Source organism: Chelmon rostratus, chromosome 11, assembly GCF_017976325.1.
Source record: "Chelmon rostratus isolate fCheRos1 chromosome 11, fCheRos1.pri, whole genome shotgun sequence".
Taxonomy (NCBI): Eukaryota; Metazoa; Chordata; class Actinopteri; order Chaetodontiformes; family Chaetodontidae; genus Chelmon; species Chelmon rostratus.
This window is the reverse complement of record NC_055668.1, coordinates 15112002-15384186: the sequence shown is the minus strand read 5'-3', so window position 1 is coordinate 15384186 and position 272185 is coordinate 15112002. Positions and strand designations below refer to the sequence as shown.

The window sequence follows — 272185 nt, the reverse complement described above, 5'->3', positions numbered from 1 at the left end:
CACAGTCATCCTGATGTTGTCTGAAGCGTGGTGTGGGAACTGCAGGCCGCGTAAGTGATCTGTCTAGAACGAGATAAAAAGCAGACGGTCCACCCAAGGACAGCAGGACAGATTGATGTCATCACCAAAGCAGCGCACGGTGACACGCTCGCCTCAAAATGTTGCAGGCAATGATAAGAAAATAAAAGCAGCCAGCACGGGGCTCTCTTTTAATAGATCGCCGCCCAGTCGATCACGATATCGACCATTGGGAATACGCCAGGGTGCTGCTCTCTGTTGAAAAGTTCCCCTGCTGGAGTGCTCTGCATGACTAACCAGCCAAACGTGTACTGTAGAATGATAATTTGTCACCTGGAGTTGCTATAATTAACCAAAGGTAAGCAAACAAAGCAGATCATTAGAGCCATTGTTTGTACTGGGAACAGCCATGTTGAGCTCTGGCTATAATGTGCGTTTCCTCTACTAATTTCACAATAACTCCTGTCCTTTGGCTGCTAGCATGAATGTAACTGGTACCACCCTAATGATTTAATCACATTTGTAACTGATGGCTGACGCCTCTTAAATAATGAGTTGCTTCCTAATAAGGTGTCAAGATGAATTAAAGAGCTACAAAAAAAAAAAAAAAAGCAAGAATATGCACCAACCATAAGGATTTGGCAACCTGGAAACATGAATGTTGTCCTTTGGCTTTCTGTTGATCAATAAAGAATAAATGCAATTAAAAAAAAAACAACAACAAACCATTAGCTAGAATTTATGGATTATTAGAAGCAAAATGGAATGCAAATTCTTTTCCCAAATATCTACCAATAATAATATGCAATACACTAACGGGACTGCCATATCACTTCAACTTTTTTTTTTTTTTTTTTTGCTTCAAGGCCAGGTGAGAATGCTCGGCTCCATCATAATTCACAGACCCAGATTTCACAAAGTTTATATGCCAGGTGTAAATGAGAGAATGTGTGGATTTCCTTGTGTTTCCACCCCAGCGCCTGTCTCTGCTGTGAGTCTTTGATAGCTGTTACACTGTGAGACAGACAGGCCTGTGCCAAGACGATGGCATCAAAAAGCCCACGATTGACAGCTACTGACAGCCATCTTCCTCCTAAACACACTTCAGGTCCCCTGCGCGCCCCCCCCTCCTCTCCGCCTTTTCTCTCTCTGTCGGGGGAAATTGAGGAGACTCGGAGATAAAGAGAGGGATGTCGTAAACTGGCACCTGTCATCATGTTTTGTTTTGGTCAGGGCACAGAGAACATTCGTAAAGTTTTAAAAGACATTTTGAAGGATTTTGTACTTTCACAGCTCCAATTTGAATCTCCAGGTGATGCACTCAGTCCCTCCCACTGGTTCACGCCGCTTTTGGCCGTCAGGTGACGGTTAAGTGGAAATGTTTGTGTGCGGGAATTCTCACGAGCACCCGGGCTGACATTTTTCCATGCGAACAAATCAAACAGTAATTAATTTTTGACGTGAATTTGGCTAAATATGCTGAGACAAAGTATTTACTCGAGATATTTAGCCTCCTTAGTTTTGTTTTCCAAGACATGCCACCTCGATGTGAAATGCTGTCACCGAGACTGAGACGCCTGACGTGAAACACAAAGAAAGCGAGGTCTTTGGCAGGCAGATATGCACAAGCACACACCACTCTAACACACACACACAAAAAAAAACTGCATTCACGTGCACAATTCAGATTCGCACAAATGGCACGCCGCGTTCGAGCACGCGGATAAACACGAAGGCACCTGGATTTCTCAGGTTGTTGCCGTGTTTCATCAGCTTCAGTCGGAGCCAGTGTTTCCTCACCGCGCTCAACCTGTAGAGCCATTATCTCCTGACACACTTATCCTCCTCTAAATGATTTCTCTTCATCTTCCGCAAGTCCCCTAATCAAAGTTGAAAGCTTAATGCCATTCAGAGATCCCACTGCTTTCAGCTGCATTCACTGTCATTATGAAAATGAATGGCGGCAGCTGAGAACTCAGATGTTCTTTCACATCATGACGCAGAGTCTCTTAATGTGTCTTGTGATCTCTGCCGTTGCCGCCTTTGACTGAAGGCCTTGGTCGGGGACTCGACTAATCATGTTACACATCTCGCACGTTACGTTTGGTTTCTATATCTGCTCCGCGTCTCCCTCGCTCACCCGCTCTCCGTCTCACGAGCGTACGTGTTGCTCATCGAGATCATTAGTGTATGTTGAAAAGAGCGCAGACAGAAAGGAAATCTAAAATTTCACTCAACTTGAAGCCGGTGGTCTCTTCGTCTAATGACAGAACACTGGCTCCGAGGAGTCTAATAAGACGGGAATTGTCACGTTCCTCATTGGACGGAGGAGGGGGAGGACTTGAGGTAAATGTCTCTCTGCTCTGGAAACCTGGCATGGATGTTCACAAATGTTGCTGCACGTCGGCACCGCCAAGACAAAAACAATCTCCAGTCGCTGAAAAAAGTGAAGCGACTGACTTATCTCGAGCTGTTATCTTCAAGGTATTTACTCGTTTCTGAAGTGTTCTGCAAATAAGATCATATTGCACTGAAGCAGCTAAAATGATCTCAATGTAAGCTCAGCGTGACACGTAATTAGTTTCTGACGTCGTGTTTTTTTTTCCAGCGGAGGTGTTGATGTTTCTCTGCAGCACTCTGTGAGTTTGTCTTTGGGTTGTCACTCCTGGAGAAACTTCTGCACGGTGGAAATTTATTTAGGGAGACTTTTTATTGAAAGAACCTATCACCAGCTGTATTTTTCAGAGTTATCTCCCAGATGTGCCATCGTGAGGACGGGGTGACATCTCCATCTCACCCCTAATCCGCAGCCGTCTGCTGGGCGCGTTTGCTTTAGGTTTTATACGTGTTTACAGAGAAGGTAATTACCTCTTTTAGACATGCAGCTGTTAGAAAAACTGATTTTATGGATCACGGCCATTGCCAAAAAATGCAAGCACCCTGGGCTTAATTTGTCCATTATTAAATCATAATTACATTTTCTTTGAAGCCATTAGCTACAGGGGGTTTAGCAATCATTTTGTGTTAGGCTTCTAACTTTTTCTGTGTTTTTCCACAGAGAAAAAAAATAATAATTTAAATCTCAATGATGTGTCTGGATTCTTTCCCCCAATTTAGCTAACAAAGTGCAGAAATGATTCATGGCAGATGAAGGCATTCTTCATAATTAGATTACAGCTTGATGGACTAGAATTTATTATGAAGACACATACACAGAGCCTCTGATGCAGTTTTTCTCCACACTTCCTCTCTTCCCTCCGACTTCATCGGCACATTGCTCACTCGTCTGTAGTCAGCTGCTGGGTCAGGTTACCAAGTCGCGCTAAGACATTGTTGCAGCAAATTAATGCACGAGCACAGATGGGCCAGCCTCTAAGTGATGGCCACAATATGCATTTGCCTTTAAAACTTAAAGGGGGAGTTTAATTTATCGAGGGTGTCACATGGCAGGAGTGAGTAATTATTCCCAACACCCCTGTGGACCACAGTGGTTAATGTATTCCAGGGCCCTAGGGGGAGCTGTCAGGAAGAGGGCACCCTCGCTGCCGCTCTGCTCACTGGCCATGTTGGATGGTTCAAGATTCAAGATTCTCAACACACAACTGCAAATCACTCTCCGAGGGTATGTCATTGGGCTTTTTTTCCCCTAAATCTATCGCCTGGTTTTCAATTTTTGCAGCTCTGCATCACCAGTAAGATGCAGTTTTTATGTTGAATGTCTTAAGCAGAGGAAAGTAACTGGCCCGGCATTTGGTTTTTAAGGCAACAGCAGATTAATACTGAACAGTTAAATATTATGTTGGATTATAATGAGAGTAGCGTGAAATGATATGCTTATTTACTGCACGTTTTAATGATGACACATAAAATTTGGTTCAGTCAGTATGAATTAATTGTGACCCAACAATGCAGAATGTCATTTACAAGAATGGCAAAATATGCTAAGGTCGCGTAGTCTCACCCCACTATTAAACCTTACAATTCATGCACAAACAGTCTGAGGCTTAAGTCAGTTATTAGTACAAAACAAAACCACTAAAACGGCGACATTGTGGCAGTTGCGTGAGCACCATTTACAGCACTACACATCAAACAAGCAAGACTATGACAGTGTGCAGCCCAGGGGATATTTTATTCACCCTTTCCTCTCATATCTATTACTTGATATTGGCAGACACACCCTGAAACCCAATATTTTTAACCACCTAAAAGCTGGAGGACAATTTAGGAAAACAACCAACAGAAAAATGATACGACCAATATGATTGTGGCCTGCTTACTACACTTCAGTGGCTCGGGCTAGGCCTAATAAAGCTGTGGCCGGCATTTCTCAGATAACCGGAATCTCCTCAGTAAACTGTCTTTCAACTCTGTCTTGCGTTTCTTGGTAAGATCCTTCTTAAGAGCAAGTTGAATTCAATGAGCAGAAGTGGAAAACTATCCTGGAGCACCTGTTTGGGTTTATCCACCCCGTGCAAGGTCATCTGGAATTACACCGCTTAATTCTCCAAGATGAGGGTCGGGAGAAGGGCTGCTAACAGATGCACATCCGCCGTCCAGTTCAGGGGGTAGCTGACGGTGGCGAAAATGTCAGCGCGGGCCCTGTTAGTGGTAGGGATGGTGGATGAGGAGGCACAATGGCTGCTGGCTTGGTGGTAACGCTACCGCTTGCTCCTGCTTGATTGCCAGAATCTACAAACTGCTAACTGTGGCTACTCCTGCTGCGTGACCATCCTCATTAGGGAGCTTTTCCTGTTGCTGAACCACTTTCTTATGTCCATTTCCGCAGAGAAATGAGATTGCTAATACTTCAACCAAGCAGACACTGGCTGAAGTGAGGCATCATACTGAGCCAGATCTGCTCAAGGCGTGTTTTCATTAAACACTTTCAGCACAGTACCCTTGAAACCGGTTCTTACGTGCACCTTAACCCTTGATCTGCTTTGCGTATCCACCACAGACAGTAAGCGGTGCTGTTGCCCGGTCTTCTGGGTTAAATCCTGCCTCAGCTTGAACATAACCATTCTAATGAAGTGAACTCACCCGGACTGCCTGGTGGAAATGCAGATACTTATCCCTGCTTGACAAGCACCACCAACAGTTGCTAGATGGTTCTCAAACGCAGAAGAGACGATCAGAGAGGTTTTTAGCAGGCTTGTTTTTGCACACCTGCTTTTTCACACAGGGAAGCGATTAGAGATTTGCTGTTGGTTTTGAAGTCTGAGCCATCAAACATTCGTGTTTATCACTTGAGAAGACCATTGTTTTGTTGACTTCCTGTCTGCCGTTCAGTGTGAGCTTCTGACAAAAAGTCATTTCTTGTCTGAGCAGCTGTTGACAATAACTTATCAAGCAGGAGAATACAAGCGCTCCGTTTGATGTCAGCATTGTTTGGGGGAGAAGGTCAGTAACTGGGTCAAACTGTGTTTACAAATAGGTCTGCTTCTCTTGTAACACGCTTAGAGTGCCAAAAAGGTGGATTTTAGTGCTCGATATAGAGGTTCAGCATTTTTGATAGATTTACCATGTTTGCTTGGCCATAGCACCTATTGTTTAGAATTGTTATGCAATTATCTTTTCACAAGGTTAAAGTTGCATCATCACTGCTGTTTTTCTTTTATTTATTAGTAAATCAAATGTGAATGAGTGCTGAAAACCTGCTCATAGACATGCATTCACAGATATTGCTGTTGGCTTCAGGGTTCACGGCGTTACCGTGCTGGTTCTCTCTCTCACAGACAAAGTTAGCAACTAGCCGGTGAACAGCATTTAGCATCTTGAGAGCCAGATATTTCCCTCAGGAGTTGGCGGAGAGCAACACAGAGCTAAAAGGAGAGTGAATATTAGACTTACATTCATCACAATGTCAACGAATGGTGATGTTGCTCCGTATCAGCTGGATGTGAAAATTGGCGACTGCTTGCATCCCGTATCAGCTTTAAAGGTGATGATATGTCTGCGTAGTGTTGACAGAGGGTGTTCCACTGCCTCAAAGCAGTCAAAAACACCACCCACAAGACTGCACAATCATCATCGAGATGAGCGTTAACATGCAGACTGCATAGATGGTGATGGACCAAGTTATTCATTCATTAATTAACTTTTTGATTAATAGCGGATGGGTTGCAGGTGAGTGAAATAATATATCATTAATGAGGAAAATATTAATTACATTACCTGCTGTGATCCCTCACAGCAGAAACAATAGATGCGTCGGCACAGCAGTGTAACTTCATTGATTATTTAAATCTCTCGGCGCGTCGGCAGGTCCAGTCAGGATCTGATCTCACACACACACACACGCACACACACACACATACACAAAGTTCGGGTTCCTACAGCAAAATTGTTTGGAATAAAGCATCCTGATAAATACTGAGCTTGATTATATTCAGTTAAATTAAAAGTGTATTCCTGTTTAGTAACTTAGTTTCCAAAAGTTGTGAATCACCAAAACCAGAGTGGTCCTTGAACAGAGAGTGATAAATGTATCAAAAAATATTAAGCTAATGGGTCACCTAAAAAAAATGTAGGTGAACAACACCCTCAAGTGAGAACAGCAACTCCCAAAAAGCAGCAAAAAATTTGGGGACTTGTTGACTTTGTTGTCATAAATGCAGAAACATGGCGGACGACAGTAAGTGTTTGATTGATGGTAAGAAACTTTTTATTGATTCACATAGTGCATATCAATTTCTTTGATCTTGTGTAATTTATGATACGTCTGGTCTTCGGTTGTAACCATTGGTCGCTGTCCATGCAGATTAGACAGAAAAGTCAAAATACAACACATCTTCTTTGTTGTTTCCACATTACGACTTTAAAGCTCGTGAGCAGAGCGAAGTCGTAAAAGCAGCTTCTCAACTCCTGGAATGGGACCATCCGAGGAGCATGTGAACGCACTCGTAATCACCAAATAAATCAAGAGTCGACATGAACGGCTTTTTTCTGTTCCACGGCGTAATTGTAAGGTTTTGTACATTAACTAATTCAGCCGCTGAACGTCAGTCAGTCATGAGGTGACATGACAGCGTTGGGGGCGTTTGTCTGGAGATGCTTCACATCGCTTTCACAGGGTTAAAACAAAGTGTGGATTTTATTTCTAGCCTCGCACTGCCCATGTCTGTAGCTCCAAGACAAATAAGAGGCCGTGCTCTTTTAAACACCACTGATAATATAACCCGCCTTTTGCATCCATGAGAAATCTCCCATTATCTATTGACTCCGTCTCACCCTGTGTCTCGGTGACTTACGCCTCCCTCTAATTCCCATTACCAGGAACACTGTACCCTTATCACGGGAAACAATAAGCCACTTGTCAGCGCAGCTAGAAAATATGAGGAAGCGTCTGCCTGGTCCAGAGGAACTCATGACTCTGTGGTGAAAAAGCGCTCCGCCTCCCTCCTTCTGTCTGCCCTCCCTCGCTTCAGCCCTCCCCCTTTGCCAGTCCTCCCTGTGACCTCTGGGAAGGCGCAGTGGCAGCGGTGGCGTGGAGGCAACAGAGCAGCAGGGAAAATCTGATCATCAGGGGATGAGTCAGAAATTGAACGCCGCTTCGTCCATGGGGGGCACGTGCTGCAGTTTGGGGATGCACAGGTGGAAGAGAAGGGAGGGCTGCTCGGGTGGAGCGAGACACCGGCGCTTTCTCATCTTCCACCCCCAAATAGAAGCCCTGCTCCTGAGCCGTAAACCTGTCACAGAGATATGTCTATGTCGATGATGGCATCCGACTTTTTTTTTTTTCTTTCTCCCAGCCGCCCCTGTGCTGGGCTGTTATCTCCTTCCTCCCTGCTATGTCTCCCTGCTCTTTAAGACAAAGGGTAATAAAGCTATAAATTGTGTGGTCTGCGGAAGGTATGGACATTCTGTCTGGGAGACGCTGTAAGAACTGCCATAAAGCACCCTCAAAGTCATAGCTGAAGATTTACAGTTATTTAACATCCTCCTCTTCCCCTAAATCACAGTGATAAGAGAATTAAGTGATGGCTATAGGTTCTTTGTCCTTAGTCTATTGATTTTCTTCGCCCCTCAGAAGGATCCTGAACATTATAATTATTGAGCCCTGCAGTTTGATGCAGGTTTACAGAGTAGGAGAGGCGCCCTCGGTTCGATTCTAACACAGTTAAAACAAAAGGCACCCGTTTTTCAATTTAGTAATGGGCTTCCAATTATGCTTCATTTACCTTGTTTGGCCAGAAAATGGTTTTTCCAGGCCTCTGTGCTATAAACAGCTTCTTTGTGTGGTGACAGGACTGCAGTAACAGCTCCATTTACGTTGAATGCAGGGCCCCGCTTCTTCGACAATGATTCGCCCGCGCAGACAGAAGGGTTTTTTTGTCACGCGTTTTTACCATTAACAACGTATCTCCCGTTGTTTTCTCGATGCAGCGATCACCAAAGCATCTCCGCTGGATAAAAATCAAGATCAACTGACGAGCGTGGCTGTTTATCCCCGCTTTATGAAAGCTTTGCCCTCACTATAAACCCTGGGCCTGAAGACAGAGCACGATCTTCTGTCTGCGTGTGTTTTCAGATACGATACTTGAACAAGGCTCCTGAAACAGCAGGGCATCAATATGTATCATCCACAGCAGACTTCTAGACTGATCGAGAGGACAAGAATTCAGATTTATTCCTCCCGGAGTGATAAATAAACAAATCACTTGCACCTGTGATATGTCTCCATCTCAGAACAGGCGTGAGTCTGTTCAGAGGTTTGTGTGTGGGGGCATGTATGTATGTGCATGTGTGTATTTGAACATATGGTATGGCATATATGTCATTTTTGGGATCCTGGATCTGCCCACTTCAAACTGATATTTTATTTGTAACATGTACTCTTGTAAAATGCGATGTTAAACCAAGCCTAAAACTCCACACTGCACAGGGTAATGCAGTCTCCACATTTAAGAAGTCATGTCAACTTCGGCACTGTGAGCAAACAAAGCAGAGAAACAGAGGAGGTTTTATGTTTACTGTGATGGACTGTCTAGCCTGAGTATTTATTTTTTCAGGAAGAAAGAAAGAAAAGCAGCAAATGGCTCCTTCTTAAGGTAAGAAAATGTCATGTTTGTTGTGTGCAACGCCTCTGAAAATATGTATAAAAAGGGCAAACTAGATAACAGGTTTTCTCATGTTCCTCCAACTTGAGTGTGGCTATTAAAAAACCAGCATGATAAAATATGATGGTCAAAAAAATATGAAATTAAATGAAACTTCTTCCCCAAAGTGACACCTGGCCTCACCACAGATAACATTGTTTGTCACCTTAAAGAGCTTCAACATTTACAAATGTTGATCTTTGTGGTTTTCATTTCTCAGGTTTGTGGCAGTGGCAGCCTATTAGAAATAAAGGAAAACACCCGTGTTCAGTGTTTTTTGTATTTGGTTTGGCTGAGCAGATAAATAACAAGCCCTCATACCTCAAAGATAGAATACTGTGCTTCTCACTGCTTTCCAAAAACCTCCATTTGACCATGACAAAAAAACATTCATATGTCCGTTTTCAGATCAAAACTGCACTAATCAGTATATTAATGATGGATAATGTGAAAAAGTGTCAGGATTATACAGGTGTTTTACTGTTTTGGTTCAATCTTTACCTGATCAATCTTCTTCAAGCAACAGGAAGCTGTTTTCAGCAAAAAGTCTCTGATAAACTGACCGTACACTACCTGCTCAACACAAGACAGACAGAGTTAGCAACAAGCCAGTGAACATGATGCATTTAGCAACTGAGGAGCCTGATGTTTCCCTCAGGAGTTGGTGGAGACCAAAAACAGAGTTAAAAGTTGAGTAAATATTGGATTTCCAGAGACCTGAATTCTAATGTTGCTCCATATCACTTGGTTGTGTAAATAGACATGTGCACCATATTAACCTTGTAAAATCATAATATGTAAAGTTGCATTTGTAGCTTGATATGCTACTTGTTGCTTATGTCACTTGACACAGGTTTAAGGTCTGGCTAAGTTTAGGCTACTAATGTTAGGGAGGGATTGTGGTCATGGATATAAGAAAGCAGTGTTGATTGCTGGTATGAGGTGAGATGTGCAGCCTCTGGTGTCATAGTCAGACACTTTGTACGCCCAAACTCCATTTAAGAGGTATAGTGCTGGAACTATGTTGCGCTTCTTCTGTCTTTTCATCCTGACAGAGAGAAGTCTGTGTGACTACAGGAGGTCATTTAACAGGAAACATAAACACAGGTCGTTTGAAGTGTTTGAAGAAGTGACAAATTCTGTAGATTTTATGGCAAAGACAGTCTCAAACTAGCAAATTCTGTAACACATGCAAGAGTGTGTATAAAGTACACACACATACACACTCTCCCTCTCTTTTTTGATTTTCTTTCTTTCACAGAAACACAAACACACGCACACACACACACCCACGCACCCCTCAAGCGCCACAGAGGTCCACAGCCCCACTTACCACTGCCTGACAGTTGGCTTCTTAACAAAGATGCAGGGAATATAATTAAATCATTTACCTTTGATACCCAGCCAGCTTTGTAATTAATTAATTCACCCAGGGCGTGCAGGAGTTGCATTCACCAAGAGACGCGGGAGGAAGAAAAAAGTCATTCTGCATACTTCGGGGACATAACCCGACACCGTGCCCTCCCTTTCTTTTGCACCTCGTCCACCGTGCTGCAGCAGCGTCCTCAGAGACGGGGAGTAAGGAAGTTAAGTGCTTCTCTAGTTGAAATAATGACCCTTTGCTGATGTTTAGGCCTCATCAGCTGGAGTGCCTGAGGCATGATCCTGTTGCAGGAGGACAGGCCTTGCTTGCACATCCCTTTCATTTGGCCTGACCTTTGCGGCGGCTGTGATGTGGGAAGGTGATTGCTGTCAACATCATCAGTGTCACATGGCACCAGAAATAGCCTCCGTGGAGATCAGCAGTACCTTTTGGAAGAGCAGGGGCATAATGAGCACATACAGGTCATGATGCAAAATCCAAATATCATGTCGAATGTTGCAAAGCCTTAGGAAACAGACACAAACATTAGTGACATTATGTCTATATGGCACTGCAATGAGTCACACATAATTATCATTAATACTATCATTAAGTTGTTTCGACTATCGCAAATCATTGTGTGCAGTGTCTGCCAGTGTGTTTTGTGTGCAGGTAGATTAAGCAAACAGACCTTGGTGGTGGGAATAAGAAAGGTTTTTGTGGTGTGTTCTTTGGGCTGTCTGTTAGTTGTTTGCCTTGGGTGTGTTTCTGCTGAAATCATTATCACATTTTTGCATTGGATCTGAGTCAGAGTACCTCTGTGGCACTCTGTGGCTGCAAGACGCTCAGAAGGCAGCCTGGAGCAAATTCTTCATTGTCATCATTGTGCCTTTCCAAGAACATCAAGCATTTGAATCAATGAGCCTTCATCAGCCATCTAATTTTTTACCCCTCCATATCGCTTAGCTACTGCACTGCCAGTCAAACAGAAAAAATACAGCGGCGTTGTTTTCATTATTTTTTTCTCTCTCTCGGTTTGTAAATTACTGCCGCGGCAAAGTTAAAAGCATCTGAAAACCACTTCTGTAAATTATTGTCGATAAATTGTAATGAATCATATGGACGTGCGAGAAGTTTGATTTATAATTTGAGGCTGACGGCTTGAGGATATATTGCCCCGAGAGCTGCCGGGAGGATTCGGTGGGCGCTGTAGGCACATTCATCATTCCATACTGAAGCCATTTTTTAGTTTGTACCACTATTAGGTCTTGTACTATTCTACCTATAATCGGAGTGTATACTGCCTCGTGACTGTCAGCCTTTCTGTTAGCTATAGTTTCTATAGTTTATATAATGTGGTTTCTTTTGAATCTGTTCTCTCAGGGTTTTTCTTTTCAAATGCACGGTGTGCCTAAAGCTGCCTTATATTATGCATTTTTCCATTCTGTTATTGTTTCTCATCAATTGAAGATGTGTATGGCTGGTTGAGGCGATACTAGTTTTTAACAACTTTGCACACAGTTACTGTAGTATTTTAGCTTAGTGGGTCAAAATCCAGGGTTCGGGCCCCCTTCAGTGGGTGACATGATAAATCTGAAGGATCATGAGATGATGGGTCTAAGACAGTTTTAAAACGAAACTGTCATGACCCATGCTGTGCACGCTGGCTTTTTGTTAAGTTTCCCCTTGTGTGTTGTCTTTGTCTGTTTTTTGTCACATCCTGTTTTATTTTGAAGGTTTATGTAATGTTTCTTTGTTTACTTCCTGTGTATTCCTTGTGATGGTCTGATGTGTTTCATCTGTGTGTCATTAGCGTTCCTGCCCTGTGTATATAAGTCTGTCTTCCCCCCAGTCTTTGTCGGGTTGTTGTCTTGTCACCTTGCTGTCTGCGTTTCCCTTGCCATAGCCATAGCCATAGTCCCTCAGTGAGTGTTATTTTGTTGCGTTATCATTGTTCATGTCTGCGTCTCTGTTAATGTCTGTGTTAACCCTCAGTTTGTCTGTGTTCATGTCTGTGCCGTGTTCCCTGTGAGTTTTCCTTTTATTGTAATTTCTATAGTCTAGCTTTGTTGTTTTGTTACTGCTAGTTATAGCTGATTGTCAGTTCTTTTAGATTCTTTGGTTTTGTTTTTGTTTTTTCAGGAGTGATTTTTGTTTCTGTTGTTTCGTTAAGGTTAAAGTTTCTTAAGGTCTTTGATAGCCGTTTGTTTCTTCCTCCTTCGGTAGTGTTTTCTGTTCTTTATTTTATACATTGATAGTTGTTCTTAGTCCTGTCTTTGTCTATAGTCCTGCCACGTTTTGTGTTAGTTTCTTGTGTTGTCTTAGTCTTTTCCCCTGCTCCGTTGAGTTTGCGTGTTTTGTGTTTATTCATTGTTTCCCGGTGTTGTCTTCGTTCTCTGTGCGAACCCATTTACCCTAGTGTATCTTTATTCATAGTTCCCTGAGTTTTGGTTTAGTCTGGTTTTCTTTGTGTTAAATAAATTCAACCCATAGTTCCCCTAAATTCCCACCTTCCCCGATAGAAACCATATTAGCTGTTTGGACGTGAAAACAGCTCCTTATTGAAGTTGCTAACACCTCATAGACATCTGAAACATGACAAGGAGCCTCAACTTCACACTGCTCTTTGTAGTAACAAACCAAAAGGGTTTAACAAAGACCTGTATAAGATTATCATAGTATAATGGTCTTTAATGGAAAATTTGAATCTAAAAAATAAACTATATCTGACAGATGAATGTAGTAGAACAAAAAGTAACATTTTCTCTGAAATGTTTTGGAGTAGAAGTATAAAGTAGGTTCAAATGGAAATACTTGAGTAAAGCACCTCAGAATTGTATTACAGCAAGTGCAGCACTTAAGTAAATGTACTTAGTTACTTTCCACCTCTGATAATCACATATATGGATATATTTCAAGTTCTTCGCAATCTGTGAACCACTTCAAACCGATTGAGCCGTGAATAATTAGCAGCACCATGTGATGGAACCCTGCTAGCGTGACAGCTATCGACCCCGAGAACCCTACAAAAGACGCTGTTTTAAAGATCTTTGACTTTATTTTCTCTGTTTGATTACAGTTGAACTGTGAGAGCTACAAGCATTTGTCTTTTAGAAGAGTACACGCTCCTCCACACAAGCCTCCAGGTCATGATATTGCATGACGGTTAAGAACAAGGACTTTAATGTCCTGTGGCCATGAGTGGACCAAGGACAGTGATATGGTGACAGTATTTACATCCCTCTGAGATCTAAAGAGCATTTACCCAAACCATATGTTGCCTTCATAATGGTTAGTGATATTTGTGTGAACGCACCCAACAATTAACGAGGGAGAAATGGGGCTGCCGTTAACCCCCGGGTGTTCCTTGGATGTTAACACCCCTCTCCCTGAACCTCCATCCCTCCCTACTCCCCTCATGTAACTCTCCATCCTCTCATCCCCCACCTCCATCCCTCTCCTTCCCCGTGCTTGGGGTCCAGTGGAAGTGATTTATCTTAGCGTGAAAAGACTTGTGATGACGCTGAGACAGGAGGCCTCGGGCCCTTGGCATTGAATGCTTCGATGGCGTTTGCATGAAGTTCACGGCCCCGGAGCCACGATAAATGTCAAGTGCAACAAACGTCCTGTAAATAAGACAGAGCACTGCCAGAGCCGCAGCCTGCTTATTGACTGCTCGAGCAGAAGCTGGTGTCTATGGGTCTGTGCGTGTGTGTGTGTGTCAGTATATAAACCCAACCTTATTCTCTCTCAGAATAAAAAGCAACAAATCTTGGATTTCATAGACACAGGCAATACTCTCAGAGCGGTTATGAGCTTTCCTCTGCAGGGGTTTTATTCGACAGCTATGTAAAAGTGAGGAAATGTTGAAGGTGAAGACCATAAATGTGTCATTAAAGAGTGTGTGTTCTGCGCATTGTTCAACACAAAATCTGCCTTGCTCCAATGTACATCCACAGGATGGCATTTGATTTTGATTGACATACGACAGAAAGCCGCTTGACATGTTTTTGCCTCTTTTTTCGAGCTAGTGGCTACTTCAAATCAAAATGTGCGCCCTTTCACACTTGATTTGTGACTATAATACAGCTCTATTCATCAATATGTTTCACAGATACACCTCCACTTTTAGGTCATGCTCAGTGCTGCCATCCAATGGATCCCAATTGGATTAAATGTAACTAAGAAGGTGCACTAAACTAAGAAAAAGACCCCTGATTTTCTCTGAACTCACCCAAACATACATCAGATCACAGTATTATAGGGATATAAATAAAGAAGCTTCTCAGGTGTGATAATTGTTGAACATTGTATGAAATTTCCAGTCCAGAGCATGGTGCATACAGTAGGAACTGCATCAGCCTCAGTGTAGTAGAGGACACACATACTTCTGCCATGTGCTCAACCTTTCTACACAAGCCCTCATGGCCTCAGGCCAAAAGACACATGTTGACCTTGGCTATAACACACACCATTGCTGTTCTTTTATTAAGCAACAGTCTCAGATAACGTCAGTCCACACTTCCCCTGCCTGTGTGTGCGTGTGAGTGTGTGTGTGTGCGGTACACCTTCAATTATAAAACTATGACATGAAAAAACATCTAAAAATTGCTCTTCAAAAGAAGACACCGAGCAGAGATAGAGGCTGCACCCCCCCCCCCTTTTTTTTTTTTTACCGTGATGACAAGGTGCCTTTATTTAATTCTGAGATGTCATTTGAGGACTTGGCGAAGTCATCGTGGGACTCAAGCGCATACTTCAAAGTATCATTTCATTTGATCAACCTCTCCTACTTCAGGAATTTCCCTGTTGGTTGAAAATGAGGAACAGAGCAGGAACAGGGCTTCACGCTATTAGAGTTATCTGGGGAAGTACAGTCCTGCATATATCACCTCCGCCGGTGTCATCCCCAGTTGATAAACTGCGCTTCCTGTCAGCGGAGGACACTGAAGGTTACGGCTGAGATTAAAAAGAACAAAACAACCTCCCAGCTGGAGTGGTGACACATTTTACCCGCTCATTTTGATAATTCGGAGGAGCAGGAGTATATGAACCCTTGATGAATCCTCCAGCGGTCCCCAAATATGGATGTAATGACAGCTTTTAACATATTTGAGACTTTCCACATGAGTGAGAGCATCCAAGCACGGGGACATGTGCTCACGCACTTACATCTGACATAAAACAGGCAGCAGTATGCAAACATTTGCCTACATGCACTCAGCTGATTAAACAGGCGCATAAATTATTGTTGCTTGTCATTTTTTTGATATAAATGCACTGAGTTGTTCCTCCCTCTATTGAATTGACTCACAAACATCACCGGCAGCACTCAAGAGTTGGTTCTGCCCAGAGAGCGTGGCCTGCTGTATATCCAACGCTCAACAGTGACCATAAGCTGCGTTTGTTCCCCAGCTCCAGACACACTGAGGCAATTTATGAGCCTCTGGCTGCAAGCTGATTAGAGCACTGCTTGTAAAATGTATTTTGGCATGTATGCAGGGTTTTACTGGCGCTCTCCCTGTCACACATCACCCATACATCAGCACTGAAAGAGAGAGGTAAAACAAGAGCCGCAGAGGGAGGGTGGCGGTGTCAGTGCCGAGGGAGGGCATTGTTTCATCCTCAAAAGCCTCCATTTTGGAAATGGTTTCCCTCAAACTGTCAGCGCCTCATATTTTTTAGGGACGAACACTAGATGAGGCCTGGAAAATTATCTTTTACCTTCACTGTCCTTCATGTTCAGCTTTAAACACTGCAGTGTTTGTTGTTAACATGGGTTCTGATGTGTGGATCGGAAAATTCTGAAATGTGTCCTTTGAAGGCCCAGTGTGCAGGATTTAGTGGAATCTAGTGGTTGGGTTGCAGATTGCAACCACCAGATTCTCCCTCGCCTCACCCCTTCCTTTCCAAGTGGGTAGGAGGAGGTGGCAAAACTCTGGACTACTATAGAAACATGGCGGACTCCATTAAGACATGAGGAGCATGTCATACACACATATTCTGTTCCACTTCTGCCATATTCTGCCAATATCCATATCCATCCATATCTTACACAATGGTCCTTTAAAACATCCCAGATTACTTTACAGCCCTCCACAAAATCAGTGTTTCCCATTCTCAGTAAAATCCTCTCGTCTTCCTCAACAAGTATTCTGCTGTTCTTGATTTTCAACCAGACAACACAAAGGCATGTGCAGCCATTCCCTGGCCTCTATCCAAAACCTGCCTGAGCGTCTCAGGAAGTGTCCATGAGCTCTGCTACCTGTCACCCAACTTTCAGCATGATTTGTGACAGCACCGTCTGACCAGAACAATTGCATTAACAAGCGCCGGAAGGCCCTGGCTGTCAGACGCCGCCGATGCCATGTGAGATCTTTATTAAATTACAATTACGAGACGACAAATCCTCTCATTGTTCCACCTTATGGACCGCGCTTGGACACGTGCCACTGTCACATGAGCACAGACTGAGTCATTTCTCAGGAGCGGGTCTTTACCCCTCTGGCGTCCTGTCCTCCATAGCAACAAACCTACTGGGAGAAATATGAAGTAAGCGCATGCTATGTCAAAGACAATTAGATTTGTAAGAGAAGCAAATTCATTTCCTCGGACATATTTCTGTGGTACCATTGTTCTTGTAGGCTACTTATTTTTGGTTTAACTTTCAAGTCAATTAGGTGAAGTATTTCCAGTCGTGGCTCACAGGCTTACTGGGACACTTGATTAGCAGTATTAGTAACACCTGTGCTTCTCCTGCTGCCAGGTCTAAATGTCTGCTGTGAAAAAGGTTTGTTTCGCAAGGCTTTCTAAAGCGTAAAACTGTGTGCGTGGCACAAACGAAAGGAGGACGAATGTTAACCGGTGTTGGGCCAAAACCAATCAAACGTGGGGAAATGCATCCTTTAAGAAAGGGGATGGTAAGAGGCTGTCTGCATGTTTTAAAGCTAGCTACAGCTAATTAGCTTCTTTAGCCAATTAATTAATTACCACACACCTTTCAGACACGAGACGGACGCTAGTTTATTGCTTAATATGTTGTTTTGCTCTGTATGACAGGTAAAGTTTGCCATGTGCTCTTTTAGCAACAAACTAAAACCTGAACTGCAAACATTGGAGGCCAGACAGCCTTTCTCACCACCGGCCTTGGAAGACATGGCGTTGCAGGGGTGAGTCCAGTCCAACAGCGATGGGTGAGTCAAATGTGTTCCCCCGTGGTCAAGCAAGGACACACTCATGGGGGACAACCAGGATTGTCCCATCAAGGTTACAGGCACGTTAAGTGGAGGTTAGACCATGTTTTCATGTTTCCAACAGCGTGACGTCTTACCGTGTTACATAAGTGTAAATACTTTAGTTGCAAACTTTACTTTTCAGGCTAAAGAAGCTAGTTGGCTAGCTAACATATAGCGAGCTCAAAGTTTCAATACGCTAGACCTGACTCTTTAAAATCTGATGAACTCACTCTGATGAAATTCAAAGCTAGACACTGAGATGTTCATTAGCAATATTGTCAAGCACGTCCGCTAGGTAGCATATAAACAATTACTCTGACCAAACCGCCTCGGTGCATTAGCGTTATTTACGACCCTCGTGTAAATATAAATTGAGGTGAATAGGAAATGAAGTCCTCTCTGGGGTGTCATTCAAGTCATGCTTGGGAGCAGTAATTCTAAGATGCAGAAAACAGTGCGTTCTGCATATGATAATGCTTCTGTGGCATGAAATATGCCTGATGCTTGGCGTGTGTGTGGGCCGAGGCAATCACATATGCAGAGAAGCAGCAAGCGCTGCGGCAGGATCAATAAAGTGCGAAGGATTTGGGATTTATGATGACGTCCTATCGATCAATTAGGTGCTGACTGTTTGAGGCACTCAGAGGTGCCAATGGGTATTATGACTAAATCAGAGCTTAGACAGAATTACTGTATAACAGAAGATAAACTACAGCATTTCACTCTGACAATTACTGTCGCACCTTTTCAGAGGCTTATGGGTGGAGACAAAGACAAAGTGAGTGTGATCCAGCACTGTCTGCTGATGGAGAAAGTCACTTTGTTGCGTCTCCATAAGTCAAATTTTTAAGCTGAGTCAAACTGGTTTAAATGTTGTGAGTCAAAGCTGAATCTAAAGGTAAGACTAGCCCATCAAACCAGGAAAGAAAACTCTTGGAGATCTCTTAAACATCACACATGCATGTCAAATATATGAAAACAGGCCTATGTTGCATAATATGCATACCTTGATATCTGTCACAGTATTTCCACTCATCTCCAAAAACACACCTACAAATGTTTGAGAGAGGGCCAGATTGAGATAGACAGAGATAAAAACCCTCCTCCTGTGACTTCTCAGGGGGAATGGAGTCATTTAGTAGATTTCTCTCCATGTGCCTTTCACTCAAAGCGAGCTGCTTTCACCACACAGCTGATAATCATACATATTCTATGCGCCGGAGCGCCATAAATCTCTGTCCCTGTTTCATCCCTCCGTCATTCATCAATCACGCAGGGAGCAGGATGAAACACCGCCTGCTGGAAAATATATCATATTAGTACCAGGGATGTTTACCAAGATAATGTGAGACAACAGCAGAGGGTGAAATATAGCACCACTGCATTCCTTAAATTAAAACCACTCCTCTTCCCCTTCAGACCACCCTCTCCTGTGGGAGTCTGAGTCTCACGTCTGCAAGGCGTCCCGACGACTCTGCCCATGTGTCCTTACCCTTCTCTCACCTTGATTTGTAACTAACTTCGGAGAGGAGATGAGATGTTTAAACAAAAAAGAAAACATGTGGTGCGTGGTTGAACACAGGTGCACATTATGTGCGTTGTGTTGAATGTGCAGTGATACACAAATCTTGCATATGCTGAACATGAAGATGAAATGAAGTCAAGTCAAAATCTATATTTTCAAATAACAGGAACCATTATGGTGGTAGATGCACAACTTTTGTTTAAGATTACATTTAAATTCAAAATACTTGAATTAATATCACAGTGAAGTCATCTCTAACCATTTTGTGGCCTCTTGCCAACGGGCTACAATAAACTAAGGATCAGTAGTGAATTGGGCTTTATAGAGCCAATACTGATTAATGATCGAAAAGCTTGACTAGCTCAGATTGTGATCAGCAGACATCCCTCCTCGACACCCCAGCAATTAGTCATCAGCGTTTGAATAGGCCTTTGATACTGTACGTCTATATTTCACTCTTCTTTCCTTTCTTCCATTTTCTTTATTGCTCCCTTGATGATGATTATTTTTCGTGATCAAATATCTTCAATCTACAGTTTCATAGAGCTTTGACTTGCCGCCATGTTATTATTGAAATTGTCAATGCTGATCTGCAGTTGAGTTACCTGCCCATGTGCATCCTGGAGCTCCAATGGCCACATTATGTGTGTTACTGTTATGGATGTATTAAAGGATAACTTTCGTTTTTTACAACCTGGATCTCATTTCTAGCATTAAATATGACCATTTACTCACCCAGACAACTTTGGTGGCATTTGGATTCGTTTTGAAGAAATTAGCCCCAGAGGAGCGGCGCATATATCCGTATAATGCGAGTAATCGGGGCATCCATGCGCAGCCTCTATATAACGCATAATCTGCGGCGAAACTCATTCATATTCCAATATTTTGTTATGATATGCTGCTGCTGTTCCCCTCTGAGCCGGCGGTCGGCTAGTTTAGCTGTAGTTTGGCACAGCTATGGTTCATTACTGCGTATTCGTAGCCGACCGCCGCAGAGTCAGCCGTGTTGTGGCTGGCTGCTCGCAGCGCGCGGCGTTCGGTAATGACATCATCCACGTCAGAGATAGTTGTCTAGAGACGCTGGATATTGATAACATGCCACTAAGAGCTCAGAGGGGAATAGCACCAGCATATCATAACAAAATATTGGAATATGAACGAGTTTCGCCGCAGATTATGCGTTTATAGAGGCTGCGCATGGATGCCCCGAGTACTCGCATTATACGGACATATGCACCCCTCCTCTGGGGCTAATTTCTTCAAAACGAATCCAAATGCCACCATGTCTGGGTGAGTAAATGGGCGTATTTAATGCTACAAGTAAGGTCCAGGTTGTAAAAAACAAAAATTATCCTTTAAGAGACCTGGATGCAGTGTATTAGAGACAAGTTTGGTCTAATTTTTCCCAGTGGCTAAGTGTGGTACTGCAGCACGCTGTGCCATAGATTTCTGCTATAAAGTGTCAATCTGTAAAGCTGTAGACACCAAACCTTGATTCACTCACTTAGACAAATACTTATAGTTTTTGAATGTCCAAAGCATGAACATCAATATTTGTAAACCTTCCTCAGAGCCCAGGAGCTAGATATGATAATGGTTTAGAGATTGAGTAAATGGCCTCAACCTTTAGGCAGTTTTTTCTGGAAGGCATTTATGGTGTTGCATACAGAAATGTTCCAGAAATACTAAAAAATGAAAGAGAACTTGACAGGTAAGTTCAAACCCTGCTTAGTTACTCACCTCAGCACACCTGGCCAATCGCTGCATGAAGAAGAAGAACAGATTCAACCATGGAGCACTTCAGATGGAGCACTGCTTTAAGTGTTTCTGTAATCTGTAACACAACATTTGTATAGTGCGGAAAGTGTAATGAGCTTACATTATTTGCTGTGCTTATTGAATATGACTAATGTTGTCCGCTGAGTTTGCCGTTGAGGCCTTTTCAAGTATTTATATGCTGGTACATACTGTACATGCAGGCACTGTGAGCAGCCAGCATTTCTGGCAACATGATATCGAACATATTGATATCGAGTAATTATATTTTAATGGACTACACTGACTCTCAGGACGTATTCATTATCCCACCAGGACTTTCTCCATGTATATGTGTTAGGGCCTGTGCGAGCACCATGTGAGCAGTAGTTTTCTATCCACTTCAGTTGACAAATAAGTCAATGAAACTTGCAATACACTGTATATTATCTCGCATTAACAACACTTATGCTATTGAATTTCCATTGGCACACTCTGAAAGCGTGTATCATTCTGAAAATCATTAGCAAGTACCATATCGCTTGGATGTTATTCACCAATGAGGAAGAGTCCAACATCCTTTTGGGTCTCAGTACAAATGTAAAACAGGCTACATATTTACCAAACGTTCAATATAAGTGTTATCAATTTTATATAATTTCTGTATTTAGCTTCTAAATACATTACACAGTGCCTTGCTTCATGGCTCCTGTGTATTTTGGAGAATGCTGGATTCTTTGGATATTTGTGTTACCCAGGACAGTAAGCCACAGGCTGTGTGCAGTACTCCGCTCACCCTGAAGGTTTTTTCCCTCCCTCGTATATCCCCCTTTAGATTAGAAATGTAATTTGGGGAGATGAATGCATTCTATTCCAGTTTGCTGTGATCAGGAGTACTGCTGCACGGAAAACAGCATTGCTTCCCGATTATTGAATTTTTATGGCCAGGTAATTAATTGCAGATTCCCTGTTTTGTTCTATTTCTTCCTCTCTGACATTTTAATTTCGACAAAAAGCCACGGTCTCCACACGGCCCTTCTCTGGAGATCCTAATGGTCTATAAAACATGATGACTTATAGATATGGCAAAGACTTCACTTCGCCAATGATTGTTTGAAACCTTGCTGATCACACAGAATTTAGTCCCCCTCTTGCTTCCTCCCTCCCGCCATCTCATCCCTGCCTTTCCTTCCCAGCCCCCTGAATTCATTTCTTGTCAATTAAACTGCAGCTACAGTGTCCCATTTGAAGAATAGGAATCTATCAATGTGTCATCGACCGGGAGTTCATTATTGGATGCGGCCTGGTAACTTTTCAAAAGCAGCATTCAGGCCATTATTCCTTAAAGACGATTGTCATTACTTGACCAGGCAGGCGAGTGTCCTTGGCTTGCATTGCAAGCACTGCATTTAAGGGCAAGGGAGAATCAATCGTAGCGGAGGGTGACAGACGCCATATCTCAAGGCAGACAGGTTTGAATGCTTATATCAAATCAGAATCCTTTGCTGGCACAGGGAACATTAGTTACCCTGGTGTCAGGAGCACATGTAGGCCACAGCCAGCCATCCAGGAAGGAAGAGGGGGAGGGTGGTTTGTTATTTTATGCAGGTCTGCTAAAATGTCCTGAGATATTGATGAGCTACTGTAAAACATCATTCTCCTCTTTGCATAATAAAAGCATATTTAATGCCTTGGCTTTTGCAAATTGTGTTTCATTTTATTCTTAAATAAAAAAAAAGATGTGGTTTTGTTTTTTTTATAAATGTAGTGGCTGGAGCCGGATTGCAAATTACAAAAATCTTTCATAATAAATTGGTAAAATACTGCACATTATAATGCAAATTCAGCAAAATGATGCTAAGGCTATGGCTCATTACATTAGGTACTGAACAGACCATATTAGCATTTAACAATGGACTCCCTATTACAGTAAGATGCAGAAGAAAGGTTGGTATGAATGACTCTCGTCCTTGGCCGAAACACTAATCTTTCTTGTGTTCCCCGCTCCTCTAATATATGTCCACAGGATATCTATCCAGGAGTGTTTATTTATCATCCCCCCTTTTTGCTTCTTGCTTCTTTCTGCTGTCCCCTCGTCATGGTGCTTTTTTCTGCTGTGTAAGCATAAGTCCACACAACATATCACCCCTGAAGCGTACCCCCTCCTAACCTTCAAGAGTTCCCCCAGCACAATCTCTACGGCTCTGTAATGGCTGATGCAGTTACCATATTTCAGCCCTAATTGGGTCGAAGCTACAGAGCCAATTTGAGAGGGTAGTTTGGAGGAGAGTTCCTCTGCGACATTGTTAGGCATTGGGATGTCTTCTGTGTTGCCAGGTGCGGATTGTAATTGCCACTGAATGGAAAGAGCACCCCAGAAGTAGAGGGCCGTTGTGGTTTGTTGAGGTTATGTGGGTGCTTTATCCACAGCAGTGTTTTCCTCTGTTTCGGCTCAGTAAGTCAATACAGACAAGATGAGATTGGGTGACTTGTCTTGTTTACATCTTTTAGGTTTGTTTTTGAGGAGTTCTGTTGCTCTGAGAGGACAGCGTTTGTTCTATGCAACCAACTTGCGCACTCATCAAAATGACGTATTACTTCCCAAGCACTCACTGTATTCTATTTTCTGCCCACATCTTATTTTCTTCTGTGTAGCAAATGCGCTATCTCGTCCATGAAGCATTGCTCAGAGATGAAGATGCGTCTCACTGTCTGACCTTACATGCTGCTCCTCAGAGCCAGGATCTATGGCAGCCATTTTCTCTCTAGCCAGTCATGAAGAAGCAAGAGATGTAAATGTCAGTCTGTGTCTCCTTAACACTCAATAAAGGGCTGGGATTGGGCCCTCCGCTCCGCCAGTCGATTGGCCATCTAATGAGGAGAGGCCTTACCATAACTCTACAAGATTCACTACTGTTTGTGTTTCACCAGAGGCCCTAGCACAGTAATAATTCCAAGTGGATAAATGTTTTCCCGATAACAAGCTGAAATAACCTGTCGGGCTGAAGTTGATGTAGAAAAGAAGAATCACACAATTAGCGATCAGTGGGGATTTATCCTGGTAGAAGGAGACAGAAGGCAGGAGGAGCTTAGTCCTTTTCTCTGTCTGGCAAATATCAAGGCTACCTCGCTCAGATGTGCTCTTTCTTCTGTATTTCCTCAACCTGCGTGTCATCAGTCACCGCCTTTGCCTTTGTAGCAGCCCTCTGTGTTTTCACCTACAGTAAATGCCCCCTCACACTAGCATTTAACTTGCTAATGTAATTGAAGTCACTCCGAGGGAAGGCGTTATGGATGATGCTCTTGCAATGAGACAATGCTCCCTAATCTCCGTTTATCTAGAGGCTACTTCCCACCTTGAAAAAGGGAGCTAGCGTGGAAATCCATTTAGATTTGTTGAAAAGATAATGATAAAGTAGGTTTTAAATTAAAGACATCAGTTATTTCAAATTATGCCGACGGTTCGATCTACAACCACCTTTAGCTGCACTGATTAAGCAAAAGCAGACAAAACTGTCTTCTACGGCAGCTTATTTGAAATTTTGATTTCGTTTGTTAATTGGCACTTTCTCTGCAATAATTTTCAAATAAAGGGCTTATTTAAGTATCCTAAAAAGACAGAGATTACATTGTGTCAGACCATTATGCCTTTCCACACCTTATAATGTTACAAGGCACTCTAAAGTTGATTAATAGCAACCAATTTCGTCATAAAGAGGTAGGACTACTGTAGCTATTGTAATTAACCTTTAAATGTGATGGACTTTACCGTATATTGCCCATTTCTATTACTGACCCACATATATCACAGCAGAATATGCAGCCTTTCCTTGCGTCCGAGGCCTCCCGGGAGCCTCGGCATACACTATTGTGTCCGATGACATCATATCCCCGCGGGAGTGTGAATTATCTTGTTTTCGCCAGATCTCTCATATGTATTTTCTCTGCTGTTCTTGCACAAATGTATCATTTAAACCATTAGCAGCATCTAGCTCTTTCATTAGAATGAACTATATCATCCTCTCCCCAGAGGCACCCGCAAGCCACCGGACTGTGAGAATACATTTCACACAGAAGGGATATTGAAGGCGGCAACATGCCTACGTAAAGTATTACTTAATTTATACTGCTAATGTATAACATTGATTCTCTGTGGGGAAAATAAAGGACAACATATTTCCAGAGCCCACATCATTAAGGTTTAATAATTTAGACCCAGTTAGCGTGATAATAAATATACTAGGGGAACTTAAGTGAGGGTTTTGGTGATGAATGCAATTAGAAAACGTTGCACTTACATAGAAGAGTAATATGAATGGGGTGTAGAAATTAATTGGAGTTGGAGCAATGGTGTTGCCCGCGGTGTTTCACAGGAGGGATAAAAAACAGCCTATTATTCCAAAAGCCCTATCCAGAATACTAACTATCCTCTGCACGCTGAGTTTCCTTATCGATATCTACATAACTAACAAATGGCTGGCCTAAAAAATGGCCTCCCGCCTCCCCTCTTTTCCAAATGCAGGTTTGCACTCTGAAATTAAAAGATGGTGATAATGTGCATTAGGAATCCTTGTGAAGTGTTTCATTTTATTGCTGTTTGGACCCACAGCTCTATACATCACCCATCGTGGTTTTAGTACGTCATTAGCTGGGGAATAATGGGATAACAGTCACTGCTGCAAACGCAGATTCATCCGCTTCATACAGTATGTATCATCAGGACTAGCTCTACAAAACTATTTGTTATAATACACAATTCCAACTCCCTATAATGAAGGTGCATAAAAAATGGAGAGCAATGATTTAAGTCAAAGGCGAAATTGAAAGCAAAGGGTTTAACTCCTGTCCTCTTTGAAAAATGGTCAATACCATCCTTCTGTCTTTTAAACGAGTCATTAGAGTTCCGTCCATAGAATTACAGCTAATATCTGCTTCCTATAATGTACACTTAAAACAAACATTACGTTAAACAGGGCTTTAAATTAATCACTGTCTTGGGTGGTAATACAGAAATGTGATAAAGTTTGTAAAGTGACATGTTTTCCTGATAAAAGTGCAAAAATACTCATTACAATTACACAATGTGGTCCAAACTGTGCCATTTGATGTCACATCTGACAGCAAAACAAACACTACACTATTTGTTGTTGTCATCCTGAAACCACTTATTTTTTTATTCCAAACAGACCTCTGATGTCGCAACCGGAAACATAAAAAGACGTCATATTCAAAGGGGTTTTTAAGTGTGTCTAAAGATAAGAAGTCTTATCTCATCCAAAGCTCTTTGGATGAGATAATTTTGATTATTTTACATTTTGCAAATAGAGCTATTTATCAAGGTCTCCGTGTGATTGCCAGCTAAAATGTAGAATAAAAGGATAAAGTCATCGCCAAAAAGTAATGCTAATCTAATTGTGATAAGGTCATTGTTCAGACTTCAGCTGGTTGTGGTCGCCGCCATCAAGTAGCAATGTTTATCTACAAAGTTCATGGTATGACTTTCTAACAAGGCATACTTTATAAAGGGCTGAAAAGTTTTATCTAATAAACTTATTGATTGTACGTAATTATTAATCATTGATTTGCAAATGAGCTCTTAAAATGGACATATTGTGCGCTGCCAGGTTGTGAGGAATTTTGGTTGGTGTGTATCCTCCTATCTGTTTTGACTTTTTGGCCACAGTAATAAGTAATCAGTAAGGATCAGCTTAGAGGCCTTTTTGTCATAGTGTGAAAAGTAGCAATGTTGGCATTTAGCTGCATGGAGCTGCATTCCTGCCCCTGAACTTATTTGTTTGCTCGCTGAATAGTTCATACCAAACAAGCCCTTCCAAGGAGACTGAGGTATGAGGAGCAGCATGCATTTTGTACCACTGATAATGCTCCAGTCAGAGACCTTGTTCTTCAGTGGAGAGCTTGCAGGTTTTTGAAGAGCTTTCCCAGAGCTAGTTTTTACATCCCACCGAAAGATTAATAGTACGCTGCCCTTGAAAAATGAAAATCAAAGGTATCAAAAAGCTCCCAGGGATTAGAGCCGGGGAGTCTGATATCAAGCCCAGTTTACTCTTTATGATGTCATTTTCTTTTTATGGAGGAAGCAGGGGGTGAAAGCTCAAGGCAGATATGGGATTCGGGTTTGGGGGTTATCTCCCGTATACCACAGTGCATAAATCTGCTCCATTGATCTCTAGAATCATGCTGCTATTGACAAGAGCGAGTCTCTCTTTTTGAAAAGTGATAACTGTGCGGGGCAGTCCCACTAAACATTTATGGATGTCATTCCTGCCTTGGTCTGGGCCCCTGCTCTGTAATAGCTTTTAGCGTCATGTAACACTCCTACGTGTGAGTGAATGCGCAAATGTGTCTGAGACCCTGCTGAGCAAGTTTACGCTAGCCGTTAATCATTGTCTGGGCCAGCTGGCTGTAGCCACTGGGCAGGTGGGCCTGTCAGGTTGGCAGCCTCAGTCATGCTGCACTGAAACTGGAGCCCTGGAGCCCTGGAGCCCTCAGGGACGGCCATGCCCTCAGTGTCTCTGAAGTCCCACGTCAACTGGTGCTCACCAATTGCTGTTTTGACTGATAGTTTAGATTACAGACCAGTGTGTTGAACCTGCCCAAAAGCAGTAATTAAATCCCAATAAACAGACAAAAAAAATGAAAAGGGAGACATGATGTTTTCATTATGTCTCTGGCTTCGTAACAGTGAAACATTAGTTGGATTAATTCAGCCTGTGGAACTGGATATCTTTCCCCTATACTGTAACTTTAAAGAGAAGCTGGCTATTACTCTCATGTAATTTGTCTATCATGACTGCCGGTCACAATAAGATTTACTCCATTGTAAAGGTTTAGAAAAAGACTGACTTCAACAACAATCCTGATCAGCTCTGAGCTTCCTACAGCTTTCTGCAAAATTCAGCTTAGCAGGAGTCATCTCAAGCGCTTGTCTTAGAGTCTGACTGAAAGCAGAGAACAGGAAACACAGGAAAATCCTGTAGCTGTTGTAGCGACTGCAGGCCTACTTCCTGGTCAACTTGCCAACTGATTCACCTGCCGATTTCATGCGTGCGTTCCTGTGCGACTGTGTTTGTCCGCATTCAAATAGAGACGCTCCCAGCAAGCATGAGGCAATGGTTTGTATCCGCATTGCAGAAGTAAATCACAAGGAAAACACAGCGTTCACTGACTGCTGCTTAGCAGTGAAGTTGTGGTTACCTTCTTTACTGTACAACTGTTGTGCAGTCTGCTACAAGTGCTACAGGGATTTCAGGGACTATCTTTATGTTCTCACTTTTACTCAAAGTGTCTGAAATCAAAAGCTGCAGGAAGCTTGAGCTCAGCATTGTTCTTGCCAAAGTCAGCATTTCCCAAATCTCTAAAATGAAGGTAGTAGTAAAATGTCATCAATAATCATAATGGGTGAAAAAAAAAGGCTACATTTCCTGTTAAGATAGAAGGCTGCCAATTGGTTTGTTCAGTAGATTAACCTGCAAAGACTTAACTTTACATAATGCCACATTTGCTTTAAGTTATTTATTTAAAATATGAATGTTAATCCCCATGGCTCTACTTTAAACCATCAACCCATCACACACCTAAAGATCCTCATCTAAAGGTCTTGTTCCCAATCCTCCCCTGACACCTAACTAGCTCACTGATAGACAAGGGGTCAGAGGCGTCGAGCATTTTCCACTGTAAGTTAACACTGAACGGAGGGAGAGCACCGTGCGACCTGTTCCTCCATCCATCGCCCTGAAGTGGCTCTGACAGGCAAGCATCTGTGCCCCCAGGAGCTGACAAGTGTCCTGTGAACCAAACAGGAATGCCGGGACCCCAGATTAGCACTGTGGGCCACAATGAGGACGCTCTGTGGGCTGTGAGCTTGAGGACAGCTTGGAGCACTGGGGGTTAAAAAAGGCGAGGGCTGGGTTCAGTGACTGTCTGTCCAGTCGAGGACTTTGATTCACATCAGAGTCAAACTGATAACGTTTTGTTCTTGACCTGGATTGGATACTGTTTGCGTGGATGCTGATTTACTTTTTTCCCAAAGCTCAGGACAGTGCTACATAAAGGTCTTTGTCTTGTAGCTCTTTAGTAGCAGTTATTATTTGTTATTTCTTCCTATTTAATGGCAAGGATTATCTGGGCTGTGCCATTTTACTAGACATCAAATCAGCCATTAGCGGCTGTGTGAAATCAAGCCAATGAGTAGAAGGAGCAAGAGCCAAAGTCCATGGACCACATGTCTTAAAATCTGTTTAGATTCAGGCCTAAAACTCTGTTTGAGTCAGAAATATTTATTTTCATCAGATTCACAAACCTGCTCGTATGTCTGGTCCTGCTCTCTAAATGTCAGTCAACGTGGAACTGGTTCATGCAAAAGCCTCATTTCCACTCCCACAGTGAGCCATAAATAGACGAAGAAACACCCGTAATTATCAGTTTTCATACTGATACTCGTGCCACTCATTAGACCTGTCAGTGAGTAGAAGGCCAAAGAAGAAATTTGCGTGATTGTGCCGCACTGGTGAGATTGTCCAACACCTGTCAATGTGTAACTCATGCCCGTTAAAGTGCCCATACCACTAACTCATCACATGTACACATAATCCATCATCGTTCTGATTTCTGATATTGGTGGTGTGTTTCTGTACGCTGTTCTGCTTCCTCACGCATGTGCTGTGAAATTGGTGATGTTTTGTCTGCTTGCATGTGTTTTCTTAGCAGTGCATTGAGCCTTCAGGGCCACCGTACAGTCGTCATTGTTCAGCATCAGATGGATGATCAGTGAGCTCATACTGAAACAGACGTTAAAAAATATTTGAAAGTTTATTTCGTCAGTTTTTAACTTGGAGCAGAACCAGGATGTCTAATCCCCCTGCATGTGGGCTTTATGCTAAGCTATGCTAATTGTTTCTTAGCTCTATTTTAATATTCAGCAGACAAGTTTGAGAGTAGTATCGACCTTCTCGTGTAATTCTTGGCAAGAAAGCTAATTAGTGTGTTTCCCAAAATGTCCAGCTGTTCCTTGAAACCACCCACGTGAGCACTTTGCAGCATTTGTGCGCCACCTTTCACAGTCCCACTCGACACCTTCAGCAGATATGTGCATGCACAAGTGCACAAAGCCTCTTGGGAGCGATCACAAGATGAGTGACCAAAGTCAGCAATGAATTAGCAGCTCCAGTGTGCAGGGAGCATGTTGGTGGAGTTTATAAACGGCTTGAAAACAAACCAGCTTGGCCTTTCTTGAGTTTCACACGACCATCAAACTGTCAGGTCCAGGAACAGGCATCTACCCTTTAGTGTCTCCTCATCCCTCGCTGTGCCAGTAAATTCTCTAAAGAGCAAAGACTTCTTTACTGCAGTCTTTTAGTGTTACACTGACAGCTATCACAGCCCTCCTCCTTCTATCAGCTTACATGCATATAATAGCTTCTCTTGTAAATCTTTAAGAGACATATTAATTAAAGAGTCAGGGATGAGGTGACAGTTATGTTCGGTGTAATTTTGGTTGAGAACATTCGAAAAGAGATGGAAACGTGGTTGTGTATATTCCTCCGCACAGAGTTTGTTGCTTCACCCTCGTTTCAGCATGAATGCTCTGCAGCTCACAGCGGTGATAACTCACCCGGGTCTTGATATCGTCTCCTGAGCCCAGTTTTTCTGCAAAAGTTGCGGAGAAATTTGTGATCCTGTGTAATGAGAGTTGAGGGTGCCGAAAGAAATCAAAGCCATAAAGCTAGGGGCTGTAGATGATAGAGACAACGTACACACATGCACACTGCACACATATTCACGTCACTCACAGCTTTCCAGTCTTTTGTTTAGAGCTGCGTTCCTGCGGGCAGGATTTATAAAAACACCCGTGACAACACGTCCTGCTTGGCCTTTAAGACCTACATAAGTGGTGCTGTGCCGAGGCCAGCTGCTATTAATAGTTGGCATGGGAAAACATAAATTATTGCTCTCTTACCAAAAATGTCATTCAAGCCCTACCTCTACTTGTCAGGCTTGTCCTCTTGAACTGCTCTGTAAATCAAACCATATGTTCGACCCCAGGAAATAGTCCAAATCTACCCACTCAGCAATTGCCAAATCAACTTATCAATCAAACCCTGTGCCTGTCAATTTGAGTCGGAGAGCAACTGTTTCTCTAAAGGGGTCTGTGTCCTCCACGCTGACCCCTGTTCTGTAACTGGCATCCACTTTTCCAACTGTTTAATTAAGACACTTTATGTCTCTATGCTAAGGCATTCATTAGCTGCCACATCCTGTTGTCCAGCCTGTCACAACATGAGAGTTGAAAACAGGCATCCGGGGTCTATTCTGAGTTGGGATGACCTGGGGGTCAGTTGAGGATGATGGCAAAGTGTGACGGAAAGGACTGGCATTGTGTGAACACCAGATCACCATGCGAATAGCATGGCCTCATGTGGCTGCAGCTCACACAGTCAGAACTTCAGAGATTACAGTGACCAAAATCTGAAAGTTGAAGGAATATTTTAACTTACATCAGCCAGTTACAATACATAATGTATCTTTTTATAAAGACAAACTGCAAGCAGATAGCTTGTAAGGAGTGGGAGACAGTAAACCATGTAGTTATGCAATTAACCATTAATCTCATTTGGTTGATACTGCTGGCATTATGTAGCCCATAAATCACATTGACCTACTTTACATTTTTTTTCAATTATTATGACATACATAGAGTTTGTAACAGCTGTTTTTCACGATTTACTAATTTCTTGATATTTTCAAAAGGTTGTTTGTTTCAAAAGACATCAAAAAGATGTATTTTCTCACCTACCTCTAGTTGTCATCCGCTGTTTAACAGAGTACACGGTTTTCTTTTGTAGGAACTGATTGACTTAAAGTACAGTGATTTAACTTTTTTTGATTGTTCATTAAGTTTTTAGAGATCATTTATGTGCAAATAATTCCTTTTGCTTATGTGGGCGACGTATCAGGGGACAGCAATCACAGTATTTATAGCACACAGTTACATAGGAACAATCAAATCAGACACATTTGGACAAACTAGTTCATTTTAATGTTTACTCTAGTGGGAGAAGATGCAAGAACAGCAGCAATTTACTATTATGTTGCATTATCAGCATTATCTATAAGTAAAACTATATCTTAAACAAGGCATAAAACACGTTTCTGAACTTTAAAATAAAAAGTTTAACACATATGGAACACATAGTCTTTGATATCCTCATTTTGATCTTTTTGCAGGTTGTTGCACTCTTAAAACCATCAAGGTCAACTGTTGTAAAAGAGCCAAGCATGATCTTTTCTATGGGAAATGAGGGGTCATTTTAAATGCAGTGAGCACTGATGACACCCCGTGGAATTGTTTACCTAAATATGATTTAGTGATAAATGAACTCAAATGTGTCGGCGTCCTCCACTCCGTGTGTAAATCCTCTCGGCATCGCTGCCGAAGCGGTCACGAGGATAGGAACGGATTCCCTCGCTGGCCTGCGAACATCTGCTGGGCCATTTAGCCAGCTAATAGATCAGCCTGGAAAGAGAGAGGGAGAGGCAGAGCAGAGGAGGTGCAGGTGTTGCAGGCCAGAGCCAGAAGACATCAAACCAAAAACCTGGGCCAAATCCGCCAGAGCACAAGCTGAATGACTCACAGCCTCTCGCAGATCATAAAACAAGCATAAAGTTTGCTTAAGGTACAGGTGGGGGTATTTTGCACCATGCTCAAGAGAGACCAGGCACCGGCCCGGTACAGGGAGAGAGATAATTGGATGCATATGGGAGGAGGTAAATGAAAGAATTTTGAAAATATCTCCGTGGAATACCTAATGGGGATAGGACAGAAAGGGAAATTAAAAATTATTCGCAGCAGATGGACTGTTCTTTGAGTTTTTCAGGGAAATTTATTAGCGCCGTGAAAGAAATGTGTCTGTTTATTTTGCGCTGCCATGAAATGAATGACCTGCTGAGTTGTGCTTGTGTTAGTTTATGACTGCCTGGCCATTATTCATAATATAGAATGCATTTGTTATCGATTCATGATTTAGTGTGATTTATTGGTGCTTGTCAGGTTTCATTCAGAACTCCACCAGTTTTATTTCAGCAGCAGGCCCGGAGTTTATGAAAAATCTAAACAAAGTTGGGCGATGTGTGGATACAGTTTCATTTGTACATTATTACATAACAGCCTTGGCTGGATTCAAACGGTGCCTCGCTGTAATTCATTTGTTCCTGTTATTTCCTCATTGCCAACAACAATAAAATGAAATGTTCTAGAATACAATATCAGTCAAGAAACACTTTGTAATGGAAAGGCTGATGGGAGAACGTCAAAATCCCTCCAAGTTCAGACAGTGTTTAAAGTTCAGTGTGGTCAGGTAGGAACATTATATTAACATATGATCAGGAACAGCAGTTATGGATTATGCGCCTCTCTCAGGAGGATTTGTTAGGAAGCTGTTTTGTTCCTGCAGCAAACATCATTAAATCTACTGCCTCTGGACGTCTGGGAACATAAAGGTTAGCACTGATATTAGCCCAACATATGGTTCACATTTGGAAGAGAAATCTCAAGATTAAAAGTCTCACAATATAAAAGGGTCAGCTCAAACTGTTGCGGTCGTATACGTTCTCTTTGTGAGTTGACTTTCCATAACATGGCTGTTAGAGCGAGATATTTATCGTTTCCACTGTCACATCAGTTCTGCTTTTCTTCTCATGAAGATGAACAAACACTGTCACTGATGCAAAGCAGCTGATATCAGGCTCAGCCAATATCATCAAATTGCACTTTCCGACTTCAACCTGCACCAGCTATTGGCAAGAAAAGTAAAAGCAGCAGCAGTTTAGAGCCGTAGCTGTACAGTAGATGTTTTTTTCTTTCAACGGCTGCTGTTTTTCTGAGCCTGTGCTTTTGGGATTGTACGTTTTACATTTTGAACCTGCAGAATGTTTTGTTAACTGGGCCACTTTGTCTGCCTCTGAGCTCCATGCTAATCCCAGGTCGAAGAAGTTAAGAAATGTTTTTTAAAAAATGCTATATCTATTTATAAAGTCTCACATTTCAAGTTAAATGAATGTTAAATGTATTGCCCTTTGCACAGTTCACAGCCCTGCACACCCACGAGCCTCTCACACAGGTGTTTTCACTCATTTAGCCTGATTAGGGACTACATTTACAAAAGATGCTATTGTAAAAGTAAAACCTCTTAAAACCACACAAAAGATGTTATGGTGCCACTTGCTTGCAGGTCGCTTCTTTCCTGTTGGTGGCACAGGTTGTCATGTGTCGGAGTGCTTTGACAACAGGTCTCTTTCGCAGCAGAAGTTCTGACTTGCCATAGCAGGAGAAGCACAGGTGTTACTAATAACATTAACGATGGCTCTGTTCTATTCGGGGTCCCAGTAAGTCATGACAGTGAGCCAACATGCTCGATACCAGAAACCTGACGCTGAAGCAGCTACAGTAAATGGAATTCAGTCATCACTCACTTTATTATTTACACCTGTGCTTTGGCTGCTGTGACATGTCAAACATGTCTTCAATTAAAAAGGGTGTATGACTGAACGGCTCCCATAATGCAACCTGCTAAATGCGAGTGAGCCGGTTCTTTGAGGCGCGCTGCGCCTTAAACCAAATCAAAGGATAAGCAGCACAGCCTCACTTTAACATCCTCCAACAGTACATTGTGTTACAAGTTATGATAGAGTTTGTATTGTGCTGCTCTTAATGTTATATAACAAAGGCATCCTCTTAGGTAAACAGCATAGCTGGAATTGAGTGATGAGCCAAAAGCAAACTATATACCTTTGTTAGGACCAGATGTACTATTGGACGTAAGAGACCCTGAAAGACTTTTCATGTCTTCACAGATAAAAAAAACAATGCACACATAAAAAACAAGAGACAGACAGAGAATCATCTGAATCATTCGCCTCCTCTTCATATGTGCCCCTCGGAGCTGCAGGCCAAGACGGGAGATACGTTGTGAGAATTGCGAGAACAAAAACAATTCTCACCTTGAGATAAACAAGAGGCATCACCGAGGCCTGCTCCCTTCCTGCTGCGCTCAGCGAACAGTTCCATCCAGGACAACGAGGAATTCAACCAGCGCTGGAGTTCACCCACTGTCAGCATAAATAAAAAACTAGATCCAATGAGTTCTGACAAAGCAGCGCGTAATGGGATTTGATGTCTGTGGGCGTAGATGAGGAGACAAAGTTGGAATCGATAGAACAAATAAAACAGATACTTGAAGCAAAAATCAAAGACAGAAAGAAGGCATAAACTTGTTTGCATAGTTGAAGAAAGACTTTGTTCTCTCGCAACACAACACAATCAAGTATGATTTTGTTTGGTGAAGCTCTGAACGCCATGCAGAATAAAACACTGCTTGCTCTGAATGCTCTTAGGGACAATTAACATTTCACTTAACTTGAAATTGTATCAAAACCAGAATTAATTTAGGCAAGCCTAAGAGCGGGCGCAGGCCGGCGGTTTGACTCATGCGAGCGTCTCTCGAGCGGCGAGCAGACACGCCCTCACATCACTGGACTCTGCCTGTTTCATCTGGATCTAAACCGAGCTGTACCTTTCAAGTCTCAGATCGGCACAGCTGACGGAAACAAACAAAACCCCTCCTGACAGCTCAAAAGCCTTTCTGTGTCTGTCTGAGATTAGCGACGCGCCGCGAGCTGACACACGGCGCAGGAAACAATTGCTTCATTAGTAAGAGGTGAAATAGTTTCAAAAGGACCTCGTATGCGCGCTGAGAGGAAATTAATAGGCTCCAGATTGCTGCTTCTAGGGAAGTAAATTAAGCTCATGGCTGACAAAATCATTCAGTGATGGAGCTGCTTCTCCGTATTTTATAGGTCTTTGGCATTCCTGGTGAAAAGGGCAGCGACTGTTATGTGTGGATTGACCTCCATTAGAATGTGAAATGATGAAAATTAGATTAATTGAGGGTAAAGCACCGGGGAGGTGTCACATCAAAAAGTATAAATCTGATCAAATAGGCCACATATTACTCTGCTGACCCTTACAGCGGAACAATTATAATAATGTTGCATTTACTACAGTCAGTTACTAATGCCAAGAGAGGTTCAGATATGGATTAATACGTGTATTAATAGATGTAGATGTAGATAGTAGATGTAGATAATAGATAATAGATAATATGATATATAATATAATAATATGTATTAAAAACAGCTGGTGCATACACACAGGTGATCACTTTGGTTTAGGTTTTGATTTGGTTCGGTCATGAATCCTCTCAGGCCACAGTTTGTTTGGATGCACTGTAATCAGATACACGAGCTGCTCTTTTTCTGTTGCGTGTCTGACGGAGCAGCTGCTCAAGGCGTGGTCAAGACCCCCGGGAGGTGGATTAATGAACTTGTTGTTACCACCCGTAACCACAAGTGGTGGACTGACGTTCTGCGGGTGGAAAAATGTGCCATAAAAACTCACCAAGGCAAAAACACGCGGATGTCGTGGTCACGGCTTGTTGTGCTACTCCTAAGCATCCAAAAAAAATCTGTTAATGCAGGTTTATGGATTCTAACTTCATTGTAGCCTTCTCGACAATACATCTTCCTGTCGGTCTATAATTTCATAGGTCACTTTACAATAACGTTGCTCATATCTTAAACCTGGCAACTGTCCACACCTGAGCTAATGCAGATGTAAAAACTTACATGTACAGGCACAACCATCATTACCCAACCCTCACACTATCCCATAATGAAAGAGAGGCCCGCTTGAACTGAATTGGCGTGTCAGCGGGAGAGCAGGGCTTTGTCGTCGTAGCGGATGCCAGCATACTTAACCCCACCATTTTAGACATTAGCTTCCACCACTGGGACTCCTGAGAAGGCTGCTTCTGGAAACACTTTTCGTTCCCGGTCCGCTTATAGCCTCTCTCTCCTCCTCCTCCTCCCCTCTAACACTTGGCAGAGAGGGTGATCTTATGATTATACCAGCTTTTGTTTTCATCCTCGCCGTGCCTGCATGGGTTTGGATTTCTAAGAAGTTCAAGATGTGGCAGACAGACGGGGAGATAGAGAGACAGAGATAAGGTGCGAGGAAAAAGAGATACAGATACTCCATACTTTATTTGTCCCTGTGGGGAAATTGACTTGCAGCACAATCACATGGTATTTCATCACGACATCACAAAAGTCACCACTAGTCGCACTCGCACACACACACACACACACACACACACACACACACAGCAGAGAGAGTCGAGAACGAGCCTGTTTGAACTGAAAGTGTAATGTAGTCAGGCTGGAATCTGTCACTCAGCTTATTGCATGTTGATGACTCAGGGTAGTTTCAGCTGTAAGCAGCCCCTGATTTATGGACAGTCAGTGAACTCCTGCGGGCAGCAAGGTAGGGAGGAGAGGGAGATCATAGCCCTGCAACCGCAACAGGGCCTCCTCTTTTCAGCAGAGAGAGAGAGAGAGAGGGAGAGAGAGAGAGAGGGAGGGAGGGAGAGAGGGAGGGAGGGAGCCAGGGCCTGCATTTTTCCCCATCATGCCAGACTGCTTTGCACGGCAATTAGCTGTGTCCTCATTTAGTTTGCCCCGTCCCAAAGGGTAATGAAAGTCATACATCATCTTCAGGGCCTGCTAATTATCCAGCTCAGTTGCAGGTAAGCTTTGTAACCATGAGAAGGCCCTGTCGCCCAGATATTTATTGCTCTTCCAATAAGCGTGTAAAAAAATACTCTCTTGAAAGGTTGCCTGTACCAGGCACCTCACATCCTTGACATACCTTTTCGCAAATGTGCTAGTCAAAGGGGAAATGTCTTCATTCCACATAAATCATCTCTTCTGGTGTGGCAACAAAATGTTCGGCCAGAGCAGTGCGCAAGTGCTGGAAACCGGAGAACATAAACATTTTGGGGGTCAGCTTGTCTGTGCTGATTTACATGCGGACGGCTAATGGAGGAAACACAAGTGAAATACTGTACTCGGTAAGGGTACAGCTGGGGGACTGGCCTGCTCCTGCTGTTTCAGTACCTATTATTGGGGATACATGCGTGTTTGGATTGTGCTGCTCAGCTATGACATGCATTACTTTCATTGTCACACTAAATACACTTATATGGATAGCAAACCCAAATATTTGCAGGTAATCTGCTACTAATGAAGATGAACTACTGCAGAATATGTTTAATCCTATACACTTCAGTTAAGCTTGAAGAAATGACAAATATAAATGCCACATTGTGTTTGATTTCTTTTATAAAGTTTTGCTTAAAAGCAAACTGAATTGTTCTCACTGTATGATTAGCTCAAAATTAGCCACAATTAGCCATCACATAAAAAAGTAAATGTTTTAAATAAAATAGAATATTTTGAGTGACTTTATTAGGCTGATGTTGCAACCTATTTCCAAACAAAACAAAATGATCGTACATGCATGTTGTACAGTCTCAAAATGTAGTGTTATTTGTGAAAATGAGGGCTGGTAGGACTAAAATGACAGGCGGGAGACACAGTGAACACAAGGTGAATGAAAAGTGAGCAGAAGGCAGAGTATTCACTGCCATCCTGGCTACGATGACACTATAAATCCAACGTGATGCCCTGACATGTTTGGATGTTTGGGCCCACATCCGCTGTCACCTACACAGATATGGAATCTGTCTTGGTCCGCCGATTGCGGCCCTCATTCTTTTCTTCCTTCCTGCTGTCATCCTCACCCTGCCATCCCTATCCGCCTTGAGCCTGGCAGCCAGTGCAGTCTGGGTATTGGAGTCTGGAGAGCGCGGGGTGAGAGCTGGAGGCAGAGAGGAGACTAATTGTCAAGGTTATGCCTCGGAAGATGATTGATGCCAGGCTGGGCTTTCCTGTCAGCCTGTCAGGAGGCAGGAATGTTTAATGTTCTCATTATTGGTTACGCTGTTGTGTATATTTCTCTGTCAGCGCCGCCGAGCCATCTGAACTGCCAAAGCACTTCAAAGGCCTGCAGGTCATTTATCTTCCCCTGACGCTCCCAATGCTCAGCCTCAGCTGAGTGCCAGTGATTTGTTATGACTTGAGAGCTGGCTGACAGACAGGTCCTCTGTAAGGAGGGAGAAAAAAGGAATCCTTTTTGTCACACTGTGAAAACATCAATGTTCCCGTAATGGGCTACAACTGTCAGCGGAGGCCAGCACCTGACAGTTGTGTGGCCTCACTAATTTGCAGTCCCGGTGACTTGCACTCTTCCCGGTTTAGATTTGGTTGCGGTGTCACATACAAACAGGCCGCCATCTGTTGTTCGCCGCCACAGGGAGGGCAGAGGAGAAGAGGGAAGGCTATGCTAATTGAAGACGCCTCGTCATCTCGTATTAATCATCGAACCTCACGTATCCCCTCTTTTGAAGTCAGGGCTGAGCGATGAAGAGAAAAATAACTCTGTCTCACATGACGACAGGGAGGAAGATATGGCTCAGGAACGCTGTCCAGAACACGGGTGAAAATAGAGCGAAGGGGAGGCAGAGGATAAGAGATACAGGAAGGGGGTGGGGAGGAGGGAGGTCTTAGACGAGGCTAGAGGGGAAGAAAAGGAAGAGGTGAGGAAAGGGGAGGGGCGTGGGTGCAGCACGAGCGAGGGAAGAGAGGAAAATCAGATCTTTGTTTCCTTTCCCAGGCCATGACATGATTAATCGTTTTCTTCTGATCTAATTTTGGAACATGAAAAACAGCACATTTGTCTTGAAGAAAAATGATGTGCCGCACAGTGCAGATGGAAATTTCAAGCCCTGAAAAAGATTAAAGTGAAATTCCACTCCTTAGACCTAATCATGAGTTGTAGATTATACTGTCGTCTTAACCAGATGGTGGGTTTGATTCCCCGGACCCTTCCTCATATTAATGAATGCTAGACTGTTATATTTGACTTTGGTAAGTGAAATGTCTATCAGGCCTAATGGACTGCCAGCCAAACTAACACACGCTGCACCTCTTTCTGCTCTTCCTGCATTTTTCATGCCTTAGACTGGTGCTCTATGTAGAACATTGCGCTTCCCCTTCCATTTCTCACCGTGTTGTCGCCCGCCCTGACTGCTAAATATTTTCACACACTCGGGTGGAGAACAAGAACAAACTTGTGTCCACAGCTAATTTCCTCCCATAGGTTAAGGCCATAACTCTGGACTTACAAGCGTCACCTGGGGCAAGCTGGGACGGGAACTCAATACTAATATGATTAAGCTTCCAGTCAATATGACTGCATACACGGCAGTATGTTAACCAACCTAATTATGAGAGGGGTGATAAAAGGAGAGGAGTGGGTGGCCGGGCATTTCATCTCAGCACACACACGGTTGCCCCGTGGCACTGTCCTTTCCCTACCAGAGACCCTCACACACACGCACACACATCCAGTCCCGTTTTTCATCTCGAGGACAGCCCATTCCTCACTTGCCACAGACAAATTGGGTTGCACGATTAGTTGCAGCAAACGATCCACTGCAGAACTGGCTTCTGTCTCTAATGCTACGTTTTCACAGGAGAAATGGATACATCTGCTGTATAACATCTTGTTATGACATTATATTCCCATCAGAGCGGGATGATGACAGTGCACTGTATTTATTAAGTAACACTGATGCTAATTTCAGTGTCTGCGGGGCTCTCTAAGCTCAACTGCAAAACAACTGACATCAGCTTTATTTAATGTTGCTATCCATTATTCTTTTCCTCCATCTGTTTACTTTAGGGGAATAGTCCCACCTCATGAAAATCCAGAGACAAGGCTTTGGACAGTTGTGTGGGTCGTTTTGGCTGCTGCTGGAGTACTTGGAGGCCCTTTCACCCTTTTCATGCCTAAGCTAACTCTGCTTACGTTTTGTCTCATAAGGTAAATCCAGTGTAATGCTGTCCACTTTCTGGCCCAGCGTTAGTTCTCCTGTCTGTTTCTGGACAGCCAGAACAGTAAAATCTGGAGGCTGACGAACTCTCGTGGCAGCCTGCCACTCTCCTTGTTCGCTAATACAGAAAATGCAAATGTTTGGAGGAAAATCTATGAACAGGGAAAAGACCTGGGGGAGCAAAGGGAGGCAGCCAGCACAAAACTTTATTCATGAATGTGCCAGGCGCAGACTCAAAACAACAGCCCCCTGAAACTTGGACGCCGTCGCAAACCGCGAACATGAACGGAGGGAGACAGAGAGAGCACAATGCCAATATGTCACACGCTAAATAGTTTTAAATTAGAGCCTGTATACGCCTGTTGGAGACTACATTCATCATACTCAATGTTGGTCTGTTTCTTGCAACCCTGGCAGTAAGAGCTTCCACATGCCAGTGTCGGCGCTGGGGAGAAACAGAATCGGGTTATCAGCAGAAGTTTACTTGTCTTTAATCAGCCTGTAGCTAATTACCAGGTTTCCACACAGCATGGCCATAAGTCATTAATCATACAGGGCGTCTGGGAGCGCTCAGCTTTGTCCCGGACCGCTGCAGCAGACAGGAGCTCCCTTTTCCATGATGGAGCTCTTTCCCTCGCTCTCCTTCTCTCCCTGACTCCCTCAGAGCAGCGATGCCTCTAGTGGCGACAGCGTCGTGTTAGGGTGTGAGTTACAGGCCTCGTCATAGATACCCAAACAAAAGCCGTCTGTTGTACTTCCTGTTCCTCTTCCCAGCGGCCTTCCCCGTGCCTCTTATACAAAAGATGACCTCAGCCTTGCTTAGACAAAACTCACAGTGAGATGCATGTGCCACGTTTGTCTGCACATTCACTGTCACTCAACAAATCAGCGCTACAGGATGATGTCAGCATTTTAGCGGCAAACTCACTGGCTAGTTAGCTCGACTGACGTTAGGTTCAGTCGAAAGTTGCCATGGAGAAAAGTGCACTGGTAATATTTTGCAGTGAAAGTGGAGGTGAGAAATAAAATTGTCATTTATCTGGACCAGGTGATACATCATTCTGTCTGCGCTGCAACGCCCTCACTCACCAGTGACTAAATGGGCCCGGGCTGTTTTCAAATTACAACACAGAGGTGCTGAGGTCTCCGCAAGGATCCATCCATGGTGCCCTGACGGCAACATTTTTAATCTGCCGTCCGTGCAGCTAAAAGGTTCATCTACGTGACAGTCAGAGACAGATTGTTCTGTTGAAGTGTTTCCAATGGGTGCACGCAACCAGTCAACGCCATGTGCAAAATAACAGGACAGTGAGAATGAGAGGGAGAAGTAGACGAAGGACAGCAGAAAGGATGTCTTCTTCCATCAGTCTGATCCCTCGGACAGCTCCATTCACTGTCCTCCATCACTCTTTGACAGGGGATATTTCCAGCGACCCAACTCTGTTTCCGTGCTACTGAAATTCCGTGCTCAAATGTACACGTACGAGCATCATTCCAAAGAAAAAAAAAGAAGCTGGAAAGACGCTGGCAACTGCAAAGTGAAGCTTTCAGCTGCTTTTCATGCTACTGCACGGCAAACTCCCATGGTTGGCTGAACGTCTCCATCGACCAGGTCGAACAAAACATCCCTTTGTGCACCGCGGAGGTCAACCTGTTTCCCGTCACGGATAACACATACATGTAGCGCAGAAAATATGCGGTGTTAAGTGAAAGCCTTTCTGTTGGATGTGCAGACTTTTGTCATGAAACAAGCAAGGTTGCCATTTCCTCCTTAACTCTTCAACAATTTGAGCACAAGGTTGTGAAGACAGACGGTGCGTCATGTAAAGGTAAAAGACTGGCATCGAATGAAAGATTGTTTAAAGTCAGAACTGCCAAAGCTTTATGCCCATCATTTATCTTGTTACCAATAGATCAAATTCACTTCATGGCAGAGTCATAAAAATGTATGAGAATGTAAATGGCTGAGTGACCCATTCATCTTGTTTAAAGTGGCAAATGTAACATGCTTCTCATCCTGGGTGATAAACTCATACTTCACTCTTTTATGAAGGATTCATTGTTGATGGTGAAACGTCCTGAATTTCATTACGGTGGCAGGTAGAGGAGCTCTGCCAAGGTACTCCTGCTGCAGCAGTGTGTGTAAATCACTCAAGCTGTCTTTCTCTGAGGACAGACCAGAATGCTGGGTTTTGGGGGTTTTTGTTTTTCTGGTTGTTTTTTTGTTTTTTGTTTTTTGGAACAAGCTAAAATCAGCCCTCAACGTTTTTCAGCCTTTTTGTTAAAGCTCACAGTGTTTTATCCAAAAGTCAAACTGAACACTCGCTATTTTAAAAGCCGGTTCACCCCTTTAAAAAAACACCATAGTATGTGACATTTTCACTTCATGTGTTTTTCTTTGATGTTGTTTCCTGAAAAATAACATCAATCATTCTGACTTCCTCTCCAGAAGAAAAAGTGCATGCGAGTGACACCCATTTGGCTTCCCGGGCCTGAAAAGTTGTGTTTTAAAAATCTCAGCGGGCAAAAAAAAAAATGCAATCGTGCCACTAAAACTCGATATTTCTGCTGGACACAGTGAGTGGTGAGTGAATCAAAGGGCAGGTTTTTCCCTCACACCAACCCACCCACACGCACACATTCAAGGCGCTCGCATACACACATGCTCAGACAGAAACATACACACATTAGTTGACAGGGCAGTACACTGAGGTGGTTTATGCTTCTTGTCAGTTGGAGGGCGTGATGAAGTAATGATTAATATGGGGGATGTTTGGAAATGTAAATCTGTGCTGCAGCACAAATAAACCAGGGGGGTTTCTGGGGATGATTAAATGGACATTTCACAGTTGATTGAGCATGCAAAAAGTCATCCATTTCCCCCTAACTCTGTAAACAGCAACGGCTACCCCCTTTCCTGTGAAGTATATGATGGTCGTTGTGGTTTTATATGCACACACAGGCCATTGAAGACGAATGAGTGGCTCAATTTATATAACCACTGGGATCTCCTGATTAGGTAATTTATATGGAGGACAGGTTTATAACTGCTAACTCACCGTCATGTCCCGCAACAATTACTCCTGAAATCCGGCTGTAAAAGCAGACAGTAAATTCTGCATTTTTCTTTTGCTGTCATCAGGGCCCATAACCTGAGATCTGATTTTCAATAAATCTTTTTTTTTCTTCTGAAATGGAGGGCAATTACATCAAGAGAGAGAGACTTTCAGAATTGATCCAAGTAGTGAAGAGTGGCATGTATAGTGTCTAAGATTGCCCTCAGTGGCTTCTGGTGAATCTAAAAAGCTTCCAATTTACAGTATGTGCCCCACATATTTAAGAAAATGGACTATCATCTCTTAATGGGTCAGGAGCTCATCTACTAAGGGTGAAAGTAACAAAGCATGTCCACACGGAATAACATGGATTCACATTAGTGCTGGCTGATGACCAAAGCCTCAGTAATCTGATCAATATATGACAAACAGAGTGAAAGAATGACAAACAGCTCAAACAGGAGTAAAGAAAACCAAGACTGAGCTGCCATCACACGTAAACTCCTGCCACCTCAGTTTGCATACACCAATAAACATGCATTACAGATGTTGGCTACAACACCGATCACAAAGCCAAATGTAATCACTGTAAGTGTTCACAACTGCAGGGCAGTTGATTCAAGAGATTCAAGATGTCTCTAATGTCAGTGTCTCCAAAAAGGAAAATGCAGTTGCAAATCCAATCGAGAGATACAAATGTAATTGTAAATAATTAAAAGAAGACAATAGCATTAAGATGTAAACAGCAGTACAGTGGAAGATGAATATAATGAGGTGTGGAATACATACGACTGACACAGAATAACAGAAAACTGACACGGTCAAAAGGTCATCCATGACTCTGCTGTTCTTTCAGTTAGAAAATGCTTTTGACATTTGACTGTAAGTAAACGGTGAAGTGAGCTCTCCTGGACCAGTTTCTTGAAGACAGAGGAGCGTTTGGCTGAAGCACATAGTAAGATTTCCTGGACTTAAAAAATAGTGTTTTTGGCACGCTGGTCAGCTTGGTCAGCATGGACCCACCGGAGTGTTTTTCAAATTGACATATATATTGAAACACATATGATGAATATGTCCAAAAGCTACCGTGTGCTATTTTGTATGTTTTTTGGTAAATTACATATTGTTTACAGTGTTAAGGTCTGATCAACATTTAAATTCAATTATATTTTTTTGCATTATTTTAGATGTCATGAGAAATTGGATAATTGGAAAGTCTTTGATTATTCATCTGCACCAAATGTACAAAGTTTCAAACATAATATATCATCTGTCTGACAAATTACATATTTGCAATAAGGTAAGGTAATAACATGGTGTAATTCTCTTGTTTGTCTTTAAACTGCTAAATAATTGCATGAAAGTAATTTGAAAGTAGGCGAAAATTACGGCGCCAGATGAAAAAAGGCAAAGAAAACACGCAAGTTACATTAAAACTCCTTAAAAGTTTAACACTGTGGTCCAGCATTCATTGAAAATTGGTTTCGACGTCTCTCTCAGTATATGTTGGTTTGTTCTGGACAGCATCTGGTGAGAAGTGGATGTGTGCTATTAACAAGTCCTCCGGTTGGGGTCCCACCCCAGCATGGCTGCTTGTAAATGGCACTCTCTTATGGAGACAAATCACCCACTGGTTAGGATTTCAATGAAAGGGGATACAGTTAGAGTACATAAATATAGCCGTAGGAAACACCACTAACCATGTGATACTCAAACGATAGACTTTTTGTGGCCAAGAGCCAGGTTTCACTCCAAAGAGACTCAGCTACCAGAACAGCTAAAAGCTCACAGCACAGAGTGTGTATGGAAATTAAATCTGCAGCAGAGCCCGGGCTCAGATAGTTTTCAACAAGCACATTTAGCTGAACAGATGAGGTGGATGAACCATTAAATAGCACACAGAAAATACAGGGACAACTGTGTGTTGACTGTGTGCAAAGTCTGCAGCTTTCACTTGGATTTTAATGTGTTTTTCAGCCAAATATAGTCAAAGAGATGTCTGTAGAGGAACTAGAAAGTAATGAGGAGAGATAGGACAGGAGAGATATACCCCTGTGAGTGCTTATTAAAAAACCTGACATACAGAATCGTGTGTGTGTGAGAGAGAGAGAGAGAGAGAGAGAGGAGAGTGTCGAGTGTGAACATGCAAAACATGTAGAAATAATAACTGGTACAGCAACAAAAAACAAAATTAGGAGGATTGCAGGTAGTTGCATCTCTTTTGCCTGCACGATACAGTACAGAGAGATTTAACTCACAGTTAACAGCAAAATGTCACACACACAGTTACTGCATGTTGGTATTAATGCTACACACAAGTACAGTTTGTTTCCCCATTAGCAGCATGTGATGCATGTATGATTAAATGGATGATTGAGTGTTGTCATGACAATTGTTATTAATTAAAAAGAGTTTTCTGACTCTGAGAAGATGCCTGCTATGAAGTCAGCACGATGCATGACGCAGTCGCTGTACTGAAATGTTGAACTCAACACACTGACAGACAGCAGAGCACTTTACCATGCGACACCGTACCGCACAGCTCATGGATCAAATTAGTAGTAACAGCTTCGAAGTTCATGAGATTTAAAGGGGAAAAAAGCATTTTGCATCTCACATGGCTGACTTCCCCGTCATCTTCGTATTTGTTCACAGCTGTCACGTTGATTCTCTTTCTTTCTCGCTCAGGAACAAGGGGATATTGTTCTATCGCTTCAGAGTGAAAGCATGCAGGCACTCAACCTGTCGAAACCATGCTGGTCTGTGTTGAGCTCTGAACTGGAAAATGCTGGCTGCCTCCCTGCAGTTTTGGACTGTCTGAAGCAGTGGTACTCAAACATTTTCATGTCACAGAACCCCGGATAGACACACATTAGGCCACAGAACGTGCAGCCAGTAAGATTTCATCCCCTCGCCTCCTATATGGTAAAATCTTTGCCGCTGATTTAATACTGAATTGTATAACTGTCCGCAGTCCGTGTGCTACAAGTGTGAGATGATTTCTTCACCAGCCCTGCAAAAAAATCCTAGAACTTGCTTTTAAGCAAGCCAATGGTCTAAAGGTAAACGAGATTAATGCCATTAGCAATAATGAGTCAAACAACGTTCATCAAAAGAATGGGTGGCTCAGGTTTTATCAGAGGGCATAATCAACAGGTGCTCGACAGCAAACACTTGGATGATTAATCGTCTGCATATCAGGTCTGCTTTTCCAAAAGAGCATGCACAAAATTCAATGCACTGCCAGAGACATTAAACATTAACAGAGAATAATGTTCAAAAGAACAATGCCTTTTGATTGGCGGCATCCATGAAATGGAGTCTGAATGACATAGTAGTGAATAATATTCTTTGGCTTTGTTTGCAGACCGGCCTCCCACAAAGAACCGACGGTGTTTCTTTGAACTCGCGTTTAGACCAACAAACACGAGCATTTGCCAAAAAAAAAAAGAAAAGAAAAACAGATGCATTCATATTTCATAATAGGGCTCCCATGTGAGCACTGAGGGTAAACCACACATCAAAATTTAAAACTGATCTATTTTTTATACGCACAACATCAGATCGCTCGTATTACCTGTGGAGCTCTGGACTGAGGCCTATTCACAAATGCATGTAAAGCACACAAGGCATTGAGCTTCGCCTCGGCTGCTTCTGGTTATGCAGTGTTTCACGACACCCTGTTTGCACTGAAGTACCGAACAGCTTATTAATCAGTGCTGAGAGGTCTCCCATCCATCCAGGCATATGGCTGCTTGCCTGTGGAACATTTTAAAGGCAAGCAGGTCTATACAACAACCATTAAAAGCACAGAGAGCCATATCCCTGTAAATTATTTAGCTGGGAGAGGGTAGTAAATCAGTGTGAGTGTCATATACTGAACATGGCACATGCTGGAGTGAAAAATGCATACAGAGCCACTATTCACACATGGCGCTGAGCGTGGCATTTAAAACCCTGTGTCGTCCGCCATCTCTCCACAGCCCTGTCAACTTCAGTCACAACTAATTCATTGAAGTTGATTATGAATGATCCATTTCGGGAATTTGTACAATTGCACTCTGCTGAGTATCGAGCTTATGCACACAGAAAGCGGTGGCTCATGTTATGTTTCAAATCATTGCTTTTCCGCATTGTTATTTCAAAGAACGAGACAGGCAGAAAAGCTCTCCAGTGCATCATAAAGGGAAAAATACACGACGAACAGATTTCTGACTTGAAGCATTTCGTGGCATTAATGGCCATGTGAGGAAAGCCTTGCTGAAATTTGTGTTTTCATAAATGCTCAGGCCTCAACACCCCAAAACTAAACATTTTGTAGTTCAGCCACAATCAAGTCTGCCTTCACACAGCTATTCAAATATTCCATTTGTAATTTTTGAGGCAAGAGTTATTCCTGAACGTCAGTGCTTGAGATCTGGCTTGTCGACAGGCTTCACTGTGACTGACACACTCATCAAAATGAGAATCCTTGTTGCCTGGGGGAACTGTGATACCTGTCAAATGGTGGATATCTTTTAATGTTCCTGTCTCAAATGCATGTCAGAGCAAATGCCAAGTCCTAACATCAGTTATTACCTGGATGTTCAACGCCTGATTCCTCTTATTTACCTAAGGTTTCAAAAGATCCCTTCACTTGTCTTTGCCGGTTTCTTTGTGGTGAGAATCATCCTCGTGACAGTTTTTCTATCTTCAAATTTTCAGTAGATTTCATCTGTTTATTTTTTGATTGACTCCTCGGGTGTGTGCCGTGCATGCATGTGTAAATGTGTGCTCCCTCTCTTGTAATATTCAAAGCCTTAAAGGTTGATAGCTTGCATTTGCCAGCTTCCATCTTAAAGAAAATTAACAATTACCTCCTCATCAGAAACACTCTGCAGGCTCCTTCATATACTGCGTGTCTATAGGGGGAGCAGTTCAGCACATGACTGTCACAACACTTTCAAAACGCTCTGCAACCTCAAGTCACACATTATAGGGAGAAAAGCCAGTTTCTTGTCACATAAAACAGCTGCAGTTAATCCAAACTCTGGGGGATGTCAAGCATCACAGATAAATCTCGCTGTTTAAACACTGTTCATCATGTGAGTGACTTTTTGCTTTTAGCTTGTTGTTTTGCGTGCCTTCTCTACAGTCAGTTAAAACCAAATAAAACCAAATATAAATAATTGAAACTAGTAAAGAGGAGTCATCCTGACATGCTACTGCAACAGCTTCGCTCTCATCAAACTCACTGCATGAAGTGTTCTCTGTCCACCGCCTCAGACAACAGAGGCGACGTCTTACAGGCCGCCGCTGCACCATGTGGCCTGCAGCCGAGACGGACGCTCTGTCTGACTGTCAGAACATCTGTTTGACTGGCCGCAGGAAATGAAGACAGACAGCATAGGTCTCCTTTATCTGTCACATGACGTGGCACATTTGGACAGATGCACTGTAGATGGCCCTCTCACAAGGAGATTTTTCCACGCACAGCCTTGTCACCAACATGAGACCCCGTAGCGTGGGGCTCAGGTGTGTGCCCACATGGTTTAACTTGTACAGTGCGGCACTACCTGCAAACGTTAAGGAGCAACACATTTTATTGGCAAGATCGGTTGGATTCTAAATAAACCACGAGATCCCTAACCGGAACTCGAGCTAAATTAAAACATGATTTATAGCTACTTTCCATTATTTTTTTCTCGTTCTTGTTTGTTTTCTTGTGAATGTAATCACCTAAAAACACGGGTGGTTTTATTGTTTAATCTGCAACATTTCTCCTTTTCCTTATGACATAATGTCTATATAATCATATTTACTTGCAAGGTAATACAAAAGAGTCTTTCTTGATTTTCCTAGTCTTGAATGTTTTGCTACTAGTCTACTAGTTTGAATAAGCAACTTATTCCACAACAGAGAAACTTGCTTGTTCAGCATACGGCCTATAATATTTTCACTACACCTTCTGCGGGACACAAGACAACAACAAAAAAAGGAAAAAACAAATGGATTGTAGGTAATTTGAGGTTCAATTTCTCAGTTAACACTAAAATGCATTAAAGCAATAAAAGTGATGCGAGCCCCCATATTTCCTGGGGCTGTGTTGCTGTATGTCTGGCCTAATTTGTCTCCCAGTCAGGCCCATTAGTCTACTGCGCTCCTTTCTTAATACGCTCGGCTCCCCCAAATGCCTCAGATCAATGTGTGATACATCGCAGCATCATCACTTATTGCATGTGGATGAGTTGAGAAATGTCCCCCTCTCCTCTTATTTCCTTGGAGAAGTCTCTATTGAAAGTCATGTGGGCACCGGCAGAGAGAAGTAGTTTGGTTTGCGGTTGGTGGTGTAGAGGGGAGGGAATTGTTTGGGCCACTGACATGAATGAATTGCTGGAGTAATATGGAGGCTGGTAATAGTTGAATAGTTTATATCAAAGTGATAAATATAGCTCTCATAAATCACATAAGTGTTATATATTACTGTTTTTCACACTTGGCTCCGACCAGGAAACTCTGGAGAATATCATAGTGGAGTGTGCACTTCCTTTTTTTCCGTATACAGAAAGTTCTGGGTCTTCAGCAGTTCCTTAAAGTGGATAATGGTCCTATGGAGTACCGCCATTATACAGAGAACTATTAATGCCCCCATACGGTTCTTTACAGGTTGATGACTGATTCTGCTTCTCTAAAACAGCTGCTGAGGTCGGAAATGGAGGCAAACACAAAGGCAGATGTGTGTGATTACTCATTTTTAACTGTTAGCAGAGAACTCGCTTGATAAAAACAGGTTTTAATGTTAGTATCATAATCGTGTTACTTGGTTACAATTAGTCATATTTTGAATAAACAAAGTGTCCTAATAGCAGCGCTAGTGTTAGCTGTGTCAGAGAAGGTGGTGTTATCTAGAAAATATGCTAACCTTAGCTGAGAGAAGGAGAAACTCGTCATGTTAGAATGACGCTTGTTTGTGACAGTCTAACGGTGATAATTGGTCGTGTACAGAAGCCGCACTGTGTCAGTCACTTTAGGTTCAGTTTCTTCTTGGTACATTTCAATGCATGAACAAAACACTAGACTACACTTCTGTGAGAACCCATCGGGCTCAAGTTGGGCAGCAAAACTGTCAAAACAACACCTACAACGACTTTAACTTACAGGCAAAACATTGTTTTTTGGTTGGACTATTTTGTTTCCATAAAATTTCTGTTCTGACGTTGTATGCAAACTACTATATTTAATCAGATAATACCTTATTTGCATATTCAAGCAGTCAATTTCAGGAAACTTGTAATGCAAAAAATAATTGTCTTGATGTAAGTAATTAGTTGGGGAAGTTCCGTGGTGATATCTATTCGTTAAAATTATTAGCCTATTCTTCTGTAGTGTTCCTTAGAGCATTTTGAAAACAGGAAAAGGTCAGGGGAAGTTAGCCATCCCTTGCCACTGACAACTAATCCCCCCATTCGCTGAACCTCATGGTTGCCACTGCCAAAAATGTGATGTTTTATAATGCAACTTTTGGCTGAATCCAGTTTCCTTCATCTTGACTCGATCTACGCCCACGTCAGTGTGTGACTCTCTTTTGAAAATCCCTTTGAGAATGTGCCTGAGCTCGCTGCATCCAGCCATTAGTTTTTATGCGTAGGTGGATCAAGAAATGACGACTTCCATGACTGTCCACTAATGAAAAAGTCATGACGCCATACAGTCAAATCCAACACAGGTTGTGGCGATATAGCACTGTTTTTCACTGCTGATGGTGCAAACGGCGTCCACGATGTATTTCTCACCGGAGAAAATCCTCCATCCAAAAATGCACCCAGCAGTATGGTGCATCTTCGATAGTATAATATTGTATGTGGACATTGAGTGTTGGGTAGAAATCACACACACCAACATGAATCTGCATTTGTTTACAGTGAAACCTCCACAGGGTACCTTTAAGTAGCTTTCATGTGGAGTTCAGTCACTAAGATGCTTGTTTTGTCCTCAAGCTGACTGCTATTCAGCTAGTGTGCAAAGATTTTGAGATTTGCTCAGGGCCTGTATTTTTCAGGTGTTTGAGTGGTTTCTGCTTGGATGTGAAAGCAAAGTCCTGCCAGGCCAACCTGAACATGTTTGATATATTGTATCCTAACTGTTACTTAAAAAAACTTGAAGATGGCTGAAAAAAAAGCTCCTGTAAAACATGGATTGCATTGTTTCAAGTCTTTGTTGCAGCCATCTCTGTACTGATTATTTATTAAACATTATTCAGAATTTCTTCCATACAATAGCTCTTATCTTTTACTGTATGTTCATTGTAATTTCCATTATTTGATTTGCTTATTTTTATAGTCCTGTGTGCTAGTGCATATACTCCTGTTATCAGCATTTCTGTTTGTTATTTATTTACTGTTGACTGCATGACCTTGATATTTTATACGGTCAAATGGGATAATGTCTGGTTTTTTCCATCTTGGCTGTTGTCAGTTAACAAAAATAAAGATAAAGTTTGAGAGACCTTTTCATTCTTCAGCATTTGGTTTGTACTTTTGAGTCATTTTAGCAATCACTTGGTATGAAATTTGAACATATGCACGAGTGTATAATACAAACCTGTAGGGTTGGTAGCCATATAACACCAAGAGTAATGCCCCCAAAATTACAAATCACAGATGAGCCAGTTCTAGGAACCTTTTGTTGTTGTAGATAATATATGCGCATGTCTATGAACATAATACTGTAACAATAAAATGTATGCCTAACCTGCACACAGTCATCCAATAACATAGCTTTGTGTTTGCATAAAGTTATTAATCATTTAAATAAATGTGTTGGTTTTTTTGTAAATTGGGAACATTCCCTGGATATTAAGTATTGACCAACCATTTTATCTTCATCCACTACGACAGAGGACCTGGGTTTATGTAGTTAGTAAGCATGTGAGTCATGGTAATTGGCGGTCCACACCCATGGAAATGACATCATGTGCTCATACTGTCATGTAAGGCCGGTGACACACCATCAGGATTTAGTCAAAGAAGGGAGAGAACAGCACAAGACAGCAATTATGTGGTAGACTGAAACCTCAACCTGTCAAGAAAAAAAAAAATTTTGGAAAGCAGATGCCTTTATCTCAAATTAAGCTGGATGACTGTCCACTTGGTGGCTGCACAAAGACAGATGCTGCTGTAAGACGTGTTGTATTCGATTCGCACAGCTTCAAACAATTAGAATAACCTTGTGATTGTGTGCCGTAACGGCCTGAAGATACAGCGCTTAGGCATTGCTGATTTCAAATGAAGGCAAAAAGCCCTTTGGAGCCGAGCCCATCGCTGACATTTTCTCTGCTTTTTGCATTTATCAGTGACAGACAACAACCTCATCAGCTCGCACACTACTCCAACATACTCCATTAAGGTGCCTGGAATAAGGGTGCATTTCCATAAAATATTCTTTGTCAGAATCAGAAAATGGGCAAATTATCTGAACACTAAAACACCCCATCGCACCGTAGATCCCTAAAGCAGACAGAAATGACCTCATTTAGGCTGTCTAAGCACAAGAAAGTGTCTCACTGGTTCGAGATGTGAGTGGCACGGATAGATCAACACAGCCACTTCTCTCACATCACCCGGATGAGCACTTTACATTTGTAAATCAATGAGGAGGGTAACCACATGTAGAGGAGCTGGGAGGGACTCCTGTCTGCCTTGGTGCAGATTTTGAGAAGCAAATTACGTCTAGTGCGGCTCTGCATTCTAGGATCAATCTGTCAGAAAAAGGTGCTTTAGCGCTGATGGATATGACATGTGACCAACAACAATGTTGATTTTTTTTAATCTCCCGGATAATAGGCAGATTTAGTGCAGATTTGCCTGAACCGGTGGATCTGGTTACGACCACTGAGTCCCTGCTTTGTTTCACGCTGCTTACTTTATGGCTTCATTACTACAATCACAAAGCCGTGGACACCTCAACAGCCCGTATCACCATAAATCACACACTGAGATAATGGCAGCCGGGTGTTCCAGCTAAGATGACACCTTTTACTGCAATTGGAGAGCACAGGCGTAGTGGAGATAAAGGTACATGTGACGCACGGCAGTGGACGCACACAGAGACCATCTTCTGCGGTGTATAAGTATGTGTATAATCAAAATGTATTTGAAAAGTAGCAATCTATACTTGTAAAACATAATTGCAAGTAAGAAAATATCAAGTGCCCATAAAGTAAACAGTGCAAACAAAGCCAGTATTGATAGGCCCCTTTTTCCCATCACTGAGAGCTTTCATATTGTAATTGCAGCCTGATAAAACAACTACACATACATAAAAGATAATAATCGCTCTTTGACTTATGTCTGGCATGGGGTTGAACATCATAGCAGCTTCCCCTTATTGACACAGCTGTTACCCAAACTATAGACTTGCCACTGCAGACGATGGCATGTCTTTATATTGTGCCACACACCCACTAATGACAGCTTTAGTGGTGGTAATTCAGGAGGGTTGAATACGGGGTTAGGTGTGTGAGTCACGTCCTGGGCTCCCCCCTCTCGCCAGATGTCCTGCCAGGTTTCCTGCAGTGTCTCTCTCTCTCTCCCCCCGAGAATGCGAGTATGTCCAAAGCATCTAAAATGGCTGCTTTAGGTCTAAAGAAGCACAGTAGATTTGGTTAGGCGGTGGAACAAGCGGCTGTCTTCATTAAAGAATGGAAAACTTCAAGAATCTTTAGGAAATCTGGAACTATGCCTTCTTCATTGAGACCTTCTTTAAACCATCGTGCGTCAACTCCCGAAAGGCCTGAAATTGGCCAGTAAAGTTGCGGCTCACACTGCTGCACCGTGCAGTGTTTGCAGTTTTCATGCTGAACTGCTCCGATCCCGTCTAAAAACCCTTGACCAAACACTGTGAATGTTTACTGGGCCTGATTAGGCACCGCGCCTCCATTAAACTGAACTCCATAAAAATCATATCAAGCAGGCTTAAGTATCAACCACCAAAATCCACTTAATTTCAGTTTGAGAGCATTTCTTTCTGATTATTATAGTCAAATGATTGAATCTCTACTTTTAGTGTTATGGTGTGGGCTGATGCCTACTTTTGCACACTTACGCACTTTGAGGCCTTGATGGCCAAAGTGAACATGCACTTTCATTCTCTTGCATACTCTAATCCCCCATGTTCCCTCTCCTCTGTGTCAAATCTGCACAGTGAGGGAGGGAGGGAGGGCTGGGTAGGTGGGAGGGTTGGTAATTCATGCACACATGTGCCTGCCTGTTCCTCCAGTGACAGGGCCAGGGGGAGGGGCACATGATAAATTGCCTTCCACCGGGACCCTCCGAGCACAGCCACCATGATGTGGGTAGAAATGGAAATTGCTCCCTTTCACCGTCATTACATCAGTTTAGGACGCGTGTGGGCCTGATACACACTACGAGAGGAGTTTGTTTCATCTGACTAACCGCTGTGCGCCAGACGAGGGACAGCACATCTGAGGCGTTATTCTGCATAAATAAAAATAAGTGTAATAACGCTGGGTCAACAGTCGGTCCAAAAGAGCTGAAAGGCAAAGTTAATGTTGTTATGAGTCGACGGCAGCATTTTTTCCTGCACACACATTCATGCAAAATATGCAGGGCCTTTTTACTGACGTGCGGATTTAAAGCCACACATATTCAGACACTTAAGATCATGAATTGTGTCTGAACGCAGTTATCTGCAGGTGCACCGATTCTGATTTGAGAAGTTTTCTATATATTAAAAAGACTAGAAATCTCAAACATGTGTCTGATTTTGCAAGAGCTATCAAGAAATCCGGCTGTGTCCACACATGTTCAGCCCCGATATCCGTGCAAGAAAAACTGAGAAGCGACGACAGAACAGGAAAATTGAAATTGCTGATGTGGGATGTCATTTGAAAAATATAAATATGCGCAATCAATATGCGCCTGATCTTTTTCCAACTACGATTTGTGAGCGTTTGTACCTGCAAGAAAATCCCACAACTTCGCACAATTCACGTTTGTTTTTTTCTTTTTCCTTCTTTTTTTTGTTTTTAATAAAAAGTTAGTGCTGTGTACATAAGATTTACAGGTGGATGAGATTATCAAATGCAAATTAAATAGGAGCACCCGCTTAATGATCATCCAATCAAAAGTAACCCAGTCAGTTTTATATATAAACCAGTTAATGGCCTCCACGTCGAAATGTCACCCTGGTGGAGCATTAGTGCTGCTCTTAGCCCACAGCTTCATCATAAATTTACCAAAGGAAAAAAAAGACACAGTCGAAGACGCTTGTAAAATTTCTAGTGCATTAAAACCTGAAAGCCAGCAAATTATTCAATTCAACGTCCGTCTTTCTCTTAAGGTTGTAAAATTGATTTTTTTTTTTTTTTTTTTTTACATTTTAATGTAGCAGTTTATATCAGGCTACATAGCCGTGCTCATGATTTAAAACCCACAGAAAAAAAGCTGTCCTCCTCCAACGCTTCTTTTTTTCTTTCTTTTTTAATTTTCTGGCGTATTTCACAAACGTCCTCCCTTTTACGCAGGTAATGTAACGAGTACGTCTACAACACCTGGAAAAAAAGACCCTTCTCCAACTTATTGACAAAATTCAGCCACCAGCAACCTCTCTCGTACAGATTCACTTTGTAAAGCCCGTTTAACTCTGAGTGTACACACACACACACACACACACACACACACACACACACACACACACACACACACACACACACACACACACTCACACACACACAGAGCAAACTCCCACTCTCATTCAGGTTGCATTTAATTTAACCTTTATAACACGTGTGCTCTGATGAAGGGTTAAAGCTTTTCAGTTAATTGGCTTATAAACTAATGTTGAAAGAAAGAAAGAAAGAAAGAAAGAAAGAAAGCTATAAATTATTTGAGACGGAAATGAATCGTTTAAAAAAGTATGACAGCGTAGAAAACCTATAGGCCTGTATGCCGCGGAAATGTTAATTTAACAGACCAATTTCACAAACTGTCAGTGGAATAAAACTTAAACTGTTATTTCAAGCTGAACAATGTTCAGACTTCAGAAAATGAGGCACACGGAGATATGGAACAGAATCGTTTCTTATTTTTTCCAGAATACATACAAAAAAATACCAATTCTCTTTCCAAGGTGTACACCTGAAAAATAACGGCAATTTAAAATGTGGACAATTTCTGAAATTTAAGAAACAAACATGCATGTAAATTATTTTCTTCTCCATGAGACATTAAATAAGAACAAATACAATCATAGCAATTTCAAATTAACATCGAAATGAAGACCCCTACTTTAATTAGTACTCTAACATGTGTGTGTTTTCACTTTACCTATAGAGTTCAGTTTCAACATAATGCACTTTTTGAGTTGCTCAAATATTTTCATTTGCAGCTAATCGCCTGCTTTTAAGCCGACATATAAATAAATACAGTTGAAGTCCACGGTTCCCGCCCATAAGTTTAGCGCTGTTAATATAAAAGTCTTTATATTTGCATTCTTAGTACTATAAACTTTTCAAAGTCTTTTTTTTTCCTCACTGGTATCCAAGCGCTGATGCTGTGGTGAGTCTCTGACCGTACAGTGCATAAGGGGAGTAGTAAGGGCCGGTGGCAGCGGGGACGGGGACAGGGGCCCCGGGGGTTGGCAGGGGGCTTTTGGAGTAGGGGTGGTAGCGGCTGCTGAGTCCTAACGCGTGATGCGGGCTCCTTAAAGCCAAAGTTCCGGGGCTCCCGGGTGCTCCTGACGGTGGCATGTGCATATGGCAGGCCATGGCCGCTGCTGCGGCGCTGGCCAGTGACGAAGACCCGGGATAACCAGATATCAACTTCTCCGCCCCGGTAAAAGCAGTGTGTGTCCTCAGGTGGTTCAGGAGCTCTTCTGAGCTGGAGAAGCGCTTGTCGCACGGTCCATTTGCCGACACCCAATTACAAACGTGAGGGAGAGGGTCGTTGGGGAGCATGAAACCGTAAGGATAGAGGGGGTGTCCGCTAAATGACGGCGCCGAGGAATGCACGCCGTGGATGGGGTGTGTCGGGTACATTAGTGGGTAGCTGGATTTGAGGGCGTTCGCGGCCGCTGCAGCTGCAGAGTCGTGCGTGCAGGAAGCGCTGGCTGCGCCCGCTAAGTGGCTGGCACAATGGTAACTGAGGCAGTAAGGGTCTCTGCACAGGCTGGCTGACATGATGGACGGTGGAGAAGCCCCGGCCAAAGGGCTGGATCCAGCCTTACTGCAGCCCAGAGAACTAGCCAGCTGTGCGTTTACCAAGCTCCCTCCGTGGGGCAGGAAGTGTTGAGGGTAACCAGCATAGGCCCCAGCCAAGCTGCCTGGGTATGACATGCCAGCAGGAGGCAAAGGGAAAACTGTCTGCCCGGGTTTGTAAGGAGAAACCGGCGCCACAAGTCCTGACCCGAGAACGGACGCGGAGGATACAGAAGTTACTGATGGGGACTCCGAGGAGGAGGTGGTTTTAGTGCCAGGCGTCGTCTCCTGGTGCTGGTTGACCTCCACGTTAATCCCACCGCAACTCACGCTTATCCTGCTGTGGCTCGTGGTGCCAGACCCGTCCGTAGTGCCATTTTTACTGCAATCAGACTCTTTCTTTTCATCCCTGTCCCCACATTTCCCATCTGATGGCATGGGAGAGGCTGAAGTGCTGGAGTGGGGGCTGCCTGTCCGCGGCGTAAACGGCTGGCAGGTGGCGCTCGGCACTCGGAAACCAGACTTCTCTCCGCTTGAGACGCCCGAAGACGAGTCCTTCTTATCTGAAGGTTTAGAATAAGGTTTGAAGCTAGATTTGTCATCCACACCGATGTCGCTCAATTTCAAAGGACCCGACTTAGATTCCTTCTCACTAGATCCATTTGTTGTTACGGAGGATAATTTGGAGGAGGGCGGTGGGTCCGGTTTGCCGATCTGAGAGCAGGTCTGCGCCAGCAGAGCCAGCGGACTTTTCTTGGCATCTAGCTGCAAAAAAAGATGAAATAGATGTTGATGAATGCCATTAAAACGCACATATTGTGATTAGAAAATGTACACGTTGAGAATAAGGCATTTAAAAGTGCCATTCACTGACATTTCCAAACGGAAATGTATATGTAGCTCAGTAATTAAGCACGGCACTTACGTGAACAAAACTATAACCGTGTTGATTGTTACAAACAAATTAACAAACTGTTCTGAACACCGGGATCAATTTGCGGGACAGATTACGGGATCATAAACACCCAAAACGCTGTCACGCGAAACACCGAAAACTAAAATATCAAACACTGTAATTAAACCGACATTAAATGTTGAAAATCTCCTTACCTCTATGGGACTAACCGGAGTAGAAGGCAAAGGCTGCAGATACTCCGGGTGCAAAATGTGTCCCGACCGTGCGGTAAGCATTTTCAAGACCTTGATGGGAAGTCGGTTTGCTTGCCGTAGTGGATCAGACGGAGGTGCGGAGTGGAGAAAAGGCTTGTTGATGCTCGCTGAGCTGCTATTCCGAGAACTGCTGCTTTCCCAGGCTACACAAATATCACTATTTTTCAGGGCAGAAGCCGAGGGCGACGTGATCATGTCCCACTTGTCAGGAAATTAAACGGCGATGCTTTCGTCAGATTCATTAAGAAAATCAAAACAGCATCGAGCTTCTCTCTCGGGGGCAAAAAAAGAATCGTAAAATGTTTCAATAATGTGTAATCCTGGTGGTGAAGGAGCAAGGCGCGGCAGCTGGAAGCAGACTGTGCGAGGTTATCGCGGATCCGTGGCTGCGCGTTGCACCATGAGCGCTGCGCCTTGTGTGCGTCTGTCTGCCGGTCCTCGCTCTGTACTCCCGAAGTACGAACTGGTAGAAATTTTCACTTCAAAAGCAGCTGAATTAGTCCGAGATTAAAGCCTTTGCCGCCTTCCAATCAAATGGGACCCTGAGGTGATTGGAGGGTCAAGGGGATGTGACGTTCTCCTCTTTGTAAGCGCCTCTATTTCGACAGCTCGGGGGAGGAGATAGGCTTCAGTGTTTTGGTTGCCGGGAACGCTTGCGCTATTTTAGATGCGGGGCTGTGGGCTCTGTGCACGAGTAGTGTGTGAATAATGAACAATCACTCCACTCTTAGCTTTTTAAAACAGTATTCACTCACTTTAACTTCTTCAATATGTCATTCTAGTATGAAAGATGCCATCGAGGTTTGAGTATGAGCGTTAAATGGAGCATAGTTTATTCACACTGTATGATGAGTAGAGCTAAATCGTATTTCTAACATTTATTTTCATCTTAGTCTAGTTTTAAACGAATGTAGCTAAGTTGTGATGGCACGGTGTGGGAACTGAGACGTTACCGACATTTCACTGCTGTGTTATCATGAAATTTGCTACGAAAATACTCATTCATAAAGTTTCTATGTGAAAATACATTTTTACAGAACTCTGCCGCTATCTTAAGAAGTGCTTTGTTTGTGTGTTTGCTCATTTGAAACGTTTATTCGCTCCAACGGTCTGTAAACCGGGAGACGCACAAAGTGTGCGCATTTTACGCGCGTCCACCTGCGAGACTTCTTTCCGCCGGCAAACATAAAACCAACCACTCCAGCTTGAAGTCCCTAAACAGACAAGCGTTGACAGGAATAGACCAATGTAGTGATGGAGGGATGTGAATGTCACATGTTTTCAGTATAATATACACCGCCCTTCTATTTCTATCTCCACCCCTCCGTCAAGTGTCAATTCTGCTCCACCGCAATCAATCAGTTATTTGTCAGACGCTGTCAATCCGCCGCTTGATTTATGTCAGCTATTGTGGCTGATTACATGCCAGCGCGACTGCGGGAAAAGAACAAATGGGGAGAGAGACATTCCGCAAGAGACACCTAGTTTTCACAGGAAATAAATCGATCCTCGAGTTAAGATTTAATTTTTAGACGCATCGACAAATAGCCGACACAGACAGTCCAGACAGCGCGAGGAGTGAGTGGCAAAAGCTGCGGACTGAAGCACATTATGCCGGTTTTTCCACAAAGTCTGTAACTTTCGGCGTTCTTCATCACACCTCGGAGGTTGCACACATGATGAAACTTTAATAACTTGCAGACAGTCCAGCTCACATGTTCTATGGAGAAGCTGTTGCTGTGCTTTAAGGCGCTTAAGTGCTTTAATCGGCCGATTAGAGTGTGAACAAGAAGCCTTAGGAAAAACACCGTTACCACGAAAATAAAATAACCCGCCTGTGGTTAAGAAATGAAAAAGAAAAACATTTTGAATAATAAACAACAAAATACCACATGATTAACAAAATTTAAAAAAAGTTAATAGGGACACATTAATAATTTATGTTTTCATTATCTAAAATATTTAATGTCGCTCATCCGTCTGAAATAAGTTAGTTCAAACAATGTGCAGGAGTAAACGTTCATTCAGAGGTGATAATGTGTAACAACCCGGTGAAACATCACGGTCTCTCAAAACAGAGCGCTGTCCATTTTGGCTGAACGCATCTGCTATTGTGTTGTTAAAACCTGTCATCTGCCTCGGGCACACTGTCATCTGCAACAAGAATAACAAAGCCGGGGAACAAAAAGAGAAATCCAGACATTTTATATTGATGTCAGCTCGATTTTATTTACATACAATGAAAATGATTTATTTTCTTTAAGAGGTAGAAAAGCGGACAGGGAGAAAGAAAAGAAGAGAAATGGTCTGTCAGGCCGTTGAGAAAAGAAGTTTAAAACGCCTTGAACTATTCACCGCTGAGATGGCTAATCAGTATTGAGGCTCCAGGGCAATCGGGCAGCTTTTCAATGCGGTTTTCCTTTCATCTCAATCGGGATGGAGGCGCTCAATTAAAAGCCTATCAGTTTGTAAGTAAATCAACGCCTATCAAAGTTGTCACATCAAACAAAACGATTATTATTGCAACCCGCCTCTGCCATTAATCTCTTTCTGTGGTAATCTGCTTGACAGGTCAACTTGGAGAGCAAGAAAACCTGGAGTGGACAGTCAAGGGGCAAAATATGTTTTTGGGTGGAAAACTACAACGTGTAGGCTACCTGATATAAACAAAACGCACATAAAATCTATTTGACTTCATAATCTGCCGAAAATGTAATTTGGGATGAAGGGTACAATGAGTAAAATAAAATAAAACAGACATTTTATCCATGTGGTAAAAAGAAATATAATCTACAGCAACGATTTAGAAATTTATGTCATGAGGGGAAAAGGCGTTTTTCAGCAACCATCTGAAAAAGATTGACTTCACTTTATGGGCCTGCTGCTCTGCATGACTGACTACAGCTTTGTAAACTGTATATGAATAAATAAAAACAAGCAGTAATTGTCTTCTCTATGGACACTTTGGTCATAATTTGGAGATCATGTGTAATATAAATAACCCGCTGCAAAAAAGGCCAACAGTTCTTCTCAATTTAATGGGAGTTTGTAACAGGGGGAAAAGTCCAAATGAGCGCAGCTCTCCTCCTTCAAATGTTTTCAGTGTTTTTGTCTGGCAGAAAAAAAAGGAGGTGGGGGGTGGGGGGGACGTTTCACAATATGCAAAGATGTGTGATTGATAACAGGCTTGCTGTTTTCTGCAAGGGCTGTCAGTCCGTGACACAATATGTGAGTTATTAGGGCAAAGAAGGGCAACCATAAATTTTCACTGTCAGGCGAAAACCCTCTTTATTGTCCGTATGACGAATGGGCTTCTGCACCAGACACCAAAATACTCGGCATTCCCCTTAAATGGGAACACATTTTTGCGACCATAATTCATGATATTTAAATAGAAAGTTTTAATATCCCCGTATATTTCATAACAGTGACATGTTTATGAATCACTCTCCGCATGCAAATACAACTATTTACGTCTCGTGAGGAAATATGTTGGACTTGCAGGATTACTGAGATGCTGGGCCGACTTCTTGCTATGTAGCGAGGAAGAGCACATTTCACTCTTGATTTACATATATATAAAGGTAAGGACACGTAAAATAGAAAAATCTAAACGGCTCAAGTGATTGCAGATCATCAAATCTTACATATTTTTATAATTTAAAAAGTTTTTTTCTTGTTGGCTCTGACTGTTTTGGAGCTCTGCGCGAAATTAAAGTTATTCTTATTATTTTGTCCCGATCCGCTTTCACGCTATTAATTCGGCCACTTTAGGACAATATCCTAGCTAAAAGCCTGCGTTTTAAAGAGAGCACATATTCTCCAAATAGCCAGCAACAGATAAAAGAAAATATCGGCTGCACGGGTGAGGATTAAACCCGCTAAAACGCGAGCATGAAGCAGAAATGAATTTTTCTTAAACTCCAAGGAGGAAGGACGGGTTTACAGGAAAGTCCGTGACACATTACCTGGAATCATTGGCTACTAAGCTCCGATGTAAAACGTCAGAGAGGTAAAAGGGTAAAAATAAAAAATAAAAAAATAACACAGTTACAACATTCAGTAGTCCTCTTGTCTAAACGGAACAGTTTGGCATCACACAAACACAGCAAACATTACACTTTGTCAAATGTGCAGCACCGCAAGGCGCGCGCGCTGGAGACTGAAGCCATGCAGGCTCTCGCGCTCTCTCCGGGCGGGCAGCAGGAAGAAAGTGAGCTTTTCCGCGTATGGGAGGTCCCGCGTGACGTCACACACTACACACATACACACTAAAGTGCAGGAACAACGTGATGTCCCCAAACTTTGTGCTTCCATTAGCCCAGTGCTACTGTGAACCCCAAAATGCGCACATTTGCCCCCCACCCCATACTGTATCAAAGCACTGTTTTCACTCTTTAGCATAGCTTCAGTCAGAGGGGAATAAACGTGGTGAAGTAAGCTCCTTTGGTCGAATGGTTGCAATGTCTGCTCAGATGCATGCTCTCAGGGTACAGTGGCACATGATAAATGAATGAATGATAATCTGGTGACTAAAGTAAACTGAAAACCTCAAGCTACTATGAAGTAGTAATATATTTTTAGCTTTTCAACATGGCAGTAGTTTGGTGGGACTGTCATAATTTTATATCTGTGACAGGACTGCATAATCCTCTGTTATGGGTGGGGACAGTAATCCCCAATACCATAACAATGACAACTTTAATTTCAATAATGAAAGTAAAATTAAAGTTGACGGGCAGAATGTTATACAGTATATTAAGTTTGAGAAAGAATCAAGTGAACAAACATATACGAAACAAGATCAAACTGATGTCAAGTCATTTAATGTCCACACAAAGTTATTATTCAAAGTGCTCTTTTTGTGTCTGACAAGGTTAGCAGGTAAGAGAAAAGTGCTCCATAGCAACTAATGTTATCGGATATCCTCTGGCAGCGGGGTCCAAATATGAGTCGAAAGATAAGTGAGGGTCAAATAGATGTGATAATATTTCAATTACAATTTCACCATTGCTCTAAGACCCATATGGGTAATTTAATGATCACCCAATACAATTTTACCTTTATCCAGTTATCTCCACAGTCAGGAATTTAGAGATGCATAATCCATTTGAACTCAGCTCCTTTAGGATCAAATGTTTTATGTTCAGATACATGGAATCATAGCAAAATTAACTTTCAAGGCTGCACTCTAAACCCCAGTTTAAACTAACAATGGCTATGCATTTAATCTGATAATTTGACTAAGACATGCAAGTTGGGGGAAAATTGCAAATAGTGCAAATGGTATCAGTAAGTTTGCTTGAATATTAGCTCAATACACAAGCTCCAGGCTCTTTAGTCATTATTATTTTCTTTACTTTTCTTTAACTTCTAGAACATGCTCTGTTATACAACAGCAATGCCAGAAACACAATGTGATTGGGTTCGGGGATAGTTTATTTTGAAAAATATAAGTCATATGCACAAATGATTAATGACACCAAGAGGTCAGTGTGTACAAAGTTTACCTGCAGCATTTGCAAGGTATCTATCTATCTATCAATTAAAGATTAAAGTAGGCCAAATGCACCTGTTGCACATGCATGACAGTGACATAAAACCATGATTATTGTGCAGCTGAGGGCAAAGCTCATGTCACACCTCTAATTTATTTTCACCACGTCATGAGGAAGTTTGTGTCCCTCTGGGTGTTTCTATCCTATGCTCGGTCATTTAATTTTGCTTTCCTTTTAAACAACCTCTTAGAGACAATTAAAAGCTTAAATCTCACATTCCTAAACTCAGCATGGGTGTGTAATCAGTCACTGAATACAGTCAGTGTTTTTCTCCACTTCTGTACTGACAACTTTGCAGATATTGTTTTGTCCAGATCATTGCATTGTAACACTAAAACGAAAACTCTTGCATTCATTGGGTTTGTGAGGTGGTCTGGGTCACAAACCTTTGGAATAATGTTTAGTCTAAGGACCAATAAGAGAGATACCTAGACACCTACTTATAAATTGCCTATTTATTATGATATGCTAAACCCTCTGACTACAGCTGCTACTGCCAGGTTTGACTATCATAGGTAAATGGCATATGATTTATCAATAATTAAGGTCATAAAACTACTTGTCAACATAGCATCCTTGTATAAAACCACTGCAGGATCCAGTTAATGTACTTTATTGGTGTAAATAAATTTGAAATTCATGACATTTCTGGGACTTTTGGTGCTCTTTATACCCCAGGCTAGTAGGCAAGCTAGCATGTTAGCACTGAGAAATTTTGGCTGCATTTTCTCTGAAATTGGTTATGTGACTAGCTCACTAAACCTTGAGCCCCGTAGAAGACTCCATTGGCATGTGGGAAGGCAGGCACATATGTGGGCAGACAGGTGGTCATCCAATCATCTCATTCAGGCCAAAAAATGATTGGATGGGCTTATTACAAGCCCGCCACAGCCACAAAGACTGAAGGTTTGTCTTCTTTTGTCAGGAAATTTTAATTAATGGATTGCTGTCTGGTTGTAAAGAGTCATTCACCTTAATTACAAAAACAAACAGAAAAACAAAAAAACAAACATACAAGCAAATCCCCCCCTCAAAAAAATAAAAAGTTCATAGCCAACAACAACAAACTAACATATTTTCTTATCTACCCAAAGCAGTAAGTGAGAATATTAGCTTTCCGTTTATCTGCTCAAATTCTGAGATATTTGTCTCTGAGATCTACGTCTACGTCTGAGATCTACGTCTCAACCTCAAGCATTTGTGTGTTCTGCTAACATTAGACTTCTCATTGATTATATAAAACAAAACACTCACCTCAATGTGGGCCATCTTTTCAGAAATAACATCCCAGTTACAGTCAATAACCTACAGAACATGTCAACAGAACTACAGTATTTATTTGATAGAAAGTAGTTCCAGTGAGAACTGAAAACCTGAGCTAATAAACCCAAAACTAACCAAAACTTCATGGCTAGCTAAAGGACAAGGCCAAGTGAAATATGTTTTAATTTGTATAACTTAGTTAATGGAACATTTGAACTGAACTTATTTTACGGCCACAGGGGGCAGTAATGAGCCCACCATGTCATGTCTCTATAATAAAAAGAGGAGATGAAGATGTTATCTCAGCAAATATAACGTTAGCCAGGCCTATATGGACAAGCCACACAAAAGGAGATATATGCTTTATTGTAAGTATTTCCAAGCAATGTGTTTGGGGTTTTACAAGTCCAAATCACTCAAGAATGGGGACTAACAAATGAGTTTTGCAAGTATATCTCAGGTAAACCACCGACAAAAGAGCAGTGCTCAAACTATCATAACAGAGCTAAAGTAGCTTCTTAAGCTAACATAGGTAAAACGAAGGCATTGAATTCATTTTAATTTACTCTTGATTTATACTAAGAGTGGTGGAGTATGCTAGATATTTTTAACGTCTCAGTCCTGTGGATATTGTCACTGAAAACAGGTGTATTACAGGTGCTTTTCAACAGGTGCTGATGGTCTTATCTGGCTATGAAGTGTTTGTTGTACAAAAATTAATTTCCTGTTTTTGTGCTTTATTTGAAACGTGAAAGTGTTTTAATTTTATGCAGCTTTTTTTTTTTTATTTGTAATGTACGGGGGAATGTGTGTTTTCATGGGGCAACAGTGAGCACAGCCCTACCCCAACCCATCAGCACTGAGATTTCATGAGTGTCAGACAGCGTCCGCGTGCTTCCGCACAACAGCCGGTCAGCTGATTGAAACGGCACGCGGAAACTGTAAAGTCGAATGGAAAGCGCCAGCAGAAGTCTAAAGTAGCCGGGCTTATTCCACGAACATTAACGTTGCCATTTAATGGTGACAGCAGCGGGGTCCTTACGTGAGCAGGACTTCAGATATCAACTCAGATAGCTTATCTAAAAACACAGAGTCGCTGTGTTGTCATCCTCAGCAAAAAGTTATGGCACATAACGAGTCGTTGGTCGCTTTGAATGGAACTCAAGTAAGTTTGTTTTGGAAACTGTTTCTGTCTGACTTTGCCACCCTGCGTGTTTAGACGGTAGTATGCAAGTGACCGTTTTTTAAAGGTTTACGTGTTCGCCGGTGCTAAATATATACAGTTTTTTTCATTCATCGACATGTCATGTGACACACTGTTGCTAACGTTACAGTCATGACTTTCAGTTTTGTAGTTCCTCCTACAGCTTCAGTGGAAGGAAGCATGCCTCCAAGTTGCACCAATATCATGTCGTAAACACAATGTTTTCTTAATATTGTACGGTGGTACGTTAAAACTGTTAAAGTATTATGTTGTATGTACAATTATCACTACAAAACATATAGAAAATGATTATATTTTTGCAAAATTACTCGCATGGCCAGAGGTGGACTGTAACCAAGTATATTCACTCAAACACTTTTCTTTTGTACAGTCTTGAGGTACTTGTATTTCCATTTTCTAAATTTTAAAGGCAAATATTGTTCTTTTTACTCCACTACATTAATCTGACAGTTTAGTTACTAGTTACTTTTCATATTCAGATAATCCATACAAAATATAGTCATTTTGTAAATTATGACTATTATAGATGAAGATATCCAGGCATACATAAAGCAGCTGAAAATAGGTTTCCCTTTGCCACCTGCAACATAGTAACACTTATAAATAAATGCAGTACTAATTGTAATCCAGCAATATTCTGAAATAGGCCATTCTGCATGAGTACGTTTTACTTTTAGTGCTTTAAGTATATTTAACGTTAATGATAAGTATTAGTGTTTCTACACTGTGGTATTGATACTTAAGCAAAATCTCTGACTATTTCTTCCACTACCGAGCGTGGCTTCAGTTACAAACTTCTACTCTTCTGGGTGTTGACAGTGAAACGCCCTGACTGTAGTGTTAACTGCTGCTTTATGTAGCATCCAATATTATTCAAAATGAATTCAAATGGTGGTCCCAAGTCATTATGGTTTTAAAGGTGAAGTATCCTGAAACAGTATTATTTTGCTGTGCTCTTGTCATGGATGCTATTGTAATATTGCTTCTTATCTCATAGTTATCTCTCTGTTTCCTCTTAATCCTCTTTAATACTTAAAGATTTCCTACATTGGACATGACTGTAAGGACATTCCTGACTTCCTTGGAGACACATATGGCCAGTTTGCAAGAAGGCTGGATCTCAGCTTCAATCAGCTCAGGTAAATGACTGATGCACAGTCCACAAACATGTACTCACCTGGATGCATACATATATTGTCTGTCTCCCTCTGTCTCCTTCTCTGTCTGTTACTGGGAGATGTGCATCTTTACATCAGGTGCAATTGAATTTGTGCCCTCAGTCTAGAGGTGGTCAGGGTGTCATCAGAACATCAAAGAGCTGAATGAGTGTCAGAGCTGGGCTGATGTCACGCTGGAGCAGGATAAAAGGCACAATCGATAAATGTGACATGCTAATTCAGGGGCAAATAGAAGAAAAGATTCCTCTGACAGGACATGAAGGAACACCTCGTGGCAGCAGCTTCTGAGGGGGCCGCCATTTCAACAGCAGGACTAGCATAGTTGATCTGGCAAGCAATAGAATGGAGATGATGGTTATGAGGTGCTTTTGTTTCTGAACCCTTTTCATGACTGTCATGCCATGAAGCCGTCTGAATAGAGGCAATTTTTTGTTGAAAATTGTTGTCTTGAGGCAGTTGTCTGTACTGGAAATGTGAAGTCCTCAATTTAACCGATTGACGTTGTGTCACATTGCAGAATCCGCCATTTGTATACAGAGTTCAGACCAAGTGGAAAAATCTGTTTGAGGTAAATGTATAAATGAATGAATTAAGGCATTGTTGAAGTGCATGTGAGCAAGGCACTGTGAATGTGTGACTGCGATGCATTATTCACAGGAAATATATGACCTCTGACCTACTGACCTAATATGAACTATATTCATGTGTGTGCACAGTTTTGCTTAGTATGAGGCTCACCTTTATACAAGGTGTTCAATCATTGTAAATGTGCTAAAATGGGGCATTATTCAGATGATAAAAAGATTGTTGAGTTTGAGGGCTGCCCTTGGTAATTCGAACCTGAATACACAGAAACCAAATTGCATGCATAGGCATAAATATGGCTATGGCTAAAGCTGCTGCAATGGAATGTTAGAGCATTTTCTATTTTTTCTGTGGGTATATAAGTAACTGTTGTGATGCTTGTTCATATACCTGATGAAAGTTGTGGGAGCAGTTAGAGAGATGATGTGTGCTTTTGTTTGTATTAGTCATGCTGTACTCTGACGCACCTGTCACACATTCAGGTCTGCAACTGGAAAGAGTAATTTACTGAAATTGTAGAATATTTTTCACTTAAGTGACGAACACAGGTAACGATATTTCAATCAGGAGAGACAAGTGAATGAAGTAAAGATCGCTGCCTATTATGACAGATGACATGTGATAATTAAGTCTATTCAGAAGGTCTTGGAAACTTAGACTCCACAGGGAGATTTTGTAATCGAGGGGCTTTGCCCTGAACAACAGCAAAATGCACCCCCTATGGAGTCCGGTGGTGGTGGGGGTGGTGGTGGGGGTGGTGGTTGATGGTCCTGTTGACTTACAGGATGATGAGTATGATGAAATGATGGCGGAAGTGGGTGGTGATGGGGAAGTGGAACGGTGCACATAATAGCAGCGTGAAAGAACTAATGCAGCGAGAGAATCAGATTTAAAAAGACAGCGGCGAGATCATAGGTTGACTGTGAGGGTGTCACTGTGCTATTGGATAGATGTGACCAGCTGATGAGAACAGCTGATATCTCAATTGACAGCCACAGACAATGACAGCAAAGAAATTGTGAGTGAGCTTGCGTGAGGAGAGCGAATGCAGGATGGTGTGAGAAATAAGCTACAGGCCTTAGCATGCAAAAAATAGTCCTTCTCATTGAACTCATAGATCTTCATTGGTGTTGTTGGGTGTGTGTGTGTGTGTGTGCACACGTCAAACAGCTAACAGTAAGCAAGATGCTCATGTCAATGTTAACTTGCAGTAACTGCTTGAAATATAAAAACTAAAATATCTAAACATGTGCTTTAGTAAATCTTTATTCTTTGCACAGAATGATGCAATCAGGTCATGATTGCTATATGCACCGAACAACATACTCGGACAGTCAAGTAGTAGACGTTACCTCAGAGGAAGTGAAAGCCTCTTATGTCTCACAAACAGCTTTATGAAAGCAGACTGAAACAACCCTTGTGTGTGTTACTTTCAGGGAGATCAAGGCTGACATTATGTTTCTCTCGCTTGAACCTGTCACATTAAGGACTTGATGTTTAGAATCAAATATTTATGACTCAGATATTACTAATTCATTATTAATTTTCAGTTTGGCTAATCTCACATGTCAGATATCATTACTAAACTTCAAAGGGTGGTGTGGGCAGAGAAGCAGTGCAGAGGTAATGGAGTGGTACTCGTAACATTTGGGGCTCATATCGGAGGACTATTGATTGATGGTTTGGTAGTGGGCAAAGTGATCTGTTATATTGCTTCATCTTTTTCTCCTAGAGACAGTGTGTTGGAATGGTTCACATTGAAAATCTGTAAACAAACTAACATAAAACACGTCTAGAGAGATAATTTTCCTTTTTGCTGTAAATGTTTCATCTCCTGCATACTTTTAAAATCTTCTGCATGTTGTGAAGATGTTTTAAAACTGATTCCCCCAGATGACTCGTCTTGATAAAATAACTCCCAATGTAAGATGTCTAAACATTGTATCTCAATCCATATTATAAAGTATACATGACTGACCTAATAGTGAAGTTATATCTACAGTATATATCACTACTCTCTCATAGACTTGTTCTCTGATGCGACTGGTGTCTGTAGGTGCTCACATGACAACGCTGGAAGGTTATGGGTGGGTGGAGCTGTGAAATTCAATGAGCGGGTCAGCATGTGATAAAGTTATATGCTAACTAAGGAATAGCCATCCCCTCAGTAGTTCCGATCCCTATTAGAATGCACCAAAGAGGTGACTCACAGGTTAATGGTGGAAAGTTTCTCCTGTAAAAGAAATTGAAATGTGAAAAGTGAAATTTCTGTCAATATCCAATAACCAGTAATTTCCATTGTAAAGTCCGTCTATACAGAGGTGTAACAGATATCATTTCATTATGAAACCACCATGTGTTTGGTGTAGTTTTCACCTGTGGAGGTGATCTCTCTTGGTGCAGATTCAGTTTGAAAAAAAATATTGCTTTACAAGTGCCGGTCCTGATATAATGTAATGCTGAACACTTCTCTGTCAAGTATGTGCGATCGCTCGAGGAAATGAGCACAAATAAACTTGGCTTTAAAACATTCAATCTTTATGTTGCATAACATTTTTTGGGCTGCTTTTCTAACTAACTGGTGGGCTTTCATGCATGATGACCCTCGTACAGAAAACAGTTAATTGTAAATCATAATTTTAAGGAATATACAGAAAGCTGGATATTAGCTTTATCAATTCAAAACTGGGTATTAATCGTCATGTTTAAAGAGACAGATGGAACAAATTATCGCTAACATGAATGGAAGACACACCTGATACTGTTTTTCTAAGCAATTATTGCCAGACACTGTTAAGATGACCACCAGTGTATAATGCTCCCTATAATGGAGCCTTAAATATCAAGCAAAAGCAATGTTTAAGTTTCAGCACAATATTACAGAGTACAAAATCACAGATTATCTGAAGCCTTATACCCCAAGATCCTGTAATTATTTATCTCCTAGCCTCAACATTCAGGAATCTACAATCTGACGTTACATGTCAGACAGTAGAGACATTTGTGTATTGACACGATGACCTCGTTTCAGTGTCAGCTCAAGCAAACCAGGTGTAAACAGATGCACATGTTTGTGAAACTCGGTGGACTGCCTTCAGCACCCAGCACTTCTGCACTTCACGCTGCTTGACTCAAATCGCAAGAGAGACATTGCCAGAGTTTGTTGTAGCTAATATGCTTATTTCTGTCAGCTCAATTGACAACACTCATCCAGCAACCTGACAATGAGTCACTGCGGGAAGCAATGCACCACCTTTAACTGAGTTCTGTGTGTTTTGGTGTGTGTTGCACATATGTTTATGTTTGTGTATGTTTTCCTTGCATGCAGTGTTTGGGCATCTGTCTCTGTGAGCATAACTGTGAGTGGCTGGGCAGGTAATGGCAGGATGAAATTACGGTAGTGGGCTGTCACACCCACACCTCTCCCTCTGTGTGCTGCAGTGTCAACCTGTCTCATCAATGTGTTGAAGAGTGTGGCTCACAGTGAGATTTCTGTCTCAGGACGGCCTTGGATGGTATTGTGTCGTCCACTTTGTTCCAGGTCAGGTGTGTACACAATGCAGTGAGTGGGCATGTGCTGTCATGACATGATTCTGCTCTGCGACTTGGGGTGCACTTTGGGTGCCTGCATCTGTTACGTGCAGTGTTACTGCCTAGGACACATGAGGTTTTGAGGAGGAAACATGTCTGTGAGTCACAGGAAGACATCCTAAAAGTGTTAGATCACTGATGACATTTCTTCTCAGATGGCATCTTGATAAGCAAGTTACATTTGCAAAATGACAGCGTTTGTGAAGCCTTGAACCATACCTGAAAATTAGTTTTAGCTAGTTAGATCTTCCCATCACTTGCCCAGTGTTAGATACTCATTAGATAACTCCATGTAAAAAAGTTGCAAGCTACTGTTTACTATAGTTGAGCATAATGTTTGTCATTCCAGTTGATCTGTGTTTTTACCACGTCGACTGTTACACACATGCTATCTACACCAGAGCTTTATTAAAGTATGGTGCTTAAAATGTTGAACACCTGTACAAACTATTACAATACAACAGCCTTGCGGTGGTTTGTGATAGTTCTGTACTGAATTATATGTTAAAGGTATTTCTGATATTAGTAGATGTGAAAGGTCCAAATTGATCCTTTGCGAATGTTTTGAGACTAGGGCTGCAGATAAGTATTATTTTCATTATCAATTAATCTGCTTATTATTTTCATGATTATTCAATTGTGTCTTTAAAACACAGTCACAATCACAATTTCCCAGAGTCCAAAGTGACCTCTTAAAGTCACTTTTTCTGTCCAACCAGCAGTCCATAACCCAAAGACTTTACTTACTATCATAGATGACAAAGAAAAGCAGCAAACCCTGATATTTAAGAAGCTGGAACAAGCAAATGTTTGACATTTTTGCTTGAAAAATGACTGAAATTGTAAATCGCTTATCAAAATAGTTGGCAATTAACTTTGTTAACTTTGCTAATCGATTAGTCAAGAGACTGGCCACAGACAGGCGCCTGTGTGACCTGTTCGACTTGATATTCACTGTATGCTCATTCTGTGTGCACACCTAAAATGGAAAGGAATTTGGTGTTGGAGTGGATGAATTATTTGATTAGAAATTAATTTCTGACCACATAGATCTTTAATTCATTAATACTGAGGATTATGTGCATCAGATGAACTCCAAACCCTGACATTAGACTTTTAAGTCAACATTCAGCCTTCCATTTAGAAAAAGTGGACTTTTGCATTGCAGATGAATCTCAGCTACCCGTGTATGTGTGTGCATGTACAGTATGTGTGTCTGAGGGGGTATGTGCTCACCCGGGCTATGTTGGTGATGGCAGGCGTTTTGCATTTTAATGACAAATCAAGTATGCTAACTCGCATTTTAAAACGAAAGTGCTCTAAATGTCGCCCGGCTGTCAAAATGAGATGTAAGCGGTCTGATGAAAAGAGAACAAAGAAGACAAAGTAGGGAGGCCTGGTACACTGAGAAATGAAATAAAACCTTGTATGGCCTGTCAGCTGTGTCATTTTATATTCATATCTAAAGAACATTATAGTATTACTCCACTGCGCACGCCTCACTCATCTGTCTCTCTTAATTCATCACAGGCACTGCTGTGTCTTTCAAGTCGCTGTGTGTCAACACGGGAAGAGGCCTGCTAATTGACAAATGAATGTCACAGGCATCAAGTGCTCCTTTTCTATCCAAGCTAGGTAGACTGGTTGTTTGATGGTGAGGGGAGTAGGAGGAGGATGGGGATGAGGATGGGGGCGGGGGTGGGGGTGGGGGGCTCTGTTATTGGCAGAAGCCCAGTAAGAGGCATTAGACTGGTCCTAGAATGAGAAGTGACAACGGCAAGAGAGCCTGTCATTGTCTTGCCTAAGTGTTCAATCTTCAGAGATGCCGGTATGCAGATAAAGTGTCAGTTAGGAGGCGAGGATATGAAACATTGGCAGTATGAAGTCCTCAAATCACTTAACAGGGAGCATAGAGTGTCTCTGTGTCTGGTAATAGTGGTGGCGGACTCTGTCCTGCTGAGGAAATATATTCCATATCCGATCTATCAGGCCTGTTTAGGTCCATATACTAGGATAACCTGATCTGTGTCTGATAAATTAAGGAGGATGCAGAGCTCTCCCAGCCCTAAGAGATTTAAACCAGATAGATGAGAGGGACAAGGTCTGGCAGCAAATAACTTATTCATATCAAGGACATTGATATTTTGTATCATTCTGTGGTTTTGAAAAGGAAAACAACCTTTTTAATTTTCACAGGGATGTTTTTTTTTTAAATGATGTACTACTCCTGGGGAAATGATGGGCTAACATAGAGCTAAGGATGTTATGCATAATGGATGCCTTGTCTTGTTCCTCCATCTCTCCAATTTGAGGTTATATCAGACTTTTCCTTTATGTGATTGCTGCAAGCACTTTTCTCAATGTTGAGGACAGTTAAAACTGCCAACAGAGAGCCCGAGTCACTGACTGCAGCAGTGAAGATGTAAAGAGTAATTTGTTCTATTTATCAAAATAGTTTGTGATGACTCAAGTCATTTAAAGATGAGCTTATATTGTGGACAAGTTGGACAGTTTCAATTGTAATGTCTTTGGATAGCTGTATTAAAGGTGACAGTACAGGCATCTGACACAAAACCTCTCACTGCATCGAGTCAGTGAAGACAACGGTCTTCCAATGTAACCAAAAGCCAAAAGCCAGCTAAAATCTGTTTTTTTTTCGTTGGCAGAAATAGACAAGTTGTACATGATTAAAAACTATCCCACAAATCACAACTACACCACAACAACGTGGCCTTCAGTGTCTAGCAATGCATTTTCACTTAAGATACATTTGCTTTATTATAAATATGCCTGAAGGACAGATAATGTTTGCTGATAAACTGCATATTTCATCCTCACCAATAGATCTCATTAAATCTGGCACATACACTTCTACTTTGTAAATAAGTACATACTTAACATACAGTTATGAAAACCAGAAATTACTTTATGTTTCCATAGTCACTAGGGCTGTTAGTAACTGTCATAAATTGTATAATTGAATTTTAAAAAAGAGAAACAGACATTCGATTGTGAAAATAAATATTTGATTGCGAAAAATAGCATTACTGCGGCGCCTGTTCTTGTGTGGGCCTGGGCTATTCTATACACTGAAGGTACAGCATGACATACCTGACCCAAGATTTCCCCTGAGCGCATGATAGCGCATATGCAATGCATATTTGCACCGTCCTCAACGCGTCTCCAATCCCCACCGGTCACGTTTCAGAAGCAGAGGGTTTTGCCAGCCAAACTGTGTTGACTTGCTCAGATCGTGTTTATTTGGTCATTCCCTCAGTTTTTGTGCTTCTACCATGAGTAAGTACGCTTTGTAGTTAAATTGTTACTTTTGTCTGTTTTAAGTAAGTTTATTGTTGAGGTATGATCAGAAGTCTGCACAGGATGTTTTATTTTGAAAAATACCGGAAACTCTACATTGTTCCTGTGTCTGACTTCCTGTCTGGTTCGATCTGCTCTGTGCAGATTGACCTGTTGTCAATCAAAAATAGAGTCTGTGCATATTCTGTGCGGAGCAGAGCATACATGGGCTTCTGGGACACTTCAGAAATGGAGATGCCACATACACAGTGGAAATACACTAATTAAATAGAATGGCAGCAATCAGCTCTGTCATCTGTCCAGTGGAAATTGGGGATGAGTCACACAACCAGAGTTTCCATTATCCAGTAATTATCATTTTGAATAATCAATTGAAGTCCAAGAAATTTCAACCTCTCGAATCATAATCATCCAGAGTTAGATGAGAAAATATTCTGGGTCTTCATGCTGTTTTTCCTTACTGCTTCTCTGATGCCCATCCCATCCGCTCCTGATTTGGTAAATTAAAGATTTATTTCGACCAAACCAGAGTTGGTGGTGAGAGTTGGTACAGTGAAAGACAAACCAAGTTTTTGGTGAGTATTTTTGTTTTTATTGAGTTTGAATCAAGTGTGTTTTATGATGATAAAATTACTATTTGTGTAAATGGAGTCTGGTGGCTTTGGCGAGAGCTGATATAGTGGCTTTTTCTACTTAAACAAAAAACGGTCTTACTCTTTAACAAAAAGATCTGTCCCTGAATGGATCCTTTTCATAATGTTCTCAGACACTTCAAATAATAATCTGAGTCTGTCAGTGGAAAAACATACACTTTTATTGGATTTACACTGGATGGTGCATCCTTAATAGTCACACCATAGTGGGGGAAAAAAAGAGCCACTGTTGCAGTTGTGTCGATATTACAGTTGTTCAGGGCTCCCATGAAACTACTGTCCCAGAGTGCTCCATGATAATCTGTATAAAGTTTGAGCAACACCAGTATTTCTACAATTTGCTGTGTTTTGTCACTGCTGAACTTACTGAACACTCCTACCTTCCACTGGACTTTAAGATGTATAGCATTTATTCCCCTAATGCCAAATGCCCTGTCTCACAATGCTGAAGTGGAAGTGAAAAATAATTTTGTATATCCCCCTGTATATCCTATCTGTACACATATCTGTATACCCTTTTAAAGGATATTATACCACACAAGCATATATATACATCAGTATATTGCCTTGTTTAGGGAAGTGACAAGTATGACCATGGCAACAAACCATACAGTGACATTGCAGAATAGTCCTTGATGTTGCCCACAGGATTGCATAAGTGTCCTACATGTATGCAAGTGAGTTGTACATCCATTTTTTTTCAGGAGACAGCTGTCAAGAGTGTCGTGCAAAGAAGAATAAAACATTTTTGGGTTTGCAGATATTTTCTTAAGTGACCAATTTCTGTGAAATAGCGTGATGCGCAACCTGTTTAGGGTGAATTTTCCTTTCTGAATCATAGGACTGGCTTTATTTTAGATTTTTCTAATTATCAACAAATTTAATGAAAAGACTGTAACCAACAATGCCTGAGTCCATCTTTCAGTGCTTCCCTTCTATCTGTGACAGCCCCAAATTTACTATAACAGCTTGGCACTGTAGCTTTAAGCAAACACTATTAAAACAGGAGCAATAAGGACACTTGTTAGGGACTATTTTCACTGGTGGATTAACACATATGTGGTGCTCTGAGTATTTACAGGAGCAGGTCAATGTGCGGGGATTGATTCAAATTGAACTGCAGTGCCCATGTTCATGGCAATGTAGGAACATGTCAACGAGTGCAACAGTGTTGTTCACTGATGTGTTTTTAATAGTTTTTGGATGACAATGGAAGCCTGTGGCCCAGAGGAGTAAGCCAATCAGGCTTTGGCTACACAGCCAATATGTGCTAGTAGGATTAATTCATTGCTGATGAGTTAGTCTTTTCACAGCGTTTGTTGACAATGAAAATATAGATTATTGTCAGCCTTATCCGTTTCAGCCAGTGGAGTAGCCAGTCTATCGGCTTTCCGCTGCACAGTTCCTTTACCCTCAGTGTAACATAGTATAAATCTTTATCTCTTTGTTAAAACACAACAAAAGCCCAGTGATGGCAGGGGAACCATCTGTTAATCACTGTCAGGAGCTGCCATCAGCCTTCTCGTGCATTCCTCCTCTCTTCTTCAATATAAGGCCATCTTGTGGTTTTGGATTGTGAATGGAAAGGAACATCTTTATGTTCCTTTTGTTCACATTATATATACTGGGCAGTGATGCCATTCCTTTTATGACTGCGTCACATTTTTTATTGTATATCCCAAGACGGATGGCGTGCCACTGACACAGAGATTTACAGGCCTTCAGCTTGCAGTGGCAGAGCTTTAGAAGGGTCTGCTGACATCTAGCCAACACTTTGGAGGAGGAGAATAAAAGCTGACATTTTATTGGCTCTAAGAGAGAGAGAGAGAGAGAGAGGAGTTGGGGGGGCGGGGGGGACAGAGGAAAGAAAGGAAAAGAGATTCTGTTTCTCTGCTTTATATTTTTCAGCACTGCCAGCTGTCATGGGGACCTTGCTAAAAAGAGGGGATTTATTGGGTATTATTTAGAAACTTGTCAGTGGTAATGACTACAGCTATGATTTCAATTATCACCCACTAAATATAGCTTAATTCACTGCCTTGCTGGCCATAATGAGCCCTGACATCATTTTTCAAAAATTCGATACCATGCTATTTTAATATTTTATGTTGACCACCGATTTAAATTTCCTCCCTGGTGCTTGGCATGTGGCAAGGTCCCACTCCCTCATGTGCAGTTGGATAGTCAGAGCTATTGAGTTCAAAGCCGTCCCAGGGATATATTTTTTTCCATTGACAGAAATCCAATTAGTTTTAGTACACAGTCTGGCTGAATAAAAAGGGTCTTAAAATCTACAATATGTTTCCTTGGCGTTTTAGCAGAGTGCAAAGCCAGTGATGGATCTTTATGATTTGACCTGATGGGGCCCAAGTGGACATACTCCCTTTTCTATTCTGGCAAGTGAAAAACAAACCATCCATATGTCTTACTCGTTTTGATAGACATAGCAGAGTCTTTTGATATTGCGTAAACATCTACTGTACAGTGCACGGCCTGGCAAAGATCTCGACTCTCGTACATATTTGAATACTTATTAAATACTTAACAACTACTACACAAATTCTGCCGAAACACCATGTAAATATGAGAGAGGGGAAAAAGTCAGATGTATAATTCATTAGTGACATGTTTAGTAAGTAGACCATTTGGGGAGCGTTAATGTGTACTCAGGTTTTGACATGAGGGTGTGCATTTTTAAGCAAGCATTAAAAGGGAGATGATTAGGACTGGCACTCGGCTGTCAATAACAAGCTTGCTGCTTGAAGTTGATGATGTGGGTGAATTTCAATATTGTAAGGCTGCTTCCTTTTCAAGCCTCTCCCTCTGCAGCACTGGTTTTAAAGCACATAACACATGCAAAGCCATTTGGGATGCCCGCCAGCGATTAGGACCTTTCTGTATGAGCATTTTCTCATAAAAAAAAAAAAAGGGAAGAGGGCGCCGACTTATGTTTGAGACACAACCTGTGTCTCTTTTAGCCCATAACTCAAGGACTGTTTATGTTCACCCCATCACACTTAGCCATCTCCCAGATTGATGATGTAAGCAACTGGAAGGCATGGAACATATTAGAACAGAGCATGGAGAGGGGCAGCCATACTTCTACTTCCCTCGGCTGGGTCCCAAATGGAAAAAAAAAAGGAAGAAAAAAAGGTTTGGAGCCTGTTTTGGACGAGGAACAAAGGAGCTTCCTTTGGTATGGTCTAGGCAGTTTTGGTCGCTTCATGGCTTTCAATCTCCCACAGTCTTTCCTAGAGGGCCCAGGGGTGAAAAGTGAAGACAGATACATGGGTGAATCATGCCAAGATTTTAGAGGATGATTGCAGTTTTTGCCATGTTTTGAGTTTTAGGGGATGATTTTTTAAGAGGGCTGCATGATAAATGTTGACAGTAGATGAATAAATCCTATGACCATAAAATGCAGTTGGAAACTGTTATTAGAGATAGCAGCTCTTGAAGGTCTCACGATTTCGAAAGGAATTTGCTGTTACATCTTGAAGACGAGGGACTAATATGATAATCTTTTAACCTCTCTGACTTGAGTCAGGTTTAATCATGGTTTGCCACTCACAAAGTGATGAACTACAGAACATGCAGGTCATTTTTATTTGCTTGCTCTGCAATTTCAGGCCCCTAACAGCCTTTGTGGGTGAGTCCACTTTTGTGTGTGTGTGTGTGAGTGTGCGTGTTTTTTTTCCTGTACTCCTGTAGAATGCTTAAACCATCTCTGGCCCTGGACAGCTGTGCCACATTCTCAGCACAGCTGTAACTCATTTCCTGTTTCCATTTCAGATAAACTTACTCACATCTTTCACAGCTTTTACTTATAAAAACCACTGACTGTCCTTCCAAGCCGCCGTCCCAAGAACTTGATATTGGTCAGACAGGAAGATTTGTGGGAGATAACGGCCCCTGTGCTCTCACCCGGCTGCACTCTTGTTCTCCCCTTTCCTCTATTATTTTAGCTTGTTTATAGTCTACATTTGCTCGTTCCATTTGTGAATCATGAAGAATAAGTTTAGAAAACTGTAGTTGGGAATGAGCTCAAAAATCAAGGGCAAACTATGTTTTTTTTTTTTTTTTTAGTCTACATCTGACATCCATCAGCATGGAAATATGTTTTAATGGTCAGGCAGGCTGCAAGACATCAGTAAGCTGTTGCCTCACTTTTCCACCCAGGGACATATTGAGATAAGAAACAGTGATGGCATGTTTCATGTCCATGCAGCTGACACGTCTGTGCTGGAAAACTACAAGGAGCAACCCTTCCATTTTGGGGCCAGCAGTCCGTATAGTACAGTGCTCTTATTCTCTGTTTTCCCTCATAAAACACTGTCTATCCATTAGGATAAATGCATTGACTCCCATCATAGTGGTTCCACTGTGAGCTGCCGAGTGCACCATTAGCTGACAGTACGATTATGTGAACAACAAACCAAACAGTCTTCTGATCTTCTCTGTCTGTCCAGACGTTTGGTGATGTTTAAGAGTTTCTCCCCAGTGGTAATGGTGAGATAGCTTTTGCACCGTGGGCACTGTAGAGTTTCTTTATTTTCTCCCTCTGTCTGGATCTCGGGCCCCTGGGTGCTCCAAAGCTCAGAACATGTCTGTACTCAGATGTTTCAAAACACCAAACAGCGGAGGAAGAGGAGCAGAAGGAGGAGGTAGAGGAGGAGGAAGAAGAAGGGATAAAGGAAAGACGAAGGGAAATGGGAGGAGGGTAAGGAATCCTCATAGGGACGAAGTGTACATGTACAAGCAGACCAGGCAGAGAGGCCCAACAGGGTCTGTAGACTTGTGATCTGAGGGCCGTTTGTCTGTCAGTCAGATCAAAGTCTTTTGAAGAGAAGGAGAAATCCCTTTACCTTCTCTGACTATGGCAACCCTTATTGGCAGCAAGGTAAAAGGAGGGGGGAGGATAACAGAGGGCTACAGTGAAATGCTTCAAGTTGTGATGGTTTTCATTGTTTTTGTTTCACTTGAAGTGAAACACACATCTGTCCTAAGACATTTTTATTCACACAGCTTTAGGCTTGTTGTTTTGGTTAGTATTAAATGTATACACCAGCTTTTTAATGTCAATAAATGTTACAACATTAATTTTATTTAAGGCATTGAATACATAAATATACCAACTGTAAACAAACAAGACCATTGCCAAGGAGTCTATGCTTTATTGCAGCTGTAATTATACAGCATATAGTATTGTTCCTTGTCTAAGCTAACTATGCTAATATGTGAACATGCAATTGCTACATGGCAAAATACACAAGGAGATTGGTTCAGACTGATTTTTAACTGAGTTTTATGTTCTCATGCTCTAAAAGAGATTCAGCTCAGAATATGAAGATATAAAGAATTTTTTGTATCTGTATTTGGGATAAAGAAAGGCTCTTATTTTGTAGCAGTGCAATGTTTTCATTGTATTTTTTTCTCAGGTGTGGTGCTGATAGCTACCCTCACCTGTTGTCTGTGTTCTACATCTTTTAGCTGTTTGATAGCTGTTGTGCGATTGACCTAAAGGGAAACTGCTTCATTTGTGGAGACATTTTTGCTGTTTTTGGTATTTTATAGCCTATTAATTTGGGCATTTTCTAGTTCAGATCTCTCATATTGTAGTATTAGTTTAAGGCCCTCGTACACTTTTCTTCTCTGTATGTTGTGACTTGCAGTATATTGTATGAAAAAATCAATTAATTAGTAGGTGACACTGTTAATACACAGTCACCTTGGAGTTTCTAAATTGCCTTTGTTTGAAATTAGATTATCCGTCCTGTTGTCCTCACACAGCCTGGCCAGCAACAGCGTGTTTGCTGTCTTTTGCAGACATTCATGGCTGTTTTTGAGTGCATACTGTATCTTTATGACCTTTTGTTGTGATTTCAGAATGGTGTGCGTGTACAGTAGGAGCACGTTTTCTTGTCAGCTTGATCTTATCAACTAAACGCCTCCCTGTCAATCTTTATAGGAGTTCATACAACAATTTAAGTCTTTCTGCCAAGGCAAATGGTTAATTAACGCTCCATATTAATCTGGAGCAAGAGCTTTTAAAGATGTGAAGTGGTGGTCATTGGGTGCAACTATAAAGGTAATCATCAGAACCAAGTTGAACATACAGTAGTCATATATATATGTATACAGCTGTTCTTTTCAGGGAGTGCCAGACAGTCTGTCACTCATACTCACCCCCTCATGCTGGGAACGTGTAGTGAGTGTATCCTTCCATGGGCCTTACTGTTTAAATTAATTATTAGTTTTATAGCGAACCCTGAGGCCTTGCACAGGCAGCTAATCCCTGTAGAGGGCTAATCCGACCCCACGTTACAGAAAATCAATGCTGGTCTTTGGTGTTGGCATGCCATCAGGGCACAGGGACACATGTCAGACAGGCCTCCTGATTTTTTCATGAGGTGTGTTTTTGAAGTGGTAGATCCAGTGGAGGATGCTCGAGGTACCCAGAATTGAAAAGAATATCCGGAAGCGAGAAAAGGCTTGTATGACCAAATTTCTTATGGGGTGTTGGTGATGCAAGTGTGTGGTTTTTGTGTATTATTTTAATGGAAAATAGGTGAGATCTTGGAGAGAACTCATGCTATCACAAATGAGTTGAATACATTTGTGCATGGTGCACAAGTGCATGAAGAAAGCTTGGAATTATAATATCTGTCGTAGTAATAAGAATAGGCCTGAATTAAAACATCCTGTAACTGTGTGTTTGTATGTTTTTCAAAGCATGGTGTCACTGCTGGATGTTTATCTGTTATATTAGATCCATCAATGACCTTCTGGCAACCTCTGTGATGATGGATGTGTGTGGATGTGCGTGTCCTGCAGTCATCAAGGATTTAAAGGGATTTTGTTTGCAGTGACTGACTGCAGATCAAGTAGTTTGAGTTATGTCATGCTTGCTATTTTAACTGGTTTGGTGGCTGAGGATCGGTGCTCGTTGAGTCTTGCTTTAAACATTTGCCTGATAATTGGATGAAAGGGAGGGATTGAAACAGTCATTTTGAAAATGTCAATTTGTGTCTTTTTAGTAATGAATCTTTTTTTTTTCTGAAAGATGAGAACATCCTATTTTGCCTTGGCAATGATACAGACAGTCTGTGTTTTGAGATCAGTTTAATATCTTGTCAGTTTCGATACATTGTCAAAATTGAAACCACCCTCCATTTCCTTCTACTTTGTCAGGGTTTAATACCATTCAGAGAAAATCTGAATATTTCTCATTCCACAGTCTCATTTCATATTCTCAACTGTCTGTCAGTAATTGGAGGAGAGAGAGAGAGAGAGTGGATCTGACCCAGTCCCCTACTTTTTTGCACCTCTCATTCTGCCTATTAGTTTTGGATTACCAGCTTTCCCTCTCCCTCACAGAGACTGGCAGCTGAAGATAATAGCTTTCATAATGTGTGGAGTTTTCATTCCAAGCTCTTCTGTGTTTCTCTTTATGAGAGAACAAAAAGTGTTGAGCGCAGTCAGTCTATTCATTTCCTTATTGGGAGATTAATGAGAGGAACAGTGCTGTCTCAAGCCTTTTGTGACAGGCTTCAAAGTCCCTGTGCAGGAGGACTCGTGCCTGTTCGTCTGTGGAGTTCACACAGGCAGGCAGCCGTTCACACTGTGGCAGTTCATTAGAGAGGCGAGTGCATGATCAAAACTATATGCTACAATTATTTAAACATTTGTGGCCAATTTTGTTTAACCCAGTGATCAGCTGATACTGTAGATAAAAGTTTATTCGGAATTGAACTCGCTGAGCTGATTTTCGTGTTCACAACAGCTGACCTAAATGCTAAATGTTGTTTGATGTCAATTTGTTGCCATGAAGTGAAACCTTTGTGGTCTGACTGTTGCTCTGGTGAGTGGTGCCATTAATAACGACATTACGTAGTTGGACAAGTCTTGTGCTTAGTCATGAGACCTTTGGGTTTGACCGTCTGCTTCCACTTCTTATCTAGAGCACAAGGAGACATTCACCGTCCAGAGAATTTAATATTCTGACTCCTGTCACACAGGCGTCGGATATACTGTCAGTCCATCCAACCCTTTCCAATACTGTCGATCGCTTCAACATTTAAATGATATTTTACATGTTAAAATATGGGACGGATGGTCTTTAGAGACCAGAAATATTTTCACATGTAGACTGAATTGAATTACGTTGATTCCATATTGTACACATCTATTCTACATTATGGTAAGACCTATGCTGCATTGTGGGAAAAAAGTGATATGTAATATGTGTCCTGAAAAAAATGGGAGTGGAGTGAAGATAGATAATGCAGCCTCAGCCTCTCTGTTCTGTATCATGAAGCCCCGTAACTATAAATTTAACTGCATATGAAATCTTGAAATGGAACAGAACAGAGTTGTGCAGTTGTTCATCTGCTGCTACAACTCCATGCAGTCTATTAAATACCAGTAAAGGCTCTCGTGTGACAGTAAGAACTGTGCCAATTTCTTATCATATGGCCAACACAGCAAACAAAATGAAACAGTCATCCGAACTGTCAGAGTTTCCCCTGAGATTTCCCTTCAGTGAAAGGTTGACTATGCAAGCGACATCTACATTTCAGAATGTTGGTCTGTAAGTCTCTAAAATTGCTGGAATTAATTGAAGATAAAGACTTAAATATTAATTGTATTCTTGCCTTCTTTTGCTAACTGCGTTCCTCCATTACTGTGATTAAAATCAGGTTACCGTAGAAAGCCGACAGGAAACCTGGTTTAAGTGCATGTCAGTGCGCAGACTGTCACTGTAGGCTGGCTGAGAGTTATCCAGATATAACCGCTGTACATTCCACCACTCATTCATGCTCATAACTCATTTGCTCATTCTTAGCAGTTCATGCAAGTTGTCAGACATGTTGTAACAGACTTTCTGACTTTATGTCTGGACCTCTCCCACAATGAGACAGTTGAGGCGAATATGGATGTGAACCAAACATCCCTTGTTTGTTAAACTGGTAACTTGCCACATTTTCAAGAAAGGACCCAGTGTGTTGTAATTTCCAGGCACATTATCATATCGTTTTTTAGAGTTTCACTGATTGTGGCCTATGCCCATCAGTCAGAAATTAAAATGTCCTTAACCATTATAGATGTAAACAATTATTCAAAATCTCTTCTCAATTGAAAATAATAGCCTTTTTAATTTTTGTTTTGTTGTTCATAGTTCATAGTTATCAGCAAACTAACAAAACAAAGCTCATTTTCTGGGGGAAAGACAAAAAAGCTGTTTTGTGACTATGAAAACTTAGGAGAAAAAAAGTAGTAGAAGAATGTTTGTAAAACTTTTCCTTTTTTGCTGTACACAGCTGACAGAATGGTATATTTTTGCTTTACATGGCTTTGATTAAAGGTTTTGAGAGAGAGGAGACATTTCTTTTCCTTTATGGCTCTCTTTGCCAGCTTGGCAGCAGCACTAGCATTTAAATGCCCATTAACAACCTTCTCTCTTCTCCTAATCTCTTGAAATATGGATGTTTGCTTTCCTCGCTGCTTCAGAGCCACCAAAATTACTTTTAATAACACAAGTGTTGGTATTAATACGTTCCTTCATGAGCAGTAGGCTAGCCGCATGTCATTCTAGTGCAAAGGAGGTTGCAAGTGATGTCTGATTAGGAGTGCAAGGGGAGATTAATAGATGTTTCTTCCCCTCATTTGTTATCACTCTTTTAGTGCATTGACTGACTACAGCATGTGATAAATAGAGGGAAGCCTCTGCATTTCCTGAGAGTGACACTATCTATCTACTCGTCAGCCCAGCTCCGTGTTGATGCGATGTCTCCTCTGACAGCACATCCAAAGTCAGCTGCCTAGTCCCGTGCAATTTCAGCAGCAGAGGGGAAGGTGTTTGGGATCTGCATTTTAATCCTGGCCTGTTTAATGTTTGCCCCCTGACAATCTGGGCCAGACATCATTTTAATGGTATGTACAGTGATAAAGCCAATAAAATGTCAGAATGATTGATAATCTGAGCATTATAGCAATATGACTTTCCAGTTCTCCTCTGCGCTCCAATGATGGTTTCCAAATTGAATTCTTTGTGTGCGTGCTCGTGTATGTATGCACGCACACTCACAAAGCATGCATGTGTGCGCGTCTTTGCTAAACCTTAGGTGAGAAGAAAACAGAGGAAATCTTGTTAGTTTCTAGTGAATCAGTTTTTAGTGCTTATGCAATACATTATTTCCAAAGTAACAAGCCATATCGGCTGAATAGATTATCTCAGAATTTTTGGCCTGCTTGCTGTATTCATGTGGAAAATATGGATTGGAGTGGGGACAATTATAAGGAAGATTACCATATTTCTTCTGTTAAATATATGATAGGAAATCTTGCTTTCCTCTGGGTGTCAGAAAATGGTGTGTATGAGCCAGGCCTCCGTTGCCGGTGTGTGTTTCATATCAGTGCTGGCTTATTTCGTCGACAAGGGATGGATGGGAGGTGGGGGAGAGGATGCCGTTCATATCTCATGACTTATGAACTCGTCCAAACACAGGTGGACATTGACATGCCGCAGATGCCGGTTAAGCAATCAAATGGCACAGTTGAATTTTACCATCAGGACTTAGTGTTGATTGTTATGAATTTAACATTCTCTCATTATGGATTTTTTTAAGTAACATTTTAACAGTAATTTTCCAATTGGTGCTATTGTCATCCATTTAAACACTAACCTGTCTGTTCATTTAGAGATGTCCTTTAATGCTGTAGGCTCACCCCAAGTCCTATGGATGAGATCAAATGGCTCTGGTTCACTGATTTATTGCTTGCTATTTGCAAACCAATAGCAATTGGTCTGAGATTGACAACACATGTAGACCTGTAGTGCAGTCAGTGTCTCCACGGACCTATGAAACAGCTCCTTTTATCTTCAGCAAAGTCAGAGCCGTCCTGCATCTGACTGGCAGTCATAGAAAGCTCTTTGTTTTATGTAAATGGTGATTGATGACATGTCTGGCGCAGCCTGCAGTTTTTGACAAAAAGTATTGATGGCTGCTCTCAGTAAAGTGTTAGTCCAGGTGACAGAGCAATCCATTTTAAGATGAATGAGAGAGCGAGTGAAAGAGAGAGAGGCAGAGAGAGAGAGGGAGAGAGAGAGAAACTGAAACAGGAAAGTCATCAGCACTTTCAGGAACGAGTTACACATTTGTAACTCTGGTTTCGTGATCACAGGCTTTCAAGTGGAATACACACACATTGCCTTCCTGCTTTAGGTAATGTGGGTCATGTGACAATTTTAGCACCAGTACCAAGCACCATGGTGCTGGGCAAGAACAGAAACCATTGAATGTCTCCTCTTGTAGTTGGACATTTTTGAGTTGGCAATAAGATCCCAATGGGCATTGTCATTTCCCACTCCTTTTTGCTTTCTAATAGTGGGACTGTGGAGGTCCGTGCGTATCACAACAGAGAGTCTGCCCTCATTCAGTGCCACGCCTACTGTAGAAGGCCAGAGACGACGTTGACCTGTCACTGATTAGAAAACTGTGGCACGGAAAACGGAATGTGCTACATAGGGAACAAAGCATGAACCATGGTACTGCAATTAAGCTACATAGTTTGCATTGACTACGCTGACATGCAAAACGACTGATTATAAACACATTTCACCGGTCACATTGACGCACACTGATCTGTGCTCTTGCCTTGTATTTGTTAATGAGGCATCATCTGGTTACGAGAGCTGAAGCCATGACAGTGAGAAAATTCTGCTGTCAGATTTTTTTTTGGAAACAAATTACAGGTGCAGTGTGCAATATTTTCTGCTCTGTCTGTGCTGAAACTGTTGGTTAAGGTATATGTTCATGCTCAATTTAGTTGAAGCATCTAGTGGTGACTGTATGCGATAACCTGTGTTTTTAAAATATACACAACCATGCCTTACAGGTGGTGCAGGCTTTTTGTTATTGTTGCTCAACATCATTGCTTACTTATATTTTTTTCATATCACCCAGCCCTTATTCTCACTTTGTAGTTTTGCTGAACTAAATGCTACAACTCACTTTTTGGTTTTTAAAAATAAAGAATATAGGTTGATTTGGACGTTTTGGACGTCCAAATCAACTTTGGACAATTTTGGACAAAAAGTCAGCACTTTTTTCTTGTGTATTCCAGGCCTATGTGTGTGTATAATAACAATAATAATGGAGTGAAATGCTTTAATTTCCCCCAAGAGGATTAATAAATTACATTATCTTCTTGTTCTCTGTCGTTGCCGTTGTCGTCGTCTTCAGCCCTGCACTCCCAGTACTGATGCTTTAATGTTGATGACGAAACTAGACCCCTAAGAATGTACTCTATGAATGTAAGTAGTAAATGAAAAAGCTCTCATGCCTTGTCAAAATATACCTGTCTGTCAGTTAAGGCTCATTTAGTGCCTGTGGGACATTACAGCCACTGGCTTTGTTTAGGTTGGGTAATGGGTCCATGATCCACAGGGGCAACTCACTCCCCTGTACTCCATCTCCTCTCTGACTTTGGGATGATGAATGTGAATTTACATTTGCTTATTATGCTTTTACACTCTACAGTAATGTAATTTCTCTAATGGAGCCACTATCAAAGTTTACTTTTGGAGCGACGTAGTGAGGAGTGTTCAAAGGACAAGCCAGCCACAAACGGCGGATAGCGGACCAGTCTGATTAAAAACAACAAGTCTGCATATGTAAAGAAGCCCCATAACCAAAACGACTCCAAAAAACGGACCAGGTGCTGATCTGTGTCTGACAGAACCAGATTTAAGAGATGCTTCAAGGGGACCTTAACCCATGAAATCACGCTGTCCTGCATCCAGAGCCCCACCCTCTAACTGCTGTATAAATAGATTCTCGTGACAGGGTAATTCATCTCTGGCCATGAAAACATCAGCTTTAAAAGACAGCTCGCTGAGACCCTGCGCTTGTTAGGGGCCAGATCAGCAGCCCAGATGCCTGGGATGTAAACTCATGAAGAGAAGATTAATTTATCTGTCATCCCTGACTTTGACAGTTGTTGTAAATTTGACTCTGGCCTCAACACACGGAAGGGAAGGGAGGGGTAGAGGGGGGGAGAAAGGAGAGACGAGCAAAGATATGGAGAGGAGTGTGAAGAGGGAGGACTGCATTAACGAGGGAGGGGTAAGGTAGGGGTGAGTGTGAGTCAGAAATTTCAAACGTACAAATTTGACAAGAGAACTCATTCACTCACTGCTGGTGTGCACCTGGACCGCATCTCCAGCCCACCTCTCCAGATGATGTGTTTGGAAACATATTGTTAGGAGAATATTTGGCAGTGATTTTCAGCCAACCTTCCCTGCCCCTTTCTTCAAAAAGCACCCTTCCTCCTCACCAATTTTCCCCCCGCTGCTTTTTTTCAAGATGGTGGCCACATAAGGCACACTGGAAAATGAGTAGTGGTGGTGTCAGGGAAGCCATTTGGGGTCTGATTGATGGTAGCAGGCGAACCACAGCGGCCATGTTCTCTGATCTCCCTATGTGCAAGCCATGCCTGGCGCTCTCTGAGAAACAGGAGAAGTTTTTTTTAAAAGTTAATGCTGCTGCCAGACACATTGCATTATATTTCTCATCATATCTGTGTCAGTGTTTCAGAAAATAGATGATGAATTGGGATGCATGAAATGTTTATCATTTGAGAAGAAGATGAGCTGGCTTTGGAAGAAAAGTGGAAAAAAAAAACTATTGATGCGACCATCAAAATCTCGGTTACTGTAGCACAGATAATGTACTATATATCTATTTTTGACTTGACTTAATAATTGCACTCATAATTCAGCTGGCATACATGGATGAATAAGCATCAGGTTTTATTTTCATGTCAGGGTGTGTAGATATAAGCTGAATGATTTATAAGATATAGCCCAAATCACATAATTGCATGTTTCGTACATCATGCAGTTCCACTGAATAGCAACTGCTTTTTTCCACAGATCTTGATGCCAGTGAAGCTGGCCTTTTTTAAGATTTATAGCGCTACAGATGTGAATGTGGTTACGGCCTTCAGCGTAGATACAAGGCTGGTGCTGTCAATAAAGAGCCCCCCTGGGCTTTGGGTCTGCATTAGAACCACGATGTCTCCTCTTGGCTCCAGTTGACCCTTCCCTCTTTCCGTAGGCCTGCCATTAAAGTCACTGTATTTCTAGCAACCATCCTTTCATCTGACACATACACACAGTACATTACTAATTTATTTTCTCTAAGCATTTGAGGAGCTTTTGCTTTTAAATAGTCCACCTCTTTATTGGATTTGTTATGTGTTTGAGCACCATAAGCTTATATGCAGAGTGTAGCGTTAAAGCAAATCAGTTAAATTTGGTACAAGTTATCAACACCTCCTTATATGTCTGATTGGACCTAGGGGAAGTGACAAATATAACCCAGGAGATCTTGAGCTTTTATTGTGGATTAGCATGCTAATAGGCTTTCGACTTGATTTGACAGACCTTGCTTCCCCCCGGAGAGGGACAGCCTCGAGCCAGGGAGAGGGGTTCTGTATGGGGGTAAGCAGGGGAAAGGAGGGGGAGAAGAGAAAGGGAAAGCGGGTTAAAAAAGGGGCGTATTGCAGGGTGCATAGTGGAGGGGGTGTGGAAGATATTGCCAATTAGCATGTGGAAGAAAAAAGGTTCTGACAGCAGAGGTAACCCAGTCATGATAAATATGGTGACTTAACAGTCTCCTCCTCCCCTTTTGACTGTCAGACCCCACAGCTGTGGACTTAAGAACTCTTTTTACCTAAAGGAAATCAAAAGATAATCCCAAGTTTGATGTTTGGAGAAACTTTTGAGTCGGAGGGGAAAAGGGGGTCACCAATGTATAGGGCAACGGTTTTAAGCTGTAAACCCTTGACAAAAGGTTGTGACAGAGTGAGTTCTTCCCAATCTCTCTGAGTGCATTTGGAAAGTTCTGAGCACCTTTTGCGTGCATGACTAAACCTACTGAAGAATAGAGAGATAAGGGAAGTCTGTGGCTTAAAAGCAAAAGTTTAATTTCACGACGAAAACAAATATCTGGTATCAATCAGCGAGGTGGAATTTAATCCTCTCACCTGTTCCATGTTTGTCAAAATCCCCCTGGATGAAGTAAATAGCTACCTGAGTGTGACTGACACTCCTCTCTTATAGTTTTGTCAACATTAATTGTTGCTAGTGTTTGGGGCTTTTTGGCATCTTATTCCAAGAGGATGATGAAATTGCCTGATGTTTTGTCTGCATATGCTGTGGAAAGACTTGATTCAGCTCATTTTACTTCTTATATATACAGAGTTGTTCTTGGGTGGAGGTAAGGCAGGAGACTTTCATAAGAGAATTGGGGCATATCACTTTGCTGTGGTATACAGTTTCATTGTCTCATTGACAAAGATGAGGGGAACAATGGAGCTGATCAGCCGTTTAAGCTGTTAAGCACCTTGTAGGCCTAGACAATTTTCCATTTCCATTGTCTCTATATCTCAAAGGCTGGTAACATATTAACATTTAGGCAACACATTAAAATTCTTTTCTTATACTATCAAGATCTCTCTGGTTGATCTTACATTCACGATTCCAAAATTGTTGGAGCGTTGTGTAAACGTAAACAAAAATAATTTCAATCAATCAAACGAAATGTGATTATACAGTTTTACGAAGTGTTCCAGAGCCCGTGCAGTAACATCCTTTATACAATCATGTGTTTCACAAAATGAAGAAGCTCGTTCCGTCATCACCTGGTACCATTGAACATGTTTACCTGTAGAATGTTCCAAACAGGTGTTTTTTGAGCATTTCACAGTTTCAGTTAAGTTTATGTCAAAAAGGATTAGCAAATGAGCACATTCTGTTTCTAACAAGTTTTACACAACAAACTTAGTTGGAATCCTGGTTGTAGGATGTACATAGAATTCAATTTTCCTTTATTTCAAACTATGTAAGATGCATATGTAAAAGTCATCAGCCCTGTTTCATCTCAGCAAAGCAAATAAAAAATGGCTTCACCGTCTCTTGACCGCCTTTCGTTTCAAGGACAAAGCTGCAGTACATTAGCTGTCTGTGTGAGGAGATAATACCTGTGCTGATGATGGCAGCTGACCTTGAGGAGCTTAGATGACAGTAACCTTGCTATATCATCCCTTGAACCCCAGTTCTTCGAGCTAGGTGCACGTGTATGCACACACACACAAACACACCCACACACACGCGCACACACACTGTATGTGCCATATTTTACTTGCTGAAACCCACACAGCAAATGACCTTTCTCCCCTTCCCTGACAGTTTCATGCAACTGGCAACTGCAGTATTGCTTTAGAGCACATTTGCTTACCATAAGAATGTAATTTTCAGTGATAAGGTCCTGGAACTTGGCAGGGGCTGTGGGGGGGAATCTGTCGTTCTGTGCCAAAGCCTTGGTCCTGGATGATCCAGGGGCTTGCCCTGGGGGACAGCTCAGGGCTGAGTGGGCCAAAGTAATGTCATCCTGCGGAAAAATGATTAATCTATCCCTGTCTATCCTTTATTCCACAAGGAAAGAAGGATGCACAACAACATGCAGCAGGATAAGTGGCTCAATGGTGCATATGTAAATTTCATTTACATCACATTAGGCTAATGCTAAATTGCCTCATCATTATAATTTAGGGGTAATGGAAAATTGAGCCAAGGGAAATAAACATATTATATATATTAGTTTTGTGAAATAATGTGAAATTAACACATTTATTTTTATGTGTGTGTGTGTTGAGTCACATATTTTTGGACACAGTTTGGTCAGCATATCAGTTACCATGGAAATGTTCAGCTGGGCACAGGGGATCTGAGTCTCTCCCCTTTGAGGGGCTGTGTGCACTACACATAAAGCACCCAGGGTGAATATCAGAGTCGAAGACCTCACCGTAAATACCCAGGTCAGAGCTGTCAGCCAGAACACTTCTCTTCGTGCTCCGTCTCCTCTTTTAAGTTTTAATCCACTCATCGTGGGGTGAGTGTGAGAGCACAGCAGACACAGACAGAGACGGCATGGTATAGTACAGTAAAAGATCGGAAAGAGCAAGACGCATAGGAGAAAAACATACTCTGAAGTGTGTGTGAATCTGTAATAGTGCCACTTAATGACACACACTATCTTCCCTTGCTGTTGAAAAGAGGCTAGGCTTCCTCCGAGCCTCAGAGGGCCCTCTGTTACAAAACAGAAGACAGTAGGGCTTTGACAGCTCCAAGTGTCTAGGGCCAGGGAAATAATTGATAGCAGGCTGCCTGCATCCAAGGTCCTTTAGCAGTAATTGCAAGCAGAATCTGACTCTCTGATCTCACCAGTGGTATTGGCTATGCCAGAACAGCCTGGCTTTGACAGATTGCCTTCCTGCAGTAATAACTTAGGCATGTTCACTGTTTTCTCACACAAGGCCGTACAGCGCTGTCTCCACCACAGAACCAGCCCAGAATCATCAGTGATTATTTTATATGTGTATTTTTCTTTTAGCTCTTGGCAGATTTTTCTGACAGGACACTCTTCAAGTAATGGTTTAGCCTACAGCCAAGTGCCCTGTACATTGTTTTCCACTGTGATTTATTTCTTTATTTTATTTTTTTCTAAGTGGAATGAAATGATTGGTAATAAAATTAGTATTGTAGCATGCATTTGCAAGACAGAAAGCATTCAGTGGAGCTTGTGAAAAAACCAATAGATGTAACCGAGTTCTTTTTATTTCTAATTGCCTCGTGAAGTCAGACATTTATTAGCCTTAAAAGGAATGTAGTTACTGTGACCGATCAACTGTGTTCAGAAAATCTTTCAGCTAAAAGAAAAAAAGAAAAAAGGAATTTCCAAACACTCTCTGTTGCCATGGCTCATGCCCTGAATGACAGCCTGAAGGGTTTATGGCCTTTTGAGGGATAGTCCTCTTCCCCCTTCCCTCCCCTCATCTCCTTGTCTCCTCTCCCTCCTCCCCACTCGCTCTCAGTGGCACTCTTCCATGCTCACTGTCTGCACTGTAAAGCACTCAGGGATTTATTGTCAGCTGGAGTTTCCTTGATGGGGTGTAATAATACTGTGCCTTTCTCACCCGCTAAGGTGGTAGAATCCCCTCCCTCTGCCGATGAGAGGACCCCTGCGGGCTGCCCTGTTTGCGCCTGTGTTCTGTGGCAGACTTATAAGCCTGGCAGCTCCACCCCATGGCTGTCCAAACAAGGTTTCTCAACAGGCGCTCAAATCAAAAAGAGCAGTGTATGGGGGCTGCAGGAAAGTGAAACGGCAGGATGTTGCCTTTAGTTATTTATTTATCTTGCTTTTCAAAAAACGGAAGAAAAGAGTTAAAAGCATGTGAGCTCCTTTGGCGTGGTAAGGTTCTGTTTTTTTTTGTTTTTTTGTTTTTTTTTTGTTTAGTGTTTTGGCAGTAAAACGGTGAATTCTTGCTACTGCTAATTGCGGTTGAGTAGTTTTGCGTTCAAAGTTGCCAGAAATCATTCTAGTCAGGACTGATGAGAGTAAACACTAAACTGATTTCTGAATGAAAATCATTAAAGGAATTGAAGTGTAAATAGACACGATCCCCATGACACCCCACACTACGAAATGTGATTCTGTGGTTAGTACTTTACTGCCAATGTCTCCCAGTTAATCTAATTTAATCTTTAAGTGACGGCTTAAATCAATGCAAATAAACATTGGTAAATGACTCTAGGAATAACATGTGGGAAAGATATCAAACACAATATGAAGAAGGTTAAAAGTCCATAAATGCCTCAAAGCATACTCACAGCTCAGGAGGCGAGCTGTAAAGGCAGCTGCCGGATATTATAAATAGAAACTCCCGACACAAACCCGCAATTAATAAAAGATCCTTTGAGCGATCTTTGAACAGGGGAGGATATGAGCAGACAGTCAGGTCACGGTGGGATAAACTGGTCCCAGCTCCCTGTCCTCTGTGAGAGCTCGGTGGCAAGATAGATGGGCGCGTCACGCTGCTTTGAAATGTCTAAACATAGACGCTTTAGAGGTGGACGCAATGTGAAAATGTAAATAAACTTTATAGGAACTTGGGGTCAGGCTGAGGTTGGATTTATGGTTTTGGCATTCACCCCTAGGCCCATCCGTCATCCCTTTGCCCCTACCAAGCCCCTTGGTCCCAACTCCTCCCGCTTGGGCCAAATCCCTCCCCCACTGCGGATCACAAGACCCTCAGCTGAACTACAGCCGACCTGCTGGATCCAAGGCCAGCTGGGCTTCAGATGCCATAATAAGAACCATTCAGGACCTTTAATGATTGTCTGGCTATGGGGCAGGCGTCTCTTTCACACGTTCTCTTTATCTTTCCGGTTATCATTTGAGCAATCTTTCTTTATCTCATTTGCTTTTAATTTCTTTGCTGTTCCCTCCTTCCTCTCCACCCCTTTGCTGTCTCTGATGTTTTGGGGTGCTGAGGGAAGAGCCAGCGTTATTTGGAAGATCTTGAGGGACATGTAGAATTTAGGCTGTCTTCCCGCTGGAGCGGTGTCACACCAGAGTCTGTGTTCACTTATTTACGGCACTGATGCTTACCATGCCAATGTTCCCAAATTATCAAGACATAACAGGACTCTCGTCAACTGTGATCTCATAGTAAAGACATCTGACTGTTGCTCTACTGCTGTTCTGTTTTGGGTAAATAACAGCTGTCAAAAACATGTTAAAGCACTAATTCTTTACAATTTTGTCATTATGTATTGATGTAAATTCTACATAATGAGTGTCCATTTATATAAAGGGACACTTAATTCTCATTTTGTAATACAAATAAAAGTTCAAGTTTCATGGTGTTACTTTAAGAATAGTCATTGTTACAGACTGTTGTGATGTACTTGATATTTGAAATAAATTACTCAACAAAGGCACATGTACGTACATATTATGCGTCCTGCTGATAAATGTACAATAGATTAATGAGGGATAAATAACGATCCGATTCAGCTTCACACATTACAATTCATTCAGCATGACTTACTAGAAACAAATCCTCAGATGATGTACGGCAGCGATTTCGATTATGGCAGGCAAGCAATCCTGCCGTACTTTTTCAATAGCTGAGTTCGTGCACTTGTCACCGCATTAGAATATGAGAGGACACCTGCCTTAAATGACTGAGGGTCAGCTGGGAACCGCTTTGATCTGTGTGACAGTTTGACTGCCTTGATGGGAGTGGCACTGATAATCCCTTTGCTTAACTCGTGCTTTTTGGCCCAGCCGGGGTCCTGTCCAGGGATAAAGCAGTGGGCTAAGTCTTAATCAAACAGCAGGGTCGGTGGCTGCATGAAGGGAAGGGTCTTTGAGGGTTAGAGTGCGGAAGGGCACATTTAGGACAGGGATGAATACACACAAATGGAGGATTAGAGTGTTTTGCCTACTTGCAAATAGGAGAGGTTTAGCAGGCTTTTCTGCAATACTGAAAGAGTAAGTCATGGAGTTTAGGAAAGCAGGGAGTTGTTCTCTTCCACACAGGTCTGAGTTCATGCAGCCACTTAGAGAGCCATTTGTGATCCACGCTGCTAACCAAAATGTACATCTACTCAGCGCTGTTGTCCATACTGACTTTCTGATAAGGCGGCCAGTCTTAGTTTAATGACTCATGCCCCTCCGCAAAACACATATTACCAACCGTCAGATTGCATGCAAACAGTGCACATAAAACAGCCTGCTCTGCAGATTCAGTATGGTCCAAGTCATTGCCTATAGCAATCCGACACCCATCACAACCAGTGGTAAACAAGCATAAGAACTGGCATCAGTCAGTTATGTTATTCCTGTTTAACAGTGCGATCATGCCGAGCCCAGCCTGGATGAGCTGTCACAGATAGACTGGGTGACCTCTTTCCTGTTATCACCCGATCTGATTCTCATTGTTCTTTAAAGTGAAGCCAAACACAGGTAGAGTCGAGCGTGTTTGTCTGTAGTGTTAGATCACTGTGTTTTATCTTAATGAAGTGTTTACAGAACGCATGGGAGGATGGGGGGTGGGGTGTGTGTGTAACAGCTATAATAGCCATATGTCAGCACCGTGTCATGTTATATTTTTGAATTTTAAGAATGGGTTAACAGCTAAATTTACAGAGGAGCAGTCATCACAGCTATGTTTACATTTGTGAAGAATTGGGGGTAATTTGCTGTTACTGGCCAGGACAGACAAGCCATCATGTCTGTAAAAATGAGAAAGACAAGTCATTTAGAATTATAAACCCTTTTCTCTGTTTGTCACTTCTATTGATTTTCTTCTGCCCCTGTCTCTCATAGTTTATATCTAGCTATAAGATATACTCCCGAAGAGGATTTATTGCAGCTATAGTCCTTGCCCGCCAGGTCTGCCATTACCAGCAGCTGAAAGGCGGAGGGTCGGGAGGTAGGGGCACTACAGCAGTGCGGTGTTGTTTAAATACTGTAAAAAGAGCCCGCTCATTTACCCAGTGAGAGCCTTGAGAAGGAGACCGATGTGATAATCCTGTGAGTAGCAGGTGGCGCTGCTTTAATATTGGTGTAAAACAAAATTGCACTTTTCCATTTTCAGTCCGTTTATAATCTCTAAATGAGATGATTGATCGCCTGTTGGCAAGTAAATGGTTTCACCAGTTCTTATTCAAAGTGGTCCTGAGGAGAGGATGATGGTATACTGGCAGGAAAGGAAAAGAAGAGCCATATTGTCTTTTTTTTTTTACTCTCCTATCTTTCTCTTTCTCCATCTCAGACTGGGCTGTCAGGTGTGAGGAAGAGGAGGAGGAGGAGGAGGAAGCAGGCCTTTTTTCTTCTTCCCCCACCACTTCCGAATTACCTGCTGGGTCCGAGCTCTTTTATGCTCTTGTTGTGACAGGTAGATTTATAAGGCTTGAAATTTGTACAAATCAGTTGTCATTCAGCGGCAGCTGTCAATGTGTCAAGCTGTCAGGGCCTGCTGTGAGGTAGATGCCTTAGGGGGCTGAGCGAGGGGGCAACCGCCCAGAAAAGAAAATGAGTTCAAACAGACCTGAGAAGCTCCTCTATTCCACAGGCCTCCCTGCCCCTGTGGAGACGCCATCGATTTCTCTTGATGTTGAGCAACAGCGCGCCCAAAAATGACACGCCACACCGCGCTCAACCCAGTCAGGCTGCGACATGCCAGCGCGTGCTGTGCCAATCCCCTCAATCTGCAGATGCTTCTCATTCTCTACTAAATGGCTGGAAATCTGTAATCTCTCCGAGGAGGGAGAACACCAGAGTTGTGTTTAGAGATTGTCGGCGATGGCTGTCGTGTTTTTATGTGCCGCTTAAGTAGCTGAAATGGAAATCTCTCAGAGGAGAATGACAAGCGTGTTTAAAGATTGTTGTCGATTGTTGTCTTGTTTGCTTGTTTTCTCTGGCCTTGTCTCAGCGTGGGCCTGGCTGTGTGTGATTGGCGGGCCTGCTGGGGCAGTGATGGGCATGACAGCCTCTCTCAGTCAGAGGACCCCAGGTGACACACACCTTCTCTATCCTCTATCCTTCTACACAGTCTTCACAGAGGAATGGGAAAGACAGGTGCTGCAACCAGTGTGAGGTGTGTGAAAACAAAAGACAACAGCTGACAGAGATGCTGTGCCATTCGGCGGTGTACACGCCAAGGTGTGGGATGACACAAATATGCTCATATTTCTCTCATGCACATGTCTTTGTGGTATTATTGGTGCTGTTGTCACATTCAGTCTGCGGGACCAGATGGAGGCAAACATGATACTATTGATAACACATTATTAGCACACTGTCTCAGGTCTGTGATTTGATGTCCATGATCATTACCTTGGATTTTTAATAGCTGCATAAAAGTATAATAATGCATATGAATAGTATTGGTTTAATCCATTTTAATTTTTCCTGTATTCGAAGTCATATATAGGCAAAATAGATTTTTTTTTTTTTGGGTGTATCTTATTTAAGTATCTTCTTTTTCTACCAACACATGTTTTCTTTCTCACTAAACACTATTGAAAACTATTGTATGCACAGGCTGTGTTTTGACTTAATGATGTTGTCACATTCGTTGTCAGCATTTTGCAGTTGTGAAACAGTACATGTTGTTGATATTCAAGGTTTTTGTCACCTTGCCCCTCCAATTTAATGACAACAACAGTGAGAAAAAAAAAAACGCCCTCAGCGGAACAGAATTGTTTACATCCAGGTGTGTCAGCCAAGTTTGCTTTCACACCCTTCATGCCTGTGTTTGTTGTGTATCTGCCAAAGTCCCTCCCCTGAGATGGACCGAACATGGCCCGCTGAATCTGAGTCAAAGGTTTGACCAAAGCACGTGGAGGCTGAGAACGAACACGAGGGAAGCGATTTGAATTCTGCTCCAGAGCTAGCTAATTTGAAAGCCTAGCATTTACATAGCATGCTCCTGCACTGCTATCCTGGATGCAGTCCAAACCCCCACCTAAACACGTGCGCACACGGGCACAGACGTAGACATGCATCAGAGCTGCATGGCTACACTGTAATTAGCCTGATGAGGTTTTGGGGGATCCTTCTAACAGATTTATCATCCTCACCTGGCAAAGCGGGGTCCCTGAAAGAAAAGGTTTCATGGGAGACTGTTTGGAAGGTGACACTCACTCAGCAGCCCTGCAACAAGGGGTGAAATATTAATCAAAGTTTTCCATGCAGCTATTAACAGCTGCTGGCCTTGGCCTCTGTGTGGGTCTGTGTATGTGTGTGTGTGTTTACTGTGTGGCAGTGAGCAGCAAGTTAGTCCACAGAGAGATGAGTGTGACGTGTCTGAGTTTGTCTTGTAAAAATGCAGCTGTCCAGGACATGACAGCTACAGCGTTAGAGGGGCCATTACGGGGTGTAGAACATTTCCTGGGAAATGGCTTGAAAAATGACAATGCAGCCTGTGCAATATTAATTGCTACACAGTCACCATAAATAAGTCAAAAAGCTTTAAGAGAGGAACGAAGTAGAACAGTGCTGGTTATCCATTGATCATAAAACAAGAGAACAACATTAAATCTTGTGCGTCGTTATTTTTATTATGTTCTTTTCTTAGTAATTAGATTTTAGATAAAATTTTTATGTTTGTACTGTGTCATTATATTTCACTCACCTTACTGTGGGCTATTGTTTTATTATGAAAACCGGTGGCTGTTAAAGGATTTTAGTAACATATTGACATTGATTCTGTGAATGAGTCCTTTTGTCCTCTTTGACCTTAGTGACTCTACCTTGTTAAATGTAGGACATTTGTACTTCAAAGGGCCAGCTTTGGTTTGCAAATGAAATCTTAAATGTACTCTGGACTCCTATTTAGTTGCAAATTAACAGGTCATTGTTGGGAGGCTGGTGGCACATGTTAGGCAAACCGTTTTCACGTAATGAATAGCTTAAACGTGTCATCCGTTTATAAGGCAATGACAGTGAAAAGGAAGCCATTGAGTCTGCATATTTTCTGTCATGAAGTCATAAAATAATACCCATTTTTATAAGTTACTTAGAAACTATTATTTGTCCGTGATCTCTTTGGTGTAGTTAGTAATGTAACATGTGTCGTCTTTGTAGTATGCTGCCAAACAAGTTTACAGTTGAGCCCTGTCTCCTTGAAATTCCATTTATATAGAACTAATTAGCAACAGCAGCTACATTTTGAAGGAAATGTAATGCCGTCTGAACTACTTTTTGTATTAACATAATGAGGAAATGCTAATTAACGCATCTGGCAAGTCGCAGAAATGTTGATACTGAACGTATGTTTACTGACATCGTATTTGTTTTCCCCCATCGTGGGCAGTCTTGCAATGCACTATCCACTCGTAGTGACTGCAGCATTATTCAACGTGGTACTTGGTAATACCGAAAAAGTCAGCGACTATCACAATCTTTTCCTGACCTTAAGCAGAGTGCTTTTGTTGCGTAAAGCTAACCACAGATAGAAGTCTGGATGCGAACCCGTCATTCTGGTGTCACAGTCCTGCACTTTGTACGCCTGCCAACCAACCCAACTCTAGCACATTACATACATTTTTGCATTTCACTCAATCAAACAAACGTTGACGCTAAACATAATACAGGCAGCAATTACAATTGTCAACACAATGTAATTAAATTAAATTCAGTTGGTTGTATATAAATATAATTTGAAGGAGACAGGGTTGTACAGTTGTTTAAATTATCTTATTATGTTGCGATATATTATAATCTATAAGAAAAGCAACCAAAACTTTTCCATGAGTTTAAGATGTGAGCTCTGACATAGAATAATTTAATTGTACAGTAAATAAAGCTCAATGAGATCAGAGGAGCCAGATTTTTGTTGTTCTGATAGCTTTTTATTTCTTAATTTCTTCCACAAAAGTGAGAATTGAGAGGTACACACTGCAGCACTAGAGCAGGTTGTTCTACAGTTATTGTTTTCATGTCCTGTTTCTCAGCAAGCTTTTGTCTGATTTAGTAAGGGGCATATGTTGTTTAATAGGAAATTAATTCTCACCCCCACCGCCTACCCCCCAGTAAATCAGGCATGTAAACCAAAAACCTGAACACAGTGACTAATTAGAATCAAAAGGGCTGGAATCCATAATGGGCCTCCTTCACTCAAAACACTACTCTATAATTGGCCATAAATAAACCCTTGCTGTTTTTGTGTGAGCTGTAAACAGCTGAATGCTTCAATTAAGCAGAAATACACCCGCGCCATTTTAAATGCAGGGCGCTTGGGAGCTGCTGACATATGGATATGATCTGTGCTCTCCCCCCTGCTCCGATTCAGGACGTTTTTTTTTGTAGAGTGCGTGAGAAGCACAGATAATTTCTTTTTGCCGGTGTAATATTATAGTGACTCATAAATAGATGGTTACCCTTTCGGTACTAAAAGTTTTCATTAAAGACGCCTGAGTTTTGTTATTGACACCACGGGTTGCCTATGCAGGGAAACACAGTAAAATTTATCAGTGCGCTTTTCCTCACCTAATAAATCATCTAAACAGGGCAGACCATATGGCAGATAAGACCTTGGAAATGTGGCTTCGGCATGCGAAGAGTCAAGTTGCTTGAAATCAGGAACGATCACAGACTGCTCTCTCCCTTTTCCCCCTCTCTCTTCCTCTCTCACAGAATATCTCCCAGTTATTTTACACGCCATTTTCTTGTTCACCTTATCACCTCTTTGTCACTTGTTTTTTTCACTTTCCCGCACGAAGAAAGAGAGAAGCAATTCCTGTGTGTAAAGTACCGGGAGTAGATAGCTCTCTCTCTCTCTCTCTTGCTTTCTGTTTCTCCCTCTCTCACCTCCCCTCCTCCTTCTCCTCTCTCCCCCCTCTGCCGAGAGGGTCCTGGGAGGTGCACTGACTGATGGGAGAGGATGATATATGTAGCGTCTGTGTCCCGGCTCTCCTCTGGCCCTTTGTCATTAATCATAGCCATTAGCTTTTCTCACTGCAGCCTTGTCTGTGCACCGCTATGAAAAAGCAGCCTTTTCTCTCATATCCCACACCAAGAGAGGCTGCTAATACTTCTGCCTCACTGTCACACAGCTGCATTTTCAGCACACGACAGACAACCATTGTAATGTAGAAAATGGATATTATATCCAAAAGCTATGATTCTTCACCAAGCAGGACAGGGAAATACGGGAGGAATTATCGAGCGGCTGTAAGGTAGAATTGATCCTCAATATTGATTTTTGCCGATATACTTTCTGCTCTGTGTGCCTTTTGTGGGTATTTTCTCTGCCTTTGCAGTGCAGTTTTCTTCTAACATACTGACTGTTAAAACAAGCATTGACTAAACACTAAAAAAAACCCCAACACACTTCAAATGCGACTACATGTATTTTAGACTGGTTTGAACTGGACTACAATGGTCTTGGCTTTGTGCAAGGCTGTAGAGAGTCGGTGTGGACGGCCAGCGTGTGAGCTAATGAGAATAAACAGCTGGCCACTGTGGTGACCATCTAGTGTAATAGAGATGTATGGCCACCGGCTCCTGCACGCCTACTCCTCCCATCCCCAAACTGTGCCTGACAGATATACTAAAGCCTCATCAGTCTAGTCCCAGCAGTCACCCCAAACACACACACACACACATTTGCAACGGGACACATGCTAGTGTGTCATACTGGAACGTACACTCGCAACCAGAGACTAAGCTCACAAGTAAAGCAGCACGGACCCAGTGCAGTCACAGTTCACATATCCACTTGTGTGAACGCACGCATGCACGCATGCAGGCACAGAGCCAGCACTTTCCACATTAGAGACTCAACCCTCTTTTTCTCATTTCCCTAACTGTATCATCCATACTATACCTAATGAAATGATTGCAAGTAGTTATTGCTGACTTATTATCTAGACACACAGCTTTATCAAAATGCTGCATTGATTTAGTGGACTGTGTCGCAGAGAAGACTCCAGGGATATTTCATTTGCCTGGCTACGCCATAATAATGGGACCCATCCCAGTATGCATTATGCATAGATAGACCATAGATAATTCAAACAGGAGGAACACATGCATTACCTCGGCGCTGTAACCTCCCAGTCTCATACTGTCTATTATATTAGGTTGTGGTGTTGTTTGTTTTGCGCTGCACCGGGATCCCATTACAGTGAAATGATAAGAACCTACAGTGCAGCCGGCTACATGTACAAATTTGTGTCATAGTTTTCAGCTTTGATAAATCCCAAACACCTTATTCAGCAGGTATTTGTGCTTCCTCTCATTTGACGCTGTTTTGTCCTCACAAAGAGCGAGCTAGCTCCAGGTGGCTCTGTGCCTCCCCCCAGGGTTTGTGGAGTGAGATAAGCGTTTGTCTTTCTCATTCTAAAGTGGCTCCTGTTAAGCCCCATACCTGGAAGATGACTGATTTTGACAATGCAATTTACATCTCTGTATAAAACAATCTCACACTGCGCCTGCCGATTTACGCCGGATTAAACTGTTTGTCTCCGTCACAGGGTAACCACACAATCTATCAGGGCCTCTGTGCCTTTTCCAATACCACATTCCCTCTCTTGTCCCTCGAGAGCAGAAAATTGATCCAGAATGCAGAGCGGGGCCTCCCCCTTTAAAATTGCTACAACGGCTTTGCAGGACCTACAATTATTGAAACATGCAGATGTCAGTAATTTCAATAAAACTGATATGGTAGTAATGAAAACATCTGACTGAGGGGGCGACGGCTACAGGATTTATGGCTGCATTAGAGGGAAAAGGCTGAGGTGACAGTTTTGCAGCATTGCTCGGCACTCCCTTGTTTCACACGCATTAAAGGCGCAGATCAATTAGCGTCCGACGCCGTTAGCTTTGCCACAGACGGTCCTTTTATGGCGACATGAAAAATGCATTGGTTCCTAGGAGAGATTTTGGAGCCATTAGCTGTCCTCATCCTCACATGTTTTCGTGTAAGTGTGCATTTGCAGTGATGTATGACTGTACAGTAGCCAAAGCTTAAGTCTGTCTTTATAATCACAGAAGAACCATGACATGCTTTTAATCTTGGCACAGCATTTTAAAAGAGTGTACATGTTTTTTTGTTTATTTTTTAACTAAAAGAATTTAAGGACACGGACAGGCCTCCTTATCATTGCTATACAACTACAGAAACTATATCACAGCTCACCTGCATGCTTGACATGCTTTAGTATTAAATTTACTTAAGTAAACCCGTTATGATACAGAAATCCATACTAATTGAAAGCCTGTAGCTGTAGTCAACGCACTCAGATCAAATGCCTCCATCCATCCATTATCGCACCCCTATGATCTCATGGCGTCTGAGTGCTGCCTCTCCATTCCCCTCAGGTGAGTCATTGCAGGGCCTGTCACCCTCTCTGCTCCATACGCCATATGTCTAATTCTAATTAAATGAACATTAAGACCCCCCCTCCCCTTCTCCTTCCATCCCGTTCTCATTCTCACCCTCCCTGATGCTATCGGAGCTAGGAGAGCCCAAATGTTAAAGTAATGAATGCGTTAGCATCATGACAGGAGCAAGAAGAAGGAGAAAGGAGGAGGAGAGGAGTGTGAGGAGTGAGTGTGCAGTGCGGCAACGCTCTCTCCTCGGCGGCCGCCGTGGCAGTGACGGGGCTTGGTCACATTCGATTTGCATAACCTGCTAAAAAGCTATCAGGGCCCGCAATTGATTGAATTTCACCTCAGAGAAGTGCTAATTAATAACGCTGTGGATCTGACAGGCCTTTATTATGTGCGTGGGACAGGAGATGATGTCTGTATTAGCAGGGTTTCTGGAAGCTGTGGAGGAGAATATAGAATGATGAATTAATGGAACTATGTCCTGGCTCCATCATCATATCATTAGAAGACCATTGATGGTTTCACACCACAGGTAGAAATCTATAACAGTGTAATGGCACAGTAATATTTAGGCAGCAGCTTATATTATCTGCACTATATCATGGGGTGCAGTTTCATATTCTCCATGAGCACTCAAGTGACCTGGGAATTGTGGGATTGTGGACTAAGTAGAGACCTATTTCACCATTTTCCTGGCACACAAACATACCTAACATAACATGGATAATCTGTCAATGAGTGTAGATCTTGTCTATCTATACCATGTGTTTTACAGAGATGTACTGCTCTGCCATTTTTATTCGCTTAATTTATCTCTGCTCCTGTTTTGCTGACAAATTATTTAGCAGTTGCGAGTTATCTGCATCTGTTTAGGATACAGACTTGACATAGATGCAGTCTGAAAGGGAGCACATTTACTGAACACCAGGTGGCTTTTGGGGACTCAGGGTTTCATGCAACACAGCTGGAGCCCCCCGGTAACCCACATCACAAACAACAACAGTGTGAACTCAAGCTGGACAAAGCCTAGAGGAAACAACAGGCTGTGGATGGATGAGGATACGTGGCAAGGAAGTTTCAAAACAAATATCAAGTATAGTTCAGCTTCCTGTTTAAATGGGGCTGACTTACTTAGAAATCTCCATGACTAACACAGTTATCGCAAATCGGTAATGAGATTTGGTACGCTCACTACAACCTGTCGTCCTGTAATCTCTCATCTGCGTGCCTCTCTGCGGATCATCACGCAAGCCCTGTGATGGAAAAGACCACAACATCCCCGATCATGTTGTTGCTATGTCTTCCTTTTTCTTTCCAATCTAGTGTCTCCGCTCATGAAATTGAAATAATGCACAGAAGGCCGGCTATGCCCAGCTTGGCAGCAGAGTGTCCCATAGTTAAAAGATTTGTTTTTCCAAGCCTTGTTCTGGTTTTTGCTCAGTTTGAGCTCTTCGTGGAAAAGCTCTGATTGGGGCTGTGCTCGTTTTGGCCAGAATGCTCCAACTAATCTGGATGATAATGCGGCAGAATCGCTCTTAGATGCCATCGCAAAGTGCCCAAGCGATGTGCTGAGTTGTTGCCAAGAGCAATTACCCTGGTAGAAACAACTTAACTATGTGCAAATGACCACTGCTGCTTGGTGAGTATCATATTTCCTGAATAACTTATTAGATTAAGAGGGTGCAGTGTGAAGAGATTGGGAACGACAGATGAAGAAATCAAGCCCAGATTGCGCTGTATATCTGACCAGAAGTTGTTTCATAACATCACTTGACTAATAAGATGAATTCCTTTTGTTTATAACCATGAACCCTATTGCAATAAAAACAAGTCCTTATTGTCAAACCTAAGAGTGGTTCTCTGTTATGAATTGCAGTGGTGAAACAGATACAATAATGTAAACATCTCCCTTTTTATGTCTTTTATTAAGGCGCTTCATAAGCACACATATATTAGATACAGTGGAACTGTGTGAAAGAAAGATTAGAGTATTCTTCAGATAAAGAACCCCATTATGTTGGTTTACTACTTATTCAAGGTCATACTGTATACTAGTAGCGCAGTGATGCTTTCATGGTGTTCAATGCTTATTGCTCTAAATTAGCTCTCCTAAATCATAGTGGCCTTTCGGATAGGACGCCTGAGAGTCCTGCATGTGTTAATGTTGTATACACCCCACTATTCTACTTGAAGCCGAAATGCTCTTCATCATTCCATGAAACAGGGAAATGCCCGTGGGTAATGAGACTGACTGCAATTGAGAATAACTTATGGAGCTAATATTCTATATCTGCACATAACCAGGGCTCTACAGGACGTCATAAACATACACTTGGGTGTGTTTTCCAAACATCATTCTGCCATGCATATTATTTCCCTGTCTGTCTTCGTGGTCGCGGTGTAATTGTCGGGGCGACTTGATGAATTGCATTTGATATGTCAGAACAGATTCTCTGAGGATTTCCTTTCTTCGGGGCAGTGTAAGCCATTTTCTATGGTTTGTCTGTGTGCAGCGTGCATTAATGCAATCCTCTGATCTGGATCCAGGTTGTTAAGCTATCATATGAAATGAGACGTTAAGACGGCAATGCAAGGGAGCGTGTTGTCTCCTCGTAAAGGCTCTGGTGTCATATCGGGTTTAAATCCTTGCTCAGGACCTCCCAGAGAGTCATTTGTTCAAATGAGCAGTAGTCATTATTCTTTAAGCCCTTATTGGAGCTCATGGATCTCACAACGAAAAGGTGGCCTGTGACAGAAATAAGGTGTAAGCATTCAATATCCCACCCCCCTGCTCTGCACTCTGCTCCCTCCCTCTTTGTTCACTACCTTTTTTCCTCTCAGTGTAACACAAAGACATGCATAATGTGGACTGCAATCTGATAAGTGTTCCTGCATAGTAGCCCTCCTCTGCTCTATACATCACAACAGTTAAGAGTGTGTAAATGTGTGTGTGTGTGTGAGAGAGAGTGAGCAGATCAGAGCAGGGGGAGCTCTGGTCGGGATTGAACTGGGCTGTCTGAAGTTGATTAATCGGCCTGTGAGGGTGAGAGACTCCCGGGCCAGGCAGCAGGGTCCATCCCCGTGGCATGTGATGCTGATTGGCTTTGTCCTGTGCGTCTGCGCTGGAGGAGCGGACATTAAGATTAAGTGATGCTGTCGTGTCGGGGAGCACTGCACTGCATCATTCTGGGAAGAGACAGCTGTGCTGCTTAATCCTTCATCACCAGGGGAGAGCTGCCAGGGCCCAGATATACAGCCAAAGATAACCCTCCATAACTTCTGCTAAAGATCAGGAAACTTTGAATTCGCATCCATCTGCTTGGCTCTGTTCAGCTCAGCCCCCCTCTGTCTGAGTGCTAGAAATGAGCAGTCACTAAGAACGCTAAATAAAAGGGAGGAGGGGGAGGAGAAAGTGAAGGATGGCTGAAGGGAGTAATCTAAGACCAGTAGTGTGTATGAGCTGTGTATGGATAACCTCTGGCACCAAGTGCTGCCTTTTGTCTTCATGAATGATAGATTCATAATGCAGATGAATTGCAGATACAGTAACCATGATCTTAGTCCTAATCATTCAGTCAGGCAGTTGGATTATGCAACACATTTTTAAATTTTCATCCGTCATCTATTTAAGTATGTATCCGTTTCTCACATTAGTAAATCCATCAAAGTGTGTGTTGATCAAAATAGGTTTTTCTGTCAAAGATCCGACAGAGAATCAGGATCTCTGACTTGTTGTGTCTGATGGTGAGTGTCCAAGAGCTGCAGCCATCTGTTGTGACAGTGGTGTTAAAGCCTGCCACTATAGTTTTCTGGTAAAGGAAAAGTGCTGCCAGTGAGCTCCCGTCCAGATTCATGCCTTGTCCAGTCAATCAGTGGTCAAATATGTCTTATTTACAAAAATCCTATGAACTTTCTCTTTACTGCACGGTCCTGAATATTAGTATTAAATGAAATAGGTGTAGAGCCTATTATATTAAACCTGTGGCTGTTAGTTTTCATTATTTTTATGTCAATAAACAGTATTATTTATCTATTATAAATATTATTATTATGACTATTCATATAATTATGATACAAATAAGAATTATTTGTTTTATCTAATACGTCTATACTAATTAAAACCATTGCAAATTGCATGCTTAGTGAAAGTAAGCCTACATGTCACTTCCCAAGCCCATGTGAGGTGCTTTTGTTAAAATGGATCGTATTTACTCTAGGTTTGCCGGAGAGAAAAGCAAGCTGGTGTGTTGTGAGAGCAGATAAATCCTGGGCGGAGGCCGAGTGGCTGACTGATTCCTCCTGTATGCAGCGATGGGTGGCGTCAGCAGGTTTCACACTGCTGGCCTTTGCATGTTTGCAGCTGGCTTGATGCAGCTGTCAGCCCGTGATTGATGAGTATCATCATTTAAAGTGTAAAAGAAAACGTCTCTGTGAAGGGAGACATGATGAACTGCCGCCTGCTGGCGCTCTCAGAGACACGCTCGGCGCTTCCTCCTCCCTCTCCCTTTCCCCTCTCCCCGTTTCTCCTTCACTGCCCCCCTGTCCATCCCTCTATCCCTCTCTCCATTTATGCTTCTTTTTCCTCGCCTTCTTTTCTTCTTTTTCATTTCTGAGTCTTTAAGCGCCTCCCTTGCCGTCTCCTCTTCTTCTCTGTTCCTCCCACTTTTCTCCTCTTGCGCTCTCTTCCTGTCCCTCTACTGCCCCCACGACTTGCTCTTCTGTCCTCCCTCTTTTATTCAGGTTTATTTAACTCACTTTTGTTGTGTCGTTCTTCTGCCTGTATGATTATTTCCTCCACCTTTCCTGCCCTCTATATGTCTATTTGTGTAGTAGAGAGACGAGGAAGTCCTCGAAGCAGCCAGTGTTCGGCTCGGTATGCAGTCCAGTCTGTCTCTAATACGTCTCAGATCATATGAAATGTCAAAATTCATATGGATCCCGGAAAGCGATATATTTAGTCCCTGCCTGCTGCATGCCTCCGCAACAACCATGACAGTGACGTATTAGTTATGCTGTCTTTTGCAGTGTGATATCTTTAAATTTGCCACCTTGTTAAGTTTTGATTAATGCGATTCCATTTCAGCAAAGTAATTGGCTTGGCCCTGTTGTGAGCGATGCACAGGCGCTGCGCCGGAACAAACGCTGCATCATGGTAATGAGGCAATGAGTTTGTTCTATGGTTGTTGGCAAGTGACAGTTATTAATGATTGCTATGATAAACAGACGAGTGCAGATCGGGGGGATGAGTCGGGCCAGACTGACAGTTTAAAAATAACGCACACTGGAAAGTACTAGCGAAGTAATACAGTGTTAGGAAAACAATCATGCAGGTTGTCAGAGGAAGAGGTGTAATTACAGAGCTACACTGGCCTGCCTGGGAGGAGCTGGCTTCTAATAGAGCCAGAGGAATATGCACTGACAGAGGAGAGCCGAATGATATACAACTTTAATTGGATCATCTTTTTACCCCCCTCTCTTTTCTCAGAATACAAAGGAGGTCTGTGCTCACAGCTGTGTTATGATAGGTTTGGTCTCCTGTGAAGACTAGTGACCCTGTGTAAATGCCTGTATAGTACAGGGAACCTCTGTGTTTGTGTGATCCGAACATGGTCTGTATTACTGTTGCTATCCTCGTCTCTGCTCAGTGTCAGAGCTTGGAAAATGTGTATACAGTATGCTTAAATGGTGTGAAGTGATGTAAACCCAGACCCGCTTTGGCCTAACTTTTTATTTCCATAGCATATACAGAGCTGAAGTATTCTAAAAGATCAAAACTGCCTTTTCTCTTTTTCTGTAAAACCGCGACTGTCATGCTCTGTTGTTGTCACTTTTTTAATTCCACAATTACAGAGCAAAAGCAGTATGATAACTGGTATTAATAATGAATAAATGCCTCATCTCTTACAGCTGTAAATCCACCGACTGCACAGACAGAAACACATTTCTGTCTCGTCTTATTAGCTCTGCACGATCTGTTTCTCTTTTTGTGTTGGGGGCACGTTAAATTTGTCCATCTTCCGTTGTCATGCCTGAACTTTTGGTGACATTTAACCTGTACCAGTGCATGGCTGTCATGAAATGCTTGGTTTTGGAATGTGACGATCAGATGACTTTGCCGACCTTTGCGTGAACCTTGTCTGGTGTTGATTTAGCGAGGCACGGAGATCAAAGCGATCCCTCTCGGCTTTTGTCAGTGGGCTGTTGGTGTGTAGGCCCTGAGTGTGAACAAAACCAATCCTACACATCGCTGGTGAACTAACAGCGTGCTCACTGTACAGAGGTCACCAGCAGAATCAACACTGTATTGAATTTTTTTTGCCATTAACAGGAGTTGACAAAAAAATCTTCTTGTTTTTCTTTCATTTCATATTTTTTGCACAGCAAAATGCAGTCATTGCCAAGCACAACCTATTCTAAGTCTTTTACTTGACTTTCATTGTTATGTTAAACTGTGGAAATTTATCTTTTCTTAATTACTTTGATGACGCCAGCGAGCAAGTTGGCCAAAGACAGCATTAATCTCTAATTGTGGACGCTACTGTTTCTCTTTTAAGGTTGATTACCTATGGAAATAGCTTGGAATGGCCTCATGAATCAAATTATTAATTCAATGTCAGCGTAACTCGAAATACAGGGCCGCTAGTCGCACTCTTATTATCCGCACTATAGTGAAATAGTTAAGCGTGCTGGACGGAGTGTTTATGGTGTTGTCAACAATAGAAGGAGATTAAACCTCTTACCAAACAAGTCAATATTTCATTTTCCCTCTCATTCGTATCTGGGTCTGGCTGTGGAAATTGATTGTGGTTAGATGGTCAGAGAGGCAGTGGTGATTCAGTGCAATTTTCAAATAAACTGAAAAAGAATTGTCATTCTGTAATGGTTTTAGTTGGCAGTAAGTGGCCTGGTTGGAATTTCAGGGCCCTACACTATCCATTATCCAAGTTTTCCAACACCCTGTCATTGTTGACAGGTGGATTATAATTTTTCTATAGCAGAACAATTGAAATGACAGCGGTTTAACAAACTTGGATGGGACAAAGGAGACACGGAGTTCCAACAGGAAATATGCTGCCAACATTTGTGTGCACTTTGTGTTAGGAAGTGAAAAGTCCTGCTTTCTATCTTACTCAGGAATAAGAGTTTTCCAGATTGTCCAAATATGCACAAAGCACGGCTGCTCTTGATGAATGAGTGGTTAAAACTGTTTCTAAATGAATTCAAACCCCCTCCAACCATACTGGGAACCCGCAAAACTTTGACCTAGAAAGTATGACTACCAACAAAAAAAAAAAAGTAAAAACACAAAATGCATTCATACTTCCAATTTATTGCCCCAGATTTTAAACAAAGAATAATTCAAGCAGTTTTGATCTTCCTTGTACTTTTTGTATTCCAAACAGCTTTAGCACCAAATCAGTCCTGTTTTGGCTGGGATCCCATTTCCATGCTGCTTGCTTCTTGGCGCTGTCATGCAGATTCTCTTCACGGTTCCATTCTTTTTCTTTTTGAAGGCTGTGATTCCTGGCCATATGGAGCCCATCCCTTTGTCTTCTGCGGTGCTATCACATCGCAGGGCCTCTGGTGGAGGCTGGGTTCGCGTGTGGAGCTGCTTGGTGACTGTCAGCCCTGGTAGTCCTCTGTTTGTTGACATGTGAAGCCGGGCAGCATACTGTAGGCCTGATGTTGGAACTCACTTACAATTAACTTGAGAAGACGCTGACAACGGGGCCTTCTGTCCCGACAAGTATCGGGAGGAGACAGCTGCGTGTTATCCCATAGAGCATAAATCAGTTATTACCGTGCTTATTTAAGGGGACGTTACATGGATGTTGACCTAACTTTACAAGAATGCATGAACTTAATTTTTTTTGTGCATGTATGAGCAGAATACCGATGAGTAACAGGAAGTGAAGGACAGAGGCGGTGTACGAAAAGTGTGGAGAATGGTAGCGTCTCTCCCAGCTGCACCCTGTCTCACTGGGCATGTATCAACACTTCCCTCCACTTGGCTCTCCTTCTCCTCAGTGTCCCCGCTTCCCCAAGCTTTGCTCTAACTTCTCAACAACTACAGCCCCCGAGCCCCCGTGCCTTCATAATGAGTTTAGTCAGAGTGATTATAGCTGTACTATTCTACTGTCAGTGATTATTAGACAAGAGCCAATGCTGAAGACCTTTGTCAGCTATTATTTTAATAGCGCTATTAGTATCAGTCCTTGGTGACCATCATATTCATCAGTCATCATAAACCTAATTGTGTTGTGCACATAGATAGTGTACCATTACCAATGCAGTGTATTTTTGCTGTTACAACATTGTGATGAGTGTAATTGTCAGTAACGCATATAAAGGGACATCAGAATATTTCTCTCCATGAGCTAAACCTAAGATCCCACACCGCTCTGTCATTGTCTGTCTGACAAACCCTTAAACCTCTGTGGTAAGTCATTGTCCTGCAAGGTCAGGACTTACAAATTAGACATAGAGACATGAGACAGCAGAATGAGTAGAAGTTAGCTTTGCTTACTGAAGTGACACCTGTCTCCCAGACTGCACTAACTCATGTGCACTCTGTGGTTAATCCTTCTGTCGAAGCCTGTCACATGACAGAGAAGACCACAGGCTGAGAGAGGCCTGAGTGGGGGGGCTTCAGTTTTTCTAACTGCTTCCATGAGTTTAAAGCAACAATGTTATTTGTTATTAAAAGCTATTAATGCTGTTGTTAAAGATATAAGCAGAGGAATAAGTTTTGATTCAGATGTCACTATGTCTGTGGTTAGGGTTGTCATCCATCAAGACATTGGATAATAATTATGACAGCTTTGCTGTAGCATAAGTGCAGCCTGATGTGTTGCCCATGAGTACATGCTATATGATACATTAAGGCTGGCGTAATATGAGTAAAAGCTGGTTACAGGATGTGCTGATGTGTTCTGTCTTGGAAAAGACTGCGGTAGGAACATATTGATGTTGATTGATTTTCTGAGGCAATGGGTCATCTTAGGTTGGCTCGTCTTCATTTTCAAATGCAGCTCTGAACTGCTATAGCCATGTAATCTAGCTCTGGCCTTTCAGCCGCATTAATCAAGTATGTAGGAACACTTCACACAATGACTTTCATCACTTTAGATTACAATATGCTGTAATGGATATTAATGCTAAATCCTGCTTTCTCTTTTCATGTCTGCCTGTTTTGCTGGATCGTGTACGATGCTGATTGGATCAATTTCTTCAAAACAGGTAAGCTGTTAACCATTTCCTGAATTAAATGGACTCTAGGAAGAAATATGGTCACTATTATACCTTGCTGTACTCGCAGAAATTCCAAGTCCATAGCTCAACCATCTGGTTGCCTTGTTTGCCGTGCACAGCGCCAGTGTGTGCGTATTAATCATGCGTACACAAGTGTCTTAATTACTCCCAATGTAGCTGCTCCCTCTAAAACCCAGGAGATGACCTTTCTTTCCCTGTTCCTTTACGCCATTAATCATCCATAATCAACACCTTCAGAGTCAAGGAGAGGGCCACTCAGAGTTGCCCAACACTGCCCACAGACCTCTGTCACATGCATGCTCAGATCTTTATTAATGGCCCACACATGGACTAGACAAAAACATAATTACATGCACAAACACTAACTTTAACACTGCCACTTAAATGGATATGTCTCCACCCTGAGTCCAAAATAAGCTGGGACGGTGTGTGAAATGTGAATTAATACAGAATTAAATCATTTGCAAACAAGCTGTGTTTACAGACAACGGTTTAACGAAGTGTTCCTGAGCCCATGTAGTAACATCCTTTACACAATCATGTGTTCACAAAGTGGTGAACCTCGCTCTATCCTTTCTTGTGAACGACTGAGCCTTTCCAGGATGCACCTTGCATACCCAATCATGAAACTGTCACCTGTTACCATCGAAATATATTGTCTTTGCATTGTTTTCAGTTGAGTCTATGTCAAAAACGATGAGCAAATGATCACATTCTGTTTTATCTATATTTTACACATTGTCCCGACTTTTTTGGAGTCAGGGTTGTATGTTTCCTATATTAAACATGCCATGACGATATCCCCGATGATGTATCCTTCCTGATGAAGGTCACTTTTCCATTAATATTCAGGAGTCAATTGTCTGTCATTTTGATGTTCTCTCATATCCTGCATGAAACCGAAGGAGCATGCCCACAGGCCTAACAAATGGTATTTCACTTATGAATGCGATACTCTGACATTCATGGCAGACAGTGATTCATAGCCGTCACATGGCTGATATGTCTAAGTGCCTGGGACGCACAAGGAAGTGAAAAACTACGGTGTGCAGGGCTTTTAACATTTCAGATCTTGTTTAGCCCTGCCAATGGTAGATTGACAAGTGGAGTTTCTGCTGTAGCAGGTAACTGACATGCCTGGCTTCTCCCCCCTGCTGACTGAAAGCTTAATATGTCATTTGTCAGTCAAGGATGGGCTTTCATTCAATCATGGCTTGGCATCCACTCAAATGCCAGCTGGGGCTTCGATTTCAAGAAGTTGAATACACACTTAGCCGCCACGGCTGCAGTGACGTGTTGATGTCTAAAACACTGTTCTTCATTACAATTCGTTAGAGTTCATTAAAATAGTCTGTCAGTTAACTTCCCAGCTTTGATACACATTGTTAGCACAACTAGTCACTGGTGATCTTTTTCAGATGAGAGGAGTTACGATATTTCTGTAGCATTGGATCATCTTGCATCACTTACGTGCAAAAGGACAAAACGCCACTTCAAAGTTCTATAATAGTTTTATGACTGCCCACAAATTGCTGTCATAAATTTTTCATTCTTTTTAATTTACTGTCATAAATCAAGGCTGCTGTGGGCTCTCTGCTCTAAATGGGATTGCTCCATAGTTTTGGCATGCTGCAATCTGGCTTTGGATCTCTGAAAAACAGACAGCACACGGAAGGTAGTGCATTAATTTAGTCCCATAAATTATGCACTTACTTTTATAATGTCAAACCATAAATAATGTTGATGCATTGGGAACTGCAACACATCACCCATAGAAATTATGTATTTGAGATGAATGGGGATGCTGTGATGGATAATGCATCTCAACCAGTGTGATCTATTTAAGTTTGTTCCCCAGAGGAAATGATGGTGCAAAATTAAGGATACAAGTTCTAGAGGAGCTGTTTGATATTCATGAAGCGCTTTGCCTAACTTAGGTCAGTCCTTTGTTGTCTCTCTTTGCTGTTTATGTTAACGTTGTGTAATATCTGTCACAGCTTCCTTAATTCTCCTTCCGCAGGTTTTATTGTCCTTTAAGTTAAAGGATGTTGCTAATGCAGCATACGCCGTCCGTCACTACAGAAAAGCTCTTGCTCAATTCATAATCGTACAACTTCTGCAGTAACAAAAACTACGGCTCTATTCCTGCCTCCTCCTCACGCTTCTCTGATGAACATGTGCATTTGTGCTGTAACTTGGCCTCAGCGCCAACAGAAATGTTGTCTCTGGTTTTCCAACCTACTCCCCAGAGTACCAGATGGATGATTAAGGATGGGACTTTACTAAGGCTTGTGCAAATGCTTAGTACACTGAACTCCCGAATATTGTGTATTATCTGCCATTAGGCGGGGATAATATTAGCCATTCTCCCTGTAATGGCTTAGGAGAAGAATAATTGAATGTGCTCATGGGCCCTGGTTCAGTGGAGTCGTGCGTGAATGGGAATGCATCAACACTTGTCTGGTGTTAATATTATACCACTGTATTCCTCTTCAAACTGAGTGTTTCCCGTTGCATGGTGAGCACATCCAGTCCAGTTGTGCGCTTTTATGATCTTCTGGACATATTAATTATCTGCAGAGAAGCTTGTTTGGACAGCTCATTCATTTTTGCTTGATTGTATCGACAAGCCTTTCTTAAGCAGTCAAGGTAAATGCCATGATCAATACTGCAGCATTGGCTTGCATTATCACAATAATCCTTGTATGTGAAAATGGCAAGAGAAACTAAAGGGCAGCAGGTGAGTGGCTTTGTAAGGGTGAAATGTCCATTTGAAGGTCTGACAGGTAAAAATAAATGTATAGTAATAACCATTTTGTTGCTCTATGAAATGAAATAATACAGTTTGGTAATATGATATCTTTTCCTCCAAACATTCTTGCTGGTTTAAACTTTCCTCTGAGTGTGAGAGATCAGTTTTTGACTGTAGGATTTATCTGCAACTTGTGATCAGTGTTTAATTTAGAGAAGTGACATGATCTTGTGTATTTGAGGAAAGCACAATGGTGATCAATGGCTGTTTATAGCCCACAATGATGTTTTAGTGAATTGCCAATAAAATGTGATTCCATTTTGTCACGGTAGGGCCAGCAAGCCTGTGTAGCATTGGCAGAATAGTGTTGTTTTTGGTGAAATTAAAGCACTGCCTAAGCCATGAAATGGCTGTATTATAGTAAATGCTCTGTCATTAAATTTGATACCAGACAGTGGCGTATGCATCAGACCAAGTCCCCACTTCTGCATGGCGAGTATAAATCATCTCGATGTTCACATGGTGGTCTTGTGTACACTTTAAATAGAGGGAGATGCCACATCAGCTGCACAGTGAAAGTTATGGACCGTGGCAAAGTAATTAAACAGTGCACCATGGGCAAAATGCTGCGGTAAAATAATCGGAACATCAGACGTTCTCCGTGAATTGCTCATTTATTCCTGCCTCACTGCTGTTTGATGCTTTGACACAGACCTCACTGTTTGAGATCTTAGAACTCAGATGGCACGGAGGAAAGACTGGGCTGTTTTTGCTTTCCAGATAAAAGACAACACCCAGTTTTCAGCAAGTATTTCTTGTTGACCCCATTTTCCTCCTAGGGATAATAAGCTCTGACACTGACAGTAAATATCTCTCTGGGTTTCATTACCCTCTGTTTGCCATCATAAATCCTTCCAAAGGAGAAGCATTCCCCAAACTAGCCATGCAGGTAGATCTGCGTGTGTTTGTGTGCGCGAGTCTGGATGTGTGTGTGCATGTGCAAGTATGTGTGAGTTCTGGTTGTGTGTGCTAACCTCCCCGTGTGGTGCCTGTGAAGGCCCGAAGGGCTCGAAGTCTTTGCACACGCAGAGATAGTACACTCACCTCAATAAACTCTCTGTCTTAGAATTAGAATGGCCCTCTCAATGTTTGGACCGGAAGCTCCTGCAGTGGAAAGATGGCACAGTGTTTTTTAAGATGTGAAATGTTGGACAAGTATCTTAGAATAGTATATCATGGAGACTTTATGGCTGCTATGGAAGGCAGTTTATTGTAGTGGGCACTGTAAGAGTACAGTATATCCATGTCTCCAACCCTTTGCTGCCCTTGCCACAAAGTCAACAGACTGCAGGGCTGTAGTCAGCGTCCCTGCCCCCTTGATTTAAGACTGCACTTACCAGAACCCGGCGAGGCTGTTGGTCCTGTCTTTCTCTGAGAGCTGTCACTCTTGTGTGTAATTTGCCCTGCTGAAGGGAAAAAAAGAGCCCAACTCAAACCGTGAATAATGAGTGGTTGTTAGCTTTTGAGACAGAACAAGCAAAGCGAAACACAAAACACTCCAGCGAAAGAACTGTAATTACCCACAAGCCTGTGAGTGCACTCTTAGAGGGATTGTTATTGTGTGTGAATGACCTTTCATGTCTTTGGCATGCTTCTCTGTGGCTCTGAGTCGGACTGTTGCAGTTCCATGTAATCAGGCAGCATGGAGCAATAGGAAATAAATATGTCATTTATGGATGCTTTCACAAGAAATGGCTCTCAGAAATAACTTCATCCTCATTTTCATGCAATAATAGTTTCCTGTAGTCTTTACTTTTTGTAATTTTAGACTTTTCTCTCAAAAGCAGACAGAAATAGTGTTCATTTTAACAAGGATTTAATACTTCCTATGTCTCTGTGGCTTATGACTTGAATAAAGACTGTTGCCTAGTTTACATTTCAACACAACCTGCTGATCCTGAGTTTAACATTAGCTTGTTTTATGAAATGCACCCTTGGAGACCACCCGTAGGAAGATGGATTGCTGGTAGATGTCTGTGTCACAAACACCCAGCCCTCCCTCAGCCTGTCCACGTCTTCAAAAGTCCCGCTCAGACAACAACAAATGGACAGATTACACAGTGACTATGGGATGACAGATAACGCAGAGCAAGCAAGAACTGTGCTGCGGGAACCTCCTGTTCCAAGCTTCAGTGCCACAGACTGACTTTTTTAAAGATTTATTCCATCAGTCAAGTAATTAACATGATTTATGGTGCTGGGATGACTGTTAGTGAGACAACAAAGGGGTCGGGCAGTTCCTCCCCCAAGGAGATGCTATCAGGTGTTTTCTGCTGTGCTTGCAATGCAGTCAGCATGCAGCTGTAAATCCAGCCATTCTGCATTGAAGAGAGGTACCCCCCCCCCCCCCCCCCCCCCCCCCCCCCCCCCTCTTTTCTTCCCTCTTGTTCTCTCCCCCTTCCTGCTCACTCCAGGAGGTCACAAGTTCACAGCTCGGCCTTAACTGTTAAAACCTGGGGGCTGAACTTCTGACCTCACCTAGTGTAAAAGGGAGCTCAGTGAATAGTGTTTATAAGGGCTGCCATTCTGAGAGGCCAGAGGGGTTCAGTAAAGGGTAGGGCGATGCAGTGGCTGGGGCACTAAGGGCCCACTCCTTAGCCAGTTTACCCCAGACACAGAGGCCTTTAATAGGAGTGAGGTGAGTAAAGACTGCCCCTTAAGGCCAAGGAGGGATACAGCACCGCCTGAGATCGGAGGCAGTTTGACTGATGCCTCTATCAGCGCATTGCCCTCTGATTAACACAGATCAAACTATCTGCAAGTCTAGGTCAAGCACAGAGAAACTGGTGTTTTGGAATTTAGTTGTATCCTAATGAGGGTTAAATATAAGGGTTAATTTAACACTATATGGCAACGCTTTAAGCCTGAATTTAAGTGTGAAGGCTTCCTGTGAGACACCTTGATGACAGTATAGATATTGCTTTGAAGCATTAGCATAGTAACTGTCTGAAAACAAACATTCATTTGCGATCTTCCCTCATTCATCTGTCAAGTAAAGTCTGTTGAACACTCATACCTGCTTTCACAAGAGTGGCACTTCCCCGCGTTGTTGTCGCTCGCAGGCAAAAACAAATCCATAAGAAGTGCTTGGCTTAGCCCTGTTTTCCTGTAACCTCTATAAAAACAAAACACGGTTTCTCTAGGCTGCCTGTTTCGCTGTTAAAACAAGAGGGGGGAAAATTAAATGCCTACAAGCAGATTTTATGATCTGATAAAAGATGGCATTTACTGTTGACTGATTTACTACCTGACAAAGTTTGTGAGTGTGGTGTAATACAGCATCAGCTCGACAACAGCACGGCAGACTTTTTGAGAGGGCTTTCATCACGATCCATTTTTGTGAATCTTTGCAAAGCTTCCATTAAAAGAAGCTGATTTTGAATCTGAGAGTAGCTGTGGAAGAAACGCCTTGATGAAAATGACATGCAGGTGCAGCACAAAGTCACTACTATATATTTTGGGCTCATTGTCTTCTTAGCAGGTCCAGATGATCTGCTCTGGTGTCTGTGCTCATTACTTTGTACATGTAGTATTTCCTCGTCAGACAGGACATTAAGCCTGGCAGGCGGAGAGGCTGTGTCTTTTACTAGAGTGACTAGCATGTGGTAAAACAAAGCTTGAGTGATTTATCTTGGCCGTACAAATATTAGTTCAGCTAAGCCAGTATGGCTGTGGTTCTAATCAGAAGGGGCAATCTCCCCTGTAAGTGACAGCTCAGAGATCTCATAGAATGGTGTTTACATTCGCTTCTAGGTTCCTAACATACACTTGTGTTAACAAAATAAGCCTGGCTGACTGGTGAGGAATTTAGGCCTTGCTTGCAACCACAGCACTGTGTGTCAGGATTGTTTGTTAATGAAGGATTTATGGCTTCTTGGAGCTTTGTTAATTGCCCATTGTACTCCTGCTCTGTTGATGCATTTCTTTTAATGATATGTTGAAAAGATATTTCCTTTGCTGTATCCTGTTCCACGGAGTATACTGGGCTTGTTAAGTGGCCTCTTTAATTAAAAGGGAGATGATGAACTATCAATTGCATTACTAAGACCTGGGACCTAAATCTGTGCAACTGGCCTGGACGGTTGCCCATGTAGTGTTTTACTTGACATTCTGCACAAGCTAACCCTTGACGTATCTTTGTTATTTAAGGCTATGGTGGTGACACAGAACGCATTGTCATCTTTTGAATATATTTGCAAAGAGTCAGTTATTTTTGTACCATTTAAATTGACTTCTCTCATATTATTTTCCTGCAGCTACTGTCTTATATTTAAATTGGAGCTGCTCTTCATATAGAAATATTTTATCTCTGTTGAATAGTCTCAGGATTAGCATCAATTTTTTGCTTTAATGCCCCCTTGCTGTCAGAGAGTTAACACATCATCTTTAAATTTCCACCCAAAGATCCCAACCCCACCCAACTGTTATGAAGCATGTTTTATATTTTCATTGGTTGTTTTGAAGTTCAAGTGATCCCAAAAACATCTGCTGCTGAATATTTTTTGCTGCACCTTTCCACCTCGTCAGACATGGTTGTGCATTTGGATAATTTTTTAGAAAGCAGGATGTTTTGTTATGTTGAAATAAGGTTGTCGTTGGTCACTGGGAATGTGTACTGTTGCGGTACGGTTGTATCGCATTCTTCCTGTTCTTGATCTTATTTTCGTCGACCTCTTTTTACTTAAAATCCATTATGTTTCATTTCTGACTTTGTGTTTGAGGTTGCCTTTGGTCAGTTTCGTTTGACAAGTGTTGAAAGGCTGTTATGAATTTGTTGGCTCTCTGGAGAAAGCATGCTGTTGTTGTAAGCTGCAGCAGAGCTGCCTGGGCTTGGTTTGTTTTGTCCACACATAGTTAGCAATGGACAGCATGGCCTCAACAACAGGATCTCTGTCTGTGCTGATCAAAGATCACGTGTGACAGGGGAGCAACAACTTCCACCTTATTCTTTTTAATCTTATCCTCACCTCTTCCCATTCCAGCATCCCTAATTGGAGGGAAACTAAGGTGAAGGAAGCCCTGCGTGTCAGTTTTGCATTCTTTGTTGTTTCTCCTTTGTGCCTGTTTCACTCCTCCCCTTTGTGTCCCTTGCTGCCCCAGTGAACTCTGTGTGCACTTTGACCCCTCAGTGACTACTTCTCTGGCATTTTGGCCTTTCCTTTTTTTTTTACATCTATATGGAACCTGTCCCTCAACTCTAGCCTAACCATGAAGCAGTTGTTTGACCCTTTATCTGTCCTCCTCCCTCCCAGGTCATGGAGTTTTACAGCTCCGAGCAAAGAGCTAAACTTGGGGAGGGGTCAGGCGCAGTTCTTGGAGTCAGGAAATCCTGACCACAGCCAAGTGCACTGGTGTGAAGATTTCTCCAAAGGTGGTTTAGATGAGGATGTGAAAAAACATTAGCTATTGCAACTGTACTTTTAAATTCATGCTATTTATCTAATTGTTGTAAACAAGTAGGGGCTTTTATACTTTGTGGTTTTGACCTGTTAACAAGAGGCTCCCATGAAAAGAACTGAAAGTGATAAGTATAAGAAAGATATTCACTTAGTAATAAAATTTATTAAACAAAATAATATAGTGTTCCGGGGCGTGCGTTCATTAAACTCCACAGCTTATTCCCAAATGCCTGAATGCAATATACAGCGAACAAGAGGAACATATCATGTATGAGTCCAAAGCTCGGGCAGTTTTGAATAATAGCCTATTTATGGACTATTAACTAGATCTGAACAGACTTAATGTCACTGAAAGTCATTAAAATGAGAAACTGCATATTTTGCTTGCTAAGGAAACATATAAACCAATGGCGTATTTCTGGGAAGTATTGAAATGCCTTTATTCAAGCAAGTGTACATGGTGAATATAATTTTCCATAATCACACCCCATTACGTTTCGTCTCTTTGCTCGTGTGTTTCTCTCTGTGTTATATGTGCACTTATGCATGTATTTCGGTGCATTCATGCATGTGTTTACATGCATGCACAGATTTGTGCATACATTGTGAGGGTTTGTAGTGTGTGTGTGTGTGTGTGTGTGTGTCTGTGTGTGTGTGTGTGTGTGTGTGTGTGTCTGTGTGTGTCTGTGTGCGCCTCTCTGTGTCTGTGGGATTAGCGGTGCTTAAATGACAGTGTTTGATCAATGGTGCCAGGCTCTGCCCTTGGTTCGTTTGCTTTTTGCTTATCATTACTAACATAGGCTGAAATATTGGGGTAACAAAAATTGATATAATGACGGAGTATGCCTTATTATCTTCAAGCTACATCAGATTGGCAAACTTCTGAGGGAAAGCAAAATGTCTGGGAAATATTACGAGTCATTTATCAAGTCCCTCTCATTAGCATATTGCCTACAGAAGCACTAGCAGAAATCTAAATAAAAGTGGCCGATTGGGAGTTGGTTCCATTTTTCTTGTAGCTGAAAAAAGCCTCTCTTGGAAGCCTTTGCGACCTTGACTTTAATGTGGACTCCCACTATTGACAGTGCAAACGCAACCACTTATAAGCCAGAGATCTTGATGTCCCTGCCATAGGTGATAAGGAAAAATATTGCATGTAGGTGGCTGACAGAATGATCCCCCGTACGCAAGTCACACTGCGTCAGCCCTCGGCCACCGCTGATGTGCCCGCCTGCGATCGGTTGAGCACGTCTATGATCAGTCCTGAATGTCCTTAGTGGTACAACAATAGTGGCAGCGCTATATTAATTAGGAGGTGACTGCATACTCCATTTTTCCTTGTCACATTGAGCTTGGTCCCAGGTGTACTGTGACAGAGAGGGAGAGGTGGTGGAGTCCAGATGAGGCGCACCCAACCCTGCATCCAGCAAACCGAAATAATGAGTTTCCTTCCCCCTTTAGCCACTGTATGCACCTTGATATACAACTCGCAATTAAGCATGGCTTGGTGATCCAGTGATTAATGTCTCTTGTGGTGGTTGTGAAGGGATTGGGAGACTGGGGGACTTGCTGAGACTCCCTGTTTATATTCCTATCATGGTAGCTCTCTCTCTCTCTCTTTCTCTCTCTCTCTCTCTCTCTCTCCCCCTTTTAACCAGGCTCCATTACAGGGAAGATGGAGAGGACCATTTGCAATTCAGTAACCTTTATGACAGTGCACTCTTTAATCAGAGGCCCCTATTTCCTTTGTAGAGTAACACACAAACACACAAACACACATACACACAGTGTGGACACTGCCAGGCTGGGTGAGCTGGTGAAAGTGACGTATCTGATTTACAATACCCCGGCACTGTTTCATTTGTTGTTGTTGGAGGCTTTTAATTTTTATGGCGGGACAGCACTAAGTAAATTGTGTCTTGTATAAGAGAGAAGACTTGTTTTTAAAAGGGTAGTTGAGGGGGAGGCATTGAACAATCAAGCTATTCTATTCGGAATATACTCTTTTTTTTGGAAAGTGCCATTCAGTGGGAGATAAACATGCCTGTGCAGTCAAATGTGCAATTAGCTATATTTGTATCGCTACCATTTGTAGGAACAGTCTCATGACAAAAAAGGCAGAAGTTTTGTTGCATGATGACACAGTGAACTAGCTCTAAGCTGATTATGTAAGAGTATTTTTACTCATAGTTTTATACCATACTTAGTCAGTTCTCAGCCATTCATAATAGAGTCTGTATTGAGGTCATTTTCTTACTTGCCCGTACCAATGTTTTCTGTTCCTTATTGTTTTCTTCATTGTCGACATGTGCTTTTTAATTAAACTCTCATCTAAATTGTGACACAATACTCGCAATATCTCTGTGATTTGAATTCTAACAACTGATAAAGATTGTAATGGTATGGTAAGCTGCTCCAACCTAAATGGGAAAATGCTGTTTGCAGCCACTTCGCCAGTCCTGTTTAGTGATGAAGGCTTTTGATTTACTTTATCCTCCAGAGCCCTATTCAACTGAATGAGCGACACTCATCCTGCAGAGCACAAGGGCAATTCCTCCACCCCTCCCTCCCTCTTCCGCTTTCTCTCCCCCTCTTTACTGGATCATTTCCCTTCACACCCAGAAAGGCTTTGTAGTGGCAGCATCATTCTCCCAGCCTCACTTTGCCTCTCCCTTCATTTTTGTCTCCCTTTCCTTTTTCCCCCCTCTCTCTTTCACTCCAACTTTCATAAGCCCAGTAAAGCATGGCCTTCAATTCCCTTGTTCTAGTGTTTTCACTTAAGATCAGGAGTGATGAGCAAAAGGTTTCTGGCTCAATCCTTGAGCAAAGGCCTGGCGTGACAGGGATTATTATTTATTTGTCATCTTGGATGTAATAAGCTGTAGGTACAGACTGGAGAGCTGGTGATTTATTGCTCTGTCGAGCGCCAGTAGCAGTCCGGCCGCTGGGGCGTGCAGGATGAATACCAGCCTGTCACTCCCGTCCATCCGTCTCCCTGCGCCTGCCGCCATTTCATGCCAGAATACATAAACAATCTTTCATTACTCCTAAGCCTTTTTTTCATATTTGCTCTTCACAGGACACAAAGTTTGAATTTATTCACAATTTCTTTTTTTTCTTAATCTCCCTCCCTGCACACCATATTAGGTGCTGTTTTTGTTTTCCACATTCAGGGATTTTCTGAATGCGTAGTTTTTGACAGTAAAGAAATCCCACGCCCGTGCAGTTTTCCCCCTTCTCCTTCGGTTTCATTGTCATTTCCGATCCTTTTGGCCATGACTTCATTTTTCTTCTAAAAACCACTTATGAGAAGAACAGCTGAACACACCCACTTCCACTTCATCTTTTCAGAATGGATTATTCTCAGTCCGGAAGATTCTTGAGCCAGGGGTGATCGGACATGAATATGTTGGTGTGCTGTCAGCACCACGTCCTTCCAATGCATTAGTGTCAGTCTCCATGCTGCACTAAAGCATGAAATGAGTGATAAAATATCAAATCCCCTAACTTCAACCCCCCCCTCCCCTGTCTTCCAGAGCAGAAGACATAATATCGACCCCTGGTCCATTTAGACAGGAATTTAATATTTTTCAGCTAAACCAATCACGCATGGTTAGTGCTCAGTGTAATCCAATCACATTCCATCACAAATGCCCCTCTTGTGAGGCTATTCACAGACCTGATAAACTGGTAGAAATCAAGACGTTGAAAAACATGGCCTTAATAGATTGTCTTGGCTGCCTTAGAGGAGCTTGTCCCACTCCTTTCTGTCGATACACATTTTCATTTCTCCGGCCCTAACTGCTCTCTCCAGGCACAGATTGGCTAAAGTGGAGCTGACTTTGTAAATAGGGCTCTCATTTATTAGGACCGTTATCTACCAGCCGGACTGAGAGAGGTATCAGAGAAGATGCTTAGCCCACATCACCCAGACAGAGGAAGAAGGAGGATAATTATGAGACATTTATTTTGGCGAGCTGATTAATAGTAGGACCTGTTTTCAAAGTCTGTAAAGCTGGGGGTGTGATGGCTTTGCTTTCTGTGTCCTCTGAAAGACTCACACACACTATTCACAATAGCATTACATTCAGAGACAGCATATTATGGCCATAGTGTGTGTGTGCGCAGGACTAACACTGTTAGCAGTACAGTGAAGAGTGAACATTTGTTAGAGGACATAGGTGGTGATGCCTCACACAGGCAGTGAACTGAGAATACTCATTTGGTTCCTGAATAAGGCTTTGACAGCCACCATTTATATCTGGCTCGTTGTATGCTGTCCAGCCGATTAATAACAGTTTATTGCTGTCTAATTAGTGTCGGCTGATTGGAAACTGCGTCAGGAGCGGGAGAGAGACTTTCCTGCTTTGTTTTAGCGTGTGCAGTGTTGGGAGGCTCAAATCAGCAGAATTGGTCGTTTCTGAAAGTGAGTAATGTTCCCTGCAGTAAAAAGGGTGTGTTTTTTTAATGTATGAAAGCACGAGGCTAAATCCTCCAACCATCAGTAACATGTATCTGACCTTTTCATTTCCTTTATATTACTCATTTACACATTCAGTGTAATGTCTGCATTCAACATATTGCCTTATCTGTATGCTACTAGTAATCTTACCATAAACTTGTGTTGTAACTCCCCTTTGATCAGCCATTACAGCGTCATCGGCATCACCAGCTTCTGCCTTTGAAGATGCACAGACTCAAGTATGATCATTCCTCACAGTGCTTGGTCTGCGATTATGCTGTTTTCATTAACAGTAACAACCTGTAAACCAAAATTAAGCCTAGATGTTTGTATGAATTAGTAGCACATGTACTGGCTTTGCTGTATGAGTTGAATACTAAACCTTATGCGCATGTTCCCAAGTGAGGAAATGATACCGATGATACTAACTCTGTAATTATTAGTTTTACGGTGTTCAGAGTGTGTTACATTTCCATACAGACTTCTGCATACATGGTTCGAATGAGCCATGTTACACCACTTTAAAACATAATGTCATCGTTGAACCTTAATTCTTACGGTGTTCTGAGCCAAACTCCAGAATCTGGATCTGGACCGATCAAAACATTTGTATTCGTTGTATGGAGATTAGCTTCTAGTCATTTGTTTGTTTGCATCATGTACAGCAGCTGTCAAATATGCTGGTAAGCTTCGATACAACACTAGAACAACAACAACGGATCATGCAGCACCCAGCAATTTCAGTTAATTATACATCAGCTTGTGTTATGAGACTAGCTTCGTGGAGTTAAAAAAGCAACAAAACAAAAAAAAAATGTTACTTTACCTTTGTTTGAACAACCTTTCGCAGGTGTACCACGTGTCTAAAATTCTGTTGTTCAGTTCAATCTGATGAGAGCTTCAGTGTTTGGCCTGACCAAGTCCTGTCCAAAACTTCCTGCCACAATAGTTCCACTCTGACAGTCCTCTTTCCATTATTATAGACAACACTATGGGACTTTAAACACACGATAGGAAACCATCAAAACATTTTCTTAATTTAGCCAGTCAGCTGCCAGACATATTTACATAGCGTAACTAATTTATAATAATATAACATCCTATTATATAATATTAAATGTGCAGGACATCTGACTTGGTTTTTTGGCATGTACTCAATATTACAGGCAAAATCATGATCGACATGTAACTATTTCTTCCACTTCAAATAATTATATATAATATGTATGTGTGTGTGTGTGTATGATATCATATATAATGAGTTGCCTTTATCCTTGTGCTGTTGGTGATGGAGTGTAAGCAACCTCTTCTCATTTGCGTCGCAGCTAGACTGAGTGGTTAGGGCAGCGAGGCCCCACAACTCTGCTTGGCCTCCAAACCACCACTGACATGCAGCTGATCAAGCCCTAATTAAGGAGACATTTTCTCCCTGTGATTTCTATCGATGTGCAGCGAAGAAAAAAACAAGCTGAGCCACTTTCCTACTGGACTGCAGGAAAACTGAGTATGCAGCTCCCTCCAACCTCTACCTGCTGGTGCTTGTCTCTCCAACTACATCTGCAACTAAGTCTGCACTTAGGTTATTATATAACCGAGCCTCTGCTGTTTATCCTCTCCACCATCCTTCTCAAGTTCTTTTTTCTTCCCCCTGCTACCTGTCCCCTCCTCTGTCACCCATTCAGCTCATGCCACCTTCCAAGTCCTCTTTGCCAGCTGCCTGTCTCGGGCTGTCTGAGCTGAGGTGAGTGGCCTAGGTAGGGTGGGGCGCGGCATTAGTGTTTCTGCTTGCCTGTGCAATAGAAGGCGACGCGTGTCAGGGCCTCTGTCAGCAGATCAGCACCGATGCAGATGGGAGGTGAAAAGCTCCCCAGTGACGAGGGCTTGCAGGCACTGGCCGATGGTAGAGGTAGGGCCGCCCTCCCCTCTTTCCTCCTCTGTCCCCTCTGAATCTGTCTGCTTTATTGCGTATACCTCTTTCTCTCTCTCTCTCTCTGTCTCTCACACACACACACTTTCTCTCTCTCTCCCCAACCCTCTCTCCTTTGTTATTGCAGCAGTGAGGATGGAGTGGGCTCTGACAAAGTGCTGGGATTGATAGATGGACAGAGCAGGAGACTGGATGAGAGGATGGATGAGGGCAGGGGAGGGAGTTTAACACAGGCAAACACAGAGAGACAGAGAGGAACGACCTGCTCGGCTATGCAGCCACTCACAGCCCCACAGCAATTTAGCCCTCCACTAACCCAGTGCCAGTGGACTCTCAGCCTCGCTACCTGTTTGTTCACAGTGCATATGAACAACTGTGACAGCATGCAGAGGCTGGAGGAATTTGGTACCCACAAAGAACAATAAACACATTCCTGTATTTACCCTAAGAATAAAAACCCACTGCATCCTTGATTTTACTGTGAAGACTTGATGAAAACTTGATTTACTTGACCTATTGTTTGTGAAAACACCTAAAATGAAATAGTTTGGATGCATTTCCCTTTTATTCCGAACAAACCACATGTATAATTTAACAGTTCTGGAGTGTGGCCATTCAATATTGCAGTTTTTATTATTAAATAACACCAGGCTAAAATTTGAATTGGCTTTTCATCTGTGTATGCCCAAAGACCCAAATCCCCCCTGCAGTAGTGTGTACTGTTGGTGTGCAGGAGGCTTCAGCCATTTTTCACAGCCCCTGCAAACCTAACCAGCCCTGGAGGAGAAAGATGGGAGAGAGGTTCTAGTAACTGTGTTCTTATTACAAAAGCCTTCCTCTGCATCTTGGGTGGGGTAACCTGCGTATGTGTGTGTGTGTGTGTGCGTGCGTCCTCTCATTATGCCCCTACCTGCTCTGCATTACTTGTCAGTGGTGTTGGAGCGCCCCGCTCAGATTAAGACTAATGTCGATGGCCCCAGGAACTGCGATTAGAATCACACTCATTACTCAGGGCCCGGTGACGGAAGCAATTTAAAGCCCTCGTCTTTACAGTACAAGAGGCAGGGCAAGCCCCCACTGTCAAAGGAGGGGAGACACTGCCCTCCGCACACACATAGACACACACACACATCAACACACAGTAATACAACTGCACAGCTCCTTCTTCCTGTTCTCCAAGGACACCTGAAGGCCAGACCCATAGCAACTTAATTGACTGGGTCTCTTTCCTTGTGGCTTTTAATTCATTATCCTGTGAAGAAGAGAGAATGGAGCAGACTGCTTCAACTTGCATGTGGCTTCATTGTCTAGAAAACACAGAGGCCCGGTATTGGTAGGTCTGTCTTGTGAGGTGTGTTGTACAGTTGACTAAGGAGAAGTGTGTGCGTGATAGGTGCTTTCGCAGTATGGCAGACCCCCGACAAAGATTAGACGGTCAATACGTGTCAGTCGCATGTCATTGAGGCTGATTGAGTGGGTGTGTGCTGTTTGAGTGTGCGTTTGTGGCTTGGTGTGTGTTGCTGTGTCTGAGAAGGTTTTTGTAGGCTATGCATGTGCACATCAGTGTGAGCTTTGAGAGCATGTGGGTGTGCCTGTACAGGCCTGTGCATGTTAGTCTTTGTTCCTGTGTGTGTGCGTGTGTGTGTGTGCGTGTGAATGGTTTTGTGCATGTGAGATTGTGTTTGTGACTCACCTCAGCAGTAAGGTTACAGCTGCTTTGAGTCCCTCTGTGACAGCCGTCCAGAAGAATGCCAGTCAGGGCCAGCACTAGGTTGGCTGCCACTCAATAATGAATGATAGGCCCATCAATTAGCGCCTGTCACCATGGCAACTCTATCACAGTAATGACAGCACTGCTCAGGCTGGAGGAGAGCGGGGAGAGTTGCATCCTTGCTCCTGAAAGGGAACTCTTGTGTATAGTGTGTCAATAAAGTTGTGCATTTGTTGTAGTGTAGCCTTACTGTAATTATCTTGTACTTAGATGACTTTCACATATACATTAACTAATGTTCAATGCTGTTGCTACGAGCTAGGAGCTGTTGCTGTTTTCTATTTGCCAAACAAGTGGAGACAGAAATGAAATGGGAACACAATGAAACTGATTTTCTTTTATATGGAAGAGGCTTTTCTCCGTTAACAAATCACATGGTTGTACACTGATTTCCTTGGTAATGTGTTTGCATAATCATGAGTACAAGTAGTCTCATGGCGACTTATGGCTTCTAGATACTTTTTAGATTGGATAACTATTAAAGATCAATGCAAAGGATGTAGTTTTTAAAGCCTCATGAGAATTGCAGTGATGGGCAGTTTTTAGTGTAGGTAGTCCATCTATAAATTGTCCATCTATAACTAATCATTTTGGTGAATATTGTGACTGATGTGTTAGTACAGCATGTTCACAAGCTGGTAAGAACATTCAAGAATTGCTCGGAGAAATGGAAGCTCTTTGGGAGGAGTTAATGCTAGAAGAGTCCAACCAGACTACTAATGTCAGTCATTATGTGCTTTTTTCGGTGAATTGCTGCATTTTACATGTTGTGTACCAGAATATGTAGATATGGTTGTTCTTGTCAACAAACTCAAACATGGCATGAGAGTCCACATGTACACACGCATTTCTTAAAACAGGGTTTTTCCTCATTTCTAAGAAAAACCCCATCCATGCAGATACAAAATCTTTGTCCATATCAAAACGCAAGAACACCATTAAAGCGCTGTCAAGAGCAGGCCAAATCAGCAGGTGGTGATATAGCCCTAACCCTAAAGCCATGCTGGCCAGTCAGAAGCCTGAATAAGATCTATTTCCGGTAGGCTACTAGCAGTCCGACCCCAACCCACCTTTGCCGTAGTCAGATTTATAATGTCACGACCAGGTTCTGTCCAAATCCAGTGATGTTGGTGGCGGGGTCTGTGTCGTGGGGGTGTTGGGTTGTGTAAGTATTTAAGTGGGAGAGTAACTGTACATTTATATGTAAACATGCAACAAGCCTGTTAGCAAGATTAGTAGCAGGCCACCATTTTGGCCATGTATGTCATTGCAGAAAATCTCATCTTGCAGAAAAGAAGACCACAGCATACGCCAAAAACTACATTTTCCATGTCTACACATCAACACTGCAAACAGAAAAACCCTGGAAGGAGTTTTCCAAAAGCTATCTTTCCAGTGACCTAAAACTGCGTGTGTGTGGAGGAAGGCCAAAAAAGCATAGAAAAAGCTACATTTTGACAAATACCCATGTACTTGGTATCAGATACCTGCTGTCAAATCGAAGTGCCCCTGTTAAGAGCAGCATATGACTTACTCACATTGGTGGGATTGTTCAATTTGACTGCAAAATGTATGCCACAGTGTGATTTGTGAAATAAGATGCCCCACCCCTGTTTTGATGCTAATTGGAAGTTTGTGCAAATTACAGAGCTGAATTTAATCTAGCCTGTGATGAAGCTTGTTTCGCACTTGATTTTCTTTTATCTCGCACACAGTAGTGTTATGTTATATAACTGTTGTTTACCATCATATGGCCATTAGTCACCATTTATACCCGCCATGGCGTTTCACTAACGGAGTAAGACTTTTCTATCATCTAGCATACTGAACATGAATGACACCTGCTGTATGCTCTCTCCCTGTTAGAATAGAGAATGGCATTGACTGATTGATATTGTAATTCTCGCTGTGAAGTAATGTTTTACAGCATGCGTTAAGACAGATCTGTATGGCCCTCCCTGCCGAGCACCTTTCTTCTGTATGGATCTGCCAAGTGCTGAGGACTGGTTAAATGCTGTCAATCATTGATTTTTCCCTCTGACAGTAGACTGATGGCTGTGGTGATTGAAGGAGTCAGGGTTTTGTCTTTCTCCCCTGTGCTGCAAGGATTCAAGCGAGAAATCCTCACACCTTCTCAGACAGCCCATCACTTCCCTCCTCCTGTTTTCCCTACTTTCCCACTCCCCCTTTCTCTCTCGCTCTCTCTTAACAAATGGCATCAACAGGCCATGAAATAATCAATGCTGATGATCCATCTTGGAGCCTGTCGATATGTTAATGAGCACGCCTCATCGTTATTGCTGCCGGGTCATAAATCACTGCCTCTTACCAGAATGCACAGCAGCTGGTGCAGCAAACCCCAGGCCAGGAATAAAACACTGTCTTTTAACGATTAATGTCCAAACATTCTGCTGCCCTGTGCCTTGATTGTTTTCAGATGCCAAAAAAGTAGGACGGATTGTAAATCAATAAAACAATAAGACAAAGTGTTTTAATAAAAGGAGAGGTTGCGAGTAAATCATTGCAGTGCTCCATTTAGCACTGCTTCCTGGGTAAGGAATAATTGGATACCTGGTACCCAGAAGTCATTTTTAAGGTTATAAATGCCTGTGTCAGCTAGTAGTGAGAAGCAGGCTAGCTTGCAGCCTTGCATTCTTCAATTCTGCTTTTTTTAAGGGACCCAAGCAATGCAAAGGGAGGGTTTAGTGGCTATTTGTTTCACTATGAGAAATGAAAAGATAACATGTTTGCATAGAGTACACTGTAAATCATTATGATGAGATGTGGGAAAGAGAAGCTTTATTATTCCCCTTATTTCCTTCACTTGAAATCTTATATTTCCAGGATATTCAATACAGCTCTCACATAAAAGCCCAATGTCCATTATATGTGTCCTCTGTGCATTATATTGTACAAATTACAAATCTGTCACCACATTGTCTGACAAGGTTTTTTTTTCCATAACTAAATGTGTGCAAAGATTGTTTTGCAAAGATTGTAACAGCCTATGTGGATGCTGTTGTAGTTATTATAAGTTGCAATAAAGTGGAACCAGATAACAGCATGGTCTATGAACCTTTTTTCTAAAAAACCTTCAGTCATTATGTGTCACACCGCAAACTTCTGAGGTGTAATTAATTAATAAATAAAAAACAATGCTTTTCTCCATATCAATTCATGCTAACAGGCCACTAAGGACAAACTTCATACAGTAATATGTACTGTACATGTGCAGTGTTTATGTCGGTTAAATGAGCATGTACTACATGTGCAAATCAATATGTAGCATTTATTTAAAGCCACGCAATGTCCGTTAGACGTTGAGGTGCATGACCACATAACATGCTGATTACATAGGATACTTAGCGGCATTAAAAGGTGTTAAGGTGGCTTGTGTGCTCATTAGCGGTTCAAGCCTTGCTCATATCTAGAGACAAAGGCACATTCCTGGTGTAAGGGGAGTTTGGCGTCCCACAGGGATGTGTCTTAGGTCAGTTTGTTTTCCTTTTGTATGCTGTGAAGGCTGTACAGTTTAGGTTATCACTTTTCATGCAGACATTTTAGCATGGGTCTGTCAGATACATGTAGGGTCACATATCAAGCAAACAGTTTTGTTGTATGTGCTTTTTAAAATTGCGCTAATGTTCTTGTTGAACAGCCAGCATCTAGATAGTTTGAGCTGTTGTTGTTTGCACTGCCTGTTACATATCATTTAAGATCTCCTCCCTTTCAGCTTCACCAAACAATTGACATGAAGCTATTTCTAGCTTTAGAAATGGCCTCACAGTGGTTTATTGGTTCTCTTTGCTCAGGTAAACCCCTGGTCTCCCTGTGCAATGAAGTTACATGTTCAAACTCTCCAGTAAGTGCAATGGTCAAATTAATGACCTCATAATCAGAAAACATTAACATAAGAGCTTTATCTCAGGATTACTGCAGGGCATGCAGGCTCTGTCTGTTCAAAAGTGTATCACTTCGGAATAACACCCCTGTTTGGTTTTAATATTGCTATTAACTGTGGTATCGGTCTTGTGACCTTGTGCTCAATGATTCAGTCAAGCTTGTAGATTGCAGTGTAACCTCTGTATGTCTCTACCGGACCTCTCAGAGCTGAACAGTTTTATGTTCTAGCCCTTGGACTTCCCACAGATGATGAATCATAAACCCAGCGTTTATAGCAATGTTAGCAACTGGAGTACCGTCTACATCAGTGCTTTCTCATACACGTGTCCTCACAATGTTAATATAGGTAGTCAACCAGTGGTGCCACCTTAGTTACAGAAACATTGTATTTGAAACCTTGCCATCAAAACCCAGTGGAGCACAGACAATGGCTGCCGCTTTTCTTTGTTGCATAGCAATGTCAATATTTGTCAGTTTAGATGTATCTAAATAAGTGAGATGTCATTCTGGTGATAGTGACAGTTTGTTTCAAGAGGACTGAATACGTTTGTGGGCATGAAATTTACACATTTCCCTTTATTGTGATTTGTTACAGAAGGAAAATATGTTCGTATTTGCTCATTCTGTTTTTATTCTGCCTCGCACACTCACTAATACACCAGAACACAACTGTAGTCAAGAATCCTCCCTTTGGTTTATAGAAGCAGATAGCATGTGCAAGCATTGGACACCCCAATTTATTTACAGGAACTGAATTTACTTCAGACTCTGACAGCTTGAATTCCTGTGGCCCCTGTAGAGCCTAAATCATGCTTGCGATATAGTGCAGCTCTGCATTTTTTCTCCCTCAGTGCTAAGTATTATAATGATGAATCTGCTACTCTGGCTTATGCCAGCTCTAGGCGGACATAACAGCAGTTGTTTAAGTTTTCCAAAATAAATAGAGAATATTTCAATGGAGACAGATAGCAGAGAGGAGCCTGGGAAATGGCATGGTTTGACTTGTGGAAGTTGCCTTTCTAAATTGTTTTTGTTACCAAGATAAGGAACATTAACTCCAGATGTCAAAGAAAGTAAATAATATATCAGTCGGCAGCAATATATGCCATGTGCTGAAGAACCAAATGGAGATTTTTATTTCTTATAACTGTCATCTATCAATATCTGCATTCTTCCACCAATCTTCATCTTCCATATGCACATATATGTAACCAACCATCCATATCAAATATTATCTGTATTCCCCCATGGTTTTCAGATCACATCTGTGTTTCTTACCATTTCAGAACAGATGGGCCCTGTGCATCCGGTTATTAGTATGAATTTATTGCATTACAACATACAAATTCATTAGACAGGGTTGTCATTTTTAACATATGTTAAAGGGAGGAAGATTTACAGTTCTCACAGTGATCTGTGTTCATTGCAGCCCATTCTGGATATTCGTTATTGGTTTGGGAGTTGTATTTTGTGAGGACAGATGTATCGTACAGGAGTCACACTTTCGTGGCTGCTGAGTTAGGTCGCAAAATGTAATGTGAGAAGTAATAAATGTTCCTCAGTGAGATGCCTTTAATCTTATTTCCAGAAATGAAAAGGTCCTCATCTTGTATCAAACTCAAAAATCCGCAAACGCATTTGTAAATGTTTTAAAATTATAGAAAACTCAAGGTCCACCCCTTTTTCTTAAGCTAGCTCCTGAGCAAAACTTCAGATGCATTTTTAGAGATGGCTAGTTGGAAGCTCCAGAAAAACCCTAGTAAGTGGACCTTGAGTTAAGATTATTTTTGCCGAACTGTCATTTCCAAGGTCAAGACTGAACTTTCTTGCTAAATACATTGACAGTGCAACTACAAATGCTGTCGGCATGCTAACTGATGTGGGGATAGAAAAATAAATTCAACCAGCCTGTTAAATTATGTTAAACAGACAATTTAATCCAGTGAAATATTTAGTCCAAAACACTTTAATAATCTATAGAAAGATGTTGCATCATTTCAAATTAGCCTTGCAAAAATTGCAAATATTCCTCGTTTTCTCCATTATTACTCCAGTAAGCATCCATGCGTAGGTGACATGTTGGTCTCAAGAGCGCTGCTGCACTTAGTTTTCATTTGATACCTCACTTGATCAATCAGGATCCTACATTTTATCTCCACACCTGACGACGAGAGCCTGTGTATTAAGGAAGGACCTTGTTCTCTTCTTTTGTGTAAAAAAGGAGCCAGTTGCAATGGATTGTGCAGATGACTGGTGCTTCATATTACCAATGAGATTCAGAAAGCAATGCAAATGCTGCTTAACAGGGTAATTTACAGCCAATTCAAGGAATGCAGTGCAAATAAGGATTTTACACAGGGTGTGAAATGATCAGTACAGTAAATGGCCTCAATATAAATATATATATCAGAAATATAAGTATAGATACCTGGAATATGAATTTAGATGTACTAAATATAGATTGCCTGAATAGAAAAATAGATATTTATCTAGATAGATATAGTAAATGGCCTTTATTCAGAGAATGGCTAGACATACCGTGAGAAAAACATGTAAAATCTTATTTTTTTTAATGTACCATTGATATCAATTTTTATTGAACTTGGACTAGAGTAAGGCTTCATGCTGTCGTCCCATTGTGTTCTGTCCAGCTAATAAGGCCCAGATATAGACAACTGTAAGCATCTATTTGCAGAAAAATATTCAGGTGGAAATAAAAACCTTCTACTTGAGTTAGCTCAGACTTCAATTACTCAATGCCTGTAGCACTTACATTGATTCTGACTGCAGTGTTACATTTCAATAGAGACCAAACCCATGCATGTACTCCAACAGCTTTCAGTTTACTTTGGGTATGCCTTGGATAGGTGTTCTAGACTAATTTTACTGGGTAAGGGTTTTAATGGTAATCCAACAAACTGAAATGGAATTTGGAAGCAAAATTCCCAAAGATTCCCGTCCCTATTTCAAAGATCTTCGATGTGTCACCATCAACTCCCACCAGTATATCCTGTCCCCTATGGAAAAACTCAACACCATCATATCATATACCATATCTGTGGGGTCAGCAGCCTAATAATATGCTAAAGCATGTTTTGAGATTGCATATCATTTAGGCTTTATGATATTACTGAGGATATGTGCTTATTAGGGTTCCTGGGAATAGTTGTTAATGGGAACTATCTCAAAGGAGTGAAAAATGATTTAACACGCTCAGCAGGAGTGTAGGATTGGCCCATTGCAGTGTGTTGTGGTTAATTCTTATTGTACAGCAAAGCAGCTTGATGGTGTAGCACTGAGGCACTTTATTGTGGAATTAGTGTGATTTTGCGGCATTTGTTGTGGTGTTATGCTAAATGCTAATTAGGCTCTACAACTATAATTAGAACCTTTCGCTAGACAGACCAATTTAACTAGTACCACAGTAAGAGCATCAAGGTGATGAACACACATACACATGCTCACACACTCACATACACACGTGATGTCACACATGCATACACAAACATCTCACGTTATAATTACACTCTTGCTAACTATCAGACAAGACAAATGTGGGGGTTGCAGGGACTCTTTTCCCCTAATACGTTAATCATTCCTTTGTTCTTGCGAGCTTTTAAAAAGTGTGTGTGGTCTTACTGGGTATTTTACTGGGAACACTAAGTTAGAAAAAGTGTGCTACACAGATAAATACAGGTTGAAGCTGCTCTGACATGGAACACTTTGTTCCATGAGGATCCAGTTGTTGGAAATCCCTTGTTCATACTGTATTGCATTTTCCTCAATAAACTCTGGCACTTGCATGCAATAATATGCAAACATGCACACAGAAGCGTCACTCTCAGTCAGTGTAATTGCCTCGTGTTCATCACTGTTGCCGTGTCCCATAATACGGGGGATCAGAGAACGGCATGTACACCATTCTGCAGCCTCGCCTGCCAGTCAGGCCTGCATGATGCCACGGTTTCAGTGGCATGGCATCCTCCTTTGGCTTGCACATTAAACTAGTGGCCATGTGCAGCATTCTTGCCTCTCACAGCAGACATACTTCTCAGTCATCCATTGACATGCGGTTGGACAATGTTAAAACACATAGCTGAGCAAACAGTTACTGTGTCTGCTCACACCTAAGATGACTATTTTGCAGTTTGATTTAGCCTTTATTAGTAAAACACATAGTAATGGTATTTGTTATGGAAGAATATCTATGAGCTTATATCTCAAATGACCACAAACGGCTGAGAAAGTACAAGGGAAGTGCCTTTCACACAATACTCTATTACAAGTCCTGCATTCAAAATTTGAAACTAATGAAGTATCGTCAGCAAAGTGTTCTTGAGAATTAAAAGTACTTAATGTAGAGAATGGCTACTTCCAGAGATTACAAGATTCAAGATTCTTTATTGTCATTGAGCATGACATGCCAATGAAATTTGCATTGCAACCCCCATGTTAGAAACAAGATAATAAGAAAGATAAGAAAGATTAGAAAGAATAAAATTAAGATAACTACAATAAAATAAACCAACATGCAATAAAAATATTCGTAAATGCAATTACCGCTAATCCTCTACTGCTATTAATGTGTATGCAGCATTTTAATGATGTAATTGTTTGAGGTGGAGCTGATATTAACTAATTTACATACTGGTTTTTACTTTCATCTGCAAAAGTAGAAAACTAAAAAATATAAATATATTATTTTATTTTGCATGTAAAACCTGACTCTGCAAAGTAACTAGCAAATCTAGCTCTCAGATAAATCTAGTGAAGTAAAAAGTACAATATTTGCTTCTAAAATGTTGTGAATTAGATGTATAAAGAAATCCAAAATTGAATCACTCAATAAAAGTGCAGTTATCAGAATAAAATACTACCTCTAATAATACATCTGTAAAAACAGCAGCAGCAGTACTAGTCGTCGTAGTAGTGCTAGCATTTTTTTTTTGCTATAACATGTGAGTGTCAGTAATATTTGTGTCCTTGAAGTTACCATACAGTACAAAACAGTTTACATGCTATACTCTGATTGCCTCTGAGTAAATATAGTTCAGTGGGTGAGATCAAGTATGTTTACAATGTGTATAAAAGGCTAATATCCTTCACAGCATTAATACAGTAAACAATGATGTTGATGATGATTAATGTATGCAAGTACATCTGGTCTTGTGACTCATCGTACTTGTCGTTCCTAAAGCCAACATTCACTCTCCTTGAGCCCAGAGAGAAAGAGAGAGAGAGGTGGGGGTTGACCTAAGATGCACTAAAGTATATGTAAATACATTTATTATTTATATAGGCATCATGAGCTGCTATTGTTGTCTCAGAACACATTGAGCTTTTGGCTAAGGCCTTGGGGCCTTCTGTAAAACACTTTATCATGTTTTTAGTCCTTATGAATAATTAAAAACTTAAATTACTTGCCATGTACAAAATTCATATGCTGCGGGTTTGGGGGGGGAGATACATGAAAATTAATTTTCTTTTCTCTAAGAGTGTGACGGGAAATCAATTAATCTTGATGTATTATTTCATGCAGGGCAGGGTAGCAGCAGCAGCAGAGAGAGTGGCTACAGCTGTTCTCATTGGAGAGGCCATATATTATACTTGGCGGCTTTGACAGCTTCTGAAGGAAAGGGCTGAAGGATATCAGGCAGGTGAAGCAACTGTAAAAAAAAAATAAAAAAAATTAGGGAATACAAACTGTTTCCTGGGAGTGTTATAAACTGTGCAGCAGGAGGCACGCATTATTGAATTTATTTTTTCTCGACTCTTGCTTCTGTTCCCAAAAAGTGCTGTCACTCTGGGCTGGCATTATTAATGATGTTCCCTTTTGAAACATCATGTTCATTTGATTAACTAGTCATATGTTTTTGTCCCTCTATCTGTAGTTTATTTTCTTGTGTATCCTCTTGCCTTTTTTTTTCGGGGGGGTGGATTGAGATTTACCACCCGTCAGATAAATGTGTCCAGGTAATATAACACTGGGGATAGAGTGACAGAGCTATTTACTGCCTGCTTTAAAGTTTTATAACTTGTCACACAGTTTGCAACTTGTTGTCTGTGGCTCCCCAATTTCTCGACACAGTGTCTGTAAATAGAAAATTGCACACTGAAATGATTTCTCTTTTGAGAGGAGAAGCAGAGAAATCAGGACGCAGGAGCAGGAAAACGCACTTAATGAAGGAGTAATGCACTGGTCGATTGCAGTCATTTCCCAAAAAAGCTTTTCAGAAAGAAATGTGCTGCAGTGTGTTGTAACTAAACAAATGCAAGACTTGAAATCATTTTTCAACTTCATGACACAAGGTAAATGAACAGCATTGGCCAGCGTTTGTGCCACCTTACCTTGGTGACATTTAATCACAGCTGTATGGCAACTTTTTCTCCAAAGTGATGTGCAGACTGTTAGAAGTCAGTCATGTCACCTGCTTACTGAAGGATTGATCACCAGCCTGCCAGCTGTGACTGCTGATGAGTGACAAGTGAGATGTGTCATGGCGCTTTACAGCGATGTGTTTGTCAGGAAAGTGTTTGTGGCCAAACAGTTACCTTCTAGCTGCACTGTAATAAGCAGTAAAAAGGAAAAGGAATTAGACTGTGGAAGAGACAGCTAATGTTTCCAGGGTATCTGCAGGTACTTAAAGGATTAACTTCAGCATTACAAATACCCAAATACCTCATTGAATTTTTTAAATCTTAATTTGAACATAAACTGTTTAGCTGATTTTTCTTTTTTCCAGATTTAACAGAAGAATAAGAAAGAGACTAAGAGTCTCAGTTTATTGTCTCTTAAAAATGAGTTGTCATTGTTTCTCCATATTCCCAGGGAGAGGTGCATATTCCACTCCGCTATAAATTCCATTCCATTTATGAACAGATTTCAGTGGTCAACAAGACTGGTAATCAACAATCAGTAAACATCTGTTACTATCTATTAATAACCCGGCATTACAGATTTACGGCTGTCCCGACGGCTGGTGAAAATGTATTCCTGCCGCTGACGAGGGGCAGCTTGGAACGGGCGGCCGATGCCATTTGTAAATGTGAGACAAATTAGAGAGCGGGAGACAACTAAATTAAAAAGCCAAATGACCGAGGCCAGATGGAGCCCAATATAACAAATGGAACAAGTTGTGGAGGTGCCAGTTGTACAGACGCTGAGGGACACTGTGGGGGAATTGATTCAGGAGAGCCATTGGGTGAGCAGATGAAAAGGTTATATTAACACTTACAGGCGGCAGAAAGTAGGCCTCCGTGCCCTCCAGCTTTATGTTGCAGTCATTCACACATATGGACGCTGCTGTCCACATCATCTTTTAAATGGGGCTGTGTGAATGTCAGTGTGAGGAATAAACACAGTTTGTGTTGCTCTCGGTGCATGTGACATGGGGCATATTGCCATCACATGGCTCCCACCGTCACCTGACATGCCTTTATTCAGATGTTGACTGACCTTGATTTTTCTTTGATCACATCATATTCACATCATATGCACCTGTGTAGGCTATAAAAAGTTTTCCCGTTGTATACCGAGACAAACGGCATGATACAAACCTTATCTATTAAAAGACGTGTCGTATGACACCATGTTGCCCCGAAATAAAGCGTATTATTTTAATGTAATGTTCAGCTAGACAGAGCACAGTATGGCAAATCTTGCTTCATTCTGGTTGCTCGCTGGTGATGCATCACACCTGCAGCTCTCTAGGTTAAGACACACGAGCACATTTGTATCTTGCAAATGGGTATGCAACACTGGGGTGAGGAACACATTTGTTTGGGTTAAAGACTGCATGTTAATGAAATAGATCATGAACATTGCCATTATGATAATGGATTACAGCACTTTCCTTGTGGCGTAATATTTTATTTATGACCTTTTTGGATTACTTAGATGAAAAAGGAAAAAAGAAGATGCAGACAGCGTTCTGCTCTGTGGCCCTTTATCCAAACACAAAACAACCGGTATTTACTGAACACATTTTTCGCCATGGCACGTGAAGATCAGGGAGTTTGAGTGGGAGATTAGCTTTGGGTTAATGAAGTCTGGAGTCGGGAGAGAGATGGGTACTACTCTGTAATGTCGAGTCTTTTAATTTCCACTGTGGCAGTCAGGCCTAATGTGTTATTTTACATTCTGTTTTAGATTGCACAAAGTGGTCACTGCTATTTGTCTTACTCATTTAAATCGCCATTATTCAGATGTATTAGAGGATGATACATTAGGCTGCACTCAATGCTGCTTGCCTTCCTGGTTACTGAATAATAAAATATTCCTCGCCAGAGACAGTAACACAGCGGTAATATTCTCCTGAAAGCCTATCGCAGTCTTTTTCTTCCTCCATGACATACATAAGCTGTTAACACATAATATGCCACCATTTGTTTCTTTAATCTCTGCCTTTTATCCTTTTTTCTGCTCTTGAGGCATCATTATGGGAATCTCTGTTTTCATCACTCACTCGAAATCCCATTTTTGTTTTTCTGCAGGAGATCTCCTCCTGCGCAGTTACTTACAGTGGCCCTCTCCTTACCTCTTGCTTCTGATAAAGGAAGCAGGAACTGACAGGGGCTATTTGTTATGGGGATGAGACAGGGGTGACACACACTAGATTATAAAATGCAGAGACGTGCAGAGGTCAGATAAACAATTTGCCACCAAACTTGGCTACCCATGATGCTCCCTGCTCCCTGTCTGCTCAATATCAGAAGGGGAGGGAAGAGGAGGGGATCCACGGTTCTAAAGGAAGGAAGGTGGGAAGGATCGTGTGAGTAAGGAAGGGGGGCCAGAGGAGCACAAAGGAACAGTGAGAGAGCCCCCCTGGGTGATGGCAGTCAGGTTTGCATTTTTTTTCCCCTCCCTCTCTGGGTTAATTCACAGGATGAAAAGCTGCTCTGTGTGATGTGTCATATATCAAAGACAGGGCATCAGTAATCTTTGCTCAAGGGCACAGATAACAGACAGATAGACATGTGAATGAGATGAAAAAAAAAGCAACTCATCCTTTTCTGCTACCACCACGGAGGAGATAAAACAAGATTTATGACTCATCTCAGACCACATACCGGCTGCGCGGACCATTTTTCACATGCTCCAAAAATTGGTACTGGAAAGCAATCTGCTTGTCAGTGTGTCCATCAGGTGCTTCAGGAGGAAATTGGGTCCTTCGGGCTTTTTGCTCTGCAGTCAGCTATTTTCTTTATAGCAGTTTTGTTTTTAATGGTATCCATAAATATATGTAGGGTTATAAGTACCTTTATCACCCAAGGAGCTTTTCCACATGATGTGGCCCGCTGTGCTCTGGTGGCTGTTTTTCAACTGAGGGCTTCCTCTGTGTGGACACTGCAAGCCAAAGAGCTGCAGAGTTGTCACTGTGTGGAGCAACAGTGATATGATGGCATGACAACTCCCCTGCTGAGTTTGAGTGACAGAAGCTTGCTTTGATAGGACTCTTGAGCGGACTCTCTTATTGGATGGACAAAGGTGATTCCTTTGTCCATCCAATAAGAGAGTTCGCTCAGAGCGGGGCATGCTAAATGTTATAAATATAGGTAATATGTTCAGCAGTAGTTTCTGGCCAGGCTTTTAAATAAACTCTGCTCTGTCAGTAGCTGTCGTACAGTTGGTAGATCAGATGATGATCCACATGGTGAGAATGACTTTCTGTTCCAGTTCGAACCTGTCAGCTTCATGTTATAAACATATAGAAATACTTTGCAACTTAGGCAAAATAAAACAATGTTAAAACAGTGAAACCTGCTCTTACTGCTCAGCATGGCACAAACACATATACAGCAGCAGTCAGCAGTTTCAATGATGATATCTACACTGGCATCAGGATGAAAACAGGGTGTCCAAATCCTGTCCAAACCCTTCATTCCAAGAAAAAGTTACAGACTGATGCTCCTCTCATTGCAAAATACTGTTGGACAGTGGATACTTGTGGACCAAATGAAAACTATTAAGACAAGCTGTGACACAGGCTATAGTCGATTTTATGTTCTGGATTCACTGTGCTAATTTTAATATTGACCTACTTTAGTAATGGTTGTGAAGTATGAATAACACAAAGGCAAATGTCAGTATTGATTTGTGACAAAGATGATTTCTAAAGTTTCATGAAGTGGTGAACCTCGCGCCATCCCAACTTGTTTGAAATGTGTTGCTGCATCAAATTCAGAATAAGCAGATATTTACAAAAATGAAGATGAGGTCAAACTTTGAATATATTGTCTTTGTACTGTTATCAATTGAGAACATTTCAAAAAAGATAAGCAAATATCTTTTACACAGTGTCCCAACTTTTCTGGAATTGGGGTTGTATATGGGGCCTTGTTAATTTCCAGAAAAACGGGTTGAGAAAAAATCTGAAAGCGCCTCATCTCATCAAGGAGGGAGAAATGACCAAAATTTTATATCACAGTATTTTTTTTTTATGGTGATGGTATTACATCACAGAATAACAAAATTAAAAGGGATACTCAACTCAAAACATGATTCTACCTCTTTTTCCACCTATAAAAGTCTCACCTGCAATGAAGCACTACAAAAATTCTAAAATACTGGCAGAATATAGGACCCCTAAAAAGTCTCTTTTGCCTTGGCCCCCCCAAACTAAAAGAGATTTCTAAATGAAAATTAGCTGACTACCCTGTAGAGCCATAATTATCCTTTACTGCCTGTTATATGACTTAGTTGTGCAAAAATATGCAAAATGCTGATGATTTTTTGGCTTGCAGAAAATCTGCACGTTTTGTATCATGTTCTGTCTATAAGTAATCTGCAGCAGTGCATCAGCAGTGGAACTACATTCTGTAACTAATATAGTATAAATTCCATATTAACAGAAGTTTGCTTTTAATATTCCGGGTAGTTTTGACTATAGTTTAGCAGGTGGTAATACAGCTACATTCAGCAGATGTGTTGCGTTGGCTTTTACTGCTTGGCTGTGTGATTTTTCAAGTGCTTCCTGGCTGCCATGTTGGAATGGGGTATTAGAGTGGCCCTGCTGTGCATGGAGTGTTGATAGCACAGGGAGCTGCATGACTGTGTCTGTTATGGATCAGGTTGCACTTGGGGAAACATTTGAAGGCTCCTCTGGGCTTTCACAGGGCAGAAGTTTTCCTGGGGACAGAAGGATCAGCTTAAAGCAACAAGCTTGTTGACTTTGATATCCTATCTGATACCAGCACTTCCACAAGTTTACACCCTGGCAAACAGGCCCGACATTAGAATATCCTCATTTGTGCAAGCAAGGGGATTTGGCCCACCGCAGGGGTTTGAGGTTTGTGTTTCTGCCTGTCGTAGATGAGCGAAGGTTTCCACAATTTGGCTAGTGTTCCCTCTCGTACTAGACCAGCCTATGAGAATGAGAAACAGGCCAAGGAGAGGGGAGGGCACAAATACCTGCCCAGCACAGCAGGCAGATGTTCTATGAGGGTCATTGTGAGTTGCAGCAAGGGAAAGAGGACAGACTGATGTAAAACATACACTTGTTTTGCACATTGTCACGTTCGCCTCATGTCTCCTGTTGCCCCTTGAGCTCTGTCCTACCTGCTGTTCCTGTCTAGACTACTTGCCAACTGTGACATCTGTTCTAAGATGAAAGCACAGGCAAAATCTGAATGTCAATATCCTCGCCGTGGACGTACAAAATGAACAAACGGAGGAGTGTCTGTCACTGCGCGGCAATCATCCTTCAAATGAAAGGTTACCGCGCCACATTGTGTGCTGGAGAAATGACCATTTTTAATCAGACAGCAGGGGACACATCTGTCAGAAGCTCAGTAAAGCTGCAGTTAGGAGCTAAGGAGAGCAGAGACTGATCAGTACAAATCATTTCCCTTTTCCACACGCTGACAAAACAGGCCTAAATGTGAGAAGGCCACCAGGGAATTAAATATGACTTTTCTGAGGTTGTTGTCTGGATGCTAAGATGATAAAATGAGAGGATTATTCTAGCCTGGTAGGAAATTACATTAGACTCCTGTGGATGTTACAATAAGTAATTTTTGCGTTGGATGACGCATATCAGCAGCAGAAAACCTTCAGTAATGGTAAGGGATTGAATTAAAGAGCGCATATTTAAGAAAAGTGCATAAGTTAATAAATTACAGCCTTTAGTCTGTTATTTCATCCTCGTTCGTTTCTACGTGCCTGTGTTGGTAAAATGACAAAGTTCATCTCCTGCCTACACTGAAGGAATAAAAAGAGTGCTTATAACACCGTTAACAGCAGAATAATGATAGTTTATCAAGCTAACATCACAGTCACACTCGATAACCTCTTTATGATGAGATCAGAGCTCGCTTCGCCATGCCTTCGCTATAAGATACATGATCACGATCTGTGCTTTTCATCTTACGTCATGTTGGCAGGCAGCAGAGGAACACGGAAGGCTCGATCTAACATAGAATTGCCCCTAAAATGGGGGAACTATTATCCTCTCTAATTTCCTATGCTCTCCATGTTTTGTATGATCAGAGCCCCAGTAAAAGTGTAAGTTAAGACCTTGGGGTTTGCCCTATCCAGAGGCCTTAGCCTTAAGATTACATCTACAGAGGGGTTGAAAATGTTCAGAGCTGGAAAAGTAATTGCAAAGCTAAGGTTAGTAATTTTGTGGTATTAAATTGCCTGTCAGAGCTAAATGAAGTAGGGCTTCTGCACTGCCAAAAGCCATACGTGCCTATGCGGAGAGTGGTGTAGCCTTACCCGAAGAAGGTAGTATTTTCTTCCACCACATCATTTTATCATTCAGCTGAGTTCATGGTGTTGTTTTAAGAGATTTAAGTCTCATTACCCCAACCTAGGCCCTTTGTGATTTATACCATTATTACAGCACTCTCTCTCACAATAGAAATGATGCATGAATCACATTTGTACTGTAAGACAAATGTTTCTCCAAGGGAAAGAGAGACATTGTAGCTAGTTAAAGGGACCCTCATTAAGCTCTCGTTATTGGATAAGTGGCTCTCATTTTCTCTGTGAGATTCCAGGCCTGACTAACTGGTCTTTATACCTCTCTGAAGATTGCAGTGTTGCATTGCTGCAGTGTTAATTTGTTCTTTGTGATGTGACCAGCAGTTATGCATTTATTTTCAGTGTCCAAATCCGTGTCATTGACCTTCAGTTCCTGCTGAGTCCAACACCTGCTGACCCCAGCCCTAAATTTGCCAGAGACAGAGATAAATAAGGGCTGTAAAGAGCTGCCTCTGTCCAGCCCAGCTCATGCTTCAGAGCCGTTACGCATTTCCTTTTATATACTCTGTCAGTAATATTCCTTGACCTTTTCTTTTTAAGGTGGCCTTGCAACAGTGAAAGAGGAAATGATGGAGAGATAATAGAGAAAACAACAGTATCAACAGTCCTAGGGCTCCAACTAGCAATTATCTTCTCGTCAATTAATATGCAGATTATTGTCTGGACTGATCAATTGTTCTGTCCATAAAATCTCAGAAATTAGTGAAAATGATCATTTCCCTGAGCGCGAGGTGACATCTTCACGTAGCTTCTTTTGTCCCACCAGCAGTCCAAATATACTCAGTTAACATTAACAGCATATATGATAAAAAAAACAGAAGAAAATCCTCTTATCCGAGCTGCTGGAACCAGTGAACAGTGAGTGTTTCTCACCTTCAAACATCAGCATAGTGGACAAATGTTATTGATACAACTATTACTACTAAACTATTTTAGTTCACTACAGATTCCAAATATATTACATTCTTATTAGTCTACAGACTATGAATGATCATACATGTGAGTATAGTAATGCTTGTATTTTCATATTACTATTTTATATTTATGGCTGTCATGACACCACTGCAGGTATAATTATATATCCACCACAGATAGAGAATGTTTAAAATGTGAAAAATTAGTGTGACCTAATCTGCTCTGATCGAGGACAGGTGATGACAGTATAGCTGGCGGAAATACTATTAAACCAAGTGAAATAATAAACTGGTTATACAATTTTGAAATGGAAGAAAAAAAAAGATGGTAAGAGAAGATTGCTTTGAAGTGACTCAAATTTCCTCTCCTGCAGTTTATTTGAAAGCTATCATTTTCTTGAATTCATAGCCGAAAATTGTCATTGATTTGCAGGATGACAGATGCTAAGAGCTCCTCCATTGACGTTGCCATTGACAGTTTCAGTAAATTCCACATCTAATTATCATTCCTGGCCAAACGATACACCTTTGTATTCTGTGAGAGGATGTCGATGGCACCGGGTGCATTGTTCTAGAAAGACTTATTGAGCTGGGTGTCACTGCACTGTGATTTAGGACATAACAGAGAACATTCTTTTTTGTGTGTGGCATAATTAAACCTGGTATGGACTGCTCCCAGACTGCTAAAGACATCACTGAAGAAAAGATCTGTGTTGTTGATGGCCTTTGTGCTGAGGGACTTTTCACTCCTTCTCCAACAGAATAGCCCACCACCCTTTTTCTCCTTCTCTCACCCTTTGCATCTCCCCTCTCCTCCCCTCTTCTCCATTTTGCTATGCACGGAAACCAAGTTTTTGCTGCAGAAGCAATTTTATGAAAGGCAAATTGAGATAATACAGTGACATGGTATTGACCTCTTGCTCGAATGATTTATAATATCAATGAATCTCTGGTACCACTATTAATAGGGACTTGGGATAAGAATTTATTAGAAATAAATCATTACTTTAACCTCTCTCCCTCAGTAATGGTTTGCTAATTTTAGCAGCATGTTATTATTTCAGAACATTCATTTCAATGTCCATTATGACTTAATAAATGGCATACATTTGAATAACTTCCCCTTCTTGTCACTGTGTCCTGTGAAGTTTACAATGTGAGTTTCTCCGGTTGACGGTCGTGCTTTCAATGGCAGAAATAAACTACTGCAAGTCACCCCTGTTGACCACTGAGCCACTGACAGGCTCTTTGCTGGAATGACATCTGAACCTGCCAGGGGCATGAACCTGCCAGGGCCTCCAGCAGGTGCCAGAACCTGACACCTCCTGAAGGCACTGGGAGCAAAGTGGTAGGTGGTGATGCTGGTGGTGGGGGCCTTTGGCCTTTATGTTGGAGGAATAGTAACATGATGCTGGAGTCCCCTGCCTTTTCCCACAGTGGCCCTGAACCACCACTCTGCGGCTCCACTGGCTAACTAACGGCTCACTTGACTGTGGTTACAGGAAGCCCATTGTTGGGAAGGACAGAATTCAGGGGGGAAGTGGTGTAATCCTGGCTCTGTCCTGGATCAGTCAGTTTGGATTTCACACAGGCCCCACGGCCTAGTGCAGCCAAGGGCTCCTGGACACTGTGTTCCTTAGGAAACAGGCAAACACCTCTTTCCTCACAGCGGGATCATAAAACGTAAAACTAGCCACATCCCTTAACAAAATATAGACAGTTGCTGCATCTTTAATGAATTATGTGTGTTTCCCACAGAATGACAGTGGAATGGAAAATTTGAAAGAATACATCACCCTGTTTCTTGTAGATTATTTCCTGTTTCATCATCTACTTCTCCACCTTTTTGCCCAAAAAACAACTCACAAGTCTTTTCAGAGGAGGCACGTGTCAGTATTACTTTTTACAAACCGCCCAGTCACAGCAGTGGATTTAAGAACATAAAGCTGGTTGAAATTGTTTACAATGGCAGAAACATAGAAAAGATGGCTCACTGGAAAGAAAAGCCAACTTAAGCGAGCATATTGATTAGACACAAACTCTACAGTTTTTGAATCCCTATTTTTCCTCTATAATAGCATAGTGCTTGCAACACAACCCGCTCACCAATCAAACACAGGATATGATGAATGTGATGACAGCGCCCCAATACAGCCAAGTACAAGCACCAAGACACTTATCCTTCTCCACCTCCTTCTCCACCATAAAGAAATTTAAACACACACAGTGCATCAAACAGCATTTGTGATGTTTGCCATTGTCCTCGTCTCACATGCCTCTATATGCTGTTGAGAAACAGAAAGAATCTTGTGTCTTTTGCAAGTCTGATTTCTGAGCGCCTCGGCAGTATATGATAAAGTGTGCATGCTGCCTCAATTGTTTCTTCAGTCTTCCAAATGATTTCAGCCGTCAGATTATCTGTGAAGAGAACTAACTGTGCTCAAAACTGTGCTATTTTTCATCAGTACAGTAGGTGGCTTGGAAAGGGCATAAAGTCATGTCCAATGTGAGTCATGTCGTCTTTCATTCAATTAGACAAACTCTAGCCCGCACAAATGACACTGAAATAAATTGATGTAATGACAAGACTTCATGCCTTGCAACAGTGAGAGGTGAAAATCCACCCCTGCAATTTCAGGCTTTGCACTTGGCATGGCATGTAATGTGATCTCAGCTGAGTCTGAGGAAAACAAATCCCTTTTTCCCTCTGTTTTACATACAAGTGTAAGAGTGTGTAAGGCATTTGTAGTTATTTCAGGAGGCACAGAGAAGGAGCTGCAGGGGTTGCTGGTTCATTCTCCACCTATGCTATGGAGAGCAGATAATTGCTTCATGGCCAGAAGGCTTTGATTGGCTGGCTAGTTAGTGATCAGAGGAGCGAGATGTCTGGCTCTCTGTGGACACCAGGAACTCTGTAACATATGGCAGAGAGAAGTGGGCGGAAGGGTTTTTAAGTTGCTCTAATCCTCATTTTCTTTATGACCTCTTACATGGGTTACAATGTCATGTAATGCCATACAATTTTAAGTTAGCCATGGGTATTTCTAGCACTTGTGAGAATTGAAAATGCAAGTATAGATTTGACCACAAGCATGCACCACATGTCAGACATCCAACCGATGTTGGAGAACCGTTTGAGATAGATTCAAGTTCTGAAAAACTTAACAACATGAAATCTCTTCAAACAACATATTATGTGCTTCAAGGTATTATGCAGCCTTTTTTAACACCAAGTTTGTTCCAGAACACTTTTGTTTGGGAGGTCAGCGGCTTTTAAAGCCTGAAGTAAGTGATGACAGTTTTCAAGCTTATAGTCTATCAGCCTATTTTCATCAGCCAGTCATCAAAGCCATGTTATGCAGCATGTTTACATGTTCATTATTGAGGTTGTAGTTTGTGGTGGTGTTGAACTGGACTGCATGATATTAAAAGGTGTTCCTAAAATTTTGTCTACTCCATTTACATACATGAAATGGGCAGAGCTGTTATATTGGATCACATTAGGTTGTACAAGTGTACCTGAACAAGGGGCCGGTGTACATACACATACACAAGTAAATATGTGTATGCACACCATACACAAAAGGATGGATGAAGGGGAATATAAACAGGTGTGGTGATTAATCATTATCTTTTCATTCAGGTCGTTACTCGGCTCATACGTTTCAAACAGCTGTGCCAGTGCTGCTTGATGAAGATGGGAGAGTGAATGAGTGCAGACTGGCTTTTCTAAGTAGTAAAATAATATTGTTGTCCAGGAGGTGCAGAATGTCAAGCCCCATGCATGGCACCATAAATATGCTGCCAAAGGCAGAGGTGCCTTTGTCACTTGAGTTTATGTTTGTGAAGAAAACAAAAGTAGGATTTTTCAGTTAGTGCAGTAGAGTTGTATGTTAAAAGACAATGGTTAAGCAGCTGTAGTTAAACAAAAGTATGATTAAAATATGCCTTTTACTACGTTTTGCTCAAGTTTACATTATGTTAGATTTGGTGACATTTCCATGCCAAAACTCTTGAGTGAAGAAATAGTTTATTTACCTGCTTTTGTAAACTAATCCTTTTGACTCTCCAGAGAGAAAGTCTGTTTCTTAATTCACTCCCATCAAATATAACCAATGTTGTTGTGATAATGTGATAATTTTCCTCATATTTTGTTAAAAAAGGCAAAAAACAAAAGTGCATGCTACTTTTACCAGATTAGTTGAAAAAAAGGAAATAACACAGAGATGCTGTCCCTTATATAACTGTGGTTTACCATCATTTCACCTCGTTCTACCTCAAAGGGGCAAAGTCCATTTCAAAGCACAGCAGTCTATGCAGGACCAGAAAAATAGAGCCTTTAGCCTTTATCAAGCAAGTCCACAAACATTCAGACAGGGTGGTGACATATGACATTATAATTACTTTACATGTGTGCCATGACTGACTGAGATACCAGGATGGTTTGTGACATTTATTTTATACTCAACTGAAGCTTATCAGGGTCAAGTGACTTCTGTGCTTGTTAAAAGGTGTTCACCAGCGTGTGCGTCCCTCTGTGGAGATCCAGCTCTTTGATAGAAAGAAAATCCTTCCAAAAACCCCAGTGGGTGCTCAGTGGTTAGTGAGCTTGAGGCTGCAAAGACGACCTCTTTAACATAATTCGCACACACACACATTGTTAAAACAGTATCATGTTGTTGAGGACCCCTCCCTTTTGTCCCCTCTCTTTGCCCTGTCTGTAAAGAAATTTGGGTTGATGTTTGTGATGGCAGGGATCCCTCTCAACAAACAATGTCGAGATTGAAAAGAGGACTCTTCCTCTTTTCACTCTGGAGCCTTCTAGTCCGCTGCAAGTTTACATGACCCTTCAGCTCCTCTCCACACAAGCTGTTGAGTTCTGTTCAACAGCTTCTGTTTGGGCATATAAGGAGGGATTGTTGCCTGGGTCACAGCAGAGGGATGCTAAGTTTAGGAGTTTACGTAAGGTCTTTCTAGCTGGCTCAGCCTCGCAGTCTCTTGACAGATCATGTGAAAGCCTGGGCCAGGCCACAACAACAACAACACTTAATGTGGCAACATGCAGGGATATATTTTTGCCTGCCATCTGAACAAATGCAAAATACCTATTTGAGAAAAGATGTCCTTGATGTTTGTACAACTGCACAGTGGCTTGTCATAAACAAACAAAAAAAAAGAATTAAAAACATCTACTTTTTTTTTTTGCAAACTTGTTTTAGAATGTTTGTAGGTAATTTATATCATCTAAATTGTCAACACACCCTGTCCTGTCTGTCAATTTTCTGCTAGAGTGATGTTGAGTTGTTTACTCAAGCACATCAACTCACTTTTCACTCTCACTTAAACTGAATGAGCTTTCTGCATCTGCAATATTTCACTAAGCCTGTTTGCCAATGTTGGATGTGTCCATCACTACATTCCTTGTTCAAGGAAGACAAGACAATGGATTTATTAGGGAGACAGATGAACTTCTTTTCAAATCCCATCATTCTGTTGAACGTCGAAAACCTAGACAGTTGACGTTCATATGACAGCTGTCACATTCATCACCGTCTAGTCACAAACAAGCACGAACACGTAGGCTGTTGTGTCTGGAAATTCACAGCGCAACATAGCTTTCAATGAAGAGTAGCCTGCCATCAGGGCTCTGTGTAGGATCATGAAACGCTTGGCATTTTGACTTGTGCCTTGTGATTTATCTTGCCTTGAGACATAATTTGGTCTGAGCCCGCAGCGAAATATATACTTGGATAAATGCTATGGCTTTGAGTTGAAATAAACAAATCCCTAATGCCCTATCAATGTCCTTCCTGTTGGAAACAGAATCACTCCTTTCACTTACCAAAAGGAATATATATCATCAGATAAATGCTCCCTAGAAATAAGAAACCAGGGACAGGCTTAACCACTTCTAAGCCCTGCTTCCCCGTAGACTTGTGTTTATGATAAAGGGTAATGAATGGAAAGTGGGTTTTATCAGTGAAAGATGGAGGAGTGGTTAGCTTGAGTGATGCTTTTTGTCCCACATGGCACAATCAAGGCCTGTTTTTGACGTGCAGTCCCTCGTGTCTTTGTAGACCAGTTTTTGTGGATATTGGCTGTGGGACTTTGCTGGCCCTGCTGTACAGTACAGTATTAAGAGCAGTCCAATTATCTGAAAACACAGCAGTTCTGCTTGTCATGCAAATCACAAAGACAACTACTTTTACATAGTTTAACAGTCAGGGAACTTTCTTCCCATGTAAATGAGAGTTAAAGAAGGGCAAAGATAAAGCTATCACTTTAGGTACATATATTCACCATTAACTAGTTCCTAATTAGCATGTATATTTTTAGCATATTGGCTCTTTATTAATCATTATAAAACATTGATCAATGCCTTATTCTAACCACTAGGCCATTGACTTTGCTCAATATTCTCTTAATAACTGCTTGTTGTTGCTAGTAAGTAGGGAAGTTGTTGTACATGAGTTATCTTAACAACCAAACCCTAACCCTTAATAACCCTCTAACCCCCAGAATAACACATTAATAAGTGGTTTTTAATGTTTAATATACTGACAATATGCTACTAATATGCATGCTAATAAGCATCTAGTGAATGGTGACTATGTGCACCTTAATATAAGTGTGACCATTATATTTATATATTTGGGCTGAGTGCTGAGATAAGAGGTTTGTTTCCAATGATTTGCGTTGTTGGGTGTGTTTGTACCGCAGCGCTGTCTCATCACATGCCTCTGTCTGCTTGATTTCTTCTCCATCTTGTCCTCTTGCCTGTCTTTTCCTTTTAACCTGGCCTCGCTCCCCTTGCTTTTTATCAGACCTGGCATTGAGTTGATTCAAATAAGGCTGCTCAGTGGGCATGGACACTCCCACCGTCTAGATTGGATCGCCATCAGGAGAGGGTTTTCCCATTGGACTGACAAGTTAATGTGCAGGCTCGACCATCTCTGCAATGATTTGTTCTACATGAGCATCAGTGAAAACATTTGGTCTTCCAGAGTAAAGAGAGTGTGCCCTAATGCTGCGCGTTAGTGAGCTGAACAACTCTCATCTGTTTTAATCTGTGCTTCTAATGGAGAAAACAAATAATAAAAGGTTACTGCTGATCAATAGCCTACACAAACACAACTCATCTGTCTGAAAGATTAATAAATTATGGTTTCATTCAAAGAGAAGGGATAGACTTTCCAGTTTTGGCGATTTATTTTGCTCTGGCTTGTTAACACCTTGTGTTGTCCCTGCACAGGACTGTTTTTTCATCAAGCCCTAATTGACTGTAGGATTTTGCTGAAGTGTATTATCAATCTCTATCTGTTTTGTGTGGAAGAACATTGATCAATGGAAATAGCTTTCCTTTGTTGACTGAATTGGACAGTGCTGCCGGCCACTGCTCGGGCCATGTAATGGAGTTCATGAGAACCAAGCCACCAGATCAATAAAGCATTGAAATAAGAAGATGAAATTCCCCTTTTCTCAATGATTACAGGCTCAATGGCTGAATTTGTTAGATTTCAAAAACTTTTCATTTTCCTTTTGGTGTAGAAGTGATTTGCTGAAAAAAAAAAGGCCAAACAACCATCTCAAAGATTTTTCTCTCCCCTCTCAGCCTTAAGCCCATTAAAATTCCTCTGAAGTTTTTTTTTACATATCACTACATCAAGTGCACATAAATTATGAATGTCTCATATAGCAGTCTTGCACTTGTAGCCCCCGGGTTCCCTTGAAACTGATTTGGTGTCTATGAACTTTGTTGTTACAAGGCCCAGAGAAAATTGGAGTAATACGCTCTCTCTGTGATTCATCATTCACAGCTCATAATGCAGAACATGCCATAATAAACATCTCCACCTTCATGTATTACTTTGAGATTGTGTTTGTTTCACCATTAATGAATTTACTGTCAAACAGTCGGTTTGAATATTTATGCATGAGAATGACTTTGTCATAATAGGGCTACACGTTTAGATACCCAGGAGGGATGACATATGCTTCTTTCAGACATCACAGGCAGGCTGTGGTTTCCTTCAAGATGCAGAAGGGTTTGGAGGTCAGCTGAGTGCATGTGCCCCCCCACAGTAATCATTTTTAGCATTATTACTTTAAATAGAGAGAGACCTCTAATTGACTCTGATGTATTTGGGGAATCGCACCAACCAGTGTCTGCCATCTTTGTTATCATGTGGGAAATGGAATAGATGAGAGAGAGAGATACAGTGTGAACTTATATTCAGAAGTTTCCAGGCTGTACACTTGGTGTACCAGTTAGGCTTTTAGGGAAAACTAATATTTGAAGGTTCTATCTGTAACTTCCAGAAATCCCTCGTTATTAATGACACGGTGGCCGTTAAGTGAACTCCAGTCAGCATCCATCGCACTCCATAGGCCAACCCCAGCATAGCTTAGGTTACAGTTAGCTAGTTGGCTGCCCATGTCTTGCATCACTCTTGGCTAGTAGAAAGCAGTCATTTGTTACACCTTTGCTTTGTAACGTCATTCGTTTATTGTTGTCTGTTTGTCATAATACATAATGTAGTAGGCTATCATGGATCACATTAGCTGCTGAATAATTTGGAAAGCCATTCAACTAACATATCCAGTTAGATAGCATTTTGCTAGCAATAAGTTAGCCAGCTAGCTGTATGTTAGCTACGGCACATAAATTTTAACACCCAGATCAGCTCCTGCAGTCTGGATGAATTAGGTGAGGTTATCCACTCAAGGTAGCATTTTGCTTTGCTAGCTACCTAGCAGTTTGTTCACATTAGCAAGCAAGCTAACATTAAGCCAGCTAAAACCACAGTATATCAATACATTTTGCATACTTTAATGTTATAATGCAAATGTTAGCTAGTGCTGAATACTGTTGACGCTGTAGGGGACTTGAGAGTGTGCGAAATGTTACCTTTGGATTTTAGCAGACAAACAATCCCGATTTTCCCTGAATAAACATTCTTTACATAGAGAGGAGTCAACAGGCTCTTACAGGGAACAAAGAGGGTCAGGCAGTGTCTCATTTTGTAAGTTGTGTTCCAATGTTCACATGTTGGCAATGCATAGCAATTAATACATATAAATTGTTTCACATTCTAACATATTGCTGGTTTAAACCAAAAGGAACACAGTGTTTAAACAAACAACATTTCCATGAACAAAAGGTAATTAAACATGGCGTGTTTCTGATAGAATGCTCAAAAGCTTGTGTTGCCGTCAGTTGTCAATTACTGTACTCAGAGGACTCTAATTTGGAAAACAATGTGGTGCTCAAAATAAATGAGCGGGGTGAAGTAACAAACATCAGCCACCACAGCTAAGATAGTCTAAAAGACCAACCTGTCCCAAAACATAACTCTCTTTGAGGTTTTACATCCCTTTTATGGTACAAAAAACATTTTAAAATGCCACTGATACCCAAACTTCAGTGCAGCATCTAAAGGCCAATTAGAGGAAATGCTTCTTATGCTTGGCTTCAAGGTTTAGCCCTGGTTGAAAGCTGTCCGAATGATTTAGATTACCAAAACAAACAAAATGTGCTTCTTTCAAACTGAACAGAAAGGGCCCTGCAGTCTGTCATCGTGACCATGCTCATTCTTTGACCCCAAAAACAGTGTAAAATGAGAGCAGTAATGAACATTTTACTATTTTGTTACACAGCCTGTCTTTATGGGTTTTGATACCACTCTTCGGTGAAGTATGTTATACAGTGTTGGCACAATCACTCTCATAATACAGAAGTGAACAAATTTGACATCAGTCGACTAGCTCCGGTCTTAAAAATGAGACGGAGCGAGTAGGATCCTGGAGTACCGGGTGGTAACAGCTGACAATTACTAGCTCGTCTGCGTTTACTGTACATTTGTCAAGAGTTTTAGCCTCGGGCTGGGCATCAAGCTGTGACTGTTTTGGCTTCCTGCATATGATTTATCCCCATCAGTCCAGCTGAGGTTCTCCAGCTGTTTGTGTGACGGATACTTTGACGCTGGTCTGTGCTGAATATGCTTTGCTTTTTGAGAGCATTCATCTCTGCTGCTGCAGGACTGTTTGGCTAATCTTGATCCCCAGAACATGCAGGCACAAACGCCTGTGCTTTTAGCCCTCCCACCCCCATGAGCGTCTATGCAAGTACCAAGAGCCAAAAGTAAGATTTAGGTCATGTTTTTGGATTGTGTTGTTGGACCGAATGCATTATGTCAATACAATACAAGAGTGAGTGAGTGAAACCCAATGGTCATTGTAAATCTTTCCAGGTCAAATACATGTAATTTTAGTCAAAACTCTTAATGTGAGCTGTTATTATATTCAGTGATAGGTTTGTCACCTTCACACCTTTGTGTTATTTTGTCAGCACCAGCTGCAGCTTTAGCTACTCAGGCATTGTTTTCTCTCACTGACTACAGCTGGATCCAGACATCTGACAGTCTGTTTTCACTCATGACCTTATTTATAACTTATTTACTACTCTCACATGTCCCTAGAGTTTCACTAAACTTGGATTCCCAGGCTTTGAGAAAAGCAGGCGGTGTGTCCTGGTGCCTGACTCACGTCTGTTCTAACCATCCCCCCTTTCTAAACTTGTAACCAGCTGCACATCAAAAGGAATATGATTTATTAGGGGTGCAACTCCCCAGGACTTTGAACGACCATCGACTTGTTTATCCAAGTTAACATTCCTGGCCATATCCATATATTTTCTGTTTGCCCTTTCATGTGGTTCTGCAGGCATACATCCACTGGCTGCTGGGGTTATAGTCCACCTACAGTAAAAGTATGTCGGCTGCTAATGTCACTCATGAAGGATTCGGGTTTGGGCCATGGCGGTGACATGGATCAGTTCTGTAACTGCTCCTTGAAGGCATTACATAATTGATGTATTTTCATGGTGCTGCGGTTAGTTGATGGCACATGGGGGGCGATTCTGTTAAGAGCAGGCATCATTGACTCTTTTCCCTTGAAGCTGCCCATCTTTTAGCCCTCAGAATCCCTCGACCCTTTTTTTCCCCCGCCTCTCTCTCTGTATCTCCCAAATGGAAAACATGTGGCACGAGTTGTCATTTGTTAACGTATGGTAGAAAGAGTGAAACAGGCCAGGGGATGGCTCATCAGGAACACTCATTCAGGATGATGAATGTAGCCAAATACACATTTGTCCGTAAAACTTGCAGTGTGGATCAGCATCATTAGGCATGAGGAATAGGTGGAGCCCGCTGAGAAGTGAATGCAGCAAACAGATGTTGCAGATTTTCACCAGCATCTTTCATCCAGAGTACCATCATTAATAAAGTTGAAGGTGATCCTCGTGTTTTCATCTAATAAGACCCAAATAAAGTATGGTGGGATTCTCAGGAAATTGCTGAATAAACTGAATAGCTCCATGGCTTCTTAAACGAGGACCCAAGGTCTTCTGTCTGGATTTGAATTAAGTCTTGGCTACATGACACTGTAGTTAGGAGCCTGAGTGTGAAGTGTATGAGTCAGCCGATGTTTATGTGGTCCTCAAAGGAGTAGATTTCAGGAGAAAAAGGAGGGTTATGCTATGGCTAGGGATGGGCATTCCAAGCAACAATACAATTCAATATTTACTGGAAACTATTTGACCATTTTTCGAACATCAAATCCTCGCCACAGACAAAGCTGATGGGAAGCACGTCTTTAGCTGCCACCTTTGAGATGGGGGCAGTTGTTTGCTCTGCATGTCCACCATAAAAACTTACTATGTCTGGTGACAAAGCTAGCAACTAATGTGGATGGGCCCCATCTTCTGCTGGGCGCTTCACTGTCATGTGACTGTCCATAGCTGTTGGAGACTTGAGATATGCTAGTTTTATCAGGCAGTTTGCACTGAACTTCATTCTCGTACATTTTTTGGACGCCTGTAGTAGATGTGCATGCAGCAAGCCCATCTCACATGGCTATAGCAAATGCTATGCTGCCCTAACTAAACATTCCACATACAAATTACCGGTGCCTGGTAGTGTCACTGGTAAGTTGTATAAACTATTCAATTTTTTTTTATAATTTAACAACTATTTTAAAATTTGATCCCTAACTATGACAAACTTAAAAGGAAAAATCAAATGTTTTGGTTGTGTTTTGGGATTGGAAAAGGTGCATATAGTTGAAATGCAAAGTGTATCTATGAGGCCACACTTTTCAATTCCAGACGATACTAAGAACATGGAACCGGTTCTGTGATAGAAACTGACAGTCGTGCTTGGTGTTGTACAATGCTGTGTCAATCTCTAGGTGGACTGTGTGTTTTTCTGTGAGATGCTGAATGGTTGCAGCTGATGCCATGGGTATGTCAGGTGACTGAGCCCCATGTTCAAGCAGCTTGGCCCTGTTGTAGAGGGCCTCCATCTTTGTCAGGCTTGTCTCATCTTATAAACAGGCCCAGACAGAGAAGCTTTACCATGAATAATGCCTCAGGTCCGTAGAATCCCAACACCTATAAATCTTAATAGAGGTTCCCAGATTCCAATGGGCGGCCACATCTCTTTCCCACCCTGCCTAGCTCTATTCCACCTCCCAGGCGAAGTCTCCAATTTTCTCTCCCCAAAGTAAACCCACAGTGACTTGAATTTGCCCGTGCCATGATTTACCTACAAACAGGATTACATGCATATAGCTCATGCAAATCAATAAAAGATGTCAAGAATGCTTAGCCTCCCGCGGTTTGCTAAATGCAATTTATCACTCAGGGAATCACGGGAAGGGAACGGGCTAACAAATGGAGTCTGATCATTTGCACTGGACCTGTTGTACTTGAAGAGTGCATTTTTCATTTTCTGTACAGTAAATTGCACTTGCTTGTGTGTTTGTTTCAAAGGGACTAGTAGAGTCCCTGCGTACTGCATTTAGTATGAAACCTGTGCTTTAATGAACTGCTGTGTTGTGTTTACAGCAATTCCCAAATTATTACACAGCTTTTCATACTGTAGTGTATTTAGAGAGCTCTGTCCATTTTATTTTACTGAAATATGTGAAATTAAAACCATTTTATGTTTTCGCCATGAGTATAGCTGTGAGCTTAGCATGTTATTTTGTCCTAATATATTCATTTAACATCAAAACAAAAACACAAAGAAGTCATACCTCTAAAGTATTCCCTCTGTGTCGTTGCTTGACCCTCAAGCTTGAGCTGCAGCAGTCAGCCTGATATGAATTACATGTTGCATTTTTCATGCTTGCCAACTGAGTTATGTTAACTGGCTTTGAAGTGAAGGAAAATATACTTATGAATCAACTGATCTCATGTATATCAAGCTTCTCAGTCAGCAGACAGTCATCAAGAATGCTGTGCATCATCTTAACCAAGATTGGGTGTGTGTTGGTATGATGAGCACAGATATTGACACTTTGAGAGACCTCTTGCTTTGATATGTCCATCTGTGCCTTTGGGCTGAGGCTGGTCAACATGATGCTCACTGATTCGCCAAATTGAGCCTGCTTTAGATTCATCATTCATAAATTGGGAATATGTCACCTTTGAAGTGCAATTACAGTGCATGCTGAGGAGGTGGATTTTTTTGGATTTACTATTTCACTACTCCACCCCAATTTACTTTCGAGTATGCTGACAAGTCAAGCTTAATACATAACCAACTGATTGACCTGCTGCTCCACAAAGGCAAAGGTTGGCTTGCCGTTTTCAGTGGGCTAGGTTCTCTTTTACGTGGTGCTGTTATCACCCTCTTTTCAAAATGTTTTTGCTATGTTTATGCATTTCACAAACATGGTCATTTACAAAACTTAATGAATGGCCTAGCACCTCAAAAATGTTGGCTTCACTCAAGATTCTGCATACAAGCATTATGCTTTCATTTAAACCCAATAATCCTTTTTTGATCTGTATCAGGACTGCACTCATTTTTGCATCCAGATGCCATAAATTCATATCATGAATATGCTCATGTCACTCTGACACCCTCTCAACAAACAACTCTGGACTCTATTCCCATATGATCATGAACACATCCATTCACAGTGCAGTGATCACTGAATGAGTCCTCAGAATCACTGTGCCGTAGTTCTTCCACAACTATTCCTCTTGCCTGGTTCAAAGATAAATTAGCAGCTTCTAAATAATGCAGCAAACCTTAATTCTCTTTGATTAGTGGCAACTTAGATGATAGCGACCCATTGAAATTGATCATCAGCATAAATAATGACTGAATGAACTGATAAAATGCAAAGTTGCCGGCCATCATAAATCAAATGGAAACCACTTGGTGTGGAAGTCATTGGAATTAGAAGTCCATGCTCCTATTAATTATGTTGCCTTGCCAAGGCGACAGTGTTATAAATCAGTTGTGAAAGGTACTCCTGCTGGCTGGCCTGCCCAGCAAGGCCTGCTGCCTGCAAATGGCTCTGTATACCCCCCTAATTGTTTCTTAAACAAGCCACCTCTAGAGGTTGTGGCTGATGGACAGAGTTTAAGAACAGAATGGAAAATGTGGGAGAAGGTTGCACTGTATATAGTTCGGACAGTTACATTAGAGTTCACAAGTGTGAGTCCACAACAAGAACACAAAGCATTGTGAGTTTCTTTGACCAGATTACATGATGTTTTTGTAATACATCTTATCAGTTTGTTCAAACGTTTGTCCGAAAGCCAGATCACTTTCATCAGAGCTTCTGTTGTGTCTGTCAGAAACGCTGCATGTTCTAGAAGAATTTGGGTGGCTGATTATTCCAACACTCCCAAAGACTGATGATACTCCAGTTTGTTTCACACTGGATGTTTTCAGATGTTTCCAAAGATGGAGTCAATGTGAACTCCCCGTGTGAAGCTCAGATGAGCTCTCTGGCTACACTTGAGGCTCAAACTCTGATTCATCTGTAAAAATGTCTTTCTTCCATTCCCCAGCTGTGGCAGTTTGGCAGGTTTGGCCTGTGCTAAACTTTCAAACTCATTTTATGGTTAAAACGCAGATTTTGGAAATACTACTCACATTAGTTAAGAGGAGCAGGACAACATTACTCAGTCGGCTTTGGCCAAAAAGCTGTTTTTAGTAGCAATAGATATAGACCTGTTAATTGAGTCAGTATGTGGTGTTGCCCTTTGAAAGACCTGAACAATTCATTCTATGTGCAAGAAGTATAAATGAGGAGCATAAAGTCTTGTGTGAAAATGAATTATGGTCATATTTGATTAAAAATGAAGTGTTCATTCGCAAAACCAGTTTCGTCCATTTGGATTTATTTTCCTAAATCATGTTTTTTTAATCGTGCACTCCAGGGGATAGCAGTCAAACTGAAGTTGGCTTGTTTCAATAAGATATCTCAAATTTTTTGTAACTTTTCCTAAATCGTGTTTTTTATTGTTCAGTCAAAGGACTATCAATCAAACTGATGTTGGTTTATTCATTTTCAGAATGGCTTTTATCTGTTTTTGCAAATTAAGTCTTCAGATATTTCTTTAGATTTTCATCAGTTCTGAATTACAGTATTCTTGGTTATGAGTCAGCCAACTCATACTGGATTTTGATAAATGATGTAAACAAACTGTTATGGATCTGGTTCAGACATGTCTGTGTATTTTGTGTAAAAACATCAGGTCAAAGAGAATCACAGCCACAGATTGTGTAATGTATCAGCTCAGTTCTTTGTTCTCTACATGTCTTACCAAGCTGATGCAGTTTTCTGTACCACAGTGGTACCGTTGACATCCAGCCAGGCCTTCAGAAATATCACATTTCTTGGAGTTGTGAGTGTGGAGCACTAGTCCTTCCCAATGGAAACATAGGCACGGATGTGTGTGCATGCTCCTCTATAAAGGCTCCATGATCCCACCATCAATCACACACTCCTTATTAGGTTGTCTATAACTGACTGGACTTATTTTGCAGGGGATGCTATTAGAATAATTGCATTCCTATGCAGTTCGCTGTTCTGCCAGATTTATTTGTTTTTACAACGCAGAGCTCTCATGAGGTCAGACAACAAGTTGTGATGCTGCCCATAAACGTCCGTGTGGAGATGTCAGTAATGTAATGGACCAGAGCTACAATAGGACAAGATTGTATAGTGTTTCCAGGGTCGCAGATATTTTGCTTTGATGTCACCAGGCTGAACTGCCGGGTGTACTTATGCTCACTGTGGACATGTGAAGTTTTAAAGAGTCGACAGGGTAAATAATAGCGTTATTTAGTTTGAAGTAACTCTCACCAGGTGTAATAGGTCTGTAACCCCTGTGCCTCTATGAATACTCCTCTCTTAGCGTGTTGGTTATCTGAAATGGGCTTGTAATCTCAATCATCTCATTTTCCCCTGGATTTTCCCGCTCTCTTTACATCACGAGTGAATTAGTGCCTGCACCGGTGACACCGGACGACTCTGGACTCACAATCTATTACATGGCTAGGACAAAATAGCTCTCTCTTTTTAAATGAGGCCTTCTCTGTCAATCCATTAACCATCTCTCTGTTTCTCTCGGCTCTGTACCTTGTGCTCTGTGTGTGTGCGTGTGTGTGTGTGTGTGTGTGTGTGTGTGTGTGTGTGTGTGTGTGTGTGTGTGTGTGTGTGTGTGTGTGTGTGTGTGTGTGTGTGTGTGTGTGTGTGTAGGAAAGTCCCCAAGAAACCATTTAGGCAGTAGAAATGGAGCGGGCCCAGGCCTCAGGTGTCTGTGTCACGGTGATGAATCACATAGAACACATATTAAACCTTCCTCATGTGAGAGGGACCTGTGTTGAGCTGCACCGTCTCCCTGGCTGCCCTCTCTCCAAAAAATGAGATCCATTGACGAAAAAAAAAAAGAATTATAAATATGACTGTGTGCTCTGCACATAAAGGCCGGCCTGTCCCTGAGAAATTGATTTATTGGATTCCCTGACATTTTAGTTGTGGTCGTTATGTTATATTTATGGGGGAATTGCTGGAGCCTCTCATTATGCTCTCCTAATTTATTTTACATACTTTTATGGCCGCTTGTGCTCAGCAGGCCTTTACGGCAGCTGTTATTGAAAAAGAGAAAAAGGCAAGTACATATCGATCAAGATTTACATGTTTATTGCCAAGATTGTGATTTATTTTACTGTTTTTCCTGTTTGGGCAGAACTGCTTTTCAGTCACTTGTCAAAGGCACCAAGAAACCTGTAGCAAATGTTTTCATAGCCCCTATATTTTACTTTGTGCATTCGGTTGCACTGTCTTTTCATGTTGTAAGTGTATTAATGTATTATGAAAGCAAATATTCAAAGTTATTGTGTACAAGAACCGAATGATATATAATCTTTACATCATGTTTTATGATATAAAGGCACAGTTTATGATCCAGGTGAGGTATTAGGACAGTAAACAAGCCTATTTTTTGAATTGCGAGCAGTGAAGAAACATTATATGACAAACAGATTCATAGAGTCTCATTTGGCTGTTTACACTATGTTTGAGATATAATATGATCCACACCAAAACATGACCACTGAGCTTAAATTGTTTAATTTTTTTTTGTGTAATATAGTTTGAAGGGCAAAATAGTTTAACAGCAGTCCTTTTTTTTTTTCTCCTTTCAAAATGACACTGTGAGATACCTTGTTCAGGTTGTTCTCCGTCAAGTTATGTGGCCCTGGACATGATTAAGTAATAAAAACAATTAAATTAAATTACTTAAACTTTTGATGCATTAAATAGTGTCCCAAGATCATTCCTCAGCATAAAGGATGTGTAATTAACAGCTGAGATGAAGCGGTTATGAGCTGCTTCTTATTAAATTAAAGTCTAAAAAAAAGGGTCTTTCAGTGAAGCCCAAGAACTTGATATATGCTTATGCGGCTCTGAGCATCACCTACCATGAAATTTAGTGTTTCCAGGATATTTAACATTAAGACGTAGTTAAAATTAATTCTATGTGCAATTTCTCAAAAAGAAAGCTGACAACTAATGTCAATAAATCGTGCTCAGCCTGAAATGGGGGGATCGTAAATCTGTTGCTCAGTGCCGCCCCTCAATGTGGTAGTCAGGGGTCGAATGGGGGTGTGAAGCAGGGTATAGGAATGAGGAAGATGGATTTGTCGGCGAGGGAAGGAGAAAGGGTGATTTGAAACCCTGGACACTGATTGGTGGAGATGAGGCCTGGGTGTCCTTGTGGTGACATTCAGCCCCTGATATTTGTTTGGCTTTAAATAATACCCTGGACAGGGCCGGAGAGTGATGGCCACCAGGTCGGCTGACATTGCAGCCTGTGCCAAGGTGAGCGACTTCAGGACAGTTCCTCCCTCGCTCGCTCCCTCTCTCCCTCTGTCTTCCCCTTCATCTCTCTTTTTCTGTCTCTTTCCTGTCAATACACATCCACTTGTCTGATGGGTCCTTCTGAGGAGCTTACAGCTGACATGCTGGTGTCTTTATTTCCACCAGCAATCCTTTTAGAGTTGGCCTTGGTGATCAGTCATGCCACTGACAAGCAGCTCAGGCCTCAGCACCTCAGCAACCCTCCATCCACTCCTCCTCATGACTCTATGTCATTACAAAGGAGGAGCGGAGAGAGGCTTCAGTCCAGAGTAAGAATTTAGGTTGACTCCATTTTTCAGATATAGCAAGACATGTTATTTATCTCTATGTCCCTAAGGCTTGATGCCTTGGTACAGTTATTATACAGCAACTTGAAGGAACAATCTATGGTTTTGATACTGTTATAAAAGACATGTTTGTGATATGCTTTGCATTTCTGCCCTCATATGTTTGATTTATTAATCCTGTGGCTACTTACTTTTTCACTCAAAGAGATGTTCAGACCAATGTTGAGATGTTACATTGCAGAAACATTAAAGGCTTTCTAATGTCAGATACTCAAAACTGAATAGGGGTAACTTCCTACACTCATGGCCCAGAGTCAAGTCCATCCAAGGCAAAAAAGAAAAAAAACAGATCACAGACCATGAACCTGCCCGCAGATGGATTTTTGAGTAAATATCATTCTGGTAAACGCAAAAAAACTGAAACTATATGTGCATATGATGATATTTGCGTCAAAGCTGGTGCAATATTCTTGGTCACTAGAAATGAACAGAAATGACTGATTTTCAACTGCAGTGGAAAGTTTTGCATGGCTTGAACATTATCACCTACTTGTAGCATTTTATAATGTTGCTGATCACATCAAGGACTGTTATGCAGTTTGATTTACTTGTGTTTTGCTGGGTTAATGCTTGCTACTTCCTTAAACATACGTGTCAGAAGAAGTTGGAAAAGTCATAAACTTGAAGGTTCATTCTTGTTCTTGGAAGCAGCAGCAGCACAAGATCCAACTTTGGTGGTTGCTTTCGAAGCGTTCAACCACTCAGCGGCGGCAGCGGATCATGTTGCTCAGTTGTCATGGCAATGTCACTTATGTGACTCATCCACTAAGATATAATGTTTTTTTCACTGAAATGTGGGTCAAGGTGCGGCGTAGTAGGCTGCACACCTGAAGCGATGGCATATCCAAGTGTGCAACACAACAGCGTGCGTGGGTGGATTTGTTTCTGAAACCCAGTACAGACTCAATTAATCTTTGTATCATCAGTGTCAGTACAGTTGTTGACAACAACATGTTAGATTCAGTTTGGTGCTCAAGCATAGCCCCTCAGCTCTGAAATGAACATGTTCATATGTTTACACACACATTGGGTGGCTGTGTCCGTAGTCCTGGGACGCAGTGTTGTGTTGCAGGGTGGAGTAAGTGTGAGTAGTTTTCCAGCTCGTAGCAGATGATGTGCTGTTGATTACGCTGGACCGCAGTAATTATGGGCGAGGGCTGGTCCTGGGCTATGGCCTCTGTGATTACCGGCTCACTGTAAATGACTTATTTACAGTGTTGTTGATGCCTCTTTAGAGAAATGAAGAACTCCGCACACAAATGGCTTCTTTTACAGCTATCGTCCTCTTTAATTAGGACGACTACGGTGACACTCAGATTTACAGTGGACTTGTGTGGAATTTGGATTTAGACACCCAGCCCGCACAGATGACAGATCAGTTGGAAAACATACAGTATGGTCCTTGAGTGTGGATAGCTGCACAGTGTGGAGGTTGTTTTGCCGTTTGCTTAAATGACCCTCTTTTTTTAAGTTAGGATCTGTCTACTGCAGCTTTCTAAACAGTGTAACTTTTGTTGAAAGTGACATGTCAGCAGCATATTGTCCATACAGAGCAGGAGAGGGCTATCTTATTGTGGTCCACATGAAATTTACCCACATGGCTTATAATTAACATCCGTGTTCCAGCGTAAACATTTTGTTAGCGCGGATAATAATTTACAAGCCAAACCATGACTGCGTCTTTTGAATGTCATCCCATCCTAGAAACATGTTAACTTTTAAAACCCACAGTTTTCATAGCAAACTCTACACCCTTCATTGAGTATAACCAGTTTACACGTTAGTAATATAAATATTTTTGCATTACTGTTCTTTTTTCTCTTCTTATGATTCCATCTCAGCACTTTGACTCCGTTCCTGACATGCTATGAAAGCACATATATCAATCTAGCTCTGGCCTACGGAGAAAAGCAATTATTCCCCCATCTGAGGAGGAAAAAAAAGCTGAAAACCCAGTCCTCTATCAGGCAAATAATAACAGGAATGTCATATCCTGTCTTCATAAAGGATTTTATCTGATATTGAATTACATGGCCATGTCCAATAGTATCATGGCAGGCTTTGTCTCCGTCTTGTTTTTGTCCTCAGTTTGAATAACAACCATATTGGTGCTCTCGTATTGTATTGGTTTTGATGAAACTGCCACACAGATCTTTGTTAAACAGAGACTGAGCAACACAGGCACTACACTAAATGCATTGTGCACTTCAGTTATTTATTGTTTTTCTATCTTATACATTGTATCGTTACATTTGATGCAGCGGCTAAATACTTAACAGCTACTATTGATGTTTAATTGCATGTGAGTTTTATTGCATTATTTAGAGAGTTCACTCTTAAACACTTACTCTAAAAACTCTTAAACATTAAATGTTCATCAAATTAAAGTATGTAAGACAGCATAGTCTTTGTAGGGGTGGCTGATGTGACATAAAATTTATATCACAGCATTTTTGTGTTTTTTACAGTGACTATGATATCACAGTATTGCAAAAATTAAAGGGATGCTCCCCTCAGAGACTTGATTCTACCTCATTTCACTCTTTTTGCAATATAAGGCAATATATCTTAAGAAAGAAAAAATGATTAAAAATACATGTGTTTATTGGCTACCAATAGGAATGAAAACGAGGTATAGTCCTACATGTCTTTTGGAAGGTGTAGCTTGCCCCATAATGCTGGTCAATAAGTGAGTGTAATGTGATTTATTGTCATAGTTGGACAAGTTGTAGGATTAGGCATCTCAGCCGTTTTTTTGCAGAAAATATTATATTGCATTATAATTGTATTGTAAATACAACAGTCAGTGTTCCACAACTTATACATATGGCAGAGATGTGGTACATGGGAGAGGGGCCTTTCCTTTAACAACAAAACCAGCTGAGCTTGCGTTGCAGTTTGAAGTGTGGAGACAACGTTAGGTCTAACGTAAAAAAAAACTGTTTCCTACATCCAATCTACTCCTCTAGTTATGCAATTTGCTTTAAATAAGGCTTAATGTTCACACATTAACTCTTGGCTGTCCCTCAGTATTAAATTGGCCATCATTGCTCCAGCTTGTGGGGTTTGCAGTAGATGCTACTAGCCACATTATCTGCGGAACGTGCTCAAATTCAGCAGGCTAACCAGCCAAACAGCAAAGCAGCATAAGAATGGCAGAACTTAATAGTAAGTTCTACCATTCTTATGTTGCTTTGCGTTGCTTTCAGTTTGAAGTAGATACCGAGCCCCGCTTTGAGCTGCAGTCTTGAAACAATTGCTGCTTTGTATTACCCTTCAAAGCAGTCCGAAGTCAAATGATTAGCACATGCACATAGCCTAAGAGTTTTCCAGTTGTTGTTGGTCTGGCAACATTTCCATCAAGTTAATCCACTGGGTCTCCACTTCCTCGGATGGTGGGTGTAGATGAAGAAGACTTTTGTGTCGTTTCTTGCTGCCAACAACAGTGAAATTGGTGTGCTTCGCTTGTGATGCTGTGTTCCACATTTTTGTGTTCCTGGAGTTGATGTTATAGTGAGGAAAGTGGTAGTTACGGGATGTAACTCCAGTGCTATGAGTATGTGCGTAGCCCTCTACCTGCATGTTATTGCAATCACTGTAAAGTGCATTATTTTTAATATGCTACAGCATTTGTCACAGTAATGGCGGTATTGCAAAATCCATGTCGTGGCAGAATGTGACACCAGTGACTTTGACGAAACCGGTATATTACCGGTAAGTCTTTGTACAGGAGTCATATTGGCAGCAGTTTTTGAAAATGTCAAATGATGCCCAGTCCTCCACAATTAACACCTCAGCACAGTAAATCTTCAACAGAGGAAGTTTTTCTGCTTCTCTGCTTCAAAATAATACATAAATCGTGTCCATTCCTCTATTTTCTTCTTATTTCTGTATGTCTTAGTTGAACTCTCTCACCTCTCAGAACAGTCTCATTGTTCTCCTCAGGCGTACAAAGATGCACAGTAACACCAGTTGCAGTGTCAGTCTGCCCAAAGCAGCTCTCTCCCTCATTCTTCTTCAATGGGCACTGTGCCACTTCTACCTCCCTCCCATTCTGTAATTACTCAAACTTTCTCACCTATTCCTCCCCTCTTTCCAGCTTTTATCTTCGATGATTGTCCCTCCTCCTCTCTCAGCTCTATCTCTTCTCCGGTTTCCACTAAGCAAATTTACAGCTTTAATTTCCCCGGAAACATGCATTGCTTCCAGGTGTGTACGACCAGCGGTGGCGCTGGGACCCGTGCATTGGGGGTCAAGGGTCACTCTGATTAACAGCCATCCTCTCCCGGGAATGACAAACTTTCCTGGTGCTGTCAACAAGAAGTATGACGCTCCCTTTGTTCCCCCCTCAGGCAGCTGTGACAGGCTGGCCAATCAGAGGGCTGCAGGTTTAAATCTGCCAAATTTTTAGACAAAACAAAAGGCTCTTCAGTCTAACAAACAGACACAGCCCTGCTGCTTGACGGGCAGAGATTACACTGAAGTGCTTAGTGCATATAATTACAAGTAATTGGCAAATAGTAGGCTCTGACTAAACAGAAATTGTTTCATTATGTCTAATTAACACCTACTTGATTATGGTTAATTACTAGTGTTTGATAATAGAGGAGCAAAGTTGTCAGTCTAGAGACAAGCAGGAGCCATCTGGATCATTGATAACCATATGCTGGTGCCTTGCTCCGCTTTGCTGGGACCAGAGCTGTCAGGGCCACCGACAGTGGCAGGTGCCTGCAGTGCATTAGTCTCTGCATCTGCACAAAGTGTAAACACAACACACCTCAAATGAACATGTCATTGCACACACACACACACAAAAACATTCAGATGCATGCTCAATCAAATGCACGGGTACACTCTTGCAAGCATGTGGTTAATTGCACACTTCACTTGAGCGCCGTTTAAAAAACATCTTTTTAAATTGATATCAGATTTGGTTTCCCTTCACAGGTTTGAATAACAAACTTATTATTAAATAGGAATGTACAGTTTAAATGTTGCTCATAGTTATTAGAGAATATTGACAGCAAAGAAATTGTCAGTCCAAAACTTAAGGGAAGATTGGAATAGATGCCATTCGGAGGAAAATAGAGCTCCCAAAGAGCCTTGGAAATTATTCAGAACAGAAGGCTCCCTGCTGTAAACAAAAGAAATTACCTTGCACTACAATTGTCTGTCTGTCCCCGTTAATTAGCAGCACACGCAATGTGAAATTAGCTATGACGCACTAGGAAAATAAAAAGATAAATAGTCCCTTATAGGGAAAGAATAAAGTCAAGACTTGCCGTACGTAGCATTTGTCATGTTTAATTGTGGGATCAATTAAGATTTGGAGGATAATGATGATTTATAAGTGTTTGTGTATAATTTGATATTCATTAAGTCAGCCAGACACATGCTGGTATCAGCTTGTTAATTGTGTTTCCTTTTTGTTGAAGGGTGACTTTTGAATGCAATTGGCGTAAAGTTTACAAACTCACTTGCCTGAGTGATTCTGGTGTGTGGCAGCCAAGCTCCATTGTGCTGCTATAGCGATTTTGTCACTTCTTTTTTGCCTGTTTTCAATATTCTTTATGAACTGCGGCAGGTATTGTGCAGTCCTTTGGCCCAATCCCATTTTACTTCAGTTTGGAGTGGATAACCCGTATTGTGTCACCATTAAGAGTTCAGCTCCTTGACATCACAGGCTTTTTGTTCCTTTTGGCCATGCTTGCCCCTTCTTTCTGATGAGCTTCACAAGCTAATAGGTTGCTAAATGATTTACACTTCATACTGATAATTATTTTCATGTCTGCCACAGTAAATTGCCATTATTAGCCACAGCATAACTGTGCTTGATCCATTAACTCTTCCTTGTGACATTTAAACAGTTGGTTTATTAGTGTATGCAGAACATATAGGTCAGGAGTCGGAATATTCATGACAGGAAGCCACTAACAGTGTTTTCAATTGTACTTTTGGGGCTTCAATGGCCATATTCAGTACATACATGCAGCATCATGGAGGCATCAAATGAAGGCATTGGTCAGATGAAGACAGTCATTTGAGTGGTGTGTAATGCAGCCAGTTCAACATGCACATGTAATGTGTGCTGTTTGAACGCACCAGACAGCAGTGATGGGAGAGCACTTTGTTGTCATCCCCCCCGACACACACCCTTTTTTTTCTATTGCAAGGCTAAGATGTAGGCCAAGTGGAAGAGCGCCAAATGATTCAACACAGGACAAGATTCCCATTCAAACGGCACATAGCTTTTCCTCCTTATTCATTTTCTTAGATTACCATCAAATTTGTGTCACCAGCAAGCCAGCGTTATTGACTCGCAGCGATGCACTCCCTTTGCTTACGTTGTTATTAGTTGACATGCTGACATTTTCATATGTGTCTTTGCTAATGCCTGCAAATTGCGCTGACCGAAGAACGTGAGAATTGAACAGATAATTTTAATAAGATTCAACTGCAGACAGTGCCTTGCACATATAGAATACCAATTGTAACCTGTTTTTCAGAGGAGACTCGGAGAGCAAACTCTAATGGGTTTTGACAACATTGTATTAGGCACAACAACTACGCATAATGTACCGAAAAATTGGACGTGAAATTGGAAACATAGCCGAGAACAAAGTAAATTTACATGGTTTGGTAGGTTTGGTGATGTCTGATATCATACTCTCTCATGCAAGCTCTATCTGGAGGGGGAAGGCAGGAGCTGCAAAGGGGGGCTTAACAATGGATATCAGTGGAGAGTGCTTTTAAAGTTAAGGCTGATGGATGGCTTGTCAAAAAAATAATTGCACTGGTATGGAAGTGGGCTCGCGCGAGCTTGCCGAGGAGGGGTTGGGTGGGTATGGGGGGTGTCAGAGCGGCGGAGGAGGGAGGCGCGATCAGCAGAGAGCATGATGGGAAGTGACAGTGGTCTGTCAAGAGGCAGTGGCTGCCCAGAGAAGTGTGAAGCCAGAGCTATGAGGTGGCAGGAGAGAGCAGGCTGTCAGAGCAAGAAAGTGGCTTTAATACGGTGAAAAGCAAAGGAATCCGCCTGTCAGGCCTGCTCAGCCAAGCCAAAGCGCGGCAGGAACGGGAGAAAGGAGAGCAGATGAAGAATGGATACGGGTGAAAACAAAGGTAGAGAGTGAAAGAGTGAGGGATAGACCGAAGGAGGAGGGAGGTGGGAAACGGGTAAGAGTAGTGAGAGCTGTGTGGCAGCAGGAGAGGCATGACGGGAAATTGTGTGGGACAGAGGAACAGGCCCAGCCGTCAATTAGAAGTTCCTGAGGAAGGCTTTGGCGAGGTGATAAAACTCATCAGCTCTCCTACTCACTCTCCAGGTGGCACTGGACTAGCACAGTGCTGCAGTTAACAATCTGCAGAGCTACTTTTGCATGTAGCTGTAGTCGGTATGACTCTATACCACATCTCATACTGTGTCCTAGACTCCCTGTATCGCTACTTCTTCGTTGTCAACCATTTAGACGTCCCTGCATCTGCCAGCTGCATATGCAAACTGGGTGACATGCAGAAAGGGATGCTTTTGTATGATCTTGAGCCCACTGATGTGACTGAAGAAAAGACAAAGGCAGGCTGATAATTACTGTAGTGGGTCATCCCTTGCCATTGACATGAAGTGCTGGAATATATTTAATAAGGCTTGTGTGCTCTGTCTCGACCTTGTGTGAAAGGCACTTTAATTCTGTGACCCATGAGGAGAAGCTGAGAGGCCTGCGTGTTGATTGCTGACATGAATGTATGCTCAATGGCTTTTCACTCTGGAGCAATTGCTTTTGTTGTGCAGGGCTTCTGTGATAGGGCTCCGTGTATGTTACGCTGATACGCTGCATGATTGATGGAGCACGTCAAGATTCAATAATGACAGTGTCACTTTTCTAACATTGTCTTGGTGTTACATTATGGTTTTGGCCTCATTTTATGGACACCAATTTTAATGACATTTTCATGATGTGCCTTTACTCGCACGTTGACTGGGCGCTGTATTTTATAACCGTACATAATGTTTAGGAAATCCGCGCTGGGCAACAAAGCAGCGGACATGTAATCTGCAGTAGAAATGGCGCCGTAAAATCAGCTCTTCCTTTTGCCGTAGCCTCAGTATGTGTGGTACAGCAGGAGCCGTGATCTGTGTCTTCACATTCATAAGCAATTAGTCTTGCCATAATTTATTCGTCATTAAGGGCGCATAATTAAAGTTCTCTGTAGCTTCTTTGAACATTAAATTACACTCTCATTTTCTACAAATATAAACTGTGATATTTAAAGGGCCACTAACCACTGATTCACATAATCAAAAAAGAGTTATTCTGAGAAGTTATCATTACAGATTATGATAATGATATGTTCACTTGTGAACTTTGTACTCTGTCAGGCCCGTGCAGCCTACAGAAGTAGCAATTGATTGAGAGACTGTGTATGGATTTTAATGAGGACGTTAGAGGCTCGTCTTGCTTATACTGTTAAAAATCTTCGAAAGAGTTTGAAGTTATCACCAGGGGCATATGACATTCATTGCTTAGCTTCCTTGCCGGTACTCCATCTGCTTCTCCCAACTGGGGATGTGCGACCGCCATCTTTTCTAGGTAATGCACTGACTATGGATAAGAAACTCATAGAACCCTACTTCAAAAAATCCAAACTATCCCTTCTAGCCAAGGCCTCTGAAAAATGTTTCACTGCACATGATGTTTGTCCAGCAAACTGGTTTCATTTTTGTTTATTTAGAATTCCCAGAGGAGTTGGAATAAAAAATTAATCCAAATTCTTCAAAAAGTATTTTTCTTCATATTTTGTGCCTATAAATCTTTGGCCATGCATGAAAAGTTTCTTATCCAGCCCATGAAGAAAAAGAACCAGTACTCAGTTACTAAATGTCTGTGTAGTCAGAGTGTAGTAATATGCAACAACTCACCTTCAGTGAATCAAGTTGCCTGAAGGAATAGTTTAACATTTTGGGAAATGTGGTCATTTGTTTTCTTGCCCAAAGTTAGCGGAGGAGCTCAGTACCAAATATGATGCTACAGCCAGCAGCAGGTTAGCTCATGTTAGCACAAAGACTGGATACAGCTTGCCTGGCTCTGCCTAAAGGTGACAAAATCCACCTACCAGCACCTCAGAAGCTCACTAATTAACATGTCGTATCTTATTTGTTTAATGTGCACTAAAATTGAAGTGTAAAAATGACATGGTACCGTGCTGGGCTATTTCTTGGCCTGGCTTCCTGGGGTCCTGCTGGTTGCCTGGTAACCTCCTAGTGATGTTTAGAGTAGATACGCCATTGCCTTTTACCAAGTCAATTCAGAACAAAGTCTCTTAACTAGCATTTAAAAACAAACTTTTGTTCACTTGATGACTGTTTCACATTGAGGATGGCTTTGTCAAGTTGGAAAACAGCTAGAAAGCCCCTTTGCAAATCAAGAATGGGCAGCTGTGACTCCACAGCTTGGTGTTTTCAGTACCTGAAAGAGAGACACTATGTCTGCACTGATTGGAAAAAAAGATATATAGACTACCAAATTGATGAACTGACTCAGGAGGGAGAGAGAGACATAGAGAGAAAGAAGGCTGTATGGATAGAATGGATGGATGGATAGAGGGAAAGCCTCATTTAGCGAGGAAAAGGCTGTTTGGCCTGCCCATACAACAGAGGGAGAGTCCAAAGCCATTGATCTCTTGCAGCCAATGACAGGCCAGAACTCAGCAATAATCATGACAAATGAGCGGAGCCTCCACCAGATGAGAAACTGCCGATAATCACGCAAGCCCCCAAAAAAGAAACTAGCAAGGTCGCAGTAGAGAGCAGTGGAGCTCTGATACCTCTCAATGCTCCGGAGGGAGATGTTCTGGGAAAAGACACAGATACAACTGAGCAGGAGACCTTAATATCATCCAACCAGACAGTGACGTGAATATAAAGTTATATAGACGGCCCGGTACCGTTAATGAACATATGGAAACATGTATTTATTTAATTACGTATCTAACACCTATTCTCACAATGCTGCTGACATGTTTTTTAAAAATAACATTGAAGCATAGGTTTATGACCAGATAAGATATGTGGAAATATCAGTAGTGCTGTAACAAGGTCAATAACTAAAAGTTAACACTAATCTCTGTAATGTGTTGTTTGAAGCCTTAAAACAATGGTAAGACAAGAAAATGAATGAGGCTGATGACGTGCTCCTATAAAGACATTCATGCCTGGAGTGTTCCTCTTTGTAGATTAGAGCTAAACAATAATGATTAAATTGCCGCAGCCAATCAATCTGGGCTCTGATAAGTATGACTGGTAGCGCATTATCCCGTTTCTTTCCCTCTGGAGGTCCCCTTGTCTCCAACACCAGCCCTGACTAGCAGGCATCCCCGCCTCCCTGGATGAAACATTTTCTAATCAGCTTTATCTCTCACGTCTGAATTTATCTTATTCATGGAAAATGCCAATATATTAACCGGCTTGTATGATACACAAGGTGACCCTACTGACTTAATGACATAATACATTATCCTTAATGAAGTCAATATCTCGTCTTTTAGCTGTCTGTCTATTGGGCCGATTAATTGCGGTGTCATTAAAGTTAGCTCTCTTTTCATTTGAGCTTGGCAAGTGGCATAAAACTAATGTTCTTAGTTATCAACCACTGAAATAGGATGGAGGGTGGAGGAAATTGCAGGGAGGACGAGGGGGGTTTCCTACAGCCCACATCAATGTTTTTCCTCAGTGACACCACACACAGATGTATGTTATTGAAGAACAGATGGAGTGGCAACATTTGTAGACGTCAGATGGTATTTGATTGCTTACATAATGAGCCGATTTTTTTTTTTTTTTTGTTCCTCATATGTGAACCTCAAGAAGAATGTTTGGTTGTAATTACAGATTATTTCATAATATGTTTTACAGTTATTTTTATCTACTGTATCCTTCTTGCACAATCATTGCTGGCCTAATGCTAAAGAGAATATGACAGACAACTGTTAAACAATGGAAAAAGACTCATTTTTTAGCAGTTTTTTTCAATTTTCAATCATATATTTTGCAGAGAAACCCTTCATGTTGTGAAAGTGTATGACACAGCAGTTTTTCATGCAGTCCACTGTGATTGACAGGCTGTAAAGTGCTTCTGGTAGAAATTGTACCCCTGTGGCTACGACTGTGTGTGTTTAAGGGGGAATTGGGGCCAGTGGCATGGTCTTCCCTAAACTCACACAGTGGCGACAGAAGTAGCCAGAGGAGACTTAGCGACTTGCAAGCCTGTGCCAATGGCCCGAGGGCTAAAAGTGACACCTGCTGTACAAAACAATAGTTTTATGATGGGTGCTGTCACAATAAAAGGAGCCACTGTTGCTGTTTTTTTTTTTTTTCCTTACGTGAGCAACTGTCAATCAGGTATTCAGAGTATTTAAGTCAGAGATCATAAAAGTTGACAGCTGCAGTATTAGAATTTCAGTGCTTATTTGTTGAATGTTATTTTTTTTTTTGACATATCCTCAAAGTGAAGATCTCATCTGTGTGGGCGTTCATACTGTACAGCGCGTGGAAGACGTCTGACAAGGACAAAACATTTTTCTGTGACGGAGATGCATCTCTGTCGGGGCAGATGCACAGACACCTGAGCCCCCTCTCGCTGCCGCTGACCCCCCTCTGTTTTCCCTCTGCCCTCCCCCACCGCCGCTCTCCCCGAGTGCTGAAACAAGCAGACAGGATGTTGGTAATTTACAATGTGTTATCTTTGTCTATAGCAGCGAAATGATATGAAGTAAATCAAGGTAGGAGTAATGAAAGACTGAGAATTCATTCCTGTGAGCACATTTTAAGTGTAGTATCCGTTACGGTGGCAGCGCCTGAAGAGGCTCGAATGAGACGGGCTGAGGGGCCATAAAGCAGCGGCGGGGCCCATGTTAATGCTGTCTGTCTGGGGTTAGTAATTGGGTTGCACTGATGAGTTGCTTCGAAGACAAAGTGTAAATCCCCCACGCCTGCCGTAAATCTTACATTGTTGGAACAAGGTGCAATCCCAACAAATATTGATCCTGCCTAGGGGCCTGCTGTGTGTGTGTGCCCGTGTGTGTATGTCTGTGTGTGTGGAACTCCAATTACTATAGCCAAACCAGTACACCCTGGTAGGCTTGTTCTACAGTACAATTGTACCCTTGTCATTACGTTAGATTTGGCCCCTGTTGTTAAACTGCTGGGCTTGTTTTGGAACGAGATTGTCGCTGCCTCGCCTGCTGTGTTTTTTGGTAGTTTGTGACTTTGAGCGTTCTGACGATAAAGTAACTGCAGATTACTCAATGTTGGTGACTTCGTTGCTGCATTATTCATAAATATTGCCACAACAAGGTCAACATTTTTCCTCTACGTTGAGTCATTTTACAGTGAGATGTTTAATTATGACATGACATTTATGACAACACGTTTTATATTGTCATACTGCTGCCACTACTACTACTAGTGCCTGATAATGTACTATTTACTATAATAATTAGAATAAACCATTTTGATACTGGAATAATTAATCAATTAATTGAGTAGGCAGTGTATAAGAATACTATTCTTCAACATTTTTGATGATTTTGATAATCAAGCAATTGTTTAAGTAATTTATCAAGGAAAATGTCAAAATATTTGCTGGTTCAAGCGTCTTAAGTGGGAGTAGTTGCTGCTTTTCTCAGTTTCATGTCATTATGAATGTGAATATTTAAAGATTTTGAACTGCTGGTTCAACAGAACAGGCAATTTCACCATGAGCTCCTTATCATGACCATCCATTTTATAGACTAAACTATTAATTGATAAGTCAAAAAATCAAAAAACAGATATTATTTTGATAATGAATATAGTCATTAGTTGCAGCCATAAACCATTTCCAATTTCATTACCAATAATAAAATGTCAGCGTATGATTATTGTTATTATATTTTTGTGTGGCTTGTTTGATTTTATATATGTACTTAATCAAATTATGTCCTGTAAGTAATGACAGTTGATATTTAGAAAACAGATCGGATCACATGTGCTCCACTTCTTACATCTAACCTTTGAGGTTTTGAAATGTCATGGAGCTCTCCTTAAGCTGGGTGGCAGAGTAGTGTGGGTGTGTGAGCGTGTGTGTGTGTGTGTGTGTGCGTGTGTGATCCAGGCAGACAGCTTATCGTTAAACACATCCTATCTGGCTTGGCAGGTCACTGTCAGGTACAGCTCCCCTCCTCTCTCTCACCCCTACTGATACACAGTGTCACACACAGAAATCTACCTGCATGAGTATGCTAATGTGATCTGATGGGAAGAGCTGTTAACGCTATCAACCGCTTACATTAATGCAAAGAAAACCTGATTTGCACCTACTTGCCTGTGTTATTTTCCATTGTTTGCACAGTGGCTTAGCAGGATCATACAGTTTAATTCAAAGTGCTAAATTCTAAAGTAAGGGAAAAAAAACTTCATGAATGGCAGCAGGGGTAGAAAAGGTGATACACAGAGCAGCAGTGACGTGCCGATGACTTTTATATTGAATATGTTTGACTCACAAAAAAGGTCACGTCATTTAGAATAGGTATCAGCTTGTCGCCCTAACCTCACCTGTCAGTCTGTTACATTAATCACACTAATCTGCACAAGTTTGCATTCCGCTGCCTCACCTATGATCAGCCACATTTTGCTCGTCAGCCTGTTTACTGCTGTTATTTTGTTGGTTTTGTGAATCAGAGAGAGAATCAGATATACACATCAGCATCAGCTACGGTTCTAACATTTCATTATCAAGTATCGCTCTTTCTGCTGGGGTCTAGAAAGTTGTGAAAAATGGCCATTGCAGTTTCTTGAAGCCCAAGCTGACAACTTTAAATATCCTGTTTTGTCTGACCAGTGGTTCAGCACCCAAATACAATCACTTTACAATATGAAACAGAAAATCAGCAAAATCCTTAAATTTGAGCAGCAAGAATCAAAGAATTTTTAGCATTTTTCCCTTGAAAAATGACTGAAACTAAATGATTATCCAAGTAGTTGCCAGTTAATTTTCTGTCAGTACTAAATAATTAACTAACTAATTGTTTTAGCTCATAAAATTCTGTATGTAAGTGATTTTAAACTAAAAAATGACCTACAAAAATGTTCTGAAAGCTTAGATGCATGATTTCAGTGAAAACCTTACAGTTTATTTGTGAATGCAGGGACTGTAGTTTGTGTATTTGCCAATTCCAAGATGATCACATGACTGTGTTAATATAAATGCTGATGATTCAGGGGACACTTTGCATACATTTTTGCTTCTCCCCCTTCCAGAAAACAGGTGTTGGAAAGTTTCCCAACTAGCAGAAATATGGTGTTTGTAGTTGGAGCCCTAGTGTTGTTTTGTTGTTGCTGGGTGCTGTGTGGATAACTCATAGCCCCAGCTCTCTGTGTCCATCTGTAAAAGGGGGAAACCTGGACCTGGTGCGATGGTACAAGATAAACCAGCACCAAGGAAAGCTCCATTAATAATTCTCTTATTTGGGAACGGGGCCCTGTGCTTACAGAATACAGGGCAGTCCATCTCTTACAGCAAGAGGGGGAGGGGGGGGAGAAGTATAAGGTCAGCAGGAGAGACTCCTTCTTCCATCCGCCCCTCCTCTCCTCCACCCCTCCCTTCCTAGAGTGATGGGCCCAGGTTTTCCAAGGTAGTGCATTTGTCTGTCAGGAGTCTTGGCTGGCTGGCGTGATTTAGCTGCTGTCAGTTGATGCTGGTGTCCAGAGGATGATAGCGGCTGGCTGGATGGGGGGAAATTTGTTACCTTTAGCTCTGACAGGGAGATAATTGCTGATGGTTAACAGAACGGTATGGAATCCAAAGGCTTGGAAGCAGTGAGCAAAGTAATGGGATACAGAGCCAACGGGTTCAGCCCATATTTCTGCCTACATGCACCAAATCTAACACACACTCTGTCTTTCTGCCTTCATCCTTTCTGTCTAAGCTACAGTTAAATATTTGTAATAGTCTTAATAGATTTTAATAGCTCTAGGTTGGCAATTGCAAACCAATGAAAGAGGTCTTTTTTTCACTTATGAGTTTGAACAAGCTTAATATTTAGGATCAGTTGCATTTTGCAGACACATTTATATTGAGCAGCAGGAGATGCTGTGAGATGGTCTTTGTGTAGGCATCTTCGCTTGATCTTGCATGTTTTCCTGTATATCTGTGTCTGTTTGGGTGTATGAAATGCAGTACTCGGCTGAACTCGTGGAAAAAGTCTGTGCATCTCCCCCTCCCCGAGCCCTGCCCTCGCTCCCATCATTACAATGGCAGAGCCCCTATGCTGCTTTGCACATCTAATTAGGACAGAACAGCAAATTTCTGGCCCTCCCTCCATCCTTTTGGCCGATTCACTACTCTCACACGTCCGCCCCAATCTTCCTCCCTCATGTCCAAGACGTCCACAGCGGCGCCTCCCAGTGCCAGGATCAGGACTGCCGTCAGTCAAGCCATCCAAACTGCCAGCAGCATATCACAGAGGGAGTTAAGTAGGAGGCGGACCTGCGAGTGCAAGTGTGATAGGTTGACAGGACATGATTGGCAGGTTAAACCCCTGGTTAATTGTCTTCTCCTCCTCACATTGATGTGGAATCTGCTGGCTTGTAATGCTGTGGGTGGAGTTAAGGAGCTTACTAAAGATGAGATTGTTGCATTTAACATCGTTTGTTTTTCTCAAGGTGGGCTCACAGTGCTTTGAACAGGAAAACAAAGTCACTAGATTGCCTCCAGTCCCTACCATACTTCAAGAAATCACTGCATACGAATGGAGAGAGTAAAAACAATCTTTCGGTATTCCAAAATTAAAATCTAAGATTTTAATCTATATCTCACAGCATTTTAATACTTGTTGTCATTTAGTATTTCTCAAAAGAACCTTGAATGGGCATCGCCAGGCATACTTCTTCTCTATTTTTGATGGGCTATCTGCATTAATAAGCAGCACTGATAGGGCCTTAATGCCTTGTCACTCCTGGGTTGACCTCAACATCATATTTTTATTTTCTCTCTGACAATGAGAGTAATAGGAAATATTGATTGGCAGTGCAGTTAAGTTGTCAGCATACTCATTTAATGTGTCAGGAGAACCAGTTAAATTGTCAAAAAAAATCACTTGAAGACTCTGCTCTTCCTTAACGGCTTTCTATAAAAGCATCTCTCAGACAGGAAATGCTCCCATCCTCACTGAATTACAGAGCTTTTTATTGACTTCTCGTTCTGCATCTGGTTGGACGCGCTGTGTATAGATTCTTATATGTTACTAAAGCTGTTTCTGTTTTCATTGCCGACATACTAATTGCTACGAATAAGAGAAAATGCAAAAAGATGAAATAAAAATCGTATAGAAACAATAGGAATAGTACAAAAGTTAACTACAGGGGTAGATTTGATAACAAAAACGTTGCAAAGAGTAAGTACTGAAAGGAAACTAATCTCACATGGAGTAGAATCTTAATGTCAGTTGTAGTTTAAGAGAAGATTTAATCTTGAATGATCAGGCAGTTATGGAATCATAGAGATAGTGCTGCTTTTTATATACAGAGCAAACATGTACAACTAACTGCAAATATCTTTGGATTTATTTAAAAAAAATACACAATGGTATACATTTTGATATGTTTGATTTATGGGAGCTTTAAAGAAAATCCCTTCCTCAGATGTTATCTGTGCTGATGTAAGGCTTGTAAACATTTCCCATCAGTTTGATCTGTCTTGTTGGTGTTTCCTGGGCAGCCTTGCCTATCAATTAGCTGTCTCTTTTATCTCCAGCCCCCAACATGGGAGGATGCATGATGCAATAAGTGATCTGATGGTAATATGATCATCGAGCGAACGTTGACAGCAATTTGGGTGAGGTTGGAGATTACTTTCTTTACTTTTTTTAAGGATGATGTTGGACGCCATGCCTTGTGTTATTCTGTATGTTGAACATGTAAAAAATAAGGTTGTTGCTGATGGTGCACAACAGCAGGAATATACTGATTTACTCCATGTATGAAATACTGAGTGAATACATCATAATAACCTAATTGCCTTTCACTTTATTACTGCCTGACATTCAGTGTTGCAGCTATTTTAGCTACTATTCTATTAGTGTACAGACCTGCATAACTGTTAGTACTTGTTACAGAACAGCTGTTCAGTGTTTCTCTGGTCAGCGGTGGAACAATTACTGCTGTGATTTGGTGCTACAACATTGAAAGAACTGTACCATTATACCAGCATACCAGCACAGAGCCAACATACCAACTGTTTATTACTTTAGTTATAAAGTTTTTTTTAATTCTGATACATAACCTCATGTTTTCAACTATTCAAAAGGTAAAACATGGAGAGTCACTGATGTGAATGCATGTAAAATGTATGCATCCATATTTAGATTAGTTTAATTGTAGCATATTCTTACTGCCTCAAAGCTTAGCATGGAGTTAAATGTCTTTGAAAAGCTACCACGTTGTGGTGGAGAGAAAAATCTGTAAAATTCCTTCATGCTGCATGAAAGACCATGGAGTCTTGGTCCACCTCTTGCGTTGGCTGTGCAGTAATAACAGGCAGTTCGCTTGATTTCAGTAGGAACGATGCTCACTTTCCCACAGAGCTGAAACAATGTTATTCGAAGATGTTTAGTGAGGGCCTTGATTGAATTTGTCCCTCGGTGCAGAGACAGGCTCCATTAGGCAGCGGGCAACAGGGTCTGGGGACGGACCAGTTAGAGAGATAAGAGGGGGAGCTGCCAGTGTAGTTTGGCCTCAGACCCAGAGCAGGGGTTTGGGGAATAAAGCTCTGTAATAGCAGGTCCAGGGTCAGGTAGACAGCCTCCCTCTGTCCAACCCCTTTTTGGTTAAGTAACACTCGGCAGTCCAGAGCAGGGAGCACAACAGGCGGCAGATGTCGGGGAGGGAGAACAAGGGTTAGAATTAAAATAGTATCTGTCAACGTCAGACAGCGATTGCATCTCAAGCAAACTCTGCTTAACTGCCTCTGTGAGTTTGGCATATCTGATTGTAGTTCTATCAGCCATCGACTTGGAAATTGTTTGTGACAGTAACAAGCTGCCTAATCACTTGATTGATGGATGGGAGGAAGGCTGTTAGATTGTTAGATGGACATTTCCATGACAGTGAGATTGTTTTCAAAGTTAATCAGACTAAATTGACCGACAGTTCCACCCCACTTCTCTGCTATATTTGTATTTTTTTCCTCCAAAGGCCGGAATCATCTGTGACAATGGGTACTGCCGTTCTCTTTGCTGCAGGAAGTGGGTGATCGTGACAGTTGGCTGTCTCAGTGTTTTATGCACCTTAAGTCTCAGTGTGTATCTGACTGCCACGGCCCTTTTCCTCCAGGCCCTTTGCCCCTGGCCTCTATCTCCGGCTCTCCCTCACAGTAATGAAGCCTGCCTTTAAGGAACGGGGTGCAGGCAGCGAGGCATCACAGATTAGGTCAGTGGAACGGCTAGCGGGCTGAGCATGATGGATGAGGGCCAGAATGAGTTTCTGCCGTGGCTGTATTGTGAAATCTTTTCATTGTCACCGACGGGCCTATGAGGGCCTGATGAATGAGGGAGCAAGTGTCAGAAACGCCCTTCCACTGCTCCCCCTTCTACTCCTTTAATATCTCCCTAAGCTGCCTGGCTGCATGCCTTCCTATGCTGCCCTTTCTGACTGTCCACAAGGCCGGTCACAGCAGTATTGATAAAAGTTAGCGCTAAAAATAGGCCAGGTCCAGTTCAGAGAACGAGGAGGAAAGCGCTAATGAGAGAAAAATGGTGAAGCCAATGGAGTCATGGAAAGGTTCATAACTGTGCAAAACAAGTCTCTTTTGCTCTTTCACACTCTTTCCTCCCATGCGGAAGGACCTCCTGTTTTCACAGAGCAAGAGCGAGAGGCAGTGAGGGGTTGGTGGTGGTGGGGGTGTCTTTATGGGAAACGTTTGTGACCAGCGTGACAGCTCTGCTTGATGGATGGGCCGCCTCCATCTGGTTGCAGTGCATGTAATAAATATCCATGCTCGTGTTTGACCTCTCTCACTTACCAGACACATCTTTCACTTTTGGGACATCCAAGGGGGACTCACAATTATGCTCTGCACTCTCCACTAGCCGAGGTGTGGGGGATAGCAGCTCTGTTTATGGGCCGCAGCCCAAGGGCAAAGAGTCAAAAAAATAGATAGCTGTAAACAATGCTTCCGCCGCCAGGAGAATTCTCCAGCATTCAATAACCTTTAACACCACCTAAGCCCTCATCTCCCTGAGCTGCTTGCCTGTGCCCCAGAATGCACTGCAGCTCCGCACCAACCGCCTCCATCTTTTGGCCAGTGATTTAGCTTGGACGTCGAAGCATAGGTCGAAGGATCAAATGCCAGCGCCTGTGAGAAAACTTGTAAATAAATAAAAAATAAGAGAAGTGACAGAAGGGGGGAAAAAATCTGACCAAATGAAATCCAATTTTGCCTTGTTGAATTCCCTGCTCTGTTGAAAAGATTTAATAATCCATCATATGGAAAAAGGCTGTTGTTGAGGGCAACTGGATATGTGTTTAAGCTTTCCTAAGGTCACACTAGCCTACTTATGATCCTGCCGCTGTTTGCTAATACAGATACAGGAAAAACACAACTTCGGGAGCCGTTGCTTTTCCACTTTCACTGCTCATAAACAGCAGTTAGTGGGTTTGCCCTCAACAGTGACCCAGTGCATTAGGCTGGTCAGCTCCTCAGTAATAGAAACAGATAGGCAGCCATTGGATTTTAATAAACCTGGATAATAATGAGGCTGAAAAGCTGAGTGAATTGTAAAGCAGAAGGCTAATGAAGTGCCTATGAGGGCAGTATGTGAGAAATAACCTATAACCTATTAAGAAACAGCCTAACTCCCTCTGCCCGAGTCCTACCCCCTGATTGAATTAGTGCACTCTTTAATTACTGAGCATCCAAGATGGGAGCTCTGAATCTAATTGAACTTTTTCATGCTTGCTGCACCCCAGCCAAACAATTTGTTCTGTAAAAAAATTGAATTAACACTCTCACTTTGTCTCCTTTTTTTTCCGCATTGATTTTTATAACATTAGGACTGTCATTAGGCTGTAAAGAATCAAATCGCACAGCATTATTCACAATAACGCATATGTTATAATCGCAGGGAGAACTTACTTAAAATTCAATCCACTTTGGCATCATTATCATGTATCAACATAATAAATGAGCCCTTCAGAGCATGGTAATTATAATTTGATAAATCATCAGCAGAAAATTAACTGGATGTCAAAACATTCATTGGAAAGGGTGATGAATGGAGGATGATTGTGGTGATGAATTGTGTTAATCTGCGCAGTATGAAGCCAGCGAAATGGCTAAGCAGCCCAAGATGGATGGGCCATAGAAGCTGCAAGGTCAGGACACACAACTGCAGAACGGAGGGAAGAAAAAATAGGAGGGAATGAAACGGGGAGAAAAGAAAGAAGGACTCTCTCTCCCTCTCTCTCCCTCGCTCTTTCGCTCTGCTCACAGCATTATCTGTCCTCTCACCACAGCAGCTCTTTGTGTTGGGCGTCAGACATTCGGGTTTTGACAGTGAAGTTGACCCTGTAGTCTGTTTTTTTTTAAAAGATACTTCAGTAATTTTAATAACAATGGTGATGTAATGATGATGTTGATTATTATGATCACGCTGTCGGAGGATATTTTTGTAGGCCTTTCTATGGTAAACTGCCATTTTTTACTGAAATGCACTGTTGCTATTCTAAGATCAGTCAACAACTCAGTAATAACTGCTTCATGACATATTCATGTAAACGATTACACAGCTGGTTTTAAAATAAAGGCCATCATTAACCAGCATGTTTGTCTTAATAAAATAGTGGGTCATAACAACAGTGATATCCCAACAGTTGTGTCTGCTTTTCTCTTTCTAATCTGTGCTACTCAGGTTCTCGTACTATATGTTTGCATTTTTAGAGTAACTACTGGTAACCACTACTGGTAATTATGTTCTTGTTAAGGTTAGTTAAACTGTCCATACCCACATTTGATACCTTCTGACTGTAAGCCTGTCCACCTGTGGTTTAGTACCTGTAGATACAATAGTCTGCTGTATACAGTACATGTATAAGAAGTGAGTCTGAAAGTGTGTCCTAAATGCTTGCTCTCAATAATAATGGTATAATAAGTATTATTATTATATTTCTGTCTGAATTAAAATGCTGTGGACTCTGTGGACTTTGTACCCCTGCATTCAGCCTCTCAGGATGTGTACAGCCTTCAGTAAGCTCCACTTTCCAGGGTGGGGTTTCAGCTGTTGTTGGAGATTGTGTCTGACTATCTGTGCAAAGAAGATGGTACATAAATGCACCTGAAGGGTTACTGGGGCTATCAGAAGGCAAAAAGTCTCATTTGCATCAAAGCAAAGCCAAATTTCGTATGAGTGGTCTGACAGGTGTCTCCGTTGATGACTTTGACATTGGAATTAATGTATAATTCAGCCATGGATGCAGCCCATTCACTGTCGTAGCGCCACTGCTACAGTAGATATCACTATTAGTCCATGTTGGGCATTCATTATGTATCTGAAATAATCATGGTTTACTGTTTCCCAAAACAGTAGTGACTTCACAGGTCTAACAATCATAGATAACGCTGATTACTTTCACTGTCAACAATAATGAAACTCTTTCATAGACTGGATGTGTAAATATGGAGCTACTGTACCTTTGAGGGAGCTATGGAGCCAACTTATGTAGCCTATGTAACACCCTAGGAATCTGAACTTTTTTTTTTTCGTAATCAGAGTACTACCATAACTACGTTAGTATAATAGAGTTGTGATGTTTACATGTGTCAGCCTAAAATCAGGTTAGCTGAAAATGTGATTAAGAACAGAAATCCCCACAAGCTGGAACAAAGATACCAAGTATCCAGATCCCTGCTTAGCTACGTGTTAACCAATTTAGCACAACTGATTAATTCTCATAATTCATCATCCAACTCATTACTTCTAGTGGAATACAGGTTTGGGACTTTTGCTGATCCTTCTGTTTATGCGTTTTATCATTGCTAAATTTCCTTCTGTTGTCATTGTTTCTAACTGGGCATTGCTGTTGTTTTCTTATGCAGATAAACTAATGTATGCTTAGAATTCAACAGACGTTTGCACGGTGTTTAAAGTTGTTTTCAGTTGCGAGAGATCGCTGTTCTAATTGCTTGTGGTACTGTAGCCAAACAAACAATTAGCAAATCCATTCCGGAGTGGAAATCAAAGTGTATTAGCACCAGAAAGCAACAGTTCTACTTCGCTTGCACATTTCCAGCTGCTTTCCCATTCAGACCCTCCAAAGACAGTATAAAACATCAACCATATATAGGGATGAATGCATGCTAAAAATGTACAGTGGACCAAATCATCTGACAGTTTTCTCTTATTCAGTATTTAGCTAAATGGAGCTACACTAACTTTGTACTCTTTAGCTATTCCATATTGTGTAATTCTACCCAACATTTTACTTCTTATACAAGACTGCAATATCATAGCATATTTCCATTAGACGGTTGTTGAGCTACTTTCCAGTGGTTAGAACGGAAGGGCCCTCACTGATGATAATGAAGGCTATTTCTACAAATAGCAGTAATTACACGTCACCGCTTTTGAAATGTGACAAAGCAGACAATGTTGCTTTTATTGAATTCATTATGTTGACAGGCACTTCATCCTTTCATTTATCTGCTATTCGTTATGGCCTGAGTGAACGTGTGTAAACTGACAACCGCGCTTGATGTTGCTACTTTCCGTTTGTGGTTCATATATATATCACAGGGCACTTTTTTTTTCCCGTGTGTGTTTGTCAGTGCTTGTCCATGTACATATCTGACCTCACTAGGAAGTATGCATTTTCAGTGGTTAGTCTTGTACTGTTGTTGAAGTGGCTTCACCACACAGAGATCAAAAGTCCCCCTTCACATCCTGTGGCTTCTCTGGATGGGAAGTATTAATCTCATACGGAGCTTCAGACACCTCTTATCTGGCTGGCAGGTTGACATGTAAGGGGATATTTCATCTTGATTCCAGCAATGAATGCGGCACACAGGCTATCACTTGGCCCACGCTGCATACGGAAGAGGAGAAATCACACCTTTCTTTCTGTGACTTCCATTTTCATTTGTGCTCCATCCGCTCACTCTTCTCTGCCTCTCGTTTTCTCCCTCCTGGAAATTATCACCAGCCATGTCAGGAGCCCTGTCGGATGGTGGGGGAGAAATGTGTCACACTGCCTCTTAAGTTTCTGATTGTCTAAATGACACAGAATCTCATCATACAGCTGTCTCCCTTTCTGACACTACAATTACCCATAATTCCCTCTGTCATTCACTGTCTCAAGGTTAGTATTTTATATCTTGAACAGAGAGTGAGGACATTTACATTTGGAGGCTAGAATAAAAAGGGACTGAAGAAACACTAAGTTTTGTGTGTGTGTTTGTGTGTGTTTTTGAAACCTTATTCAAATGACTTTTCAATGGCTTTGTGTGCTTATTTAGCAAGCATGATGTTCTAAAATCCTTAAAAAACTGAATGGTGTCTGGTTAAACTACAGTGTGACTTAAAATACGTATTGTAAATCACCTTTCCCCGCTATCTTAATGACTTTGTTAATGACCAAGCACTTTGTTTCAGCTGATGCCATTAATCAGCGTTGGTCACCAGAATAATATTCCTTGATACCTCCCTTCAGAAGGTGGGTGTAAGTCTGTCCCTCTTGACAAAGTGTGCTCAGTAAAAATGGTCCATTATCATGCCAGGTTTTACTCCATCATCTCTGATATTCTTATATGGTCTCTGGGTTAAACAGTACGTCTTCCCATCCTTTTTACCCCATCCCTCGAGTAAAGTGTTCTTCAAAGGTATATATTTCATCGCAAGCTGACAGCCATGACACCATAATTGACCTGAGAGCTTCCATCTTACTCTTTTGAAATTCTCCGTTGTAATGTGTGTCAACTAGATAAAATGATTCCCATCTCCACCTTTCTCTGGATTTCCATTTGCAAAGACAGCTTGACTGACTGACTGGCATAGGCTCCATTATCATTCTGTTTGAATGTCTGTGATCGTGGGGGGAAAAGATGCGAATGGCTCCATTGTTTGAAACAGGTGCTCGCACTTGAGTCCTATACATTAGTCGAGCATGTGGAGCCTTCAGTGGGGTTAAATAGTTTGTGATGATGTTAGGATTTTATGTTCTTTGTGAATAATGCTTTGCTCTGTCTGACAGGCCGCCTTGTCTGTCTGTCAATGTGCCATGGTTTCATGGAGGCAAAATTGGTTTTAGGCTTTCATTAGATTTGCTAATGACCTCCATAATGTTCACATTATTAAGCTGGAAATTATCAAGAGTGGGAATTTAATGTACATTTTAACCTTTGAGTATTGCCAATTCTGCAGTATTCTGCACTAACTGGAAAAGTGAAGCGACTTTTTTTTTTTTTTTTTTTGGTTTGTATGTATGAGCAGAGCTGAGTGCATTTTAGTCTGATAATTAGATCTCAAATGAATGCAGAACAAGGTGTTTTTATATGAGTGTACACATGTAGTATAACAGATCAACTATTGCAAACATTGAACTGGTTTCAAGCTCATTTAAGTTCTTGCAGATGCAGATTCAAAGCAGATGCTAGATTGTCCCCTTTCCTGTCTTTTAATAATTTCTGCATCTGTTCCCTTTGTGTTTTTTCTTACTTCAGAGTGTCATATTTATCATGTCACTTAAATCCACTATCAAATAGAAAGACCCTTAAAACCTTTTCCTTTTTTTTTTTTTTTTTTAAGAGTAACAAGACAAGCACCTTTTCCTCCTTGTTCCTTTTCTTTTATTTTGCTTCATTTTCACATGTGGCTATAAAAAGACATGCTCTGTTTTTGTATGCCATGTCATATTATTAAGTTTCACGCTTGCTCCGTGAACCTGAGACATATTTTCTGCTTTCCCCCTGGCTAATTGGGAGATTGTTAGGACTGTCTCTATCCAGAGCTTGATGCCCCCAAATGTGTCAATGTGCTGCTATGCTGCTGCGAGACTACATGTCTTCCAGTCAGTTTGGGGCATGTTTTCCACAGCAGTTTGTTATTAGATTAATTAACACTGTATTGACAAACTGTGATAGGATTGCATGATCTTTTCTCACCTTTGGAGGCACTCTTTTTTCATGGGGTTCCAATCAAAGTGTTAATGAAAAAGGCTCCTTTTTTTAAAGTGCACAATTGGAAAGTAAGAGATAACACTTAAAGCGGTATCTCATTTCTTGAAAAGGGTCTTTGAGGAACTTTTTTTTTTATTACAGCAGTGTACTATGTGTTGAACAAATGTGACCCATGTGTTTATTTTGCCTTTGTCCAAGCTTACAAAGTAGAGGGAGGCTTTATGTGCCTGAGTAAAAAGGCTTCAGGGGAAGCGGCACTTTTTGGGGGTAAAGCTGGGAGGCTAAAACAAGCTTTAAAGAGGGTCCAGTCCCACTCAGGTTCGCTGGTAAGCCTGTTGGACATCCGGCTTTGTTCCCCTTATAGGCTCCTTATCAGTGGCCTGATGCGGTTGTCCCCTCGCATGTTCCTCTTGTACCTCAGCTGGGCCAATTCGATGGCCTAAGTGCTCAAATTGAGCCATTTTGTCTCACTTTGAAACAAACTAGGACCTATTATGCGTGTGGGTTTTTTTTTTTTTATATTCATACCCCTCCTCCTTGTTTCCCTTCCACGTTGGCCTTGGTCTATGTAGTTTGTCAGTCCCCCCTGCCTTTCTCTGCTCTTAAGTTTGAAGCGCTAGCCTTGTGAGGGGTCAGTGTTTCCACTCCAGCAATGTCAACTTCAATCTGGGGCGATTTGGTGTGAAATGTGTGCCATGGTGTGGGGGCTTGCAGGTCAAAGCTCCAGTAATTGATGTTGCTTATTCATCTGCTTTTCCTTGTCTACTCTCACCGCAGCACAGCGGCCGTTTTTGTTTGTCTAAATTGTTTGAAGATTTACTGTAGGTCTTAGGGCCCTGAGAAGCATCCCCCTGCTGCACTTTGTCTGTGTTCCTACCTAGCAGGGGGTTCAGCACTGGGGGCACACAATGGTGCATGCACAAAAGAGGCTTCCCCCAACACAAGGCCTGGAGGACATCTCATAGCATGATACTGAGCACTAGGGGACACACAATGGCGCAGGCACAAAGGAGGCTTCTCTTAAGACAGGGCTCAGAGGACATCTAGCATGACAAGCAGGGCAGCTCTCACTGTAATTAGCCATGGAGCCAGTCTGACCAATGGCCTTATGAGATCAGTGAACTATCAGTAAACAGTATTCAAAACAGAAAGGGAGGGAAGAGGGTTATTGGCAGAAGTTTGGCCTTGTGATGCAGCAAACCAAATTGAAAATGATGCACTATTAGTGAAAGATATGGCTCTACATAGAAAAGACAGCCATGTTTGAAAACCACTATCCCCCTCTCCTTTGGGTCAGCTGATCTCTCTGAGGAACGGTACCTGCTAGCTGACGTGCAGGTTGAAATGCTGGATCCGTTTAAGCACAAAGAGGAACGTAATGATGGAGCCACGTTTAATCTGGCCCCTCTAGCATGTCAGCCGGCTGCATGGGTGGTATGTCCTCCAGGGCCTTTGAAGAGGGGCGATTTAGAGAAGAGATCTGGATCATTACACAATAAAGAACACTTCATAAGTACTGAAGTGAGTTGGAGAAATGACGGTTAATGATGTTGACAGCAATTCACCTCTGCTGAATTACAGAAAGATTTGACTCAACTTGCCTTCTTTAATGAGCCTCACTCTGTAAAGGTAATGGGCCAGCAGTAAGACACGGAGAGGGGCGGGGAGGGGAGAAAGTGAGAGAGAGTGGGAGGGATTTATTCTCTTTTTTTCTCCCCCTCTTCATCTCAGGGAGCTGCACTGTAGTTTACACTGGGCTGATAGGCTATCACATACCTCCCTTTAAGCTGTCATGTCAGGAAACTACAGAAAGGCCATCTTCAGTAAACAGAGACTGCTAGTGCAACAAGGTTGTCTGCTCTCCGATGTTTAAGATGTGTTTTCAAAGCTGTGTGCATATGCATCACCGCACTTCAGGTTGTAGCATTTTTCTTTATAGACTCTTAATATAAATATGCAGCTTGTTTTTGCAACATGGCCGATGTATGCTATAGATAAGTACCTTTTGGAGAGCGTGCACCTTGCTTTTAAATAAGCTGTAATATGATAAATAATTGCACTTTCGCACTGTGAGGAAAGGGTGTTTTCCCAATAAGCGTCCATCATTTCCTATGATTTTCCTCTAAATCTGTCTTATTCTCGCTACTTGGATTGAATAAGCCTATTTACACACTTCTGGAGCAAGAACTCTGATTCCTGCCTCGTTTGCCGTTTCTAATCATGCATGTTTATGTGCAAGTTTGTGACAAAAAGCTTAACTGACAGCGCGACAGTTGATTTGCAGTGCTATTTTTTTCCACATCTGACTGTCATCCCATCAAAGCAGAATATCTGTCGGTGTCTTTGAGTGTCTCTCGCTGAATGATAAATATGTACATCCAGTGCCAATTATGCATTGACAGAGATGTCACTGAGAATGTAACATTTAAATTAAAATGATGGCATTCAGTTTCAAACTGCCTTGTGCGGTGACATGTTCTATTATCTCCTTCCGAGGTGTAAGACAAGGCAAAAACAACAACGATGAACGAAGGAACTATCCCAAAGGTCAAATCAATAACTTTGTTGTTACTCTGCTTTTTCTTGTTGGCACCACCTACATGTCAATCATTAAGCCTATTAATAGGCTTATTAGAGCCAAGACATACTCCTGGCTTTTATTTTCGTCTTGGAGAAGCTCAACATGCAAACTTTAGAAAGCTCTGAAAACCCTCCAGCTTTTAGTAAACAGTGTTGCAAGCTTGTCTGAAAACATACATGTTGGTTTTGCTGTATGCATGTCTTTATGATGATTTTACATGAGCTGCATAATCGCATTATGTCGTCCATGGAAGTGCAACAAGCTCTGTATCACACAGGAAAAAAAACACAAGGCTTGATACTTTAATTGGCAGGAATACTTGTCTAATTATCACTTTTCTGTGCGCTCTCCATGCTGAGATTATGTAATTATCTTTTTGAAACATTGTGTAACGATATTGCTTTGTGTATGTGTGTGTACTTGTGTGATTTCTGAGACGCTTCTGTACCTGACACTCACCAAGCTACTTAATAATATACTGGAAAGGCAGCTAATTATATCATAATAATGGCTTGATGAAAGCAATAAGGCAGGCCGGTGAATGAATGATAGCAGTGTTATCCTGCTCAAGTTATATCTTCATCTCAAATTATTGGAATCACACCAAACAGGAAGTTCTTTAATCATGAATGTGTTTATTCATTATGCCACAAGAATTTGGAGTCTTTGCATTTGTTATCATTATGCAAATCACGGCCAATACTAAATGGTATGGTTCTCTGCAATGATATTTTCAGCAAATTGAATCCCTTATCAAGTTAATTACTCCATGTTTACAAGCCCCCCCAAGCTAGGATATCCCAATTAAAGACTACACCTGTTCTATTTGTGGGATTTGTATTTGTTACATGTGTCATTACATGTTCTCCTGCAGAGCACAGGTTTGTCAGGGGGGGGGGAAGAACCACCAGTTAGACCCCTTACTGGGCTTCCAGGTTTCATCCTGCTTCTACAAACATTCTAGGCTGACTGCTGTCGCCTAGTTATGGGAGCCTTTGCAGAAAAGAGGCAGGAACACAGCTGACACACACATCCGCAAGACCTGCGGAGGGGGTAGATGGGTGATCTGACGGAGGGCGCGCCCGAGCACCAGCAGCGGCAGCATCAACAGCAGCAGCCGAAGACTGCTTTCGAAACTTTTTAATTAGCACTAATTACCTTTGCAGGAAAATGTTGAGGCTTGAAAGGATTTGTGTCAGCAAGTGGGAGATCAAAGATTGTGGTGCTGTGCATTTTAATCTGAACACTGAGGGGTAATAGGGAGCTGTTTGTGCGTTACAGAGAGGGAGGGAGGGAGGGAGAGAGGGTGAGAGGAGGAAAAGAGGCATCCCAGGTGGTACTTGAGCAGTCTACCTCTAGTAATGCTGTCTACCAATCACACCACAAGTCCCGTCACATTATAAAATTTTCCACTAATACAGAGAAATTAACTTTTTTTTTGTGCCGCTGAATTGAATCACGGCTTTCCCTCACTTTGTTCATCCCCTTCCTTTATCTGCTTGCATGCATTCCTCAGCGCCGGCGTGTGCACACGCGTGTGATGCTGTGCACGCCGCTTCGTCAGACTGACAGGCATTTCATAGAGGTGGTTTTTAATGCATGCCTGGACATCACTGTGGCAGGGTCATCCATCAGACTTCAAGACAACATCGATCATTTGCCATGAAGAGAGCGCGGGGTAGTGATTATTTGCTATTAGGTGGATGCTGAGGCATACAAATGGCTGGCAGTTGACAGTTGAACTCACTCAAACGTAATGCGGGCTGGCTCCCCCTCTCAGGGAAATGTTGACAAGCACTGAGCCTGAACACTGTAATGACAGAGCGTACAGGCAGACGGGGCACTGAGGGATTTTTCCTCACAGATCGCAGCATCAATTATTTAATGGTATCTTTTATTTTATTGCAAGAGTACATGAGTTCATTTCCTGTTACATATTCTGTATACATCCACTGTATTTTTGTGCATTCTTTTATTCGCAAAAACCCCATTGTTTAATGGGAAGCGTGCTGATCGCAGTATGCCTCGGCTGATTGACCCTGTCACTGTAATTCTCCGGTATTATACACACTTAAAGATGTGTGAGCCTGTGTAGCATGCATGAGAGCTTGCGTGTGCTTGTTTGTGCCGCATTGATGTCCTCGCTGACTGAGATGCCATCAGCGAATTGATTTTCAGCTCCCGCTCACTGAGAGAGGAGGGCGTTTGTCATGTGGATAGACAACTAATCTTTCAACACAAACATTCACAAGACGCATGGCCGTACTGCGAGCGCGGGCCGGGCACTACATGAGGGAAGCGTTGTATGGGCTCTGAAGGAGCTCGGCTTCACCGGCGTGCCACTCGCCTCCCCTCTCTGATGATGTATTTCACAGTGTACAACACAGGCTGTTGTACGTGGGAAGCAGCTGTCATTCTGTCTGGCCGTGTAACAAACCTCACTCGCTGAAACTTTAAAAGAGACGTCCACCTCTCTGCCGTGATCTCGCCTTGTCTGTTGTTACCGGGAAAGAGGCAACTCTCTCCTACCTCTCAGTCGGGTCATTGTTGGAGCTTAGACTTCATCCCGGGCCAAACCAGGGTCAAGCAAGGCTTATGAGGTTGGGCCTGACAGGAATGTCTGTCAAGTCCTTATCCCTTGGCCAGGGTTGATCCAGGGTCATTAATCAGACAGGGATTGCAGATGCAAGGGGAAGCATGAGGCCAGGTGCTGCTGACCTCAGTACAGCGGCTTTGATTTTGTCTGGCCCTGGCTCTTAGTGTGTGAGTGTGTGTGTGTGTGTGAGAGAGAGAGAGAGAGAATTGACAGGATCAGTCCCTGTCTGATTCACAGTGCTCTCAGCTCCTCTTCCAGCGCTAATGACATTGAGAGAGAATATTAACCTCACACACTCAGCAGGAATATCCACAGGGGTAGTCTATAACTCAGACGCCGCAGGATCCACACTGGTATTATCATTCAAACGCACAAGAGCCAGCTTTAAACGTTCGACAAACGCACCATGGTGTAGACGCTTTCAACAATTTAATTTGCGCTTCTCACATAATAACCTCATATAGCATGAAGTAATGAGCGGTGATATTTAACTTCTTCACCAACAAAGAACTTTGCTAATTGTATTTCACAGATTTCTTCTTGCTTGATTTTGTTTATGCTCTCTAAAAATATATTTTTGTTTTGCACATGATGTAACCCTGTGTAAAGTTCAATCTGGCATGCCAACTCCAATTGACAGATTTGAAGCTGCTGATGCTTTTACACATAGGCTGTCAGGAGCAAGCATAGCGCAATATTCAAAACAGATTAAGAGTGAACCCACATAAAGAAGAGATTTGCTGGCGGCGCCAAACGTACTCTAATGATTTGCATCGCCATTAATAGTAATTTGCAGCTGCCTAGGAGGAGACGTGTAATCCCCTTCCCATGTGTGAATTGACATGCATTCAGGGAGGGCTGTGTGTGTGTGTGTGTGTCCTGGACGTGTGATCTTTAAATGACTGCCACCTGAGGCCTGGCAATACAGAGAGAGGAGTGCCACGCTGAGCAGTGACTGTCTAAATGTGAGGCAGATAGGGGGTGAGAAAGGGAGAGCTGTGGGGGAGATAGAGACAGATAATGACAGTCTAATTCACCATCGCCATCACAGATGCATGTACAGAGACGCGCATAGGCCATAAACTGTAGCTGGAGGGAAGAGTGCTGGAACAGACCTGATCAGCACTGTGTGGAGGTGGTAGGAGGATGTGGGGGGCTCGAGGGGTTGCAGGGCATTAATTTGCTTTACAGATAATGTCTATCTTATTTACCGCGAGCTAATCCTGATAGTGTTTTGATGCTGTATTTTGGTATTTTTTGATGTTTATTTGTGTTTTTGTTGTCGGTTAGAGTGACTTAATACTGTGTTGAACTGATGGAGGCATAGCGTATTAATAGGTTATGTTATATCCTCAGTTTTTCTACTGTTGTCACAAAACTGAATAACTGTGACCATAGTGCGCGTTTCACACTTACCACCACTTTGTTAAACTACAACATCAGTTCTACCCATTTAGTGTCACATTTAACATTTTATAGGTGTTTTGGGTAAATCTGAAAATTAGGTGAAATAAATCTCTTCCTACTACTTTTCTTTCTTGTTTAACATGTCAGGTAACATTATATCATTACAACTGCTCCAGTTGTGGTTGCATGATGAAATTCTCAGTGGAACATTACTTAGATTGTTTTAAACAAACAACATTTGGTAATATGGATAATTTATTGAATTACTGATTAAGCCTTGGATATAAGAGATATTTTGCTGTCTGCAGAGTGGCAAGAACCACAAGGATTTTTTTTTTTTGACTATTTTAGGCCCAATGGCTCTCTGGTCTCCCTCCTGCCTCCCTCTCTTACCAGCCATCCTCCAGTCACCTTTCTTATTAAGTTTATTAAAGCCAGTCCACATACTGGGTTTCCCAGGTCCAGTTCCTTTTCACATTCATTACAGTACCTTATCCTGGCAGGCAATCTGAAGTGTGCTCTGAATAGTCCATTATGCACATATGAAGGCCATCATGGCCCCAGTATTGGTCAATTCATCAAACATTTATCTGTTGCCTTCTGAACAGGACGTCGTTATGATCGTCACTGCAGCTCTGGCCCCTCCGCTTAGAATAACACCGCTTTGCTTTTCTGCACCACTGCGATCCTTGAGACTGTACACTGCAGCTGCAAAGGCTCTTCAGCTTTTCGCTCTGTGTGTGTGTGTGTGTGTGTGTGTGTGTGTGTGTGTGTGTGTGTGTGTGTGTGTGTGTGTGTGTGTGTGTGTGTGTGTGTGTGTGTGTGTGTGTGTGTTTCTTATTTACATTAGACACAGGAAGTTTTTCAGTATTGCTGTGCTAGCTGCAGGGATGTTGCCTCTGTGATCTGTATCACCATTTCAATAATGGCGAAGGCTTTGAGGTTGGGCTACATTATAGCTCGGTAATATATGACTCTGACAAACTCTACATTTGACCTATCATCTTCTGAGTTTCTAAAAATGACTGACTGTGATTCATTTAGGCGACAGTTTCAAAAGCAGCAGACATAAGAAGGGAGGCTGTGTAACACATGTAAAAGAGCCAGGGCTGCTGTTGTCTATTTTTCATGTGTTGCCTGAGGATATCTGACATGACACTAGCACACACCATTGGCAGGAGTGACTGACATTTCAGCCAATAATGGTCGAGGGTTTTCTTTCCTCTGTTGTCAGCAGTGGTTTATCAATCACTATGTCTGCATTAGTATTAGTGTATTGATCTGGCAGGGCTGCTCTCTGGGTCACTGTCTCCTCTCCAGCGTCCTTGTCTGGTTTCTCACATCCTCCTTCGCTTCCTCTGCTGACTTGCTGCTCCAGCTAAATATTAGTGTATGTATTGTGTGCGTTCGGGAGGCAGGACCTGAGCAGATAATGAAGATTTCAACACATACATGCGCTACTTATGTAAGCCCAAAAGCACACACTCTGATGCACACAGGGCCACATGATATATGATGGTGAGCTTACACAGGCTAAGTGGTAGTCAAAGCGTAAAGACAGCCCGTGTGAAGTATTAGCTCTGACAATGAGGCTGATCATAATTATCTTAACAAGGAGAGGATTCATCGCCTCACCTCGTTAAAGCTACCGCCTCTCTCTCTCTCTCTCTCTCTCTCTCTCTCTCTCTCTCCCTCTCTGTCTTTTGTTAGAGGTTTAAGAAAACATGTTTGATCACACGTTTCTGTGGAAATCATATTTATATGTACAATGAGATGATGCAGTATGATGTGAGCAGAAATTGTTTTCCATATTGGCATTTTATAAGATTTTCTCCATCCTTTTTAGTAACAAAAAAATACTTATTTTTTCGTATCTTAATGATATACATGAAAAAACTGCCAGTTTCATCTGTGGAAATCACACTGGCAGATGTATGAAACGTGGCGAAATGGAAGTAGTAGTAGAAGCATATCTGTGAAATCCCAACATTTACCATTGCAGCAGAACTAAAGATGCATTACGGTGCATTTTCATTATCACTATCATCGCAACATTTTTTGAGGTGAATTGCATAATAAAATGTTAACATTAGAAAAACAGTTTTTATGTATTTTTTTTGTAAAATGTGTGTGTTGCATATGTGTTTTCCCTGTGTTTGCCATTTCCCAAATCTGTATAGCACTGGGACATTAATTATGCTCATTAGTTTTGTTAAAAGCAAAAGCTGTTTTTTTTTCTTTTTACAAGTACTTTTACTGCACTGCTTAAACTTTGTTAGTTTTCCAAGCCGCACATTAAAACAAGAAAGCTTATAAAAAGTAATGAAAGCAGCTACGGAAATCTGCAGAGGGAGCACAGAAAGCTGGAGAGTATTAGAAGTTCAATCCATGCACTGTAGTTAATGCTGGATGGGACTCAGTGGCTCTCCCCTGGCTGTGAATTTAACTGATTAAATCAGCCAGTGCACGCAGCAGTGGTGACATGAAAACAACAATTAATAAGGCTCCCTCCTGTGCCACGAGGCTCCCTTTAACCGAGCAGCTAATAACATAACCCACAGGACTGCAGCCCATCATACGCACACACACACACACACACACACACATACACACACACTTACAGGTGGCAATAATTAGTTAGCAACCTCACAGAAAATGCAATGTTTATCCAATGTGGTAACCAGTTGTGCCTAACTACACATTATAGCAAAGATTATACTCGCAGATTAATTGCATGTTGTATTGAATTCCCTGTCAGTGCAACATGCAAAAAATGCACAATTGTTTCTAATTTCTTGCTCGGGCCAACAGCCCGGTCATGCTTGCGTTACCGTACTTCTACTACTTGTCGTAACTTTCACAAAGCCGAGCAAGACGACAACGTTGTTTTCATATTTTGAGTTTGCTCATTTTTTTAATCCAACATAAACAACAGTAAATTGACCAGAGAGGAAAAAAAAAAGGAAAAATTGAATTGGTCCATACATCTGAAATTAATGCCCGCTCTGTAGAGTAGACTGTATTACGTGCTCGAGTAGAGTGCCCTATATTAAATATACTACCTTAATGGGTGTTTTTGCTTTCATAAATGAGAAGCACCATGGGGTGAAAAAAAAACAAGCAAACAGAGGAGTAGAATTTCATAAAACCTGGCACATCTCTCCATTCATCCATCTTGCCAATGCATTAATCAGACCTGATAAGAGGTTGTCAGCTCGCAGCTTTGCCAGCACGCTGGCTAGGTGCTGTCAGCTGTTGCCGTTGGTATCTAGCGTGCACGTTTGCAAAATGTTGACGTCTTTTGAAATGCGGCAGCTCAGTCCGCCTCACTCCCGTGTCCACGAGGAGTTGCTGATTTGTGGTTTTCCACCAGAGAAAATAGTTCATCGCTTTGCTTTGTAGTTCAAAGTTGCTGCCGGTATATCCGCTCCGTGCATCCACTCATGTGTGTGGACCAGCAGATGAAGCAAGATAATTTGGTCTGGCTAACTAAAAGTGTCCTTTCACATTTATCCCTGCTTCTTTTGACAGTACGTAGTTATTTTTTCATAATGAATGTGAATGTACATCACGTCCTGCCCTGCGCTGCTCGCAGCTCCTTGCCACCCATTGGCAGATTGTCACGATAAAGGTGTTCTATTTACATAGCTCCAGGTTTGTGTGTATCATGGCAGCCATTGACACAAGGCAGATCCAGGGAGGAGCAATAGTTCACGCTGCAGCTGTTTAGACCTCACTGTACCTTGAGTTTGTCATGTTGCAATGTGACACCGCTCAGTGGAATTTATATTTACGTAACCTAATGTCAAGGTTATCTGTCTCTTTTTAAACCAGAAACATACTGTGCTTAACATTTAACGTAGACTTATGAAAATTTAGATCTTGGAGTACATAATTTGTGAGATTAGTCAGATATATCTGATAATTAAAAATGCTGTATTTCAATTAAAAATACCTGTTGAGTGAACTGTGAGAAACAGATCCTGACAAGTATGCTGTCTGCGTCAAGTTCTGGCAGATTTAAATGTCAATGAAGTCACACAGGACACTTTAACATGGCATGTTGACAGTATGAAGGATTAGACAACACACACGTTGCCTTTGTGCACCTTCCATGACTTGAACTTTGCAGGGCCCGAACATTACTCCTAACACCACCCTCCATCATTTTTATGCCTGTGTGAATGTGCATGTGTGCGAGGAGGAAAGAGTTGAGGTGGCCCTTCACCTCTCTTTGCTATGTGTCATAAAAAGGAGCGGAAAGGCAGAGTTCCTCCTTCCAAAAAAAAACAACAACAGCGAGAAAAAAAAAAAGCATCCTTTGATGTTAAAATCCCAACACTAACCCCTATCGCGGCACGGCTGCAAAGAAAGTTTCCCTTCCATTCCATCTGTGATTGCGAGTGTATTCCGGTCCCTCTGTGAAAATGATGGATGACAAGTTAAATTTGTGTCTGGGGAGTGAAGGTGAACTGTGACAGAGTGATTTGTCTTGGGAATGGAGGGTTAGGGTCAGGCGAAACTGGGCGCCTCAAGGCACAAGACATTGACAAATTCATCCTGCCCGCCGCATTTCTGAAGCCTTTTGTTTTGAATCCTGGCTACTCACAAGTGACCCCCATCCCTCATCCTGCCAGCCGCTGAAGGATGCCTCACCATGCCAGGGGAGCTCAGCACCACTAATTCTTGTCATTCACTTCCCTGACAGGCCTGGACCCATACTCTCCAGGCGTATGAAAGAGGGAGGCTGAAATATTTATTTCTGCACAATAACGGCTGACCAGATTTAGAGCCATAACAGTTTTCCTGTTGCCTTATCATTGCAGGTCACTGGCAGGCCTCAAAATGTTCACTGAGCTGGAAGAGCTGGTTGTTGACAACAATCTGCTTGGAAATGACCTCCGGTTACCCAGGTTACCCAACCTCCACACCCTAACACTCAATAAGAACCAAATATCCTTTCAAAGTAATCCCTTAGTTCCTTTCTCATTTTGATTTGCAGCCTCCCATGCAGGCGTAGATAACACACATCTGTATCAGAATGAGCACTTTGTTGTGTTTACATTCATACGTCAGTACAACCTGTCTTTGTCCCAAAGATCCAGTTCTTAATGTCATGGTTTTGCAGGGAGCACTGTGTGTTGCAGGAGAGAGTAGAAGAAGTTGGCTGTCACAGAGCTCCACACAGGACTAGTTTTTGAACCACAGGGACCTCTAGTGGATTCATATTTTAGAGTCAACATAACTGATGTGTGCTTTTTTTTTTTTTTTCAAAGAGAATAAAAAATTGTTGGATTAAAAATACATCCCAAGAATAAAGTATAATGCAGCGTAATGCATTTGCTTTTTGGCAATATCAATTATTTTAAATTATAGAGAAGATTTTTCACATTTGCATCTGTTGCGTTATGCTTTATTACACCGCTTTACTTCACCGAAACAAAATGAAATAATTTGATTTGTCATTTAACACACGAGAACATGCTCACATTTTGGCTCATTGATTATAACGGCCCCGTGTGCTCTACCCGGTAGAGTAAACACATTAAAACCAGAGCTCTGCACAGCCACCCTGCATTCAAGACGGAGACACATTGCGAGGCTGTTTATGATCAGTCAGAAATGTGTGAACTTCCCCTCTCAGCTTCAGAACAGGTTTAGCAATGTGTCCTGTTTTCCTCTGGTTATGCAGATCCTACTGGGTAACGATGCTCCCTCTCGCTCACACATTCACACACGCACACACACACACACTTCCAGAGTCAACATTAAAACTGGGGCTCCTTGAAGTGTGCGTCTGGGACTGTGTGCTGAGTTTGGTTGTGAAGTGGTCGGCACATGCTAATAGGCCAATTATGTACATCCTGTCGTGGCACAGTGCCATTTTAAAGCTCGAGCACTGCATTAGTGCAGTTGTATTTTGACACTTTGGGGCTCAATTTTCCAAGTGAATGTATTAGTGATGAATGTGGCTGCTTTAGGGGCTGTTTGTTTTTTCCACGTTTCGCAAAAGTTTTCCACAGCACGGCTCTGGGAAGCACGGACTGTTTGAACCGCAGGGCATCCATCATTTTGTCACTGTTCTGCACCCGGCCACCTAGGAAATGAAAGCGATCGAGAGAAAGGGAGGGAGAGCAGCAGCCAAATTGTGTCACTACTATATGCCAAAGCCTGCACCTTAAATTGCCCCTCTGTCTGCCCAGTCTCACAAAGCCGGTGACTGGCCCCTTTGAGCACCTCGGTAAATTTGACAGTGACGTGTTTTAGTGCAGACAGGCCCGGGAGGGGCTTTGCGGGTAGTAAATGCTAATGTAATTAACAGTGCGAGGTCCTTGACATCCGCCCTTTGACACCTGACTGATATCGAGGCCCTGCTTGAACACTTGGCTGATGTGACCCCGTCGCTGGAGTATCTAAGCCTGCTGGGAAATGAGGCCTGCCCCAACCAGCTGGTCAGCCCGGATAAGGATGAGGACGACTACCAGAGATACAGGTCTGCTACTACATGAGCTGTGTTGTGATGTCACGCATAAATAAGGAGTAGCTATTACTCTGACCTCTGATAGACAGATAGATAATGTGTGTGTTTGCAGATTCTGCCAGACGGTTTTAATACTCAGCTATTCAAAATGATTTTTGAATTTGAGTTTTTTGTAAGTAATGGATTTGGAGATGTTCTTTTTTTTTAACATCCAGCCCTTACATTTCACAAACAGACTGTGGATTCAACCACATCACTCTAAAAGCTTTGTCAACTGGCCCCCTCTACACTCCAGTTTGCAAAATGGATTTCATGTGTGACTAGTCACCACCACAAATGAGTGTTTACTACCCTGCCTTACCAGAGCAGATGATGCATTAAACATCAAGCTAGGCCTCAAGCCATGCAATATGACCACCATTTGTCAGGGTCCTTTACATGAAATGCGATAAAAGGCGAAAAGCATACTCTCTTTTGTCTGTTTTAGCCCTAAGTGCTTGTTTCTGACTCTGTGTTGCCTATTAATCATTTACCACCCATGCCTTTCTTGAATAATCTTTCTTCTCTCTTTTTGTCTCTTCCCCTCCCTCTCACTTCTCCCTCTCCCCCTTTCCCCCCTCTCCCCGCATGCTTATCTTACTGGTGAGGAAAGCTGTTCGGTTTTGACTGACAACGTCTAGGGTCCTGTAATGTAATATTCATAATGTGTCACATAGTAAAACATCAATTTGAGCGTGATGCAGATTTCATGTCTGACAAGGTTAGGCTGTATGCAGGTCGTGACAGCACTGGCCTTGGGCAATAAATACCCAGCCCAATGCCTCGGGAGCTCTCGGTCTCTCAAGTGAAATACCCTGGCGCGTTGCATCGGTGCCCCAATTAGTGCAATGACATAGAAACATAGTATTCATTCACACAGTGCTGTGTAGTCTGCAGGGAGGTTAAGTGTCGTCCTGTTCTTAGCCCATCATGCGTACGCTCAGAGGCCATTTTTAGTACTGCAATAACACAAGAGTTTAAAGCTGTAATATTAGATGTTCACAGTGGTTACTGATAATGCAGCAAATTGTTTATCGGACGCTGTCGCCACAGAAAACCGTCTGTTTGAGGAACCCTGGAAATGTTGTGACAATAGATGTAACTCAGCCTCTGTCTTTTCCCTCGGCCGCTGGGATGAATGAAGATTAACGTGTTTTCATGTGACATTTTAACCTCTTATCTTGAGGAAAGTTATCAGTTTGTCAGATCTCCTTTTGTGGCAGATCAAAGAGCTTGTGGCTGAGGTGCCCCACCCACCAGCTGTACTTTGTGGTTGCTCAACTTTTTTAAAAAATTGAACAAATGCAGCTGCATAGTAATTACCCGCAATGTCACCATTCAGCTGAACATAAACAGAAGATTTGTCTGTCCATGTATCTGGAATTTACAGACGACATACACACAACAAATATGAAGTTTCCAAAAAATAAATTAAACATATTTTTGTCAGGTTTTCCAGTCATTATGATTCATCCAGTTCTTCAAAAGCCTTCTCTCCAATAACCACTTTCAAGGGCAGCAAAAATCTCATTGTTGTCAATGCGCTTGCTATTGCTAAATAAAGTGTATGGGCCTTTTTCTCCAGTCGTCTACCCCCCTTCCTCACCCCCTGTGCTCTCTCGTCCTCCCTCTTTGGTTGAGTTGAATCATTAATATCCCTACTGGCTGACAGAGCCTTGTCATCTGCTCTGACCCTGTGATGGTAGGTTACCTATGGAGAATGACCTCTCCGCATGTCTCCCAAGGGCATCTTCACGTTTCATCATGGAAATGCCCTGAACAAAGTCCTTTTGCAGGGAGGGACACACAGGATTGGACTGGGGCCTCTTGTTTTTGAGTGCTGGAGCTCTCATCGGAAAGAGAACCTTTATTAGGGGTTAGGAGCAGGTCATTTTACCTTATAATATTATTGCAATAAGATGTCATTTTGGACCATTTGATACATTGATTTAATCATTGCTGTTAAACTCTCATTCAAATTCTGTCAAATGTTTTTCTTCCTTAATTTCAAGGTATTTTCTGTTCCATGTCAGTCTAAACGTGATCCCTGCATCCCCTCCTTATAATCCTCAGGTGTTGAAAACTTGACACGGGCTTTGCCATCTCCCCTCATCGCCATCGCCATCATCAATTTGTCACGGCTCTTTGCGCACAGGTCGTGTCTGTGCCCATATCCCCCGTCCTTTCTCACCCTCCACTTAGGTGCTGCATGCACGTCCTTTTTGGCTACCAGCTCAGCCCTGACATACTGGTTCCTCTATCCCTGCCTGCCTGTGAAAGGATCTGTTGTCATCTATGTATTCCAGCCATTATCTTTTGACGTTTCTCTCCCTCCCAATGAAAGACAGAGTGTGTCTGAAAGCTTAGAGAGATATCTGTGATGCTGCCAGAATGACAGCTCTGGCAGACGGGTTGTATCTCCTTTCGTGCTATTTATATGTCGTACTTATTCTTATCAGCTTTGAAGGTTATTACATACAAGAAAAATATCACCATTAAATCTGCATCACCATTAAATCTCAGTAAACACGGCTTCTTTTCAAGTTTTGTTGATGCGTGCATTTACATATTAGAATGTGTGTCAGTTTGATTAGTGTATCACGGTTTACACACTTCCTTAGATTCTCTGTTTGTCTCTTTGTCAAGAACAGGCCTAAAAGGAGACCTTTTGAGGCAGCAGTACAGTGCAGCACGGCTGAAGCTGAATTGTTGTTTCCTCACAGGTACTTTGTTCTGCACAAGTTGCCCTGGTTGAAGTTTCTGGACACCAGGAAAGTAACCAGAAAGGAAGTGATGGAGGCACAGGCAAGAGGAGCATTCATGAAAGTGGTCAAACCCAAGTCGGAAGCTGTAAGTTAAGCCCTGTTTTTTTTGTTTTTTTTTTAACACTGTTTAAAGTAGTAGTCCCTCTGAAGTCTTGAGTGGATTTGTCACATTCATCCCTTTCTTCCTTTTTCTATTCTTTTCCTTTATCCTCCCTTTCTTCCTGTGCATGCTTGACTGTCAGTCTCCCTTTGCAGAGGTCCCAGCGCTGTGGCCCTTTGTAAAGAGTCTCTCTTTGCTATCGCTTCAAGTGTGCATGTGTGTGTTGTGTGTGTGCGCATGTGTGTGAATGTGTGTGACCACGGCCTGACCTGATTCCGTATGCATGAGCCCCAGATCAAAGACGACGGGCGGCTGTCCGGTCGCGGTTGTGTTGCCAAGTGTGACATGGCTGGCGATTGGAGTGACAGCTCACGTACATGGCGCTCACAATCGCTTAATTATCCCGAGCCCATGCACTTATTCCTCCCTCTGTTGTTTTGGGCCACACAGACTAATTAGAGTTCGGGAGGTGCATAGATATATCCACTTCAACCCTTTTCACCCCATTTTTTTGCCCCGTCTTCTACCCCTTTGATAATGCAATATAAATGAACGGCCTTTCCCTAGATTTGATTTCATGTAATTGTAAGGTCATGAAATATTTACTGTTTGGATCAGCTAAGCTTTGTCGTTTCAAGGTCTCTGGGGCTCTGACAGTGAGCCTGGGAGGTAAAAATGGATCCAGAGTAGCACGAGCAAAGGCATCCAATGACAAATCAGAAGCATGTGAGTCGATGTTGGGTTTAAAAGTGCACTGGGAAAACAAAATATTTATTGTTTCAGACAATCAGCTAAGGTAGTGTACTCTTTTAGTGTCAGTTCATGCTATGCTTTGTTCTTGATTCTTCATGCAAGTGGCAAGCGAGAAAGCAAAACATTGAAATAATTTAACCTCAGTCTGGCATGTTTGGTAGCTGGAGAAAAGTGGAATGAAAACACCGTTCATCCACTTTATATAAAAAGAAACTAAGGACCTCTACAATGCTTTTTGGCAGGGTAAAGTCACTTTATAAGATATTATTTACATAGCTTGTCAGTGAAAAAGAAATGTTTGCCTTTGTCGCCACAGCCTTAGATGAAAGGAGAGATAATCACTGATTCTAGCTGACATGATGTGTGTGTTTTTGTGTTTTTGTGTCTTTGAACCTGCTGTATATGATTATTTATTCCCTATGCAAAGTAAAAGGTTACAGCTTTGATGAAAAGGCGTCTACCCCCCATTGCACACAGTATTTTGTGCGCCTGATCGTACTTGTGCTGTCCTATCCGCAGTTCCTTATCATTAGCGGTGTTTGAGTCCACACAATGAAGAGTATTTTTGCCTGGACACATCCCATGTCTGGGCCCTGGGATGTCACAGCAGCGGCATTTCCAGAACATTTGTTTTGAGTTAGATGAGATGTGATGTGTCAACTACCACAGACTTGATGAGCCATGAGTACCTCCCGGCTCTAATTGTCCACATCATCAGAGTGATTGTAAGCTGACCAATAGTGCGGGCCACCAATTAATGAAACGTCTGCGGCAGAACAGGAAAGCGGGGAGAGATGATGGCATAATTAGATATTTGTGTTTGCTTTTATGTCTGGTACAGCAGGGTGTTGCTCATAACAGTAGCTCGTCGTACAGTGTCTGCCATTTGCTTCATTACAAAAGATGGTAATTAGCTGTCTCGCTGTCGCTTGCGCCGCCATTTGAGTCTCAATTAGTGCAAGAATTGGAGGGAAAAATACGGGACCACAGACATGATCTAAAAGGCTTTTTCTTTCATAAAATTACTTGATTTTGGCTGAATCTTTTAATTTTTTTTTCCTTCTGTACACAAGAGTTCTTCCTCTCTTCTTTATATGACAAATCTGCTTCCTGCTGTTTACAGTAGATAAATTGAAACCATAGAAACAGCAGCAACTGCAGCAGGGTTACAGCGATACATGCCCACTTATGACAGCATAAATCTGAAGAAAGTGCGCCTTTTCTATCAGATCATTCCCCTTGCATGATGTGTGTGTTGGAATAGTTAATGGACTCGCTCTGAATGAGACAGGGCTGAACTTTCGAGACCTCGCTTGAGTCATATCGGAGTGGATTGCGACCACGGTTTTAACTCCTTTTCAATCATGCCATTATGGCATGGCGCTGAGCGACGCCACATGGTTCTGATAAAACAGTTATGGTCTTTAGCACAATCTGAACACCATAACTTTTCATACATTTCCAATGTTTTCCGTGTTGCCTAAATCACAACCAGACAGTCAATGGCCGGTTGTTTGCAGGACAAGACACACACACACAAGCCTCTGATGAGTTTTGCAAGTGAAGAATTAACAAAAAGTTTGTAGCCTTTAGAGAAGGTCCGGAGTGAAACCTTCCCTGCAAGGACACACATGGTGACAAAGAAGAAAACAAAGAATTGTGCTCAAATAAGATACCTGTGTTCACACGCTGAGGATAATTTAGTCCCTTCTTTAATTGTTATTTCGTGTCTTCATGCATTAGTGGGCATAAGTGGGTGACGATGAGCTGTCCCTGACGTGTCTCTGTGTTTTGGTTCTTGCTTCCAACTCAAAGGGGGGTCATTTTCTCTTTTGGTTTTTTTGCTATATTGCGTTTCTGAGTGGAAAGGACAAATAGTTGGACAGAAACAGATGCAAAATGAAAAAGACGAGAGAGAGAGAGAAATTTTCTATAAATACCTGAAGTAAACAAAACAAAACAAAAAACACAGCGGGACGATTGAAGTGTTTTCCCCAAACCACAACACTAAGCAGAGTCAGAGTGGAAAGGCCTTGAGCTGTATTTTGGGAAATTGGGCGTGTTGGAATGCTATAATGTGATAATTCTCTTTGAGGACTTAGAGGTCATGGAATGAAATGGCGTTAAACCACGCAGAGCCATTTGGACTGTGTTGGGCTGCTTTCGGAAAATACATGTGGTACTTTTTGGCCCGGTTCCTCCACCTCCCTCCGCACCGCCACGGAGCCCACATTATGCCGTCGAACCCTTGGGTTAAACTGGCCATGTCTATCAAAACACTGTGACAGCACATTCTGTTTTCAGATCCCAAGCGCCGCTAAAAAAAAAAAAAAGTGCGTAGCAAATTTAACTAGTAGAATAACATTTACTCCTTGCCACATGTTTAAGAGTGTTTCACAGTGAATGAAGTAACTCCATGGTCCCCCTCACTAAGCACAGCTTGGTAGCTACGTCAGCGGGTATAAATGTTCCTCGGATGTCACTTAGATTTTGCCTGGACGAAGTATTTGACTTGATTTTCTAGCATGAACACAAGTTTTTCTTCCCCACATCCTTCTGCGTATAATGTAAAGCAGACTGCATTGCAGGGTGGCTTGAGCCAGCTCCCGGGTCCCATGAGTCTCTGCACACAGGGTAACGGTTCTTCAGGGGAATTGACAGTGACAGAGCCAGGAAAGTCCTCAAGTGGATCTTTTCAGTTCTGTTTTTTCTTCCCCAGACACTAACCTGTTTTACTCTGCAGCAGACAGCAGTTCATTTTAAGTTTGCGCAGAATGGAGCAGTCCAAATCGAAGATAGACTGCATGGTCTCAGACCCACGATTGTGCATTATGTGATGCATGATTGTGTCTGTTTTTTTTGCAACGCAACGCTGGAAAAAGAGGAGGCATTTTGCTATAGGTTGGTTGTTTTGCTTCCTTTTAAAGTCTCAAATGTACCCTGTAAAGTATGGTGCCACGTTCATCTCTGTGCTTGAGAGTTATGAGTTCCCCGAAGCTCTCAAACATAACAAACAGCATGCAATATAGCGCTTTGTGAATGTGCCTTCAGTGGGTTTGCTGAATCATTTTACTGAACAAATGTGTCCTCAGAGAAAACTCAAAGAATATGGTTTTCAACAGGGGAAGGAAATGTAACCCAACAGATTGCTGTTGAAGCAAGTTTATTACCACTCTTCGCTCTCTGCTAGATTCAGTATTTGCAGCCGCTATTATACATACAGAGCCGTGAGTTTTCACCTTTCTTTCACGACACATTCCTGATTCATTATGTGCACAGCAGGTCGAATAAGGACAGCACTGCGGATCGAGTGGGAGTCATTGGCTGAATGCAACCAAACTGGGTGCCCATCTGCTTTATGTTCAGACAAATAAACCCACTGACATATTGTGATCTGCTTGCTTTCAAATTACGTTCCTTCTCCCATCTTACATAATGTCTCGTTATCTGTTAATTGCATCAATGTGACACCGCTGTTCTCCTTCTTTTAATGAAAACATATTCAAAATGTTAAAACAGCTGTTTATAATTGTTTGGACGTGTTTAGTTTTTGTGATAGATGAAATACCCTGCGTGTTTGTGTCAGATATTTCCAGGGAGCCACATGTTCATTCTCTCAGGTACGTTTGTCTGTCAGTATCTGTGAATGGTGCGTGCCTCCATGTGTGTATTTTTCTGTAAATGTTTTTTTTTGTATAGTATAAGCCTGTCCAGTGTTTGGACCAGTGCGACAGGCCCAGTTTGGAGCGATCTGGCGGCTTAAGATGAGAGGTCACGCAGGGGTTATAAGCCGGGAAAACAACAGCAATTAGAGGGAGTGACTCACACTGTCCACATAAATCATCCGGGCCCTGCATATCATAAACACACTGTAAAACTTTAAAGCACAATTAATTGGAAGTAATAGTGCCAAGATTGATTTATTGCCTCTTTCAAAGCCTGGAGACATGGGGTGCGTGACCCGAGTGTCACGTCACTCTCGCAGGCAAAAATGATAGATGTATTATTCATTTTTGGCAAAAACGCAGCGCATAAAAACAAACATGTGTTTTTGTAAGGGCTTTTATGAGACACCGAAGTGGCCGCGCTGCATTAACTGATTTTCCTCTCCTCCTGCTGGCATCCAGTACAGAGAAGGAACGCCTCTGTGGTGAAGCATTTGTTGTCTCGACGTCTCTTGTGTTCAGCGGTGGAGTTTGAGGCCTGTCAGAAAACAGGCCAAGGCTGGCCAGCAATAATGAGATGTCTCCCTCTCCCATTTTGATATAAAGTTTTCCTAAACTTTGACAAATCATGCCATCGTTCACCTAACTTCTCTCTTTTTATATCTGTAAAATGTAAGTCTTTGTTAAGGTTTTATTAGGGTAATAATATTGAGTGCCTGGGATTGGCAAGCTACAAAGCCTTTGCTTTTTGCACATACTGTTCCAACTAGATCCTTTATACGCCTTTGAGAAGGGCCAAGTTTTTATAGTAATTCTGCTATTTTCAACGTTCCTTTTAGACGCAGAAAAGTACAGGGAAATAGCACGCTTCCACCTTCCAGTACCATTCGACACTTATAATTTCTTTAGACACATGTAAAGCAAAGTCTGCACACACAGCCCCTGCATCTCACCGTCATTATGTTCCTCTATAAAACTGAGCCCTCTTTCATTGCATTCCAAGGGGTTGCAAAACTCCACGATCCCTGCACATGCGGTGAAGCAACAACGTGATAGCCACTAAGGCATCTCTTCAGTTACGCTTCTTATCAAATGTTGCTTTTAGCTATTACACAGTGCAGCGTCCCAGTGCGTTGGCCTATCAGTCCAATCAGAGCTAATCCTCCCTGTTGGTCTCTTTGGTGACGGGAAGATGCTGCTAGCCTAATGAGAGACAGCTGGCTTAGGGTTTACCACGCTCTCAGAAAAAAGAAAAAGAAAAAAAATCCATCTTTCTTTCTCAACCCCTACCCCAATGGGTGTTTCCACAGAAATGTGCCAAAACTTTAAATCTCTCAAAGAGATCAGTTATTTCTTTGCCTGTCTCTTTTAGTTGATGTTGACAGTACACATTAATCACTGTTTCAGCGCTCGCACTTCCAGTTTACTTTGAAGCTGATTGTCATGTGCACCCTCTCGAGGCCGCTTCGCTTTAATTCGCCTTCAGATTTTTATCAGATAATTCAAGTAAAGTTGTTGTTGTTTATGCCATGCAGATGTTGCTGTGCTGTTAAAAAAGAAGTTAATCAACATTAGAGCTTAAAGTCTATCCTCGATGAGCCGGATACAGTCTATACAAAAGTGTCACTTTTGTTTATGATGCACAGTCGGGACCACAGGGAAAGTTGTAGTTGATTTTGAAACTGGAAATGTATTGCACAAACTCCCTTAAGTTTGCTGGTTCGTTCGAGCTTCAGTCCATTATACTGGTTATGTCTGTTCCTCTGTACAGTGTTAATGGAGATAGAGTCCTCTTTCAGCAGCGACTTTCATGAGCCTGCGACGGAGGATGGAGCCAGAGCCGAAAGTCCCTCCACTGAAGTTTGTGCTTACACAGACCTTCTTTGTGGTTTTTAGAGCTTGTCAGACATGTCAAGCTCAGGCTAGAAAAAGTATATTGTTTCCAGCCACTTGGATTCCTTTCCCCCTGACATCTGCCACTCTGCCGAGATGATAAATTCTTGCCTCATTAAGCGTGGGTGTGGGATTACAGGCTGACAACACATTAATCACTGGGCTGGGTGGCAGCAGCCCCGCACCAGCTACAGGCATTGTTAACCAAACTTTTCTAATGTGTCACTCTCCTCCCTGACAGCCCATAATCAATCATCCTGATTGGCAGGGCTGATAGATTACACTATTTATACTTTGTGTAATGAAAGCTAGCGTTTCCACCTACTGTCATTGTCGAGACGATGATAGGCCACACCGTCCAGCTCAATGGGAGCACGTATAAAAAGGGAGTGGGAGAAAAGAAAGGGTAGGCAGACCTTGGCGCTACGTTGTGAACTTTAAAACAGACACTGAGGAGCTTCGTGGTGGTGCGTGTGTGGCGGGGGAATTCTGCTCGGCTGCATTGTTCCCCCCCTGCACAGTATAGCTTAAAGGCAGGCTTCACACCATCACTGAGCCATTGTCATCTTTGTCGCTATCAGTGGCAGGCCGTGCTCTCGCAGGTAAAGCTATGCTTTGTCTGCGGCGGGATTCAGTTTCCCCGTGACCCCGTTGGTGAGGTGAGGTTTTGTTGTCAAAGCCTCTTTTCTGACAGAAAGTGAGTGATTTACACATGTATAACAACAAAATGACAGGACACCATATACTGTATGTGTATTCTTGTCAATGTGCAGAGGTCGACGGGATAATGGATTTCCCTGTTTCCTTGCTAAGAGCTTCAGAACTATGCTACATCGCTTTACAACCCCCCTAGCAGTAATTTTTTGCATGGGAACTTGTGGATGAAATGACACACGGCTGGTAGCCTTCAAACATAATAAGGTTATGTTTCTTTTTTGTTCATTTTCAGCCGTAACGTCTTTGTCTGGAATTAGAGATGTCCTCGGCACACTGAGAGAGGATATTGAATATGAGCTCTTGGTTGAGAGGCTGCCAAGCATTTGGAGAAAAGAAAAGAGGAGGAAAAAAAACAGTCCATCATGTTTTTGACAGGCAGTAAATCTGAGACTTTTCTTATGAGGCAGCGTGCTGTCAGGAAATTAGTTAACTAGACCATATTATGGAGAGCCAGGTAATTTACCCTCAGAGATGCAATCACAAATAACTAGCAGGAGGCCGCATCCCTGACCTGACATTGCTTTGTGTATAATGCAAAATCTAGTGACATGCTCAATGGGTTCTGTCAGCTGCAGGATTGAATTCTCTGCCTACTGCGTCTCAGTTTGGAGCACGCTGGTCAATTATTTCTGAGGCTGTCAGTGCGTAGGGAGACACTGTTATTTAGTATGTGTTAACTTGGCATCATTAAGACACTCACCTGACAGAGAATGGCACACCTGAACGTTATTTATTTTGATTCCCCCGACAGGGGTAACCTTCAAACGCGTTGACCTCTCCCTGTTTCGCGATTTGTGAAATCCCACTCGGTCCATTAGAAATGGGAGCTGTCGAGACAGTCGGGAATCAAATGACCAAGAGTCCTCTAATCTAACACGGTAATCCGCAAGAGAAGCTTCCATTTGTTTGGACAGATTGCTCTGATCGCACGATGGCAGTTCAGTGTCTATCCACGCTTGCAGACTAGACACTGCTGTCCACACAGTATGTTTAATACACACGCAGAAATGTCATTTTTACCATAGATCTGTGTTTTGTTTTGTTTTTTGCCTGCTAGCACAGCGCTGCACACTCAGAAATGGATGCAGCAATTTTATGTTGTATGTTCCTTTTAAGTGCTCCTCAAACAGAAACAGCAGCTATGCAACGTTTTATCTTCTCCTCGTGTAAAACAGCCAGGTCCACTGCATGTAACGCCGGGATGTGAGAGGACGAGCTAATGGATATTTCAAATTTTAGATGAGAGGGACAGTCTGAGCTCAGCATTCAGGACAGAACAGAATTATAATCTTTTGACTAGAATCCCGGTGAGTTTTGGGACCCCGTCAGGTTTCGACATAAATAGTTTACAATTTGAACCCTATGGGAAATTTAGTGTTACCGTTCGACATTGGCCCTCCACATCCTCCAGCACCACCAGCCGTGGTGATGAATGCATTTATCTTTTTTCTGCTCTCTCTATCTTTCACTCTCTGCGTGTCTCTCCCCCTCTCTCTGTCTGTCTGTCTGTCTCTTTCCTCTCAACAAGTCAGACTACTCTATAATTAATGTCCCTGAGGGCTATCCGCAGGTCAGGCAAGGGGGTTGCTGTTGAGACAGGTAGTCTTGACACCTCCAGCTTTGTAGCTTATGCATGCGGGTGGGTAGACGTCTGAGGAGGGGTGAGAGAGGCCAATGATGAGGGCTAGAGCATGTTTAGGTTGGAGGCTAAGACGGGAGGAATACTGTAGGCTGACGGAAGACAGGTCTCGCTGTGCGACCTTTCCACCTGAGGAACAGAAAGGATGGTTTTTCACAGGATTAACCAGTCAAATCTGGTGCATTAAGGGCTTAGTCTGTCAGGAGCCTCACATTTGAGTGACAGAGAGGGAACGTACTGTTTCAATAATATCAGCACCACACGCATTTGGCCTAAGGAAGGCACCTTATGTTATGAGATGAATTGTGAACACGGTAGGTTTTTTTTAAGTGCACTGAACTTGTGCAAAGGCAAATAAATAAAGACCTTTTTGCATCTGGGCCAAATGTTCTTCCAGTCAAAAGTTTGCACAGCAGTCTCGATGTGAATCCGGTGTCACGCTTTGTGGCGTGTGAGGCAGTTTCGCCCCTCTGTTTGTATGTAAGTTTGAAGTGTGCCCTCACGCCATGCACCTCTCATAAGCATGTGTCCAAAATCCACACGCTCTCTCCCACTCTGCATCTCACAAACACAGCAGCCCCCTTTTCCCAACAATCCCACTCTGAATAGCCACTCACCCCTGTGTTTTTCACTGGTGGAGAGGCGTTTTTCACTTCTTTTTTTTTTAACCCCCCTTCTCGAGTTTTGAATAGAGGGAGAATAAAGGGATGAGAGCAGAAGCGATTGGAGAACTGGACAGTGGCAAAGAGGAAATTACATGGAGACAGAGGAGGAGAGGGAGGCATCCTTGGTTAGCAGGGGAAATATGTGAAAGAGTGAATGCTGCTCAGGGTGCAGCAGAGGTCACTGCGGGGGCAGAGGGGTCAAGTGACACTCCAATAGCATTCCTCTGTCATTCATGGGAGTGTTGGAGAGGGCTGTGAAGCACTGGCACAGGGCACAGATGGGCAGTGAAGTGGGTAAAGATCCTTAATGCCACAATGTTTCAGTGTCACCAATCTGCAAAGAATTCATCATCGTTGATAGCTTAGTGAAGTTACAAGCTTCCGTCGTTTGAATCCTGTGATTAAAGAATATCTGAATCCTTTACATGCAATAACAAAAAGTATTGCTCTCAAATTTCTTTTTTGTTCAGTGTCAAATTATTTGCATCTGTCAGTGGTTATCAAAGGCGTTCTGACCTCTGACAGTTTCCTTCATTTTTTATTTGCCGTTGCAAGCTGACAGGTTTCTTAATGCCTCTTCCCAGAATAGGTCTGACATCTTATGCACTGTACCATACTTAAGAAATTCAGTCAGAGCCAATGAGCTGCAGAGGTCTGTAATAAGATATCCTGTGAGATGCACTGTAAGTCATCATTAGTAACACGTATTTTGTTTCAAGGATAACTTCTCCAGGCAGCGTGGAACAAAGGTTTGTCATTTCATCGAGTCTGATTAAGTGAGTACAGGAAGTGCTGTACTTTGGTAGTGGGTGGCAAACAAAGCCATTCGGACACACAAAGGATCTCTGTTTCTCTTTATCGCTGTTTGTCTGTCAGACTGACAGCGTTGACCTTGTATCGCCAGCCCACTTTGTCCCACTCTCTAAGATGCGTCTTTTATTTTGTTAAGACGTACAACTGTAACCCGTAGCCCAGACATTTAATATGATATGATAATAAGTATCCCCAGGGATCACCTGATATGCTGTTTCCATGCAGCAGGCAGATGGGTAGGGTACGGCGGGCATCACTTCCCAGCGTTTTGCCTGCCAACTGGCAACGTCCGTCACCAGACGTGTTCGGGGTAATCCGAGAGGTGGGCCGAGCTGCGGCGGCTCTGACTTTCATCACACCTGTGCTAAAAGCGCGGTGAGGAGCAGCCTGTCCGTCCTATCTCCCCCGCCTGTAAGGGAATATTGAGACAGCAGTGGATCAGATGGGCTCACATCCTGTCAGACTCATCAGATTTCAGGACGACTGAGTGCTTTTGTCAGCTGAATTCCAGACATCTTCTTTCTTTCCCTCCAGAAGGGTTTTCAAAGATAATGTGTCTCACGACTTGACCCCCCTCGAAACAATAGTATCATTGATACTGTGATGGCTCTAACTAATGCTAATGGCGTATGGTACATAATTCATGAGATATCAGGGTGATCAAAATATGACGTCCTAGCCTAGAATCCAAACCAAACCAGCAGGCCAGAAAGAGGACGACAACAAGTCTGATGCTCCTTTCATGAAGACACCCATGTCTTCAGCTCCTCTTCTCATCTCCTCCGGCTTCTCTCTGAGTGCCCTCTGTCACAGATGTCACTCTTTCTTGACACCTGTCTGCCCTTCCCTCTTGTCTGACTGTCCCATCTCCCTCTCTGTGGGGTGGAACTGTTTGTTTTTGGAGGTTTGTTTATGGGGGGAAGGAATACCCCGCTGCTCCAGGCCGCCTCTAGTCTTTCAGCTCATCACACAGAACATGACAGCCCTCCTTCTCTTTGGTGCTGAGATGAGGAGCTGTTTCTCCCATCCCCATGGGGAGTCAAAATCTTCTGCTTCGCTCTCTCCTTCTTGAACTTCACTTCAAGACAGCGGATCGATACTGTGTGCGCGAGCAAACACTACCTGCTCTGGGCCGTGTACACAAACATTGTGTAATTTTGCAGTGGTGTGGTTCGAGGTTATGTACCTTTTCAGTCCGAGAGGAATGAATGTTTCATTGAATGCAGTTATTTCTAAGTAGTCTTTCCACACATAAACTGTCCTTGAATGGAAATTCAGTATGAACTAAAGCAGGCTCATTATCATATGGGCGCTAGAGGCAAAAATTTACAAGCCACAGCAAAAGCAAATCAGTGGTACAAAATTCCAAAATTTCAAATATTATTTTATTTGCTATCATTTTCATTAACTCTGTGTAATTGCCATGTAATCCACACTGTTTGGACACTGCAGCATGTAATTATTGCAATAAAATTAAGCCCTAATTCTGGTAAACGTGAGTGGTGAAAGACCGTGATTGGCCTATAAATGGGAATGATGTGAAATCAGACACTGACAACTCGTAGCTTGTAATTATGCTGACACACAGTGTAATTATGTTGCTTACTTTAGCGATGATGTGTTAAACGCTCAAGTGTTGCCATTTGTAATGCAAAATAAATAGGAGTTCTGTTCCCTGAAAATACAGTTTAAGTGCAGTTTTGCCTGTATATCTGTCATGGCTGCCCTCGCAACCAAAGGCCATGTTTTGTTTGTAGACGGGGGAAACTGTGGTTCATGGAAAGTTGTTAATACCAGTTATCATACTGGGTGGTCTACCGCTGGACTTCTGAGGCCTCCTGGACTCCACCCAGCAAGCCAGCTCACGGTTTCACGTTTTTTTGTTGCCTATTTCAATCCTCCACGCTTCTCCTTCTTTTTTTAACATTTAGGTTTCTCTTTGGAATACATCAGCACATCAGATAACCCCAAGGTATAACAGTAAAACCTTGAGTTCACACACACACATACTCAGGAGTTGTTTTTGTCTGGCTGGTGTGTGCAACCTGTGTGTATTTCTATTTCTTTTTTGTCTCTTACAGCGTGGAGTTAAGACTGAATCAGCTGTTCACACAACCTTCTCACATAGCGCGCGCGCACACACACACACACACACAATACTCAGGCATGCACAAAAGCCCAATTGCACAGTTGCAAACACACATTTTCTTTGCACACAAAAACACTCACACACCTAAAGAGGGGGCTGTGCCTCCGGGGGCCACGTCAGTTACCTGCTGACACACAGGCTAGTGATTGATGAGACGCCGGGGGCGCTGGAGTAGACTTTGTCAGCTGCTCATAATTTATACATCTTATCTCCATCAGAAGAAAAGACAGAGTGCTGCGTTGTGTATATGGAGATGAAAACGCTGGGCTTGTTTAGGCAGCGGTGACAGGGTAGCTGCTAGCTGTTAGCCGTGCCACAGAGTGATAACTCAGATTGGTATCTGTTAGCTTTCTCACCAGGTCCCTCTGTGGCCAGAGCCTTCACTCTTTGCCTGTGACGAATCCTCTGTCTGTCAGTCAGTCTCTCACTTTCATTGCCTCTCTCTCTCTCATGTTTCCCTCTCTCTTGTGTCTCCTTTGGTCTCCTCTGTCTCGCTCTCTTGTGTCTCTATTTCTCTATTCTGTGACCCTTCCTCTCTCTCTCTCTCTCTCTCTCTTTTCTGTCCATCTCCTGTCACATACTCAGGCCAGACAGGCCCAAGCCTCTGCTGAAAGCTGCTGGCTCGTCCTCAGTCCACTCGCAACGCAAAGGTCAGGACAGAGGCAAGGCTTGAGTTACAGAATAATTAGCTCTGTCAGCATCATGTTGAAATCAATGTTCAGATGTTGTATGAGGGTGGGCCAGATGAATTATTTTAGTCCAGTACAGGCAAGATTGCTTTTGAATTACCATTGTCAGGTTTATGTTTTGTATGTTAGAACTAGACGAGTGCACGCAGTGGAGCACAGACCTCCACCAGGTGTGTTTGTGGGCATGTGGGTGGGGAGCGGGGAGTGCATGGCTGCGTATATGCATGAGATTAGTGGGATAAACGTGAGACAATGTGGCACCTTCCAAAATGCTAGGGATGTCAAATGCTAGTTTCAAAGGGAAAATGCTCACACAAGAATCAGCCAACACTAACGTGACCGCCGCATACCTTGCCTCGAGTGGAAACGAGATTCCAAATTGAAACGGTTGCTGATCACTTGCGGTCCCTACCGGCCCGATAAGAAGAGCAAGCAGTCAGCAGTCGATGGCGGTATGAAACAGAACAGTCAATAAAATAGATTTTTCAGAAATTGTGAATTACTGCCAACATGAAGGATCCAGGAGCATACAGCCATTAATGTGCACAAAAAGTATTAGGCTTATTGGTCCAGTAGTGTGCGAGATGAGCTGCACAGAGATACATGAACCCCCGACACCTGGCACGAGTAAAAATCCATATAAACTGTTAGTTTGGCACAAGCAAGGACTTGCTATTGTCATACAGCATTGTGGTCCATTTTTGGTATTATCCTTAAGAGAGAATTAGTTTGACAGCACTACAATGCTCTAACTTAATGGATGATTAGAGGGTCAGTGTTTCACAAGCAACAGAAGAATATCTTTCTAATAAAAAACAAGTACAGCGTCTTGTTGATTTAGATTGTGTGATTGTTACTGTTGTGGTTTTTATTTTTACGATACTGCAGTTCAAGCCGAGAAACAAAGAAATGTATCACTGATCGTGCAGAGAGCTTGTCAGTGGTAAATGAATCTGACTTCTGTTGCCCTGTACACTCAGTGTTTGATATCGCCTTCCTGAATGTGAAAAGAAAGTTTATCAACCCGCAGAACTTCACCTTACTCTCCTCCAATTGTCTTTTAGCACGCTTTGTTCTCTCAAATTGTGTTCAGATGTTTTTAAGAGTGTCAGTTAACTACTGCATCAGCAAAACAACTTTGATTCCATAACCCCTTCCCACTATTGATCTTGCCTGGTAGATAAAAGTGCGCTCTCTCTGAAATCATGCATTTTTCATTGTGGTATCAATGGCAGCCTTTGCATTTGGCATCCCACTTAGCTTAAAGCTATACTCACAAATGCTGTCTGTTTTGCTCTATTGATTCAGAGGGTTTGCATCTTGTATATTTGAGAATCACTCCCTTGGTATCATTTTTCTTTGACTTTGATCACCCTGATTGCTGTAAACAGACACAAAAAATCAAGCAAATTATTCAAATTAATGTGTTTTGGTGGCATTTAGAATTGTGCTCTTCATTAAATATTCAGGTCGAAGCACTTTGACATAATTAAGAAAGTGATGCTCATGCTACTGCAGCTGCTTTGTGTGTCTGGACAATTATTTGGACATGAAATACTCTTTGTCAGTATTACACACAGACTGAATGTGCACAATCTTTTTCCTGAGCATATTTCTATACTCTTATCTTAAAATGTTCACACCCTATCCTTACAAGACATACACCTTGAAGGAAAAATTGAGAATACAAGTCCAATATTACCTTTCTCACCAAATAGTAGTTGGCATTGTGGTGCTGCTGCTTGTCAGGTGTTAAACAACACTTTGGACCAAGGACAGACAAATGAGAGTGTCCTCCTCTCTAATAGAATCTAAAAAGATGAAAAATATAGTGCAGGAGGCAGGAAGGACTAGTCAAAGAGGTGACCATCAGCATCTCAGCAGCGTGGCTTGGCAGCCTCCAGCCTGCCATGGTGTAATTGGAGAGAAAACATATATGGGAGCAAATAACCCCCTGTCAGGGGCATTAAAAGGAGATGTTGTGACGACTGAGAGCCCTGCCAGCTGAGCACAGCAAAGTGGAGGGGAAGAATAAGGCCCATCAAATGGAAAAACCTGCTTGGAGCAACCGTACATCCAAATATTCAAGATAATTGTTGGCCGGTGGAGGAATAGAGCATCCATGTTTGTTTGTGGAAGTTTGCCTCAAGAGAAAAACAGATATTTGTCACTGTTGTCATTGTTGTTATCCATTCGCTATCACGCGTTGATTGATTTGGCATGTCTGCTTTGATGAGTGTAATTTGAAAATGGTAAAGGGTAACATTAACAGTAGCAGTGCTCAACCCTTATTACTCTGGAGTGACATAAAGGCAGGTGACGGGAACAGGGACAAAAATACGGCTCACAGTCAAAACCAACAGAACTGAATTCTTTAAGGGAAACAAGCAGATAAGATTTAATCATTTGGTTTTGGTGGTTTAACTCTATGGAAAGTGACATCATCAGACAATTAAGTTAACACTTAAACTTTTCGACGTGTATTTATTCTGAACAGTGTCTGATTTTACCACAATAATACACACTCCCAGCGTTTCTGTGTGGGTCTGAGAGAGACCCCTGTGGAGCCATTGAAACCTCCTCAGCCAGCCTTTGTTTGGCAACTAAATATCTCTTCTAAACAAATTAGATTTTGACGTGGCTTACATAGACGAAAATCCCATCTTCTCATATTACTGAATTATCTAAGGCTCTCTGTTATGTGTTTTTTTGTTTTTTTTTGTCAAATTTTCTCCCATGTCTGCTCCACGATCATCACAAAAGAATTTGCCTGTCTCTGCTGAACTTCTCCTGGAACCTGCCTGACCCCGCCATTCATCTGAGCGTGTCAAAATGTTAATGAGGATCAACCCAAAAGCGCTTAGAGGTTAAATAAAGTCTTCATACGCTGTCGGTCGAAATTCAATAATTTATTTACTTGGCATGTTTCCACTTTCCCTGCCACTCTGCCTCAATTCTTGTTTCTATCCGGGGACAGGGCTTGTCTTGTTGTGTTTTGTTTAATTTTTTTTTTGTGTGCAGGCAGCTGTGCAGGCAGCCTTTGTCTGTGTGCGAGATTGCTGCTTTAGCTCAGTGGCCCCTCTCATTAATCATCCGGTCAGACTATTTATAATGCGGCAGCCAAGCCGCCACCTCAGTTGCCATTGGCTTTTGTCACCGTGGCACTCTGTTTTGTGGCAGGAGGAAGCCTAATTATTAACTGTTAAGATGACAGCCAGCGCTGTTCTGTCAACAGGGCTGGCTGACAGTCAGACTGAAGTGATAGCCCACTGAGCAGCCACAGCCAAACAACAAATTGTATGGCTCAATCTAATTGTCTTGATCTTAGAAGTATATTTTGACACTTTGAATTAAAGTTTGCCCTTTTTTTTAGTGTGATTTTACTTAAGCAGAAACCTGAAAATGAGCTTTTCAGCTTTTTATCAAACAAATATTGTCCCAATATGTCTCAACAAATATGTCTTGAAACAACCATCAAATGTTTGCAGTAAACACATACACTTGCATAAACAAGTCATTATTTATTGTAATTAGATTTTGATGAAAATTGCAGGTGTCATTATCTGGTAGCATTTCTTGAGTTACCCCCGAATTTCATCGTAATGTAAGAAATGGCTCTGGCAGAGGCTGTCAGTCACAAAGTCTATTTTCATATAATTAATCAGTGATGTTTATGCTGGTACAGATATAAAACCATTATGAATAATTAACTCTCTCCCTGCTTTGCTACGCAATTCCATATCTTGCGAATCCAAGAAAGATTGAGATGGCGCTGGACTTGAAGTGTCAAAAGGATGTAATATGTATCATTTTGCGGTGAAGGGGAAAAAAAAGAATTAGTGAAAGCCTCCTGGAGAATGACAGTCTTTGTTATTTGTCTTCTGACTTCTTAGCAGACAGCTATCAGGAAGAAAGAGAACTCACTGTGCACCACCGAGAGAAGAAAATATGTGAGTCAGACTTTCCCCTCCTCCCTCCTTTCCCCAAAGCTTGAGATCCCCCTTCCAAAAATGAAAAGGATCAAGTTGCTGTCACTGTCACCGAACAAACATAAACTTTTCTGGCACCTAATAAATAGGCAGTGTGGCATTGTTCTCAAAGCCAGACAGGTGTGTCTGCCTCAGTGATGATGGATTCCATTATTCTGTATGGAAAGCCTGTTGGCTTTCTTGTCATATGTTGTCACACATCTCTCTCCTGAGAGAGAAAGGTTTGAAAGATGGCCAAAAGTAATTACACAGACGCATCCCTGATGCTGTTGCCATGTGTTTTCTCTCGCTCATCACCACCAAAGCTAGAAAAAAAAAATCTGTTACCCACAGCTATATTTCACAGGGAAACGAGGAGTGCAGACTTGTTGGTGCTCTGCTGCTCCTCTTGTTGTGTTGATTGCTAGCTCATTAACCCGTCAGGTTTATTTTTCCCAGCCATGAACGCTAGCTCTGGGAAAGGGCCCTGGGCAGTTTTACTCATCGCTAAGGTGGAGCAGCAGGTCCTGATCCGGGTGTGCGGTGATGACATTATTTGCACCTGAATGGCAGGTACATCAACATCTCCTTGTAAACGCATCAGAAGAGAGACAGTGGCACCTTTGTTCTCCTCACAGCCCACTTGGGTTGCTGACAGCTTGCTGATTGATATTATCATTCTTAATGTCAGTAAATAGTGCCATGCCAGATAAAGAATCAGTTTCCTCTTGGTACTGGAGAGCTCATTTATCTTTCTGCAGCTCGCCCTGGCATATGCCGAAATTGGAGCCGGAAGTAGTCTTCCATTTCAGCGCGGGTTTTTTTTTTTTTTTCCTCACCACCTCCTAATCTTCCCACTCCCTGTCTCGCTTTCCCTCCTCGTCTCTGTCTCCCTGCTTATTTTGATTCAGAGTGAGTGAGACTTAACCGGGAGGAAAGATAGAGCTTAAGTCAGTTGTAATATGGTAGGACATCTCTTGATTAGATTCCGTCAGAGTCAGGTCTTTCTGTGTTGCTCCTGCTCCAGTCTCCCCATCCTGGAACACTAGCTTAACAAAGAACAGATATCAGGCCACTCAGGGGCCCATCCATGAATTTACTAAAATAAAACCCTTGTTAGAGTGATACTTCCTTGGACGGTGAGCCACAGAATTGTCTAATTGTGCCTCGTGTTCAGTGTATTTTCCTGCTCTGAGGGGGACATTTAACGAGTTCCTGCAGAAGATATAAAACCTGCAGACAGTAAGCCTTTCTATAACCGTACAGTGGCCACCAAAGGTCTTCGAGACATCATATTGAAAAGGTTAAACACTGACAGTGAACAAGCCTAACATGGTGGGTACACAACCTCCGCTGAACAGAAACAAATGATGGCATTTGAAGAAAAAAAAAAAAGGAAAGGTAGAGGAGAAAAGTCAGTGTTTTTTTATTATTATTTTAGACAAGAATTAAAAGAGAATGGGCAAAAAAAAAAAACAAGCCACACTTGACAAGGCTGGTGCATCAGCTCAGAAAATAAAGCACACGTACACACAGCTCAGTGCTTTGCTACAAGTGCGCAATTCAAAGCACCTATCTCCATGTTTTTCCTCTCTCCCCTCCCCTCTCAATTCCTGTTACCCCCTACCCTTTGCTATTATGCTGACAGACAGCGCTGATATCCTCTGAGCTGGTGATAGATACGTCACATCTTGGGGAGAAAACGGGTTTGTCCTCAGCAGGTGAATATGCGGCTCCCTCATCCTCCAAGCAGACAGACACACATGACACTTTTCGACACTCTCTCCCTGATAGCACTTTGGCATGCAGGCAGAATCAAAGGGGGCATCTTTCACATGCAATTAGAGCGGAAAATAAAGACGACGAAGTGCGGTGCACAAAGGGAAGCTGGGGCTCAGAAGGCTGTAATGAAAGGTGATTAGAAGTAGAGGCCCCAGCCAATGAGCTGCAGAGAGCTGCAGAAACAAACTCATCCTGGTAGGGTTCTCTGTTGAAGACACTATTAGATATTATCAAAGCTTATAATGACAGACAGTCACTGGCAGACAGACATGACTCAAAACTATGCCAGATCAATGTTTGTGTGTGTGTGTCTGAGTGTGTGTGTGCATGCCTGTGAGACAGAGACAATGTTTTTATTAACTTTACACATCAACAGTAACGGGAAACTCAAGAATGTTTTGCTGTTCCTGACAGGGGAAAGTGTTTATGTTTGGGGCGAGGTTTGATAAAGGCTTACTTTTTAAGCTGTGTCTCAATAATAATAATACATAATAAATCAGTGCCGACATTATGGGAACAGTCGTTCCATTATGCAATAAATGAATTAATCGCGATCACTGGTAATTAAGTATTAAATCTTTGTAAAACATCCTGCCTGTCTGCCAATAGTGTCCTTGACTGTGTCCCAGTTGCTCACTACACACTCATTTTAAGCAGATTTTGAGTATGTAATGAGTTCACACCGGAAAAGTGACAAAATGTATGATACATGGGAAAAAAAGTCACATGCATGTTAATAAAAATGCTTAATTTCACTTTAGTCGTAGATTACAATGCAGTGCAGACAGGAGGGGCTACTCACAGCTGCAAAGAACTACGTTTGGGATGGTTGCGAGACAACTCCTGTACAGAAAACAAACAACAAACAAAACATTTCATTCAAATCTTTGTTGCTTTCTCTTTGTGAAGTTAAACTGTCAGCATCTGCAGTTTGATTGACATCCATCTGTGTCTGTATTGTATTATTTCCTGTTAGCACAAAAAATTCTAGTATATTGTTTTTGGAGTTAGTCTATAACTACAGTAGTTAGTTTATATTATAGTTATATTACTTGTTATATATATTAGTAGTTAGTATATATATATATATGTACTGATTGTCGTGATTGTCCCGCGTAATCCTGCCCGCTGCTGCTTTTTCTGTACAACGTACAGGTTGTAGTATTAATTTGGGACAAGCGTCAGGGCACATCTTGCATTTGTTCCTACAAAACAGTTAAGTAGTTTTAATCAGACTACTTTAGGTTTGCCATTTATTTAATCTTTCATTTGAAATCATGCATCCTTTTGAGTCTCATAACTTTTCAGATCATCCTGTAACATCTTAGCGGAAGCACCACCAGCTCTCATGCTGTCACATCTACCCCAGTTCATTTCAGAGTGAATGCTGTTTTTCCTCTGTCTCTCCATCCCTGCTTGTTCGTCCTCAAAATAAAGCTAGCCACCCTGCTGGGTACTGAGTGAGTGAGTGATGGACATTTGTTTCACTTCTCTCTGACTAAACTGAAGAAAAGGAGACCCGTTCCTCTGCCTGGCATTGCCAGCTGTGAGCGGTTGTCAGGGTTGGGGCTGGTCCAGGGCCTAATGGTGCTGTCTCTCCAGTCAAGTCCTTGAGACCTGGAGTCCCTCAAGAGAGACATGGATCCAAGGTTTGACTGGATTCAAGCACCTGGTGAATGAACAGAGGGCAGCTAAGCTGTCATGGATGAAATCATTGTGACATTACAAGTACAGTTTACTTCTTAAGAGGCTGCATTTGAGGATGTTGTCATGCGCTTTTACCATGCTGAATGTCAGGATTAATTTTATGAACCAGTGGATTTGTGGAAAGTGCATTGGTACACAGTAATTCCTTGTGTGCCTTATGCTCGTTGGGTTAGGTATCGATTATCATACCAAAAGGAAAAACTGAGGAGGTTCCCAGAAGCTTCCACAAACAAACAACACTAATTTAATGCTTCGCTGACACAAAAGCACATTCAGTCAAAGCAAACCGAAAAACATCCTCGTCAAGCATCTGGTAAGTGGGTTATTTGGCACCTTAACAACAAGTTGCAGTTCAGGCCCGTTCAGATTGTCAGCAGACACTACAGGCACGCGGTCTGAGCATGAGAGGCTTAGCAAGAAGGGGGCTGCAGGGGAGCGCTGGGCCGGCGGGAGAGTTTAAGACCGGCGCTGTAGCTATTACAGGATGTCAGAAAATATGCTTAATTGAAAATGATTAGGGCCCTCGTAAAAGCCGATCAAGTCATGGTTTGGGGAGAAAGCGTGATTGTCCCGCGTAATCCTGCCCGCTGCTGCTCTTTCATCTGGATGAAGAGATCAAAAAAGAAGGCATTTGTAAAGGCCAGACCTCCCTGTGCCACAGCCAGTGAGCTCAGCTGCTCTCCCCAGCATTCACTCTCCTTTTCAAATGCACTTCCTCTGTCTCTCTCACACACTCCTTCCTCCCTATGTTTCTTTTAGTCTTTTTCGCACCAGTGTTGTTCACGGGTCACAAGGTATGCGGAGGTCAGCGATACAGCCCTTTGTTGTGATTTTTGCCGAACGCTCCCATTTCACAGTTATATCACTATGCTTGCCGTTAAGCTGCGAGTCATGACGAGGGCTTGTGTGACAGCATGTTTAGAGATTGCACAGTATTGCCCTTCATTATCAGACATCAAAGAAAGACACACAAACGCGCTCACCCACACACAAGCTACGGGTTGTACTTCCATGTCTTCCTTTATCCATCTTCTAGATAGAAAAAAAAAACAAAAGACAAGAGGATAGAAAGCGGTCTGAAATGAAAGCTAGAGGGGCCTAGAGAGAGTCAAAGTGAGACACACATAAACATTCACACACATAGAGGAATCAGCTGTGAGCCGAATGGATCGGAGTTGGAGGGGGAGTACGCTGCCCTCATGGCCTCTCTTTGAAGTGAGGCACAGGCCGTATGTACAGGCCCCAGAGAGGGGCATGTCTACATCCCCCCCATAGGCTGGCTGAAGGCAGCGGTCTGAGCGGAGCACACAACACAGAGAAAAGAATGGAGCTTCCTAACTGGGCTGCCTTCTCTTCACACACTTTCTTCACCGAACACCAGAGTGATTTTGTTGAGAGAGAGACTGCTCAGGGCAGCGAAACTCGCCTTGCTTGTTTTTAATGTTTGCAGTGTTTTAAGCACATAAGATGCAATTTAGCCACATTTCTACTGCAGGAACTTTACCCAATGAGCAGTACTTTACAAAAGTACAGGAAGTTTGGGGGTGGGGCTTGTAGCGCTGAACATTCCGGATTGGTCGAGTACTCGCAGCATTTTATTTCAGCCACTATTTTTAAAAGTCTGCAGCCGCAAACCAGTTTGGTTTTTGTTCATGATGCTTCGACGCATCAACGTGGACTTACAAAAGAAAGCGCACAGTCCAGCGGGAATTGGAAAAACGCTGTGTAAAATTCGTACGTTGGCCGACTTGCTTGCTCGATCTTTGTGGGTCTTGAGACCACCATGGAAATGCAGACAACAGCGGGCTGAAGGAACCTTGCAGTTCCTTGAAAAGTAGTTTTCGAGTACTTTAGGGTACTTTGGGTGGAAACGTGGCTTTTCAGAGTGGTTCTCTGTGTGTGTGGTGGTGGTGGTGGTGGGGGGTGAGGGGGGTGAAGCAGTTGTAAAACAGCCCAGTGGTCTTGATAAAGTTGTTTTAAAGATTTTCTAACAACCCATGAATGCAGCTATCACTCACTTTGAAAGTGATAGCATGCAGCTCATTCAAGTTGCCCTCTGAAAGATCTGTAATGGCCTTCACTATTTATCTTAAGATTGATGTAAAATAAATTCCCCCAAACAGTAACATGAGTGATTGGTGTTTAGTTCTAGTCTCAACAGTTATGTTTAAGTCAGTGGATGAAGAGGGATCGTGTCCATTTGTGTTGAGTGCAACACCATTAACCTCTAGCCCGATTAGCAGGACGGAAGAAAAACTCTGAGCAGATGATTTCCGTCACTATAATGTCACACTGTTGTTCTCAGCTGTCGAGGCTGCGCTCATAGAACACTCGCTGTAAACACACACACATGCACTTTGATGGACTGTTCCCAGCTTGTGCGCTCGGCACTCGACTCGCGGGTTGGGTGGGATACGGTGAGACGGTGTGAGGTCCTGTCTGGTCTGGTCTGGGCCAGTCTTGCTCTGCTCTGGCCTCGGGGAATGTTTGGCGTGAGATAAGGCTGTGTTTGAAGAGGAGCTCCAGATGCTCGTATATTACAGGTTGTCTTGTCATGCCGCAGATAAAGCCTCAGAGAAGCTCCTGTCGCCGGGCCGCACCACACACAGACACACACTCACAGGGAAGATAAATGTTTACAGGAGGCATTCAGCCTTCAACAGTGTCGTGCCGTGGACGGCGGGCCTGTCAGACCTCTACCATTTTTAGGCTGCGGCTCATGCAGCAGCATCTACATTTTGACAGCATGTTATATGCTGCGCATCGCTTCTTATGAACATGTGATTACATTCCCCTCACTTTGAGACGCTTCCGCAGTTTAAAAAATCAAATATTGTTAGCTTTAACAGACTCTGACAGTTAGCTCTGCTGGTAAAGGCCATGTGGAAAAAATATTGCCATGTTCAGATTTCTGAGATTAGATTTTAGAGTAGTGCAATTTTCAGTGTGTACTGCTGATTAGCCTTCCAATGTCTTCCCATGCCTCTTCACACCCGGTAAAACAGATATGCGGTTGTAACTTTAATCTGTAAAGGTTGGATTGGGAATTTGTCACACTGATAAAGATGTAAAGTCCCGCAGTGGTGTTCTCTACCTGACTGTCACGCCTGCCTTAAGTTTATTAGGCCTGGAAATAGCTTCTACTGTAGGTCCGATCTCGACTGAGCAAAGCTGTGGTTTCAGTTCACTTTCAGCATGTAACCTGTTGAAAAGACTCCTTCTAAAGACGTAATTGGTTATTGCCTCTGATTATTCAATTCAGCAAACTTCTGTGCCTTTAATTGTAAATGTTGTCATCTAATATCCTTAAGGCGGACACTGTGTCCCTGCTCTCCATCCAACCATGAATGAGGCTATTCTTCACTAATAAGACAAGAGATAGTGGGTTTGTGTAATGCAGAGACAGGTCCCCCTCTGTCATTAAGTCATGTGTTTGCTATAGTGGAATGGTATATTGCTTGGCATAAAACACGGCGCGTCTTCATTTGTCAGGCTCGTAGAGCTGTGAGACAAACGATGTTGAGAGTGTATGTTTGAGGGCCCTCTGAGACCACAGTTGAGCGGCTGCTCACTGGTGCGTCTCTCATGCTAATGTCATGGTCTCCCAGTCTATCTGTCACCCCATTACGCTAACATCATTATGCACAGGGGCCTGTCCCCGTTGTTGAAAAGAACAGAATCATTCCTGTCTCATTTTGAAGCAAATTGTTTGGGGAACATTTCTCTCTCTTCTTTTTTTTTTTTTCCAGTGGTAATGGCGGGCCAATCATTTTGCGAGGCTGCAGGTATGCAGATGAATGAATAGCTATTTGAGCTGTTTGGTGAAAGGGGTTTTTGTATTATTCATGAGAGGGATGGTGTGTCTGAAAGTGTGTTTGTGCATGCGCATGTGTGTGAAGGGGCCAATGTGTCTCTATCAAGCGCACATACATTCACAGACAAGCACAGCATACATGCATTGTACAAGCATGCCTGCATCAACCGTTACACACATCCTACACAGCCGTGCTCAGAAATTTCAGACGGCGATGGATGTGTGCTATGGTTTCTACTGACAGCTGCTTGGCTAATTTATAATAGTTATAATGGTGTATTTTTTATTTTTGAATCAAGGGGGCCGACTGTCAGCGCACCCCCCCACAGCATGGCAGTATATCAGTTAGGTGTTGCTGAGCGAGATCATTCCGCTGTGATCTTCTCCCTCTCTTCCCTTTGAATCTTTTCATCTCGCCCAGCGCAGGTTCAAATCCAGGTTAAAACCTTTGTCTCAATCTAAATCTCGCAGTCCTGGCAAACAGCACAAATTCCAGTCTGTCAGCTCAGCAGATTCCTCGTGCCGGTGTGCACGACTCCTGCATGTGCGCCGTCTCTCTCTGCGTGTGGGAGGTATGCTAGCCATGCACCCACCTGCTAATTTAAAAGCTTCAATCAGCTCTGCTAACTGAGGAGACAACCCTGGGTTCCAGTAATTGCCCTGGTGACAGTGCTTCAGCAAAAAAAAAAAAAAAAGCCTGTCTGTGTCTCTGTGTCATCATTTACACAACGTTATGAATAGGTTAATAAAATAAAATACTTTAATTATAGCTTAGTTGCCATATTGTTAATGGTGCCAGTGTGGCTCAATTGAATAGTACAGTTTCTACTATTAATTATCTGAAAGTGAACTTGTTTAAATGATATTTTACAGCCCCTTGATAAAATTACCGCTAGAGGCAATGTAATGATAGACAGACAAAGGCCATGCACGAATTATCATAAACTATTAGCTTGTTTCCAAAGGGTTTTATGTTAATCTTTTAGCGCTTAAGTACCCTGCAATTAACATATCAGGAGGAGCTGCCTTCCAGCTAGGCTTGCAAATTGAAGTCCTCAGATAAAAAAGCTATTGAGATGAAACCCTGAAAGAGAAGAGGAGCTATCGCACTGAAGTGTGCTGGAATTTTTCACTCGTGTGCTGTGCGCTGTGTGTGTGTGTGTGTGTGTGTGTGTGTGTGTGTGTGTGTGTGTGTGTGTGTGTGTGTGTGTGTGTGTGTGTGTGTGTGTGTGTGCGTGCGTGCACACATTTGTGAGAGAGCGAGAGCGATAGAGAGACTTTAAGAGCACTGAGACAAAGAATAAGTGAAAAAGAGAGCAAGATGCCGTGAGAGTGTCTGTGATCAAGGATGTATAACAATTCCATTATCTCTCTTGGGTGATGACATGAGATGTCTCTTTCAGGCCGCTCTCCCTTTGTCTAACGCTGCGCAGCGTGTGAGCTATAGGGGGATCGAAATGGCTCTCATTGGCTGCGATGGCGGCATCTGATGGAATGTGTTTACATATCAGGCTAGTGGCTTGATATGTAAATGCAGCGCGTTGAAAAGGCTACAGGGAGATATGGTTCATTGTTAGGTCTTCGCAGTCTGTGTTCCCTTTCATGCTAAGCACAATTGTATCCACTGAGCGAGCATCTTGTAAACCGCCCGTTGCCTTTGGTAGGTTAAACCCACAAAAGAGACCCATGCTTTGAAAGATATGCATGTTTTATAGGATAATTGGCAGCTTTGCTTTGGTCTGCTTGTCTTTGTTGTTGACACGTAGCAGCTGACACCATTTACATTTACTACAATTAAATGAAAATACCTTCAGTAGTTCACTATTTTTGTCCTGCTTACATACTGTGGAAAATACAAGAGGGTAATTATATTCCTATGAGTATTATCCTCATTTTTTTGTGAAGAGATGCATCATATGTCAATATTGATATTTTGTCTGTAATGTCATTACATTTCTGGTTGTTTTTCTGAAATAATTAGCTAATGGTTTTTATTCCGGCAACTTTTTTCTCTTTGTAGCCATCTCGTCAGCCTCGCTGTGGAAAGCAGTTCACAGTGTATGAGAATAATGAATTGTTAGACCATTACACATGGCATTCTGTACATTCTAGTGCACATCAGTCCTGACTCAGTGAAACCATATTGCCCATAGAGTGCTCTGATATTTTCCTCTATCACCCAAAGATAGATGACTCCACTGAGGCCTTAATCTCATGCTAAAGATTTGTTGGCCTCTAGAAGTCAGGCCTAGCATTGAGATGCCTCGCCTGATTTATATTCACTGGCATGGAAGGGGAGCCAAGTGCACTATCTGCAAAGCAGATGCTGCAGCAGTGCCCTTGTATTGGGTTTTATATTTCACCTGAAATAAAACCTCCAAACAAGGTCACGTCCTCGAACCCCCTCTTCTCTATCTTCCCCTTTCTCTCTTTGTCTTTCTTCCTCTTTTTTTTTGACTCTTTTCTCATTTCTAACAAGCACTCTTAATAGTCTTATAAATCATAACCTGACAAAAATATTACGTCTGCATTCCAGTTGGAGAAATAGCACTGGATATGGCACAGTGCTGTAGCCCTTACAGGGAGAGGTTTTAATTTTTTCATGGCTGAGTATGAGAGCAGGAAGCTGACAGAGAAATAAAGAACGTAGCCGGCCAAAATCCTGATGAACACTGCCTTTAAAACCAAATTCTTGTCTGTCAGTCCCTATAATTTATGGGGCGGAGATTACAAAGCTACCGATACAATAAATTAAACTGATGGACAGAATTATGCCCAGTGCTTCCTGCTCTCCCCAATGACGCATACTAACTTAGCACGGCCTGACAATGAGTGTGATTTACCACCCGGGCAAGAGTGGAGAAGGGAAAACATTCACAAGCAGAGGCACCCAGGCCTCACTTTGGCCCACAGCCTAGTGAATAAAACCCAGCTTTAATTCACCCACAAACGTGTCGCCATTAAAAGACTAAGAATAGGGATTGCAGATCATAAATACTCCCTGATTTATTAGCTAACAACAAAGAGCATAAGCCCGGCGAAGGAGAGGGAGATTGTTTGACAGAATGTTGTCAAGGAGAGAAAAAGAGAGGAAAAACACACTCATTCTCCCGCTCTCACTCACAGACACTCTTAGCTACATCTGACCGGGGATGTAGCCCGGCCCTATCTCCTGCAGCGGCGTAGGAGCAGATGTGTCTGCTCTCCTCTCAATGTGTGACAGACAGAAAAGATAAACAGAGGGAAGAGCAGACAGAGAGAGAGAGAGAGGAAGAGAGGGAGGGGAGGTAAAGAGAGCAGGAGCTGGCACGGCACTGGCTAATTTATCTCGCTGAGAGACAGATTAAAGAGAGAGGAGAGCGAAACAAAGTTCCACTGGCTTAATCAGCGGACAGCCTGCTAGCAGAAGACATGATAAATCAGAGCAGGCTCAGTCCAGGAGAAAGCCTTTGCTCTGGGAGGGAACGGGAGACATCCTCGGCCAAACAGCAGTATCTTTTACACTGACTGTTGTGAATAGCAGCTCGTGAACTCGCTACGTGTACGCTCGCAATCGATACTCATTGCTATTGTTTGAGCAAACATTGTTACACGGTAGCCCTCCGCTGCTACTTTGTTCCGACACTGTTATTTTTAGTTGCGGGTGAACAATCCTGCTCGGCGCTGTTGTGTAAACAGGACAAAGGGACATGAAGGGCCTTAAGTTTCCCCTTGGTTTTTCTGTGCGGCCGTGTCTTTCTTTAGCTCGGTGTGTGACGGGGGGACTAACCTAAGGGCCTAACCCAGAAACAGGAAAAGGGGCTTAGATATCCCTGTGTCATTAGTTCACCACGGGGTCACAGCTGGGCCACTCAGAGCATGATTACACCCCTTGATTTATCTGCTTTGGAGCCCAAACACAGATAAATCTCCGAGCTCATCCCCGCCGTGGGATCCTCACTGTCTGATAAACGGCCCAAGCTGAATAAACAACCGCCACCCCCACAAACACCCAACCCCTCGTACATTATGAATAATTCATTCAGATTGCAAGCTCCGTTAAATGTGTATATGTTGTATCTTAAATGGCAAAGGTGCTTCTGTGATCTCTATCCAATCCTTCTTGTACGTCTTTGATGAAATAGCAGAGAGGCAGAGGGTGGCGGACATTTTGTTTCGCCGCTGTAAACTTTATTTCCTCGACCTGGCTGTCGTCCTCCAGCATTTTCACATAAATATACCTCATGCAAATATGTCGCGGGTTAGCCCGCGCGGCGGCTCCCGTGTAGATATTGGCCTGTCTGCGACTTTATGACAAAGTTTAAAATCATTCATTACAGTGACCCCTGCGGTAAATTCACTTAGCGGAAAATTGCCCCGGCTCTCCTGTTTGGTGTGTTGATGTGATCACGAGTGCGTTTTTAACTTAATTAATTGGCCGTTTCTGTTGACAAGAAATTTATGCAGTAATAATTTGCTCGAAATAGATGCAGAGCGCAGGAAATGAGATATCCATCAGGGCGCTTGTGTTCCGCCAGCTGCACCGCGGCTAATATGAAAGTATTTCAGGCTGCTCAGACCCTGCTGTTTGTGCAGTCAAGATTATATATACCCACGATCCATTGCCTGCCTCAGAGGCGCTCATGGAGGTCTATGATAACAAAGACTATGTGATTTATGGCCTGCTGTGAAAGCAGAACTTGATGAGATTAAACAATTTCATAGCACGAGTGTTTCTCAGAGGGCCCTCTGATTTGTGGCAGCAACGCCGACAGTAAATCAGGTTTATATATCTGAAAGCATGCTCAGCAAAGGAGTGCAATTACTGTTTAAGACAGCTACTTTTTATTTAATTTTTATCCCTGGTTTGTCTCTTTTATTCCTGGCCTGTCACATAGCCACTCACCTTCATAAGTCCTTCTGAGGGAAGGGTTGAAGAAGAAAGGAGGTGGGGAAGTCGTGGAGGGGAAGGCACGGTGGCGTGGGCCCTCTGCTATCTCCCCTCCACAGCTTTTAGAGAAACAAGCACAACAACAACAACCAGGGGACGACGACGGCGGCCACCGGCGGAACAACACAGGCATCCATAGAGCAGGGGGAGGCACTCCATTTTTAATGCATTGTTTGCCTGCTGCTCTGTCCCTGTCTGGGTAAATGGAGTAGGCAGAGTGTAATTAGAGAGCTGGGCTTTGCTCCGTGCCATAAAGATGACATGGTGTAATGATACAGCTTACAGGCCCGCAGAGGGTTCTGTCTCGCGACGGAGGATCTGGGTCGTTTGCCTGTGACTTATGATAGGTGTGGAGGATGACAGTGTTATCATGGCGATGTGGATGGAGGAAATTTCTTGCGAGAGGTTGTCAGGGCTTTGGAGGCGAGCAGAGATGAATAGGGAGCTTATTAATGATCTGTGTTTACAGGTTCTCATGTAATGTTTTCAAATGGAAATAAAAAGGAATTTAATGTTCAGTCGCTTAATTATTATCAGTATGTATGTTTTTGGTGTTGTTTATTCATCTTGAAATAAGCGCTGTAACCGGTTCAAAAGTTCCTAATTAAAAATCAAAAGTATATCAAAATGATTCCTAGAAATTAGGTGTGAAAACACAAACAACAAGCCGAATTATTTTTGTCTTTTTAATTCATACCGCTGAACATTTTGCATTGAGCTGAGGTCTGAGTTCTGAAATTTGGATAACTGTGGTTCTGTTGTATTTACATCATACAAGTCTGCATCTGCACTAATCAACTAACCAGTTTGTGTTTGTGTATGTAAGTACATGTGCATGAGTGTTTCATGCATTCAGATAATGTGAGACGGTGTGTGTGTGTGTGTGTGTGTGTGTGTGTGTGTGTGTGTGTGAGAGAGCTTTTTTAACGTGAGTGCATGCCCACATGCAAATGTGTGTGTTTTGAGGTTGTGATTAAATGTTCCCTAGTTGTGTGTGTGTGTGAGTGCCTGTGTCTGTGTGTGTCTGTGTGTGTCTGTGTCCTTGGGTGAAGATGTGAGTTGCGCATCTGTCTGCATCATCCCATATCTTCCCAGAAAACATCAAGAGATCTCATTATTTCGACACATCTCAGGTTTTTTTTTTCCTCTTTTTTCTTCCCGTATGCCTTGAGTCAAAATTAGTTTTCATTCCCTCTGTGATCTTACTGACTGAAGCCGGCTCAAAGTAAAGAAAATCGCAGTCTTCGTATCTTCGCAGCGAGGCTGAGTCAAACACACACTTCACACAGCCGCAGTCTGAGTTAAGCATTGCTAAGTAACCTTCACATTTCACTCGTGTGAAGAGCTAATTTCCTTTAAGTTCACATGTCACTTTTTGTGCCTCTTTTTGTGGGTCCTCTTCAAATGTCTCTCAGCGTCTAATTGCATAGGAAACATTCTAGACAAGCCGGTGTGACAGGCCCGCTCTCAGAGTCTTCAATTATTAAACATCCAACACTCTAGAAAACAGCCCTGACGTTAGCTACAGCCCCTAATCAGAACAGAAAGCCTCATGATATGTCACACTCCTTGCTTGCTGTGGTTCTGTGTATGTGTGTGTGTTTGTGTAGTTTATAGTTCGCGCAGGAAAGATGAAAATATTTCTTTTCACACCAGTTAAATAAGGCAAAACTCTGACAAAAATGATTTTTGTCACAGGTAGATCAGAACATTCACATCTTCCTTTTTTCTCCTGTTTTGGAGATAAAAGAAATTGTCTGTACTTATGAAAATATATGAAACAATCAGTGATGTTTTGTATAAAAGTTTGAATGAGACATTTAATCAGTGTTTTAACAAATATATGCAACTTTTTGGATTTTTTGTAACTTTGCTGTAACTCTGTACTTCTGAAGCCGTACCAATGGAAAGGTCATACCAGACCAAAATAAGAAATAGCCTAAAGCTAATTGTACTGTGTACCTGTAATGTAGGCTTACATTTCCGCTTTAAATCACCCACACTTATTCCGCAAGACACTCAAAGAAAAGGTCGAATGACTCCTTAAATTTCAACCTAAAAACAAATACAGCCTTATTACCATCTATGAGTCATCGCTACGGGTGATTAACGTCCAGCAGCACTCAACCTTTGCCTGTCTGACGCTCAGCCGTACACAAAACGGCGATGTTCACTGTTGCTGGTTCGCTCCGTGTGCCTCGTGCCCCGAGCGAAACGTCTGAACAGTTGCTCTTGTGATCAGTGATCATATGATACATTTACTCAGAGCAAGTTCATTGGAGTAGAACTGGTAAATCATTAAACACACGCTCAGCAGTCGTCCTGCTGAGCCAAAGACTGCTGTACTACCCACAAGTGCAGGCACCATTACATCAAATGCTCTTCCCCCTGCCATTACCTAAGAAAACAGAATTAATGCTTTTCATGCACAACCGCAATATAAGACTCGATATATTTTCTCTAGTCCAGTGAGCCGCACTCGTTAAGGCCAGATACATATAAAAGAAAAAAAAGGATCTCAAAGGCTAAACAACTTTTCTACCTTCTGCTGCACAGGTTGTGATTATTGCTTGCAAAATATACTTCTACCTCAACCAGCACAAGTGATTTTTTTTCCTTGTCCTGTGTGTGCATATATATAAGGGGCACAATCTCCGGCAGTGAATGAGAGCATTTCTTATTTCATCATTGCCATTACATGCTGTAAGACGCTGCAAGCTGCAGCTACTTATTCCTTTTTCATTGTTTATTTCTAAAAGTGTTGTATTGTTCGTAACCCCTAACTTCAGAAGTATCAGACATGAATCGTAAAAAAAAAAAAAATCCATCTAGTGAAGAAATAAACGTGTCATGCCAGCATTAAATGTTGACTCAAATAAGTTCACAAGTTGTGTCTCCTCTGATCTCTAACATGATCAGAAGGCAGCACCAGTTTACAGAGACAAGACGCGAAAAAAGTTCCATGCACAGACACAAAAGAAATATTTTGATATAGACCCAAAGAGAAAACATATCAAAAGACATTTTTATACATGTCTTTTGCAAGCACAAAAAGCAGAAATGGTGTCAAGAGAAAACAAAACAGAAGGCTTGTTTCTTCCAACAATTGCTTTAAGCTACAAAAATCTCCTTGAGTCCCTAGCCTCCCCTCAATGTCAGCCCCCCTCCCCTCGCCCTCCCTCCCTCTCTCTCCTCTTCGTTTCTCTCTTTTCCCCTTTTCCCTCTCTGAGGCAGGACAGGGCCCTCTTTGCACCCTGATAGGTTGCGGGCTGATGCTTAGCAACAACATTCCTGTGCCCTAAGTAGCAGTAAGCCTCTGGCTGAACTCTTTGATGTGGCTGTCAGGCCACATTTATTTCCTTTTAGCACTTTGTCTACTTGTCCAGATGTATAAGGAGATAAAAAGGGCTGGTGTTTACACTGGTCTCCCTCTGTAGCGCGGCTGTAATTAGATTGTATTGCTGGTCAGTCTTAAGGAGGGAGGGGGAGGTGAGGCAAGGCAGGAACCACCTGTGTCAGGATGAGCCGGTCGGAGTGAGAACTTAGAGCCAGGCTGCAAGAGGGGAAAACAGTGTGTGCAACAAAGTGCAAAACAGTTATTTGATGTGCTTTCGCACATCACACCGTGGCAGCCAACATCACAATCACATTCCAGCGAAATGTCTCTAGAGGAGTTAATGTCAGAGTAATGTCCTGTAATGTAACACCCATCAAGATTTGAAATCGACAGCCAAGCTTGCAAAACTTTGTAAACTTTGTTGCAGTTGCATCTGAAAAACATCTCGATATGTGTCAACCTTCCCCGACTCACTTCTCAGTATCTCATATTTTCAGGAACCCCACTGTGGAGGTGGTTATGTGCTCCATGTGGCTCTCTTTGTGTTTTGCTGTTCTTGTCTTTCCATCCCTCCCCTGTCTCTCTCCTCCTGCTCCCCTCTCTCATGGTGATATGTTGGAAGTAATAATCACTATTGCCTCTGGGTTTATCAGCATTTATTCGCATAGCAACACAGAAAAAAAGAGAAGACAGACAGCACTGGTGTGATGTATTATCCAGTACGGGAATCATCTTTCATAATGACATCCAACAGAGCTTCCCCTCTCTGCCACCACCCATTTCTCTCTCTCTCTCTCGCTCACACACACACACACACGCACACACACACACACACACACACACTTTCTTCATTTCTCTCTCCCTCTTTCCACTCCCCTCTGTCCACCCTTTATTATCACAGAATCCATGGTGCTCCCCAGCCTGTAAATTTGTGCCGCATTATCATAAGCTGTGGTGATAACTCACATTGCACAGAGACAATAATGATGTGAACACTCAGCATATGCCCCGGGCCCGGCAAATTAAAACAATGCTCAGCTTGATGAGCAGACTAATCTGGACAGCAGAGAGACCGAGAGAGAGGGAGAGAGGAAAAAAGGGGGTCCGGGAGCATCTTAAATAGACGACACAGCAGCACCTCCCTCTGTTCAGTGTAGGTACGACTTTAGAAAACGAGAGACGGGGAGAGAGAGGAGGCATGCAGAAAAGGGGGAATAAAAAGAGTAGGAGCGTAGATAAAGCGCTTGTTTTGAACACATGAAAGGAATACAATATGTGAGGACATCATGAGACAATCACTACTTTTTTATTTTTGTCATTCTAGACCTTTGGGGGCTGAGCTGTGTATGAACAAACACTGTATTCAGCACGTATAAAGCTTCCATATTGTTCAAGAAATTAAGGAAAGGAGGAAATTGTGTCACTTTATTGTTGGAGGTCCTGTCAAGCTCCTAGGAGCAATAATACGATGCCATATTCAACATACCCAAAAATGTATTATATAGTTCTTATCTAGTAGTTGGAAAGAGCTAAGTATCAGTTATTAATGTATTGTCGGATATTGTTTTAAATTAAATTTCAGTCGTGTTGCATTCTGTGTTTATTAAAACAATTTAGAGTTCTGTCATGCATTTGTTAATGGTTGGAATATTTTTTAAGCAAAGACCAGTCTTATAGCCCTTCTCTGTAGCTTATTTGTATGAAGCTCAAAATAACCAGTCATCAATCCATCAGCCCTCATAAAGCAAGCACAAAAGAGAAATTTCTCTTCATTTGTTCCACGTGCTTTCTTATCATAAGCATTGCCGCTTTCTTATCCTCAGGACAGGTCATTGAGTAAAGTGAAAGAGTGCACATGTGGAGAGGTACGGAGGAAGGTCTGAGTGGAGAAAAGGGAGGATCGGGGCACGGGAAAGCTGGCTGATTGATGTTCTGTGGGTGGGGTAAAATGGCTGTGCTGGATAAGACGGGAAGTGACAACCACAGATGTTGAATGGGTTGGCTGTTTGATCAGCAGGCATGATACTGAGGAGGTGAAGAGGTGGTGTCATGCATAGCACGGGGACTGGGTGGGTGGTGATACTGAAAGCAAGGTGACGGGCGTCCCGTAGGACTAAAACCAGGGTGTGGAGGCAGCCTGAGGCTCTATCCAGTATCCAGCAAACCCCAGCAGTCCTCCCTCTCCTCCTCCTCCTCCAACGCACCCCTAACATAGTCTGTGGGTGGTGCTGTTAATAATGTGGCAACTAGGAAGATTAATTGTGCGCAAGCAGCAGGATTAGGAGGGACTTTTAGGGGCCAAGCAGGCTAGAAGAGGCCCAGGCTTGTGATCTTTCAAGCAGGCCAGGAAATGAGGCAAGCAGGAGCGCAACTGTGTGGTGGCTCAGACGACCATGGAGGTAGATCAAATAGAGAGGACTCACAATTCTTGTCTTAATGCTTGAGTTGCTCTGATATCTTATAATAATAGTCACAGACAGACTCTTTGTGTGTCCATTATGAAAGCCGATGTCAATTATATCCCCAAAACCAAATGGCAAAATGCTTAATCAGGGTAATAAAGAGACTTTTTTGTAGATAGGAGGTATGTACATTCAGGGTCTCTCATTGGTCCTTTCCAGTATCCATTTTGCCGCAGCTATAGTGAAAGAAAATATAAAGTATGACTACCTGATTGTTTTTCCTCAAATGGGGCATGTCAGTTTTTACTGAGTACAGTGTGTTCTTGTTTTGGGTTGTTTTACTTCATGCATTGCACATTCCATGCAGCATACAAGCAGGGAGTGATCTGTGATATTTCTTAACAGGTTTCAGCCACTCCAGAGGCTGAGAGCAGCAGGTCTGCTGTCAAAACAATATTTCTATTCCAGGCTGTTTCTTTCGAAAGCACGGTCCACAAGCATACATGTAGTGAGGTCTCAAAATAGGCTTATTTTGCCATTTTCCCCTTTGGTGTAATGTGAGACACATGCTGGCCAGACCTTAATGCCTTTCAGAGATGCTATCTGAAAGCACATTATGTGATCGTTTTCAATTCACAGTGCTCTCTTTGCCCATGAAGAATATGGTTCCATTTAACAGTGCAGACCATTCCATTTCTCAAGGTTATGCATGGGCATGTAGAGGAACAACAATAAAAGTGGGGAAAAACGCAGCTCCAAACCATCTCTAATATGTATTTGTCAGTTGAGTCTCTTGCTATGATTAAAGGCCCAGTGAATTCCTTCCTGCAGGAAAGGAAAGTATTTCTGCAAAGGCATCAGATATCGCTGTGTCATGATAAACTGCCTGCTCCACTAGCTAAAAGGCTAAGGGAAGGAAGAGGATGTTTTGGACCTTGAAAGTGCACCAAAGAACAACAACAGGAGAAACTCTTGACCTGTTTGGGAACATGCTCTGAGATTCAGGCCTCTGTTTTCGCTTTGTCTTATAGCAGCATTTGTCACACTTGTTTAGCCCGAACCTCTGACTGTGCCTACAATCAATAGCAAATTCTAGTTGCACAGCCAGCACATTTTCACCTCGCATTTCAATTATGTGATATTAACTAAGATAGCCAGATATCTCTAAAGCCATTTGGTGCCATTTGTCAGACTACCCTCACACAGCCACGCTACATTTGGCTGTTCAGAGTGAGTGACGTCTACCCTTGGGCTGACCACTGCAGGAGGTCATGGCTGAGTGAAGGTTAAGACCTCTCCCGAGCCACGTCGTAGATCAGTTCATCAAAGCCGGCACTGTAGCTCCTTAACATGTGAGAAGTAATAAAACATGACCTGTCACATTATGTCATAAAACAGGAGCAGCGTTTCCAACATTTCCTGCGCCAATCCCAAAGGATTTATGACACTCGCAGTCAGCTGCAGTGGTTGTCATTTTAAAACTTGTCAAACCTTTTTTTTTTTTCTTCTAAATGCTCTTTCTGTATCTCCTTCTTCTAGTCACATAATGAGCCTGGACCTGAGAGTCACCCTCTGCCCTACACTCCTCTACCCCAAGGATCCAGAGATGCCAGGAACCACAAAGGTAAGGAAAAGACCCTTTTGATTCAGGTGGTTTCTTCATGCATCTGTTCAGATATTCTTCAAAATAAACAAGACATATTCTCATACATTCAATCATAACCGAGGCTCATGGATTATGTAAATACATGTCAAAACCCTTACGGCTACAGAGAGTGGGAATCTGTTGACCTTGAGATTGAGTTGAAGTTAAGTTATCTATTCTTATTGATCTCATCTGTGTGATGTGTTCATAGTGCTAGGTTAACTCTGATCTGAATGCGTGTGTGGGAGCACACAGTGCATAAACAAGATGAAGCATCCTTAATCTGTTGATACTAGACATTGATTAGGCCTCGTTTTGACCCTGTGTTATCAGTTGATGTAATTGTGCAGCAACTTCTTAACATTAAACACTCTAGTAACATTAGTAAAAACACCTCAAAACCATTGAAAAGGTAGAGTGTTTCAATTGTGCAGGCGACCTCCTCGGCTGTGGTTTTATTAAAATGCCCTGGCAGTTATTTTATTATACAACACCCATATGTAGAATTATACCAAACAAAATGCTGCATGCAAAAGTTAATTGTTTACTTAAACTTGAATCCTCAGAGTCATCATATTGTTCAGTTCCGACGTTTACATGCACAAAACGTGTTGTTTTTTGCCCTTATTTTGAAAGAGACAATATCCCGACCAAGCTGTTTACATGGCTGATACTCCCTTTTGCATGCAGCTGTGCATACTCCTGATTAACAAACACAGCCTCCCTCCTCCATTCGTTCAGCCGCCCTCTCGAAAAGGTCGGCGTTGTGATATTTGTGCATATTCAGAAACCTCTCAATATCCAAGTCTTTCGTAATGTTTAAAAGTGGGTGTGTATGTCGTTCCGATTAGAAATGTGGGCTTTTCTTTTGTGCATGCATCTCTACTCCAGCCTTGCAAACTGTTGGCCAGGCAATGCACAGACTGTAAACAGGCAAAAGGCTGTGTGTGACAAACTGCAGTAAAAACCAGATGCACTGTAGACATGTCCAAAGAATGCTCCTTAAACCTGAATGATATCTGCATATCCTATATGTCTTTATTGGAAAATGCTCAATTGACCCGTATGAAAGTAAAAGAAATTGTGGAATATTAGTGTGCAAGTCTGGCTACAGCATTTAGCCAGTTTGTGTCCTTGGACTACCAAAAATGTTCCACTGGCTATCAAAATTGCATTAAAATGAGTTTAATAAAGATAATTTCACATCATAGATGTCACCACATTGTAAAAGTAGCATTGTAACCATTTACTGTAAATGCCAGACAGGCTAACAAAATGAAACAACAAATGTCATGTTACTGAATGGTAGGTTTTTTTTGTTTTTTTTTAACGCTTCCTTGCAAAATGGTGGTGGTCACATCTTGAGACTTTCTTCACACCCTGAAAGTGCAGTTTACAGTTTTTTTGGGCTTCAGTAGTCCTGACTGACCGAGTGGGCTTAAACCAGAATCAAGGCAGGCTTTTCATAACAAGCCCCACTCCTTTCAGGGGTAGTTCCTGAAATAACCCTCCCAGCTCTTATCCCCGAGACATTCATCACTGTCCTCGCAATGCAAAACAGTTGTGACGGTTGGCCACCGCTATGGTAGCGCAACGTATCTCTACCCTCCGTTTTGCGGTGCCAAGGACAGATCTATGTCATGAAAGCGCGGACGGTGGCAGCTCTCACCGGATGTAGGGACAGGAAGTGCCCCGTGCTTTGTCAAAATCAGACCTGGCTAAGAACAGTCCTTTTAAAGGTGAGGGGATCTGACACATGAAATATTTTTCCCTCCGTCTAAGATCTGAGCAGCAGTGACAGTCTCTATTTGTTATTTTTATGATGCAGCGCTGCAGTCTTAGATAACACAGCCCTCATCTTCGCCCTTCACCTCCTCTTCATGTCCCTGCCTCCAGCCCCTACCCTCGGTCTTTGATTTTTTTCTTTTATTTATACTTCTTAAAAATACTTGAGCGTTCTTTATGTGTTGGGGACGGTCACAGAAACTCCTCTTTCTGAAAGAACAAAGCTGTGGCAAAGCAGTGCTGCAACACACCAAATTTTTCAGACAGTAATTCCAAACAACTGAGCACTTACTGAGTTAAATTCAGGATATGAACAATAGGGGTGAAACAATATGCTGCGTGATTTGATGTAATTCAGTGCAGCACTCCCATTTCAATATGCATGGTAAATTAAACAATTCACTACACCAGTTTGTTGAAAATCTGTTGAATAGGAGAGGTGCTCTGGTGATGCTGCACTACTTGTGTTTGTTGTCTGTGAAGTATTGCTTTTGTTTTGTGCTATAATGCTGAGAAATTACACTCAGCACAGGAGATAAAAGGACTTTCCTGTTTAGAAAATATATTGAATTATGGCGTTTCACGATCTATATAGAATCAGACCATGAATTTAGTGAATCATTACACCTTTAGTAAGCAGCTGAAGTGTTTCTAAGTGCATGTTACACAGTGTAAGCTATGTGATTGGGACAGTAGTTTTTGAAAGGGTTAATGAAGTGGCCTTCTTTAATGAGGGTTCAAGGGAGGCCGTATAGTTTTTTCCTGACTCCTGCAGTAGCAGGCAGATCAGCAGCACTTCTGACATCGCCCTGTCGGCTGCACAGAGAGAACCTCCCTTTCTTCCTTTCAACCCCTCTGCACCCAGCCCACCCCCCTCCACCGTGTCACCTGTGTGGAAGCCCCAGAGCCTGGGTGCCAGAGGTAATTACAGCAGCTATGAGATCCCAGAGGAGGGCAGCGCTGGCAGGTCACTGCCCAGGGAGAGAGGGGTGGAAACCAAGGACAGAACTCCAGGATAAGCTTGTGTCTTGGTTGGTGGAGGAGTCAACCTGGAGGAGACAGAGCAAAACAAGGCGGCGAGGAGGAGAGCAGGAGGGAGAGGAGGGAGGAAGGCGAAATATGTGCTGCTGTGGTAGCGAAATCTAAGATTTCATTCAGATGGATAGACGGGAGGATAAAGGAGGGAGGAAAAGACAGTACAAGGACCATGTTAAACAGCTAGAGAAGATAACTTGAAAACGAGAGAGAGCTAGACAAAAGACAAAGTGAGGGATGGTGGGGGCTCCAGTGTGTCTTGGTGAAGGCGTGACACAGAGTGGAGTGGAGTATATAGTCTGGCAGAGGGGCCTGAGGATCCTCCACTACTGTCACCTTGGCTCTAACTCTCAGTGCTGGTCCAACTGTCAACTCAACTCTAAATCCAACAGTCCAACATGGAGTCCCAGCCTAAAGTACTGTGTGTCTTCATGAAGACTGGTCCATACCGCACTATTAAGCCACAGAACGTATCGCGTTCTCGTGCCTTACCATGACGATTTATCATTTCAATATGCAAAACAATATGCTGGGTTATTTATCACCAGCTTGTCATTTTCTTAGGATGACACATTTTGAAGTGAGAGTCACAAGTTTATTTCATAGATCTAATTATAACTATATTTCAGAAGTATGTAAAGAAGATGCTTCAGGCTTGATTGATATATCCATGTGCAGGAGATTTTAATGAAATACCTTTCATTTCCGCTGTATATTTCAATAAATAGGCCAGGCTCTAGTAACTGCTTTTTTACAGGTATCAGATTAAATCTGAGTAGGCCATCCCTCAGCAGTGACAGCAGTAAATGAAAGGGATATCTTTGTACAAGCAGAGTAAACAGACAAGGAAAAATGCCTGAAATCTGCCTTACAGTATGAGCCTTGGGCCCTTTTAATCTTGTTGTTCTGGGCCTGCTTCCAGCTACTTTGTATGTATGTATCTTAAATGGTGCACAACTGTTATTAAAATCCCAGGAGGAAAGCAGCCTTCAAAGCAAAAAAATAAATAAATAAAAACCTCATTCCTAACGACACTCGTGGGGTGTCTCACATTTGTTTGGCGGTTCGCTTTCATTACATGTCAGGGTGATCCGCGCCGCAACTCCTGCTGCACTCCCCCTACCTCTGTCGGCCCCCCAAAAAATGAAGCAATGGGAAAAGATCCAAACTAAGAGTAAACTGTTTTATAGTTGCTGCACAACAAATAAACAAACATCTGGAAGCATTCAGAGCGGCCCATTAGAAGGGCTCTGGGCTTTGCCAAAAAGGGGTAAATGATGAGGAATGGGCTGTCGAAAGGCTGGCGGAGACAGGGGAGAGGCCAGATGACGGAGCTGTGGGTGCTAAGCACTGCCTTTTAGAGCTCAGCTGGGCTCAGAGAGATCTACACCTGCTGTTATCTCCTCCTCCCCTCCTTTCCTCCATCAGACATCTGGATGGGATACATAACTAATGGATGACTGAACTGCTAGTGTTGAAACTTAGCTGTTGTCAATATGAAGGGAAAGGTTGTTGGTTTGACTGATGACTTAATGTTCTTTTCACAGCGCACTTAGTAAAACTAAAAATTAGTTTGGCAGATTGAAAAAATGTTGCTGCATCAAAACCGATATGCAGCTCCCCAATGTCTGTTTATTGTCGCTTGTATAATAACCACGGTTTGATTAAATTATTTAGAATTGCATGGATCAGATGCTGTTGTGAATACAAATATTAACTTTTCATAAAGTCCTGTTCATAAAGTGAACATGTGCTACTGGCTACGGAGTTGTTTGTTAAATTAATTGGTATATTACATCAGACATCTGTTTCCTTACTCCCGAGATGTTCCCCCGTGCACGTCCCAGGAACGATTCTGTTCTTTTCTGTTTGATGTCACTCTGTAGTTAGAATGAAAGCTCTCATCTTTCCACTGATAATCTTCCCATCCTGGTTTGGACCGCCTCGGCATGTTCCACGAGTATGGAAATGTCCTCTCTGGAACGCGCTGAGAAAAGACAGAGCACCTTTGACGTTTCCCATTAGACACATGTGTACGTGCTCTGCAAGACATTTCACTCAGACTCGTAATGATTATACCAGCAGGATCTGTCCCCTGATAAACATCACTCTTAAACACAAAGACTCGTACTGGCCCCCAAACAACTAAAATGAGGCATGTGGAAAGAACAAAGTGTAAGCTTTTCCTCCACACTGGTCCAGAGGCGCATTTGCAGAGCTGCTTTCTATAAACTTTTTTTATGATAAACTAAACTATACACAATGCGTGCGTTCAACTTTGAGAAATGACAGATGATGAAACACTGTCATGAGAATGATATATACAGATCTCGCTGCCAGGTATATACCATGAGATTGTGTTGAGTGAGCCTGTGCACCAAACTCTACGAGGTGAATTGACAAAGTAAAGACGTGGCCTTCATCCCGGGCACTGAGTTCATAAGAATGTTTCCCAAGCACTCGTCACTGCAGCAAGGTTTTATTTCTTTGCAATGATGGCCAGTTTGTAAGCTGATGAAGTGTCTGAGATTAGTTTCTAATGACCCTGTGTAGACTTTTCCTCCACTTATAGCCACAAATTCTTAAAGCACAAATGGCGACCTTTTTGAATATATGATTAACGCTCTGAATGGCACCACTCTATAAAACGAGTTCTTTTACTTTTGATGACATATTGCTGATAATACTTATGTACTTTCACTTTTGTTTAAATTTCGACTTATAATAAAATATTTTTATAAAGTGGTCTTATCTGTTTATTTAAGTACTTCTTCCACTGTGCTTAATATACTGTTTATTAAGATATTTTTCTACCCTCTAAGTAAGCATGGCTTCTTAATGCATTATACACACTGATCCCTGTGCAGTCATTTGGCTTTGTAGGAAGGAAAAAGTACCAAAAATTAGAATAAAAGAGATTTGAAAGTAAGTCATTAGTTCACACTCTCTGGTGTTACACTTTGTCCCTCTATGTGTAAGTATATACAAAAGTATTGTGTTATTTTGTGTGTATGTGTGTGTAGGCGCCTGCATTTGTGGTGTGTGTGTGTGTGATCTAACAGACAAAAACAGGCCACTAATTGGTAAAACTGTTCCGTAATGCATTTCACTAACCCGGATTTGTATTGAATGAACAAGAACCTGAAAATTCAGTCACAGTCACATCAATCTCTTCTTTGGGGAGGCAGCTCCTGCTGCATATCACAGCAGCTCACAGTGGTATATACTCCCCGTGTAAGAGGACAGGCTGTATTTCCTTTATGCGAGTCAGATGATGTGATATTATTCCTCCCAGGAGTGGATTGGCTCAGCAACATGAATATCCATTAAAGGCGGCCTATGGAGATGGATGAGGGGAGAGGGGACGAAGCAAACTGGGCCTGCAATCCTTCACCGCGACTTCACATAACACTGCACTGTCCGCATCCAAAGTGATGAGAGCTCATTTTTGGATGCAGGCCTGTCCTTGTTATTACTAGCCCGAGAAATCACCTCTACGTTTTCTCCTTCAGAAGCAGGCTAGATTAAAATGCCAGGATAACCTCCTCAACTTCCGTGACAGGCTTAACTGCCGTACTCTGACGTGCCAGCTCTAAACTGCTTTGAGAAAGCTGCCTTCTACCAAGTGTCATTATCTCTCCGTTATCGGATGGCACTCCTTTCACAGTGTGTGAATAATTCTGTTTGTGCTGGGTTTGGGGATATGTCAGTGACACTATTGTTTTTACCTCGCTGTTTGATGTAGCTGAGAGAGTCTCCTGAGTGTCTTGAGTTCTTAAACTGATGTTGGATGTACACAGCAAAAACTTAAAGTGAAAAGATAGAACTGTCAGCTTTTGAGCTACTCTAAGATATTTGTTTGTTAGTTCTTCTTAACCGTGCTATAAAAGTCACTATTTCTCCCTGTGATATTCTGCCTTAATAAGGGATGTTTCATAGTCAAGTGTGCTGGAATTGTTTTGACTCAAGTGATCCAAGCAGGTTCATTATGATGCTACAGAGAGTTCACAGATCAAATTAGACACTTTCTATCTAAATGTCATCAAGCTAAAGTCACTGTACAAATTTGTCTGATGCTGTAGTTTTTGTAGAACACCTCCAGTATATTACTTTATAATGATCATTAAGCATTTTAAACACTGAGCCTGAAAGCGTACAATCATACTTTTGAACTCCTCCATCCATCACCACTGATATATGATGAGTACCACAAACTTTGAACCATTTTCTCAGCAGCAGGAAAATATGTAGCCTCCTAAATCTTTGCCGTCCGTGACCATTGCAGACAAGCCTTAGTTATTTATGATGACACAACCCCAAATGGGCTCACCCGTTTGAACTTGCTCAGGCACAAACAGACACAAGTTTGAAGCAATGCGTTGGCTTCCACTCCGAACGTGTCAGACCGATGGACAAGAACATGAGTTTCTGCCAAGCAGGCCCAGCCCTCTTGGAAAAACATACCGCCGGTGCTCTGGACCTTGGTCTACATCCCAGTTGCACTGGTCATTTTCAGGAAAGTAGCAGAACATAAATCACCCAAAGTGGAGAGGTCTTCCTGCTAGAATCAGCTCTAAAATTCTGGTATTGCTAATGCAGCTATGCTATTATTCATTTTCCACCACGATTTGCAGTTGTGGTTCAGGACAACTGAGATGCGGCCTGTGCTTTGCAACCATACTTTCAGTCAGAAGTTGGAGCAGGTTTCTGTTGCCTTCGTGGTTCCCAAAGGTGGGAGTCCATCATAGTAATTTAGGATGGGGGTTTAGTGCCAGATGGTTTGGGATTTTTTTTTACAGCAGGATGGATGTTGGGTCCACCAGTTTTCTTCTGTGTCACTACCCCTTGAAACAAATTGCTCGGTGAGCAGGCGGAGTCTGTCTATGTGAGGGGGCTCGCTACCCTTCATTCTGATGAATAGCCACTAACATGCTGGCAGATGCTGGACAACTTGTCATGCTAAAGGAGACAGGATCAGACCTTAATAAGTCCTTGTAGCTTTGTAATTATTGTATATTACCAGGAATGTTTGCACAGAGATGCACAGTGTCTCATATTTTAGATATGCATGATACAGCAAGTTAACAAAATTAGGTGCACTACTTGTTAACTATATTTGTCTTGTTGGTTTATGTAGGGTCATATATCTTAATCAGTGTGTTTTTAATAAATTATTTTTTGAGTAGACTGTAGATCGTAATTCTAGGGTAACTGATCTCACGCAGTAATCATTCAAGATGAAAACATGCCTTAATGCTGGTTTGGTTAATGGCTCCAACAAATTAGATTTCAATTCACTCGGTGGCCAGTTTATCATGCTGGGTGACAACACATTCTGCATGGCTTAACAGCTGTGCTACATCACTAAGCCTTTCTGTCAGGCATGATCGTAACAGAGCTATACATGCCATGGATTCGCTAATATGCAGTGAGAAAAGGGGCTACCAGTGATAATTTACATGGCAATGTAAAGTGTCCTGTTAAGGACAGGCTCCAAGTGGCAAATCACACACTGAAACAGCCACCTTCCCTGGTTAGCCATGTCGTCCAGAATATGAACACAAACATGAAGATAAATGTGTTTGTACAGTAAAGGCCGAAGTGCACACATGCATCCGCACATGCCACGTGGAACCAGTGCCTACATATTCATATCATAATACTGAGGCAAAGGTTTACACCACAGTTAATAGAAATTTATAATAAAGCCAGAGGCACAAAATTGATGTGCCAAAGCCAGGATGTGGACATACTATGGACATACTACCTTTTAGTATTTTGTATCAGAGGATTAATGACAACGCACATCTGTCCTGGAAACATCTGAAACTCCAGAAGCTGGAGCAGAATTTCACATACGTTCAAAAATCACAGACAAAGCTTTGTCTAGACCTTCAAGGATGATCCCAGTTTTGCTTTTTTTTAGCTATGGCCAACATTTCTGATGGTTATGATAACAATGTGCTCGCCAAGGTAATTGCTGGTGTCTGGGAACACAGCAACACAATGGAGCCAAAATCATGAGCACTTAGGCAGTGACAGCTGTGAAACAAGCCAACAGTTTAGCCAGATTATCTAAACCCCTTTTTTGGAGGCAAGCTGAAGTGAGCCAGCCTGAAATGTTGGTAATAATCCATCATTGCAAAGGAAATTTCTGCAGATATGGACAAGAAGGACAGATCATCATTGATCCAGGAAGTTGGTCTAGAAAATGGGATGGATGTTTACAATAAACAGTGCGGCTCATAATCATTTTCTCCTCTAAGAAGTTGTTCCTTGCCCCATCTGACTTGTTTTTAGCAAGGTTGCCATATTCCCAGATCTCAGAAATGAACTGGAGTATAATATTACTGTCATCCACCCAGAGCCTGTTTCTGCTCAAGGTTTTTTGCCTGTGAAAAGGAAGTTTCTGTGGATTACGAAGTATGTTACTGACCTACTCTATACGAAACAATGAAAAGATCCATTGGTGCTCTCTCTTAAGCTTCTTTCACACTAGACAAAAAACCCAAACCCTAAACCTAATGCCCCCTGACATCTGGCTTGGACCTTTCGTTTGAATTGGTACAATCGACGTTCATTGCCCTTTTTTGGCCTTTATCGGTGCAATGACATACTTTGAAGATCTGGAGGTTGGTGCATAAATATTTCCTAATATCAGACAGAGCTGTCAACTTGTTACGTTCCTGACATCAAATGAAAAGACACCAGGAAAAAAAACAGCAAGGCAAACTCATCTACTGGCAATGGAAAAGGGTTCAATCACCTATTTATAGCCGGTTTAAAAAACATAGATGCACAAATTTTGGTGTCAAAGAGGTCGTAGGTATTATAGTACTGTTCAAATAAGGATAACTGGATTGTTTACTGAGGGTCTTAATAAGCTCTAGGAACATTCTCAAGTGAGTTTGACTATACATCATATTGAGCCGGTTAATAAATTATTTCCTTCAAGGCGACAATGCAGATGTGCAGATGCTACATGACACAACATGTCAAGGGTATGACTGTAAGCACCATTTCTCTGGAGTATTGTGGCTCCTGAAACATCATACACACACACACACTCATTCCCAGGTACCCTCAATGCTCCAAAGCTATTGTGGTGGAAAGAGCTGAACTCATCTGTCAATTACGGCAAGCTCCATTGGGCCATTGTCTAAACTGTTTTCTCACTCACTGGTGAATCCAGTGATTTATTGTCAACTGCCTCGGCATCAATATACAATTGGGAGACACTAAGCTGTGATGTCTGAACACAAACTATTGTCAGAGTATCAGCATAGCTCACATTAAGTGCCATTTAGATTATTCATTGCATCGGGCTGTGAGAAGGCCATTACCCCATGCGCTGATTCCAGTCCTATGGATCTGAGCTTCTCTTTACTTCGCATTCACTGTCCAACTGAATGAGCCGAACCAAACACAAGACACAGTGTCGTGAATTTTATGGGTCAGCTTGTCCAGCCCTGCCTTTAAGTCCATAAGGTCAACTGGATATGAGTGTCAGAGGGATTTTGTTGAACTGGCATGCATTTTATCTCTCTTAAGATATAAAGGAGAGCCTCAGTTACAGGAAGGAGCTGATCTTTTATGGTTTTGTACTGGCATCAACAATCCAGCTCAACCGGAATGAAAAGAGCGAGGTCACGGAAATGCTAGGAAGTCCAAAACAACCTTTTAATCTGTCACTTTGATTTGCTGATTAAGTCACTTTAAACAAACGGAGCAGGTTTCCCTGTCATGATAATGTGAGCGGACAAGTTATTTCACCATCATAATTTGATTTGTAGATAGTTTCTGGCATGTTATGTCGCTGCAGCGCAAGATGATTGGATTGACTGAGTCATTTTGGTCAAACACATGAATTTATCCCAGATTGTTGTGATTTAAAAGTCTGTTTGCTTCTTTCCCCTCCCTCAGGACAAACATGCATCCAAAACTAAACCTTCAGAATCGGGAGCCATCAAGCCGTATCATATCAGCTCGGAAAGATGTAATTCTTTGATTATGCATTTGTATGCAGTATGGGTTTGTTGAGCGGGGAACATAAAGACTGAGTATGGTAAAGCTTCATTTAAAAACTCTGAAACTATTTTTTTTTTTAGTGCTCATAAATAGAGAATTTCCATTCTTTGCAGCACTGAGCCTAGAGACTCTAGAACGAAAGCTAAAATATGTTTCTCCATTTGACACCATTAGCAAGTGTTAACACATAACCTTTGGCAGCGCTGGCCAACCGCTCGCACCATTTTAGGCATCTTCTGCAGCAGCGGTTCTGAGCTAAAGATTTGGACAGTTGGATAACATAGACACGGGGAAGAGGGCATGATATTAGTTAAAGTGAAATGAACATGTTCACATGTCTCGCAGTGGGATTCTTGTTTACACGCTGTGACCCTGAGATGCAGCGTCTCAGGGCTAGCCAGCTGTTTGTTTTGTGCCCTCTGAGCCATTATGTTTCCGGCTTGAATAACTAGCTCGGTTGTATTTCTCCTCCTTTGTGTTATTCCCTCCCTTGGTAAAGGAAAGTAGATTTCGAAGTGAATGCACATATGTTGTACCGTCGCCTGTTTTATTGTTTTGCTTTATGCAGAAGGCAGTAGATTGTAATAGCTGAACTGAAAGGATGATATTACGATAACCTTGGGAGGGAAGCGATAACGCAGCCATGGGCATCTGTCCTTCCTGCCATCACTAACCCACTGTGACATATTGGCTGAGGAACAGCTCAAGCCACAGCACTAACAGCTTATTTGTACTTTTTTTTTTTTTTACAACACTTGGAGGGATAGCTCTTTTTTCTTTTTTTTCCCCCATTCTTGTAAAGTTTTAAAAATTGCCTCCTCGGTCAGCTTGTATTGTGATATGCTGGTAGCCATTAGACTATGGCGAGGTAATCCTGACAAATACAATGAACAAATCAAGGATATTAGTGCTGTGATGTGCAGTCGATAATATTTGGCTTCATTAATTCCCATGCCCTGAGATGACATCCAGCCCCTATTAGGTTTGAAATCTCATCCCCTTCCCCTCTATACCTCAGCTGTGGCTCAACGAAGCAGCCAAGCAGATAATACGCTCTGAGCTCTGAAACATGTACCATTATAATTAGCTTTGTCAGGTCCTAGCCCCTACAACCCTCATGCAGATAATATGATAATATGTCTTCATAACCGGCTGACCTTACATGCTCAATATTTCTCCCCTTATGAAGATTACATGTCAATAAAGTAATTGAGTCCCGGGGTGTGTGGCAAGTGAAGATTTAGGTTATTGGACTTTTCGGGGCAGTGATGTACGAGCGTTATTATTCTACCTGTCAGGAGATGTGCAGGGGGCTGGGGACAGTCCGAGAGTGTCAGGGGGGAAAGGAGAGGAGAGAACAGAGGCCGCGGAGGGGGAGAGAGAGAGGCAGACAGAGATAAGGCAAAAGAGAGGGGAGGGTGCAGAAAGAAATGAAGTGAGCCAGAGAGAGACACTGCGAAGGGAGAGTGAGGGAGACGGAAATGAAGAGAGGCGGAGGGAGGACTGGGGAGAGCAGGAGAGGCGAGATCATTTCTCACACTGGGGGACAGATCCGCAGTTAATCATTCCCTCATACCTTCATCTCTCTGTCCCCTCCCTCACTCTCTGCATATGAACAAGGGATATGTCATATTAATTAAGAGAAGTAGAGTTACAGTGGAGCCATCCGTCTGAATGGGGCGCAGGGAGGCCAGAGGGGCATGAAATATTCCACGCAACACAAACCTATCATCACCTCTGCCTCGCACCTGATTGGCTGCCGTGGGTTCATCAGTTTAAATGCTGACAGGAAATGACGGCATGGCATTTGACACAACCGTAACTTTGAGCGCCATGTGATGTCACCATGTTGTTTTGAGTAAGAACCATGTGCATTAACATTTCTCTACATGTGCAAGTTAATAATACCTGGTAATATCTACAGGTTTCATTTTTAGCTCTGTCTAAAGATTTACAAAAGTAAGTCTGTAAACAGTTTGTTTTCATGTCAGAATTTTAGCTTACTACATCACTCATACAGTATGAGACACATGTTAAAAAGTATAAACGTATGGTATACATGAAAATACGCTTTCTGTTTTAATGTTTTTATGTTTTGAATCATAAAGGGAGAAACCCTGATCTCCACAGTGCACGTATGGAGTCATCTGTACTTTTTTCTTTTCCTCTTTCTTGTCACATAAAATGACGAATCGTGCTAAATGCAATATCTCAAGGTACTGTTTTGTCCATCATAATTTGACTGTCAGTGCCAGAGACAGAGGAAATGGGATGTGAAAATGAGTGCGGTCGATTGAGGTCCAGCGATGAAGGTTACGCACGTTTTCAGCTGCGAAAGAGACGGGAGCAGGGGACACACAAAGGCAGGGTGGGAGAGCAGTGTTAAAGGATATTTTACCATGTCCTTTTGGATTAGGTCTGGAGATTGATATCTTCCAGTCAGATGAAGCTCTGATGTGAGTGATCCAGCCCCTCCATCATTGTGACATGCAGCTCTTGGCTAACGCTCATCCGTGTTGATGGGCACACCCTGCGCCACAAGGGCCCTGGCTAACATACCCACCTTCCTCTCTCCCCATCTCTGTCTGCCTCACTCTGTTCTTTTATTTCTATTGCCCTTCTCCCCTGTTTTCTGTCACCATGTCATGTCCAATCACTGTTTGGCTGGCCAGGCACTCAGTCGGGCAGGCAGGGAGCAGGAGCCCCAGGTAGAGAACTGCCTAACAGGCGTCAGGATGGGCACTGAAATGACTCTAATAATGGGGTCCCCGTGTGGCCCAGACAGGCCAGTCAGTTAGCAGGGCCAGGATGGGGAGTAATAAGTGTTGGATGTCTGCAGGGGAAGGAAGTGTGAAGGTGTACAGCCAACCCTGGGCACTCCGGTCAGGCAGGTGCAGCCAGCCAGGGTCTGAGGGGAACGACTGCGGAGCAAGACGTCAGATTAGTATTGATATGTGTCACGCTGGAGGTTGCCGGGCCGTTTGTTTAAGCGAGTGTCTCAGAGTGGTAGCGGCCATGCGGTAATTGATGTCTAGCTCAAAGAGAGAAGCTAGAGGACAACCTGATGTGCCTGCTGCTGAGTGAAAGGCGAGACCTCTGTGAAACAACCACTGTCAATTTTACGAAGGAACAAAATGCTGCACAATGCGCACCTGTGTTATCTGTGCATGTTTTTATGCGTGTGTATAACTCCAGCAGCAGTTCCTCCCAATGGCCAAATTTGTTGGCCGTCTTTGATTTGATGGAAATTGCCACTGACAGGTAGCGAGGTGCCATTTTGTCCACTGATCCGTGAAGTCCATCATTGTCTGTGTAGTTGAGTTTAGTTAACGTGGCACTTAGCGACTGACATTGCTTCGGAGCCAGCAAAACACTGTCATTGTCATGTCATTTATCTTTTGCTAACCAATTTTTGATGTTTTCCTCACTGACTGCCTCGATGAACGCTTCTGGCTTTTTACAGTAGGCTCGTTCAGCCATGCAGAGTTTCAGTGCCCTCCAAGTATAAACTATATTTCAACCCCTCAACACATTTTAAAGCCTGATATCTGAGGGAATAGGTTGGCCAACACCTTCCACTGATAAAGCCACTGCTGTCCTTTCTAGTATGGCTATCTGGTAACAAGCGACTTCCCTTTGAACAGTTTTATGTGGTTGTAATTGACCTGACAATGGGGTTCATTATGCAGTCCCTTTCATGCTGTTTTGCCTGATAATTATTATTTAATGTGTTCGGATGGAGAGCATCATTAATTCATCCCTTCCTCCAATGTCAAAGAGATGAACAGTGAAGTTATCACTCTCTGGTGATTAATATTATGCTCTTTTGTTATTGAATCCTGTCCCAGTGATTAAACCTTCATTGAGTGACTCACCAGCCGCTCTTATTAACGGCACCATTACTGAACACAGCCAAACCTCTAATTGCGATTTTCACTTTTTCTTTCCATTTCGGTCAGAGGTTTGAACCACTTATCTGCGCTTTTCTTTTAATTAGAAATCCTGGGTGTAATGAAGAACACAATCGATCAGTGTCAGGCCGTGCGGTGTGCACGCGTGGTGATTTGTGATCCACATGTTGACGGAGAAAATGAGCGCTTATGATTACTGGCATCATTAGTGGTTTCGTGTGCCCTTAAGGGGAGACGAACCCTTTCAATAACTCCAGCCATAAATAACCCGCTTGTCGTTATTGCGCTTACAAGAGAGTTTTGTTTTGTTTTGTTTTTTTTCCACATGCAGGGTCTGTGTTGCCTTGGCTAGAGGATGTCTTGAGAAAGGCACTCCAAGGGGACTTTGTAAACTGTCCCCCGCCTTAAACCACCCCCTCTTATCTTCAGACTCCAGAGCTACTGTAACCACTGTTCTCTCCTGGCTCTATGTGGAATAAATGTCACTGAAATTAATTTCACCATTTTTTTTTTTTTCATTAGACCCCCCGCAACGGTAATCTCTTTCTTCAGTCAAAATTTATGTGCCCCAGAATTCAATTTCCTTCTCATCCTCATAAGTTGGAAGTACAAAGACTGATAGGCATTCATCTGCCTCTAACTGTAATTCACCCATCAATGAATAATGCCATCCTCAATTTAAAGTGTTTGATTATGGCCATTTAGTGAACTGACAGTGATGGAGTGTCATGTTTCATACGCCAACCCTCGCCGATAAGCTCAAAACATAGCCGATACATAAAGTATGCACTCCACTGCATTATTGATTTATATGTTTTCTTCCATATATTAAATCGATTTATCTTTATTCTATCAATATTGACCATAATCTCATGCATCGCCTGTTCTGTAATTGTAGCTCTCAGTTCCTGAAGCATCTAAAAACATACAGAATGTGTTATTGTTGCATTAAGGAGAATCATGTGGCAAAATCAACCTGGTATTGATCAGAGCTGGTTGAGCCACGACCCAGCAACCTTCCCCCTGACAGCCTATCAGCCTGTGGCAACAGCAAATCTTTCAACTCTCCATCTCCTGCACACACACACACACACACACACACACACACAGACTCTGCCTCTCTCTCTCTCCCTCTCCCACACACACTTTTTCATCCTTTGTTGGCCCTGCTTGTGTGTGTGTGTGTGTTTGTGTGTGTGTTGTTTTTATCTGAGTCATGCACACAGTTCTTAAATCTCTCCTCCTCTCTCTTTCGATCTTAGTTTTTGGACCCTTCCACCCCAATAATTTAACACTCCACACCGAACTATGAAGTCAAAACAAACACCTAATGAACGTTTGCCCTGCAACAGCCGAAGCAAAAACACATCACAAAGAATTAAAGCTCAACAACGTGTTTGTATACATTGTGTGTTCGTATATATATTGTGGCGGAGAAACATGATGTTTGAATGGGTGACAGACTAACCGCTGAGTGACTGACAGGAAGTATACAACATGCCAGGCTGCCTGGTGAGAAGTATTTGGAAAGTCTGACGTCCAAGCCTCGTCAAATGTCAACAGAGAAAGAGTTATGTTGTCTTTCTCCAGTGTGATGGACAGGCATTTCGTTGTGGGGGCTTGTTAAGCCAAGACTGCTACCAGAATTTCCAATCAGTTCATTAGCCGATCGCTAAGAGGTTGGCGCCTGTGTTTAAATTTGAAATGGCACCATGTCCTGTATTAAAGCGTGTATTTTTTAGTATTTATTTAAAGCTAGTGGATGTTTTACTGTCCTGCACGCCTTGCTGTGGCTCGTTAGAGTAGCTCTTGTGTTGTAGCCAGTATAATCTGCTATTTCCTGTCTCTCCTGCCTTCCTTCCATCCCTCTTCCTCTCTGCCTTCTCCCCAGCCTCTGCCTGGGTGAAAAATGGGACGCATTTCCCTGATAGCCTGTGTGGATGTGGAGAGTATAAATGGCTAATGAATTACAGATGAACATTGACGCAAATTAATCTTCCTGATGTCCCAGGGTTATATGGCAGCTATTTAAAAGTTTAATCAATACACTGAAGTTGAGAACATGCAGGCGCTGCAGTTGTTTGGCCGCAGTAAACAGCCAAGAGGGGAACAGGGAAGGCCCGAGCCCAGGGCATGCATCATAATGACAGCTATTTATGTTTAATGGGCTAAATATTTTTTATTGGGGGAGGACAAATGTCACTTTCATTTTCAAAGTTACACGCAGGAGTTTTGTTTGAGACCCAAGAGAGATGGGGGGGACACCTCAGCTGTTAAAATGCTTAACTAATTGACAGAGGAGTCTATTAGTAGAGTGAAGATGGAGGGAGGATGGATTTAGTTTCAGTATGTCATATTAAGCCTTCACGTTTGTGAGAAATGTGCATCATAAAAATGATGATAACATGGTCCTCATGTTGGTACCATCAATATATTTTACTCAAACGATTCTCTCTCTTGCTCTATTTTTGCGACCACGACCTCTCCTTCACTCCCACACACACACACACACACACACATATACAATGTGTTACATGGATGTAAGCCTTTGTTTGTTTAATCATAAAGGTTACATGACTGTATTTGTGGTTTGTGTTACAGTTTTTAACAATAAATTCATTTTCTCGAAACATTACCACATGTGGCAGCTTTACTTTGCAATACAATAAAACAGTTCATCACTTGTATAACAAAATGATGCAAAAAAAAAAAATAGCATCACAGTGGAAGCATAATTATAGCATTATAGCATACTATGTATATAGTTTAAAAACTCCACAGCACATCAGAAAAAGCTGGTAAATCAACTGATGGAACATGTTTCAATTTTAATGGTTAAATAGGTAGAGTAAGTGTCCCAACTGGTCTGAAACAAACCACTGTGGGTTGTATTTCTGTGAGGTTTGTTCACACAGAGCAGAGCATGATTTTTTCAGCTCGCTCATTCACTGAAAAAAATACACAGTAGGTGGCTTTTTTGACTCAGCAGAAGTGCATATTCAGTAACAAACTGGCGTTTTGACCATTTTCATATACTGTTAAGACAGTTAGGAAATTAGAGGATTTAGCTGATCCTGGAAGAGGGAAAGTACGACAAACGGTCAACATTGTTTTTACACAGAGAACATTTGGGAAGCGTTGGATGTTGTTGCTTTGCCTGCTAGAGAACAAAGTCAGTACAGCCAATTTTCACTGTTTATTTCTATGGTGAGTTTACTGTAAGGGTCGTAGCGCTGGATGGCATGTGGAAGCTCACTTCTGGAGCGAATATGTCCCACATTAACGTAGCCTTACATTCCGTTCCTCCTGCCATCCTCTGGCCAAATTGAACCCAGCTTTAGTTGCATAATTGATTTCAGTGGGCATTTGATTGGCCTCAAACGTCCTGACACTGTGAAATCAAGCATAGAGTTAATTCGTATTCAATAAAATAAAAAAAATACATACAAATTAGTAAACACACACACATGCTGACACACGAGTCCAGCATTCCAACACTGAGTGAAACACTCCATTTCTCTCCATGGCTGTGTGCTGTGTGTGCCAGCCCGCCGCTCAGTAGGCTGAATCACAGTCCACTGGCTGTTGGTTTATGGGACGCAGGGGGGTTATCTATCTGCAGGCCTCCCTATAGAGAGGCGGTGGCGACTCCATCTCATGACGTTGGGCTGAACTGATAAAAGGACAGCCGGAGATGGATTGTGTCCACAATAATAGCCCTGGCTCACAGCAGCCTACGCCCCAAGCTCATAAGTCACTCTTGCAGCAACTCTTATGGATGCCTGCCCCCAGCTCCATCTGACCCCATCCCCCACCTGCCCGCCACTGTTATTTCAGCCCTTGGAGATAATACAGAAAGTGTAATTGCCTTGTTAATTGGCTTTTTTTCCTCATTACATTTTTCCTTGATGGATGGCATCACTGATGGAATTGTTGGCTAAATGGCCAAACTAGAGGGTGGGACAGAAAAGGTGAGGAGGCAAAAAAAAAAAAAAAATAGAGCAAACAAGAGAACTGAGGGAGCGAGAGAGAGGAATCAAAGAGAGCGAGTAAGAGTGTAAAGAGTGAAGAGAGGGAGAAAGACAGAGTGGAAGCAGTTGAGACGAGAGGGGAGGATAGATGTGAGAAGGAGGCAGGACGAGAAACTGGTAGAGGAGGGAGTGGATTCATGCCGAGAATAGATAACCTTGATGTTAAAAGCTACATCCGTTGGATGTGTCTTTCTCTGACATATTGATGGCCCTTGAAAAGAGTCAAGCTGATTGTATGCAGGGAACAATCATTAAACCCACTTCATCTCCCTTCTCTCTCTGACTCTTTCTCTCTCTTTGTGAGTGTGTGTGTGTGTGTCTGCATGCACATTTGCATGTTTTTTGATTAAATGCTGAGTTTTTAGGCAGGCTGTATGAGTTAATATGGCTAGGAATGCCTACAGGTATACTTGGATCTAAAAAGAGGGCACTTCCTGGTGAGCTGTAGGTGGAGGGAATCAAGTGAAGTAGTTCTCCTGAATCTTAAGAGCAATGTATTATATGCTTAATATGTTGTGTGGTCCTGTTGATGTGCCACATCATTGCGCTCTGCAGCCATGCTAGCACAGGTTTAAACCAGAGACCTGAACCTGGCCTTTACCCACATAGTTAAGTCCAGATCATCAGAACCGGACCGAAGTTATATCTTTTCTTCATGTCATCCTTAACTAACCTTTAACTTGATAGGATAAGGCCATGCCTTGGCCACACTGTTTGGTTTTGCGTTGCGCTGGAGCGGCTCGTTTTTGCGTAAAGTAGAGGTCGAGTCATGTTTATGCAAATTCATTTGCGTCAACTGGTCCATCAACACACCACCACACACCGTGCAGCCGGATCTCCTGCTCTCCATAGGAAACGAATATTACCCGTCGACTTGACATCCGTCAAACAAATCCTGGCTGTCGTATCTTAAGCCCCTCCGTATTCTAACTTTTCTAACTCACACTTCCAACAACTGCCATTGACTATTACTGCATATTGATGTTCTCTTACTTACACACGTTGACATTTCAGCTTTCCTAAAAAGAAACCACCTGTGAAATAGTGGAACAGAGGCTAGCTTTGACAGGATTCCTGCTATCTGCTCCATCTTTCTACTAAATTATACATTATTTTGATTTTAAGTGTCCTTGAAAATTGAGGCACAGAGTATCCAGTGGAAAAAACATTTTTAGGAGATATACAGTAAGTCTGCTTAGATACCCAGGAGTTCAGTTGGTGGATTTTCTGCACAAACTGAAATGTCTTTGGTTGAGACGTACATCCATCAGAACCACGAGCGTGAGCTGAACTGCAGCAGCTAGACTCCTTGAAGTCTCAGGAAGTACTGAATGACTGACACTGTATTGATCAACAACAAGGCAATAAAGTATCACTGATTGCACCATTGACAGAGTTTGAGTAAGGAGGCCTCAGTCGTTTGCCTGCGGGGATTGGTTTGTGGTCTCAGTAATTTATAGAGCTGATTTCTGGCCTATCATTATTGATTATACTTTATAAAGAACACTATATATTCACTAGAAAAAAAAAAAAAAAACTTTTGTTCCCATATGTGTAGATTTCAGAGTGGAGCACCGTACATAGGAGGCTTTGTACAGCTGGCTTACTCTCACTGTGGCAGAGTGGCCCATCAAGCCCCTGTAGAGAGGACACATGCTTTGGGTAATCAGCTCTGAAAAGACCAGACTGTTTGACGACGAGCCCACACTGCAGCATTCACCAGGAGGAAGATACAAGATACAGACCGTACAGCCCTTTAATAAAGACAAGAGGGTTAGCTACTCCCCTTAAAAACAACAAGGTGCTGCGTGACATATGCAGAACAAAGGCCTGATTGTTCCTCCACCAGGGCATGATGGAAACATTAGCCTCCACATCACTTTGTTAATGTGTCACTTTAATGGCTGCTCCCACTGTTCTCACTGCGTGCTGTGTTTGTGTGCACGAGATGAAAGTGTGTATGGGTTTGTGATAATGTGTATATGGTGGAGAGTGTTGATTCAAGTGTGCTCATCCGTGGCTTAGGATACACAGAGGATATTGTAGACTACCGTCTCTGGCACTGTACCACTTGTTATTAAGTATCAGTTCATCAGGCGGAACCCCACAGGCGTGAGCATGGCCTCAGAAGGCGTTATGTAAGAGCGAGTGCGGCTTCGTTATTCCCTTCTCTATCTCCGACCACCCCATCTTTCTCCTGGTTTGTCTCGTAATAAGAGCGAGCTCTCGCTGTGAAGGGAATGCAGCCAACTGGAATGTGTTTATGCACAAAACACACGGCTTAATGTGATGCTGAAATGTATCTGGAGCTTGAGCCAGGTTGCGCAGGAAATTAAAAGACACATTTGTGCACTTTTTCACCCAATGGGAAACAGACCTCATCCCTGTTCTTTGTTCTGCTCATTCCCTTAATTTACTCTTCCTCTTCTCCTTTGATCGCTGATATGCCTTTTTTTTTTTTTTAAGCGCCGTTGGAGAGTTACAGGTCACACATCGCCAGAGCTCTCTGATTGGTGCTTTAGAACCTCAGAATGTGTTCCCTCCAATCCTTCTCAGTCCCCACGGGCTAGTGGCGAGCTCAGCAGAGTGTGAAGGCTTGCGGGCCCTTTAGCTTTAGTTCCTTCATCTGTGAAGGTTATCTCTGAAAGGCTTTGGTTGCAACCTACAAATATATCCCCTCTAGGTAATGTCTTATAGGAGCCTTGGTTCTGGAACCTGAGTGGGTAATCTCTTTAAGGGCCCCACTCCTGGAGAGAGTGAGTTTCTCGCCAGGTAAGCTGTGAATATGTGAAAGGCCCCGGCGCCCATGTGATCAGAGCGCTCCAAGTCCTGTGGTGTCAAGCCCAGTCTCCAGCCGTGGCACCTGTATCCCCAGGCAAATCACGGCAGCTGGAATCCCCCCTCCTGCCCCAACTTCCTCACTTTCAGAGAAGTGTGCACACACACAAACACGCACACAGACACACACGTATATGTATCCCTCACACACCGGGGGAGCAGGCAGGCATGGAGCCGGTCCCGGATTTTATCGGAGGTGACAGCTCCTCACACTTCAGTGTTTGGATCACCTCAAGTAGCTGGGCTATGAGGGGAAATGAGCACTGCTCCACTACAAAGTCCAGATTTAGATTGACTGAGCTTGTCCTCGGGCCTGTGGGCTGCTGCTGCTGCTGCCGCTGCCGCCGCTGCTGCTGCTGCTGTACTGCTCCTCCGCCTGACAGAACACCCACTACTGCTGCGAGGGACTGGTGTGTGTGTTTTTGTGTGTACGTCTGCGTACTTTTTTTGTGCGCATGTGTGTGTGTGTGACTTGGTAGAGCCTACTTTGAAGAGTCAGAGAGAGTGGGGGAAAGAGAGCGATGTGTCAGGTTTGGTTAGAATTGAGGGTGGCATCAGAATATGCTTGGCACTAATATGGCACCAGTATCTCTGTCCCCGTCTCTGCTTCCTGTCACTTAGTTGCCATTCTCTCCCCGCCCTTGACAATGTCTCTTTGGATTATGTGATTGGACTTAGTGCTCGGAGCACCCCTCATCCCTCTGCGACGCCGCCTTTCCCATAAGTCTCTCCTTTCCTGCCCTGTCTCTGGCCTGCCCCCCCCCTCCTATAATGCACTTGATGTCTATTTAAAAAGCCTAGCGAAAGCTGTATCTGTTCTGCTGTCAGAGGATCATTGACGGCACTAATGCCACTTGTCCTTGCCTCATTTGGTGAGAGGTGACACCTAGCCGCAGCCCACCACATTCATCAAGTGGCAGTGGGAGCGCTGTGACATCAGAGCCAGAGCCGGGCAGCCCTCTGCTTGGCCAGCAGCACCTCCCTTTACAACACAAAAGCACTGCTGGCCATCTTGGTTTTATCCTGTGAGGTGCAGAGAGGGCTTCTTTTTCAGGATTCTGGTTAAATGATTTCTGTAAATGTAATTTACAGGATCTTACCTTTGCTGAACTTACGCTGTTCATACTATAAAATAGATAGAAGACACATATAAGCCTCTCTGAGGTATTTTCCTGTGTTGTGATGAACTGTAATAGCATATGAACTCTTGCTGACTTCCATTTGGCTTTCTTTGCTAGTATGACTTGTTTCAGCAGTTAATCTCAGTTGAAATCAAAAGAACTATTCTATTTCTATTTCACCCCACTGACCAGAGCTAATAAGAGAAAAACCAAAGTCTTCTTCAGCGCTGTTGGCAGCTCTTGATCAGGCTTTTCCAGGAAGCTAATCAAATGAAACACTGTTCATTTAGTGATCTTGCATAAGTGGTGTACAGTAGCTTGTCACTGTCAAGACTTGGCCCTGAGGCCGTGCTGGTCCCTCTCTAGAATGAGACGCTCGCCCTTCCCAGCAACACCTCTCATCCCCTACAAGGAACAGACCCAGATCCTGTTCAGTCCCACCATTCAGAGCTACCCTGCAGAATTTTTGTACAGTAGTAAACAAAGATGGCTTTGTAGTCTTACTGGAGATGTGGTTTATTAGTAGTTCCTCAGTTTGTACAGTAAGTGTAGCTCACTAGTGGCTACAGTGTAACTGGACTTCTTATCTCTGCACATCAAAGTTGCTGAGAACTCTTCTCTTTCATTTTCCATGAGGGAAAACCTCATCACTCATTATACAATTACACAATTTCTACACATTTCAGCAATCAAAGAGGCCTGTGTTTGCAGTTAGAACTGTTTGACATAGGCCTTTGCAACCTTTTTGGGTCGTGAACCCATCAAACAGAGCACCTTTTTATGTCTGTGTCCTTGCCATTTTTGTTTTGCAAAAAATGTTTATCTGTTTTTGCTTTCCTCCTGATCATCTGGCAAACTGTCAGATTTATCTTGTGATCCCTTGTGAGGCTCCCGCCTCACATTTTGGGAACGCTGCCACTAATCTATAACTCAAACGCTGCAATAAGAAATGTGAATATGGCTCAAATTTCTGTGATCCATTTATTGATCTGTGTATGCTCAGATGTGAGTCTGTCCAGGAGACAAATCTGGTGACAAGTGGTCACTTCATATTGATGCAGCATGTGCAACATATAAATATAGTCAGTTCTCGATAGACTTGAATGTTCACAGTATGAGCGACAAAGCTACAAAAACGGCCGAGCATGGCCAGCTACGCTTTTGCTGAGTCACAGCTGAAGTGCTGCTCATGCGCTTGTTGACGTCTGCCAGCACGGATCGCGGTCAGTTGAGAGCACTTGTGGAGATAGCCATCGTTCATCATCATCACCATCATTGTTTCATTCATTTGCAATATGTCGCGTCAGCTAGCTAAATAACACTGATGCTGCAGTAAAAAAAAATGGTGATGCAAAAACATGATCGGTTGATGGTTCACCGCGTCACGGGAGCGCTGAAATGCGGTGGAGACCAGCTCGACTTTGATTTGTAGCGCATCACGCAGCAACAAGTGTCCATCATTTTGTAACTTTGTGACGCCAGCTTCCGCTGAAAATGACTTGTTACCTGTTGCCACCGGCAGTCTGAACACACCTTTAAGTCTCTAGTGCTAAATGCTGTAAAGGAGGTGAATACATTCAAATTTCTTTTTTCTGTTTTTAACAATGCATGTTGTTTTATCCTTCATGTGCCACCAACACCTCACCTGACTTTCTCTCGTTATGTTTTTAGGGGTATTCGCCAAGTGTCGCTATGTCTACTATGGAAAGCACTCAGAGGGCAACAGATTCATCCGAAATGACCAGCTCTGATGGACAGCTGGTCGGGCTTAAAAGAGGGACATGAATGACAGTGGATGTTACCAGCCGGAGAGAGGATCAAATCAACCTCCTATTTATTAAAACCGCCGGTGATACTTGAGTCACCTCATGTCCCACTAGAAAAAAAAAAAAAAAAAAAAGATTGTAACTTTTGGAAAAATGGTGTTGTGGTTATGTAAGGGGATTTTTTTTTTTTTTTTTTTTTTTTAAAGTTCGTAAAGTTCACATTCCAGCCTCATAGTTTCGGCCTCCTCTGCTGAGCTGGGTCTGCCTCTGCCTCCCTGCTTCCAGCTCAGAGTCAGAGTCAGAGATGACACTCCCACTGACATGATTGCCTGTAAGCATCAGCGACCGCACAACACCAGACACATGCAACACACACGCAAGGGCAGTCTCTCTCACACACACACAGTCAGTGACAAACAGACCCAGCCAATTGCATCCTTTTCTTTGACAGCCATGATGGATCACCCATCCGCTGCCGCCACTAATCAAGGGTGAAAGGGGTGACGGTCACACACCTGGGGCCTGACATGGACTCATCTCTCTCATTCGTTTTTACACACACTCTCACTCACCTTGCTGCTGTTTAAAGCATTAAGACATTGCAAAGACTTTGACAGACAAAGGTTTATGCAGCCTGGTTAAACATTCCTAAGATTTTCAGTCAAAAACTTGAGGCGTGATCAGTCTGCCCTGTTTCATTTGTTGAAGAATTATTGTCCTTATTTTGTTTCACGAGTCTCAGCTTTATCTTCGTGTCTCTTACTCTGACATCCGAGCAATGATTTGGTGACTTTCTGTTGCTAGCATGAATATGTTGCTGTGTGTTATTCTATGCAAGAGATGTGTGAAATGCAGATTTTAAAGTCAAAAACATTCCAGCATCAGCTTTAATGAAGAGCTATTGTAACCTGTGCATTCCTTGTATATCTTCATGGATTATTATGGTAGCATGATCGTGTGCTGTTTGCGTTTCTCCCTGTGCAACCTTCAGCTTAATACTGAAACATTCCCTTCAACATTTGCATCACAAGCTATAAGACGTAATCTTCAGAAAAGTTCATGTTGAGCCTATAGTTGCTGCAAATGTGTTCAAATTGTTTTTAAAATGTTGCATTTTAATATTTTTATATATTATCATCATGTTTTCACAGTGTCTATTGTGATTTTGAATGCTTTATCACAAGTGCCGCCATTTTTTAACATCTTATTTCAAGTTCTCAGGTAACCTTCACACCTTATATTTTGACATGAATGAATTTTTTTATATAGCTTATCTGATTTGTATTAGCTGGATGTCTTCAAGTGATTAAAAGGGTTCAACTAACATGTGTCACTTGTCAGATTGATACAGATCTTACGGTACTCTGGTGCTGCCGCCACAATGATCAAATCTCCATCACATTAATATTTACTCTTGTGAGCCAATCAATAGAGCCAATCAGCATTTTAATAGCCCTGTTACTTGTCATTACACCTGCAAAAGTAGTTAAAAAGTCTGAGTGATAAACCTCTTGTCAAGTCATGAGGCTTCATTGCATTACCTACTTCTTTAGAGGTGCGGGAGCTGAATAAGCTATGCATTGCTGCATTCGGGGTTTGAAAGATACTGTGTTGAGCTTCAATCCAGCGTGTCAATCATCCACAGACAGATGAACGAAAGGTCAGAGATAGCCTCATGCAATGTTTGTCCACTATGTCTCTATCTGTTTATGTCTTTCTTTGTATTAGCTTAAACATTTACAAGATTGTGTGTGCGTGAGAGTATGCGCGCATGCTTGCATTTGCTTACGCACAGGACTTCTTACAGGACCGTGTGACCATATTCCAGCTGACATGCCGTTCAGGAGCCTGGTCACTAGTGCCGGCGTTTCAAAATGACAAGGTTTATTTGTCTGTGTTTTGATATGCTCAGAGGAAACTGGGGCTGACAGCCGGAGGAGGCAGGAAGAGGGGAGCCACAACAAGTTCCCCCCCGCACGACACAAAATGTCATCCTTCCCCTGGCTGCGGCGCGCGCCCAGCCATCCTGCTGAAAAGAGCAGACATTTAAAACTTTGTGACATGTGTCACAGGCACTGCCATTGAGCCAGTGCCACTGATGGAGCTGGAATTGACAGGCCCCGAGCCACCGGAGCTGGCTGGGGGACACACCGAGTTTGGTGTGTGTCACTTCCTATCCTCGTCAGGGACGCATCCCGAGCTGCCACACCAACGCAAACTGCATTATGGGATGGGCGGGGAGTGCCGGAGCGGGTTGACATATGCTTGACGCGCGCCTTTGTGCATGTGAGGGGATGAATGGGAAGCCTGGCATCACGGACAGTAGATTAATTAAGGTGTGAGCCACAGATCTACCTGTAGGCGATGCCCTCCTTGACCCTGAGCTCCGTCACTGCTGCTGCTCCTTGGGAACTTCCTGGCTGAACAAATGGCACGCCACTTCATCATAGGAGATCAGTGACATTCTGCTGTAGTAGCCCTGCAGGCTTCTCTACTAGCCAGCGAGTGTGTGTGTGTCTGTGTGTGTGCACTCAAAAAATAAGATATAACTGCACCTACATATGTTGCATTCATGTTTGTGAGAGCCCCCGATGGCCGTCTGTGCACAGTATCTGTAGTGAATGAAATTCATTTTTAGATCTTAGAAATGATAATTAAGTTTGAGTATGTGCTGCATTCACATTCGAAATGTGACAAAACAATAAGTAAAAGATGTTAAATC

General features: G+C 42.3%; 2 protein-coding genes across 2 annotated transcripts; one reads left to right on the top strand and one right to left on the bottom strand.

Moving 5' to 3' along the window:
• Window positions 1–56928: 56928 nt before the first annotated feature.
• znf503 (zinc finger protein 503) lies at window positions 56929–59761 on the bottom strand. Its single transcript, XM_041947749.1, has 2 exons — window positions 59229–59761; window positions 56929–58883 (listed from the first exon to the last, which is right to left on the bottom strand). The coding sequence occupies exons 1-2, from the start codon at window positions 59481–59483 to the stop codon at window positions 57453–57455; spliced, it is 1686 nt and encodes a 561-aa protein (XP_041803683.1). The 5' UTR covers window positions 59484–59761; the 3' UTR covers window positions 56929–57452.
• Window positions 59762–67041: 7280 nt separating this feature from the next.
• Window positions 67042–269633, top strand: lrmda (leucine rich melanocyte differentiation associated). Its single transcript, XM_041947991.1, has 7 exons — window positions 67042–67274; window positions 68373–68473; window positions 203822–203948; window positions 205349–205488; window positions 208239–208365; window positions 244843–244927; window positions 269369–269633. The coding sequence occupies exons 1-7, from the start codon at window positions 67233–67235 to the stop codon at window positions 269446–269448; spliced, it is 702 nt and encodes a 233-aa protein (XP_041803925.1). The 5' UTR covers window positions 67042–67232; the 3' UTR covers window positions 269449–269633.
• Window positions 269634–272185: the final 2552 nt, after the last annotated feature.

Excerpts from the sequence above, each read along its gene's own strand:
- znf503 (XM_041947749.1), bottom strand. The coding sequence starts at position 59,483 with ATGATCACGTCGCCCTCGGCTTCTGCCCTGAAAAATAGTGATATTTGT. Across the intron at positions 58,884-59,228 it reads CTCCGGTTAGTCCCATAGAG|CTAGATGCCAAGAAAAGTCC; the intron begins GTAAGGAGATTT and ends CTTTTTTTGCAG.
- lrmda (XM_041947991.1), top strand. The coding sequence starts at position 67,233 with ATGGCACATAACGAGTCGTTGGTCGCTTTGAATGGAACTCAA. Across the intron at positions 67,275-68,372 it reads TCGCTTTGAATGGAACTCAA|ATTTCCTACATTGGACATGA; the intron begins GTAAGTTTGTTT and ends TAATACTTAAAG. Across the intron at positions 203,949-205,348 it reads TAACACTCAATAAGAACCAA|CTGACTGATATCGAGGCCCT; the intron begins ATATCCTTTCAA and ends GCCCTTTGACAC.